The 210,413-nt window shown below is 33.6% G+C and overlaps 16 protein-coding genes, 2 long non-coding RNA genes and 6 pseudogenes across 38 annotated transcripts; 12 read left to right on the top strand and 12 right to left on the bottom strand.

Annotated features, from left to right (window-relative positions):
* The first annotated feature begins 16,339 nt into the window (after positions 1 to 16,339).
* LOC108195883 (uncharacterized) lies at positions 16,340 to 18,485 on the top strand. 4 transcript variants are annotated; one of them, XR_010285962.1, is made up of 5 exons: positions 16,340 to 16,561; positions 16,652 to 16,816; positions 17,371 to 17,600; positions 17,864 to 18,010; positions 18,166 to 18,485. It is a non-coding gene; the product is annotated as an uncharacterized LOC108195883 (long non-coding RNA). The 4 variants fall into 4 exon arrangements; XR_010285964.1 differs by having other exon boundaries at positions 17,353 to 17,600; XR_010285963.1 differs by having other exon boundaries at positions 17,342 to 17,600.
* Positions 18,486 to 19,674: 1,189 nt separating this feature from the next.
* Positions 19,675 to 21,743, top strand: LOC108195882 (cyclin-dependent kinase B2-1). Of its 9 annotated transcripts, none has more exons than XR_001801652.2 (5): positions 19,675 to 19,859; positions 19,980 to 20,121; positions 20,770 to 20,817; positions 21,145 to 21,300; positions 21,430 to 21,743. XR_001801652.2 is itself a non-coding variant. In XM_017362889.2 (4 exons), exons 1-4 carry the CDS (start codon positions 19,744 to 19,746, stop codon positions 21,241 to 21,243), a joined length of 405 nt encoding a protein of 134 aa, XP_017218378.1. In that variant the 5' UTR covers positions 19,675 to 19,743; the 3' UTR covers positions 21,244 to 21,743. The 9 variants fall into 9 exon arrangements, 3 of the variants coding, with proteins under 3 accessions (XP_017218378.1, XP_017218376.1, XP_017218377.1); XR_010285960.1 differs by having other exon boundaries at positions 21,145 to 21,327; XR_010285959.1 differs by lacking the exon at positions 21,145 to 21,300 and adding an exon at positions 20,258 to 20,306 and having other exon boundaries at positions 20,420 to 20,817.
* Positions 21,744 to 25,836: 4,093 nt separating this feature from the next.
* On the bottom strand, positions 25,837 to 34,047 carry LOC135147971 (ETHYLENE INSENSITIVE 3-like 1 protein; annotated as a pseudogene).
* Positions 34,048 to 40,405: 6,358 nt separating this feature from the next.
* Positions 40,406 to 41,618, bottom strand: LOC108194912 (protein ETHYLENE INSENSITIVE 3-like; annotated as a pseudogene).
* Positions 41,619 to 49,638: 8,020 nt separating this feature from the next.
* On the bottom strand, positions 49,639 to 50,846 carry LOC108194911 (protein ETHYLENE INSENSITIVE 3-like; annotated as a pseudogene).
* An 8,088-nt stretch (positions 50,847 to 58,934) lies between these two features.
* LOC108194910 (ETHYLENE INSENSITIVE 3-like 1 protein) lies at positions 58,935 to 60,102 on the bottom strand (annotated as a pseudogene).
* An 8,072-nt stretch (positions 60,103 to 68,174) lies between these two features.
* On the bottom strand, positions 68,175 to 69,220 carry LOC108203900 (ETHYLENE INSENSITIVE 3-like 1 protein; annotated as a pseudogene).
* Positions 69,221 to 77,226: 8,006 nt separating this feature from the next.
* LOC108194908 (protein ETHYLENE INSENSITIVE 3-like) lies at positions 77,227 to 78,403 on the bottom strand (annotated as a pseudogene).
* A 990-nt stretch (positions 78,404 to 79,393) lies between these two features.
* Positions 79,394 to 85,433, bottom strand: LOC108193691 (uncharacterized). 2 transcript variants are annotated; one of them, XM_017360465.2, is made up of 9 exons: positions 84,879 to 85,433; positions 83,866 to 83,979; positions 83,591 to 83,773; positions 83,392 to 83,490; positions 83,143 to 83,244; positions 82,401 to 82,535; positions 81,914 to 82,051; positions 80,688 to 80,924; positions 79,394 to 80,006 (listed from the first exon to the last, which is right to left on the bottom strand). In XM_017360465.2, the coding sequence occupies exons 1-9, from the start codon at positions 85,287 to 85,289 to the stop codon at positions 79,608 to 79,610; spliced, it is 1,818 nt and encodes a 605-aa protein (XP_017215954.2). In that variant the 5' UTR covers positions 85,290 to 85,433; the 3' UTR covers positions 79,394 to 79,607. The 2 variants fall into 2 exon arrangements, with proteins under 2 accessions (XP_017215954.2, XP_017215955.2); XM_017360466.2 differs by having other exon boundaries at positions 80,688 to 80,921.
* Positions 85,434 to 97,528: 12,095 nt separating this feature from the next.
* On the top strand, positions 97,529 to 100,796 carry LOC135147644 (uncharacterized). Its single transcript, XM_064080811.1, has one exon. It carries the CDS (start codon positions 97,549 to 97,551, stop codon positions 100,486 to 100,488), a length of 2,940 nt encoding a protein of 979 aa, XP_063936881.1. The 5' UTR covers positions 97,529 to 97,548; the 3' UTR covers positions 100,489 to 100,796.
* A 2,538-nt stretch (positions 100,797 to 103,334) lies between these two features.
* On the top strand, positions 103,335 to 109,181 carry LOC108193389 (uncharacterized). The gene is made up of 6 exons (XM_017360011.2): positions 103,335 to 103,555; positions 106,196 to 106,268; positions 106,352 to 106,445; positions 106,687 to 106,803; positions 106,966 to 107,023; positions 108,346 to 109,181. The coding sequence occupies exons 1-6, from the start codon at positions 103,523 to 103,525 to the stop codon at positions 108,820 to 108,822; spliced, it is 852 nt and encodes a 283-aa protein (XP_017215500.1). The 5' UTR covers positions 103,335 to 103,522; the 3' UTR covers positions 108,823 to 109,181.
* Positions 109,182 to 109,642: 461 nt separating this feature from the next.
* On the bottom strand, positions 109,643 to 116,282 carry LOC108196370 (nuclear pore complex protein NUP98A). 5 transcript variants are annotated; one of them, XM_064082299.1, is made up of 11 exons: positions 116,138 to 116,282; positions 114,783 to 115,846; positions 113,491 to 113,637; positions 113,174 to 113,395; positions 112,915 to 113,091; positions 112,326 to 112,843; positions 111,680 to 111,742; positions 111,496 to 111,570; positions 111,189 to 111,363; positions 110,894 to 110,956; positions 109,643 to 110,383 (listed from the first exon to the last, which is right to left on the bottom strand). In XM_064082299.1, exons 2-11 carry the CDS (start codon positions 115,840 to 115,842, stop codon positions 109,836 to 109,838), a joined length of 3,048 nt encoding a protein of 1,015 aa, XP_063938369.1. In that variant the 5' UTR covers positions 115,843 to 115,846; positions 116,138 to 116,282; the 3' UTR covers positions 109,643 to 109,835. The 5 variants fall into 5 exon arrangements, with proteins under 5 accessions (XP_063938369.1, XP_017219116.1, XP_063938370.1 ...); XM_017363627.2 differs by having other exon boundaries at positions 111,698 to 111,742; XM_064082300.1 differs by having other exon boundaries at positions 112,353 to 112,843.
* A 2,539-nt stretch (positions 116,283 to 118,821) lies between these two features.
* LOC108194347 (protein NRT1/ PTR FAMILY 4.5) lies at positions 118,822 to 121,815 on the top strand. Its single transcript, XM_017361300.2, has 6 exons — positions 118,822 to 118,963; positions 119,060 to 119,138; positions 119,560 to 119,777; positions 119,884 to 120,339; positions 120,424 to 120,542; positions 120,683 to 121,815. The coding sequence occupies exons 1-6, from the start codon at positions 118,961 to 118,963 to the stop codon at positions 121,722 to 121,724; spliced, it is 1,917 nt and encodes a 638-aa protein (XP_017216789.2). The 5' UTR covers positions 118,822 to 118,960; the 3' UTR covers positions 121,725 to 121,815.
* A 360-nt stretch (positions 121,816 to 122,175) lies between these two features.
* LOC108194117 (hydrophobic protein RCI2B) lies at positions 122,176 to 122,819 on the bottom strand. The gene is made up of 2 exons (XM_017361016.2): positions 122,657 to 122,819; positions 122,176 to 122,544 (listed from the first exon to the last, which is right to left on the bottom strand). The coding sequence occupies exons 1-2, from the start codon at positions 122,735 to 122,737 to the stop codon at positions 122,461 to 122,463; spliced, it is 165 nt and encodes a 54-aa protein (XP_017216505.1). The 5' UTR covers positions 122,738 to 122,819; the 3' UTR covers positions 122,176 to 122,460.
* A 4,316-nt stretch (positions 122,820 to 127,135) lies between these two features.
* On the bottom strand, positions 127,136 to 128,085 carry LOC108194087 (hydrophobic protein RCI2A). The gene is made up of 2 exons (XM_017360990.2): positions 127,908 to 128,085; positions 127,136 to 127,466 (listed from the first exon to the last, which is right to left on the bottom strand). The coding sequence occupies exons 1-2, from the start codon at positions 127,986 to 127,988 to the stop codon at positions 127,383 to 127,385; spliced, it is 165 nt and encodes a 54-aa protein (XP_017216479.1). The 5' UTR covers positions 127,989 to 128,085; the 3' UTR covers positions 127,136 to 127,382.
* A 6,733-nt stretch (positions 128,086 to 134,818) lies between these two features.
* On the bottom strand, positions 134,819 to 138,704 carry LOC108196152 (uncharacterized). The gene is made up of 3 exons (XM_017363293.2): positions 138,244 to 138,704; positions 136,142 to 137,651; positions 134,819 to 136,056 (listed from the first exon to the last, which is right to left on the bottom strand). The coding sequence occupies exons 1-3, from the start codon at positions 138,527 to 138,529 to the stop codon at positions 135,882 to 135,884; spliced, it is 1,971 nt and encodes a 656-aa protein (XP_017218782.1). The 5' UTR covers positions 138,530 to 138,704; the 3' UTR covers positions 134,819 to 135,881.
* A 9,956-nt stretch (positions 138,705 to 148,660) lies between these two features.
* On the top strand, positions 148,661 to 152,382 carry LOC108193564 (nuclear envelope-associated protein 2). 4 transcript variants are annotated; one of them, XM_017360273.2, is made up of 7 exons: positions 148,661 to 148,789; positions 149,040 to 149,076; positions 149,346 to 149,542; positions 149,632 to 149,739; positions 150,955 to 151,416; positions 151,524 to 151,625; positions 151,920 to 152,382. In XM_017360273.2, the coding sequence occupies exons 3-7, from the start codon at positions 149,381 to 149,383 to the stop codon at positions 152,085 to 152,087; spliced, it is 1,002 nt and encodes a 333-aa protein (XP_017215762.1). In that variant the 5' UTR covers positions 148,661 to 148,789; positions 149,040 to 149,076; positions 149,346 to 149,380; the 3' UTR covers positions 152,088 to 152,382. The 4 variants fall into 4 exon arrangements, with proteins under 4 accessions (XP_017215762.1, XP_063938027.1, XP_063938025.1 ...); XM_064081957.1 differs by lacking the exon at positions 149,040 to 149,076 and having other exon boundaries at positions 148,722 to 148,789; XM_064081955.1 differs by lacking the exon at positions 148,661 to 148,789 and having other exon boundaries at positions 148,796 to 149,076.
* A 2,719-nt stretch (positions 152,383 to 155,101) lies between these two features.
* On the top strand, positions 155,102 to 159,338 carry LOC108193656 (uncharacterized protein At4g18257). The gene is made up of 3 exons (XM_017360407.2): positions 155,102 to 155,739; positions 156,344 to 156,649; positions 158,672 to 159,338. The coding sequence occupies exons 1-3, from the start codon at positions 155,426 to 155,428 to the stop codon at positions 158,832 to 158,834; spliced, it is 783 nt and encodes a 260-aa protein (XP_017215896.1). The 5' UTR covers positions 155,102 to 155,425; the 3' UTR covers positions 158,835 to 159,338.
* Positions 159,339 to 162,208: 2,870 nt separating this feature from the next.
* Positions 162,209 to 167,604, top strand: LOC108196926 (probable receptor-like protein kinase At5g18500). The gene is made up of 8 exons (XM_017364419.2): positions 162,209 to 162,644; positions 163,353 to 164,034; positions 164,137 to 164,241; positions 164,470 to 164,592; positions 164,672 to 164,842; positions 165,287 to 165,416; positions 166,211 to 166,423; positions 167,071 to 167,604. Exons 2-8 carry the CDS (start codon positions 163,373 to 163,375, stop codon positions 167,188 to 167,190), a joined length of 1,524 nt encoding a protein of 507 aa, XP_017219908.1. The 5' UTR covers positions 162,209 to 162,644; positions 163,353 to 163,372; the 3' UTR covers positions 167,191 to 167,604.
* Positions 167,605 to 171,067: 3,463 nt separating this feature from the next.
* Positions 171,068 to 174,183, top strand: LOC108194072 (general transcription and DNA repair factor IIH subunit TFB5). Its single transcript, XM_017360974.2, has 3 exons — positions 171,068 to 171,225; positions 172,954 to 173,019; positions 173,829 to 174,183. The coding sequence occupies exons 2-3, from the start codon at positions 172,985 to 172,987 to the stop codon at positions 174,004 to 174,006; spliced, it is 213 nt and encodes a 70-aa protein (XP_017216463.1). The 5' UTR covers positions 171,068 to 171,225; positions 172,954 to 172,984; the 3' UTR covers positions 174,007 to 174,183.
* Positions 174,184 to 176,745: 2,562 nt separating this feature from the next.
* LOC108196842 (S-adenosylmethionine synthase 2) lies at positions 176,746 to 178,906 on the top strand. 2 transcript variants are annotated; one of them, XM_017364300.2, is made up of 2 exons: positions 176,746 to 176,905; positions 177,439 to 178,906. In XM_017364300.2, the coding sequence occupies exon 2, from the start codon at positions 177,448 to 177,450 to the stop codon at positions 178,627 to 178,629; it is 1,182 nt and encodes a 393-aa protein (XP_017219789.1). In that variant the 5' UTR covers positions 176,746 to 176,905; positions 177,439 to 177,447; the 3' UTR covers positions 178,630 to 178,906. The 2 variants fall into 2 exon arrangements, with proteins under 2 accessions (XP_017219789.1, XP_063937438.1); XM_064081368.1 differs by having other exon boundaries at positions 176,769 to 176,905; positions 177,446 to 178,906.
* Positions 178,907 to 179,651: 745 nt separating this feature from the next.
* LOC108194073 (transcription elongation factor TFIIS) lies at positions 179,652 to 182,359 on the top strand. Its single transcript, XM_017360975.2, has 2 exons — positions 179,652 to 179,953; positions 181,146 to 182,359. The coding sequence occupies exons 1-2, from the start codon at positions 179,789 to 179,791 to the stop codon at positions 182,112 to 182,114; spliced, it is 1,134 nt and encodes a 377-aa protein (XP_017216464.1). The 5' UTR covers positions 179,652 to 179,788; the 3' UTR covers positions 182,115 to 182,359.
* A 5,341-nt stretch (positions 182,360 to 187,700) lies between these two features.
* LOC108195149 (uncharacterized) lies at positions 187,701 to 190,881 on the top strand. The gene is made up of 3 exons (XR_001801450.2): positions 187,701 to 187,858; positions 190,368 to 190,427; positions 190,590 to 190,881. It is a non-coding gene; the product is annotated as an uncharacterized LOC108195149 (long non-coding RNA).
* Positions 190,882 to 204,112: 13,231 nt separating this feature from the next.
* LOC135147970 (uncharacterized) lies at positions 204,113 to 206,933 on the bottom strand. The gene is made up of 7 exons (XM_064082057.1): positions 206,823 to 206,933; positions 205,920 to 206,257; positions 205,669 to 205,801; positions 205,260 to 205,571; positions 205,017 to 205,139; positions 204,355 to 204,858; positions 204,113 to 204,271 (listed from the first exon to the last, which is right to left on the bottom strand). Exons 1-7 carry the CDS (start codon positions 206,931 to 206,933, stop codon positions 204,113 to 204,115), a joined length of 1,680 nt encoding a protein of 559 aa, XP_063938127.1.
* Positions 206,934 to 210,413: the final 3,480 nt, after the last annotated feature.

Raw genomic sequence — 210,413 nt, 5'->3', positions numbered from 1 at the left:
ATGAGAAGGATTGTAAAGGGGGGGGGGTTTGAATACAATACTTTTTACAAATTTTTAAAAGATTCAAGAACAATACACTAAGACACACTCAACAGAAACACCAAGTATTAAAATACGGGTGGATTGAATGATCCACCCGTGAGATTTTATATAGAAGAATCTGTGGATTGTTTTACAATTCGCACAGCTGCTGGTTCATCACTCAACAAGTTCTAACTCTCAGATTTTTCTCTCAAGTAATTTGAACAAGTTCAACTGATGCTACTAACTTGGTTATATACTCCAAGTTTTACAAAGCTTTTAGCTAGATTACAAAATGCACTCTAATCTAAAAACAATGCTGCACAACTTTGTCTTATGCATGCTTTCTGAGATGTCTTCATCTTTGACCATCATCCTTGATTTGATCCAGATTGCACTGCATGAGATAAGTATGTTTCTGCTTCTTCTTTATTTTCCTAATTAGGCTTCCATGTCTATTTTAGTGTAATTCGATCCATGTGATTTGTCAGACTTAAGCTCTAGTCACTTTCAACTGCTCTTTGCTTCATCAGTTGAAGTTCTGGTTGCTTTCAACTGCTCTTGACTTTATCAGTTGAATGCCCGGCTCATCAGTTGAATGAATTACAAACTCCATCAGTTGAATGCTGTTCCAGTCTCATCAGTTGAATTCCTCAGCATCATCCGTTGAACACTTTGTCTTCAGTTGAATGCTTGATTTTCATCAGTTGAAACATCATCCAGTCTTTATCAGTTGAACAGTTACATCTCATCAGTTGAATATCCTTCACTTAGATAAAATTACATGGCATTGGATATTTACAATTAGCCATCCTATTCTACCCATCCGTTGATAATTCCCAAAGACAAGAAATGTAACAATTACAACTGAAATTTGATAAAGATTCTAAGTAAGACATGTTACAAAATGTTTATGTTATCATCAAAATTATTGATTCCTAACAATCTCCCCCAATTTATGACTGGAGAAGATGCAAACATAAATTCTACACTTGATGATACAAAACATTAATAAAATAAAATGCAGAATTTAAATACAAGAGTTAGAAAAGATTACAGATGATTATGCTCCTTTAGACTGAGCAGTTACTTGTTCCTAGAAGATCTTCTTCTTCTGGACTTAAGTTTTTCTTCAAGAATATTAATCTGCTTCTGAAAGATCCTGTAGAACCATTCTTCATCACTATCTTGTCTGTTGAGCTTGGATTGAAGAGTCTTCAGAGTATTCAAGCTAGCAACCTTGAGTTGATCTTTAGGTCTGAAAAATCTCCTACACCTTGATTGTCCCTAAATTCCATGACTGGAGTAGGTTCATGATGAATTTTCTTTCCAGTGTAGGGAATTTTCAGCCTTCTTTGTAGACTAGCATCTGAGTTCCATTCCTTCTGATCTCAAGGATTCTCTTTAGTACCATTTGCTTTGCAGGTGGTGTAAATTCCTCCAGTCCTCTTCATAGATCCATATACTTTTGTTAGAGAACTGAATCCCTCAGAACTCAGAACTCTGTGAAGAGGCCAGATGACATCACCCTTGTTTTTGTAAGAGAATACCAATCTTTCAGGTAACTTTGAAGTGCTTCTATTCCTCTTACTTCTTGAAGATCATCCAGCTCCAGCTCCAACTCAGAAATTTCTTCAATGTTAGCAATGATCAGATAGTCATCAGGATTTTTCAGGTTCTTTTGGAGGTTTAGGAGGATTAGCCATCCTCTTAGCCACAGACTTGACTTTCTTCTTTGGCTTAGAGGATTCTTGAACAAGAAAAGCTGGAATTGGGATATCTTCCAAGTCAATTGGTTCCTCCTTTGGCATTATTGGCTCATCATGGAAGTTGACATCTGGATGTACTACTGTGGTATCCTTGATTGGAGAAGAAGGCTTTGAGATAGGCTTTTCTGGCACTTCTTCTCTTCTCTTGGCTGCCTCAGGCATCTTAGTTTTAGATTTGACTCTCTTTTTCTTTGGAGGAGATTCAAGAGGCATCCTTTCTCATTTAAAAGCTCAGCTGCCAACTCCTCTTCCAGCTCAATAGCATACCTTTCATCCACCTCTATTTGGTTCAAAGAGAGTTGGGATTCAAACTCCTCTTTTTCACATTCTCTGGCCACCTCTTCAGCTTTTGCAAATGAGTAATGAGGATGGCCAGTTCCAATAAACAGCTTCTGGCCTTCTCTGTAGATGATGGTAAAATGAGCCTTTAAGGCCACATCTGCACAATCTTTATAACTTTGATTTCTTGGCCCAAAAGTTTGTATTCGTTTTGTCAGGCCTGACTAGTGGAAAGTAGATTGAGCTTGAGTCTTTTCCAGGCCTGGAGTAACCACAATTGTTTGGAAACAGAATTGGCTTGAAACTCATTCAGAAATGATGGCTCACCCTTTTCTGTCTTGAAGGGAATAACAATCTCCGGTGTAATTACCCTGAGAATTGTGGTTGTGGTTGGAAAAGAGATTTGAGCTGTGGTGGCTGTAGAAGATGTAGATGATTTCTTGCCCAGTGAGCCACTCTCTTTGCAATGGAGTCCAATTCTTTCAACCTTGCAATCTTCTGCTTTTCCCTTTCAGTGTGGAAAGGAGGAGGAATTTGACTAATCAATTCTGCAGGAGTTGGTATATTCTTTCTCCCCCTTTTTGTTAGCAGCAAGTGTAGGGGATGGACTGGGAAGTGAAACACCAGAGTCAAGAAGAAGATGTTGAAGCAGTCCAGTCTGAATTCTTTGATGCTGCAACATCTCATCCATTCTAGAGTTTAAGGTGTAGACATTTCCTTCCAGAGCTTCCACTTGCTTCTCCAATTGTAGTTGTTTTTGCTCAGATGCAGAAAGAGCTGATTTGACCTGGGCTGGAAGCTTTCATCAATTTGCTTGGTCAGATCAGTCTTAACAGAGGCAATAAGAGAATTGAGATGCTCTATCTCATGCTGAAAATGAAGAGATTGAAACTTGTGAAGCTTGAGGTTTTCTAGAGCTTGACTGGCAATGGTGGCAGAGATGGCTGGAGAGGAGGATGAGCTTCCAGGTTGTGATTGAAGAATGGTGGAGGCTTGCCTTTCCAGCTCCATGCTAACAACAATTGCATTGGCAGACTGCATGGAGAGCCATGAAGGTAGAGAAGTTGTAGGTTGTTCAACAAGGGATTCCTCAAGAGCATCATTGAGGTCTTCATCACTATCATCATAATGAAAATCATCTCCAGCATTGACAGGCAGAGCTGTTAATGCCTCCTTTGCTCTAAGCATTGAAGATGTAGTGTGAATCAGATTGAGGTGCCTCTCAGCTGCTTGATTGTCCAATCTGGCAAAGTCTTGAATGGAGGACATCCCATGAGTAAAAGTCTCAGGGTCTAGTGAAACACCATCCAATATGGATCTGTATTCAGCTTGAAACTCTTGTTCACTAAACCCTTCATTGACACCTGCATTTCTCTCAATTTCTCTCTGTTCTTGCATCAAGGGCTCCCCTTGGCTCACCACACCACTCACCTCTCCCTCACTTACCCTTACTAAAGGGTCTCTCTTATCCTCTCCTTTTTCCTGGCTAGAAGAAAATGCCAGACTCTCCACACCCTCTCCTTTTGCCAGCTCACTAGGCTGCCTCTCCACTCCATAGCTCACTCCACTCAATCCTAAAAGTGTTTGTGCTACCATGTGATCAACTGCTGTAGAAAGAGGTAAATTAATTGAAGTAGCAGCAGTTGTCAACTGATGAGAGACATCAGTTGAAACATGAGTAGAAGAGGCATTCAACTGATGAGCGCTGTTAAGCAGATCAGTTGAAGGACAAACACTTGTCAACTGATGAGGGAGATCAGTTGAAGAAAATGAAGAAATAGGTTTAGAAGCTGTGATAGTTGAGTCTGTGGTGATTGATTTTAAAGGAAAATCCACAGAACACACTGTCACAGAAGAAGGAAATGGAAGAGAAAGATCCAACAAATCATCAAAATGATGATGATCAATCTCAGATGGGGGCTTCTCCATGAAATCCAAAGATGGAGAATTTACAAGTGTGGTGTGAATTAATTCCACATCCACAGAAGAGGTTGGGGATTGTGTTTGAGGAGTAGAAATGGTAAGATCACAAATATGGGTGATTTGTTGAGATGAAGAAGGGGGCTGTGACTCCACATTTATTGGAGTCACATCAATCTGACTTTGAGAAGTTAAAGGCATAAAATCCAGAATGGATGCCTGTGTGTGTGCAGAGTGCTTCAGTTTTTCACTTCTCAGCTTCTTTCTCCCATAAGCTTTTATTGGTGAAGAAGTGGTGTCCCTCCCCCTTTTTGACTGTGTCCCTGGTTGAGGACTATTTTCAATAGCAACATCCTTTTGGGAGGATGCTGCTAGGGATGAGTTTAATTCCATATTAACATCTACAGTCTTTTGGGAGACTGCAGAGTGGCCAGGATGGTCAACACACATCTCTCCATCCTTATTCTTAGGGCTTCTTTTATGTTCACCCTTTCCCTCCCCCTCACAACCTCCAATCACACTCCCCTCAGGTTTGTGTTTCTTGGATTTTACAACAGATGTCTTCTGGGAGGCATCTGAGGTTGGTTTAGAAGACTTGTTTTTAGAAGGTTTTGCCACTTGTGTGGACTGTTGATGGGCCTCTTCAACAGCCCTAATGGCAGAAAGCAAAGAAGGTGAGGGTTGAGAAAGAGTAGTAGGAAAGCCATGTACCTCTTTGTGCTTTCCAGCCTCCATTGTTGGCAGGTACACCACCTCCAAGGAGGGATATAAATTCATCCTAAAGAGGTCTTTAAAGACTCTCTTTTCCTGCACAAAACTGGGAAGCTTGGCTTCCTTGTTAGTAATAACTAGCTTATCATTGAGATGATTAGCTAGCATCATAAGAAATCTGACATAATAAATATTCCTAGGTCTATCAGTTTTATCACCTAGTTTCTCCCCAATTTCTTGGATCATCAAACCACCAAAGTTGAAATATTCATTAGTCAGGTACATGTAAAGCATTTGTAAAATCTGAGAAGTAAGAGCATTAAAATTACTAATTTTACCAGAAAATGCCTTAATAAAAGCATCACATAAATAACTCCATTCTCTCCTAAGACCCCTCCTTTCTATTTTACCTAAGGCATCAGTTGGTAAAACATAATTCATAGCATAAAGTAAATTAACCAACTGAACATCACTAGGCAAAGATAAAACAGTATCTTCAGGAATCTTAAAGCATGCTTTCATAATATCAGCATTAACAGAATGAGTTTCATTTTTAATAGAGAAAGTTAGAGTTTCATTCTCACTATTAAATTCTGCAGAGGTCCACATCTCCTCCACTATTTCATGGTAAATGATGGGAGCTTCAGTCATAGCATAAGAGAGCTGGCTTGACTTGATGAACTCCATCATCCTGTGATACTCCTTCTCCTCCACAGCCTTGGTATCCACAAATGACGCGAAGTTGTTCTTCTCATAAATAAACCCACTTGGTGCAGTATACTTCTTCATTGGTGCCATTGTAGTTACAGAGAAAGCTTGAGGAAAAATTAGAGTTTGCTTTTGCACAGAGAGAGAAGAGAACTTGAAGAATTCGAAAGAGTGAGATGAAAGGAAGTGAAAATAAATTAAAACACTTAAATACTTTCTCAGAAAATTGCTGTGATTGGCTGAGAAATTACCGTTGAGAAGAAATTACTCTTATTGAACTCTACAAAAATTACACACACAATCGTGTGTATAAAGTAGGTGAGAGACAAAAGAAATTTCAACGGCTCAGATCTGATAATACTTTCAACGGATGAAATAAGCGCCTCTTTAAACTTCCTATTCAACTGATGAAGATCAGTTGAAGGCGTCTTCAACTGGTGTCATCAGTTGAATGAAAAACAACGCAAGAGGATATTGTTTCAAGCATCAGTTGAAACAATTTCACTAGTTCATCAGTTGAAATATTATAAACTTCATCCAGAATTAATTCAATTTTGATAAATCAAAATTAATCAAATTCTGGCTGCCAAATTACATAAAAATTCACTCTAAATTAGGAGAAATTTAACATACCTAATTTACTTACCAACCTTGTGAATGTGGATTCATCAAGAGGCTTTGTGAAAATATCTGCAATCTGTTCTTCACTTGGAACAAAATGCATTTCAACAGTACCAGCCATCACATGTTCTCTTATGAAGTGGTATTTGATGTCAATGTGCTTGGTTCTTGAGTGTTGTACTGGATTTTCAGTTATAGCAATAGCACTGGTGTTGTCACAAAATATTGGGATTTTTGAGAGATTTAATCCATAATCAAGTAATTGATTTCTCATCCACAATAATTGTGCACAACAGCTTCCAGCTGCAATGTACTCAGCCTCAGCTGTAGAGGTTGATACAGAATTTTGCTTTTTGCTAAACCAAGAAATCAATCTGTCACCAAGAAATTGACAGGTGCCTGTTGTACTTTTTCTATCAATTTTGCATCCTGCAAAATCAGCATCTGAATATCCAATTAGATCAAATCCAGAGTCTTTAGGGTACCAAATACCAAGATTTGGTGTTCCCTTAAGATATCTGAATATTCTTTTTATAGCAATAAGATGTGATTCTTTAGGATCAGATTGAAATCTAGCACAGAGACATGTAGAAAACATAATATCTGGTCTACTAGTTGTCAAATATAAAAGAGAACCAACCATGCCTCTATAATTAGAGATGTCCACAGATTTCTCATTAGGACTTAATTCTAATTTAGTGGCTGTTGGCATGGGAGTCTTAGCTTCTTTGCAATCCAATAAATCAAACTTTTTAAGTAGATCATAAATGTACTTAGTTTGATTTATGAATATACCTTCCTTTACTTGTTTAACTTGTAAACCAAGAAAGTAGGTGAGCTCTCCCATCATGCTCATCTCATACTGACTTTTCATTAGATTAGCAAACTTCTTGCAAAGTTTCTCATCTGTAGAACCAAAGATTATATCATCTACATAAATTTGAACCAGAATAAAGGCACCATTTACATTTCTGTAAAATAGTGTTTTATCCACAGTTCCTCTGGAAAAATGATTATCTAACAAGAATTGAGACAGAGTGTCATACCATGCCCTTGGTGCTTGCTTTAGTCCATAGAGTGCTTTTAATAAAAAGTAAACATACTCTGGAAATTCTGGATCTTCAAAACCAGGAGGCTGACTGACATATACCTCCTCTTCCAGTTCACCATTTAGAAAAGCACTCTTGACATCCATTTGATAAACTTTAAAGTTTGCATGAGCAGCATAGGCCAGGAAGATTCTTATTGCTTCTAGTCTTGCAACTGGTGCAAAGGTCTCATCAAAATCAATTCCTTCAGATTGAGAATATCCTTTAGCAACAAGCCTTGCCTTGTTTCTGGTGACAACTCCATTCTCATCCACCTTGTTTCTGAATACCCACCTTGTTCCTACAATTGTTCTGTTTTTAGGTTTGGGTACCAGCTTCCATACATTGTTTCTCTCAAATTGATTTAATTCTTCTTGCATAGCAAGAACCCAATCAGCATCTTTGAGAGCATCTTCTATGACTTTAGGTTCATCCTGTGAAAGGAATGCACTATACAAACACTCATCTTGAGTTGCTCTTCTTGTTTGTACAGATGCATTTGCATCTCCAATAATTAGCTCAAAAGGATGATCCCTTGTCCACTTTCTTTGTGGTGGAAGTGATTGTCTTGATGATGTGGCTTCATTATTGAAGTTCAGGTTTCCATGTTGGAAAGCTCCCCCTAAATTTGACATCTCATTATTTCTAGACTGATTGAAACTTTGAGACATTCTTTCAACTGATGATCCTTGAGGTGTTTCAACTGATCCCTCAAATGTAGTTTCAACTGATGCTTCAGTTGAATTTCCAATTGCAGTTGTTTCTTGCACCAGAGAGTCATCAGTTGGGATATTAATTCCAGGATTAATTCCAACATTTTGAATAATGTCATCATCATCATCACTGTCATACAGATCACCTTCACCTTCATTTTCAAATATGAGATTATCATGAAATCCTTCATCTGAGAATCCTTGAATCTTCTTATCATCAAAAACCACATGGATTGATTCCATAACAATGTTGGTTCTCAGATTATATACTCTAAATGATTTTCCATCAGAGTATCCAACAAAAATAGCTTCATCTGCCTTGGCCTCAAATTTTCCAAGATTTTCACCTTGATTTCTTAGAACATAACACTTACATCCAAACACATGAAGAAAGCTAATTGTTGGCTTCTTTCCTTTGAAGAGTTGAAAGGGAGTTAGATTATGAGGTTTGGTAATTAGTGAAATGTTTTGAGTGAAGCAAGCAGTGTTCACAGCTTCAGCCCAAAAATAGGTTGGAAGTTGAGCTTCATTAATCATGGTTCTTGCAGCCTCAATAAGAGTTCTATTCTTCCTTTCAACAACACCATTTTGTTGTGGAGTTCTTGGTGCAGAGAACTCATGAATAATTCCCTCTTCTTCACAAAATTCTTTCATCACAGAGTTCTTGAATTCTGTCCCATTGTCACTTCTTATCCTTCCAATTTTGACATCTGGATTGTTGTTTAATGCCTTGATGTGATTGATGATGATTTTCCCAGCTTCATCCTTAGAATGCAGGAAGAAAGTCCAAGTGAATTTTGAAAAATCATCAACAATCACTAGGCAATATTTCTTCTTTGAAATAGACATGATGTTGACTGGTCCAAACAAATCCATATGCAAGAGCTGAAGGGGCTGCACAATTGATGAAAGAGTCTTGCTTTTGAAAGAGCTTCTCTTTTGCTTTCCTAGCTGACAGGCTCCACAAAGTCCATCTTTTGAGAATTCCAGCTTTGGTAGACCTCTTACCAAGTCCTTCTTTACTAACTCATTCAAGGTTTTGAAATTTAGATGAGACAATCTCTTATGCCATAGCCAACTGTCATCTGAGCTTGCTTTGCTGAGAAGGCAAGTGATAGATTCATACTTGACAGAATTGAAGTCAGCTACATACACATTTCCTTTTCTTTGTCCAATCAGAACCACATTGTTGTCATCTCCTTTGGTGACAACACAGGCTGCAGGAGTGAAATTGACTTTGTAACCTTTGTCACAGAGCTGACTGATGCTAAGCAAGTTGTGCTTAAGACCAGACACCAATGCAACTTCATCAATGATGACATTCTCTTTTGCAATCAAGCCATATCCCATAGTATATCCTTTGCTGTCATCTCCAAAGGTAATGCTAGGGCCAGCTTTCTCCACAAACTTTGTGAGCAGGGAGGAATCACCAGTCATGTGCCTGGAGCATCCACTATCCAAGTACCACAAATTCTTCTTGTGGTTTCCCTGCACACATTTCACAAACAGATCAAGTTGATTTTGGTACCCAAATTGCTTTGGGTCCAGATTTGTTAGTCTTAGCAGCCTTTTCCACTTTCTCAACCTTTTCCTTGGATTGAATAGGTTCAATCTTTGGTTTTGGTTGAGAAACTGGAATATCAACTCTGTTTTCAAACACAGGCCTTTGAGACATGCATAAATTGTTCATTCCATGCAAGTTTGAATGAAATTGAGGCATGTTAAAGGCATTGAAATAAGGATTGAACATATATGGCATGTTAGGCTGAGAATAAGGATTGTGAGGCAATAAACCAGGCATCATATTCATAGCAGATAAATTCATGTGAGGAACATATGTCATAGGAATAGGCAAAGACAAATTAGGAGCAATCACAGTTTTACAATTGGCAGATAAATGATTTACACTACCACACTTGCTGCAGGTTTTCCTAAGAGCACCAGCATTGGGAGTGTAATTGGTGTGCTTGTTAACTCCTATTTTGCCATTTCTATTTCCTTTCTTCTTTTTAGTCTCCTCAGATTTATGCTCACTAGTATCCAACTTCTTCTTGTTCTTGTTACTGGAATTAAGAGTGTTATTAATACTATCACTTGTCTCAGAAGAACTATTCTCACCTTTAACAAAATTCTTTTTAACAGGACCATATTTCTTGTTAAGCTTCTTGAGAACACTCTTGTCAACTGATGAGTTTTTGTTCAACTGATGACTCTCATCAGTTGAGACTTTGCCTTTCAACTGATGATCATCATCAGTATTCTCATCACCTGAACTGTTCTCAGATATCTCAAGCACTTTCTTACTCCTCTTCCACTCATTCTCTACAAAGGTCTCTCTACCTTGCATGTTGATGATATTGGTGGAAACATCCCTACCAGATTTCCATTTGGCAATAATCTCTTGTTCCTTATCAAGCTGCTTTCTTATGATCTCTTCTCTTTTCAGGACAACCAAGAGATCATCCTTGGCTGTCTGACACTCAATTTTCAGCTTCTCAAACTCAATAAATTGAGTTTCTAAGGCACTGTTTCTATCACTTAGAAAGGTGTTAGCTTCCTTAATTCTACTATTTTCCTTAGTAAGAGATTTTAAAGAAACATGCAAATGATATAATTCTGTAGACATTTCATTAATAGTAGCATTGCATTCATCTTTAGTTAACTCAACTAGGTTTGTAGTGAATACCTGACTACTGCTTCCAGTGTTTTCTTCTTGATCTGTGGAGTTGGCCATTAGAGCTAGATTGACAAACTCCTCCTCTTCATCAGAATCATCTCCAGCTGCCCAATCATCCTTTGTGATGAATGCTCTTTCCTTTTGTTTGAGAAGTTCATAATATTTCTTTTTGTAGTCAATGTTTTCACTTGACTTTTTCTAAACTTTAGGCTTTCTGCACTCATTTGTAAAGTGACCTGCATTCCCACAGTTGAAGCACTTGAATTTTGATCTGTCTACCATGCTTCTATCAGACTTGGGATTGCCTTTAAAAGATTTTGCAGAATTAAAATTCTTCTTGAATTTTAGTTTGGAGAATCTTCTTGACAGGAAGGCTAGATATTCATCAATTCCATCACTTTCTTCACCAGAATCAGCTACTTCTTTCTCCTTTCTTCTTCCTTTGCTTGACTCTGAGCTCTCCTCTTTGACCAACTTCTCAGTTTCTTCAACTTGAGACTTTCCCTTGTCCTTGACAGTATCCTCCAGAGATGCAACTAGAGCCACAGATGAATGCCCTTTCTTTTGGCTTTTCTCAATTTCTTCATCTTGCTCCATTTCAAGCTCATAAGTTTTTAAGGTTCCATACAGTCTCTCTAGAGTATAGTCTTTAAACTCTTGTGTATTTCTGAGAGAGACTGTCATGGGCTTCCATTCTTTAGGAAGAGCTCTTAAGAATTTCAAGTTTGAATCTTTAACTTGATATACTCTTCCAAAGAGCTTTAGACCATTTAACAGTTTTTGAAATCTGTTAAATGTATCACTCAAACTTTCACCAGCCTTGAAATGGAATGACTCATATTGTTGAATTAGAAGCTGCATTTTGTTCTCTCTTACTTGCTCATTCCCTTCACAGATGGTCCTGATGGTGTCCCAAACTTCTTTGGCACTTGTGCAGCTAATAACACTATCAATCATTTCTTGATCCAAACCATTGAACAGAAGGTTCATGGTTTTCTTGTCCTTGTGCACTTCTTCAGTATCTTCTTGAGAATATTCATGGATAGGTTTTGGAATCATCTTACCTACCATGTCTTCACCATCAGCTCCCATACTTGTGCAGACCTTCATGGGGACATGAGGTCCTTTTTCAATGCAGTTCACATAGCTTTCATCAATGGACAACAGATGCAGATGCATTCTCACTTTCCAGTGAAAATAGTTGTCTTTGTCAAGAACAGGAATCTTCACTCCAGCATCCTTCTTTCCCATCTTTCTCTAGCAGTGTTGATCTTTTTCCCTGTTTGTTGGGAACCTCGCTCTGATACCAATTGTTATTTTACACCAACTATGAGAAGGATTGTAGAAGGGGGGGGGGTTGAATACAATCTTTTACAAATTTAAAAGATTCAAGAACAATACACTAAGAACACAATAAACAGAAAAACACCAAGTATTAAAAATACGGGTGGATTGAATGATCCACCCGTGAGATTTTATATAGAAGAATCTGTGGATTGTTTTACAATTCGCACAGCTGCTGGTTCATCACTCAAACAAGTTCTAACTCTCAGATTTTTCTCTCAAGTAATTTGAACAAGTTCAACTGATGCTACTAACTTGGTTATATACTCCAAGTTTTACAAAGCTTTTAGCTAGATTACAAAATGCACTCTAATCTAAAAACAATGCTGCACAACTTTGTCTTATGCATGCTTTCTGAGATGTCTTCATCTTTGACCATCATCTTGATTTGATCCAGATTGCACTGCATGAGATAAGTATGTTTCTGCTTCTTCTTTATTTTCCTAATTAGGCTTCCATGTCTATTTTAGTGTAATTCGATCCATGTGATTTGTCAGACTTAAGCTCTAGTCACTTTCAACTGCTCTTTGCTTCATCAGTTGAAAGTTCTGGTTTCTTTCAACTGCTCTTGACTTTATCAGTTGAATGCCCGGCTCATCAGTTGAATGAATTACAAACTCCATCAGTTGAATGTTGTTCCAGTCTTATCAGTTGAATTTCTCAGCATCATCAGTTGAACACTTTGTCTTCAGTTGAATGTCTGATTTTCATCAGTTGAAACATCATCCAGTCTTTATCAGTTGAACAGTTACATCTCATCAGTTGAATATCCCTCACTTAGATAAAATTACATGGCATTGGATATTTACAATTAGCCATCCTATTCTACCCATCCGTTGATAATTCCCAAAGACAAGAAATGTAACAATTACAACTGAAATTTGATAAAGATTCTAAGTAAGACATGTTACAAAATGTTTATATATGTTATCATCAAAAATTATTGATTCCTAACAATATTTAATTTTATTAAAAATTAGATGACAACCTTACAAAAAAAAATTGGATGACAATGTATAAATATTTTAAATTATATAAATAAGAATTATATTAATGCATGAGTTCTTCACCAAAATGTAACATATCTTATGGAATAACTTATATTTTCAAATTTTTTCTTACTGATTTCACAGATATTCTTTAAGATGTTACTTACGAATACGATAAAAATTGCACCTTTATATTTTATTTAATTTTAGATGATAAATTTGAAAACAAATAAATGAATTCATTAAGTGTCCTGCTAATTTAAAATTTTCAAATATTAATTCAATATCTTCTTTCGTAGAGATTCTTTATGGTGTTACGTAGCCATATAATAAAAATATATAGTTGTGTTTTTTTAAAATTTACTAATAAAAATTTATTACTTGATTAACATGGAGATTCATTAAGGTGTTCTAAAAAATACTAAGATTGTAATGAGAGATCTAGAACCTTTTTTTGCTCGTAATATGCATAATATATAAATTGTTCTAATATAAAATTTAATATAATTTTTTTGAGTAAATATTGTGAATTTTCAATTTTATACAATTTTCATATTTGTTTATATTTTCACTTATTTTATCATGTTAAATATTTGAATGTTGTAGTATAAGATTATATATTTTATTATTTGAGAATAAAAATTCTATTAAGCTGTTGTTTCTTTATTTGTTAAACTATAACATTGATAATCCTGAAAGAATGGTAATGAACTCACTTGTAGCAAGCAAATTGCATGACACAAACATAAATAAGGAAACTAGTAAAGGAAATTCAAATTTTAAAATCTTTAAATACAATGGATACATCATGGATTGTAAACGTATGAATAAATAAGGAAACTAGTAAAGAAAATTTAAATTTTAAAATCATTAAATACAATGGATACATCATGGATTGTAAACGTATGAATTAATGTACACCTTCAATGTGAATATGGTAAAACTTTAATACAATCTCTTAATATGGTAAAACTTTAATACAATTCTCTTAATAATATCAGAATCTCTATAAGAACACTAGTCAGAAACAAACAAGCCTATCACACACACAAAAAAAATCCTAGAATAGTTTAGCAGGATATTCGAACTTTCCAGATACAGTCCTCCTTCTTTGGATTTCCGTTTCTTGATCTTTACTATATGGTCGTCCTGACTTAGAGCATACAAAATATTTGATTGTAGTGTTCCCATCTTTATCACTTCTCTCAGTTGATCGGCGAATATCAAATCCAAACAATCTCCCATAATCTTTGTAGTAGAGAAAACCTTCATCAATGAAATTGAATCATTGATTTAATAATGGTTTCGACCCGGGAGGACATTCCGGAATCCAATCCTTGCATAGATCTTGTAAATCAATATCATAACCATCAGAAATACAAGAACCTTCAAATGAGTTGTTGCTGTAAAAACCTATAAAAGATATGGCCATGAATGAAAAATATGTAATGAACTAGGGTTCTATATCATATACTATATGAAACACGAATAGAAGAAAAAATCAAACCAAACCAGATTGGTGTAAAAATTCTTCAGTCGAATCAGAGTTCTCCATGAAACCTTGTTATGTATAATATTGTTTATAGCAACAGAATATAATTTTTCAAATGATACTCACGATATTTTAATTAGATCGGCGTCAATCAAATAGTATATAATTAGTTTAGAATCTTGTTAAAAACGACAGGTTTTTTGATGGGATATTGATCGGATACAATGCTATGCTACATGTACGTATTCTCAAGAAAAATACAATATTTTGTACTCAATACTACGCCTGTACCGATTTTTTATTGAATATCCATAAATAGTTTGATTAATTATGATCACTGGATTTAAATCAATCCAATGGCTACTAGCTAGTCTCTCTCGTCTCTAGCTAAGCAACCGTCTCTTTTAAACCTCCCCATATATATATATATATATATATATATATATATATATATATACATGCATATACATATAAATAAAACAAGTCGCTTGAGTCTGTCAAAGCTTCAGGTTGCTTTGCTCCAACAAAATATAAAGGATGGCGATGCAACAAATACAGAATCTGAATAAGAATATTATTATTCCAATCCCTATTTTTTCTATACAATCTTTATATTTTAGTACTTTTCTTAAATTGTGATATTCTAATTATTTTTCTTTAGTAAAATATTCCTCTAATTTGGGATACTAAAAATTTTGTAATCTCGAAAAATAATGATAAACACAAATTTATGTATATTTTCACAATTAAGATTATAATTATATATAATTTTTTTACAGTATTTTGAACAAAAATATATTATTTAACAAATTTCAAAAAGATATGTGTATAGTTCGTACTAAAAAATAAGTTAAAACATGATATTATTTTAAGTTGAAATTAAGCTAATGATTAAGTAAGATAAATTATACTTTATACTAGTCCTCGGGTCTTTTTTGTAAAACAATCACAATTTTATCAAAAAAATTATGTTGAAACACAAAATTCAAAATATATGCATACAAAATCTCATCTGTACGCACTACACCAAATATGGCCTATTGCAACGCCAGCATGCATTTATGTTGCATAAAATGTTACAATAGACCAAAAATTTACGAGTCTATAGTAATATTTTGAAAAGTGTTACATAAAATAGGAAAGCGTTGCAAACAAAAGTGCCAAAAATTTTTTTTAGATCAAATGTAATACTTTAAAAAGTGTTACAATACATCGCAACAAATTTGGCTGAAATTTAGGCGGTGCTTCGATGTTTGTTAGGCGGGATTGTGAAAATTTTGGCACCAATTTATAATTACACCAAAATTTTATAACCCGCATATTTTATTTCACTCTCTCAAACTTTCTCTGTAACGACTCAAATGTTTATGCAATTATTTATTAATGTGTTATTAATTTTGAAGAGAGTAGGAATAAAATAATATATTTTATTTTAATTTGTTGGATTTCGAAAACAATTTTGTGAGTTGCTGCAATTATGTGATTATTTGATTTAATTGTGATATATGTTAAATTGACAATTTTAATTATGTATTCCTGTCTGGGCGGTTAATTTAGAATTTCAATTATTTTATTATTTTTGGTAATCAAAATTTTCTTTTGATTTCAAAATCAAGAATTTTGTTTTATTTGATCCCAAAAGTTTTATCTGGTCTAAATTACCGAAATATTAAAATTTTAATATTTTATCTTTCTGTCAGATTCAAAAATATTTGAAAGCGTGCAAATGATTATTCTAATTATTTGCAATTAAAATTGATTTTGAGCATTATTTCTGAAAATAGAGAAATGATTTTTAAAATATTAGTTTTTACAAATATTATCAATTTGGGATTTCCAGAAATTTTAGAGATTAGAGATTTTTATTTCCTAAATTCAAAAATATTTTTAGGCCCCAAATTCATATTTATCGTTAATTATAGCTTTTATTTCTAACTTGGGTGTGTAGTCTTTTGTATAGTATAAATAATTTATAAAATCATTTTATTTTTACAAACATCAGTTTTATAAAACAACCACAGCCAGCGGCGGGGAGATAATTGGGGGTTTAGGGTTCGTGTGTGTTTTTCAAATCAACCGATCAAGCCGCTATTTCAGGTGAGATATAGTACTTATATATGTATGTATGTGTATCGTATTGTGTGGTGATTTTGTTTAAATCGATGGTGGTTGGGGCTTGGGTTGCTGATTGGTGGCCATGGTGGCGTGGCCACCGGAGACTGGTCGCAGGTGAGAATCGACTATGTGTTTGTATTAGATTATATAAGTAGGTACTTCTTGTTGTGCTTTCGGTGTTAACTTCTTGAGATTGGAAGCTAGGGTTGTACAGATGCTGGGATGTTGTACAGTTGAGCAATTGAAGTATTTCTGCAAGCACACCAAGAATCATCGCACTGGAGCCAAAGATCGGGTTCTGTATCTCACTTATCTCGCGATTTGCAAGCAGCTCGATCCCAAAGGCCCCTTTCATCGTTAAGGAATCAAGTATGTGGGGAGATCTTGAATTGATTCATGTATTCTGGCTTTTATATGTTATGTTATGGTTTTATTAAGTGTGTTATCAGCTTCTAGATTATTAAGTCTTGAGTAGTAATGAATGTACTATCGCAATGGCAGTCTTATCAAGTTGTTTTGTCTGAAAATCTGAACGCTTTAAATTCTATTTGTGAATGTGCATGCCAGATTTGTGTTTTAGTTATTATCGATTGAATGCCTGGTTTGTTGATACACATTATTATGGTGGTGTTTATATATTGGTTGTTTGTTAATGTGTTCAATTTTAAAACTGGGATTTGTATCTTCGAGAAGGCAATTCCCCTCTAAAGGACTCGGCCTTTCTAAACACCGCAAACTACTTAGGCTTGAAAAGCCAGCTTCATTTATATATCCATGATTGTTTTCTTGAAAAGCCAGCTTCATTTATTTAGTTGCTCCCTCTAAAGGATTGCTTGAAAAGCCAGGCCACCGCAGACTGGTCGCAGGTGAGAATCGACTATGTGTTTGTATTAGATTATAAGTAGGCACATGGGTATTTGCAGGGGTGGGTTCTGGTGGTCCAAATCGGGGGAAGGCGGTGGTGGTTGGTTGTTGTTGGACTTGGGTGTTTGTAAACGAGGGTGCTGCGGTGCTGCTGAGTTGAAGCAGCATAGATAAATGACGACAAGCTGCAATTGTAGGCGGGAGAGATTGATTTTAAACCCCTGTGACAGAGGTATTAACCGCAGGAGTTGGTGGTTCAATCGAGCAGTGGAAGAGGAAACAAACAGAGGTAATTATTTAGTTGGTTGCATTCTATATGGTCGAGTCATGGAGGTCATCCTGTTCCCGGTTTTATATTTGTTCTCTCTTTCAGCCACTCTGTTTATTTATTAAAGTTCTTGCTTTCAACATAAAGATAAACTTGTTTTGTAGTTGAATGATTTGTGAAACTGCTTCTGTGGTACCATTTATCATAAGTACAAGAATCATATAGAAAATAGAATTTATTTGGGTCGTATACCCGAAAATAACTTGGTTGATGGACGTTTGTAGGTTGATGATGAAGTGAATGCATTAGCACAACTGATGACTTGGAAAATGGCAGTAGCTAACATACCTTATGGTGGAGCTAAAGGAGGCATAGGATGCAATCCAGGGGAGTTGAGTATTTCTGAGCTAGAACGACTTACTATTTGCAAGGTTATGCTTATTGCTTTTTTTCATAATTTATTGTTGTTTCTGTCGAAAGACTTGTCTGTGCAATCTTTTTGTCCCGTTCTTATTATCTATTATGATTGTCCCGTTCTTATTATCTATTATGATTGTCTCGTTCTTATTATCTATTATGTCTGCAGGAACTATCAATGGAACTGTGGGTGTCAACAAGATGGCTATAGTTGATTCACTTGCAAACCAAGATGTGGAGATCTCTCTTTTGGACCTCAACCCCAAAACAAGATATAATTTGCATGAAAAACTTGTTGAGCCACTATCTCCTGCAGAACCACCAAAAGCTGAAGAACGTGCACAAGTCATTATAGATAATGTATATGAAATTATTATAACTAGGATTTGCACAAATGACAGGATTTTTTTTTATTTTTCATTCTTTGTTTTCTTATGTAATTTTAGTAAATTGTTATAAAGGAAATCTTATATGTGATTTTTCGTCTGATATGATTTGTTAATGGTATATTTAAATTTCCAACAGGATATTGCAATATGGACTAATAAAAATGGATCATACATTGCCACTAAATGTTGCAGGTATGGAGAGAAACTAAACATAAAAATAATGTTACAATAGGCTATGAAAACATTGCAACTTTGTAACATATATACCTTAAATAGTGTTACAAATAAGTGTTGCGATAGATTATTGTAACACAATAATTGTGTTACTATAACAGTAATAAGTGTTACAATAAAATTGCTATTGTAATACATTCTATATGTTGCAAAACGTACCAAAAACGTTACTATAGGGATCTATTGCAACGGCAGTAAACGCAACGCTGGTTTTTGGCAAATATGTTACAATAAAGTATATTGTAACACTTTTGGTGCCTAATATTACGTTTTCTTAGCATTGCAATAGGCCATATTTGGTGTAGTGACGAGATTCGATTTGTTTGTGAAAAATATAAACATTTTAGTCAAATAATATTTTATTAAAATTATATATTGTTTTCATGCACCTCCGTAGTCTCACTACGCCATAGATGCACCTACACAACATCAAAAACATGTGTTGCATTGAAAAACTTTGTAGTAGGTCAAATATTTATGCTTACGGTAACATTGTGTTTCTAATGTTGCTGTATACATAGATAGGATGTTCTGTCATGTTTAAAAAATGTTGCACATTGCAACACCGATGAAGTATTGCCATTAAAATTATTTTATTAATTATAATAATAATAAAATAAATAGTTATATATTTTAAAATGCATTAATTTTGAGAAAAGTATAACTTAAAATATTAAAGGTAACACATTGGTCACCAGAGTCATGTCATTTTAAAAAATTATAATATTTTTAATAATTTGAATTAAGCCAAAATTTTAAGAAAGTAACTAATTAAATTGAAAAATTATTTTACAAAATGAATCAAACTTAAAAAATATTCGATTTTATTTTTTTAAATTTAAAAGTTTATTATTAGAGCAAAACTCTAAAAATTATGACATTTTTATAAATTTAATATGTTTATATTAACTTTATAGTTAATTTTTTTAATAGAAAATTTAATATTATAAAATAACAATAAATGAGCCACTTTGTGAAAATATTTGCAGCCGCGCGCGGGGATTTTACCGCTCTGTGTTTGAACAAAAATTAACCAAGGCCCAATAAACAAACATTTAACATAGTCATGTACATACACCCAAGCTTAAAACACACGCACTCTCTCCTACATAATAGTTTCTGCAATGGATGCTTTCGAAAAGCTCGAAAAGGTCGGGGAAGGAGCCTACGACAAAGTGTACATAGCGAGAGAGAAAAGCTGTTGGGTATGCTCTGTCGCGATGCCCATATCGTCGATCAAGTAAATTTTTTTAACCAATCTATTGGCTAGTGTTTTAATTCAATTAGGGTTTTAATTGGGTTTTGTTGATTTCATTTTGGGTTTTTGTTGTTGTTGTACATGTTGTTTATGATTTAATAGGCTGATAGATGTGAAACAAGGGATTAGTAAGACGAGGGATATGGTTTTGTACTTGGTGTTTGAGTACATGGACACTGATTTGAAGAAGTTCATTCGGTCTTTTCGTCAAACAAGAGAGAACATTCATTTGCCCACTGTTAAGGTATCTTCAATTCGATTGGTTTTTTTACATGGGTTTTATTTGAAATGTTTCTCTGATTGGTTTTTCGGGGGTTTTGAATTTTTTTGTTTTTTGATTGAAATGTTTTCTGATTGTTTTTTTTTAATTATTGATGTAGACCTTGATGTATAAACTTTGTAAAGGGGTTGCCTTCTGTCACGGTCATGGTGTGTTGGACAAGTGTAACTAATCGTTGTTATTGCCATTCCTTTGATGTGTTATTCTGTATTGTTTAATTTTTGGGATTTTATGCTTATGATTATTTATGTATGTAATTTAGAGACTTCAAGCCTCATAATCTTTCGATGGACCCGAAGAATAGCATGTGATCATCCTATTATTGAGGCATCGATACTCCTACACCTGCTTCTGCCTGTGAAGCCTCAAAAGAAAAAGTTACTCAGATTGTCAAGCAATTACCCTACTCCTACACTTGCTTCTGCCTTTGATGGCCTTTTACATATGAATTAATAACTATATATTATTAAAATTATGTTACTGTCTTATTATATAAACGAGGCTATGCTTATTATATATACAAGACTGAAATTTTCAGAACATATAATTCGATATGCTTATACCTCAGATATGATTCAATAAAAGTTAATGTATGTCTTATAATATATACAGGGCTATGATGACATTCCCAAGAAGATACAAGATGCTGATGTTAAGAAGGTAACATCTAATTTTCCCAGTTTCTCTCTCAGCACAGTCTGAGAACTCAAGCAGATTCTAACTGGTTTAATATTCATCTTCATCTCATCATGAAGTCATTGCTTGCAGTTAAGTATTACATTCCCTCTTTTGGTAACAAGTCTGCCTTGATGAGATTACCATTGGACATTTATACATTTCTTGTTGTTTCTTGTCAGATGTGTTATTTAGATTGGCATTTTCTTATCACTGGTATCACGTGGCCCAAGCTTTAAATCATCTGGCCTCAATCTTGTAGTCTTACCTTGATAGTTTTTGACCCCGTCTCACATTTATAATCTATGCTAGGTTTCCTTTCTCATAAAAGTAATTAATGTTCCCATGCACGGTTTACCAAGAGCTGTTGATATCCAGTCCTGTTGCAAAGGATCCAGCAATGAAGGTTAATTGGAACTTAGATGGAGTGTTCTTTGTCAAGACTCGTAAGCGAAAGGCAGATTGAAAGTAAAAGACCGATGGAAAAGTTAACAAGTTCATAATCATGAGTATTCTATAATTTAGTTGATCACATGCCAAGCTTATACAACTTCATGCATATCTATTTTTTGATGTGGTTGTGCCTTTATTTTGTAGGACAAAATTGAAAAGTCATGGGTAGTAATTTATGAGGACCAACTGAAGATGTTCATGGCCTGCTATTACAAGGATGATCACATGTTATTAGAGGTCGATGTGAAGTAGGAGTATCGCTTTAGAACTAGCTAAGGGTTGCTTGCTAATGTTGGATGATAGTTAAACTGTTCTTCTAGAAGCAGGTGTAGTTAAGTTAAGGGTGTAGGGTAATGCTGGTGTAAATTGCTTGGCTTGGTACTGAATGGTTTGTATTTGAATGTTGTGCAAACAAATTTGTATTTAACATTATGGGCAATCCAATTTACAAGCATTTACTGTCAGTTTCTTAGAAAAGTGTTTAGTAGATATAAGAATGGCGCAGTATCTACGCTTAAAAGTCTTGCAAAAACTAATGGGGCCCACATGTGGGGCCCACCAATGAGGCCCACATGTGGGGCCCATATTTCAGAGAATTCCAGACTTTATTGCAACACTACTGAATGTTGTTATAGGTGAAACGAAGTGATGCCTTGAGTAAATATTGCAACCACAATCATAGTGTTGCAAAAGTGTTGCTACATGTCACTACGGCCGCGGTGCTGAAGGCAACACCAAAAAAGTGTTGTTGTTTCCCTTTTCAGGGTTACGGCAACATTTTTTTAGCTTTTTCCAACATTTTTTTGGCGTTGCGTAAGTACATCTATGGTGTAGTGTCTCTCCCACCCTGTGCCCTTTTGTTCTCCTTCACTAGATCAACAATAGACCTCTAAATTGCCAAGATTGCAAATATGTATCATAATTTTGTAATGACATAATGGATTGTGAAAAAAATAATGAAAGTCACGCGTATTGGCACCAGTAAAATCGACCCTCTTCAAAGCTACCACTCTTTGCGGTCGCTTTTAATTAAAAGCAATAATCACATACGGTCGCTGTTAGATAAAAGCTACCAAATTTTGACGGTCGCTTTTAGCCCATTTTCTTGTAGTGCTAAAACGTATTCTCCATAAAACCCCACGCATAATCATTATATATTATATAGAAAAAGTTTATAAATAAAAAAGTCCCGCGGAACGGGTACAATCCTAATATATATAAATACACACACACATATCTCTCATCAAGATCAACTACCTTACTCACCCCAATGGATGAAAATTTGAGCCAATAGATGACCTTTTAGAGATCAAGAGAGGATTGCCCAAAAGCGAATTTCAGAAAAGTCTGTACAGAAAATTATTTCAGTTACTTTACAGCATACTTTGTATAATAAATTATCACCGTTGTTTTAGTATGAAAACCATACCAAAGTGTTTAAACAATATCACTCAGTGTACTAGCAGAAACAGTTTCAGAACATTGCATTTCTATACCGCTATGTTTGACAAACCCTTGCCCACCCTAACCATGTCTCACCTTATTTAAAAAAAGCCCAGTTAAGTCAAGTAGAAAAATAATGATCATATGTTCTTTTACCTAAAGAGTGGGTTGTCATACTTGCTAATTAATCATTTAATACAGAAGTAGTACAATGAATTATTCCATATCAATGCCATCTTGATTAAAATCAGCTATAATCATTTGAAAAACCAACAAAATAATTTCGAAACAGACCCATTTCGCAAAGAACCAAATCATGAACAACACAAACAAAAAAACCTTGCATACATATACTCCATGTAATCATAACAACATAAATATTCCCTGAAACACAAAGTTTGGCATCTTTCCATAAAGTCTAATATCAAAGAAACATGCATGCACACACACCATAAATCAGTGAAAAAGGACCAACCTTCAGGCTAAAAACACATAATGAGCAGTATATATCCGCAGATACATTACAAATAAAAGAAATGAAAGCATTAAACACAAGATATATGCATAATACATATAAATAAAACCAAAGGGTATGAAGCAACTCACCAGCTTCTCGGAGATCAAAGAAATTGTGTAGTTTGACACTGTCAAAACAAAGAAGACTACTAGATATATAAAGCAAAGCTTCAGGTGGCTTTGCACCAGCCCTTCAACAAAATTTAAAGATATTTTTACAGGCTTAAGCCGATTAAAATTTGAGCCAATAGATGACCTTTTAGAGTAAAGAGGGGATTTAATAGCCGGAAAGGGAATTTTAGAATAGTCTGTACAGAAAATTATTTCAGACACTTTACAACAAAAAACTTTTTATAAGATGTGACTTATTTAGGTGCCAGTTTAGTCTAGGGATGTTCACGAACCCAACCAGTCAGACCAAACACATTCACATAATAGTATACCCGATTAGGATGATAAACAAAATAGAATTACTTTATCATACTTTGTATAAATAATTACCCCTGTTGTTTTAGTATGAAAACCATACCAAAGTGTGCAAACAATTTCATTCAGTGTACTGCAGAAAGAGTTTCAGAACATTGCATTGCTATACCGCTATATATATTTGATATTTCACAAACGTTTGACGACACTAACACTATCTCACCTTAAATACAAAAGCCTGATGATTAGGTCAAGTAGAAACAAAAATTCAAAATGTACGTGTACAAAAATCTCATCTGTGCGAGATTCAATTTGTCTCTAAAAACATTTAGACATACTATATATCTTAATTGGCAAGTAGCAGCCATTCGGGGGTTGACATTTTCATTAAACTGCTCACGCAACTCGGCCTTCTAATTCTGCATTTCATCTCCATGTTCCTTGAGATCACTTAGTTTTTTTCCATACGAAGTTTGTAGGTTTTCATGCACCTCCCTGGAATCTCCCGCCCTTTGCCCTTTTGTCCCCCTTCAGTAGATCAACAATGGCCCTATGAATTGATAAGATTGAAAATATGTATCATAATTTTGTAATGACATAATTGATTGTGAAAAAAATATTGAAAGTCACCCATATTGTTCATTAATGCCAATTGCATGGGAAATCAGTTCCGAATGTCTGTCACCCATGCTTTTGAAGTACTCTATAAAATCTTCGTTTGTTGCCTGAATTTCATAAACCAAATTTGCCGAATTCATCAGTAATGCATGAGTTTCCTCAACCATGTTCTCCTTAATTCTGTTGCAACTCTTCCTTTTTGTAGTTCACGACTCCATTGTTCTGAAACTATATAATAGATATATATCTAGTAGATTGTTCATATTTGATGTTCTTAATATATAGATGAATGAGCCATTAGTGTTTTAGCATACAAAGAGTTGACATACACGATTCATATGGTACTCTATTAGTAATCACCATTTCTTAAAAATAATTATAATTGATATGTGAAATATATTAATTACATTATTCTATCAATTAAATATGTTCAATCATAGGCCTAAATTCTTACATATAATAAAACAAATTAGCTGTGATGTTTCGAAAAATGAAAGGCGGAAATAGAGAGTACTAAAACAAAGGCCCAACAAAATATCCAACCATAAAATTCTAACACAGCAGCGGAAATTTTAGACTCAAATTAGGGTTTAGCACATATGCGAAAAGCATAACAGAATGGAGGCAACACCAATCGACAGGCAGAAGATGATGCGAGCGTAAGATACAAACTCATCATTTCATTTTTAGACCTGTCGTCATGTAAATAAATCTCCAGTCAATTGATTTTTTAGTTCCTACGAGGAGAACAAGGAAAAGTCACTAAAAATTTCAAACAACAAAAATTCAACTTCAGAAGTGGGAATAAAGAGAAATAGGAAGACAAAAAATAAGAAGAGCAAGCTTGAAAAGAAGATGCAAATGTTATCCAACAATATCAAGAATCTGAGTTCAACCCTTGAAAAACTGACCAAAGTCTTGCACTTAAGTCAAGTAGAGATCTTTAAGTGATAATTCTGTTCTAAAACTTTGTACTATTAATTTCAATGTCTAGTATGTTGGATATTAACTTTTAAGTCATTTTTCAAACAACTTTTTTTTTGTGTGGTATTTTATTGATTAAGATAATCTTTTGATAGTCTATCATGAGTACCCACATTTTTGTTATGACATCAATGTGTCATATTATGTCTATATTTTCACTTTGATGGGTATGGTTGTTTTATTATTATTTTTTACGGTATTATCTATAATTGTGTTACATAATTGTGTTACATAAGTGTTGGCTCTCCTCTCAGTAAAAGAAATTAAGCAAGATCAGCAAATCTATTTTTGTAAGTAAACAAAATTTAATTTTACTACAAAATTTAGGACTACACACAGACATATCTCTCATCAAGATCAACTATCTTACTCACACCCATGGATGGAAGTTAAGGGGTGTAAGTGAAATTATTGAGAACTTTTTAAAAAAAAATAAACGTACGTGCTTATATTAAACTGAATCCATCAACAATACATCATGAATAAAATCCGGAGCATTACTCGTAGATGCGTGACATAGAATGAGTAGCCTTTGCAAGTCTATGAGCCACGTCATTCGCAGACCTAGCTATGAACAAATTCAACTAGCACTTCCTCGTAGTGCTTAAACATCTCAACATAACTTGACACAATCGAATGAAAATAAATATGCCCCTGAATATCCTTACATGTATCTGCAAGCGTTTTGGCATGGGTCTCGAAAACACATCTCATGTACCCAAGATCTTTCACCGAGGAGAGAGCTTCCTTCAATGCTATGGCTTCCGCCTCTCGTGGCTGGTAGGCTACTGCAAACCTCTGACTTCTTGCTCTTATAAATCTTCCATGCTCGTCTCCTATAAAACTGCCTAACCAGTGTACCCAGTTTCTTTAAAGACAGCAGCATCCACATTAATCTTCACCCACCGGGCTTATAGAACTTAATTCTGACAAGAGGATATTAATTAAGACGTTTAAGTAGACCTCTACATGGTTTTAGAAAAGTTTGTGCAGAAATTATTTCAGTTACTTTACAAATACAAACCTTTTATAAAATCTGACTTGATAAGGTGCCAGTTCAGTCTAGGCATGTTGAAGATCCCAACCCGTCAGACCAAACACATACACATAAAAGTATACCCCATTAGGATGATAAACAAAATAGAATTACTTAGCATACTTTGTATAAATTATCACCGTAATTTTAGTATGAAAACCATACCAAAGTGTGCAAACAATATCACTCAGTGTACTGCAGAAACAGTTTCAAAACATTGCATTTCTATACCACTATATTTGACAAACCCTTGTCGACACTAACAATGTCTCACCTTATTTACAAAATCCCGGTTAAGTCAAGTAGAAAAATAATGATCATATGTTTTACCTAACAGTTAGGTCAAGTAGAAAAATAATAATCATATGTTTTACCTAAGGAGTGGGTTGTCATACTTGCTAATCATTTAATACTTATTCCATATCAGTGCCATTTTGATTAAAATCAACAATAATCATTTGAAAAACCAATAAAATAATTTGCAAACACACCCATTTTGCAAAGAACCAAATCAAGAACAAAACAAACAGCAGAACCTCTAATACATGTACTCCATGTAATCCTAACAACATAAATATTCCCTAAAACACAAGTTTCACACAAAACTACACACATAAAGAAGGCATATTTCCACAAAGTCTAATATTAAACAAACATACACACATAAACAACATGAAAAAGGACCCACCTTCACGCTAAAAACAATTAAACAAATGAGCAACTATTATCCACGGATACATTACAAACAGCAAGACATGACAGCATTAAACACATGATATATGCATATACATATAAATAAACAGAAGGGCGTGAAGAATTAAAAGCTCACCAGCTTGGAAATGAAAGAAAACGAGTCGTTGGAGCCTGTAAAACAACCAAGACTACAACTCAAAGGTTCAGGTTGCTTTGCTCCAATAAAATATAAAGGATGGCCATGTGGCAAATACAAAAAGTGAATGAGAATATTACATTCCAATGCTTTTTTTTTTCTATATAATCTTTATATTTTACTACTTTTACTTAAATTGTGATATTCTAATTATTTTCTTTAATCAATTTATTTATTTTAGAATAATTAATAATTTTTGTAATCTTTTCAATAGTGGTAGATGCAAATTTATGTAAATTTTCAATTTTAAATTATAATTGTATATAATTTTTATCGTATTATGAATAAAATTATAATATTTAACAAATTTGAAAACGACATGTTTATAGTTTGTCTTAAAAAATAAGCTATAAATATGATATTATGATAGAAATTAAGTTAAAAATTAAATAAGACAAATTATATCACATATTAGTTCTATGTCTTTTCTACCAAGCAATTACTATTTTATCGAAAATATTATATGAAACACAAAATTCAAATTGCACGTGTACAAAAATCTCATCTGTGTGAGATTCGATTTGCCTCTAAAATATTTAGTCATACTATCTTAATAGGCAAGTAGCACTCATTTAGGGGTTGACATTTTTCTTGAATTCAGTCAACTGCACACCTAACTCGACCTCATGATTCTGCATTTCATCTCCCTGTTCTTTGAGATCGCTTTATTTTATTTTCCATGCTTCGAAACTCGTCTCGAATTCCCTCGTGATCTGTTCGCATGCTTGCTTGTATTCATCACAATGACCTTCCAGTGATGTGTAAGTGTCGCCCAAGAATTTGCGAACATCACTAGCATATGAAGGTGGGAGGTTTTCATGTACCTCCGAGGTTTCTCCCACTCTTGCCCTTTTGTTCCCCTTTAGTAGATCAAGAATGGACCTGTGAATTGACAAGATTGTAAATATGTATCATAATTTGGTAATGACATAATGGATTATGAAAAAAATACTAAAACTTACCCGTATTGTTCATTGATGCCCATTGCCTGGGAAATCAATTCCGAATGTCTGTCACCCATGCTTTTCAAGTACTCTACAAAATCTTCGTTTGCTGCTTGAATTTCATCAACCAACTTTGCAGAATTCATCACTAATGCATGGCTTTTAACAATTACAAACTATTGACATACACCATTCATATGGTACTCCGTTGGTAATCACCATTTTTCATAAATTATAATTGATTTTTAAAAAATATTAACTGCATTATTCTATCAATTAAATATGTGCATAAGCCTAAATTCTTTGGTACAATAAAATAAAAATATAGCAGTGGCGTTTCAAAAAATGAAAGTTTAGATTCAAATTAGGGTTTAGCACATTCCACAAAAGTAAAACAGAAAGAAGGCAAGACCAATCGACAGGGAGAAGATGATGCCAGCATAAGATACAAACTCATTGTTTCATTCTTAGTCCTATCATCATATAAATAAATCTCCTGTTAATTGTTTTTTTTATTCCAGCTAGGGTAAAAAGGAAAAGTAACTAAAAACTTGCTAATTATTTAACACACAAGTAGTACAATGAATTATTCCATATCAATGCCATTTTGATAATTAGCAATAATCAATTGAAAAATCAATAAATGATTTTGAAACACTCATTTGGCGAAGAACCAAATCATGAACAAAACAAACAAAAGAACCTTTAATACATGTGCTCCATGAATCTTAACAACACATCTCTAAAACCGAAAGTTTCACATAAAACCATACACATAAAGACGGCATCTTTCCACAAAGTCTAATATTAAACAACACGCATAAACAACATGAAAAAAGTGACCTACTTTCATCTAAAAACACACAAATGAGGAACATATGCGTGGATACATTAAGAAACGACAGCGTTGATTGTTGAACACATATATTTATGCATATACACATAAATATAACAAAGGGGAGTGAAGAATTAAATGCTCACCAGCTTCTGGGAAATGAAAGAAAAGAGTTGCTTGAGCCTGACAAAAATACAAGACTATGAGTCAAAGCTTCAGGTTGCTTTGCTCCAACAAAATATAAAGGAGGGTGGTGTGACACATATAGAAACCGATAAGAATATTATATTCCCATATCCTTTTTTTCTATATAATCTTTATATTTTAGAACTTTTTCTTAAATCCTGATAGTCTAATTATTTTCTTTAATCATAAATTCCTTTTTTTGGAATAATAAGAATTTTGTAATCTTGTCAACGAGGTAAACACAAATTTATGTTAATTTTCAACTAAGATTACAATCATAATTTTTATCGTATTATGAACAAAAATATATTATTTAAAAAATTCAAAAAGATATGTTTATAACTCATCCTAAAAATAAGTTACTAGAATTATATTATGTTATATTGAAATTAAGGTAAATATTAAATAAGATAATTATATCTCATACCGGTTCTCTCGTCTTTTTTGTAAAGCAATTATGATTTTATCAAAAAAATTATATGAAACACAAAATTTAAAATGCACGTGTACAAAAATATCATGTATACGAGATTCGAGTTTTCTCTAAAAAAAATTTAGACATTTTAGTCAAAATATATCTTATCAAAATCATATATTGTTTATTTTTAACATGAACAAAATGATATTATTTATCAAATTTTGGTGAATGAAAAATATGTTTATAGTCCGTACATCTCTTAAACTTCTTTTATTCAAGTATGGTGGAATATTGCATTATTATGATAATAAACTTAATATTATGGCATGTTGATATTAAGTTAAAGTTCAAATAAAATAAAATATAAAATTAACTTTTTAATACTAGCTTTCTCGTCTTCTATATCAACAAGTCAGATATAATTTTACACAGAAATTTATATGAAAAACAAAATTCGAAATGAACACTGGAAAAAAATCTGGTCATGGTTTGTTACAAACAGGGCCTTTTAGTTAAAGTATGGATTTAATTTTGATTTTGATTAGACAAATCTAAATTTTTAATAAATAGTTGTTATTATTTTAATATTTTAATTGGACAAGATATAATTTTTATTTGATCTAAATCAGGTCAAATTTAATATTTTATTAAACCCATTTATATATTATAAAAATTAAATGACTCCATCTTGTCCATGGCAGCCAAGTATCACTCTCCTTGGGTGTCATCTTATCCTGCAAGCATTTGGATTGCCGCACAAACCTATGAATCTTGAAAATATTAGGAGACATGTGCTTGATCACAGCAGTTAAAACCCCAGCCTTCCAAGCTTTCTTCAGATCATGAGGCTTCTTATATGGAGGGATTCTCTAGTCTTTAGGGATGCATAATTGAGGCCGTCATTCCTCATTCCCTATAGGCCACCATGGTGGGGCAATGCCCTTCTCAAACGAGAAACGCCTCTGTGGTGGATCACAGTGATGAGTCAGAGCAGACAAAAGTGAGCCAAGATCACTGTCATGAAGCTCTAGCAAAGCTGAGTGAGGGGAGTTGAGTTGTCATCTCTTTTGCTCTGAATGGAATTGTCGACTTGATATTTTGCGATGGCGGCAGGTCCATTCCTGTCAAACCTAACTTTATCCTTCCACCATTCACGAAGATTGTCAGAGGCTCCCATGACGGCTTTACATTCTCAGGGAAGATACCATACACAAAATCCTGAGCGTTAAATACTTTCATCATTTTCAGCATGCATGTTATTTAGGAAACCCTCATGTGCCCGAGATATTTGCTTTCTCCGTGCTTGCTCCTGGGACAGGCGCTGCTTAGCACTATCAAACACCTCATTGTCATTCTGCGCTTTAACCAGTTGCAGGAGCATTTCCATCTCTCCACATCCTATTCTGTAGTTCATTGGCATCTATTACTTGATCGCCTAGAATGACCATCTCCGGTTTCTTCATGTTCCGATTCTAGTACCACCTCTCCTTCCCTCATAGGGGCTCCAAGGAATCCAAGGTTACCATTCATCTCTTCATAATCACCCATAACGGTGGAGCAAAGAAATTATCACTCAGTATTTTGATGTGATTATACCAGTGCCTCCAAATTGAGATATTCTTGTATAGTTAGCCTTTTAGCTTTATGTCAAATGTTCCCCCGCCAATTTAGTTATTTTATGCAAACCGGAACAAGTTATTCGAGTCGGGCTTTAATATTTTTTACACCCTTTTATTTTTTACTTTTAATAAATTAGATTATAAACATATATAATCCATATTATGTTACATTAATATAATAAATATTATATCTTTAGTAATTTATAGATTTTCAACCCTAATTTGCCTCTCCAGCATATCTTCACAATTATTTTTCCCATTATGCAAACCGGAACAAGTTATTCGAGTCGGGCTTTAATATTTTTTACACCCTTTTATTTTTTACTTTTAATAAATTAGATTATAAACATATATAATCCATATTATGTTACATTAATATAATAAATATTATATCTTTAGTAATTTATAGATTTTCAACCCTAATTTGCCTCTCCAGCATATCTTCACAATTATTTTTCCCATTATATAGCGTGTGCGTGAAAAATTATATATATCATCTATACAAATTAAATCTTAAAATTTCATTTTTATTTTTTAATGTCACCGGTACGAAGTTAGAGTTTGGGACTCGAGAACAAAGCTACATTCATTTTGTGTCATTTACTATCGTGTTATATCTCGAGAATGATATACATTCATACCTGTTTTAACTTTTTGTATTTTTTTTGTTTGTGTATAATCATGTAATTTTCGTGTAGTATTCTCGTGCACTGTTAATAAAAAGATAAATATATAAATAAACATATAAAAACATATAAAATTTAACATTTTTAGATATATATTTACATATATATTATAATATCATATTTTTAAATATATTTTTATAAATTATATTAAATATATGTATATTTACATATGATTTCGTAAAAATATGTATGCTTATATAAATAAATGTATATGTATCTAATATATAGTTAATATTTACATATTATTTCATGTACTTACAAGTCATGTCCATAACGGTAACATATATCCAGCACTTAATTTAATCATTTCGTGTGTTCGTGTACTCGAAAAGTAAACCCGTGTCCATATATTTTATGTCACTTTCATGTGGTGTACAAGTTGATGACTCTACTTGAAGACAAGACCGAGCCCCTAAGAGTCCGTCGCAGAATATATATACAGAAAAAAGAAAAGTCTAGGCAAGATAGAACAAAAAAACCCATAAAAGAACATTAACAATACCATAGTGTTATGGCATATGTCAAATGTACTACTCCCTCCATTCCAAAATAATAGTCGCTTTGACTTTGTGCACGTATTTTGAGGTGCAAAAAAAACATATCTCCATATGTTATTTTTGAAATTTTCTTTTTCTGAATAAAAGTTTAACATCTCTATTTTTATTCAGAAAAAAAAAAATTCAAAAATAACGTGTAGAAGTATGTTTTTTTTACACCTCAAAATACGTGCACAAAGTCAAAGCGACTATTATTTTGGAATGGAGGGAATAATAATAAACCCCTCGTATGATATATCTTCACATATTCCTTAGCTTGTTTTATCATCACCACTGACTGATTTCGGTCAGGTATACCGGCTTTGTACATACATTTCCAAAATTTCATTTTATCAACATAAAAAAACTTCAAAGATTTCATAAAACAGAAGCAAATGGTGAAAATGAGAAACCGATACCAGCAGTACAGAGATGCAAACTACCCGATTCTATTCTGTTCTTATATGATACTCGGTCAAACAACATGCCTTCTGCATGCTCTTGTAGATCATAATCCTCTAGGCTGAAGCAATCAGATTTTGCAATCTTTGAGTTGGTCTCATCTTTGTCGAGGTCTACAGAACTTTTTATGTAACTTTTGATCTCTTGTCGAAGACCAGTGGTTAATGTTGGTTCTCGAGCTAACGAAAACTGAGTTTTTCTGCCAGAATCTGCATTCTTATCTCCTCTATCTATTGCAGATACTAAAGGACTGACATTAGCAGGCAAAACAGAATCCATGGGGCTATGCAACAACTGACTATCACCAACTATTTCCTGTTAAGCACAAGGACATCATTAGAGAAAAATGATTTACATAGTTTTGTACCGTTTGCTTCTTTCATGGGAAAAATAGAGAGAACGTAAAGAGAAATGCTGGATGATGAAAGTAAATGGTCAAGGAGTTAAAATATATAAAAAAACCATATTCATTTATTAGTGAATACTGAGCAAGCAAAAAAACTAACAATATTAGAATTTCAACAAGCCATTAGTATATATTTGAGACTCTTGCAAGGATAATAACAAATCTACTACTGAGAAAATGGAAAGATTTTTGAAATATGAAACAAAAATAATAATTATGATTTTCAAAATGTGCTTCTATTTTATGCATGACATGACATGGCAGCATGCTCACAATAAACAAGAGATAATGTTCTTGGAATCATGTTAAAATTTACAAATAAGCATAATGGAACACAACACTGATCATGCAGCATGAATGAAGTTAAGGTAAAAGAACCAAAGATGTCACTCTGCCTTCCTCCTGTCATGATCCCAGAAACCTCATTCATCACTAAAAAAAAGGACACTTCTTGGCAACTTATTCTAACACATTAGGCAACATTATATCATTAAATTACCATTTGTTTAGTGGAGAGTTTCACTCACAGAAGCACATCTAGTTAACCTACTCCTCTGTCTATCATCATCATATTAGTTGGACCTAATCATTATTGATTACTGAGAATTTTAAATGCTCAATGGATATGGTTATATTAGGTCTTTGCCATTCTGGGCTTTAAGCCGTTGCAGGAGCATTTCATTTCTGCACGTCTTCTTCTGTAGTTCATTGACATCTATTACTTCATCACTACTAGAATCACGATCCGGCTTCTTCATGTTCAGATTCTAGTGCCACTTACCCGTCCTACCCTCATAGGGGCTCGAAGTAATCCAAGATTACTATTCATCTCTTGGGAATCACCCATAGCGGTGGAGCAAAGAAAGTATCACTCATTATTTTGATGTGATTTTAATTTTAATTTTGAATACGGCAAACTCACATCAAAATATTGAGCTAGTACATTTTCTGCCTAGTGCAATGGCTAAAAACACATAACGAGCGGCATATATCCATGTATACATTACAGATAAAAGAAATGAAAGAATTAAACACAAGATATATGCATAATACATATAAATAGAACCGAAGGGTATGAAGCAACTCATCAGCTTCTCGGAGATCAAAGAAATTGAGTAGTTTGACCCCGTCAAAACAAAGAAGACTACTAGATAAAGCTTCAGGTGGCTTTGCACCAGCCCTTCAACAAAATTTAAAGATAGTTTTACAGGCTTAAGCCGATTAAAATTTGAGCCAATAGATGACCTTTTAGAGCTAAAGAGAGGATTTAATAGCCGGAAAGGGAATTTTAGAACAGTCTGTACAGAAAATTAGTTCAGTCACTTTACGACAACAAACCTTTTATAAATGTGACTTAATTAGGTGCCAGTTTAGTCTAGGGATGTTCACGAACCCAACCAGTCAGACCAAACACATTCACATGACAGTATATACCATACCAAAGTGTGCAATAATTTCATTCAGTGTACAGCATAACGAGTTTCAGAACATTGCATCTCTATACCGCTCTATTTGAAATCTGACAAACGTTTGTCGACACTAACAATATCTCACCTTATATACAAAAGCCCAATCAGGTAAGTAGAAACACAAAATTCAAAATGTACGTGTACAAAAATCTCATCTGTCATCTGTGCGATATTCAATTTGTCTCTAAAAAAATTTAGACATTCCGGGGTTGATATATTCCTTAAATTCATTAAACTGCTCACGCAACTCGGCATTCTGATTCTGCATTTTATCTCCATGTTCCTTGATATCACTTATATTTTTCCATGCTTCAAAACTGGTCTCAAATTCCCTTATGATCTGTTCGCATGCTTGGTTGTATTTCTTTGAATGACATTCCAGTGATGTGTAAGTGTCGTCCAAGAATTTGCGAACATCTGTAGCGTACGAAGTTGGTAGGTTTTCATGCAGCTTTGTGGTCTCTCCCGCCCTTTGCCCTTTTGTTCCCCTTCAGTAGATCAACAATGGTCCTATGAATTGCCAAGATTGAAAATATGTATGGTAATTTTGTAATGACATAATGGATTGTGAAAAAAATACTAAAAGTCACCCGTATTATTCATTCATGCCGGTTGCATGGGAGATCAGTTCCGAATGTCTGTCACATGCTTTTGAAGTACGTACTCTATGAAATCTTCGTTTGTTGCTTGAATTTCATTAACAACTTTGCAGAATTCATCACTAATGCATGAGTTTCCTCAACCATGTTCTCCTTAATTCTGTTGCATCTTTTCCTTTTTGTAGTTCGTGACCCCATTGTTCTGAAACTATATATAGATAAATATCTAAGTTAGTGGCTTGTTCATGTTTGATGTTCTCAATATATAGATGAAAGAGCAGTTAGTGTTTTACCATACAAAGAGTTGACATAAACGATTTATATGATACTCTAAACTCTATATATTAGTAATCACCATTTTCAAAAAATAATTATAATTGATTTGTAAAATATTAATCACATTATTCTATCAATTAAATATGTTCAATCACAGGCCTAAATTCTTACATATAATAAAATAAAACAGCAGTGTGGTTTCAAAAAATGAAAGGCTCAAATAGAGTACTAAAAAAAAGGCCGGACAAAATAACCAACCATAAAACTCTAACACAAGCAGCCGAAAATTAAGACTCAAATTAAAGTTTCAAAAAATGAGAACAGTTATGCACTTTTCAGAAAGTGCGGAACAACTATTTTGTAGTTGTTTTATTTTTTTGATTGTTCTGCAGTAGAACAGTGTTCCCAGTATTATTCACACACTAAAAGAAAAAATTTATAAATAAAAAAGTCCGGCGGAGCACATGTCTCTCATCAAGATCAACTACCTTTACTCACACAGATGGATGAAAATTTGAGCCAACCTACAGATGACCTTTTAGAGATAAAGAGAGGATTGCCCAAAAGGAAATTTGAGAAAAGTCTGTCCAGAAAATTATTTCAGTTACTTTACAGATACAAACATTTTATAAAATCTCATTTATGATAAGGTGCCAGTTTGGTCTAGGCATGTTCAACACCCCAACAGGCCAGACCAAACACATACACCATAAAAGTATACCCCATTAGGATGATAATCAAAATAGTACTTAGCATACTTTGTATAAATTATCACCGTTGTTTTAGTATGAAAACCATACCAAAGTGTGCAAACAATACTCAGTATACTGCAGAAAGAGTTTCAGAACATTGCATTTCTATACGGCTATATTTGACAAACCCTTGTCTGACACTAACAATGTCTCGCCTTATTTATAAAAGCCCGGTTAGGTCAAGTAGAAAAATAATGATCATATGTTTTACCTAACAGTTAGGTCAAGTAGAAAAATAATGATCATATGTTTTACCTAAGGAGTGGGTTGTCAAACTTGTTAATCATTTAATACAGAAGTAGTACAATGAATTATTCCATGTCAGTGCCATTTTGAATAAAATCAGCAATAATCATTTGAAAAACCAATAAAATAATTTGCAAACACACCCATTTTGCAAAGAACCAAATCAAGAACAAAACAAACAACAGAACCTCTAATACATGTACTCCATGTAATCCTAACAACATAAATATTCCCTGAAAAACAAAGTTTCACACAAAACTACACACATAAAGAAGGCATATTTCCACAAAGTTTAATATTAAACAAACACACACACATAAACAACATGAAAAAGGACCCACCTTCAGGCTAAATTAAAACAAAAAAATGAGCAACCTATACCCACGGATACATTACAAACAGCAAGACATGACAGCATTGAACGCATGATATATGCATATACATATAAATAAACAGAAGGGCGTGAAGAATTAAAAGGTCACCAGCTTGGAAATGAAAGAAAACGAGTCGTTGGAGCCTGTAAAACAACCAAGACTACAACTCAAAGGTTCAGGTTGCTTTGTGCCAATAAAATATAAAGGATGGCCATGTGGCAAACACATTCTAATGCTTCTTTTTCCTATATAATCTTTATATTTTACTACTTTTACTTAAATTGTGATATTCTAATTATTTTTTTTAATCAATTTTTTTTATTTTAGAATAATTAATAATTTTTGTAATCTTTTCAATAGTACGTGGTAGATGCAAATTTATGTAAATTTTCAATTTTAAATTATAATTGTATATAATTTTTATCGTATTATGAATAAAATTATAATATTTAACAAATTTCAAAACGACATGTTTATAGTTTGTCCTAAAAAATAAGCTATAAATATGATATTAAGATAGAAATTAAGTTAAAAATTAAATAAGATAAATTATATCTCATATTAGTTCTCTGTCTTTTCTGCCAAGCAATTACGATTTTATCGAAAAGATTATATGAAACACAAAATTTAAATTGCACGTGTACAAAAATCATCTTTGTGAGATTCGATTTGTCTCTAAAATATTTAGTCATACTATCTTAATGGGCAAGTAGCACTCATTCAGGGGTTGACATTTTTCTCTTGAATTCAGTCAACTGCACACCTAACTCGACCTCATGATTCTGCATTTCATCTCCCTGTTCTTTGAGATCACTTAATTTTATTTTCCATGCTTCGAAACTCGTCTCGAATTCCCTCGTGATCTGTTAGCATGCTTTCTTGTATTCCTTACAATGACCTTCGAGTGATGTGTGAGTGTCACCCAAGAATTTGCGAACATCACTAGCATAGGAAGGTGTGAGGTTTTCATGTGTACCTCCGAGGTCTCTCCCACTCTTGCCCTTTTGTTCCCCTTTAGTAGACCAAGAATGGACCTGTGAATTGACAAGATTGTAAATATGTATCATAATTTTGTAATGACATAATGGATTATGGAAAAAATACTAAAACCTACCCGTATTGTTCATTGATGCCCATTGCCTGGGAAATCAGTTCCGAATGTCTGTCACCCATGCTTTTGAAGTACTCTACAAAATCTTCGTTTGCTGCTTCAATTTCATCAACCAACTTTGCAGAATTCATCACTAATGCATGACTTTCCTCAATTACGTTCTCCTTAATTTTGTTGCATCTCTTCCTTTTTATAGTTCTCGACTCCATTGTTCTGAAATAGAGAAATATCTAACTTAGTGGCTTGTTCATGTTTGATGAAGAGCATTTGATGTTTTAACAATTACAAACTATTGACATACACTATTCTATTCATATGGTACTCCGTTGGTAATCACCCTTTTTCATAATAATTATAATTGATTTCTAAAAAATATTAACTACATTATTCTATCAATTAAATATGTGCATAGGCCTAAATTCTTAGGTACAATAAAATAAAAATATAGCAGTGGCGTTTTAAAAAATGAAAGACCCAAATAGAGTACTAAAACAAAAGGACAACAAAATAACCAACCATAAAATATAACACACAGCAACAGAAAATTTAGATTCAAATTAGGGTTTAGCACATTCCACAAAAGAAAAACAGAATGAAGGCAACACCAATTGACAGGGAGAAGATGATGCCAGCATAAGATACAAACTCATCATTTCATTCTTAGTCCTATCATTATATAAATAAATCTCCTGTTAATTGATTTTTTATTCCTGCTAGGGTAAAAAGGGAAAGTAACTAAAAACTTGCTAATTATTTAACACAGAAGTAGTACAATGAATTATTCCATATCAATGCCATTTTGATAATCGGCAATAATCAATTGAAAAACCAATAAATGATTTTGAAACACTCATTTGGGGAAGAACCAAATCATGAACAAAACAAACAAAAGAACCTCTAATACATGTGCTCCATGAATCCTAACAACACAAATATTCTCTAAAATCGAAAGTTTCACATAAAACCACACACATAAAGACGGCATCTTTCCACAAAGTCTAATATTAAACAAACATACACGCATAAACAACATGAAAAAAGTGACCTACTTTCACCTAAAAACACACAAATGAGGAACATATGCGTGGATACATTAAGAAACGAAAGCGATGATTGTTGAACACATTATATATGCATATACACATAAATAAAACAAAGGGGCGTGAAGAATTAAAAGCTCACCAGCTTCTGGGAAATGAAAGAAAACAGTCGCTTGAGCCTGACAAAAATACAAGACTGAGTCAAAGCTTTAGGTTGCCTTGCTCCAACAAAATATAAAGGAGGGTGGTGTGACACATATAGAAACTGAATAAGAATATTATATCCCCATATCCTTTTTTTCTATATAATCTTTATATTTTAGAACTTTTTCTTAAATCCTGATAGTCAAATTATTTTCTTTAATCATATATTCTTTTTTTTTTGGAATAATAAGAATTTTGTAATCTCGTCAATGAGGTAAAGACAAATTTATGTTAATTTTCAATTAAGATTAAAATTATAATTTTTATCGTATTATGAACAAAAATATATTTAAAAAATTCAAAAAGATATGTTTATAACTCATCCTAAAAATAAGTTAATAGAGTTATATTATGTTATATTGAAATTAAGGTAAATATTAAATAAGATAATTATATCTCATACCGGTTCTCTTGTCTTTTTGTAAAGCAATTATGATTTTATCAAAAAAATTATATGAAACACAAAATTTAAAATGCACGTGTGTAAAAATATCATGTATACGAGATTCGAGTTTTCTCTAAAAAAAATTTAGACATTTTAGTCAAAATATATTTTATCAAAATCATATATCGTTTATTTTTAACATGAACAAAATGATATTATTTATCAAATTTGGTGAATGAAAAATATGTTTATAGTCCACACATCTCTTAAACTTCACTTATTCAAGTATGGTGGAATATTGCATTATTATGATAATAAGCTTAATATTATGGCATGTTGATATTAAGTTAAAGTTCAACTAAAATAAAATATAAAATTATCTTTTTTATACTAGCTTTCTCGTCTTCTATATCAACAGTCAGCTATAATTTTACACAGAAATTTATATGAAAAACAAAATTCGAAATGAACACTGTTCAGGGGAAAAAAATCTGGTCATGGTTTGTTACAAACACGGCCTTTTAGTTAAAGTATGGATTTAATTTTGATTTTGATTATATAAATCTAAATTTTTGATAAATAGTTGTTATTATTTTAATATTTTAATTGGACAAGACATAATATTTATCTGATCTAAATCAGGTCAAATTTAATATTTTATTAAACCCATTTATATATTATAAAAATGTAATGACTCCATCTTGTCCACGGCCATAATGCATTAGATGGTTGTTTTCTTTTCGGCAAAAATTCCATGACTCCATCAACAAGCTCTCCCTTAACTAAAGCAGGTGGTGGCACTATCAGCCTCTTTTCGAGTACATCATTTTATAAGTTAAAGAGGTTAGCATCATGAGCCTGGCACTCTTCAACATCAATCTTCTCGATATCTTCCACTTCATCGACATCATATTCACTAGTCTCACATATAATATACGACTTATGGTAAGCAATCACAGGTTTTGTGTGGCTCAAAATAAGGGTAAAGTTTTTGTGATAAAGAATTCTCTTGATTAATAATTGGCAGCCAAATGGCACTCTCTTTGGGTGTCATCTTATCCTGCAAGCATTTGGATTGCCGCACAAACCTATGAATCTTGAAAATGTTAGGAGACATGTGCTTGATCACAGAAATTAAAACCCCAGCCTTCCAAGCTTTCTTCAGATCATGAGGCTTCTTATATGGAGGGATTCTCTAGTCTTTAGGGATGCATAATTGTGGCCGTCATTCCTCATTCCCTATAGGCCACCATGGTGGGGCAATGCCCTTCTCCAACGAGAAACGCCTCTGTGGTGGATCACAGTGATGAGTCAGAGCAGACAAAAGTGAGCCAAGATTCCTATCATGAAGCTCTAGCAAAGCTGAGTGAGGGGAGTTGAGTTGTCATCTCTTTTGCTCTGAATGGAATTGTCGACTTGATATTTTGCGATGGCGGCAGGTTCATTCCTATCAAACCTAACTTTATCCTTCCACCATTCACGAAGATTGTCAGAGGCTCCGATGACGGCTTTCTATTCACAGGGAAGATACCATACACAAAACCCTGAGCGTTAAATTCTTTCATCATTTTCAGCATGCATGTTATTTAGGGAACCCTCATGTGCCGGAGATATTTGCTTTCTCCGTGCTTGCTCCTCGGACTGGCGCTGCTTAGCACTATCAAACACCTCATTGTCATTCTGCGCTTTAACCAGTTGCAGGAGCATTTCGATCTCTCCACATCCTATTCTGTAGTTCATTGACATCTATTTCTTGATCGCTAGAATCACCATCTCCGGTTTCTTCATGTTCCGATTCTAGTACCACCTCTCCTTCCCTCATAGGGGCTCGAAGGAATCCAAGGTTACCATTCATCTCTTCATAATCACCCATAACGGTGGAGCAAAGAATGTATCACTCAGTATTTTGATGTGATTATACCAGTGCCTCCAAATTGAGATATTCTTGTATAGTTAGCCTTTTAGCTTTATGTCAAATGTTCCGCCCGCCAATTTAGTTATTTTATGCAAACCGGAACAAGTTATTCGAGTCGGGCTTTAATATTTTTTACACCCTTTTATTTTTTACTTTTAATAAATTAGATTAAAAACATATATAATCCATATTATGTTACATTAATATAATAAATATTTTATCTTTAGTAATTTATAGATTTTCAACCCTAATCATATCTTCACAATTATTTTTCCCATTATATAGCGTGTGCGTGAAAAATTATACATATCATCTATACAAATTAAATCTAAAAACTTCATTTTTATTTTTTAATGTCACCGGTACGAAGTTAGAGTTTGTGACTCGAGAACAAAGCTACATTCATATTGTGTCATTTACTATCGTGTTATATCTCGAGAATGATATACATTCATACCTGTTTTAATTATTTGTATTTTTTTTTGTTTGTGTACTATCATGTAATTTTCGTGTACTATTCTCGTGCACTGTTAATTATAAAAAGATAAATATATAAATAAATAAATAAACATATAAAATTTAACATTTTTAGATATATATTTACATATATATTATAATATCATATTTTTGAATATATTTTTATAAATTATATTAAATATATGTATATTTACATATGATTTCGTAAAAATATGTATGCTTATATAAATAAATGTATATGTATCTAATATTCTAATATATAGTTAATATTTACATTTTATTTCATGTACTTACAAGTCATGTCCATAACGGTAACATATATCCAGCACTTAATTTAATCATTTCGTGTGTTCGTGTACTCGAAAAGTAAACCCGTATCCATATATTTTATGTCACTTTCATGTGGTGTACCAAGTTGATGACTCTACTTGAAGACAAGACCGAGTCCTTAAGAATCCGTAGCAGAATATATATACAGAAAAAAGAAAGGTCTAGGCAAGATAGAACAAAAAAAACCCATAAAAGAACATTAACAATACCATAGTGTTATGGCATATGTCAAATGTACTAATAATAAACCCCTCGTATGATATCTCTTCACATATTCCTTAGCTTGTTTTATCATCACCACTGACTGATTTCGGTCGGGTATACCCGCTTTGTACATACATTTCTAAAATTTCATTTTATCAACATAAAAAAACTTCAAAGAAATTTCATAAAACAGAAGCAAATGGTGAAAATGAGAAACCTATACCAGCAGTACAGAGATGCAAACTACCCAATTCTATTCTGTTCTTATATGATACTCGGTCAAACAACAAGCCTTCTGCATGCTCTTGAAGATCATAATCCTCTATGCTCAAGCAATCAGATTTTGCAATCTTTGAGTTGGTCTCATCTGTGTCGAGGTCTACAGAACTTTTTATGTAACTTTTGATCTCTTGTCGAAGACCAGTGGTTAATGTTGGTTCTCGAGCTAACGAAAACTGAGTTTTTTTGCCAGAATCTGCATTCTTATCTCCTCCATCTATTGCAGATACTAAAGGACTGACATTAGTAGGCAAAACAGAATCCATGGGACTATGCAACAACTGACTATCACCAACTATTTCCTGTTAAGCACAAGGACATCATTAGAGAAAAATGATATACATAGTTTTGTACCGTTTGCTTCTTTCATGGGAAAAATAGAGAGAACGTAAAGAGAAATGCTGGATGATGAATGTAAATGGTCAAGGAGTTAAAATATATAAAAAAACCATATTCATTTATTAGTGAATACTGAACAAGCAAAAAAACTAACAATATTAGAATTTCAACAAGCCATTAGTATATATTTGAGACTCTTGCAAGGATAATAACAAATCTACTACTGAGAAAATGGAAAGATTTTTGAAATATGAAACAAAAATAATAATTATGATTTGCAAAATGTGCTTCTATTTTATGCATGACATGACATGGCAGCATGCTCACAATAAACAAGAGATAATGTTCTTGGAACCATGTTAAAATTTACAAATAAGCATAAAGGAACACAGCACTGATCATGCAGCATGAATGAAGTAAAGGTAAAAGAACCAAAGTTGTCACTCTGCCTTCCTCCTGTCATGATCCCAGAAACCTCATTCATCACTAAAAAAAAGGACACTTCCTGGCAACTTATTCTAACACATTAGGCAACATTATATCATTAATATACCATTTGTTTAGTGGAGAGTTTCACTCACAGAAGCAATAGCCGGAAAGGGAATTTTAGAACAGTCTGTACAGAATATTAATTCAGTCACTTTACGACAACAAACCTTTTATAAATGTGACTTAATTAGGTGACAGTTTAGTCTAGGGATGTTCACGAACCCAACCAGTCAGACCAAACACATTCACATGACAGTATATATCATACCAAAGTGTGCAACAATTTCATTAAGTGTACAGCATAAAGAGTTCCAGAACATTGCATCTCTATACTGCTCTATTTGAAATTTCACAAACGTTTGTCGACACTAACAATATCTCACCTTATATACAAAAGCCCAATCAGGTAAGTAGAAACACAAAATTCAAAATGTACGTGTACAAAAATCTCATCTGTCATCTGTGCGAGATTCAATTTGTCTCTAAAAAAATTTAGACATACTATCTTAATTGGCAAGTAGCAGCCATTCAGGGGTTGACATTTTCCTCAAATTCATTAAAATGCTCTCGCAACTCGGCCTTATGATTCGGCATTTTATCTCCATGTTCCTTGATATCACTTATTCTTTTCCATGCTTCGAAACTGGTCTCAAATTCCCTTATGATTTGTTCGCATGCTTGGTTGTATTTCTTTGAATGACATTCCAGTGATGTGTAAGTGTCGTCCAAGAATTTGCGAACATCTGTAGCATACGAATTTGGTAGGTTTTCATGCAGCTTTGTGGTCTCTCCCGCCCTTTTCCCTTTTGTTCCCCTTCAGTAGATCAACAATGGCCCTATGAATTGCCAAGATTGAAAATATGTATGGTAATTTTGTAATGACATAATGGATTGTGAAAAAAATACTAAAAGTCACCCGTATTGTTCATTCATGCCCGTTGCATGGGAGATCAGTTCTGAATGTCTGTCACATGCTTTTGAAGTACGTACTCTATGAAATCTTCGTTTGTTGCTTGAATTTCATTACCAACTTTGCTTTGCAGAATTCATCACTAATGCATGAGTTTCCTCAACCATGTTCTCCTTAATTCTGTTGCATCTTTTCCTTTTTGTAGCTCACGACCCCATTGTTCTGAAACTATATATAGATAAATATCTAAGTTAGTGGCTTGTTCATGTTTGATGTTCTCAATATATAGATGAAAGAGCAGTTAGTGTTTTACCATACAAAGAGTTGACATACACGATTTATATGATACTCTAAACTTTATATATTAGTAATCACCATTTTTAAAAAATAATTATAATTAATTTGTAAAATATATTAATTACATTATTCTATCAATTAAATATGTTCAATCACAGGCCTAAATTCTTACATATAATAAAATAAAACAGCAGTGTGGTTTCAAAAAATGAAAGGCTGAAATAGAGTACTAAAAAAAAGGCCCAACAAAATAACCAACCATAAAACTCTAACACAAGCAGCCGAAAATTAAGACTCAAATTAGGGTTTCAAAAAATGAGAACAGTTATGCACTTTTCAGAAAGTGCGGAACAACTATTTTGTAGTTGTTTTATTTTTTTGATTGTTCTGGAGTAGAACAGTGTTCCCAGTATTAATCACACGCTAAAAGAAAAAAATTTATAAATAAAAAAGTCCGGCGGAGCACATGTCTCTCATCAAGATCAACTACCTTTACTCACACAGATGGATGAAAATTTGAGCCAACAGATGACCTTTTAGAGATAAAGAGAGGATTGCCCAAAAGGGAATTTCAGAAAAGTCTGTCCAGAAAATTATTTCAGTTACTTTACAGATACAAACATTTTATAAAATCTGATGATAAGGTGCGAGTTTGGTCTAGGCATGTTCAACACCCCAACAGGCCAGACCAAACACATACACCATAAAAGTATACCCCATTAGGATGATAATCAAAATAGTACTTAGCATACTTTGTATAAATTATCACGGTTGTTTTAGTATGAAAACCATACCAAAGTGTGCAAACAATATCACTCAGTATACTGCAGAAAGAGTTTCAGAACATTGCATTTCTATATGGCTATATTTGACAAACCCTTGTCTGACACTAACAATGTCTCGCCTTATTTATAAAAGCCCGGTTAGGTCAAGTACAAAAATAATGATCATATGTTTTACCTAACAGTTAGGTCAAGTAGAAAAATAATGATCATATGTTTTACCTAAGGAGTGGGTTGTCATACTTGTTAATCATTTAATACAGAAGTAGTACAATGAATTATTCCATGTCAGTGCCATTTTGATTAAAATCAGCAATAATCATTTGAAAAACCAATAAAATAATTTGCAAACACACCCATTTTGCAAAGAACCAAATCAAGAACAAAACAAACAACAGAACCTCTAATACATGTACTCCATGTAATCCTAACAACATAAATATTCCCTGAAACACAAAGTTTCACACAAAACTACACACATAAAGAAGGCATATTTCCACAAAGTCTAATATTAAACAAACACACACACATAAACAACATGAAAAAGGACTCACCTTCAGGCTAAAAACAAAAAAATGAGCAACCTATATCCACCGATACATTACAAACAGCAAGACATGACAACATTGAACACATGATATATGCATATATAAACAGAAGGGCGTGAAGAATTAAAAGCTCACCAGCTTGGAAATGAAAGAAAACGAGTAGTTGGAGCCTGTAAAACAACCAAGACTACAACTCAAAGGTTCAGGTTGCTTTGCTCCAATAAAATATAAAGGATGGCCATGTGGCAAATACATTCCAATGCTTTTTTTTCCTATATAATCTTTATATTTTACTACTTTTACTTAAATTGTGGTATTCTAATTATTTTCTATAATCAATTTTTTTATTTTAGAATAATTAATAATTTTTGTAATCTTTTCAATAGTACGTGGTAGATGCAAATTTATGTAAATTTTCAATTTTAAATTATAATTGTATATAATTTTTATCGTATTATGAATAAAATTATAATATTTAACAAATTTCAAAACGACATGTATATAGTTTGTCCTAAAAAATAAGCTATAAATATGATATTAAGATAGAAATTAAGTTAAAAATTAAATAAGATAAATTATATCTCATATTAGTTCTCTGTCTTTTCTGCCAAGCAATTACGATTTTATCGAAAAGATTATATGAAACACAAAATTTAAATTGCACGTGTACAAAAATCTCATCTCTGTGAGATTCGATTTGTCTCTAAAATATTTAGTCATACTATCTTAATGGGCAAGTAGCACTCATTCAGGGGTTGACATTTTTCTTGAATTCAGTCAACTGCACACCTAACTCGACCTCATGATTCTGCATTTCATCTCCCTGTTCTTTGAGATCACTTAATTTTATTTTCCATGCTTCGAAACTCGTCTCGAATTCCCTCGTGATCTGTTCGCATGCTTTCTTGTATTGCTTACAATGACCTTCGAGTGATGTGTGAGTGTCACCCAAGAATTTGCGAACATCACTAGCATAGGAAGGTGGGAGGTTTTCATGTACCTCCGAGGTCTCTCCCACTCTTGCCCTTTTGTTCCCCTTTAGTAGACCAAGAATGGACCTGTGAATTGACAAGATTGTAAATATGTATCATAATTTTGTAATGACATAATGGATTATGGAAAAAATACTAAAACCTTCCCGTATTGTTCATTGATGCCCATTGCCTGGGAAATCAGTTCCGAATGTCTGTCACCCATGCTTTTGAAGTACTCTACAAAATCTTCGTTTGCTGCTTGAATTTCATCAACCAACTTTGCAGAATTCATCACTACTGCATGACTTTCCTCAATTACGTTCTCCTTAATTTTGTTGCATCTCTTCCTTTTTATAGTTCTCGACTCCATTGTTCTGAAATAGAGAAATATCTAACTTAGTGGCTTGTTCATGTTTGATGAAGAGCATTTGATGTTTTAACAATTACAAACTATTGACATACACTATTATATTCATATGGTACTCCGTTGGTAATCACCATTTTTTCATAATAATTATAATTGATTTCTAAAAAATATTAACTACATTATTCTATCAATTAAATATGTGCATAGGCCTAAATTCTTAGGTACAATAAAATAAAAATATAGCAGTGGCGTTTTAAAAAATGAAAGGCCCAAATAGAGTACTAAAACAAAAGGACAACAAAATAACCAACCATAAAATATAACACACAGCAACAGAAAATTTAGATTCAAATTAGGGTTTAGCACATTCCACAAAAAAAAAAATGAAGGAAGATGATGCCAGCATAAGATACAAACTCATCATTACATTCTTAGTCCTATCATTATATAAATAAATCTCCTGTTAATTGATTTTTTATTCCTGCTAGGGTAAAAAGGGAAAGTAACTAAAAACTTGCTAATTATTTAACACAGAAGTAGTACAATGAATTATTCCATATCAATGCCATTTTGATAATCGGCAATAATCAATTGAAAAACCAATAAATGATTTTGAAACACTCATTTGGGGAAGAACCAAATCATGAACAAAACAAACAAAAGAACCTCTAATACATGTGCTCCATGAATCCTAACAACACAAATATTCTCTAAAATCGAAAGTTTCACATAAAACCACACACATAAAGACGGCATCTTTCCACAAAGTCTAATATTAAACAAACATACACGCATAAACAACATGAAAAAAGTGACCTACTTTCACCTAAAAACACACAAATGAGGAACATATGCGTGGATACATTAAGAAACGAAAGCGATGATTGTTGAACACATTATATATGCATATACACATAAATAAAACAAAGGGGCGTGAAGAATTAAAAGCTCACCAGTTGAGCCTGACAAAAATACAAGACTATGATTCAAAACTTCAGGTTGCCTTGCTCCAACAAAATATAAAGGAGGGTGGTGTGACACATATAGAAAATGAATAAGAATATTATATCCCCATATCCTTTTTTTCTATATAATATTTATATTTAATCATATATTCCTTTTTTTTGGAATAATAAGAATTTTGTAATCTAGGTGAACACAAATTTATGTTAATTTTCAATTAAGATTACAATTATAATTTTTATCGTATTATGAACAAAAATATATTTAAAAAATTCAAAAAGATATGTTTATAACTCATCCTAAAAATAAGTTAATAGAGTTATATTATGTTATATTGAAATTAAGGTAAATATTTAATAAGATAATTATATATCATACCGGTTCTCTCGTCTTTTTTGTAAAGCAATTATGATTTTATCAAAAAAATTATATGAAACACAAAATTTAAAATGCACGTGTATAAAAATATCATGTATACGAGATTCGAGTTTTCTCTAAAAAAAATTTAGACATTTTAGTCAAAATATATTTTATCAAAATCATATATTGTTTATTTTTAACATGAACAAAATGATATTATTTATCAAATTTGGTGAATGAAAAAATATGTTTATAGTCCATACATCTGTTATACTTCACTTATTCAAGTATGGTGGAATATTGCATTATTATGATAATAAGCTTAATATTATGGCATGTTGATATTAAGTTAAATTTCAACTAAAATAAAATATAAAATTATCTTTTTTATACTAGCTTTCTCGTCTTCTATATCAACAAGTCAGCTATAATTTTACACAGAAATTTATATGAAAAACAAAATTCGAAATGTGGGAAAAAAAATCTGGTCATGGTTTGTTACAAACACGGCCTTTTAGTTAAAGTATGGATTTAATTTTGATTTTGATTAGATAAATCTAAATTTTTGATAAATAGTTGTTATTATTTTAATATTTTAATTGGACAAGACATAATTTTTATCTGATCTAAATGAGGTCAAATTTAATATTTTATTAAACTCATTTATATATTATAAAAATGAAATGACTCCATCTTGTCCATGGCCATAACACATTAGATGGTTGTTTTCTTTTAGGCAAAAATTCCATGACTCCATCAACAAGCTCTCCCTTAACTAGAGCAGGTGGTGGTACTATCAACCTCTTTTTGAGTACATCATTTTATAAGTTAAAGAGGTTAGCATCATGAGCCTGGCACTCTTCAACATCAATCTTCTCGATATCTTCCACTTCATCGACATCATAATCACTAGTCTCACATATAAGATACGACTTATGGTAAGCAATCACAGGTTTTGTGTGGCTCAAAATCAAGGTAAAGTTTTTGTGATAAAGAATTCTCTTGATTAATAATTGGCAGCCAAGTGGCACTCTCTTTGGGTGTCATCTTATCCTGCAAGCATTTGGATTGCCGCACAAACCTATATCTTGAAAATGTTAGGAGACATGTGCTTGATCACTGCAGTTAAAACCCCAGCCTTCCAAGCTTTCTTCAGATCATGAGGTTTCTTATATGGAGGGATTCTCTAGTCTTTAGGGATGCATAATTGAGGCCGTCATTCCTCATTCCCTATAGACCACCATGGTGGGGCAATGCCCTTCTCCAACGAGAAACGCCTCTGTGGTGGATCACAGTGATCATGAGTCAGAGCAGACAAAAGTGAGCCAAGATTACTATCATGAAGCTCTAGCAAAGCTGAGTGAGGGGAGTTGAGTTGTCATCTCTTTTGCTCTGAATGGAATTGTCGACTTGATATTTTGCGATGGTGGCAGGTCCATTCCTGTCAAACCTAACTTTATCCTTCCGCCATTCATGAAGATTGTCAGAGGCTCCGATGACGGCTTTCCATTCTCAGGGAAGATACCATACACAAAACCCTGAGCGTTAAATACTTTCATCATTTTCAGCATGCATGTTATTTAGGGAACCCTCATGTGCCCGAGATATGTGCTTTCTCCGTGCTAGCTCCTGGGACAGGCGCTGTTTAGCACTATCAAACACCTCATTGTCATTCTGCGCTTTAACCAGTTGCAGGAGCATTTCGATCTCTCCACATCCTATTCTGTAGTTCATTGACATCTATTACTTGATCGCTAGAATCACCATCTCCGGTTTCTTCATGTTCCGATTCTAGTACCACCGCTCCTTCCCTCATAGGGGCTCGAAGGAATCCAAGGTTACCATTCATCTCTTCATAATCACCCATACCGGTGGAGCAAATAAAGTATCACTAGGTATTTTAATGTGATTATACCACTGCCTCCAAATTGAGATATTCTTGTATAGTTAGCCTTTTAGCTTTATGTCAAATGTTCCGCCCCCCAATTTAGTTATTTTATGCAAATCGGAACAAGTTATTCGAGTAGGGCTTTAATATTTTTTACACCCTTATATTTTTTACTTTTAATAAATTAGATTATAAACATATATAATCCATATTATGTTACATTAATATAATAAATATTATATCTTTAGTAATTTATAGATTTTTAACCCTAATTTGCCTCTCCAGCATATCTTCACAATTATTTTTCCCATTATATAGCGTGTGCGTGAAAAATTATACATATCATCTATACAAATTAAATCTAAAAATTTCATTTTTATTTTTTAATGTCACCGGTACGAAGTTAGAGTTTGTGACTCGAGAACAAAGATACATTCATATTGTGTCATTTACTATCGTGTTATATCTCGAGAATGATATACATTCATACCTGTTTTAATTATTTGTATTTTTTTTGTTTGTGTACTATCATGTAATTTTTGTGTAGTATTCTCGTGCACTGTTAATAAAAAGATAAATAAATAAATAAATAAATAAACATATAAAATTTAATATTTTTAGATATATATTTACATATATATTATAATATCTTATTTTTGAATATATTTTTATAAATTATATTAAATATATGTATATTTACATATGATTTCGTAAAAATATGTATGCTTATATAAATAAAGGTATATGTATCTAATATATAGTTAATATTTACATTTTATTTCATGTACTTACAAGTCATGTCCATAACGGTAACATATATCCAGCACTTAATTTAATCATTCCGTGTGTTCGTGTACTCAAAAAGTAAACCCGTGTCCATGTATTTTATGTCACTTTCATGTGGTGTACCAAGTTGATGACTCTACTTGAACACAAGACCGAGCCCCTAAGAATCCGTAGCAGAATATATATACAGAAAAAAGAAAAGTCTAGGCAAGATAGAACAAAAAAAACCCATAAAATAACATTAACAATACCATACTGTTATGGCATATGTCAAATGTACTAATAATAAACCCCTCGTATGATATCTCTTCACATATTCCTTAGCTTGTTTTATCATCACTACTACTGACTGATTTCGGTCAGGTATACCGGCTTTGTACATACATTTCTAAAATTTCATTTTATCAACATAAAAAAACTTCAAAGAAATTTCATAAAGCAGAAGCAAATGGTGAAAATGAGAAACCGATACCAGCAGTACAGAGATGCAAACTACCCGATTCTATTCTGTTCTTATATGATACTCGGTCAAACAACAAGCCTTCTGCATGCTCTTGTAGATCATAATCCTCTATGCTGAAGCAATCAGATTTTGCAATCTTTGAGTTGGTCTCATCTTTGTCGAGGTCTACAGAACTTTTTATGTAACTTTTGATCTCTTGTCGAAGACCAGTGGTTAATGTTGGTTCTCGAGCTAACGAAAACTGAGTTTTTCTGCCAGAATCTGCATTCTTATCTCCTCCATCTATTGCAGATACTAAAGGACTGACATTAGCAGGCAAAACAGAATCCATGGGACTATGCAACAACTGACTATCACCAACTATTTCCTGTTAAGTACAAGGACATCATTAGAGAAAAATGATATACATAGTTTTGTACCGTTTGCTTCTTTCATGGGAAAAATAGAGAGAACGTAAATAGAAATGCTGGATGATGAATGTAAATGGTCAAGTAGTTAAAATATATAAAAAAACCATATTCATTTATTAGTGAATACTGAACAAGCAAAAAAATAACAATATTAGAATTTCAACAAGCCATTAGTATATATTTGAGACTCTTGCAAGGAAAATAACAAATCTACTACTGAGAAAATGGAAAGATTTTTGACATATGAAACAAAAATAATAATTATGATTTGCAAAATGTGCTTCTATTTTATGCATTACATGACATGGCTGCATGCTCACAATAAACAAGAGATAATGTTCTTGGAACCATGTTAAAATTTACAAATAAGCATAAAGGAACACAGCACTGATCATGCAGCATGAATGAAGTAAAGGTAAAAGAACCAAAGATGTCACTCTGCCTTCCTCCTGTCATGATCCCAGAAACCTCATTCATCACTAAAAAAAAAGGACACTTCCTGGCAACTTATTCTAACACATTAGGCAACATTATATCATTAATATACCATTTGTTTAGTGGAGAGTTTCACTCACAGAAGCAATAGCCGGAAAGGGAATTTTAGAACAGTCTGTACAGAAAATTATTTCAGTCACTTTACGACAACAAACCTTTTATAAATGTGACTTAATTAGGTGCCAGTTTAGTCTAGGGATGTTCAGGAACCCAACCAGTCAGACCAGACACATTCACATGACAGTATATACCATACCAAAGTGTGCAACAATTTCATTCAGTGTACAGCATAAAGAGTTTCAGAACATTGCATCTCTATACCGCTCTATTTGAAATTTCACAAACGTTTGTCGACACTAACAATATCTCACCTTATATACAAAAGCCCAATTAGGTAAGTAGAAACACAAAATTCAAAATGTACGTGTACAAAAATCTCATCTGTCATCTGTGCGAGATTCAATTTGTCTCTAAAAAAATTTAGACATACTATCTTAATTGGCAAGTAGCAGCCATTCAGGGGTTGACATTTTCTTTAAATTCATTAAACTGCTCACGCAACTCGGCCTTCTGATTCTGCATTTTATCTCCATGTTCCTTGATATCACTTATTTTTTTCCATGCTTCGAAACTGGTCTCAAATTCTCTTATGATCTGTTCGCATGCTTGGTTGTATTTCTTTGAATGACATTCCAGTGATGTGTAAGTGTCGTCCAAGAATTTGCGAACATCTGTAGCATACGAAGTTGGTAGGTTTTCATGCAGCTTTGTGGTCTCTCCCGCCCTTTGCCCTTTTGTTCCCCTTCAGTAGATCAACAATGGCCCTATCAATTGCCAAAATTGAAAATATGTATCGTAATTTTGTAATGACATAATGGATTGTGAAAAAAATACTAAAAGTCACTCGTATTGTTCATTCATGCCCGTTGCATGGGAGATCAGTTCCGAATGTCTGTCACATGCTTTTGAAGTACGTACTCTATGAAATCTTCGTTTGTTGCTTGAATTTCATTACCAACTTTGCAGAATTCATCACTAATGCATGAGTTTCCTCAACCATGTTCTCCTTAATTCTGTTGCATCTTTTCCGTTTTGTAGATCGCGACCTCATTGTTCTGAAACTATATATAGATAAATATCTAAGTTAGTGGCTTGTTCATGTTTGATGTTCTCAATATATAGATGAAAGAGCAGTTAGTGTTTTACCATACAAAGAGTTGACATACACGATTTATATGATACTCTAAACTGTATATATTAGTAATCACCATGTTTAAAAAATAATTATAATTAATTTGTAAAATATATTAATTACATTATTCTATCAATTAAATATGTTCAATCACAGGCCTAAATTCTTACATATAATAAAATAAATTCTTACATATAATAAAATAAAACAGCAGTGTGGTTTCAAAAAATGAAAGGCTGAAATAGAGTAATAAATAAATGCCCAACAAAATAACCAACCATAAAACTCTAACACAAGCAGCCGAAAATTGACTCAAATTAGGGTTTCAAAAAATGAGAACAGTTATGCACTTTTGAGAAAGTGCGGAACAACTATTTTGCAGTTGTTTTATTTTTTTTGATTGTTTTGCAGTAGAACAGTGTTCCCAGTATTAATCACACACTAAAAGAAAAAATTTAGAAATAAAAAAGTCCGGCGGAACACATGTCTCTCATCAAGATCAACTACCTTTACTCACACAGATGGATGAAAATTTGAGCCAACAGATGACCTTTTAGAGATAAAGAGAGGATTGCCCAAAAGAGAATTTCAGAAAAGTCTGTCCAGAAAATTATCTCAGTTACTTTACAGATACAAACATTTTATAAAATCTGATTTATGATAAGGTGCCAGTTTGGTCTAGGCATGTTCAACACCCCAACACGCCAGACCAAACACATACACCATAAAAGTATACCCCATTGGGATGATAATCAAAATAGTAATTAGCATACTTTGTATAAATTTTCACCGTTGTTTTAGTATGAAAACCATACCAAAGTGTGCAACCAATATCACTCAGTATACTGCAAAAAGAGTTTCAGAACATTGCATTTCTATACGGCTATATTTGACAAACCCTTGTCGACACTAACAATCTCTCGCCTTATTTATAAAAGCCCGGTTAGGTCAAGTAGAAAAATAATGATCATATGTTTTACCTAACAGTTAGGTCAAGTAGAAAAATAATGATCATATGTTTGACCTAAGGAGTGGGTTGTCATACTTGCTAATCATTTAATACAGAAGTAGTACAATGAATTATTCCATATCAGTGCCATTTTGATTAAAATCAACAATAATCATTTGAAAAACCAATAAAATAATTTGCAAACACACCCATTTTGCAAAGAACCAAACCAAGAACAAAACAAACAACAGAACCTCTAATACATGTACTCCATGTAATCCTAACAACATATATATTCCCTGAAACACAAAGTTTAACACAAAACTACACACATAATTAAGAAGGCATATTTCCACAAAGTCTAATATTAAACAAACACACACACATAAAACAACATGAAAAAGGACCCACCTTCAGGCTAAAAACAAAACATGAGCAACCTATATCCACGGATACATTACAAACAGCAAGACATGACAGCATTGAACACATGATATATGCATATACATATAAATAAACAGAAGGGCGTGAAGAATTAAAAGCTCACCAGCTTGGAAATGAAAGAAAACAGGTCGTTGGAGCCTGTAAAACAACCAAGACTACAACTCAAAGGTTCAGGTTGCTTTGCTCCAATAAAATATAAAGGATGGCCATGTGGCAAATACATTCCAATGCTTTTTTTTTCCTATATAATCTTTATATTTTACTACTTTTACTTAAATTGTGATATTCTAATTATTTTTTTTAATCATTTTTTTATTTTAGAATAATTAATATTTTTTATAATCTTTTCAATATTACGTGGTAGATGCCAATTTATGTAAATTTTCAATTTTAAATTATAATTGTATATAATTTTTATCGTATTATGAATAAAATTATAATATTTAACAAATTTCAAAACGACATGTTTATAGTTTGTCCTAAAAAATAAGCTATAAATATGATATTAAGATAGAAATTAAGTTAAAAATTAAATAAGATAAATTATATCTCATATTAGTTCTCTGTCTTTTCTGCCAAGCAATTACCATTTTATGGAAAAGATTATATGAAACACAAAATTCAAATTGCACGTGTACAAAAATCTCATCTCTGTGAGATTCGATTTGTCTCTAAAATATTTAGTCATACTATCTTAATGGGCAAGTAGCACTCATTCAGGGGTTGACATTTTTCTTGAATTCAGTCAACTGCACACCTAACTCGACCTCATGATTCTGCATTTCATCTCCCTGTTCTTTGAGATCACTTAATTTTATTTTCCACGCTTCGAAACTCGTCTCGAATTCCCTCGTGATCTGTTCACATGCTTTCTTGTATTCCTTACAATGACCTTCGAGTGATGTGTAAGTGTCGCCCAAGAATTTGCGAACATCACTAGCATATGAAGGTGGGAGGTTTTCATGTACCTCCGAGGTCTCTCCCACTCTTGCCCTTTTGTTCCCCTTTAGTAGATCAAGAATGGACCTGTGAATTGACAAGATTGTAAATATGTATCATAATTTTGTAATGACATAATGGATTATGAAAAATATACTAAAACCTACCCGTATTGTTCATTGATGCCCATTGCCTGGGAAATCAGTTCCGAATGTCTGTCACCCATGCTTTTGAAGTACTCTACAAAATCTTCGTTTGCTGCTTGAATTTCATCAACCAACTTTGCAGAATTCATCACTAATGCATGACTTTCCTCAATCACGTTCTCCTTGATTTTGTTGCATCTCTTCCTTTTTACAGTTCTCGACTCCATTGTTCTGAAATAGAGAAATATCTAAGTTAGTGGCTTGTTCATGTTTGATGAAGAGCATTTGACGTTTTAACAATTACAAACTATTGACATACACTATTCATATGGTACTCCGTTGGTGATCACCATTTTTCATAATAATTATAATTGATTTCTAAAAAATATTAACTACATTATTCTATCAATTAAATATGTGCATAGGCCTAATAAAAATATAGCAGTGGCGTTTTAAAAAATGAAAGGCCCAAATAGAGTACTAAAACAAAAGGACAACAAAATTAGCACATTCCACAAAAGAAAAACAGAATGAAGGCAACACCAATCGACAGGGAGAAGATGATGCCAGCATAAGATACAAACTCATCATTTCATTCTTAGTCCTATCATCATATAAATAAATCTCCTGTTAATTGATTTTTTATTCCTGCTAGGGTAAAAAGGAAAAGTAACTAAAAACTTGCTAATTATTTAACACAGAATTAGTACAATGAATTATTCCATATCAATGCCATTTTGATAATCGGCAATAATCAATTGAAAAATCAATAAATGATTTTGAAACACTCATGTGGGGAAGAACCAAATCATGAACAAAACAAACAAAAGAACCTCTAAATGTGCTACATGAATCCTAACAACACAAATATTCTCTAAAACCGAAAGTTTCACATAAAACCACACACATAAAGACGGCATCTTTCCACAAAATCTAATATTAAACAAACATACACGCATAAACAACATGAAAAAAGTGACCTACTTTCATCTAAAAACACACAAATGAGGAACATATGCGTGGATACATTAAGAAACGAAAGCCTTATATATGCATATACACATAAATAAAACAAAGGGGCTTGAAGAATTAAAAGCTCACCAGCTTCTGGGAAATGAAAGAAAAGAGTCGCTTGAGCCTGACAAAAATACAAGACTATGAGTCAAAGCTTGAGGTTGCCTTGCTCCAACAAAATATAAAGGAGGGTGGTGTGACACATATAGAAACTGAATAAGAATATTATATCCCCATATCCTTTTTTTTCTATATAATCTTTATATTTTGGAACTTTTTCTTAAATGATGGTCTAATTATTTTCTTTAATCATATATTCCTTTTTTTGGAATAATAAGAATTTTGTAATCTCGTCAACGAGGTAAACACAAATTTATGTTAATTTTCAATTAAGATTACAATTATAATTTTTATCGTATTATGAACAAAAATATATTTAAAAAATTCAAAAAGATATGTTTATAACTCATCCTATAAATAAGTTAATAGAGTTATATTATGTTATACTGAAATTAAGGTAAATATTAAATAACATTATTATATCTCATACCGGTTCTCTCGTCTTTTTTTAAAGCAATTATGATTTTATCAAAAAAATTATATGAAACACAAAATTTGAAATGCACGTGTATAAAAATATCATGTATACGAGTTTCGAGTTTTCTCTAAAAAAAAATTTGGACATTTTAGTCAAAATATATTTTATCAAAATCATATATTGTTTATTTTTAACATGAACAAAATGATATTATTTATCAAATTTGGTGAATGAAAAATATGTTTATAGTCCATACATCTCTTAAACTTCACTTATTCAAGTATGGTGGAATATTGCATTATTATGATAATAAGTTTAATATTATGGCATGTTGATATTAAGTTAAAGTTCAACTAAAATAAAATATAAAATTATCTTTTTTATACTAGCTTTCTCGTCTTCTATATCAACAAGTCAGCTATAATTTTACACAGAAATTTATATGAAAAACAAAATTCGAAATGTGGGAAAAAAAATCTGGTCATGGTTTGTTACAAACACGGCCTTTTAGTTGAAGTATGGATTTAATTTTGATTTTGATTAGATAAATCTAAATTTTTGATAAATAGTTGTTATTATTTTAATATTTTAATTGGACAAGACATAATTTATATGTGATCTAAATCAGGTCAAATTTGATATTTTATTAAACCCATTTATATATTATAAAAATGTAATGACTCCATCTTGTTCATGGCCATAACACATTAGATGGTTGTTTTCTTTTCCGCAAAAATTCCATGACTCCATCAACAAGCTCTTCCTTAACTAGAGCAGGTGGTGGCACTATCAGCCTCTTTTCGACTACATCATTTTATAAGTTAAAGAGGTTAGCATCATGAGCCTGGCACTCTTCAACATCAATCTTCTCGATATCTTCCACTTCATCGACATCATAATCACTAGTCTCACATATAAGATACGACTTATGGTAAGCAATCACAGGTTTTGTGTGGCTCAAAATCAGGGTAAAGTTTTTGTGATAAAGAATTCTCTTGATTAATAATTGGCAGCCAAGTGGCACTCTCTTTGGGTGTCATCTTATCCTGCAAGCATTTGGATTGCCGCACAAACCTATGAATCTTGAAAATGTTAGGAGACATGTGCTTGATCACAGTAGTTAAAACCCCAGCCTTCCAAGCTTTCTTCAGATCATGAGGCTTCTTATATGGAGGGATTCTCTAGTCTTTAGGGATGCATAATTGAGGCCGTCATTCCTCATTCCCTATAGGCCACCATGGTGGGGCAATGCCCTTCTCCAACGAGAAATGCCTCTGTGGTGGATCACAGTGATGAGTCAGAGCAGACAAAAGTGAGCCAAGAGTACTATCATGAAGCTCTAGCAAAGCTGAGTGAGGGGAGTTTAGTTGTCATCTCTTTTGCTCTGAATGGAATTGTCGACTTGATATTTTGCGATGGCGGCAGGTCCATTCCTGTCAAACCTAACTTTATCCTTCCACCATTCACGAAGATTGTCCGAGGCTCTGATGACGGCTTTCCATTCTCAGGGAAGATACCATACACAAAACCCTGAGCGTTAAATACTTTCATCATTTTCAGCATGCATGTTATTTAGGAAACCCTCATGTGCTCGAGATATTTGCTTTCTCCGTGCTTGCTCCTGGGACTGGCGCTGCTTAGCACTGTCAAACACCTCATTGTCATTCTGCGCTTTAACCAGTTGCAGGAGCATTTCGATCTCTCCACATCCTATTCTGTAGTTCATTGACATCTATTACTTGATCGCTAGAATCACCATCTCCGGTTTCTTCATGTTCCGATTCTAGTACCACCTCTCCTTCCCTCATAGGGGCTCGAAGGAATCCAAGGTTACCATTCATCTCTTCGTAATCACCCATAACGGTGGAGCAAATAAAGTATCACTCACTATTTTGATGTGATTATACCACTGCCTCCAAATTGAGATATTCTTGTATAGTTAGCCTTTTAGCTTTATGTCAAATGTTCGGCCCGCCAATTTAGTTATTTTATGCAAACCGGAACAAGTTATTCGAGTCGGGCTTTAATATTTTTTACACCCTTTTATTTTTTACTTTTAATAAATTATATTATAAACATATATGATCCATATTATGTTACATTAATATAATAAATATTATATCTTTAGTAATTTATAGATTTTCCACCCTAATTTGCCTCTCCAGCATATCTTCACAATTATTTTTCCCATTATATAGCGTGTGCGTGAAAAATTATACATAACAAATTAAATCTAAAAATTTCATTTTTATTTTTTAATGTCACCAGTAAGAAGTTAGAGTTTGTGACTTGAGAACAAAGCTACATTCATATTGTATCATTTACTATCGTGTTATATCTCGAGAATGATATACTTTCATACCTCTTTTAATTTTTTGTATTTTTTTTGTTTGTGTACTATCATGTAATTTTCGTGTAGTATTCTCATGCACTGTTAATAAAAAGATAAATATATAAATAAATAAATAAACATATAAAATTTAACATTTTTAGATATATATTTACATATATATTATAATATCATATTTTTGAATATATTTTTATAAATTATATTAAATATATGTATATTTACATATGATTTCGTAAAAATATGTATGCTTATATAAATAAATGTATATGTATCTAATATATAGTTAATATTTACATTATATTTCATGTACTTACAAGTCATGTCCATAATGGTAACATATATCCAGCACTTAATTTAATCATTTCGTGTGAATCCGTCGCAGAATATATATACAGAAAAAAGAAAAGTCTAGGCATGATAGAACAAAAAAAACCCATAAAAGAACATTAACAATACCATAGTGTTATGGCATATGTGAAATGTACTAATAATAAACCCCTAGTATGATATCTCTTCACATATTCCTTAGCTTGTTTTATCATCACCACTGACTGATTTCGGTCAGGTATACCGGCTTTGTACATACATTTCTAAAATTTCATTTTATCAACATAAAAAAACTTCAAAGAAATTTCATAAAACAGAAGCAAATGGTGAAAATGAGAAACCGATACCAGCAGTACAGTGATGCAAACTACCCGATTCTATTCTGTTCTTATATGAATACTCGGTCAAACAACAAGCCTTCTGCATGCTCTTGTAGATCATAATCCTCTATGCTGAAGCAATCAGATTTTGCAATCTTTGAGTTGGTCTCATCTTTGTCGAGGTCTACAGAACTTTTTATGTAACTTTTGATCTCTTGTCGAAGACCAGTGGTTAATGTTGGTTCTCGAGCTAACGAAAACTGAGTTTTTCTGCCAGAATCTGCATTCTTATCTCCTCCATCTATTGCAGATACTAAAGGACTGACATTAGCAGGCAAAACAGAATCCATGGGACTATGCAACAACTGACTATCACCAACTATTTCCTGTTAAGCACAAGGACATCATTAGAGAAAAATGATATACATAGTTTTGTACCGTTTGCTTCTTTCATGGGAAAAATAGAGAGAACGTAAAGAGAAATGCTGGATGATGAATGTAAATGGTCAAGTAGTTAAAATATATAAGAAAACCATATTCATTTATTAGTGAATACTGAACAAGCCAAAAAACTAACAATATTAGAATTTCAACAAGCCATTAGTATATATTTGAGACTCTTGCAAGGATAATAACAAATCTACTACTGAGAAAATGGAAAGATTTTTGAAATATGAAACAAAAATAATAATTATGATTTGCAAAATGTGCTTCTATTTTATGCATGACATGACATGGCAGCATGCTCACAATAAACAAGAGATAATGTTCTTGGAACCATGTTAAAATTTACAAATAAGCATAAAGGAACACAGCACTGATCATGCAGCATGAATGAAGTAAAGGTAAAAGAACCAAAGTTGTCACTCTGCCTTCCTCCTGTCATGATCCCAGAAACCTCATTCATCACTAAAAAAAAGGACACTTCCTGGCAACTTATTCTAACACATTAGGCAACATTATATCATTAATATACCATTTGTTTAGTGGAGAGTTTCACTCACAGAAGCAATAGCCGGAAAGGGAATTTTAGAACAGTCTGTACAGAATATTAATTCAGTCACTTTACGACAACAAACCTTTTATAAATGTGACTTAATTAGGTGCCAGTTTAGTCTAGGGATGTTCACGAACCCAACCAGTCAGACCAAACACATTCACATGACAGTATATATCATACCAAAGTGTGCAACAATTTCATTAAGTGTACAGCATAAAGAGTTCCAGAACATTGCATCTCTATACTGCTCTATTTGAAATTTCACAAACGTTTGTCGAAACTAACAATATCTCACCTTATATACAAAAGCCCAATCAGGTAAGTAGAAACACAAAATTCAAAATGTACGTGTACAAAAATCTCATCTGTCATCTGTGCGAGATTCAATTTGTCTCTAAAAAAATTTAGACATACTATCTTAATTGGCAAGTAGCAGCCATTCAAGGGTTGACATTTTCCTCAAATTCATTAAAATGCTCTCGCAACTCGGCCTTATGATTCGGCATTTTATCTCCATGTTCCTTGATATCACTTATTCTTTTCCATGCTTCGAAACTGGTCTCAAATTCCCTTATGATTTGTTCGCATGCTTGGTTGTATTTCTTTGAATGACATTCCAGTGATGTGTAAGTGTCGTCCAAGAATTTGCGAACATCTGTAGCATACGAATTTGGTAGGTTTCATGCAGCTTTGTGGTCTCTCCCGCCCTTTTCCCTTTTGTTCCCCTTCAGTAGATCAACAATGGCCCTATGAATTGCCAAGATTGAAAATATGTATGGTAATTTTGTAATGACATAATGGATTGTGAAAAAAATACTAAAAGTCACCCGTATTGTTCATTCATGCCCGTTGCATGGGAGATCAGTTCTGAATGTCTGTCACATGCTTTTGAAGTACGTACTCTATGAAATCTTCGTTTGTTGCTTGAATTTCATTACCAACTTTGCTTTGCAGAATTCATCACTAATGCATGAGTTTCCTCAACCATGTTCTCCTTAATTCTGTTGCATCTTTTCCTTTTTGTAGCTCACGACCCCATTGTTCTGAAACTATATATAGATAAATATCTAAGTTAGTGGCTTGTTCATGTTTGATGTTCTCAATATATAGATGAAAGAGCAGTTAGTGTTTTACCATACAAAGAGTTGACATACACGATTTATATGATACTCTAAACTTTATATATTAGTAATCACCATTTTTAAAAAATAATTATAATTAATTTGTAAAATATATTAATTACATTATTCTATCAATTAAATATGTTCAATCACAGGCCTAAATTCTTACATATAATAAAATAAAACAGCAGTGTGGTTTCAAAAAATGAAAGGCTGAAATAGAGTACTAAAAAAAAGGCCCAACAAAATAACCAACCATAAAACTCTAACACAAGCAGCCGAAAATTAAGACTCAAATTAGGGTTTCAAAAAATGAGAACAGTTATGCACTTTTCAGAAAGTGCGGAACAACTATTTTGTAGTTGTTTTATTTTTTTGATTGTTCTGGAGTAGAACAGTGTTCCCAGTATTAATCACACGCTAAAAGAAAAAAATTTATAAATAAAAAAGTCCGGCGGAGCACATGTCTCTCATCAAGATCAACTACCTTTACTCACACAGATGGATGAAAATTTGAGCCAACAGATGACCTTTTAGAGATAAAGAGAGGATTGCCCAAAAGGGAATTTCAGAAAAGTCTGTCCAGAAAATTATTTCAGTTACTTTACAGATACAAACATTTTATAAAATCTGATGATAAGGTGCGAGTTTGGTCTAGGCATGTTCAACACCCCAACAGGCCAGACCAAACACATACACCATAAAAGTATACCCCATTAGGATGATAATCAAAATAGTACTTAGCATACTTTGTATAAATTATCACGGTTGTTTTAGTATGAAAACCATACCAAAGTGTGCAAACAATATCACTCAGTATACTGCAGAAAGAGTTTCAGAACATTGCATTTCTATATGGCTATATTTGACAAACCCTTGTCTGACACTAACAATGTCTCGCCTTATTTATAAAAGCCCGGTTAGGTCAAGTACAAAAATAATGATCATATGTTTTACCTAACAGTTAGGTCAAGTAGAAAAATAATGATCATATGTTTTACCTAAGGAGTGGGTTGTCATACTTGTTAATCATTTAATACAGAAGTAGTACAATGAATTATTCCATGTCAGTGCCATTTTGATTAAAATCAGCAATAATCATTTGAAAAACCAATAAAATAATTTGCAAACACACCCATTTTGCAAAGAACCAAATCAAGAACAAAACAAACAACAGAACCTCTAATACATGTACTCCATGTAATCCTAACAACATAAATATTCCCTGAAACACAAAGTTTCACACAAAACTACACACATAAAGAAGGCATATTTCCACAAAGTCTAATATTAAACAAACACACACACATAAACAACATGAAAAAGGACTCACCTTCAGGCTAAAAACAAAAAAATGAGCAACCTATATCCACCGATACATTACAAACAGCAAGACATGACAGCATTGAACACATGATATATGCATATATAAACAGAAGGGCGTGAAGAATTAAAAGCTCACCAGCTTGGAAATGAAAGAAAACGAGTAGTTGGAGCCTGTAAAACAACCAAGACTACAACTCAAAGGTTCAGGTTGCTTTGCTCCAATAAAATATAAAGGATGGCCATGTGGCAAATACATTCCAATGCTTTTTTTTCCTATATAATCTTTATATTTTACTACTTTTACTTAAATTGTGGTATTCTAATTATTTTCTATAATCAATTTTTTTATTTTAGAATAATTAATAATTTTTGTAATCTTTTCAATAGTACGTGGTAGATGCAAATTTATGTAAATTTTCAATTTTAAATTATAATTGTATATAATTTTTATCGTATTATGAATAAAATTATAATATTTAACAAATTTCAAAACGACATGTATATAGTTTGTCCTAAAAAATAAGCTATAAATATGATATTAAGATAGAAATTAAGTTAAAAATTAAATAAGATAAATTATATCTCATATTAGTTCTCTGTCTTTTCTGCCAAGCAATTACGATTTTATCGAAAAGATTATATGAAACACAAAATTTAAATTGCACGTGTACAAAAATCTCATCTCTGTGAGATTCGATTTGTCTCTAAAATATTTAGTCATACTATCTTAATGGGCAAGTAGCACTCATTCAGGGGTTGACATTTTTCTTGAATTCAGTCAACTGCACACCTAACTCGACCTCATGATTCTGCATTTCATCTCCCTGTTCTTTGAGATCACTTAATTTTATTTTCCATGCTTCGAAACTCGTCTCGAATTCCCTCGTGATCTGTTCGCATGCTTTCTTGTATTGCTTACAATGACCTTCGAGTGATGTGTGAGTGTCACCCAAGAATTTGCGAACATCACTAGCATAGGAAGGTGGGAGGTTTTCATGTACCTCCGAGGTCTCTCCCACTCTTGCCCTTTTGTTCCCCTTTAGTAGACCAAGAATGGACCTGTGAATTGACAAGATTGTAAATATGTATCATAATTTTGTAATGACATAATGGATTATGGAAAAAATACTAAAACCTTCCCGTATTGTTCATTGATGCCCATTGCCTGGGAAATCAGTTCCGAATGTCTGTCACCCATGCTTTTGAAGTACTCTACAAAATCTTCGTTTGCTGCTTGAATTTCATCAACCAACTTTGCAGAATTCATCACTAATGCATGACTTTCCTCAATTACGTTCTCCTTAATTTTGTTGCATCTCTTCCTTTTTATAGTTCTCGACTCCATTGTTCTGAAATAGAGAAATATCTAACTTAGTGGCTTGTTCATGTTTGATGAAGAGCATTTGATGTTTTAACAATTACAAACTATTGACATACACTATTCTATTCATATGGTACTCCGTTGGTAATCACCATTTTTTCATAATAATTATAATTGATTTCTAAAAAATATTAACTACATTATTCTATCAATTAAATATGTGCATAGGCCTAAATTCTTAGGTACAATAAAATAAAAATATAGCAGTGGCGTTTTAAAAAATGAAAGGCCCAAATAGAGTACTAAAACAAAAGGACAACAAAATAACCAACCATAAAATATAACACACAGCAACAGAAAATTTAGATTCAAATTAGGGTTTAGCACATTCCACAAAAAAAAAAAATGAAGGAAGATGATGCCAGCATAAGATACAAACTCATCATTACATTCTTAGTCCTATCATTATATAAATAAATCTCCTGTTAATTGATTTTTTATTCCTGCTAGGGTAAAAAGGGAAAGTAACTAAAAACTTGCTAATTATTTAACACAGAAGTAGTACAATGAATTATTCCATATCAATGCCATTTTGATAATCGGCAATAATCAATTGAAAAACCAATAAATGATTTTGAAACACTCATTTGGGGAAGAACCAAATCATGAACAAAACAAACAAAAGAACCTCTAATACATGTGCTCCATGAATCCTAACAACACAAATATTCTCTAAAATCGAAAGTTTCACATAAAACCACACACATAAAGACGGCATCTTTCCACAAAGTCTAATATTAAACAAACATACACGCATAAACAACATGAAAAAAGTGACCTACTTTCACCTAAAAACACACAAATGAGGAACATATGCGTGGATACATTAAGAAACGAAAGCGATGATTGTTGAACACATTATATATGCATATACACATAAATAAAACAAAGGGGCGTGAAGAATTAAAAGCTCACCAGTTGAGCCTGACAAAAATACAAGACTATGATTCAAAACTTCAGGTTGCCTTGCTCCAACAAAATATAAAGGAGGGTGGTGTGACACATATAGAAAATGAATAAGAATATTATATCCCCATATCCTTTTTTTCTATATAATATTTATATTTAATCATATATTCCTTTTTTTTGGAATAATAAGAATTTTGTAATCTAGGTGAACACAAATTTATGTTAATTTTCAATTAAGATTACAATTATAATTTTAATCGTATTATGAACAAAAATATATTTAAAAAATTCAAAAAGATATGTTTATAACTCATCCTAAAAATAAGTTAATAGAGTTATATTATGTTATATTGAAATTAAGGTAAATATTTAATAAGATAATTATATATCATACCGGTTCTCTCGTCTTTTTTGTAAAGCAATTATGATTTTATCAAAAAAATTATATGAAACACAAAATTTAAAATGCACGTGTATAAAAATATCATGTATACGAGATTCGAGTTTTCTCTAAAAAAAATTTAGACATTTTAGTCAAAATATATTTTATCAAAATCATATATTGTTTATTTTTAACATGAACAAAATGATATTATTTATCAAATTTGGTGAATGAAAAAATATGTTTATAGTCCATACATCTGTTATACTTCACTTATTCAAGTATGGTGGAATATTGCATTATTATGATAATAAGCTTAATATTATGGCATGTTGATATTAAGTTAAATTTCAACTAAAATAAAATATAAAATTATCTTTTTTATACTAGCTTTCTCGTCTTCTATATCAACAAGTCAGCTATAATTTTACACAGAAATTTATATGAAAAACAAAATTCGAAATGTGGGAAAAAAAATCTGGTCATGGTTTGTTACAAACACGGCCTTTTAGTTAAAGTATGGATTTAATTTTGATTTTGATTAGATAAATCTAAATTTTTGATAAATAGTTGTTATTATTTTAATATTTTAATTGGACAAGACATAATTTTTATCTGATCTAAATGAGGTCAAATTTAATATTTTATTAAACTCATTTATATATTATAAAAATGAAATGACTCCATCTTGTCCATGGCCATAACACATTAGATGGTTGTTTTCTTTTAGGCAAAAATTCCATGACTCCATCAACAAGCTCTCCCTTAACTAGAGCAGGTGGTGGTACTATCAACCTCTTTTTGAGTACATCATTTTATAAGTTAAAGAGGTTAGCATCATGAGCCTGGCACTCTTCAACATCAATCTTCTCGATATCTTCCACTTCATCGACATCATAATCACTAGTCTCACATATAAGATACGACTTATGGTAAGCAATCACAGGTTTTGTGTGGCTCAAAATCAAGGTAAAGTTTTTGTGATAAAGAATTCTCTTGATTAATAATTGGCAGCCAAGTGGCACTCTCTTTGGGTGTCATCTTATCCTGCAAGCATTTGGATTGCCGCACAAACCTATATCTTGAAAATGTTAGGAGACATGTGCTTGATCACTGCAGTTAAAACCCCAGCCTTCCAAGCTTTCTTCAGATCATGAGGTTTCTTATATGGAGGGATTCTCTAGTCTTTAGGGATGCATAATTGAGGCCGTCATTCCTCATTCCCTATAGACCACCATGGTGGGGCAATGCCCTTCTCCAACGAGAAACGCCTCTGTGGTGGATCACAGTGATCATGAGTCAGAGCAGACAAAAGTGAGCCAAGATTACTATCATGAAGCTCTAGCAAAGCTGAGTGAGGGGAGTTGAGTTGTCATCTCTTTTGCTCTGAATGGAATTGTCGACTTGATATTTTGCGATGGTGGCAGGTCCATTCCTGTCAAACCTAACTTTATCCTTCCGCCATTCATGAAGATTGTCAGAGGCTCCGATGACGGCTTTCCATTCTCAGGGAAGATACCATACACAAAACCCTGAGCGTTAAATACTTTCATCATTTTCAGCATGCATGTTATTTAGGGAACCCTCATGTGCCCGAGATATGTGCTTTCTCCGTGCTTGCTCCTGGGACTGGCGCTGCTTAGCACTGTCAAACACCTCATTGTCATTCTGCGCTTTAACCAGTTGCAGGAGCATTTCGATCTCTCCACATCCTATTCTGTAGTTCATTGACATCTATTACTTGATCGCTAGAATCACCATCTCCGGTTTCTTCATGTTCCGATTCTAGTACCACCTCTCCTTCCCTCATAGGGGCTCGAAGGAATCCAAGGTTACCATTCATCTCTTCGTAAACACCCATAACGGTGGAGCAAATAAAGTATCACTCACTATTTTGATGTGATTATACCACTGCCTCCAAATTGAGATATTCTTGTATAGTTAGCCTTTTAGCTTTATGTCAAATGTTCGGCCCGCCAATTTAGTTATTTTATGCAAACCGGAACAAGTTATTCGAGTCGGGCTTTAATATTTTTTACACCCTTTTATTTTTTACTTTTAATAAATTATATTATAAACATATATGATCCATATTATGTTACATTAATATAATAAATATTATATCTTTAGTAATTTATAGATTTTCCACCCTAATTTGCCTCTCCAGCATATCTTCACAATTATTTTTCCCATTATATAGCGTGTGCGTGAAAAATTATACATAACAAATTAAATCTAAAAATTTCATTTTTATTTTTTAATGTCACCAGTAAGAAGTTAGAGTTTGTGACTTGAGAACAAAGCTACATTCATATTGTATCATTTACTATCGTGTTATATCTCGAGAATGATATACTTTCATACCTCTTTTAATTTTTTGTATTTTTTTTGTTTGTGTACTATCATGTAATTTTCGTGTAGTATTCTCATGCACTGTTAATAAAAAGATAAATATATAAATAAATAAATAAACATATAAAATTTAACATTTTTAGATATATATTTACATATATATTATAATATCATATTTTTGAATATATTTTTATAAATTATATTAAATATATGTATATTTACATATGATTTCGTAAAAATATGTATGCTTATATAAATAAATGTATATGTATCTAATATATAGTTAATATTTACATTATATTTCATGTACTTACAAGTCATGTCCATAATGGTAACATATATCCAGCACTTAATTTAATCATTTCGTGTGAATCCGTCGCAGAATATATATACAGAAAAAAGAAAAGTCTAGGCATGATAGAACAAAAAAAACCCATAAAAGAACATTAACAATACCATAGTGTTATGGCATATGTGAAATGTACTAATAATAAACCCCTAGTATGATATCTCTTCACATATTCCTTAGCTTGTTTTATCATCACCACTGACTGATTTCGGTCAGGTATACCGGCTTTGTACATACATTTCTAAAATTTCATTTTATCAACATAAAAAAACTTCAAAGAAATTTCATAAAACAGAAGCAAATGGTGAAAATGAGAAACCGATACCAGCAGTACAGTGATGCAAACTACCCGATTCTATTCTGTTCTTATATGAATACTCGGTCAAACAACAAGCCTTCTGCATGCTCTTGTAGATCATAATCCTCTATGCTGAAGCAATCAGATTTTGCAATCTTTGAGTTGGTCTCATCTTTGTCGAGGTCTACAGAACTTTTTATGTAACTTTTGATCTCTTGTCGAAGACCAGTGGTTAATGTTGGTTCTCGAGCTAACGAAAACTGAGTTTTTCTGCCAGAATCTGCATTCTTATCTCCTCCATCTATTGCAGATACTAAAGGACTGACATTAGCAGGCAAAACAGAATCCATGGGACTATGCAACAACTGACTATCACCAACTATTTCCTGTTAAGCACAAGGACATCATTAGAGAAAAATGATATACATAGTTTTGTACCGTTTGCTTCTTTCATGGGAAAAATAGAGAGAACGTAAAGAGAAATGCTGGATGATGAATGTAAATGGTCAAGTAGTTAAAATATATAAGAAAACCATATTCATTTATTAGTGAATACTGAACAAGCCAAAAAACTAACAATATTAGAATTTCAACAAGCCATTAGTATATATTTGAGACTCTTGCAAGGATAATAACAAATCTACTACTGAGAAAATGGAAAGATTTTTGAAATATGAAACAAAAATAATAATTATGATTTGCAAAATGTGCTTCTATTTTATGCATGACATGACATGGCAGCATGCTCACAATAAACAAGAGATAATGTTCTTGGAACCATGTTAAAATTTACAAATAAGCATAAAGGAACACACCACTGATCATGCAGCATGAATGAAGTAAAGGTAAAAGAACCAAAGATGTCACTCTGCCTTCCTCCTGTCATGATCCCAGAAACCTCATTCATCACTAAAAAAAAAGGACACTTCCTGGCAACTTATTCTAACACATTAGGCAACATTATATCATTAATATACCATTTGTTTAGTGGAGAGTTTCACTCACAGAAGCAATAGCCGGAAAGGGAATTTTAGAACAGTCTGTACAGAAAATTATTTCAGTCACTTTACGACAACAAACCTTTTATAAATGTGACTTAATTAGGTGCCAGTTTAGTCTAGGGATGTTCAGGAACCCAACCAGACAGACCAGACACATTCACATGACAGTATATACCATACCAAAGTGTGCAACAATTTCATTCAGTGTACAGCATAAAGAGTTTCAGAACATTGCATCTCTATACCGCTCTATTTGAAATTTCACAAACGTTTGTCGACACTAACAATATCTCACCTTATATACAAAAGCCCAATTAGGTAAGTAGAAACACAAAATTCAAAATGTACGTGTACAAAAATCTCATCTGTCATCTGTGCGAGATTCAATTTGTCTCTAAAAAAATTTAGACATGCAGCCATTCAGGGGTTGACATTTTCCTTAAATTCATTAAACTGCTCATGCAACTCGGCCTTCTGATTCTGCATTTTATCTCCATGTTCCTTGATATCACTTATTTTTTTCCATGCTTCGAAACTGGTCTCAAATTCTCTTATGATCTGTTCGCATGCTTGGTTGTATTTCTTTGAATGACATTCCAGTGATGTGTAAGTGTCGTCCAAGAATTTGCGAACATCTGTAGCATACGAAGTTGGTAGGTTTTCATGCAGCTTTGTGGTCTCTCCTGCCCTTTGCCCTTTTGTTCCCCTTCAGTAGATCAACAATGGCCCTATCAATTGCCAAAATTGAAAATATGTATCGTAATTTTGTAATGACATAATGGATTGTGAAAAAAATACTAAAAGTCACCCGTATTGTTCATTCATGCCCGTTGCATGGGAGATCAATTCCGAATGTCTGTCACATGCTTTTGAAGTACGTACTTTATGAAATCTTCGTTTGTTGCTTGAATTTCATTACCAACTTTGCAGAATTCATCACTAATGCATGAGTTTCCTCAACCATGTTCTCCTAAATTCTGTTGCATCTTTTCCTTTTTGTAGTTGGCGACCCCATTGTTCTGAAACTATATATGGATAAATATCTAAGTTAGTGGCTTGTTCATGTTTGATGTTCTCAATATATAGATGAAAGAGCAGTTAGTGTTTTACCATACACTCTAAACTCTATATATTAGTAATCACCATTTTTAAAAAATAATTATAATTAATTTGTAAAATATATTAATTACATTATTCTATCAATTAAATATGTTCAATCACAGGCCTAAATTCTTACATATAATAAAATAAATTCTTACATATAATAAAATAAAACAGCAGTGTGGTTTCAAAAAATGAAAGGCTGAAATAGAGTACTAAATAAATGCCCAACAAAATAACCAACCATAAACTCTAACACAAGCATCCGAAAATTAAGACTCAAATTAGGGTTTCAAAAAATGAGAACAGTTATGCACTTTTCAGAAAGTGCGGAACAACTATTTTGTAGTTGTTTTATTTTTTTTTATTGTTCTGCAGTAGAACAGTGTTTCCAGTATTAATCACACACTAAAAGAAAAAATTTATAAATAAAAAAGTCTCGCGGAACACATGTCTCTCATCAAGATCAACTACCTTTACTCACACAGATGGATGAAAATTTGAGCCAACAGATGACCTTTTAGAGATAAAGAGAGGATTGCCCAAAAGGGAATTTCAGAAAAGTCTGTCCAGAAAATTATCTCAGTTACTTTACAGATACAAACATTTTATAAAATCTGATTTATGATATGATTTATGATAAGGTGCCAGTTTGGTCTAGACATGTTCAACACCCCAACACGCCAGACCAAACACATACACCATAAAAGTATACCCCATTGGGATGATAATCAAAATAGTAATTAGCATACTTTGTATAAATTATCACCGTTGTTTTAGTATGAAAACCATACCAAAGTGTGCAAACAATATCACTCAGTATACTGCAGAAAGAGTTTCAGAACATTGCATTTCTATACGGCTATATTTGACAAACCCTGTCGACACTAACAATCTCTCGCCTTATTTATAAAAGCCCGGTGAGGTCAAGTAGAAAAATAATGATCATATGTTTTACCTAACAGTTAGGTCAAGTAGAAAAATAATGATCATATGTTTTACCTAAGGAGTGGGTTGTCATACTTGCTAATCATTTAATACAGAAGTAGTACAATGAATTATTCCATATCAGTGCCATTTTGATTAAAATCAGCAATAATCATTTGAAAAACCAATAAAATAATTTGCAAACACACCCATTTTGCAAAGAACCAAATCAAGAACAAAACACACAACAGAACCTCTAATACATGTACTCCATGTAATCCTAACAACATATATATTCCCTGAAACACAAAGTTTCGCACAAAACTACACACATAAAGAAGGCATATTTCCACAAAGTCTAATATTAAACAAACACACACACATAAACAACATGAAAAGGACCCACCTTCAGGCTAAAAACAAAAAAATGAGCAACCTATATCCACGGATACATTACAAACAGCAAGACATGACAGCATTGAACACATGATATATGCATATACATATAAATAAACAGAAGGGCGTGAAGAATTAAAAGCTCACCAGCTTGGAAATGAAAGAAAACAGGTCGTTGGAGCCTGTAAAACAACCAAGACTACAACTCAAAGGTTCAGGTTGCTTTGCTCCAATAAAATATAAAGGATGGCCATGTGGCAAATACATTCCAATGCTTTTTTTTCCTATATAATATTTATATTTTACTACTTTTACTTAAATTGTGATATTCTGATTATTTTCTTTAATCATTTTTTTTATTTCAAAATAATTAATATTTTTTATAATCTTTTCAATAGTACGTGGTAGATGCAAATTTATGTAAATTTTCAATTTTAAATTATAATTGTATATAATTTTTATCATATTATGAATAAAATTATAATATTTAACAAATTTCAAAACGACATGTTTATAGTTTGTCCTAAAAAATAAGCTCTAAATATGATATTAAGATAGAAATTAAGTTAAAAATTAAATAAGATAAATTATATCTCATATTAGTTCTCTGTCTTTTCTGCCAAGCAATTACCATTTTATCGAAAAGATTATATGAAACACAAAATTCAAATTGCACGTGTACAAAAATCTCATCTCTGTGAGATTCGATTTGTCTCTAAAATATTTAGTCATACTATCTTAATGGGCAAGTAGCACTTATTCAGGGGTTGACATTTTTCTTGAATTCAGTCAACTGCACACCTAACTCGACCTCATGATTCTGCATTTCATCTCCCTGTTCTTTGAGATCACTTAATTTTATTTTCCATGCTTCGAAACTCGTCTCGAATTCCCTCGTGATCTGTTCGCATGCTTTCTTGTATTCCTTACAATGACCTTCGAGTGATGTGTAAGTGTCGCCCAAGAATTTGCGAACATCACTCGCATATGAAGGTGGGAGGTTTTCATGTACCTCCGAGGTCTCTCCCACTCTTGCCCTTTTGTTCCCCTTTAGTAGATCAAGAACCTGTGAATTGACAAGATTGTAAATATGTATCATAATTTTGTAATGACATAATGGATTATGAAAAAAATACTAAAACCTACCCGTATTGTTCATTGATGCCCATTGCCTGGGAAATCAGTTCCGAATGTCTGTCACCCATGCTTTTGAAGTACTCTACAAAATCTTCGTTTGCTGCTTGAATTTCATCAACCAACTTTGCAGAATTCATCACTAATGCATGACTTTCCTCAATCACGTTCTCCTTGATTTTGTTGCATCTCTTCCTTTTTACAGTTCTCGACTCCATTGTTCTGATTTAGAGAAATATCTAAGTTAGTGGCTTGTTCATGTTTGATGAAGAGCATTTGACGTTTTAACAATTACAAACTATTGACATACACTATTCATATGGTACTCCGTTGGTAATCACCATTTTTCATAATAATTATAATTGATTTCTAAAAAAATATTAACTACATTATTCTATCAATTAAATATGTGCATAGGCCTAATAAAAATATAGCAGTGGCGTTTTAAAAAATGAAAGGCCCAAATAGAGTACTAAAACAAAAGGACAACAAAATAACCAACCATAAAATATAACACACATCAACAGAAAATTTAGATTCAAATTAGGGTTTAGCACATTCCACAAAAGAAAAACATAATGAAGGCAACACCAATCGACAGGGAGAAGATGATGCCAGCATAAGATACAAACTCATCATTTCATTCTTAGTCCTATCATCATATAAATAAATCTCCTGTTAATTGATTTTTTATTCCTGCTAGGGTAAAAAGGAAAAGTAACTAAAAACTTGCTAATTATTTAACATAGAAGTAGTACAATGAATTATTCCATATCAATGCCATTTTGATAATCGGCAATAATCAATTGAAAAATCAATAAATGATTTTGAAACACTCATGTGGGGAAGAACCAAATCATGAACAAAACAAACAAAAGAACCTCTAACACATGTGCTACATGAATCCTAACACAAATATTCTCTAAAACCGAAAGTTTCACATAAAACCACACACATAAAGACGGCATCTTTCCACAAAGTCTAATATTAAACAAACATACACGCATAAACAACATGAAAAAAGTGACCTACTTTCATCTAAAAACACACAAATGAGGAACATATGCGTGGATACGTGGATACATTAAGAAACGAAAGCGATGATTGTTGAACACATTATATATGCATATACACATAAATAAAACAAAGGGGCTTGAAGAATTAAAAGCTCACCAGCTTCTGGGAAATGAAAGAAAAGAGTCGCTTGAGCCTGACAAAAATACAAGACTATGAGTCAAAGCTTGAGGTTGCCTTGCTCCAACAAAATATAAAGGAGGGTGGTGTGACACATATAGAAACTTATCCCCATATCCTTTTTTTCTATATAATCTTTATATTTTAGAACTTTTTCTTAAATGATAGTCTAATTATTTTCTTTAATCATATATTCCTTTTTTTGGAATAATAAGAATTTTGTAATCTCGTCAACGAGGTAAACACAAATTTATGTTAATTTTCAATTAAGATTACAATTATAATTTTTATCGTATTATGAACAAAAATATATTTAAAAATTTCAAAAAGATATGTTTATAACTCATCCTATAAATAAGTTAATAGAGTTATATTATGTTATATTGAAATTAAGGTAAATATTAAATAAGATGATTATATCTCATACCGGTTCTCTCGTCTTTTTTTGAAGCAATTATGATTTTATCAAAAAAATTATATGAAACACAAAATTTAAAATGCACGTGTATAAAAGTATCATGTATACGAGTTTCGAGTTTTCTCTAAAAAAAATTTGGACATTTTAGTCAAAATATATTTTATCAAAATCATATATTGTTTATTTTTAACATGAACAAAATGATATTATTTATCAAATTTGGTGAATGAAAAATATGTTTATAGTCCATACATCTCTTAAACTTCACTTATTCAAGTATGGTGGAATATTGCATTATTATGATAATAAGTTTAATATTATGGCATGTTGATATTAAGTTAAAGTTCAACTAAAATAAAATATAAAATTATCTTTTTTATACTAGCTTTCTCGTCTTCTATATCAACAAGTCAGCTATAATTTTACACAGAAATTTATATGAAAAATAAAATTCGAAATGAAAACTGTTCAGGAAAAAAAATCTGGTCATGGTTTGTTACAAACACGGCCTTTTAGTTAAAGTATGGATTTAATTTTGATTTTGATTAGATAAATCTAATTTTTTGATAAATAGTTGTTATTATTTTAATATTTTAATTGGACAAGACATAATTTTTATGTGATCTAAATCAGGTCAAATTTAATATTTTATTAAACCCATTTATATATTATAAAAATGTAATGACTCCAATCTTGTTCATGGCCATAACGCATTAGATGGTTGTTTTCTTTTCGGCAAAAATTCCATGACTCCATCAACAAGCTCTCCCTTAACTAGAGCAGGTGGTGGCACTATCAGCCTCTTTTTGACTACATCATTTTATAAGTTAAAGAGGTTAGCATCATGAGCCTGGCACTCTTCAACATCAATTTTCTCGATATCTTCCACTTCATCGACATCATAATCACTAGTCTCACATATAAGATACGATTTATGGTAAGCAATCACAGGTTTTGTGTGGCTCAAAATCAGGGTAAAGTTTTTGTGATAAAGAATTCTCTTGATTAATAATTGGCAGCCAAGTGGCACTCTCTTTGGGTGTCATCTTATCCTGCAAGCATTTGGATTGCCGCACAAACCTATGAATCTTGAAAATGTTAGGAGACATGTGCTTGATCACAGCAGTTAAAACCCCAGCCTTCCAAGATTTCTTCAGATCATGAGGCTTCTTATATGGAGGGATTCTCTAGTCTTTAGGGATGCATAATTGAGGCCGTCATTCCTCATTCCCTATAGGCCACCATGGTGGGGCAATGCCCTTCTCCAACGAGAAACGCCTCTGTGGTGGATCACAGTGATGAGTCAGAGCAGACAAAAGTGAGCCAAGATTACTATCATGAAGCTCTAGCAAAGCTGAGTGAGGGGAGTTGAGTTGTCATCTCTTTTGCTCTGAATGGAATTGTCGACTTGATATTTTGCGATGGCGGCAGGTCCATTCCTGTCAAACCTAACTTTATCCTTCCACCATTCACGAAGATTGTCCGAGGCTCTGATGACGGCTTTCCATTCTCAGGGAAGATACCATACACAAAACCCTGAGCGTTATATACTTTCATCATTTTCAGCATGCATGTTATTTAGGAAACCCTCATGTGCTCGAGATATTTGCTTTCTCCGTGCTTGCTCCTGGGACTAGCGCTGCTTAGCACTATCAAACACCTCATTGTCATTCTGCGCTTTAACCAGTTGCAGGAGCATTTCGATCTCTCCACATCCTATTATGTAGTTCATAGACATCTATTACTTGATCGCTAGAATCACCATCTACGGTTTCTTCATGTTCCGATTCTAGTACCACCTCTCCTTCTCTCATAGGGGCTCGAAGGAATCCAAGGTTATCATTCATCTCTTCGTAATCACCCACAACGGTGGAGCAAATAAAGTATCACTCAGTATTTTGATGTGATTATACCACTACCTCCAAATTGAGATATTCTTGTATAGTTAGCCTTTTAGCTTTATGTCAAATGTTCCGCCCGCCAATTTAGTTATTTTATGCAAACCGGAACAAGTTATTCGAGTCGGGCTTTAATATTTTTTACACCCTTTTATTTTTTACTTTTAATAAATTAGATTATAAACATATATAATCCATATTATGTTACATTAATATAATAAATATTATATCTTTAGTAATTTATAGATTTTCCACCCTAATTTGCCTCTCCAGCATATCTTCACAATTATTTTTCCCATTATATATTGTGTGCGTGAAAAATTATACATATCGTCTATACAAATTAAATCTAAAAATTTCATTTTTATTTTTTAATGTCACCCGTAAGAAGTTAGAGTTTGTGACTTGAGAACAAAGCTACATTCATATTGTATCATTTACTATCGTGTTATATCTCGAGAATGATATACATTCATACCTGTTTTAATTTTTTGTATTTTTTTTGTTTGTGTACTATCATGTAATTTTCGTGTAGTATTCTCATGCACTGTTAATAAAAAGATAAATATATAAATAAATAAATAAACATATAAAATTTTACATTTTTAGATATATATTTACATATATATTATAATATCATATTTTTGAATATATTTTTATAAATTATATTAAATATATGTATATTTACATATGATTTCGTAAAAATATGTATGCTTATATAAATAAATGTATTTGTATCTAATATATAGTTATTATTTACATTTTATTTCATGTACTTACAAGTCATGTCCATAATGGTAACGTATATCCAGCACTTAATTTAATCATTTTGTGTGTTCGTGTACTCGAAAAGTAAACCCGTGTCCATATATTTTATGTCATGTGGTGTACCAAGCTGATGACTCTACTTGCCCTAAGAATCCGTCGCAGAATATATATACAGAAAAAAGAAAAGTCTAAGCAAGATAGAACAAAAAAAACCCATAAAAGAACATTAACAATATATAGTGTTATGGCATATGTCAAATGTACTAATAATAAACCCCTCGTATGATATCTCTTCACATATTCCTTAGCTTGTTTTATCATCACCACTGACTGATTTCGGTCAGGTATACCGGCTTTGTACATACATTTCCAAAATTTCATTTTATCAACATAAATAAACTTCAAAGAAATTTCATAAAACAGAAGCAAATGGTGAAAATGAGAAACCGATACCAGCAGTACAGAGATGCAAACTACCCGATTCTATTCTGTTCTTATATGATACTCGGTCAAACAACAAGCCTTCTGCATGCTCTTGTAGATCATAATCCTCTATGCTGAAGCAATCAGATTTTGCAATCTTTGAGTTGGTCTCATCTTTGTCGAGGTCTACAGAACTTTTTATGTAACTTTTGATCTCTTGTTGAAGACCAGTGGTTAATGTTGGTTCTCGAGCTAACGAAAACTGAGTTTTTCTGCCAGAATCTGCATTCTTATCTCCTCCATCTATTGCAGATACTAAAGGACTGACATTAGCAGGCAAAACAGAATCCATGGGACTATGCAACAACTGACTATCACCAACTATTTCCTGTTAAGCACAAGGATATCATTAGAGAAAAATGATATACATTTATTAGTGAATACTGAACAAGCAAAAAAACTAACAATATTAGAATTTCAACAAGCCATTAGTATATATTTGAGACTCTTGCAAGGATAATAACAAATCTACTACTGAGAAAATGGAAAGATTTTTGAAATATGAAACAAAAATAATAATTATGATTTGCAAAATGTGCTTCTATTTTATGCATGACATGACATGGCAGCATGCTCACAATAAACAAGAGATAATGTTCTTGGAACCATGTTAAAATTTACAAATAAGCATAAAGGAACACAACACTGATCATGCAGCATGAATGAAGTAAAGGTAAAAGAACCAAAGATGTCACTCTGCCTTCCTCCTGTCATGATCCCAGAAACCTCATTCATCACTAAAAAAAATGACACTTCCTGGCAACTTATTCTAACACATTAGGCAACATTATATCATTAATATACCATTTGTTTACTGGAGAGTTTCACTCACAGAAGCACATCTAGTTAACCTACTCCTATGTCTATCATCATCATATTAGTTGGAACTGATCATTATTGATTACTGAGAATTTTAAATGCTCAATGGATATGGTTATTAGGTTATACAATTATTTGTGTAGATTATACAGTAAATGATAATAACATACAGGTCTAATAGGAACTGAACCTTTTTATGATTGAGACAATTGATTGGGCCATTAGTTGCCGAAATGTACGGAGTTACTTCAGGTAACGATGAACTGGAACCCACCAGCCTTGCATCTCGAAAGGAGTTCACTGGTGCATCTTCCGCTGCTGAGAAATCAGAACTATCAAATGTTGATATGGATACACATTCATCAAAATATGACATGGCTTCTTCTGTCAAACGTTTTGACATCCTTTTCCGTTCACTGCTACTCTGCTGATCAGATACAGATATAGTCACGTCAATCTTTAAGCAAATAAGAAATTGTATTATGTAAGTGGCAACTTATTCATAGTTTAGATATTAAATCAGTAGAAAGACACATATATCATCACACTTTCGACGCAGCCAAATAGGTGAAGTACCAAAGTTGGGGGACGTCCCGGGGACAGGGACGCCCACAAAAATCCAGGGACTGCTGAATAAAGATGGGGACTTTTCGGGTGCTAAAATGACAAAAATATGCATCCCCAGTTAAATAAAAAGTGAGAAACCCTATATCTAATTGCGGAAACTTGATGAGCCTGAAATGGAGAATGAGTTGCTTTCTGATGATGTTGATATTGAGGATGATAATGTCTTTTATGATTTTTGTTTAATGCTTAATAATTTGGATGTTGAATATTACCTCTATCTTATATACAAGAAAATTATATTCATATATTAATGCCGTACCCGTACCCCCATAATTTTAAAATTACCGTTTCATGTCCCCGTCTCCGTATATGTTCCCGTACTATATAATGTATAGAGCCTTAGATAATACTCACCAAGTACCAAGTACCACATACCATATAATGTATATATCCTTAGATAATACACACATCGCATCTCTGGTGCCATTTAGGGACTTATCGGAGGTGCAACCCGAAATAAAATTAAAAAGACCTCTAATCTTTTAAAAATAAAGTAACTTCACGTTAAATTAGAATTAGGTATTAGCAACAAGTTGCTTTTATGCCTCAACATTTTACACTATATGTGAATTGCTAAGTATTGCTTTACATGCTCAGCCAAAAGAAATCCCATACATTTGGACTGTTTACACATTTAGAGAAGAATATATTGCGGAATAACAGACTAACAGAGCTCAAAGACCTACTGTCAGTAATATCACCACACACACACACACACACACACATATATATATACAATGGCAGAGATTTAATATATTAACAATCTTGGCGAACAGATATTTTGCTTACTCTTCTTCCTGTGTAAGATCTTTGAAGACTAGATACTTTCGGTTCTGGAAGTGTCTCCTTCAGTATTCTACTTAATTCTTGACCACGATGTTCCTCAACTGCAAGATCTGATCGAAGTTTTCTAGCCCGTTCTTGAGACTGCATTGATTAAGACATTATTAGTTTAAATCTAAGATTAAATCAAGAAAACCGTCCTTAAACATGTAAGATCAGCCTATACATGAACATGGTTATTAGTCCATGAAGGAAAAAGGGATGCTTTTCTACAAAAAGTACATCAATAGCACATCTACAAACATCAATAACTATAATAAGCAGGCCCCTAACTAATGCTTAAAAATAAATCTAATTAAGTAATTCACTGGTGTCATACATAATAAAACTGAAAAGGAAGTTTGAAGAGAGGGAAAAGGAAGTTTGAAGAGAGGGAAAAGATGTCATTTTCTTCATCATACTCTACTTAAAAGCCTAGTGGTTACATAGTTACCTCCTCAAGTTTTGTGGCATATTCCCTTCTGATGTCCAAGACCAATTCTACAGCACCAGGTTTGACTGAGTCAGGAGCAATACTTGTAACATCTGCAGTTGCAATTCCAGTAGCATTGCTTCTTCTTCTTAACGACTGCAGGAATTATACAGCAAAAAGATTATTAAAATAAGATTCCAAAAGTCAGATATGTAGTATTAGTAAGACATGCAATTGATAAATATGTTACTCCCTCCATCCATCTTTATTGTCCCCTTATCAAAATCTACCTTTTATTCAATCAAATTTAATTCATTGATAACTTCCAATACTATAATTTTAATCCTAAAATTACCTTTTGATAAATCACTACCTAAATTTAAAACAATTTTAATTGTAGGTGTATAACAAGAAAAGGGTTTATCAATTTACCATAATTATTAGATTTGGACATTATTTTTGGGAGAAAGAAAATTGAAAATGGGATCAACAAAAACGGAACGGAGGGAGTAATTTATTACAAAGTAGACTTGCAAGCAAGAGCTATATATATACTGATTAGGAGTTACTTTCAAGAAGAGAACTAGGCTCTAAGCCACGCATAACATAACTGCCTACATATTTGATTAATAAAATGATGAGTAATAATATAAAAACTGTAAACATAATACATAAGATAAGGCTCACTTAAGGACTCTCCATGAGACTAAATTAGTTGTGATAAAATAACAAAATAAATTCGAAGAAGGAAAAGCCAGCTTACATTTTCGAGGTCATCTTGGATACTAGAGATGGCACGTTGAACTTCAGATCGAACAGTTTCATAAATATCACTTGTAGGAGTGGCACTTCCCATGTGACTGCCCTGGAGTAGCCAAAGTAAAACATGTAAATTGCAATGTAATCAATTTTAAAAAACTTTAGTCAATAATTTGACATCACTGAAGCAAATCATTGCTCAAGTGTCAATACCACATCGGTGTTTCAAAATCTAATCGAACAAGCAACTCACTTTCATCTGTTCACAAACAGCTTTGATAGTTTTCTCTTCTGCTTCCGACATGGAACCTGTCGAGAATGCATCGTCCCAACTTGGATTTCGCAAACTTGTCTGGAAAAGAAATTATGTTTTAAACATTCAATGCATCACTAGATAAAATAAAGATAGATAACAAAAATCTGACAGTCAGCTAATCTTGTATAGAGCTCACCACAGAATCATCTGAAGTTGTGGTAACTGAATGGCGACCGGAAACTGATTGCAAGCTTGTCCTTTGTGGTGCACTGCCTTGATTCCTGATATTCTTTTGTCTGTCACTAAATGCAATGTTCGAGTTCGAATTCCTTGTCTTTTGATAGTTCGATAGTCTAGGTGACACCCTTTCCACTTCATACTACAAAGATTAGCAAGTGCAGTTTAAAATAATGTCAGATTTGAAAAAATCCCAACACAATCAATAAATTTAAGTAAGTTCCAAGTCCAGACCTCAAAGGCCCCTCTTCTTACTGAAGTAGATCTTCTCACGTTACTTAATACTGATCTTGAATTATTCATGCTTCCGTAATTAGTTGATGTAGCAGATTCTTGCTCCACTTCACTCTATAGGCAAATAAACATCTAACTTTATGAGTGTCGGTGCCAAAACTGAAAGCACTAATAAAACAACATCCATTTACAAAAGAATATAGGAAGATCTCTTAGTAACAAATTTGCTGTTGTAAAGCGATTCAAAAAACCAAGTTTAGTTCTCAACAACAGCACTTCCTAAAATTACAATATCACTACTTTTCTTCACATGTATAATTGTCATATCTTGAGAGTGAAGTGCGTCAATTACGTGCCCTTCTAATAAACAAATTTAAATTAATTTTATTCTTTTAAAAAAACCTAGATGTACATGTTTTAGAGTGTAGACTAGTAGTCTGTCACAGAAGCTGGAGAACTAAAACGACTTAAGTAATGTACTTATGTGTAAAGCCTAGAAGATATAGCAAGTCTTTATGCATCTATAACTAGTCAAAGTAGTTTCTAGTAACTAGCTATTGAAAGTGTAGATACTAAGTTGTGATTGTTCATTAATCACTCCCTATATAGATTCCTTCCAAACTCTCTGACATGCTCAGGAATCAAGTAGTGTATTTCCAATTGCAATTAAAATAGTATTAATCGTAGTAGATTGTTGTAACAGTTATCACTTAAAAGATCTAAATCATACCCCTAAACAAATATTCAACTTTGTACTCGTATTTGTTACTTCACATCCTAAAAACTGTTACTAAACGCACTTAACTTATGAAGATCCAGCCACCCGAATCAATTTCAAATTCCATATCACGGATTAATCCCCATTTAAGTTATACATGTATCATGACAAACATTACAAACCAGGTACAAATCACTAGTCACACTAAGCAGTTTGCAGATATATAGTTTACAGGCCATAATAGATTGCACTTGAATAAATTTCACATCAATACACAAGAAATTGAATTCCTCACCTCAGAAGCTCCCCCATAAACAGAAGGCCCTCTAGACAAACTCCTACCAACACCATTCTTTCTCCGATTATCGACATTTCGACTAATCGAACGACCCCTCTCGCCAACATTCGATTTCAAACCAGACCCATCATCACTTTTCAACCCAGATTTCAACCCAGATTCAATTTCACATTCCAAGGTCTCAACTTTAACATCATCAACATCATTAGTACTGTACAGAGCAGGTGGTGAATCTTTGGTGGATAAAAAAAGTGGATTGTCTCTTGTAATCAAGAAATCAGAATCAATGTCAGATTCACTTCTTCTTGAAACAGCACTCACACTTAAGGATCTTTGTGTTCTTCTCTTTGGTGGGGCCTTGTCAGAATTTGATCTCCTTGAACTGGATTTGAAGGCTGCTGTGGCCATGTCTTGTTTTTTAAGGTTGTTTAAACATGGGTTTTGGGTGAAACGGGAAAAAGTTTCTTGGGATTAACGAGTGAAAAAGTAAAGAATTGTGTTGAAGGAGACAGAATGGTGAATTGTGTTGCTAAAGACAAATGTCAAATTTGCTGGGGGCCAAGGATGGGTTCATTATCCCGCTATACCCGATTCAAGTGTTTCGGTCGATAATAAGATTTATATAAAATTTATAAGTTAAACCCAATAAATTTTCTGTGAGTGTCGAAAAATAATTGAAATAACTAGCATAAAAGTCCGTGCTATGCACGAGGTAAATGCCATTAATATCTATTTTTCCATTTTGTAATCCCAAAATATCAATTATCAGAAAAAGTGCCCAAAATGACTCAAAGAATACGAATTCTGCAAATGCGTAGCCACGCACACGCATTTATGTAATGCGTAATCATTGTTTCGTTGTATTGTGCATCGTAACATACGTTGTCGCTGCTTGGGGGTTTAGGGTTTGATTAACATGGAGACAAAGAAAAGTAAAATGCAGGAAACAGAGAAAAAGAAGAGACAAGGAAATATTCTGATTTTTCATAACCATAACTTTCTGCAGCAGCCAATACATATGGATAGTACCAGCTAATAACCTCCCTACACGTGGCAGTATCTCCACCATTGACTAATAACAACCATTACTGACTTGGCTAATAGCTAAACGACGTAGCATAAGAAGACTATCAAACATATACTTAAATAGTTCCCGCCACAACGTGACAACTACCCCTCCTCTTGAGACAATCCTTGTCCTCAAGGATTAAACGACGGAAACTTCTTACTCAGCTCATCCCAATACTCTCATGTAGCTTCTTCAGGTGTTTCAGTTGCCCACTGGACAAGAACCATGGTTGCTGGCAGATTACCTCGTTTCACCAACATTCGCTGAAGCACTCGTTCTGGAATTTTTACTGCAGACTCAACTTCCATCTCTGGCAGTGCAGTTTGCACGGGCTTGCCAGTGCCTATCCTCTTCTTAAGCTGAGACACATGAAATGTAAGATGAATCTTCGAACCTGGAGGCAGTTCCAGTCGATAGGCTACTTTCCCAATTTTCTGTAGGACCTTGAAAGGGCCATAATACTTGGCTGACAGCTTATGGTTGCTCCTCTTATGAACAGTTGATTGCTAGTACGGCTGTAGTTTCAGAAACACTTCATCACCCGCCTCAAAGGAACGATCTGTTCTCTTTCTATTTGCATACCAGACCATACGTTCTTGAGCTTTCACCAAATTACTCTTTAGCAGCTTCTGAATTTCTATACGATCCCGAATAAACTCATCAACTACAGGGACCTTCACTGCTGGCATCTGGTAGTTGATAGAAGGTGGGTTCCGCCCATATAAAGCCTTGTAGGGGCTCATTCCAATAGCCGAGTGGAAAGTGGTATTGTACCACCATTCCGCCATGGGCAGCCAATTCGACCATTGCTTGGGTTTTTGACCACATAAACAGCGCAAATACATTTCGATACACTGATTGACCCTCTCAGTTTGGCCATCCGTTTGAGGGTGATATGCTGTGTTGAGTTTCAGTTTAGTACCCATGCTTTTGAAGAGTTCCTTCCAGAAGGTGCTAATGAAGATGGGATCCCGGTCTGAGATGATAGCAGTTGGTACGCCATGTAATTTAACGACATTATCCAGCATGAGTTGAGCTACAACGTTGGCAGAGTAAGGATGGGAAAGAGCCATGAGATGACAGTAGTTGGAAAGCTTGTCCACCACAACAAGAATTACATTCTTTCCCCCTGATTTAGGCAAGCCTTCCACAAAATCTAGCGAAATGGTTTCCCAAACTTCATTTGGAATGGGTAACGGTTGCAACAACCCCGGTGAAGGCACATGTTCGGACTTATTCCGCTGGCAGATATCACATTCACTAACCCACTTGCTTACATCCTTCTTTAGTTCTGGCCATACAAACCTAGCATCAATACGCTTGACGGTGGCCTGCACTCCCGAGTGGCCTCCTTCCAGGCCATTGTGAAGAGTCTCAATAATCTTGTTTCGCAAATTAGTGCTACTACCAACATAGTAACGGCCCTCCTTAACTAACAGACCCTCCCTGTTAGTGTAATCAGCTGGTAAAGCACCCAAAATAGCTTCTTGGGCGAACAAGTCCTCTGCCCAGTTATCATCGACATAACTTGCTTTAAGATCCTCCTTCCAACTAGCAACTGTGACTACTATGCTAGCACAAAAACTCTGATTTTCTGTTGCCCGTGATAAGGCGTCAGCCACAACATTGTCCTTACCCTTCTTATATATAATTTCATAGTCGTAACCCAACATCTTCGAAAGCCACTTCTGCTGGAGAATAGTAGTGAGTGTCTGATCTAGAAAGTGTTTCAATGCCTGGTGATCCGTCTTAATAATAAATTTCTGACCGAGTACATAAGTCCTCCATTTCTCGACTGCCATGAGAATTGCCAGCAACTCTTTTTCATAAGTCGATAAGCCCAAGTGTTTAGGTGCAAGAGCCTTGCTAAGAAAGGAGATGGGTTGTCCTGCTTGCATAAGGACGGCACCAATTCCCGTGTGGCTCGCATCTGTCTCAATGATGAATTTTTGCTCAAAATCCGGCATCCTGAGTACCGGAGTAGTAGACATAGCATTTTTAAGCTGCTGGAAAGCTATCTCAGCCGAGTCAGACCATTGGAAACCCCCCTTTTTGAGAAACTGAGTGAGAGGTTTAGAAATCTCCCCATAACCTCTAACAAAGCGGCGATAGTAGCAAGTAAGCCCCAAAAACCCACGGAGCGCCTTAACATTTCCCGGTCTAGGCCACTGGAGCATAGCTTCAATCTTCTGCTGATCCACGACCACTCCGTCCTGGCTAACAACATGCCCCAAATACTCAATCTGCTTTACAGCAAACTCACATTTCTTGTGCCTAATAAACAGTTGGTTCTTCCTCAGCACTTCGAAGACCATTTGTAGATGGGTTTGGTGCTCATGAATATTTTTACTATACACAAGTATGTCATCAAAGAACACCAACACAAACTTGCGTAAGTAAGGAGCAAATACCTCGTTCATGAGAGCTTGGAAGGTTGCCGGGGCATTGGTGAGGCCAAAAGGCATCACCATAAACCCGTAATGGCCCTCATGTGTTTTAAAAGCGGTCTTATGAATGTCCTTTGGATGCACCCGGATTTGATGATATCCGCTCCTTAAATCCAACTTAGAGTAGATTGAACTCCCCTTTAACTCTGCTAACAGCTCCTCGATAATAGGAATGGGATATTTGTTCTTGATTGTGAGGGCGTTTAAGGCCCTATAATCGACACACAGTCGCCAACTGTGGTCTTTCTTCTTTACCAGTAACACTGGTGAAGCAAATGGGGACGTACTGTGGCGAATAATGCCTCCAGCCAGCATTTCCCTAACAATCTTTTCAATCTCATTTTTTTGAATGTAAGGACAACGGTACGGGTTAGAAGATACCGGGTTGCTGCCCTCCTTAAGGGGAATGAGATGGTCATGGGAGTGAGGAGGGGGGAGAGCTTGTGGTTCAGCAAACAGATCTGCAAAATTTTCCACTATGGCCGCAATTTCAGCAGGTAACTCTGGGTTTGGACCCTCTCTAGGTTCAGTAGCAACCACCTGGCAGAGAAAATAAGCATCCTCCTTATCAACCCCATTCTTTGTCCAGCTAATAAGCACCTTAGTGTCATTTGCAGGCTGCTGGTTTATCAACTGGATGCGCTCTCCTTTCCACTTAATCGAGATGCTGCCATCCTCGAAGTCAAACACAACCGGACTAACAATCTTCATCCAATTGATTCACAAAATTAAGTCATAACCACCCACTGGAATAACATGGAAATTAGCAGTAAAGATTTTGCCAGCCATTAACCATTTCACACCTTGCACCAGCTGATTGCAATGTAACTTATCTCCACTAGCAACCGTTACTGTGAATCCTTCACAAGGCGTCACTGGTAACCTTAACTGCTTCACCAACTGTTGGGAAATAAACGAATGAGTAGAGCCCGTGTCCACCAACAATGTTACAGTGCGACTTTTAATAGTCCCCTTGATTTGGAGCGTGTGTAAACCTTGGGTACCGGATATGGCATGTAAAGAGACATCAGCACTCTTGTTGCTTCCTTCATCAACCGTACCCCAAGGGTTGCATTCGTCATTCACATCCCAAGAAATCTGAATTCCATCAGAATCTTCAGCCGGAGAAGAATCTTCCTCCGTTGTGATCATAAACACCTGCTTGTTTTTGCACACATGCCCAGCTGAGAACTTCTCAACACAATTAAAACAGAGGCCCTTGCTTCTCCTATCCGCCATTTCACCATATGACAACTTTTTAACCCCAGTTGGCAGTGGTTTAGAGGGCAGCTCCTTAAGTGGGGGGGTTGGGGTTGTGCTAGTGGGTTTACTCTGCCCGGACAAAGGGGTGTATCTTGAATGCCCCTTGTGGCGTTTGTCCATTATCTCAATCAAACTTTCCTGCCGTCGGGCCATTTCCCTCGCATCACGCAACGATACAGGTTTGTTAAGGTAAAGAGCCGAAGAGATTTCTTCCTTCAATCCACTCAAAAAGCTATCGACATAATAAGATTCATGGTGTTTACCATCCACCGTGGCTACATATTTTCTCAACTCGTCAAACTGGGCAATGTACTCCTCCACTCTTCCTTTCTGGGTAAGCTTATTAAACTGGCCAATAATGTTCTCATACCCGCCTTTTGCAAAACGATGATACAATAACTCAACAAATTGGTCCCAAATCAGCCCCGAGTACTCATGTTGTATAGTTTGGAACCAAATGTCGGCATCTCCTTCTAAATACAGAGCAGCATAAATAACCTTGGTGCTGGCCTCCATATGGGGGTTTAACTAGAAGAATTTCTCGCATTTGTTCACCCAGCCTCGAGGGTCTTTACCTTCAAATTTCGGAAAATCCATCTTGGGCAGCCGTAATGGACCAAACACAGGGTGGGGTTTGTTGAAGGACGGTTCAAATGAGTGGCTCCAGATTGGGATGGATGGTCCAAACTGAAGCGGTGTAGTATAGTGTGGTGGAGTGGGTGAAAAATAGGAGTGGTTGGGCAGCCTACTTGTAGGAGGGGGTTGTAAGTGCGGCGGAAGGTGTGTGATCGGTGGGGTAAATGGTGGTTTCGGGGGCAGCTCATAGTGGTGGTTGAACCCCATAGGGTGATCCCAGTTGCCCTGAGGGTAAGTATGTACTGGTTCGGAAAAGGGTTTGGAGATGGTTTGAGATATAGGGTTGGAAAGTGGTACAGATTCTCTTGACCCAAAACAGAGGTTTCTGGCAGCTTCCACATTGAACAATGGCATACGCTGGTGTACACTACCCTCCCCATCGGTGTGTGTAGTGTTTTGAGCAAAAGTAGAGTTAGGGTTTTGTGGACCCTTACCTTGAATCGCTGAACCAGCCCCCTCACTGTTCTGTGGCTGGTCCCGTTGCAGCCACTTCATCATCTCCGACACGGTGGAGTTGAGAAGGCCAGTGGCTGTGGAGAGTTGAGAAACCTGAGCTCCCAAGGATTCAAACTCCGTACGAGCCTGAGAGTGATGGTCTCCCATGGTTTTGGTGAGCTGTTCCAACGTCGCCTGAGTTTGATCCATTTTGGCTTCGAGCGCCGAAATGGCTTTGTCATGCTTCTGTAACTGAGATTTGTCACTCTTATCCGCCATGCCCAGGAGTGGCTCTGATACCAAATTGTCACTGCTTGGGGGTTTAGGGTTTGATTAACATGGAGACAAAGAAAAGTAAAATGCAGGAAACAGAGAAAAAGAAGAGACAAGGAAATATTCTGATTTTTCATAACCATAACTTTCTGCAGCAGCCAATACATATAGATAGTACCAGCTAATAACCTCCCTACACGTGGCAGTATCTCCACCATTGACTAATAACAACCACTACTAACTTGGCTAATAGCTAAACGACGTAGCATAAGAAGACTATCAAACATATACTCAAATAGTTCCCGCCACAACGTGACATACGTATTCGGAGAATGCGAAACCCCCTACATACGCATCCTCGGGATGCGAGCCCCCCACACTTCCAATTCTCCACTCATCCATAGACGGTAAGATTACCCAAAGATTGGTGGCCTCTAAACAGCGTGAGTCGTGGGTAAGAGTTGAGTTGGGTCTGTGTGTGTATAAAATATTTCAAAATATCAACAATACATGAGTGTTTTAAATTGAGAAAGAGCAGTGTAAGGAAGAAGTAACGATGGAGTTCACAGATATTATATGAATATGCATATAAATAATCCCACTGCTAAAGCAAAAGGGTTTATTCATGTGTCTTCTCTTGGTTTGGGGTTACGCACCAGTGTACCAGACACTAACAATATACGCATTGGCATTGTGTGTATAGTAGTGGGTAAATAGGCTTCTGAATTCATGAAATGATAATTTGGATATTGAAATTATTAAAATATGATATTACGGGCTTTTTCTCCTATGCACGGGCCCATAATTTATAAGATTTATTTTAAAGTTATATATTTCAATTTTAATTTAACTTTTTGCATAATATATTTGATTTTATAATTTTATAAATATAAATTTATTTTAAAAATCAACTAATAATGTTAATAATACATGATTCAAGTTGTTATATGGACATATTATTATTCAACTTGAACTAACACAACATAATTTATATATGAAACGTTTATACTAATATTAATTTGTCCAGTCGATTGTTCAATCAAAATTCGATAGCTAAAATTAATTTTAGGTCAAATTAATTTGATATAATCATATGATAGACGATCTCTTTTTTTTTGACAGAATATGATAGATGATCTCTTTTTTTGACAGAATATGATAGACGATCTTTAAAAGCAAGTCCAACAATGTCCTAGGAAGTGCCCTATATATATAACAAAAATTAATGTCCTAGTGATTTAGGACATCATTTTAACATAACAACTCCAACCATATGCCTTATTATTGTGCCTTATTATTTAAATAATAGTATATTTGAATTATTGTTGGAGGGAAGTGAAAAAGAAAGAGATAAGAGGTGTGTTGGAATGTAAGTAAGCTAATATTTTATTGATAAAAATGGTTTAGGGCATGCATGATTGTGCTTAAAAATAAGGCATTTGTTAGATGTCCTAGTGTTTTGAGGCACCACTGGGACATTGTTGGAGCACCATTTTACCTCAAATGCCTTAAATTTTGATTTAATACTTGATTTTAGGGCACTCTTGGACTTGCTCTAATTGAACTTTAGCTAGAGAACACGCATATATATATATATATATAATACAAACCAATGCGATTGAGTAGAATGGTAAGGGTTTCGGGATCGGGGATGAACCCCGAGATGGGCCTAGACGGGGTCTAAGTGGTGCCTAGTAGGGTCGGGGCGGGACTTAGTAGGACAATGGTGGGGCCAAGTTTTGGCTCTTAACACTGTTTGGAGCTGTCCCGGACCTGTGCGGAGCATTGACAAAAAAATATTACATGATTCTTTAAAAAATATTTACAATGATTATTTATCTATTACATCTGGTGTTTCGAAATTATTCTCATAGTTGATTTTTACATTATTTGCATGACATGTAACTTAATTTTTGGTTTAACTCCGGTCACTTAAATAAAACTTGGGCCATATTTTGAACGACGTGGATCCGACCTTAAAAAGTATACAAAAATATCATTATTTTAGATAAAATAAAATAAAGATCAACATAACTAAATTAATTTACACTTAAATAAACGTTTTGATACATCTCGTTCTGATCCTAGTATTTTTGAAGTCTAAGTACCTATTCTTGACAGGCTTATTAAGCTAAATAATTTTAATGTGCAATTCAAATTTACTAAATTATTTAATGATTAACAGTATATAGATGAGGTTCCTCACTCTCCTTTTTTTTTTTATTCTCTTTTTGGTCACACACATACGAGTGGGCATTTATTTTGGTTAACCGAATACCGAAGAAAATAATTTAATTTTTATTCATTTATGATTTTTGTATATTTCAATATTATTAGTATTAGTAATTTGGATTGTATATTAATCTTATTGTTAGTAATTTAGTTCGAAACTACTAATTTTTTATTTTAATCTTTTTCCTAACTTGCTAGTAATATTCTCTACAAAAATTTGATTTTTTTGTTTCGTTAATCGGTTTTGATTGAAATATTAAATTCAGTTCAATAAAACCAATTATTTTGTTTATGAGTGACATCAAATTATGTGCACAAAATTTATTATATTTATGCAAATGAATAAATTACAATAATACTTTTATTAATTAGAGCAATCAATATAAGTATTTATTGTGTACATAGTTCATTAATTAGTGAAAATATAATAATTACATTAATTATTGGTATTTTTGTAGTTACATTATAACTAAGGGTACAATTAAGATTTCACGGGCATTTTTTTGATATATTTTGTCTTTGGTTCTCATTTTATATATAAGAGTAGAAGTAGATTCATGAATCTATTTCTACAGATCCTTGTTATTATTGAAAATTTAACAACTTGTTCTAATAAATATTTTTTTGCCAGATGTTTTGATTAAATTTTGAGTGAATATAAACGAATAAAATATTTAGACACAAATATGGGATAAACACTTATTACTGTTATACTATCATATCACACATCAAAATATATTTATTTGAATTTTATTCTAAATAATTATATTTGATTAAAATTATTTTACTACTCATCTATTAAATAATATAAAATGTGTAACAGTATTGTATATATACGAAAAACAACTGGAATGACTCTTTGTCTAATTTCAAGTGATTTTATTAAAATCGCTGGTCATTGAAATGCTTGAGTAATTATAAATGCATCTAACAAATACGTTTTTCTTCATTTCGAAGTGATATTTTATCTTTTTAATAATGATTTGAGAAGAACTTCTAAATTCTTTGTAATTGAGATTGAAATTTATGATAATAAAACATTTTCATAAAAATCATCGATATGTGATTAGTTATAATATTGAATAGTTGTATGATAAGTAATTCTAGTTTTATATGTGATGTTATGAGTAATGTTAGGAGGTATCGAAATAGCTCCTAGAAAACACATAATGTATTAATTAGTAATAATAGCAAGTCCAACAGTGTCCTAAAATGGTGTCCTCAACTAGAATTTAAGACATGTGAGGCAAAACTATAATCCAACAGTGTCATATTGGTGCATTTTTAAAGCACTACTAGACTTATCATAAACTATTTTCATTCATAAAATATTCACTTCCCTCCTTTTTTACTCCTTTTCACACTTGTCTTGCATGTGATTATATTCAAATATATTAATATTTTAGTAATGGGGTGTCAAGATAAGGCACATTATTGGAGTAGATGTACAAAAGTGATGTCCTAAACTACTAAGACACTATATTTTATAATATTTATAAGGCAGTCACTAGCACACTCTTGAACTTGCTCTGATATTGATGTGCATGTAGGGGGATTATTACATATATTACATATATTATAAAGAAATAACTAATAACAACTTGAAACGTCATTTTTTGGGATATTGTTTCTCGGGACCTCTAACATTATTCTTTAATCATTAGACATAAATATCTTCAACCATGTCTGGAAATAACTAGTAAGGATGAAATTATCAAGTATTCCGATGCTTGATAGGATTGGATCAAATAGCGATAGAGGTATCTTGATTTCATGATAGAAGTATGATGAACATATGTGTCATCAAATTGGTGTCTACAACCATTAACGGTGATAACTTATTTAAAAACGCATGATCGACACATCTAATTAAGATCAAATATTTTAGTAAGGACAAGATGAATACTCTAAGAGATCGTTTGGTTGAAAAGGGGGAATGGGGTTGGAATCAGGAATCAAGCTAAAGTGGTATGAGGTTGAGTTATCATTTCAGATATCTTGTGCTTAGTGAGTGGATGAATGAATATGGTTGAAATGAAATTAATCTAAATTTGTTAAAATGGTCCTTTTATTTTATCTAAAAATTTTACCTATAATTGTATCACATTATAATCTATCCCTTTTATCACAAAGTAGGCGTCGTTTTTCACTTATTGACATGTATTTTGAAATATTAAAAAGATGTGTTCATAATATTTTCTATTTCTTATATGAATAAATATATAATATGTGAACATTTTTCAAAATTTTAAAATAAAGAATATATATATAACACATTTTTATATGTTAAAATATTTGTAAGGAGTTAAAATAATACTTATTTATTAAGAAAAATTTTAAACTACAAAATCGAAATAAAATTTCTTATACAATTGGAAAAACTCATGTACTTGTTCTTCTTTTTTTAATCACAAATTACTTTTTCATATTTTCATATAAAAAAAATATATGTCTGTTCATTTATCATATTTGTGTATAACTGAAATCGAATATGTATATTTCTCTATTTTGCCATGATCACTATTATAATATATAAATAGGGCATTGCTCAAAACAGAACACCCTTAAAAGAAGACTAAAGAAGAACACTTTGGAATCGAACATAGAATCTCATCTAAAAGTTGAATTAAATTCTAACTTTAAGCTAATTAACCATTTATTATGAATGATAATAGTATCTAGCATGTTTAACAACAATTATGGATTAAAAAATAACATTATTCTATGTGATATTAATCATGTAAAGAATATATACATGATTCTATTATAGATTCTGTTTTGGATTCTGTTCTGAATTCTATAATATTTCTTATTAATAATTTGGATAGATTTAGATGTTAGATTTCATATATTAAGTTTAGTTAGTGCTTAACTATGTAATTATAATCATAACAAATCATTTTTTATGAAAGAAAAAGTGTTATGATAGTGTATTGATAGTGTTCTGTGTTATTCTTTTTTTAAAGTGTTCTGTGTGGAGTGCAACCCTATATAAATATATAAATTATAAAATAATGAAATCGCAAATGATGGAAAAGAAGAGTGAAAGAAACTTGACAATTTACAAGGAGGAAAGAGGAAAATAGTTGTAATAATGTGTGTATCATTGGAGAAAAGGCCCCGAGGGTCACAATTTCACTGCATAATGCCCTGAATGTCACTGTCCAGAAAAATGGCCCTCACTGTCACTCATTAACGCAACTCAAATTCACGTTTATTATTTTTCACCAACACGTCACACGCAGTGACGTTTTCAACTTTCACCAGAACCAAAACGTAACCACAAGTTACGTTAACAAATATTGTTTAATATAAAAACGCTTAACATTAATTATATTTTAGGGTTCACATTTTGGTTTTTAGAGTGATTTATTTATACTTGAAATTAAATTGATCGACGGTTAGAGTTTAGGATTGAGGGTGTAGGGGGCCCTACTCTCTCGAGCCTAAACCCTAATTAAGCGATGCTGAAGGGCCGAAGGCCCTGAAGCCGAGACGCCGGCGGAATAAATAAATTTACAATCGTTAACATTTAGAGTTTAGGTTTGGGTTTTAGAATAATTAATTCGTACTATATATTAAATTGGCCGACGGTTAGGGTTTATGAGGCCCTACACTCTCGAGCCTAAACCCTAATTAAGCGAGGCTGAAGGGCCGAAGGCCCTGAAGCCGAGACGCCGGCGGAATAAATAAATTTACCATCGTTAACATTTAGGGTTTAGCTTTGGGTTTTAGAATGATTAATTCGTACTGTATATTAAATTGGCTGACGGTTAGGGTTCAGGATTGAAGGTTCATATTTGGGTTTTTACTTTAAAAAAAAAAAGGGTTCATATTTGGGTTTTAGAATATTTTATTTATCTCGAAATAAAATTAATTTTAAAAAAATAATATTCAAAACCCAAGTTTAAGTTGCGTTTCAGAAGTAAAATGTGGATTAAAGCTGTGTTTTTAAGAAAAACGCCACTTAAATTTATGTTGAGAGATTTTTGAGATTTTTTAAAAAAAATTGAAAAAGACCTAAACGTGAGATTAAGTCACGTTTAGAAGTTGAACGTGACTTCGATTCACGTTTGCAATTCAAAAAAAGCCCAGCCCACTAGATTGAATGTCAATTTGTTTTAAAAAAAATTGAAGACGCTTACCGAAGCGGCGTTTTGTACAAACGGGATATTAAGTAGCGTTTTGGTGTGACATTGAGGGCCATCTTAATCCAAAGTGACTATTTGGGCCATATTATTAATTAATGTGACTGTCAGGGCCTACCCGTATCATTGCGAGTATATATTGACTCTGACTCCCAGGCTACTGAATGGAATTGTCCCTGTTGAGAGTAAAGCAATTGGAAAAACCCCCCAAATCAAACCCTAGAATTGAAGAAATCACCATGGCAAGCCCCTCTCAAATTCAAGAGCTCGACCCAGATCCTCCTTCAATTCAACAGCAAAACTCCCCCCAAATCGAAAACCCCATTTCTAATCTTGAAGAAATCACTCATCAAAACGATCACCCATCTCCCAAAACCCTAGAAATGTCAAGAATTCAAGATCCAGAAAGGTCCCACCCGGTTCTTGAGGAGTCCCATGTAATTCTTGATCTAGAAGAGCAAGAGGAAGAATTTTCAGGTAATGTTATCAGCACTAATACTAAGATTCGTAGTCGTAGCAAAGTTTATAAACGTAAAAAGCGTGGTGGATCGATGAGACAACTAACAATTGATAAGAAAGTTGATAACTTGCTTAAATGTGTGAACTTTGTGCCTTTTATGCCTGCTAAAAGACTTGATTTCGATAAGTACGAGCATCTGTTGAAAGAACTTGGTTTGTGGGATTTTGTTCGACTCGAGTTTGATGATGTGGTTAGAGCTGATTGGATTAGCCAGTTGATTGTGTCTTTTGACAGTGCTAAGAGATGCTGTTTTGTGAATGGGGTTAGGATTTATATGTCTAGGTCTAGTTTTGTTAAGGCTTTGAACTTGCCAAAGCCGAGCATTAAGAAGGAGAAGGTGGTTGGGAGTGTGGCGGAGGCGGCCATAGATTTGGATGCTGAAGGGGAAAGGGTGTCGGAGGACTGTGTTAAGTTTTTGGAGGATCTTGTGTGGAATTGGGTGGTTTTACATGGGGATGATTGGGTGATGCCGAATGAGATTAGGGGTTGGATGGGGTTGATTAGAGATGGGCATCCGGAGAGAGTCGATTGGGGTGGTATGTTTTGGGTTATGGTTGAGAATGAGTTGAAACAAAGGGGGGATCAATTACGTGAGTGTTACTATACCTCACATTTGCAGTACTTCATCAAGTCTCATTGTAAGGTGTTGCCTGATGAAGACAGCAAAAAGTTTGGGGCTGATGAGGGAAGTAAAGAAGAAGGGAAATTATTGAGTGAAGAGGACAGCAGAGAGGCGGAAGTGGAGCAAGTAAAGTCTCAGCCTATGGATTTGTTTGAGGAAGTGGGATTAAAGGTTGTGGCTGATGAGGGAGCTAATAAAGAAGTAAAATTATCGAGTGAAGAGGACTACAAAGAGGTGGAGGTTGGAGAAATAAAGAAAGACGAGGACTTGATGGAAGAGCCACATAAGGTGGCTAAGGAGGGAATTAATGAAGAGGTAAAACTGTCGACTGAAGAGGACAATAAAGAGTTGGAGGTTGAGGAAATAAAGAAAGATGAGCACTTGTTGGAAGAGCCCCATAAGGTGGATCAGAAGGTAGCAGAAGAAGGGGACTTGTCGAGTGAAAGGATGCATGGTGTGGAGTTGGTGGAAAAGGAAAAGGAAGGGCCTAATGAGGCAGAGGTCGAAAAAGTGAAAGAAGACACTGATGGGAGTCTATTCGACTCAATTAAGGAAGTAGACAATGTTGTTTTAGGACCCAATATAGAATTAGCTTTGGGGCAGCAAGATGTAGTTGAGAGAGAAAAGATCAACGGTTTTAACATGATGGACGTTGAAGAATGCAAGGAGAAAAGGCATGATGATCTGTATTTGGGTGCAAGTGACCACGGGAGAAAGCCTTTCTTGCGGCCTTGTATTTTAGGAGAAGGCAGGGGTTCGGATGGCAACGGGGAAGGGAAACAGGAAGTTGAGCAGCTACAGATGAAAGGAGAGCAGATGGAAGAAGGGCAGCAACTCATACAAGAAGGGAAGCATATGGAAGATGTGGAGCACATACAGAGGGGGGAGCAGATGGAAGAGATGGAAGAATTGCAAGGGTGGGAGCACATGGAAGCAGAAGAGACTGATGATGTGGATGAGGTGGAAGTAGATGAGCTTGAAGTGGATGATACGGAGGAGCAGGTTGAGGTAGAAGATGAGGATGAAGAACTAGAGGATGGGATGGAGCATGATATTCCTCAAAATTATGGTTCACCAGGAGGGGCTGGTTTACCAGGTGATCTACTCCAAGCATTTGAAACTACCCAGCTGGCTTCAAATTTGCAGGGACAACAAATTCATGAAAACTCTTCAATGGAGCTTTTTGCTCCAAATGCTGAAACACATTTGATGATGGGTGGTCCGTCCATGTATGGTAATGGTCAGAAGAGACCCATTGACTATGAACAGAATACATCACATCCTAATGAAAGTAAGAGGATCAGGACTGAAGGTGGATGGGATCCGAAAAACTCAGAGTTTGGTTTCTGCATGGGCCAAGCTGAACAATTTATGGAGAAGGCCAAGATCATGTATGCGGAGAAGGAACAGGCTTATCATGAATTAAATATGCATCAGCAGTACTTACTCCGTGAGGTGCAGCAAAGGGACGATTACATCGAAAGTCTGGAAAGGAACAGTAATGAGTCACTACAGAAAAAGGATGCAGAGATATACCGGCTTGAACGTGAGCTCGGTCTACTTACAGAGCTTGTCAATGGTTACAGGGAGGCATTGAAAGAAAACAGAAGAGCTTTCCTGGAATACAGACAGCGCTGTCAACTTCCTGAAGAACCTATTTACAAGGACGCTGGTCCAGGAGGTCTTGTATTGAGCGTCACAGAGATAGAGAAGCAGCGCCAACAGCAAGAGAATGAAGATAGGTTGACGCGATTAATGATTGAACAGAAGTTTACTGAAGCATTTGAGGGCTATTGTAACCAGTTTGAGGTACTTCTTTACAAGGTTCAGTTAATTGACTTGGAAAGATTGACACCTATCGAGAATGAGGTGAAACTTCTTAAAGAATTGAGCACAACAAAACGCAGAGCTTCAAAGAAGGATGATTTGGTGCCTACTGAAATAGTATCACCTTCTGCCTAGAAAGTTGGAAAATGACGGTGCTGTGTACTGGATTCTCACTGGACGCATATTTAGGAGGAGATGAATGAACAGAACTTGCAGCATTTTCCATGTTCTGGAATCTCTTCTTGCAACACATTAGTACTAGTTTGTTTGTAATGTGCAGGGCTCCTAATTCCGCTGCTTATATACTATGGTTTCGAGCATCATAGATCTTTTGTTGATAACCCCAACTGCTGTGGGGTATCTTGGGAGATGGATTTTAAATATTTAAACTGAATGTTTTTTTCTTTGAACTGCAATTAAACTGAATGTTTGTTAGCTGCTGACACCTGCATTCAACTTGCTCTATACTATATATATTTCTGCAGCAGACTGGTCATTTTGCAACTCTTATAAGAGTTCTGTTTGATGCATGCTTATGTTTGAGTAAATATTATTTATTAAAACTGAATTCGAATATGATATATATCTAAAGTCCTAAATTATTGATAAGGTGGTCTGGTTATGAGGTGAGTAGTATAAAACTTCTAAATTTTCTGAGGGGTGAGAGGTTAAACAACAGTTCAAATGAAATGCGTGCAATCATGGACTGAAATTCAGATTATAAGAATGTTTATAATATTTTATATGTGCTTATCTTTAAAATCAAAGTATGATTATTTTTTTTATAAATAAACCTAATGTCTTAAATTTAAATCACTGACCAATGAAATTTGAACTATTTTTTCAATATTAATTTGTTACATATATATATTATTCAATATATTTTAAATACATGATTGCTAAATGCAAATCAAAATTGCTGGATGCAATTCGGAGAGATTACACTATTGTCCTTCTTGTTTTTCTGTGCACCTCCATGTAAACACGCGTGTTGTCTAATTCTGTGTGAAATCATTTAATACATAATGCTAGTTTTATGTGTAGTCATTTAACAACCTACACCTACATTACGTTATTTTTATCATGCAGTACATTATATCAATTTTTATCTTAAAATAAATTAACATTTTATTTAACTTTTAAAAAAATATCTTTTGAGTGCTTTATTTGTAAAAAAAAGTCATTTACTTTATAAATAAAACACAAATATATATATATATATATATATATATATATATATATATATACTCCCTCCGTTCTTAAATATCTGCCTTTTGACTTTTTGGCACGCATCTTAAAGTGCTTTGACCATATAGTTAAAAATATTATTTTTGAAATTTTCTTTTTCTGAATAAAAATATTATATCAACACTTTTATTCAAAAAAAGAAATACTTGAAAATAACATCTCTAGCTATGTGGTCAAAGCACCTTAAAATGTGTGCAGAAAAGTCAAAAGGCAGATATTCAAGAACGGATGGAGTATATTAATGTAAATAAAACACATTTTATTTTGTTTTATGAAAAATTATTAAATATTATTCAACTTTCGTTTCATTAAATGCTATTATATTAATATTATAATTTCATTGTCAGAAATAAATTAATAATATATTTTACCATATATTTAATTTAGACATAATATATACAGTAATTGTTTTAGATAATATATCACGTTTCATACGAGTCATGGACATCAGGCGGCCTAAATTTTGATCCGAATTTAGACCGAACCATCTTTTCATTCCAATAGTTTGGCCTAAATTTTGGTACAAATTTATATATCAATATTTTATTCTTTTAACTATCTTTATAATATTATTTAATCTTTTAACAATAATATAATATATCATATTAATATTAAACTCAATAAATTCATTAAATAAGAGAAACATTACATTTAAACAAGAAAAAAAAATCACTTAATTAAATAAAATAAAAATTATCTCAGAGGATTAAAAAATAATCTATTTAATTAAGTTGAAAATTTAGTTTTTATTATGTTTTCGAAATTTTAGTTATTATGTTTTCGTGTAAAATTTATTTGCAATTAAGTTTTATCGAATGTAATTTTTATCTTATATTTAATGTATTGTTGATTTGAATTATTTTAAAAGTGTTTAATTTTATTATATTTCATAATTAATATATATATATAATTATTTAAGTAAAATACATTAAATATAATTTATAACTATTTAGCGTTATATTAAAATATAATCATTCAATTAATTAAATATACAAAACATAAAAAATTATTATTATATTACTAAAAAAGTTTAGTCATGTGAATAATGTCAGCCTAAATTTAGGCCAGTACTATTCACCGATCTAAATTTATACCAAGATTTAGATCAAATTTAATTCGAAATCGGTCAAATTTGGACTTTTAAGCCGCTGTCGGATTTACCGATAATCAGTCAGTGTACTGATGATGATTTAACGTGTATTTTGAGTCGAGAGTCCGCCGGTCAGGTGTGCATCTTGAGCATAGAGTACAGTGAAATTCATTAAGGCTTTCTACCGTCAATTTAGAGTTTAGTGAAATACTGTATTTATTAGGGTGTCATCCATTTAATGCCTGAAAGGATATGAACGTAAATTACTTGTGTGCACAAAGTAAAACCGATTTGCATTTAGCAACATCCTTTAAATATTTATAACTAGAGACATTCAAAATTTTATATTATTATGTATAGATTTTAAATGTAAATTAATCTTAATAATAATATAATTTATTCATACAATACTGCTTTCAAATATAACAACTGAATTTAAACTAATACACCTGGTAAATTAAATTTTAATCAAACCAAACTTATAAAGCATCAAAAACTTTTTAGCCATTTAAAAAGAAATTATTATTTTTTTCTTTAAAAACAAAAACTCTGATGGGGACGTTATACTGCTAGTCACCAATTTTTAGTTATTCCAATATAATAATAATATATTTATTTATTATTATTTAAAATATTAGCGTGAAAAGTCGTCGGATAACTAACCACCAAGACGGTGCTAACAAAAACTCCACCACTGCTTCGGATCTCATTTACACAATATTATTATTTTTTACACGCACGTATGAATTCATACAGTGATGATGAAGCTTTTATTTAGTTAATAATTTATTATTTTATTTTTTGTATATATTTTTCTAAGAATTTTACAGTATGAGGAAGAAGCTCGACACTCGATTTCCTGCGGTATGTTCTTAATTTTTTATATTTTTTTCATGTTCATTAGATGCTTGTTATTCAATTGTGGAATTTTAGGTTAACTTATATTATGCTTGATAATTAGGTTACCAATCAGTTGTTCGTGTAATTAGGGTTTTTTTTTTTTGTGCTTTGTGTGATGTTATATGCAGTTTCTGGTTTCGATGATGGTTGTGGATGATTTCTAGGGTTAGATTGATATGAGTTTTTGATTTTGTTTGGGTGAATAGGGTGTTTATGCGTTGTTGTATGTTTGTGTTGGTAATTGGTGGTTGGGAGTTGTATGTTTGATTTTGATGAGTAGTCGAGGTGGGTGTAGATTGGCTTGATTTTATCGGGAATGGGTGGTTGGTCGGTTTCAGGGGAATTAGGTTATAATTGAATTGGGGGTAATTGGATGGAATTAATCGGGGGTTATAGAGTAAAATTCAATTGGAGAGATTTCGATAAATTTGGGGGAATCAGACACGATCAGACAGAATCAAACAAAACGGGAAACAAATCAGACTTTAATCTAACCAGGAATTTGAGCATCTGTCGACCGTAGCAGAGGCAGATATATATACAGGTGTGTGTTTGTGTATGTGTGTGAAGCCAGAGTGAGAGAGAGTGAAGGGAGGACTGACCATAGCGTAGATAAAGGTGCCGATCCATCCACTGATATTTACCGATCTGTCTAGGCAGGAGGAACTCATCACGGCAGTGCAGCGGTGGCGAATTGATAGAGGTTTCTTTTTCTCTTCTTTAGAAATGAAGACAAGCAAAAGAAAGTTATCAAAGAGACCCTGAAATCAAAATCTTAAATAACAATGCTGCGTAAAACGTGTTTAGTAATATCTTGTTATACATAGAATATTGAAGTTATAATAATATTGATTTTACATAATATACGATGCTAGATTCAATTATTAAATAAACAATAAGTATTCTCGTATTAGTCGCCTGGGAGGATTAGTTCGTAACCCCACCCCACCCCACTCCAAATGTTCAGAAAAATATAAATATAAATATATATATATATATATATATATATATATATATATATATATATATATATTGTTTTACAATCAATACAATAAAAATTTTAGGTGATAATTAAACAGTTAATAGAATTAAAGGTTAATACTTTTTATTATTAATTGTTTTGTAATTTTAATTTATAATAAACTAAATTTATTATGATATAAGAAATATATGGCCTCCAATTAATGATCTGATGAAATTCAACAGCCTATAGAAAGGACTGGACTCCAACCTCCTAGACCCACCGAACAATTTTTAGAACACCGCTTGTGAGGAAGTTATTCTGGGTGTTTCCAGAGTACTTCAGTCAGCCGTCTTGTTTGTGTTCAGTACCTTCTGCCAGGAATTTCAGTAATCTAATTAGTTTGTACATGTACATGGCATGAACCATTACAACATTGTTTCCTTATTTACATAGTGGCCATGACTAGAAGAAAAAGACGCGTGCAAATAAATTAAGGAACATTAGAAGCTTGAGCGTGAGATCAAATGAGAAATGGATGATAGGTAGACTGCTACATCTAGATAGGATTGCTCAAGTCCAGTGTTACAGGATTCGTGAGCAGTGCCATGGAACTGCAACGGGATTCCTTGTCCTGATTTATTGTGTTACACTATTATTTTCATGAAATTTGGAGACACGGGTTATATAGAGAGAAAATGAGGACACTAAATTAGCCATAAATAGAGAAAAAAGGAGAGTGACAGCTTGATATTGGAGACGACTCTAAGATTGAAAATGCAGATGGAAGAAAAAGAAAAACCAATTATACAGGTCCCATATTCGATCTTTGGAGAGATAGCGTTCCACCTAACTGTACTACTTCTACGTACCAAAATGACTCGTGTTCCATGTAATACTGGTTTTGTCTATAGATTGGCTATAGCCTAATAACAGAAGTAGAATACCTGGCAAACTACAAGCGAAAAAATCAGATTAAAATGTGCAGGGGGTTGTACTGCAAAAAAGGATCCCAATTAGTGATTTATTCAATTTCTTTACTAATGCTGCCAACTTTATGTGCTATGTATTGGATTACTTATAAGTAATTAAGGAGGTATTTACTGTGTAGTTTAGAATTAAGAATATTGTCTTGACATCCAAATATGTGATGATGAAATAGATGAGGCTGGTTTTTCTACGGTATCATCATTACCCCTGGGAGGTTCTCATGCTGTTAATATAGATAGGAAAACTTTCTAGAATAGATGGTTAGTACCTAGTTCAGATTTGTGGAGGAATCAGAACGTAAGTGGAATAAATTAGCTGTTTCAAAAGTATTCATGGTTCCCCTTCTACTACTCATTGGCATGATAAAGGTCAACTGCTTGAACCTTTATAATTTATGGCTAGTCTTCTCTCTTGGAGTCAGAACTCAGTGTATGTACTATAGATAGGTACTTTCACTATCGATCTCTAATGCGTTTATTTGAATAAGCAGAATAATGAATAATCAAAGAATCATGTGAATCATTTTTGAGTGGTGAAAAGCATTAGATGATAATTGATGTTTTGGTGGTGAGGTTGAAACTAACTAGTGTGTGCTATTTTTATGGATAAGCTCGTATATGTTGTAATTATCACTTCACAACACTCTTTTGCAGGCCCGTATCAAAAAAATTATGCAAGCTGATGAAGATGTAGGGAAAATAGCCATGGCAGTGCCTGTATTAGTTTGTGAGTAGCTGTTAGCTGGTTCCTGTCTCTCTGAATTTATGTTCCACTTTTGTTTTTAATAGACTGACTGAATATCTTTGCAGCTAAAGCTTTGGAACTATTTTTGCAAGACCTTTGTGATCGTACATATGACATAACACTTCAAAGAGGAGCAAAAACTGTTAGTTCATTGCACTTGTAAGTAAAGATTGTTGTATCAATTAATTTCTCTGGTGCTAATAATCCAGAAACTCTTCTATATCATAGAAAATAAAGAAGCTAAAAAGAACTATATCATGAAGATGTAAATCACCATGTAACTTTATATTTATGTGGACTGTGGAGTCGTTGACATGCTTGTGCTGCAGTGGTCTTCTCTAATTTATCCTTTTTTGTCGATTGACGTCTTACTGATGTAATGCTCATGAATATGTTGCAGAAAACATTGTGTACAAAGATACAATGTATTTGATTTTCTGAAGGAGGTCGTCAGTAAGGTTCCTGATTACACACACACTGAGGCTGGTGGCGATGATGTTAATATGACCAAGAGAAGGTAGAACGATTTCTATTATGTTTCTTCCATGATTTCCTGTATACTACTAACTGCTGCTATTTTTGTCATTTGTCATCTTCGTATATCTTAAGAGTTTTTGATAAGATCTCATTTCTGTGCTGGTGTTCATGTATAAATGCAAATTTAATTGTGTTCTTGCAGGAAAATTACCTCCGAAGAAGCCAATGATAGTGATGAAGAATCAAAGAGGAACCGGGTGGTACGTTGCATCATTATTTGTACCTTTTAGTGGGATACGTTAATTCACTGTTAAAAATGTAACATATCTTTCAGGGCCTCTCAAAATTAATACAATGTTAACCCATTAGTATACACAAAGACCTCTAATTCACCCACACGGGCATTTTAAAGTCACCAATCTAAAGCTGATATGTGTATGGCTTTTAGTTTTGCACCTGTTGTTTTGCGGGGATTTCTGTTAAATAAGTAGAAGCAAGAGCTGTACAGGTTTGATAATATTGCATGATCAACTTCTCAGTTTTTCTTCTCTTAAATGCTATTTTACTTGAATAATTTATTTAATGTAGAACTTAAATGGTTCTTCTTAGGTAAAATATACCTGACAGGGTGGGATCATATCAATCAGGGATAATTATATGCATGGTAAAAGAATTAAAAATAATAATAATTGAGGCTGGGTAGGCTGATCTATACATCTGAGGTAGGACAAGATATAAGATGGAAAACAATAAAAAAAAGAAGTTTAGGTTGATTAACCACAGAAAACCTACTATCGATAGGGTGAATAAACCGCAAAAAAACGCTGCCATTACATTACTAACATAACCTGGAATACTCCTAATAGTCTAGTTAGCTGATATAAGTAAACTACATAATGAATTGCAATATACTTTATTCCAAATAATATTATAAATTAAATACATTTTCTGATCCCTTGTACAGTTGCTTCCCTCAGCGACTGATCTGAATAAGATTGTGTAGAGCCTGCTCGGCTTAAGCTTAAAGTACCCACTATAGCCACAGACAACTTGATGTCGCGTTTGGTTGGGTGTAATGATATCAGGATGGAATGGAATGAAGTATGTACTCTTTTGTGGATTTATAATTATTTATTTTCCTCCATTCTATACCATTCCTAATATTCTTTACTAGAGCTCAAACCCCCAGTAAGGAGTGCTCCATTCTCCTTCATACTCATTTTCCTCACGAACTTTATAACTAAAAGATTTGCACCCTCTCATTTTTGTTCACTCTTCCCTCTCACATCATTTCTTTTTCCTTGAATTTTATTCACAGTTTTGCGTCCCATTCCTTCCATTTCATTCTCTCCATCCAAACGGATTTTGTCTTATGTTTTCAGTTGTTAGGACTTAGGTTATACCATTCCAAGTGACAGTTATTCTAGTGATGGTTTGATAATTTGTACTTTCCAAATTCTATGGTATAGCAATCTGTCTTTGCTACTTTTGTTCATTCAGTGATTTTCCTGGTTGATAATATCATGTCAAATCGGCATCAATTATTATATTAATAGAGCATTACATGTTTTTACTGCGTCAGCATGAACCAAGCCAAGTGAGCAGCAGCGGTAGCAAGGGAAGAGGCAGGGGAAGAGGAAGAGGCCGAGGTAGGGGCCGGGGTGTTCGATCGGCAGATAAAGAGGCTGCCCAAACTGACTTTGACTATGACTCTTGCAACAATAACCGAATATTGGTGCCTGTAGCAGCAACAGAGGTTGCAGATGATGCTTCAGAGTTGAAGGAGGTTCCCAAAGATAGTATCAACATCAGTAATAATTCTAATCAAGCTTCACGGAACTTTGACTTGAATGCTGATTTAGATGATAATGCTATAGATAAAACTCCCACTGAGGCTCCAAGCCTGCCATCAGCGACGCCAACAGCACCTAGAAGTGAAGATGAGTATCCTGGATGGCCTCTTTCTGAAATGGATAGGATACCCATTGATCCTGTTGATCTTGCAAAGCTCAATTCAAGGATGGATGATGATGATGAAGATTATGACGAAGAAGGTTAAATGAAAGAAGCTTATGATAAAGAAGGGTAGTTGAAAGAAGTAAAGCTTGTCCAGTTGCAATTAATTGTTACAGCGGTGACAGGTATAGGCAGATATTGGCAGAAGTACCTGTTCTTTAGGATTAACATTTCCTCTTGTTTTCAATTAAATATGTTCATATATTTCTTCTACTTGTATCTCATCAGATGATCATTCTCTAAAAGCTGTTTGCTAACGGGAGTTTTAGAGGTAGGATGTCCTCAGGGAAGGCACTTGGTTAAGTTAGTTAAATTAGTGACAGTATGAATGTGTTGACATGGTTGCGCATGTCTCCGTACATGGCACTATTACGATTTGGAAATCCCTACTATATTCGTACACTTTTGGCCTATTATAGCACTAGCACACCAGCTGACGTCAATCAATTCACCTTTGTATGTAACAAACATCAACCCGCTTCCGAGTCTTGACTTGTTCATAACGTTTTGGCCTTCAACTTATGTCAAATGAAGTTATTTATATGGGTCGTGTTGAGAATCAGAGGTTTTGGAAGTTATGTTTGAGAAAGAATTAGAGGTTTGAGCCATATCACTAATTTTGCAGCATGGCCGGGACGGGGAGTGATATGTAATGTAAAATTTTATAAACAAAGATGTCATATTTTTGAATTAAAAAAAAAAGGATAAATATTTCAAATTTGATTAGATAATAGTATTTTTGAATGAAAAAAAAAAACAGAGATCAATATTTCATTTAAGATTCAAGATATTCAAATACTATAAATTTGAAAAATTTTAAATTTCAAATACTTTACAAATAAGATACATTTTCTTCAACACAATTTCAAGAAAAAATAAACTTCATAGGGTACATATTATTCATAAAAGCAATATGAGTTTAACATCACATGTTCCTAGACACGAACTTGTTCCTAGACAAATCTTAAAGAAAATGGAAATTAATAGAGTACATATTGGTCATAAAAACAAAATTAGTTTCTTCCTGATATAAATATCTATTGTGAAAGCATAAAGCTAAAAATGTTTAACTCTAAATTTCCACTCTCCTTGCACAGGATCATATGACACAAACTCAGCACCTTGTTCTGCTGCTTTCTTCATCAGCTTTTCTCTGTACTTGTCAACCTTCGGTCCATTAATGTGTTGGTTTCCAGCTTTATCGAAACACTTAATGTTGCAAAGGGTAATCTCTGCTGGCTTGTTTAAACCTTGCCCAACTGGCAGTTTCTTGTTCTCATCCATAGAAAGAATTACCTCGTGATTTCTAAACACAATGTGTGAGTTGACATCAAGCTGCCGCACGTCTGTCTCTCCGAAGAACTTGATGCGCCCATAACGCTGATGGCCAACAACAAAGTCCTTAACATGGCTGCAGAACCCCGGCTCAAAGCTTTCTTTTATTGCCAATTCCTCGACTCGGGGTTCAATGAAGTAGTCACTGTGTTTCAGCTTTGGCATCAGCCCATAAACATTGGAAGAAACTAAGTTTTCAGAGGGATGATCACTATTAACAGAATTGGTTCCACGGCTGTGTTCAGCAGCAAAAGCTTCACCAGGGTTCCCTACAACAGTTAATGAACAACATTAACAGTTTGTTGACGAAGTGATAATAGAAGGGAAATTAACAATGCTATAAACCCTATATTCATTACTAAACTCCGGATATGTTTAGTTTTCTACTAGGACTATAATATGAATACTAAGAAACAGTATCTTTGACTAAACCGACTACAGAAAAAGACATCTGACAAATCTTCCATATTAAACGGATTCAAGGAACACACATGACACTTTTTACCAGCAGATATTTGCCCAAATAGTTTGTGCAATAACATTTATCACTAAGCCCAAGTTTAGTTGATACTGCATATACAAACACACACACACAAACAGTTCCTCACGATGTTCATATCAATAAAATATAAGATAACCTGGAACACAATTTAAATAATGACTAATGTGTAAGAATTTGAAGCCCCTTTCTTTGTAAGTAAGTGATCCTCAAATATCTGTGAGGGACAGATTCATTATAGTGATATAGAAGGGATTTCTATGTTGTATGTACAGCTTACCAGCTTTGTCCTCATAAATGAAACCATCCTCGAGAGATTTAGACAACTCAATAGAGACTTTACCTGAAAAAAATTTATATAGAAGTAACAACATTAACATATAACAAAAGATTGCTTAAAGGTTTGATGCTAGCTTATTATCAGTGTCCATAAGTACTCAGTTCTATCTGATATGGCAGTATAGACACATTTGCCTGACACATTTACCTACTTTATTGTTCTAAATTAAGCTTTCTGAAAGTAGTACATAATAGAAAAATACAAAAAGCACGACATTGATTTACAAAACACTAACCATTCTCATGCACATAAATAGATGTATGCTTGAGGCGAGATATATTCTCGAAGCCAATTTTGATAAACCACTCTTCAGATGGACCAGATATCGAGATTCCCGAATCGTCCTTCAGCAGGAGTGGAACCTTCGTCCTCGCTGTGGGGGTTTCTTGAGTATCAGCAGAAAATACCACCTGAATGCGCATTAAGTGACAAATTCACAAACTGAAGGTTCATATTTTTTTATCCATCAAGGAGAAAGGACGAGAAAGAATACAGGATCTTAATCAATGAATACTGATCTCCACTAGTGTCATGAATCTTACCTCTGTACCATTACCTTCACGAATACCTTTTGGTGGCAGCAACAGCTTCTGTTCTTCATTTGCCGACTTATTGACCTGTTTTAAAGATAAAGAGAACATTACATGAACAATAATAGCTTTATCAACAATTAATATATTGTCATGTGAAGGAAGACACTTGAAGATACTATGTGTTGACACACACTTGATCTGACAACGGTACCTTGACTTCACTACATGTTGCAGAGGCATTTGCCAAGTTATTGGCCTGTATTGAAAATTAAGAGAACATTACATGAACAATAATAGCTTTATCAACAATTAGTAAATTGCCATGTGAAGGAAGACACTTGAAGATATCACACTTGATCTGACAACGGTACCTTGACTTCACTACATGTTGCAGAGGCATGGTTGAAACAAATTATGCCTCGACATCTTATTAGTTAGTTCATAATGTTTATACCCGCAATTCTTTACTTCATATATTGACATTGTCATAACTTATTCCTAAAGAAAACCCTGGTCCTCATTTAAGTGTGTTATTGTAGTGAATTTGCCAATGAATACATGTTTTACCTTTTACCCTAGTAAAAAATTTGATATAATAAAGTATTCTATAAAATTTCAAATCCAATCTATACATCCTTACTCTTTAATTGTGACTAAGAAAGTAGCATTTACCAATACTTAGTAGTACCAAATGAAAACTAAGTGTTTCGAAGTGCACAGAACTTACAGGTATACTACAAATCCCTTGTCTTACTGATGTACTAAGAAAGTAAGTAGCATTTACCAACACTCTATAGTAACAAATGAAAAAAAAGTGTTTAGATGTACAAAAAACTTACAGGGACACTGTAAATCCCATATCTTACTGATGTAGTCTTCGGACCTTCAACTGCAAGTGGTGTCTCAGCCCTAGATCTAGATGGTGATGGATCATCAAGAGTTGATATACTTGGAGCGAAATTGCAAGGAACATATGCAGTGACTGGTGTCGTAACAGATGTGCTGCATATAGAGGTAGATGGTGCAGAGGAAGTATAGTTAAAATAACTGGGTCCAGATGTAGAAGCTTTGCTAGCAGATGTACTGATAAGTGAGGGATTTGGATGTGAAAACGGGATGGTCGCACCAAATATAGAGGGAGGCTGAGTTATTAAAGTATAAGCCCCCTCATGTGAACCATTTAAAAAGGGGTTACAAGAAACAGGTGTGCTACAGGTTGGGAAGGTAAAGCATGTAGGTCTGGAAGCAAATATATTGGGTGGCACAGAAGGCATAGCATTCTGAAATGAGCTACCAGTTCCAGAAACATGACTCCTGAAATAATTTAATTGTGCTAAATCATGGTCAACTCTACCACCTGCAAAAAAAAGGGGTATGTTAACTGTTCCAAAGAAAAATGATAAATACATTACAAAGTTAAGCACACACCTGCATTATTGAACTGATAGTCTTCCCACCTCAATTCTTCAAAGCTTTTGTTTGGGTATTCAGGCATAACAGATATTGGAATAGCTGTACTAAAATCAGGTAACTGGGTTTTTGAGCAACGCATTACATTGCTGGCTGGTGGTCCAGATCTTGCGCTGTGAAATAGGGGTATGTCACCTGAAATGTTTACAGGTTTTTTTACTAACACTCCTCGTCAATAAGAAAAGAAATGAACTTGACATGTAAAACACAGGCATACCATTATCTCCTAACTGTTTGTCCTCCCATCTCAGCTCTTCATGACATTTATCTCTAAAAACAGGCATGGCAGATATGGACATAAATCTTGTAGACTGTTGTGAAACATGATCCATCTCAACAGTTTCAGTGTAAGGTGCCACTCTACTTCCTCCACAATTAACCTTAGGAGTTAACGGTCGAGAACTTGAATCCCGAAATAACGGAGTTTCAACTTGGCAGCCTGCGAAGAAGAAATCAGTAACTATATTTATTATACAAACAAACAAAAAACAATACAGTGAACACGAGATTAATATAATAAAGATGGATACTCACCCGGATATGGACTCTGAATTTCATCAGAACATGTACTAGTTTCATTCAAGTTGCTGATGGTACCAAATTGCGTAGTTGTTTGGCCAGAAGTAAATCCTGGGGAGCTGGATGCATTAATGGTAGGAGTCGGAAAATGTGTGGTAGATCCTGCAGAATGGGGAAAACATAATGATACTTGGTCTTTAACTACTATATTTCTTCTTGTTTGTATCGGTATGGTTTAAATTAATTGTATACTAATTTCTTTCCTGTTGTAATACATTCAGTGTTTATACTTGTAATACTAATTAACTGATTATACTTATACTTGTATACAACACATATTAACTAATTTTAGTACTATTTACATACTTACTACATTTGCTATAGTATAATGATTGCTAACTGCTAAAGCATAGTTGTGCTGATTTGTGATACATTCTTGAGGTCCCAAATCATAACAGTGAAGAAGATCATTGTGTGAATCTTGATGAAGAAGAATGGCCTAACTTTGTGATACATTCTTGAGGTCCCGAATCATAACAGTGAAGAAGATCATTGTGTGAATCTTGATGAAGAAGAATGGACTAACTATGTATTTTTTTGTTACATTGACTTTAACTTATTGTGGACTTAATCTATATGATGGTGAATTTTGTTGCTTTATCATATATGACAATTATGTTTTTGCTTATGGATGTCTTCTTATCTATAAATTTATAATATTTTGCATTATATACCATTTATGTATGTATATTTATTTGCCTATGATGAATCTGCACGTGACGCATTGCGCCTTGCGCTTATGCCCCACAACGCGTTTGTGTTTCGATGCGCATATCATGCTTAATAACACTGGGAATATCCAAGTCCAACACAAAAAAAAAAATTGAACATCTACAAAACTGCAGCTTTGTTTTACCAGAAAAATAAAAAAAATCATAAAATTTTTATAATATTTTGCATTATATACCATGTATGTATGTATATTTATTTGCCTTTGAGGAATCTGCACGGGACGCATTGCACGCGCTTATGCCCCACCCCCACAAGGCATTTGTGTTTTGATGCGCATATGGTGTTTAATAACATCGGGAATATCCAGGTCCAACACAAAACATTTTGAACATTTACAAAATTGCAGATTTGTTTTACCAGGAAAACAAAAAAAATCATGTAAATCACACTTCAAATACCATATTGACACTAAACTAATCAGAAAAATTATACCCCAAATATAAAAACCACATAAAAATAAAGAGAAACTATTAGCTTTACAGGGAATCACAGACAAATGTCTGTAGTAAGTATACCTGAATACAAGCCGCATATAGGAGATGATAGAGCTGCTTGTGTTAATGTAGAAAATAATGGAGCTCCGCACGCAGGCACTGAAAATGAACCATTAGTTGGGGACGACACAGAGGTTGTACCATCAGTTGGGGCAGGCGGAAAATGACTTATACCCACCCCAAAAGTAGTCGCTGGAGTTCCACCATTGGTGGTAACTGGCCCACGAGGATAACTACATTGCCATGCAGGCACTGAAGTTGCTGTGTTACTAGGGTTGAACCAAAAAGAATTAGTACTTCGTCCAAATGCAGGCACTGTGGTTCCCCAATCGGCACTAACACACCCAAAAGGAGTATTACTTTGCCCAAATGTCGGGATAGAAGTTCCACCATTAGCAGGAGCGAACCCAAAAGTAGCACTATTTTGCCCAAAGAGAGGTATGGAAGTTCCGTCATTAGCAATGGGAGACCCAAATGTAGCATTACTTTGTCCATGTGTAGGCATGAGAGATCCTCTATTAGCAAGGGGACACCCAAAACCAGAACTAGTTTGCCCATATGTAGGCATAGAAGTTCCACCATTGGCAAGGGCAGACCCAAAAGTAGCATCATTTTGTCCATGTGTAGGCATTAGAGTTCCTCTATTAGCGAGGGAAGACCCAAAAGCAGAACAAGTTTGCCCAAATGTAGGCATAGAAGTTCCTCCATTAGGAAGGGCATACGCAAAAGGAGGAGAACTATTATGCCCAAATGTAGGCATGGAAGTTGACACAGGCGCAAAAGTTGAACCATTACTCGGGGTGAACCCAAAAGGATAACTATTAAGGCCAAAAGGATAACTATTAAGGCCAAATAGAGGTGCATACCCATTGATACCGCTAAACAGAGATGGATCACTATACCCATAAGGATAACGCTGAATACTACTTTGCCCGTATGGAGGCACCGCAATTCCCCCCGAAAATCCACCACCATAACAACTACCACTCTGTCCAAACGCAGGCCTCAATTGAAAAGCACTGCCAGCCGAAACATTACGCTTCGTCCCATTATCACCCAACACAGAGTTATACGTACTCATTCCGCTGCTCAACAAACAAACACACACACAACAATCATCAACACGTCTACCACGGAATTAATCATAAGAAACCAAAACCAAATTAATCGAATTCTCGATATTCAAACAACAACAAATATTCTGATCACTCTAAACTAAATTTAATTTAAACAAAGAATCACAAAATCAATCATCACGAGTTCACGACATGCAATAACAAAATTAAAACAGTGTATAACATGAGAAAGTGCAGTGGAATTAACCGTACAGTGAAAGGGGAAAGCGATCATGCATAAGAGAATGAGAGAATACTTACGAGCAGAGTTAGTGGAGAGATGAGCAGAGAATAATGAGGGTTTAATTTGGGAGCGAGGGTTTGTGAGGAGATATATATAGTGACTCAACTACTAGCTTTATTATTAAGCGCATTCGCTATGTACCTTACGCGACACGCCTAATGTGTGTTTTTAATTAATCAAGTATTTTCTGAAATTTTTTATTTTATTTCAAGGGGTTATGTTTAGATGTTTCGAAGTTAGAAGCTTGATGAAAGTATAATTTCATGTATCAGATTTTTTGTCGAAATATGCTTCCTTTTTTGATATATAATAAAATTCTTATCTTTATGTTGTCGATATTTATCTCAAATTCCGAAAGATTATCCATAAAGAATAAGATATATTGTGGGACTTATATACTTATTCGGGCTTATAATTGGATCACGAGCTCACTTAAGTCTCTTTTTGTGATCTATATGTGTTTGGTCGACCGGACCCTTGTTGAGTTGGTGCTGAATTCCCCTGAATTGAATTAGTATCCAGGCCTTAAAATAAGCTTTGAATTAATTAAATATATTATTTAATATATTAATATTAAATATATTAGAAGCCTATAATTCAAGACCTATTTTAAGGCCTATTATATATTAATACATTATAATAATACATATTATTTAGTTAGAATAAATTTTAAATAATTAATAAAGATCTATGGGTTAATATATTCTATTGGAAGTGTTCGTTCTTAATTATTAAGTCATCAAAATTAAAAAAACTAACCCGGATTACTAAGTACTTAAAATTCGGTCGAAGAAATATAATTATATGAAAATATTTAAATACGTAACAATTATAATATAAGACTCTTTAAAATATTCTATAAATTAAGCAGAACCGTAAATCAAATATCCCATCAAAAATTTAATTAAAAATCGAGCCGTACACAGTGACCAAATGTAGAAGCCTGTGCTGCTGATGAGCTGATAATTGAGGGAAGTGGAAGTGATCATGGCCTGGTTGGATCATCTCCAGCACCTGCAAAATTGAAATGCATAACAATTAAGACAAGAGAACTCAATGCAAAACAGCATTGTATTGCACCAATATAAATAATAATAAGTACATTGCAAAATGAAGCATACACTTGGCCCTCACCATGCATTTGCAGATTCAAACACATTTCACTAATTGAACTTCTGGTAACAAAAGGGAACTAAAGATGGTCAATAGCAGAAAAATGAAATATATATAGTCGCAATCAGCACAAAATTTTAAGGCCTCGGAAGATGAATGAAGAAGAGATAGAAATGTGAATACTTGCGAGTAGAAGAAGACATTGTAGAAAGTCGAAAGCGGAACGAATATTGCAGGGTCTGGAGAATCAATTGCAATATGGGTCTTGAGAGTATGGGAATTTCGGTATCACAAAGAGAAGTTGTTTGATTACTTAGAGCAAGTCCAACACTATGCTAAGAGGTTCCCTAAAAATATTATAAAATAATATGTCTTAGTGATTTAGCACAAGATTACATGAGCTCCAATAGTACTCCCTATATCCATTCCCTATTATTATAATAATATTAAATAGTGGAGGAGAGAGGGAAAAAGAGAGAGAAATGATGTGGAGGAGAGAGGGAAATGAATATTTTAATGATAAAAATAGTTTAGAAGTGGCTAGCATATTCTAAAAATAGGGAAGGGGAGGCTTGTGCTAGTGATTTAGCACATCACTAGCATAGTGTTGGTTTGCAATTTTATCCCATATTCCCTATTTTTGGATTTAAGACTTGATTTAGCACACCTACTGGACTTGCTCTTATATTTAAAAAATCTATTTTTGTCCCCATGATACAATTATCTGTCCCACGAAAAATAAATCTTTCATTTCTGCTTCAAGGAATATGAAAGAGCTTGAAAACAAATGTGTCCCGACAGATTTCGTGGAATCTTCTATTCAGAACAAATACAAATGATGCATAAATAACAAATCTCACTGTCTGAATTTCCACTTATGTTATTACTACTTGCAACGTTATATATGTGTTTAACTAGTTTAATAATCTCTCAAACGGCTTGATAAATGACTAGTATAAGAATTCTCAGTTTCAATTTGTCTGCAGAGAAACATACATATAAACTTCTACAAGAAAGATGCATGTAAGTTATCCGTATATTTATAAGGATACAGGTCTCTTACAAACGTATATTAGTAACATATGATGAACGGAAAAAAGATGCTACAATATCATTAAGTAGAAAATTAGCTCGTCTTAAGGTTTTTCACGTCAAACAGTTTTTTTCCGCTCGACATATGCTAGTATCATTCATATGTTCTACAAGATTATTGAGCTGAAATTTACCCCGTCTTAAGATTTTTCACCTCAAGCATTTTCTTTCCGCTGGACGTATGTTAGTATTATTGGTGTACTGCTGTCATAACTGTCATTTCTTAAATGGCCACAAACTATAGCTGGTGCAGTCTGCACAATATGTAGTGTAGTATAAAACCATTCACAACACAATTAAAATTAGATCGTCAACTAAGATGGAAATATTTTGTCATATGCCCACGCCTTACAATGTTGTTTTAGTTTGTTTGTTTCTTCTGTTTTTATCTTGTTAATTTTTGTAACAACAACCTTTTTATTCTTTTTTATTCTGTGTTTTGGTCACCAAATCTAAGCACTAGAATTCTACAAGAATGTCGATGAGTTTGATGGCTAGTGCGATTTGCACAACGTTTTTATTAGCCTATTTATTCGTCAGTAGATTCTATGTTATCCAACACTAAGCAGGACTGACATTTTTCTACTAGCAGCCTTAATTCTCTCCCTATATACCAAGCTTTGTGATTTCCGGACATGGTTAGTGCTTAATTAAGCTGCTAATTATCTGATTATGTCATCTACTTATGCGTAATTGTGTGTGAACTGATTCTTTGTTCACATTATGCCTTTCAGGGGGCAGAAGATGGTGGCAAGGACCACCTGTTTCTCAACCCGAAAAAGGGGGGATTTCGAGCTGCCTCCTTTGTTTTCGGTAAGCACACTATCGACGCTTGCATGTCACAAAGGCTTGTTTAGAAATGTTGTCCTAGCTTTACTGCTTATATTTGTTTTAGTGTTCTGTTTGATTGGGAAAAGTTAGAAATTTTGCGTTACACTATGATCCTGGTAAACTCTCCTTCTAGCACATTAAGTTTAAAAGAACCGGTAACTTGACAAAGTGTTACGTTTATGTTTTAATCATTGGTTCTTCCCAGACACCTTATGATTATGGTTCTTCCCATGTTATTGATATCTTCATAGCAAATTAAGCACAATAGTTTCAGAAATGCAAGTACCATACATACTGTTAACTTCTATTCTAAAAGTTAATTAAGATGTTAGAAACATAAATAATTGCTGTATAAGTTGCCCTGTTTGAATGATGATGATCTATATGCTCCTCTGGTTTTCAGGGTTAACGTCATTGGACACTACGGCGTTTATAGTATGTATAGTAACAATGTTCCTATACTTCATGAGAGTGATGTACTTTGACCTCGCGGGTGCTGCAAACACCATGACAAACTTCATGGGTTCCTCGTTCTTGCTCTCTCTTGTTGGTGGCTTTATCTCAGACACCTATATCAACAGATTCTATACTTGTCTCATCTTTGGCTGCGTCGAAGTTCTGGTACCAACTATATTTCACGGCTTTCATATATTCACATAAGTACTCAGGAACCAATTGTTGGTATCCTAAAAGTAGTTATAAAGACTAAATTCTATATACTGTGTAGGCTTTTGCATTGATGACAGTTCAAGCGAATCTTAAATCCTTGCATCCCAGCAATTGCAGAACGACAAATTGTGTGGAGTTAGGCAATTGCAAAAGATCAAGTTGCCTAGAAGGCAGCATTGCGTTCATGTTCTATGTCTCGCTTTGTTTACTAGCACTGGGCAGTGGCGGTGTCAGGGGTTCCCTTCCTTCTCTTGGAGCCGACCAATTTGATAGTAATGATCCAAAGGAAGCCAAGCTTCTCGGAAGATACTTTAATTGGCTTTTGCTCAGCACAACAAGTGGTTCTATAATTGGTGTTACTGTGATCGTGAAAATTAGCTTGACATATGGATGGTGGTGGGGCTTTTTCTTGTCTACATTACTTTGTTTTATTGGTTTTAGTGTTCTTTCCCTTGGGGCTTCATTCTATCGTCTGCAAATTCCTGGAGATAGTCCCATAATACAAGTTCTGCGGGTATGAACAATCTTTTCTTTCCCCAACTGATTTCCCAAATATTCCAACTTTGTTGGAATTTAATTGTTCCGTTGTGCTTGCCAGGTTTTGGTAGCAGCATTTAGGAACCGGAAATTGTCACTTTCTGAGAATGCTGATGAACTATACGAGTCCAAGGAAGAAGCAACACTTGCGCCAAAACTTTCACACACCAATCAATTCAGGTTATGCTTCTACTCAAAAGCAATTTCTATTTCTTATTTAGCAGCAATTCTTCAAGTCAGACCAGATGCTAATGAACTCCCAATGTTAACTACTGGAGTAGTAAAGAAATCTAATAAGTTAGACTTTTCTGTGTTTTCAGTTGGTTGGACAAAGCTGCAATATACCGCGCAGAAGGCACAACACCATGGACACTCTGTACAGTGACTCAAGTCGAGGAAGTAAAGATTCTAACAAGAATGATGCCCATTTTATTCAGCACAATAATAATGAACACATGTCTGGCTCAACTCCAGACCTTCTCACTTGCACAAGGTAACATAATGGACCTACGCTTAGGCTCATACAAGTTCCCAGCAGCTTCAATTCCCGTCATCCCTCTGCTTTTCATAAGCATTCTCCTCCCCTTTTACGAATTCATCTTTGTTCCATTTGCCCGAAAAATCTCTGGCCATCCCTCAGGAATCACCCAACTCCAACGCGTTGGAGTTGGCCTTGTTCTTTCCGCGGTCTCAATGGCTGTTGCAGGTTTGGTTGAAGTTAAACGACGAAACCAGTCCCTCCTAGATCCTAAAAATCCCATCAGCCTTTTCTGGCTCTCTTTCCAGTATGGCATTTTTGGTATTGCAGACATGTTCACATTTGTTGGATTGCTTGAATTTTTCTATAGGGAGGCTCCGGTTGGGATGAGATCACTGTCAACTTCATTTACATATATCTCGTTGTCTTTCGGATACTATCTGAGCAGTGTTTTTGTAGATATCATAAATTCAGTTACTGAGAAAATAACTCCAAGCAAACTCGGGTGGCTGCATGGCCTAGACTTGAACAAGAACAATCTGAATCTGTTTTACTGGTTTTTAGCCATTCTTAGTTGCATAAATTTTCTCAACTATCTGTATTGGGCTACATGGTACAAGTACAAAGTTGAAGAAACTGATGCAAAAGCAGCCATTGATGTGGATAGTTCCAAAGGCCAAGATGATGTAGGCAAACTCAAAGTTGAAGCTCAAGAAGAATTTGCAAAGACTAAAAATGAGAGCCAAGATCCCAGGACTACAAGTGAAGCCGAGAAGGATGGATCCAGTCACACAAATGGAGGCCAAGAAGATGCATCAAAGCTTAAAAATGAAGAACGCGATGGTTTAGAAACCACAAAGGAAGCAACTAGCGTTGGCTTGTAAGAATTGTAGAGATTGGTCCATAATATCTGATTATACTGTTGTTAAACCCTGTTTATCATGTTGTTGCATAATGAATTTTGATTATTAGTAAGTGGCCTCAAGAGGATTTGTGTAACGTTCCAAAATATAAGTTGTCGTCTAGCTTAACTTAAAAATAACTTGTTCTAAAAATAATTTTGAATAATTTTAATATTTACAATTTATTATATATAAAAATTATGACAATCAGAAATCAGATTTAATTGTTGAAACACATAACAAAAATTAATCGGCAATCTTAGATCGAACCCAAAATCTGGAGACGACGAACGGATAGGTCTACAGAATAAATCAGAAATTTAATCAGCTCGGTAAGTTCAGAGATTAATTAATGATTAATCCGCCGCAGATTAATTTTAAAATAACTTGTTAAAGCCGAATAACTATTAAAATAACTTGTTAAAGCCGAACAATCGCACAAGAGAATCTATAAAGTTTATTTAACAAAATAATTAAGACACTTTGAGAAAGACGATCTGATCCGAACAACACAACAACGGTAATCAGCAACCCCACGGGAAAAGAAAGGATTCCAATTACAGAAAACACAATCAACTAAAACACAAATACATGGAGCCCTCGACAACACCACAATACCTACTAGTAATTAACTACTAAACAAACAAACAAACAAATATCTTCAACATCATGATAAAAGAATTCGGCAACACCAAGTGAGTGCAACAAGAGCCGAATTCTACTTGGTGAGGACATAGAGAGCATACAAGATCCCTGGGAGGTACCCCAAGAACGTCAGCAACAAACAGATCCAGAACTCAACCTGCACATCACAACATTTTTCAGTACATATCTCGGTTTATAAGTCGGAAACAGTTTTTAGTTACGAAGCCAAATATATCGTGTTTTTTTTTAATAAAATGTAAAACACTGACCTGACATTCGAATCTGAGGAAAACACCGAGTGGGGGGAGGATGATAGCCAAGATGATTTCAACAAATGTAGCGGTTCCCATTTTTTTTTTTGCCTTGGAACAAAGAAAATTAGAGAGTAGAAAATGAAATGAAACAGAGGAAATGCAGTTATGGTGTTATGTCAAGTGGGTGGGGAATTTATAAGCAAGATGGACACGGCAGAGCATATAATGAATACACGTGTCGAGTGGTGGTTTGGTGCACACAACATAGTCGACCAAACAGGCTTTCCAGTGTGTACTCTCGAACGTTAAAGAGATAAGGAGAGTAAATGTAACGTATGCTTGTGCGTGCAAGTGGGCCCACTACGTAGGATGAGTTAAAATTCACGGAGTATCTAACCTTGAATTTTATCCGTCAAAAAAAAATAAATAAATTAAAAAAAAAAAATCTAACCTTGAATTTTGCTGTACTCGCGCCGGGACATTTTTTTTTTCCGAAATTACTCGCGCTGAGACATGCACCCTCCCATAAATTGATTATTAAATTTTTACTAAAAAACTTGAAATACATTGTAAAACTGTATTTTAGAACATACTCCCTGCATCCCAAAGTAGATGACCCCGTTGACTTTGAGCACATAATTTAAGGTTCATTGACCACATAGCTACATGACTTATTTTTAAAATTTTATTTTTGCAAATAAAAATTAAAATATGAAATTTTAATTTATAAAAGAAAAAATAAAAAAATAAATTTCGGAAGTAGACGGTCAATGCACCTAAAGTTACGTGCCCAAAGTCAACTAGCTCATCTAATTTGGGATAGAGGTAGTATTTAATTGTGTGTTGTGCCTCTGGATAGTATACAGTGGGAACGGGGACGCGACATGGACTTTAATCCTCCCGCAAAGTGTCGTTGTGTAATTAAAAAATCTCAAAAATAAATTACAAAACTATATCTTATAAGAATATTGAAAGAGCAGTATAGAATTAAATGAGATAGATAGAGTAATGATGAAAAAAGCTATGAAAATGAGTGGGAAAGGCAGAATATATAAAATTATGTTTGCAAAACTTTTTGAACTTCCGCTGGTAGTCCAACTGTCTGTCATACTCCCACCGTCCCTCCCATTTCTTTGCACTTTCTTTTTTGGGATGTCCCATCCAATTCTTTACATTTCAAAACTTACCAAAAATAGTTAATGGGTCCCACCACTTCTCCACTTTTCTTTCATTTTCACACTACTTTTACTCCACTATCTTCTTTTTATACATTAAAAATCAATGGGTCCCACCACTTCACCCACTTTTCTTCCTCTTTTTAACTACTTTATACATATTTCTTAACCTCCGTGCCCAACCCATTTGATAAGAAATGGGAGGGACGGAGGGAGTATTAAATTTAGGTTAATTTAAACGATAGCAGATATAATTGGATAAAACATCTTCTGTTTCTAAATAATTGACACCTGAATTTTTATAGATATAAGAATTAGTTAAAACACACTTTTATACAAAAAAGAATAGATTTTAAAATAATAATTCTACTTATAAGAACAAAGAACTTTAAAAAATATATAAAACAATTAAATTTAAATTATTTAAAACTTGGAGTAATTAATTTGCGACAGGGACTGTATTTTATATATGTTGGCCGACTACGCAGATGACAAACATGCACCTTTGAAACAAGGGAGATGGTGGTTACAAACAGCTCACTGTCATTAAATCTGAACACGTGGCATATCCTAAATTTGCGTGTGATATCCTTCTACTACAAGTATTGTCCACGAGCTGTAGCTACTTAAACGAGTTCCATCAGGTCGGAGGACAACACAGCTGTTGTTAAAAATTATTATATTATTAAAAAAAATATTGATAAAAAAATTATCATAAAATTTGTTAAAACTTCCTGCAATAATTGGAAAAAAAAATGGAAGAATTTGCATTTTATAGAACTAGTTTTTGAATAAATCATCATTCAAATTATTTTTAATTTTATTAAACAATTTTTATCTATATTTCAAAAAAAACAATAATTATCATTTGCAACAACAATAATAAACGATATGTATGTTTCGAGTCCTCGACTCCTCGTGAGCATTATCACGCCAGCATGTTACAGTTGGTTACAAAGTTCTTTGGTTTGTCGGTGTGACCTGTTTATGTGATCTTATTTTTTTAAATAAATTGTTTATTTTTTAATAAATCATATATATATATTATTTATTTCTGTAAAAAAATATTAAACTTCTACTAAAATGTCATACGAATATGAAATTTTTCAAAAAAAATGCCTCTTTTCATTAAATATGGAGGAACAGACGCACACTGGTTCAATCAAACACAGCAATGAAACATATGCAGGGAAACAAAAAAGTAAAGTTATAATCTATGCAAAATAAAGATATTCAATTCAATACACACAAAGAAAAAAATACTATGGGAAAACAATATTAAAAAAAAAAAAAAGGCTTTTTGGGTAATGTATTATTGCTCTCTCCGCTGTAAAGGTAACACATAAAGCTTGATCCGAGGATCATATTCTCTGATATACTATTTTTCAAAGCATTCTATTTTCCATTACATGTGAATTGATACTAATAACCTGCTGTCAATTAATTCTCCATCCCCGTGTCATGTATTAATATACAGGGACATCTTTACAAGATGTCACTCAAATATGGACTCAGCAAGCGTAAAGATGGAGTGGATTCGGGCAGTGACGGTGGGAGAACATGATTTAGCGGACACCGCGGATATAATTAGCATTATCCTATGAGTAGACTAAAAAACCGGACAAATTAATAGATTGAGGTTAACAATTTGATAATGTTCATCTAATCTAATCATCTTGATCGCAGGGTTTGTATTTAAATAACATAACAAGACAGAAGCAGATGCATGGTCACCGTCCTGCCACTGTTCTCGCAGATTTTGCATTTAAGTTTTTGCCATACCTGAGTAAAGTATTTAATTGGTTGCTGCCAAGAAACCCGAAAATCTAGTTGTCTCGTTTTTCAACGGCGATGATCGGGAACGAGTTTAGGAAGTTATTTAAATTAATTCAAGTTCTTTTTCTTTTTTTGAAGATAATTTAAGTTTGTTATAATCTCTCTTTGTTCATATTAAAAAGCAGCGAAGAATATTAATTTCAGCCGCGATTAACTTCCAACATTAATTTATTCGAGAGAAGAACTTCCAAATTTAATAAACTCTGCAGAAACCCAAATTTAAAGAGGTAGAGCAAACACCGTTACATTGCATGATCTGGACTCTGGAGTAATAAACAGAGTAGTTGGTTGTAACTATCATCTTTGTTTTGCTGGGAGGAGGTGAGAGTTTGGTTCACTTCTACTAATTTATTTATTTTGCTAATTCCTTTTATAAAATTATGTTTACTCACCAGTTCGATTTCACTCGTAAATTTAGTTAAAACGCAAATAATATTAGTAGATTTACAAATGATTCGATTTCACATGTAAATGATTTCCAATAAATAATGTATTATTCAAAAGTATTCTGAAAAAGTTGTAATGAAACATTTATGATCAGTTTTTTAAATTCTAATCAATTTTGAGAGTACTTTTCCCGACTCTAAACATACAAGATACTTAAGATGTTAATAATATGTGGTGATGAGAATTGAACTTCATCCAAACCGTAAAAAGTACAGTAAAGATTGAAAAACATGATTGTTAATATAGTTGATGACACACTAATACTAAATTTAGTTTAACCCGTAAAAATATGTATGATAAAATTTTGGTTTAACTCATTAACTGTGAGAATATGTAATCAAACATATTGAAAAATGTTTATTAGCAAAGTTGACAACACTCACCATAGCAAAAACGATAGAATTAGAAATTTGCTAATACTAATATTTATATATTACTTGTGATTATCAAATGTTTCAGCTCTCAGATTTCTCATGTTATTTCTATACTCCCTCCGTCCCAATCAATTCTATACAGTTTCCTTTTTGGGATGTCCCATCATTTCTATACATTCCCAAAATAGCAACTTTTTATAATATAAAACATTACTCTACCCACTATATTCTCCCACTATCTCCATTCTATAATAATAAAAACACTATTACACCCACTACTTTTCCCCACTACCTCAAATCTATTATTAAAAAATATGTGGGTCCCACCACTTTACCCACTTTCCATCTAACTTTACTCATTTCTTACACTTTTTCTTGGTCTCCGTGTCCAATCCCAATGCATATAATTCATTGGGACGGAGGGAGTATACTATTTCAAAATATCAAAAAGCTCTTGTAAACCAATTCTACAAAAAGTATCAAGGTGCTCCAAAACACAAATTAGCTCTAATAAAAGGAAAGAATGAGGTGCTACCACTCGGATCAAAGGAATTATTTGAAATTTAAAGGAATAATAAGCTTTAACAAACCATGGCCACTTTATTAAACAACAAAATCGCAAAAGAATCTACAAAGTTTATTCACCACAATAATTCAACCACTTGGCAAAAGAGGATCCGATCTTAACAACACATTATGAGCAAAACCCCACCAGAAAAAAGAATCCCATTACAGCAAACACAAACTAAACCACAATTACAGGGAGCCCTTGACAAAACCACATATTACAGTTGCTTATATACTGAAAATTAACAAAGAAAGAAATATCTTCAACATCCTTTATGACAAAAGTATCAGGCAACGCCAAGTGATTGCAGGAAGAGGTGGATGGATAAAAATGAACGAAATTTACTTGGTGAGGACATATAGGGCATATAGAATTCCGGGAATGTACCCTAGGAATGTCAGCAATAAACAGATCCAGAATTCCACCTGCAAATCACAACATTAAATGATTAAAATTATGTCCACCATATATGTATTTAAAAAGTCTCTCCGATGTGTGCCTATCCTAATAGAGTGTACCCATTTTTTATATCCTAATAGAGTGTATCCATTTTTTATTTGGATAGATGATTTTGTTGGAGAAGATTTTAAAGAGATCGGAATCAATAAAATCCATCATTTAATTAAAAATTAATTGTCAGTATATGCACAAAATTTTATTTTATTTTTTTCAAGAACTAGGCCAACAGAGGATAAATCGTAACCACTTAAGCTATACAATCGCGCTTGAAACACACTTGTTAAATATGAACCAAGAGCTAAACCTTAAGAATTTATTGAAAAAGAGGCACACTTGTAGTAGGAAAAAGCAAGTATTGCATGTATAGAAAGTGGGAAAATATTGAACAGAAAGAGGAGCCAACAGACCTGACAGCCAAATCTGAGGAAAACACCGAGTGGGGGAAGGAGGATAGCCAAGATAATTTCGACCACTGTGGCTGCTCCCATCTTTCTTAACTTAAAGATTGGTTTTTGTTAGCTTCAGAAAAGAACGAAATGAAACAGAAGAATTGCTGTGATAGTGTTGTGTCAAAGCGCTGGAATTTATAAGCAACTTGGACATGGCAGAGCATATCAATACACGTGGGGCCACTGCTCGTTCCGTGCATACGTTTATTGTTTTTTCAAGTCGACCAAAAAGTAATTCAAGATAGTCTACTTGATTTTTAGACTAAATTTGTTTTTTTTAAAATAAGAACTTAATTTTAGAGGAAATTAATATATTATATTCGAAATTAAAATATTATTAGATTAAATTATTATAAATATTAGGTAATATAATAATAATAAGCTTGTAATTTTGCTACTTATGTATAGAATTTTGATGAATATAATCATTTTCATAAGATCGACAAGATTAAATGGAAATATGATTCTATAACAAACAAGTAGACATATTTATCATTAATTATATATATTATTTTTTTGTTTTAACTGGTGTGTGTTCATAAGCACATGTTTTTTTTTCCGCTAAATTTGATGTATTTAAATTATTTTGATTGGGAAAGCTTTTATATATGTAGGAGGTCCATTATTATTAAAACATAATAATCAATTAAAATAATTTAAATACAAACAATCTAGACACATAGAAGAATTGTATTGTTTTTTTAGCTAAGCACCGTAGCACTCTTACGTCTTGCTCCCGAGTTATAATTAGAGAGGAAAGCAAGTGAAAGGAGAGTAAAGTTATATGGCTTTCATTCCTGTTCGTGCTCCCGAGTTTTTTAAAGAGAGGAAAGCAAGTGAAAGTTGATGCAAATATAGCATATTTTTACTCCAAAAGTGGGATGAAAGTGAAAACACATTTGCTTTCATTTGCTTTTTCTCCAAAAAAAACTCAAGAGCAAGGCCTTAGAAAATCGGTTATGAAATGGATACTCTCTCTGTTTCAAATTAGATGTCCACTTTCAAAAAATCACACAGCTTAAGAAAAGTGGTTGTTCACAAATTAATTGTATTAAATGAGTATAATATATGATGTGAGATTGATCTAAGAAATATAAATAAAAAATATGTGAAGTAGAATTGACTTTGAAAATATGATTTTGTATTAAAAGTTGAAGTGGATAAATAATTTGAAACAAAAAATTTCCTGAAAGTGAACGTATAAAATTGGAACGGAGGGAGTACCGTTTACCGACCAAACAAAAGCGTAAATGACAGATATGTCCCTTTAAATCAACATGGCTGATCGCTATATACAGCTCATTGTCATTAAATTCGAACACGTGGCATGTCCTAGATATTCGTGCAAGCATTGTCCACACATCTTCCCACGTGCTACTTCAACAGTTCAACTTGACCATCCTTCATGAGTCACGTATTTTTGGTATTTTTGTAAAGATAATGTCTGCTCCCTCCGTTCCCTTTTACTTGTCCTTTTTGAAAAAATAATGCATTAGTTGGATATCTTGTTTTCACACATATCCCTAATAAATGTAATAAATTAGATAAAATTGTGTGTATATATATATATATATGTTAGTCAAATATTAGAAGTTGTTACATTTTGAAAAAACATACAAAAAGTTGCTTTGAAAAGAGAAGTAGACAAGTAATTTGGGACAAATTCTTTTTTCAAAGTAGACATGTAAAAGGGGACGGAGGGAGTATTATCCAAAATAAAGTTGGGATCATGATATTTTTTTATTACAAAAGATTTTAATTTTTATATAAAATATTATTATGAAAGAATTTCTATAGTAATTAATTAACGAAATATATTGTACTTGTTCTATTGAGCATTTAATTTAAGGCAATAAAACCTTGGGCTTCGATGTTATGAGGTAATGCGATGTGGTGGAAAGATATGGTGCAAAGCTTGATCCAGGCCAGGATGAGATTCGATTATACGTTCTTACGCTAATTTTGTTTCCCGCCGCATGTGAAATGATGCTAGTCACTTGCTTCACCTCTATTCTTGCGTACCGGTGCCAGCCGTGATAGCGTTCCGATTTAATTTGAGATAAGAACCAGTTCATTAAATATTAATCTTTGCAAGTTTCAAAAGAAACGGATGACAGCAAATCAATCAAGTCATATCAGTGCGGTTCAGAAGAACTGATTTAACGGATTTATCGATTTATAATCGGGTTAATTATCAAACTCATCACTGAAGTGGACAAATGGTCAGGGGCGGATGTACCCTGTGTTCAGTGGGTGGGGAGGACCCCACTGAAGCTGCAGTGTGAACACGGGAGATAAATTTTTTTACAAGCTGTGCACCCACTCGAATTAAACCAGGAACCCACATTATCTATGTCTACTTCAAGCCCGGCCCATTAATTAGTTTAAAATATAGAATAGCCCATACTCGAAAGTAGCCCACTAAATCATAATTAACTTATTTAACCTCCCATGAGCAAGCTACTGGTATTAGATATTGTATTCTAAAAATTCTACCAAAACTAAACTACGTAAACAATTAATACTAGACTAAACCTAACAGCTTTTCGTTCCCGCCCATATCATGGGTTGCTGGCTCCCTGGTTAAAACTTGCTGGCATTTGATTTCTGTTGTGATCTCCACTTCCATCCCTATTCTCCGGTCTCTCCTCTTTATCACTGCTTTCAATATCCAATTAGCGGCGCCTAGTTAGTCATTTTGTACAATTTTCTATTATTTATTTTGTTAGCGGATTGTGTGATCATGAATTTGGTATTGTGCATTTGATTAGTTAATTTTGTATGATTTTCAGTTTTTTATTTGTCTTTAATTTGCTAAAAGTATAGGTCAGTGGTTGTGATTTGGTGTATCGATTATTAAAGCTTGCATTGGTTTTGCCGGTTGCAACTGCAACAGTGGAGAGGTGCTTTTCTACCATGAAACTTGTGAAGTCAGATTTGCGCAACCGAATTGGTGATGGCTTCTTAAGTGATTGTCTTATTTCAGCTATAGAAAAGGAGGCACTTGCAAATGTTACTAATGAAGATGTAATAAATCGTTTTCAAAAGATGAAAACTCGTAAGGAGCAAATTTAGAATGTAAAACTTTATTGCTTTGTATTACTCCCTCCGTCCCTTTTTACATGTCCACTTTGAAAAAAAAATTTGTCCCAAATTACTTGTCCACTTCTCTTTTCAAAGCAACTTTTTGTATGTTTTTTCAAAAAGTAACAACTTCCAATGTTTGACTAGCATATATATATACACAACTCTATCTAATTCATTACATTTATTAGGGATATGTATGAAAACAAGATATCCAACTAACATTTTCTTAAGATGCGTTATTTTTTCAAAAGGGACAAGTAAAAGGGGACGGAGGGAGTAGTAGCTAGTGAACTTTGTTAAATATTATTGTATTTCTTTTATATAAGGAACCCACTGAAAAAAATTTCTGGATCCGCCACTGCAAATGGTATCAACTTGATCTCCACGGGGTCTCAAGTTGCTCACTAAACTCGCTTAATGGTATCAAACTCGTCACTGCCGTTAAAAAAAAGTAACGGGGGTTAGACTGAGTGACAGATTGGCGGTTGACGTGTCACATTAATAAAAAAGACTGAAGAAAAACAAATGAAAGAAAATAATAAAAAGTAGAAAATAGAAATGCCACATAATTTGAAGTTTATATGGAAATAAAGTATGCAAACTTTTTATTAATTTAATTTTAGGATATAATTATCAAAATAAACGTATCGAACTAAATTTTAATATATAATTAACTAAACAATTAAGATTAACTTTTATGTTTTTTATTAGATTATAATTATTTTTGAATAATATTGAAATGTTTTCTCTTTTAATAAATTTTATTTATGTGAATATTATTGTTGGCAAAAAATTATTTTCAAATTTTTTTATATCACCAATTTTTTTAAAATTTTAAGAAAAATTTAGAGATAGAACATAAAGAAATTCATTTCGATTTTTAACACTTCTATTTCTTTTGGAGTTTCTTGTACCAAACAAAAACATGAAAATAAATATATGTAAATTTAACATATGAAGCAACACACATTGTCCAAATCTTCAAAAACAACACATAATGTTTAAAAATATTTTTTTGCCAACAATAATATTCATATAAATAGAATTTATTAAAAGAGAAAATATTTTAATATTATTCAAAAAAAATTATAATCTAATAAAAAACATAAAAGTAAATCTTAATTGTTTAGTTAATTATATATTAAAATTTAGTTACATACATTTATTTAGATAATTATATCCTAAAATCAATTTAATAAAAAGTTTGCATATTTTATTTCCATATAAACTTCAAATTATGTGACATTTCTATTTTCTACTTTTTTTTTAATTTTCTTTCATTTGTTTTCTTCGGTTTTTTTTATTAATGTGCCACGTCAACCGTCAATCTGTCACTCCGTCTAACCTCCGTCACTTTTTTTAACGGCAGTGATGAGTTTGATACCATTAAGCGAGTTTAGTGATCAACTTGAGACCCCGTGAAGATCAGTGATGAAATTGATACCATTTGTCCACTTTAGTGATGAGTTTGATAATTAACCCAATTATAATCATTGATGACTTAGGGATCCTACTTAAAAAAAATACTCTTTGTTTAAAGTAAAGAAATGAATTATAAGTGAAACGTTGGTGTAAATTTATAAGTTATCAAAACACAATACCCGTGTCTTATAAATTATAAAAAAACTACAAATAAAAAAAAAGCTAGATTTTTTAATTTTTTGTTTGACTTATCAAGCACCATTTGCTTAAGTACTTTTATCAGCTACCCAAACGATCGGAAAAAAGTGAACCCACTTCTCTTATAATAAGTCATAATAAGTCGGGGTTGCCAAACACTTACTCAATATATGAGGTTAAAATAAAAGTGATAAAAAAAATATATTATATACTTATATATAATAAGCGTAAGGGAGATAATTTGGTCGTATGGTCCTATGGTCCAAAAATTTATCATCCGTTGGATCGTATATTGAACAAATAAGCACCGTTAGATTAGAACAAAATTAATTTCTAATTCTATAAGGAAACTGACATCTACTAGCATGTTTATAATTTCTTTTCTGAATCCAAAACAAATTCTGTCTTTCATGTGTTTTTGATTTTTTTTAATCCAAAATAAATATTTTCTACAAATTTTAATTGTAGAATCGTATAAATCGCACTGTCACAAAATTATTTTTATCCATCGGATCGTATATTGAACGAATAAACACCGTTAGATTAGAACAAAATTAACTTCCGTTCCATAAGACAACTGATATCTACTTGCATGTTTATAATTTCTTTCTAAATCCAAAACAAATTCTGTATTTCACGTGTTTATGATTTTTTTTAATCGAAAATAAATATTTTCTACCAATTTTATTTGTAAAATCATATAAATCGCGCCGTCACAAAATTATTTTTATCTAATATATTTTAAAATTAATAAGCCCGATTTATGTGAGGAACGAATACAAAAACTTTTCTATAATCCAAAACAATTGCATGTTTATGATTCATCTTCTTAATTCAAAACAAATTATGTTTATTAATCTCGAACCATAAAAATTTTTAGAAAAATATTTTTATCACATTATAATAATTCTAATATAAAATACATTTATAAATATAATCTAATAGGAGTTGGCGTCACATATTTTACTTAAAACAATTTAAAATTTGATAGAAAGAATTTAATAGTTTGGCATGATACATACAATTTACAGTACCTTATTATTTATAAATTAAATTTTTTCGCACCATTTAAAATATATTAAAAAGTTTATAAATAATTAAAAAGCTCCCGTGCAAGGCACGGGCTATAAGCTAGTATATGTAAAGATAGGAGCAAGTGTGACAATGTCCTAAATTAATATCCTAATTTCAAATTTAAGGTATTTGAATGAAATGTGTGCTCTAACAAAATCTTAGTAGTGCCTTGAATCACTAGTTAATATTATAGAAAATATTAAAAGTTTCTTCTACTATACGTAACCGAGTTTTTTAGTATTAAAGATTTATTTGTTTATATCATACCGGTTAACGTACACGCCAGAGGTTTACACGCAGATACACAATAATTCTATTAGCTATTTTCTTACTTTCATATTTAAATCTGATAAAAGAGGTCCTAGTATGGTACATTGGTACCTATATTATCATTCGTGTTATATCTATTTATTAATTGGGTACATTATTTCATTATATAAAATCGCGTACAATTATTTACAGCCAATAATTTGAACTCATCCTGAATATGTTATCATTTGTAGATACAATTTGACAGCATTCATAAAATCTAGTGATAGGGCAATGTAACAGAAAAATTACTAGTTTTAGGTTTATACATGAATTTATGCAAAAATAATAAAGATTTGGTTTTTGTAGGAGAAGTTTTTAAGACCAGATAAAAGGAGTGTTTGACCAGACTTTTGGTTAACAATAAAAAAATTTCTAAATATTTTTCACACAGACTTTTGATGAACAATGAAAAAAATTTCTAAATATTTTTCACACAGACTTTTGATGAACATATGTCAAAATATGTTTCACACACACATATACTATTTATTGAATGTAAATATATATACTTAACCCCCAAATTATGATCTAACTTTCCAGTATTTGATACAAAATCATCACATTCTAAGAAACGTACTTCTTCGGTGAGAATTTTTCATTCAAGAACAGTTGCCAGTAAAAATCATGACTGCAACTAAACTTCTCCCTCAAAAACATCACTAAACCTCTCTACTTCAAGGTGGAGGGGAGTACAAGGCAACCTCCCCTTGAAGTACACATACTTGCTCAGGATTTCAGGTGCAAGATCTGATTAGAGATCATTTATGCGAAATAAATTGAGGATAAACAGAATTCTTTTACATATATTATAATCTAATCCAATTTTTACAATTAAAGTCTAGATTAGGATGAACATGCCTCATCCATGACCATACTGGAGTACAGACGGTTTAGATCTGATTAGGATAAGCACGTCTTGTACATGAACATACAGAAACAAGATAACGATGATTTCTACAAACAATTTAAACAACGGAGCCGAACATCATCAGTGTTCACATACAGTAACAGAATCCCACGTACCTTGAATATTATAAAGCCAGCATGCACCATCTTTCTTGGTAGAGTAATTGGATTTGATGTTAATGGAATTCGACCTGAAACCCACTAGTTTCAGAAGCTAAAACGATTTTACATAACTCTGAATCAGTGGCTTCTCTTTTCGATCTTCTAGAAATATAATTGACTTGCATTTCCAGCCTGTTAGGCAGATTCAGGTCTCACGTTCTAGGTACCACTTCTACATATAGTTTTCCTGACAGCTCTGTAAACTATCGGTAAGAACAAACTTTCCTTCACATAATGCGTGAACACACATCTATCCAGTTACAGTTTCGTAAAGTAGCTGCAGAACTTAACAGCCTCCATTGAAGTCCCCGTATATTGATGATCAATCAAGAGTATGACGTAACACAAGACAAATTCCATAACTAACCCACCATGCGAACACCTCAAAAGTTGAGATTGTTTGGCTGAAGAGTGAAACTTTATGAAATTTTGACGACCACTGCTAACACATACCATCCGTGTAGAGGAGGAAGCATGCAGCGCTACCAGAGAGCATCCCAAACAGTTGAACATTCTTCAGCCTTGAAAGAGATTTTCGTAAAATAGTCTATGTGGTTGACCAAACAGCAATTTCCAAGCCCTAAGCAAAGAACTAAAAAAAACATGAAAAAAATATAAAGATGAACCAGCCCTCTGTGATTTAAACTTAATTCATTATCAGAATAAACCTTCCAAATATTGTACCCAGTCCCTATTTTCCACCATCCTGTTTTCTGTCTCACTCACCAGTGCTCCGCATTTCCAATTATAACTAGTTCATTTTGGTAGCAGTTAACACCCTGAATCAGGGTTGGTCTCTGCCAGAGTGATATTAATTGGCTGCCAGCCAGACTGATGATGTATAATCCACTTCCTTATATTGATTGCCATGTATAAAATTTGAAGTATTTCACCTAAAGAATGGTCCTTTAGGCACAAATTCTTAATAATAGTCGCTGCTTCGTACCTATAATCAAATAAACTGTCAGATCAAACTAAAGAAAAAGTAAGCTAATTCACTTGCCAGTGACAATATTAAAATGAGCACTAACCTGCAGTTGGAAGCTATTATTACAGATCGCCCAGATGATGATTTAAGAAAATTTTGCAATTCGTCCCATGTTGCTTTTGGATATTGCTTAGGATTAGCACCTATAGGGTTCACACATTTCCACAGTTTCTCATTCTTACCAACATATAACTGTGATGCACCTAAATTTTGCTTTACTACAAGTTGTTGCTCTACGGCGCTCTCTAGTGCTTTTTTAACATCAGTACTGCGGTGCTTAAGATCTCCATAACGTATGCAGTCCGTTATATTTGCTTCAGTTGGCATCATCTTTTCACTTTTTAGGGTGTTGAGGGTGAGTAAAATCATCCCAATAAGACCTTGTATATATTCAGAAGGTCTTGGGCATCCTGGAGTTCCCCAAACACCACTACTAGAAACGTTACCAGCAGTACCTATTGCTGAAGAAGGCGGAAGTGAAAATTCTGGAGCACCATTGGGGTGGCTGCTTTTCTGTGTATCATGGAGAAATGGAGACGAGTTGTTGGTCATATGTCCCTTAACTGGACTGTTTGTGTTTACTTGATTAGGAGATTCTAACATGGAATTTGGTTTCAATTGTCCTCCTTTCCATGACTGAGAAACAGACGAATTGTAGTCCCTGCTTGGATATTCTGAAAGGTTTAGCTTTCCGATATCAGGTAAATTTAACAGTGGAGCAGATTTAGAGCTTGGTCCATCCCATCTGGGAGGCATCAAATGAGGAGGCCTGCCGTGTTGATTGGGAGGAAACAGATTGCCTGGCGGAAAGGCAGATGCAGGTGGCATTGAGAAGTTACTCGGTCTTACTGGCAGTGAGTAATGATCTTGGTAGGATTTCTGGAAGTTTGAAGAATGGGTCCAAGAAGAATCAGTATCGCCAGGAAAACAATTAGGGGTAGCTAAACCAACAGATTCTTTGCTATTATACACACCAGATAACTCTTGAGAGTCCTGCTTAGGGTGTGGATATTCAGGTTGATAGGAGTTTGCGCTATTCTGATCATCTTGAAATCCTACAGGCGAGCCTGATGTTCTTGGTATTATAGGTTGACTCGAAGTTTTCCGTAATTGTTTTCCTTTATATTTAGCATCGGTTGTTCCCCTCCCCATGCTCGAGAACCTCTGATTTACAGAATGGGCACTTTCATAAAATGTGTCCACTGGTTGGCTTGGCAGGAAAGATTCGGTAACTGGAATTCTTAACTGATCATTATTGACCTTCTGACCATATCCATTATGCAACAACGGCAATGATTCAACATTTGTTACGGGTGGTCCTCCAGCTAAAAGACTTGTCCACAGCCATACACTCCTTGCAGCTGCAAGGAGTGGTGCAGATGCTCTCTGAGGTTGTGCTAGAAGAATATTATACCTACGCATGCGCAGTTGGTGGAGAGCATTGGAGAAGTCTCGATCACCAGAGATCAATAAATAATTAGCAGGAGCAGAATTATCCACAGCCCAAAATAACATATCTACCAGAATTTTCTTGTCGCTGGCATCTTTAACACCTATATAGAAAATGTTCGATTTCTTAATTAGCCAATTCAAACGGAACATAAACAAGTAAATTACAAGCCGCCAACTACACACGTAAAAAAAGTTCCGCCAAGAGAACAACTCTAAGCCTCTAAACAGAAACATCATAAACCAGTTCCCTTTTAAAGTTTTCCTTTTGATCCAATCGAACCTATCCAAAACAAATTACAAGAAGTAGGAGGCAAACACTACAAGAACAACACAAACACACATATAAGAAACTGTGAATTTAAATCGACAGACACATCCATCAGCAGAAAGCAGTATTAGTCAACCGAGCAGTCGAGCACATAACACATTGGAATTAAGTACTAAAACAGTAAAAAACACGAAAATTAACACAATTTTAGCCCTGAGACTTAGTCAACTACATACACAAACACAGATCCAGTCATCGCATAGAAGCAAAAACACTAAATTCCCAAACTACACAAATCCAATCATCTATACATACACATATAAGATCCAATTATCACAGATCAAACTCCTCACTGATCATCGCAACAATTAATAAACAGAAAACAACATATACAATATTTACATACATATACACATGTTTTATACCTGCAGGAACGTGATTTAAAGCGATGCCGGTGCTATTAAGAGCCTGTTGAACATACGCCGGAATCCGATTAGTATCGCCGTAAGCAGAGATAGAAACGGCGCCGCCGTAGTTCATTTTGACTAGCGCCGATGCGATGTTCTGAGCGATCGAGTGTGGATCGCAGCCTTTTGGAACCTGACAGTTCTCTATGTCCCACCACACCGATATTTTCGCGGTCGAGTACTGCGGTTCCGGTATGGAAGCGAGTGGGGGAATCGTGCCGTTGTTTCCGCCGGAACCGCCCATGATTTGCCGGAATGTTAGTTAGAGTCGCCGGAGAGGCAAGCGAAGGGGAGTGTTTTGTTTATTTTTATTTTTGGTTTTATTTGGTTTTTAGATTATTAGTTTGTGGATGGTTACGAAGTATGCGAAACGGGATAGATATAGGTCGTGTGTCTATGCGACTATGCATACTGAGGACCACCGGGGTGTGGATTATTATGCAGTATATATATCGTATGTATTTTGGGACGGAGAAATTGACTAAATTTTAGGATGATAATTTTGTGCATTAGACTATTAGGTCCGGTTTGTGGAGTTATGTATAAAAAAAATTTCATATGGCGGACGTTATTTTTAGACGTCTTTAAAATTTTAGGGTCTATCTCTGGGAAAAAGTAAGAGATTGGCGTTTACGTTGGTGTAGACATGCGTAAATGTAATTCAACCCGGTTACGAGAGCAGTACACATATCAATTTTGGAAAAGAAAAAGAGGGGTCGACCCCGTGGTCTGATCAATTAAATTTGAATTTCAGAGTTCAAAATCGCGGGGATATGACATTAGATAAAAATGATTGACGGCGGCGTATTAGAGTAGTTGAGACTCGGTCTCGTGGTTTAGAGAGATTTTGAGTTTTATGGTGTTATACTTTTACGAAAAAATTTGCACCAATCTCTCTTCACCCACTCCTTCAACCTTGCAATTCGCGAAAGTGATGGTTCTTAATTTCTCCACTCGTTTCTTCCACCGGACTTCGACATCGACAATGAAGAATGTTTAGGTAAGTCTCGTGTGAAGAAAGCCATGAGCTGAGGTATTGTAATCATATTGTATCACATACTATTTTTTATTTATCGTATATTAAATTAAAAGTCTTCACATAAACAACCTCTATATTTTAAGAGTAGGGGCAGGACTGCGTACATTTTACCCTTCTCCGATTATGTCCTAAGCGAGAATATTGAGTACGTATATTATGATATAATATGAGAACTGACACAACTCTGATTCATTTTAAATATATATGTCCAAAAAATTATCTAACATGACTAGTTCTGACGCGAAAAAATGAGTTCGAGACTAACCCAACATGACATAATATGTAAAACATTTTAAAAATTCTTATAATATAATTGATTGAAAATTTCAAAGCATACATTATACAAGTCATTGTTAAAATGATTACAAAAGTGAAATATAAGTCTCCAATTACATAGCAATTCACTTGAAATAACATGCTGTGAGCTTTTCAATTATATAGAACTATTAAGTAAAATCTTAGTTGTCATATCAAAAATAAAAATTATAACTAATGGCTTCAAAAATTCACGTTCCAACCATCCCCACATGTTATCTATAATTATAGCCAACCTCTTGTTGATGGTTATATTTTTCGATCCGCTACAAGTCTGTAAGAAAATCTGTAGGAAGATTACACATCACTTATTATCATACTAAAGTGATATATTCTATTTATAACAATCCAAAATATTAATAATTTACTATTTTTAAATTATAGCCAACCAATATAGCCAATACCATCTAAGCAAAATGTCTTACAGATTCACCAAATTTTAAATAATGTCTTACATGTCCAATTTAGTCCACCATTATAGTCAATTACACCCCGTTGGAGATGCTCTAATTCTGTTTTCCATTCTCTCTCGCAATATTTTTGAAGAACTATTGTTAGCTTTCATAATACTTAAAATTAGGCAAAAATCAGGGGGGAACAAATCAGCAAAACAGTTAACCGAATCTGTAAAATCATTTAAATTATGGGGTTGTCTATCCTATGCCCTGAGGGCCCAGGTTAAGCTGTAATAAATGTCCTCTTTTTCTGCAACTACTCTCCCTCTCTCCTGCTTTTCCAATAATTCATTAATTAATGTTTTGTTGATTATTGTGTTTTCTTCTTTAACAACACACTTTACTATTTTTACATATTATATTAAAAAAAATATTATTTATAAATTATATACAAGTTAAAAATTTATTAAATACAAAACAACTTTTAATTAATTTTGTCCCACAAATAATAACAAGCCCCCCGCATATACACTAATTTTTTAATTAAAATCATCCAATTTGATATTTAATAAAAAAATTAGTTAGAAGGTGATTTTAATTAGAAAATTAGTGTATATGCAAGGGGGGTCTTGTTATTAACTAAATTTTTTTATTAAATATCAAATTGGATGATTTTAATTAAAAAATTAGTGTGTATGCAGGGGGGCTCGTTATTATTTGTGAGACGAAATTAATTAAAAGTTGTTTAGTATTTAATAAAATTTTAACTTGTATATAATTTATAAATAATATTTTTTTAAAATATAATATGTAAAAATAGTAAAGTGTGTGGTTAAAGAAGAAAACACAATCATCAAGAAAACATTAATGAATGAATTATTGGAAAAGCAGGAGAGAGGGAAAATAGTTGTAGAAAAAGAGGACATTTAACCTGTGCCTGAGGGTAGGGGTGAACACGGGTCGGGTTGGCCGGGTTAGTGGCAAAACTTCAACCCAACCCAATATAATCGGTTTATAAAAATTCGAACCCGTTAACCCTCAAAAATATTTTCAACCCAACCCTGTTATTCATACGTCGGGTAGGGTCGGGTTGGGTCGGGTTAATCGGGTTTAATCACAGCGGCACATAATGTTCAAACATAAGCCAATTATGATTGCAGATGGCGTGTGTGCTGCAACTCTCAGACTTGCTAGTTACAACTTACAAGCCTACAAAAGCAAAAATACCAGTAACTCCTAGCATTCTTGTTAAGAACAATACGTTACTACTTACTTTGTAGTATGAATAAATATATTCTACGAGTGTAGCGCTTGAGGAAACCCAAGTTCAGCTGTAATATCTGTTTAAAGCATATAGTTTTCTAGCAGTGATCCTAATCTATGTTACCATGACTATGTTCAGTTGTTCACTATTAAGTCATGTCAATGTTACTTCATTGCAATACAAATGGAGATTCCCTGTTAATACAAAACGAGTGTGCATGGAATCTAATTTACTTGGCTTTCTAATATCTTACAGTTCCTGCTGCCATAAATATTTATTAACTATTTTCTCTAACTTATAAGTCAAGAAAAAATAAAGCTCAACCCAACTAAAATATAAACGATTATGCAAACAATCTGAACAATAAAACACAAGCAACAAAATATAAACTAAGCAGACATAGTCACACTGTTATAAATTTATTATCTTTAAACGGGTTGGGTCGGGTTGGGTCGGGGTTAATTATTTAAAAAACCTAACCCAACCCAATTTATTCGGGTTATAAAAAATCGAACCCAATTATTTTTCGATTTGGAACGGTTCGGTTTGATCGGCCGAAATAAGGGGCGGGTTGGGTCGGTTTTGCGGGTTAAACGGTTATTTGTTCACCCCTACCCGAGGGCACAGGATAGACAACCCGTTAAATTATTAACGGAGCAGGATCAAGATATACGATTTGATAACGGGCTTGGGTAATGGAGTAATGAACGCAGATATTCACGCACAGCTGCACACGCCTAATCTATCGGACAAATCAAAGATTTTCAGTGTACATCTTGAAGCAACTCCAGCAGCTTCCCAATTTCATGTTCTAAGTCGAATTATAAAGAATGTGACATAAATTAGTGCTCCAGCAGTATCTTAGAGGTGCCTTAAATCACTAGGATCCTCCTTTCATGCCTTATTAATAAGGCACCGCTAACCATGACTTATTTGATTTCTTTAATAAAAAAATCATTTCTCTCTCTTATTGTAATTTATATTCTCTCTCTTCCTTCCATCTTTTATCAATCTGTTTCCAAATTTATTATTATAATAATAATAAAGAATGAATTATAAGAATCATTGTTGGAGTTGAAATACAAAATCTTGTCCTAAATCACTGGGATTCAATATTTTATAATATTTATAAAGAAGACACTAAGACACTGCGCTGGAGATGCTCTTACAAACTATGTCCCATGTCCTGATGTCAAGATATATTAGACCGGGGTGTGGCGGTCTATCCTAGCTTTTTGTGTGTGATAATAAGAACATGTATATGCCCAGGCGGTAATTCGAGTCGGGCGGCTCGCGAGCTCGTTCCGTTCGAACTCGTTTAAGTGATTTGGCTCGACTTGTTAAATAAGCCAAGTTCGGGCAAAAATTTCGGCTCGTTTAATTAAATGAACTGGCTCAGCTCGGCTCGTAAAATTAAAGAAGCCGAGCTCGGTTTGAGGTTTGGGTTCGATTAAGTGTTAAATTATACGAGCTGGCTAGCTCGACTCGTTAAATCCGGCTCGTTTAGCTCTACTCGACTCGTGAAATTAACCGAGTCAAGTTCGGGCAAAGATTTGGGCTCGATTAGTTAACCGAACCGGTTCAGCTCGACTCAATTGAACTTGACTCGAATTAGGCTCGGTTCGAAACTCGCCCCGCTCGACTCGAATTACGGCCCTATTTATTCAATTATTCTGCCCCTGTTATGAAGCAAAGATAACAGGAGCATTCCATTGTGCTTGTGCTGACTAGTAAACGAGGAGCAGTATCACTTACGCTAGAACGCAGGTTTCCCTCTTCGATTAAGTTAGGGTGCTGTGGAAATTAAAAACCCAAGACCAGTTATTCCACAGGTTTCATTTTCTGATACTGACACTACGCGCTAAAGACCCATCTTCAATTCACAAACTTCATAATGTGCCTCGTCTTTACATTGACCTGGTCAGTCAACGACTAGTCCACTCTTGGTTTCATTTTGCTGTTCATTCTTTAATATTTTTTATTTTTAACTGACTTTTTTTTTAATCCTGTTTCGTGACTTTAGCGATTAAGTTTGAATTCTTACTTTTAACGGCACGGGTTGATATTAAATACTCCCTCCGTCTCTATTTATCTGTCCACCTTAGAAGTAAAAATTTGTCCATATTTATCTGTCCATTTATACTTTCAAAACTACTACCTCCATCTCAAATTAGATGGCCCCGTTGACTTTGGGCACGTAACTTTAGGTGCATTGACCGTCTACTTCCGAAATTTATTTTTTTATTTTTTCTTTTATAAATGAAAATTTCATATTTTAATTTTTATTCACAAAAATAAAATTTTTAAAATAAGTCACGTATCTATGCGGTCAATGAACCTTAAATTGTGTGCCCAAAGTCAACGGGGTCATCTAATTTGGGATGGAGGGAGTAATTTAATGATAGTTTTTCAAATATATCTCCATAATTTCAATTTTCAAGGCTTGACTTATTTAAAACTTGGTTGAATTCATGTTTTCAAGACATAAAGTAGGGGTATTCTACCATTTTCAAGATATTAATTAGAGGTATTTAATGAAAAAATTTATACAATCAATTATTCCTTGGTATGTGTTTTTTTTTTCCAAAATGGACAGATAAAAAGGGACGGAGAGAGTAAGTAATTATAATAAATAATGTCGACATTACTTCAAAAAAATATTACTCCGTAATAAATAATGTCGACTTGTTAGAGACGCCGGGAAGTAGTTTACAATTAAGAGTTAGGTAAAGTGTCAAACTAGTTATGTCAGCAGCCTCCACCAAAAACACTCAGGACTGTTTAATTTCTTCGGTCAGCTTGGCTAAAGTTAAGCCCTTTAATTTTTGAGTAAAATTTGTGTGTACGTGTATTTTGTTCGTGAATATTTTAATATATTAAACTTAATAATAATCAGTTAAGATATTTGAATTCAAAATTTATTTCATAATGTGTAATTTTGTATATCCCAATTAATTTTGTTAGATTTTTAAAATCATAATAGGTTCTTTTAGAGTAAAATAATTTTTTATGACAATAATATTAATTTTATTACTTAATTTATAATAACTTCTAAATTATTATAAATATAAAATTAATTTCACATGTATATGTATATATTAATTTGAAATATTAACTCTTAAATTTAAATTATTAAATAATCAGACAATATGAATTTTGTACAATTTAACACATTCGAAAAGATACTGTTCTTGTACAACTGAAGAACCCAAAGATACTATTCCTGTACAACCGAAGAACCGAAAGATAAAGCACAGTTGGACAGGCGAAGTGGTTGAGAGTTTATTCTCTGTAGTTTTGTAAGACTGTAAATCACATTCGTAAAAAAAAAAAAAAACCCAGAGAGAAAGAGCGTACAAAACTTTTAAGTCTTATAGCATCTTTCGTATTACTTTTTTTTTTGACAAATAAATGATTTCATTAACTGAAATCACTCATCGGAACCCAGCCGGAACAAATCTCCGATCTGTCAACTGCAATCTGATTGTGAAACAAAAAACGAGCTAAACAGATAGCCGTTTTGTTTTAAGATCGCTTAACACATAGAATAATTAAACTTTTTGATTTAAAAAGTAATACAATGACATATCGAGCAATCCAACCTACATCACCTATGAAACTGGTAGCATTATGATTGACCTTCACGCAAGCATCATCTGTAGCTCAACGTTCGGAACTATCAGTTATATCAACTGATACTAAAGCAACAAGGACTCCCAACATATGAACAGTTTTTTATTGTGAAAGGTGAGCTTTTGCGATATCCACCGTCATCCCAGAATCGATGCGAGTTTCACAGATCACCCAAAATATCGTATAATCTTTTTTTAGAAAAACCTCCGACAACGATACGAAAACAAACACAAAACTCAAAATATGACATACTAACATCCCAAAAATGTGGGCACGGCCTTGATAACAAGGTACTCAGCAAGATCACACAGATCTTGGTTTGAGAAACTGCAATATAAAATAGAGGAAGGGAGAGAGAAAATGGCTTAATCGATGAAGGGATGAAGATTTAAAAGATGGAAAAGTAGTGGTTAGAACCGTAAGTATGGGAGTCGACTCTCAAAACAGGGAGGCAGAGAGATCTTCCATCACACCTAAATAGTCTATAATAATAGTATTATAAAATAATTATCACAAAATTTAATTTCAAACAGTTTATAATAATAATTTAAAATTGATATATTATAAATCTAAATTATATTAGACCAATTTTTAGAACATATATACCATTTTAAATATTGAATTTTAAGCATGATTTGACGTGTCATTTCAAATTATCAATTTTATGTTTATTATTATTTGAAGGTTTTGAATTTCAAATAAAATTCAAATCCAACTTTTCTTTATGTATTCAAATATGTCATTTGATCGAGTTCAGAATTTCAAATAAAATTTAAATTTCAAACACATCAGTAGTTATATTAATACAATTCAAGTATTCAACATATATAACCTATCATATAAATTATAACTTTAAACATCATCATGTAAATAAATTTTGGGATAATGGATGATCATTCATCAGTATGTTTTTATTAATTAAATATTCATTTCCAGTATGTTCACCCGTTTTTAGATTGTTCACGGTAATAATAATAAATAGATATCGAAATTGTCATTTAGACTTTAGTTATAATATTCTGATTTATTTTTCATATCTAACGAAATGATCGAAGTTTATTGAATGGGCTTTCTGGCCCCAACCAACTATCATCTAAAATTGTACGAACATTCGAGGAAAGAAGGCCTAAAGCTTGGATAATAATTGCCCATTCTTTCTTTTCATAGTCCATTCATTTTCGTTAAAGCTATATACAAGGACACACATTTTTGTCCTGGATTACAGTCACAGGCCCGTATGAGTGAAGTGGATCTCACCCAATAAAAAGCCCATAAAAGAAAATAATGTCAAGGAGAGACAAATCAGCTAGTGTAGATCCAAAGCATAATTCTTTTATATTTAGTTTTCTTGGATAGTCTTTTTGTTTACTTCAAAAGCTAAAATCTTATGGATTTAAACAATTAATTATTATCTAAAACACTATTCAAACATTAAATATTCAAAAAAAAGAGCATCTTAATTTTCATTTCGCATTATTATAACATATTCGACTACTGTTCAGATCATGCTAGATAGAATGACACAATCATCAACAGGATAATGCAGTAATAATGATTTAATATTTATAAATTTTCATTCTAAGCAATAGTCGCTTTATAATTTTACTAATATACTAATATTATAAAATATGAGGACTATAAACTTCACGGTGAACAATATTTTTGTTAGTGTGGCTTAATGTTCAGAAGTTTATTGTTGGTCTAGAAAATCAATCGCATTATTGTAATTGTGATACAAAAATAAGTATAATTATAGAGAGATGATCATTTTAGAATACCATGCAAATACAAGCGACCAGAGGGGTAAATGAGTCAAATAGTTCGTGAGCCACTCGAGCTCGGCTCGTAAAATATATGAATCCAACTCGAAAATAATCGAGCCGACCTCGAGCTCGAGCTATTCGAATAGTTTATCGAGCCGAGTTCGAGTTTCATATTACTCGGTTCGCGAGCCTAATCGAGCCTGTATTATTATAATTATTTATATATCAATATATGAAGTATTTAATTTTTATATCTTCTTTATGTATTGAATCGAATCGATCTCGAGCTGAACCGACCATACTTCGAGTTTTTGTTAATATTTGGTGAAATCATTCGAGTTTTCGAATCGAACTCGAGCCTATCGACCTTTAACGAGCCGAGCTTTGAGCTTAAAATTAAAGGCTCGATTGAACTCGAGCTCGAATCCCGAACTATTGATCAAGCTCGAGCCGAGCCTGATAGTGTTCAGCTCGGCTCGTTTGCACCTCGCAAAGCTACTAAGCGAGCGAGCAGTTTTTTTAATCGCATAACAACTTACAACAATATATTTTCAAAGACGAGCACAAAAAAAAATATACATCACAAAAATTGTATAAAAATTTAAAATCATCAAAAAATAATATTCCACTACTTTTAATTCAGTAAAATTAAGTATATGACATCGTATCAACAGAATATTAAAATATGGACATTGGTTATGACTTGTTTATTAAATTGTTCATATAAACAATTTTCGACTGTTGAGCTGTAACCGATTTCATCGATTACAATTTTATTGACGGTATATTTTTTTGGACTTGGTTTTTGAAATTTCGGTTCAATAGCATACGATAGGATGAAGTGACGTCGTGAATTAAAGTTATTTAAAGAAACGAAAAATTAACGAGAGTGATCTTAAAATAGAAAAAAAGATGAAAGAGGCAAAGTACCAAATCTACCCATACAGCGAAGCATGAACAATCGTCATTCAAAATCAAACGATTGTACTTGAATCCACGTGGACAACAAAAGTTACTGTCGGTAGATTGGGACTGAAATATTTTGTAATTGCCGCGCTTGCTCTTCCTAGTTCCCTAGTATTTGTAGTCAATCAAGCGGTCGCTTTGGAAACTGTGCGGTCATAACCGAACCTCTCTACTCTCCTATGTCAGACAATTTCAAATTACATATGCCACCCGAACCACTCCGTCCGAACGTGAACTTCTCGTAGTACGTAATACCGGTGTCATTTCAATTTTTCTCCGTGTTAAATATTACGAGCACCTATGGAGTTTTAAAATTTAAAAAGGTAAAAAAAATATTTTAATTTTTGTTTAAATCTTTTCATCGACCAGTTCTCGAGTTTTAAAAAATAAAAAATATGTAAAATATTTTTGTTTAATTTTCTCACTAAATTATATTTACCTTAATTAATATTTGTTTTTATTTAAAATCTGAAAACGCAAATTCAGGATTAAAAAAATCGTGTTATTTTAATAATATCTTTTGAATATTCGAGAAGCCTGTCATTTAACTCCTCCGTTTATAGATTTTATATTCAGTTTTTTTATCCGTTTGTCTAAAGATCTAGAAACTAGTTTTCTCCAGAACTTCTATTTATTTTCCAAATCTTTTGCGAACTAGTACAAATTTAATTCTCAATTCTGATTCATAGGTCACTTTTCTAAGCCAGTCCAAAGAGTTCAAAACGGTGAACAAGGCACCATTATTACTCCCTCCGTCCCCTTTTACATGTCCACTTTGAAAAAAAAATTGTCCCAAATTACTTGTCCACTTCTCTTTTCAAAGCAACTTTTTGTACGTTTTTTCAAAAATTAATAACTTCCAATGTTTGACTAGCATATATATACACAACTCTATCTAATTCATTACATTTATTAGGGATATGTATGAAAACAAGATATCCAACTAATTATTTTTTCAAAAGGGACAAGTAAAAGGGGACGGAGGAGTATTTAGGAACGCCGAACTAAAAAACAGAACTGTCATAGCAAAACACGAACCAAAATATATACACGAACCAAAATATATACACGTGAACCGTGGTTGTAGCTCAACTGAAGTAGATCCTGAACTTGCTAATTAGGCATCTTTGTAAGTATCATCATCTCTTCTAGTATAAAAATTGTGCATATGTAAATTCTTTGCAGCTATATCTCACGCCATATGATATGCTAGTATGTGTGCATATCTGTATGCTTGCATTTATGTTGAATCATCTTTGAGACGTGTTACTTGTGCCTGCATTTACTGCTAGAGATGGAGTGGTTTGGATTATTTAAACCTTCTTTGACTTTTCTATTTTACTTATAAGCCAAACTTCTCTAAATTTTTAAATTCTCAGATGCATCTGTCTTTTGGATTCAAGTAAAGACAAATTTGTAAGTACTCACTGCTCATGTGTTTGGATTCTTTTTAAGTTCTTGCTTTTTTTATTAATTCATACTTCTCATTTACTTGCACTCTTCATTTCCAAGTTACTTAGTTGAATTCTTGAATTTTTAAGTGTTAATGGGAATTTTTTATTATATATAGATGATATCAGATTGATTCTACTATTATTCCCACATGCAAATTGCAATAGGGAGATCTCTTTGAGTTGAAGAAGAGAGGAGACTTATTTTGGGGCACATGTGTGTATTTGTTGTAGGGGGATTGCAAAATTTGAATTGATTGATAGGTGCAATGAGTCATAGCAGAGAGATTGATCCTTTGTTGAAGGATCTGAGTGAAAGAAAGCAGAGTTTTCGACACAATGTGGTGATGTTGGCTGCGGAGCTTAAGGAGGTTCGGGGCCGCCTTGCCTCCCAGGAACAATCGTTTGTTCGAGAGAATATCACAAGACAGGTAGTGATTTGGTTTTTGATTGTTGTGATTAATTTGTGGACTTGTTAGTGATGCCTGACTTGGGTTGTGAATTTTTTGAATTTTTGCAGGAAGCGGAGATGAGGGTTAAAGATATGGAGGAAGAGATTTCTAGATTGCATAAGAATTTAGATGAGAGAAATGGGCAGTATCAAGAAGCAGCCTTTACGGCTGAGAAGGTATAATTTGCGGATTTGTTAACGATATAGTTTCTCCAGCTATTTTTGATTTCTGTGTTTATCTTCGTTACGTCTTTTAAAAAGAGATGTCTGGTTCTTGAATATTTGTTTCTTAGATCTGATGCGGGATGTTTGGCGAACTTGTTTGCCACTTATAAGTCAAAAATTGTTGCAGAAATTACATTTTAGTTACTTTTTACGACTTTGCCAAATAGCCCTTTCAGATTATAGAATTTAAGTGTTTTGCTCTTCAATCTGACTGTTTTGTGGCTTTACCCTTATTTTAGTGCTTGATTTGCTAAGTGCACACATGATTCTCATCTTTTTAGGCTGCTTTTTGGCTTTTCTGTTTATCTTATGGCTGAGATGGAAAGTATAAAGTAGTGATGATGATACAATATTGTTTCATAATGCTGTGGACCTTGATGATTCAAAAAATTTGTCTTTCTCAATCCAAAAATAATTTTGATTAGGAGAAAGAGGGTCTACACCATACTGGTATTCTGGGTTGAACTTATCTTAATATATACCAAGATGTTGATAGTTTCACATTCAATTGGCTTATCTTTTTTGCCCTTTGCAGCTCAATTAAAGTTAAAATTTGATAGATACCTAAATACATGTAGTACTCATGCTATATGTTTTTAACATATCTATCGTAAATTGTTGGCCATGAAATTGATGCAGAATATGCCTTGACCCCATTTGTGTTTAATGGAAATGCAAAAGTTCCGAAAAGAGGGACTTGCTGTGTTTTTGGAGCAAGGACTAGTTCAGTCTCAAGTCTATTTGACTTTACCAGTAGGTGGCGAGTTTTCTGAAATTTAATTCTTGTTTTTGTTACCACGGTTTAAATAAATCATGGAATTGCTACCTAGCTTGTAAATCAATAACACAGACAAGGCAATGATTCCATTTCAGCCAGGTTATTTAACCGAGTCCAAACTAGACCATAACCTGGGGTTCTGATTATTTGCGCAGTATAACTTAACTTATAAGTGCTACTTTCACAATTGCTTGCTTAAACTGACTATTATATCAGACGGTCCCTGTGAGACATCGATGCAATCCACTTAATCGCAAAAGAATCAGTAAATCAGTTGCCTGTATACTTGACTGTAATTATGGACAACTATCAATGATTATAACATATAGTCAAACTTCAAATTTCTATACGGATATTTCAGGTTTTAATAGTTCTATTATGTGTTGTAGTACCTCAAAGACGTGGATGATCTTAACTTAAAGCTCTCAGCTACTCAAGCAACAGCAGATGCTAATGCTGCTCTGGCACAGTCTGCCCAAATGCAGTGCTTGGCACTATTGAAGGAGATAGATGAGAAAAATAATGCCTTGAAAGAGCATGAGGCTCATGTTAATAAGCTAGGAGAACAATTGGATCTTTTGCAGAAAGATCTTCAAGCAAGAGAAATTTCTCAAAAACAACTGATAGATGAAGTCCTGAGAATGGAGCATGACATTATGCAAGCAATGGCGAACGCTGGAGGAAGTAGTGATAGTGAGCTGAGGAGGATTCTGGATGAGGTTTCACCAAAGAATTTTAACAACATTAACAAGCTTTTGAATGCTAAGGATGAAGAAATCATGAAGCTGAGAACTGAGATAAGAGTCATGTCTGCCCACTGGAAGCTCAAGACAAAGGATTTAGAATCACAGGTACTTTTAATCGTGTTCAATATACTTTTTCATTATATGTTTACTGACATAGTACACATTGCTTTACCCTGCGCCTCTTCTGTCATAATTGACCTTTGAATATACAGTTAGAAAAGCATCGGAGAGCAGATCAAGAGTTAAAGAAGAGGGTCTTAAAGTTGGAATTCTGTCTCCAGGAAGCTCGTGCACAAACCCGCAAGCTTCAAAGGGTAAGCCAATCTACTGCGGGTTCAAGGTCGTAAATTTTTAATATTAATACTTATTAGTTGCTACTTTTTACATTTGATCAAATTTTCATGTCACAGACAAGAGTATAATGAGCTTTGTCCGTATAACATATTATTCTCTTTTGTTTTGTTGTTGCTCTCTATCTAGCCTTGACCCAAAATAGATTCTTCGAGATGGACAATACTAACAATAGACATGTAGCTTTATGAACATAATATAAATTTATTTCGTTAGAAAAACATCTTAAATGTCTTGTATTATATCTTAATATGCAGACAGGAGAGCGAAGAGACAAGGCTCTAAAAGAATTGAGAGATCAGTTGGCAACAAAGGAACAACCTGGAGTTTCAAGTGACGGTAAACAAAATATATGGGAAAGCTCTGGTTTCAAGATTGTGATCTCCATGTCGATGCTGATCCTGGTTGTGTTCTCAAAGCGGTAAAACAAACTATTGTTCTATGTACAATTATTGTATAAACGTTGGACGGCTTAGGTTTAGAACTTTAGATGTCAAGGTGAGGCAATTTGCTAAGCTATAGGTGTTTAACTATGTTGTAGAATGTTAAATGTAGATGGTCTCTCTCCATCTCTTCCGTTTATTTACCATCTCATGTCGAGAATAGTGTAGCCTGGACAAATTTTTACATAAACGTTTTAAAGTTTCTGCCAATGTATTAACTGCTTGCAGGATGGTCATTATGCATAGATTAGAAATAAATTGTGAGATTGTGAATCAATTGGGTTAATGGTTGTTCAGGATCTGCATCACGGGGTGTTGGCAGTAGATATGTTCTGTGTATATATTGATCCTTCATGATTTATATGTCGTGTACTGTCATTAAGTCCTAAAAGTACTATCCCCTGCCTTCTTATCAGCAAATAAAGATATATACATAATTTTAGAACCAGAGAGCTGTGATCACTTAAAGCAGTGGCTTGTGATTCTTGATTCTTAAAACTAATCAGATCATGGCTTCCCTAAAATTAGTTGAAAGGGAAGAAATAATAACCTTGACAGAGATGAAAGAATGGCTCTTGAAAGCATAAAACATGGTTTTGAGAGTAATTAGATAGTAACAGCCCTAACTTTGTTAATTTATTGAGCAAGACTCTAGTTCTACAAACATAATCAAGTGCCGACTGCAGTGCTGTTTTCTGAGCTGCACTCTAAACCAGACCAGCTTTGCGCTAGAAGTTTAGGAGCATTACCTTTTGCAGGAGGTGTCCCTGGAGTTGTGACTTGCAGGGTGACAAGACCAGCTGTATTTGTGGCCGGGCATCGCTACTAGGTTGGTGCTAGGAAGCAGTGAATTTACTGAACTTGTGTTAGGTTGCGGAATTGCAGTAGATAGTGGCATTGATGAATACCTCCTTCCCTCTGATACAAGCCATTCTAACTGAATTTAGTTTTTGACAATGGAAATATCATGATAAAAAAACAATGTTCCAAAATCAATCCTTTTAAAGAGCATTGATTTTACAACCAGATCTCCCGTAGTTGATGCTTCTACAACAACAAATGATCTACTACATGTGAAATGTGTTAACTGTGGTCCTACACCATTGTTATTATGACCAACCATCATGATTTCACCAACGTTTTCACAAGATCAATCCATTTAGCGATAGAAATAAAGGATACTTGGACAGTAGAAAAATGAATCGACTATATTTTCATCTAACGTATGTTGCCTGGTTCTCCTGTCCTTCCTGACATGAAACATATTTATATAAAGGGAAAATAGATTTTTTCGCCGCCGAAGTTATTGTTTGTTTAGAAATTTGTCACCGAACTATAATGTTTTTCTTTTTTGTCACTAATGTTAGGTTCAGATTTTTTTTTGGTCACTAACCTTAGGTTCGGATTTAATTATTAACATTCTCGATAAAAAAAACATTATGTTATTTTCTTAGTATTATTAAAATATAGTGATACTCTGCAATATATTATGAAGATCTGATATATGTCTATACCCTTAGATAGTTGGAGGACGAGAGTTTTTGACATTTATTTTAAGACTCCCAAAAGATTTAATTTCATAAATTATTTTAATTTTTTTTTTCTAAATAAAAGTTATGATTGTCTATATTATATATTGTTTCATAAAAATCAAGGTTAGATGTCATCTACAATTATTTATACTATTGTACAAAAATAAGGACGAATACTATAAAAAAAAGTAGACAATATAAAATTATTCCCGATTTTACCGCTGATTTATGTTATTATTACACCCTCCGTCTTCCTTATTTTTTTATAATTCTTTTCCACTGCCTGACACGTATTTTAAGGTTCCTACTTCTTATAAAACATAATTCCATAATTTAATTTTGAGATTTTCGTTTTTGTGTATAAAATTTCTAATGTTAAATTTTTGTTCAAAAAAAATTAAAATAATTTATGAAACTAAATCTTTATGTGTCAAATTTCAAATTTTCATACTCCAAGGTAAACTACCTCGGGCACAAATGGAGTAATATATATTAAGATATAAACAAACATCGGATCACCATAATAGACTACCATTATATTTCAATAGTGCTAAAAAGAATAATATAATGTTAATAATCAAATCCGAACATAATTTTAGTGACAAAAAGAAATCCGAACCTAACATTAGTGACAAAAAAGGAAAAATTTACAGTTCGGTGGCGAATTTCTAAACAAACAATAAGTTGGGTGGTGAAAAAAATCTATTTTCTCTTATGTAAAATATTTTCCAAAATTTATTGAAGATATATTTATTGCTTTTTGAGCATGTCTGTAGTTAAAATTATTTGGGTGTCATTTATTCAACGGTTTTTCTACTGTGAGGCAATGGGCACACAACCGAATTTTACATGTTTGAAAGATTTTTATTGACTCTCGTGTCTTAATAATGGTGGACCCCTGCATATACAACCACCACTCCAATCAAAATCTCCCAAGCATATAAAATTCTGTACTTAACATCTGCACATGGGCACACTAGACAAACCCTTTATTCAATTATTTAACATATAGTTGGCACTTTTAATTGATATAAAATTTTCACAACATCAACCCTTTATCCTCTTGCCAAAAATATTGTGTGACTTATAATTATTGAATCAAGAACTCTTTAGATACTCAGGATCATTATAGATAATGGGGCCGTTTGGGTTAACTTAAAAAAAATGATTTCTTGCTTATAATAAAGAAATGGAGCAGAAGTGAGAAGTAAATAAGTTAATAAAGTGTTTGGAAAAGAAGCAGAATATGTGAGAGACAAACTAGCATTCTCAGCTTCTTAAAAGTGCTTCTACTTCATTACACAAACGGGTAAAAAAAGCAACCCCAGCTTCTTATAAACAAACACCCCCTATATCTACTTCTACTTATTATATCTATCTATAAATGAAGAACCAGAGTAAAATATGTCAAGAAATTGGGTGTAAAATTACCTATAAGCCCCTAGAAGCCTTTAAATTTGCCAGCAGTCTGTTTTACTCACAGCCAGCAGAGGATAACCTAAACATCTTTTCACCAGGTAATTAAAATTGAAAAACTGCTCATAGCCCGTAAAATAGGCAGCCGGAGTAGAGCCCATAAGCAGTCGAAATTCCAAAGTGAGGAAGGGGAATCGAAGAGTTTAGCCTTCGACGATGATATAATTTTCTGTTTTTGTTATTACAGAACCGACCCGATAGCCTTAGATCCACACAACCCATTTATAAACGCCCCCAATTCGAAAATCAAACAAACTTTGAACCACAAATCATACACATACACACGCAATACAGTATAATTACAGTATAATTATGGCTGAAAAAGATGAACAAGAGGCGGGTTCCAAGAAGAGGGTATCATCAACCTACGAATCCCTAGGATGGCTCACAGAATCGACCGTTATGCCCAAGAAACTCAAGCCCATCGAGGGTGTCGGAGCCTCCTCGATTTTCGAGCTCAAGGCCCAGCTTTACAGGTCCCAGGAAGAATCCAAGCGTCTTGGCAAAGATTCAGCCCAGCCCAGTTCGTCTTTTGAGCACCTTGATGTTCATAAGGCCAAGAAAAAGATTCTTGCTCACGACCCTTTTGCTAATAAGAATCATGGTGTTGAATCCAGGGCTCACAAGTAAGAAATCATTTTTTTTTTATATATATTTTTTTTATGTTCGGTTATGAAATGATTAGGGTTTTTTGGGTTTTTAGGGTAAAGGGTATTTTTTGGTTTCATTGTTGAATGATCAGGTTGTAAATTTTATTGCTTTTGTTCAATCATGAAACAATTAGGAATTTTATGAATTTTTAGGGAAACTGGTTTTTTCAGTTTGTTTGTTGGATGATCAAGTGGTAAATTGTATTGTTTTTTTGTGTTCGTATATATATGTGGATGTATGTTTGATTATGGAATAATTAGGATTTTATGAATTTATAGGCGACATTTTTTTTTTAAATTTAGGATTAGCTACATTACTATGCCAATTTAAAATATGTGAGTTTTCTCCAATTTCATAGATTGATTGGGCCGTGGGAGGGGCTGTGCAAGATGGTAGAGATGTGTAGAAGCTTTATAAGGAATTTAGAGCATCTAGAAAAATGTAGTGTTGGGTGTGTACATTTTTACTTTGTTTGACAAATTTATTATGATTCTTAGACAATGCCTAATGTCACCCATGGAACTGAAAATTACGTTTGGCTTTTTATGTTGAACTTAACTGGTTTCCATTCAATTGCAGGGACAAGCTTGAGCTGAAAGCACTCAATGAGGGAGCAGTTAGTTATGCTGCACTAGAGAAGAAAGCTGAGTTGTATGATAAGCTTGCAAGGGGAGAGCTTTCAGACGAGGAAGATAAAGAGAAATACTGTGTTGATTTCTCTAGTAAGATTGTGCAGGAGGAACCACAGCATCCTCAAGACCATGATACTTCTGGCACAGGGCAAACAGAGTATGGAGGTTCTTCAATGCGACCTAACATTATGCCTATGGGGCTGGGAAGAGCAGGTGCCACCTTCGACAATGAGGAGCACAAGCGTTTTGTGAAGTAAGCCTTTAACTTCTGTCTCTTTTATGATTTCGATCTTTATTTTGCTTAATTTTGCTAGGTTCTTCTAATCCCAGTTCTTAGTAGTATAATGGTAGTTTACATGTCACTAACATTATAGCAGCCCATCACTAGGGTGGGGTTCGACGTCTATAGCAGGCGGTTTGCCATTAATTTTCTGGTCAAGTAATATTGATAAAAATTTCCACGGATGGGTCTTTGGGAAAACATTTCGTGAATATATCAAAGCTGTCTCTAAAGACTATAATATATGAGTAGTTTATTTGAGTACCTAGGCATGATTTGATAACAATGTTGGTCTTGAAGATATCATGTCCCTTAAAAACCGAGACTAGCTTTAGGAACCAATGGAGTGTTATTTGGGAACTGCATGATATGCGGTAAATAATACATAATATGTAGTGTGTCCTTAGTCCTTACCAGAAATAGTCTATAATGTCATTAAATTATCTTAAATAATCTGCAAGCAATGAAGAAGTTTTTTCACTGTCATCCCTTATTATCTAGAAATAGTTGGTTCCAAAATTTTGTTGTGGCAATAAATGCATCTTGCAGCCTGCTTTAGCTCCATAAGAGTGTGAGGATGTAGTTTTGCTTCCTATATGTCATCTTCAGAATCTTGGGAAGGTCAATCTAACTAAACCTCTACTTCAAATTATCCTAGTAGTTGTCAACACAGACCCGTGATGTGGTCGTACCTCTGTGTGCGTTCAATTATGTCTGCATAATATTCATGTTTTTCTTTGGAGCATTTAAGAGCAATGCAATTATTTAGCATTTTATAGGTAGATTTTTCTCTTGTACCGAAATCATGCTAGAATAATTAAGTTTGAAACTCTTTAGGAACAAAGAAAGTAACATATAAGGAACACCATGATATAGTACTAAACCAGAAATTACCAAGTCTACTCTAAATAAGCTGCAAGCAAGGAAGCATTGTGTATTACAGTCACCCCTGTGGTCATGTATGGTCGGGTCGTATAAAATCCGTGGACGACTTTTCTTTCAAGGCGCTGGTTGACTTATTATTTTCAGCGACTTTCTGAGTAGTTGTCGACTCAATAACCATGCTTACGGGATCGAGCATATGCTTTCATTATCTCTTTTCCCCTGGTCTGTTGGTTGGTCAACCAATCTAGCCTGTAATTCAAATAATCAAAGTAGGTTTAAATGTCAATGCAGACTAATTAGCCATTTATGCTGGTAGTATGTTTGTGTACATGTGCGAAGCAAAATGTGTGACATGTTTGTCATCTCATGCAGTTTAAGCCTTCAAGGAGGCTCAACTTAAAGTCCTTTGAGTTCTTTGGGACATCTGAGAGCAAGGCCATTATTAAGTTTTTAACTTATGCCTAGGCATTTTCTGGTAGATTGTTTTTTCTTGTACGGAATCATGCTACTATTGTTGAATAAAGAACATTGAGAGTTTGTCAGGAAGTCCAGTTTTCTGAGATGAGTTCTTTTGATTTTCTGAGTTATAAATGCGTTTACGATATAAATAAGCTGGGAATGTAAGATGAGCAAAAAGTTTAGCCAGGATAAGAGATATAAATGAGATAAAAAACAGATGAGAGAGAGTTTGGAGAAGAAGATAGTTTCTAGAAAGAGAAATTATGTATATGGAGGGTACAATCATTACCGCTATATATAAAGACCTTGGGTAACTTGCTAACTATAAAGACTTAATTTCCCCTCTACTAAGGTCCTATCTTATTTCTACCCTTCCATCTGGCTTATTAAGACATCTCTAATAGCGCTGCCAAGATCTATTTGGCTTAGCACTACTTCCATCCTGACAGTTACCCATAATTTTTTACTATAATCGCATCTTCAAATATTTTTTAGCAGGTGCGTACTTCCTCACTCCCGAAGTTTTAACCACTGTCGGGTAGCTCAGTGCAGATATTACTAGGCAACATTGCATTTTCAGTTAAAATACTTGTTTACGAGTTTGATTCATGTGCTACAAATGTTTAAATATGTCTTCGTTTTACAATGCAGAGAGGTTCATGAAGAAGTTAATCAAGCAAGGGAAAAAGTATCCGAGGCCAAATTGCGTAGGCAAGAGCAAATGGCACTGCACAGAGAGAAACTCAAACAGGCTTATCTTAGAAAACGGCTGGAAAAAATTAAAGCATCCAAAACAGAGCAAAATTCTATTTAGTGTATTGTTATTTGTTAGCTCTTGTACTGTATAGAAAAGCATATGAACAGCTTGATTCATTAAGATTGTTCAAGTTGGTGTTAGGTTTTTGTAATCTCCATTCTAAAAGATAGATCTAAAGATGGCTGAATGAGATCTGCAAATTGCAATTGAGAGATCTCTTTGAGTTGAAGAAGAGAGAAGACTTATTTTGGGGCACATATGTGTATTTGTTTTAGGAGGTTTACAAATTTTGAATTGATTGATAGGTGCAATGAGTCATAGCAGAGAGATTGATCCTTTGTTGAAGGATCAGAGTGAAAGAAAGCAGAGTTTTCGACACAATGTGGTGATGTTGGCTGCGAGCTTAAGGAGGTTGGGGGCCGCCTTTCCTCTCAAGAACAGTCATTTGTTCGAGAGAATATCACAAGACAGGTACAATATGGGTTAAAAAGGCTGTGGCATGTTTGTACTTTTATGTCCCCGAGGGGTTTATATATAAATTCACACCCAATTTCTTGGCAACTTTTACCGCTAGTTCTGCTTTAATATATAGCCCCGCTAGATTGCACTCTAGTTTAGAAATGTCTGGCCATGTGTTCTTGAACAAAAATTAAGATGTCAGATAAGATATACAGTTATTTTACCTCCACAAGAGTCATAAATTTTAGTTAAAGTTTCTTAGCACTTGCATCAGGCTCTCTACTTTGTGCTAGTTCTGCATCAACATCAACCCTTTATCCTCTTGCCAAAAATATTGTGGTATAATTATTATATCAAGAACTCTTTAGAGCATCTTTAATGGGCTATTCAAACAAGCTCTGTTAACTCTAAATTTTAGGAGGATATGAAAAATTAGAGCTCCAATGGCTCCTAGTAGCTCTTTAACACCCTGCTCCCGAGTTTTAAAAAAGGAGGAAAGCAAGTGAAGAGGAAGTAAAGTTATCCAACTTTCACTCCTATCGTGCTCCTGAGTTTTTTAAAGTGAGTGAAAGTGAGTGAAAATATAACATAGTTTCACTCCAAAACTTTCACTCCAAAAGTGGGATGAAAGTGAAAGCATACTTGCTTTCACTTACATTCATTTGCTTTCTCCCCTAAAAAAACTAGGGAGCCAAGCCTAAAAGTTTAAGAGTTTCTCTCTCTTCTTTCTTCTAAAGAGCATATAGGTGCTTTTAACTTATTTTAATTTAATAAAATAATCACTTCATTCTATTTTTACTCACTTCCCCTAAATTCTCTCTCCAACTTTTTCTCAAATAATAATAAAATATGAGTTAAGAGCAAATATTAAAAGTATGGTTAGAGTTGTCACGATATTTAATGTATTAATTTACCAGAAATCACTTATTATATTATTTTTGTATAAAGGACTTAAGAACACCATTGGAGATGCTCTTAGATACTAAGAATCATTATAATTAATCAATATAATCAATTATTAAACACATTATCATTTCTTTCCAAAATATACTTTACAAATAGTTAAAATGATACTTGAATGTATGGTTTCTTTTTTATGTCCAAGTTTCACTAACAATTAAATTTGTCACGTTCACTGCACAGCCTTGGTATCTTCTGCAAAGTCAAAAAATAATTATTACAAAAAATAATGGTCAATAAAAATATAACCAAATGCAGGCCAATAATACAATGAATTGTCAATTTTCATTTCCTTTTATATAATCTAAGTCATGATGAAAATTTATATATTTGCTTTTCTCACAAATTTCGCAAAAACAGCAGGATTAGAGCATCTCCAATGGTGCTCTTAAATCCCTCTTTAAAATATAATATAATATTTGGCTCCTAGTAAGTTAAGACATTAAAAAAGATTTCATCTCCAATGCTCCTCTTTATACTTGCTTCTTATTCATATTTTATTCATAAAAATGAGAGAGAAAAGTAAAAAAGAGAGAAATGTTGGTGGTAAAGTTGGAGGGAAAGTAATATTATATTCATGAAAAAATTGTTAAGAGCTCTTACATGCTCTTTAAAAAAGAGGAGAGATGATGGGTTCTTAAATTTTTAAAGAGCTTCAAGGAGCCCATTGGAGCTCTATTTCTTGACTTGCTCTTTAAATTTGAAGTTAAGAGCTCATTTAGAGAGCCCCTTGGAGATGCTGTTATACATACAAAACATGTACTTCCTCCGTCCCGCCAGGAAGTTCATGTAAACTGTTTGCACGTATTTTGAGACTTTCGTGAAGTATAGTTTTATAACGTATTTTTAATTTTTTTTTTTTAAATAAAAGTTTAAATTTCAAATTTTTTCCAGGAATTCTTTTATAAAAAAATATAATGTAAATTTATTTTATAAAAAACTTAAAATGCATATCAAAAATTAACGTAAAGGACCTGGCAGATGAAGCAGCATGTATGTACTCTGTCTATCTTTCTCAGAGCCACAGGTAGTCTCTTTCGGCCTACTGTGGGGGTACGTGGAAGATTTCTACAGGCTCACTGCTGTGTCCTCTCTGTCAATTATAAGGTGCAAAAGTTGCACAACTTTATGGTGGGGACTCCCTTTTCTTCTTCTCTCATTAATTAATCTTTGATTAATAGGCTAAACACCCCATTTTTTCTATTTCCTCAACCTACACTAATATTTTTTCTTTTTCCTTAACATATTCTTTGTTCTTTGACCGACGTTGTGCTAGTGGGACTTTATTTATAAATTTTTTTGACCTACATTATGCTAGTAAGATTTTATTCTGATAAATCCAATTATTTTTGGATTAAGTTCTAGAGCTCACTTTTTTACTGAAAAAATCGGATATTATATATGTTTTGTAATAAAAATAATTTTTTTATGTGGAAACATGTTCTACTTGTATTATATATATATATATATATATATTGAATTATATTTAAATATGTTCTGCCATGACCTCCTTGTATTTAAAAATATTTAAATTCTCAATTAATAGGATAAATAAATGATAAAAAATGATAAATATTTAAGAAATTATATTTATTTTTCTCTTGTTAAATATGTATATACTAAAATTTGAGATAAAATGTTAAATGTACATCTCCGTGAGATAATATTTGATAAGTGATTGTTGTTAATAATTTATACACAATATTTTACCAAATTTTTTTTATCAAGAAACGAGAATATATTTTGAATAAAAAGATATCACATAAAATTCTATCACCCGTATCTTTCCGCTATAAAAATACATGAATAAATTAGTGTAAGAATTAGTGAACTCGACCCCATTTGCTACACTGCTACATGAATGAATATATATAAAAATTAATTACCAAATTTTAATATATTATTTGACTGGGTAGATCTTGATGCAAGATTAGTGTATAATCTCCACCTTTTTCTAGAATTAATACAAGTGTAAGTTGAAGCCATAAGTATGTTTAGTTTGACTTACTGTCCTTTATATTTTCGTGGTTAATAGAACTACTACCAGTTCATCAAGTTAACAGTTAACTGCTACAGTGTACATAATTATCAGACAGCAATAGTATATGATAAGATCATCAGTCATGTTCATAAGAGAGTGCTTTAAACATACACAAAAATTATACTGTAATAAAAAATAGAGAAGGGGACTGCAAGCATTTCTCTCTCACCTAACCAGGGGCTACCACTGATAACTCCACATTTTCTAATTCCCCCAGTTTAATTTGTGTCAAAATCTATACTTACAGATTTTGTATGTACAGCATTCTTCTGGGTATCTGTTATTTGCTTCAGGGTTTTCAAGAAAGTGGTGGGTGCTGAGTGTGGTGTTTGAAAGCTCTATCTGAGCTTAGATTTGGACTCACATTTGCCTGTAAAGAGAATACCCAGATGGAAAACATGCTAAAGGTATAATCTTTATACTAAAATGGCTTAGAATTTTACTGATTCTGGTGATTTTGATTGTGGAATTTGTTTGCTTAGCTTTCTTGATTCTTTTGTTAAAGATCTAAAGTGGGTTTTGCTTTGCTCTTTATTTTGGTGAGATCTGGGCTCTGAAAATGTCATTTTTGTTCTTTTTTGAAAAGGCAATGAAGTGAGTGTGATTGTTAGTTTTTTTACTTTGTTGGTACTAAGGTGGTATGTTTTCTTGATTTGTTTGATAGTTTGACTCATTCACAAATGAAATTAGAGTGAAGAGTTCTGTTCATGTGCTCAAGGATGGTAAATTGCTTATTCGTGTATTATTAAGCTCATACTTTTTCTAGTCATTTGATTTGGTTGTTTTCATTGAATCCAATGAGGGGTTGATATTCGTGTTCTTAACAATGGTACCTTGATTAAACATCTTGTCTGAACAGCTATGAGCTATATGTTGTCTGTGCAGCTATGTTAATGGGACTAAAAATGTATGTTCAATGAATATATGTCATGTTACATTTTTATTAAATATCTTTTGTTTTGTAGTTTATACTTGCTCCAACCATTACATGAAGTCTTGTTGGCTTGAAAAAGAAGGGGAAATGCTAAAACCTCTGCATGTGAAATTGAACTTAATTGTTAATGCTTGCTATCCATGCATATAATGTTGTTTCATGCTTCCCGGAAATTTTGCAGTTTTGAATAGTCTGTAGAAGATGGCTACCGGTCTGAACAAGGGGCTATCTAAGGAATCCATCCTTGGCCTCGAGGTCTGGGAAATTATAGGCATTGTTGTGGGAATATTTATTGTGGTAATTCTTTTGGCATTAGCATACTATCTTACTTCACGAAAGAAGCTGAAAAGAACAAGAGAAAGTATTCCTGTTAGCCAGATTCCAACTATTTCGAAGGAAATTCAAGAAGTGAAGGTAGAGCAAGTTGCCGCAAATGATTTTGTTCCACGTGAAGGAATTCTTCTCACAATTCATGATAAAACTAATAATAAAGAAGCCGATAAAGTATTAGTTCATCTAGGATTGGGAAAAGCAAAGAATGGAGATAATAATAGCAGTCACGGTTCTTTTAATCATCTGGAGAAAGATGGCAGATCCCAATCTGGAGAAGAAGGGAGTTCTGGTACATTTGCTGCGTATACACGAACTTCTTCCCATCCAATAACTGCCCCTTCTCCTTTAAGTGGGCTACCCGAATTTTCCCACTTGGGTTGGGGTCATTGGTTTACCTTAAGAGACCTTGAAGTTGCAACAAACCGATTTTCGAAGGAGAATGTGCTTGGTGAAGGTGGTTATGGAGTTGTGTATAAGGGACATTTAATTAATGGAAGTCCGGTGGCAATAAAAAAGCTTTTTAATAATCTGTAAGTTTCTAATGAGGCTTCCGTAGCTTGAGAACTTAGTAATCTTTTGTCTTTCTCCATTGTATCTACCAGGGTGAATTTATCTGTCTTTCTATTTTCTAGGGGTCAGGCAGAGAAGGAATTCAGTGTGGAGGTTGAAGCTATAGGCCATGTGCGCCATAAGAATTTGGTTAGATTGTTGGGATACTGCATCGAAGGAACTCATCGGTATACTTTCATTTAATCATGTTATACACTAAGTTTGAGTCTGTGTTTCTGTTGAATGGATTGTTTATTTAAATCCAAATTTCTGTTTTGAATAGTCCATGATTAGCTTCTGATGGTTAAATATGGCTTTAGTTGTGCTGTTGAACTTCTGATCTGTAGCAAATACTCTGCTGGTATGTCTATTAGAATTAACAAAGTAGTTGATAACCTCTGATCTCTTCGAATCAGGATGTTAGTATATGAGTATGTCAATAACGGCAATCTAGAACAATGGCTTCATGGATCTATGCGTCAACATGGATATCTTACTTGGGAGGCTCGGACAAAGGTTCTTCTTGGAACAGCTAAAGCGTAAGTAGAGTTATTAAAATTCAACTATTTATCTTTCTCCGCAGTTATAAATCTCATTATGTGTTAAATCAAATTGCAGTCTCGCGTACTTGCACGAAGCAATTGAGCCAAAAGTGGTTCACCGAGACATTAAGTCTAGCAACATACTGATTGAAGATGACTTCAGTTCCAAGGTTTCTGATTTTGGTTTGGCAAAGTTACTTGGTGCCGGAGAAAGTCATATTACAACTCGCGTCATGGGAACATTTGGGTTTGTAATTTGTACATTTTTATTGTTAATTACAAGTCTTGAATTTCTTATCACTCTCCTAAGTCTCCTTTCCATGAAATGTGTCTCTTTAAACTTTTTCTTTGTATTATGTTGCTAATAATTATGTTCAAATGCTGATGAATATTTTATTGATTTTTAATTATCACTGTGTTGGACTTAATTCTGATATTAATGTAGTGTCTAATACTATATGACTATAACCTTAATCAGATTTTTTTGAATTCAATTAACCATTTTAATATCAGGATATTTTAGAAAATGGATGAATTTTGTTGTATCGTTTTCAATTTTTATATTTTGGTTAAAAAGTGGGTCTGTCACTTGTTACCTAAAGGGTTGGAAAGTGGAATTGTTGTTTAAATGATACAATTCTATATAAGCATAAGCGTGATTCATCTTCTTTTCCTCAATCAATCTATGCAGGTATGTGGCTCCTGAGTACGCAAATACAGGCCTTCTAAATGAAAAGAGTGATGTTTATAGCTTTGGGGTTGTTCTTCTAGAAGCTATCACTGGCAGAGAACCTGTTGATTATGGGCGTCCTGCTCAAGAGGTATTAAGCAATCTTTTTTCCCTTTATTATATTTAAAGAATGATGCTATAATCTTCAGTTCTTAATAGAGGCTATAGGTCTGGATTTCCACTAAAAAATCCTAAAGATATTACGTAGAGTCTCTGGATTTATCATGGTTTTCATTGCAGTGAACTTTTTCTTTGATTCGCCATCTCATATACTTTGTTGGTGGAATTGGATAGATAGTGATTACGATGTCATCCTTTTTAAAGATTTCTAGGTGTAACAAGGGTAATTTATTACCAGTCTCATAAATATATTACAAGGCAATGTACTGCTCCATCTTTTTTTTTTTTTTTTGCTAAATAATGTACTGCTCCATCTTATGCAGACTATATAGTTCAATCATCCCAATAGTTCTTAAATTGTTCATCTTCATCGATGCTTTCTGCACCGAGTTTTGATTGGAGAATCCTGTGTTCTTATCATTGCATGAAACTTTACGTTTAGTTAGTACTTTATATGAATAAAGCCTCCAAGTCAGATAAAAGTATCTTCTCAAAGTTCTGAGAAGTAGGGTGTTCTTTTTTTTTTCCCAATGCAAGAAGGATTTTCTTTTAATCACATTATGACTCCTAATATTGTTAATAATTACAATAAGAATTCTTGGTTGAGAATCATGATCACATAATCACAAGTTGTGACGCTCGTATCTATCTATATAAGGCCATTAATATTCTCGGTTTATGTATTGAAGTAAATTATTACAATTATTATTGATGCTTTAACATCAAGAATTTCAGAGTCTTGATGAAGGTAAATTGTGTTCACAGGTTAATCTAGTTGATTGGCTGAAAATGATGGTTGGGAGCAGGCGTTCAGAAGAGGTGGTGGATCCAAACATTGAAACAAGGCCATCGACAAGAGCCTTAAAGCGAGCCCTCTTAACTGCTTTGCGATGCGTTGATCCAGATTCTGATAAGAGACCTAAGATGAGCCAAGTTGTTCGTATGCTTGAATCAGAGGAGTACCCCATACCAAGAGAGGTTAGTTGTGATCTCATTATAGTATTTTGAATTGTAGCACAAAAGGACTAGGCTTAGCTTTTGACGGTGCATTCATCATTGAATATACATGCTTCTAATATCGTAGTTCAGTTTTTAAGTCTATACAATTGAAATTATCATGTGTTAGGCTTAAAGATAAATTACATACTAATGAGTAATGAAATCCATTAACATATACCAGAATTGTTAATATCTTATATTGTACTGATTCATTACTGTAATCTTATTAGTGATTACACACTTGTATGTTTAGTTAGTTTGACGACATAGGGATGACTGTTGGATGAGAACCATTAGCAACATTAATATTGGGATATAGGTTAGCTATTTGGATGGGGGAGAGGCGAAAGTATGGCTAGGTCGTAGACTTGTAGTGTTTAATATACTACCACGTAATATTGTATTTTACATAAGAATGAACACAGAACACATAGAATATGTGGCACTAACAACTATACAATGATTTTCATTCTCATTTGAGTTAACCTTCGCATGGTCGTTCTGATATTTAAGTTCTTTCTTCTTGGCCTTACATTAAAAAGGCAAGCTGAATTTTCATAACCAGAAGTGTACTATGGATATTCAGTTAACTTTTTGGACTCAACTCCCAGTTATTAATGTTTCAGGATCGCAGACACCATCGAAGATCTGTGGCTAGCAGTGTGGACACTGAATCTCAGAAGGACAACTACGACACAGATAAAAGCGACAACCCAGATTCCAGGTCGGAGAGCAAAAGGAACTAAAGAACATTTATTCATCATGCTCGGACTAATCAATGGTAACTGGCTAATGTTTATCAAATTCAGGAGGCGTAGTTGATATTTTTGCAAAAAATAGACCAATTTGATGGAGCGTTCAGGAACCAGTTTGGAAAATGTTAGTTCAACTCCTCTTTTTTTTTTTTTTTTTTTTTTTTTTGTCTCTCTCTCTCTCTCTCTCTCTCTCTCTCTCTCTCTCTCTCTCTCTCTCTCTCTCTCTCTCTCTCTCTCTCTCTTAAATTAGATTTTGAGATGGTTGTTTTATCTGTATTCCCGGTGAGTATTTTTTTTTCTTTCCATTAGTAAGATTGGGGTGTGTGTACAGAGGGGTTCTATGTACAGGTATGGACAGATGATTTTTTTGTTATTAAACATTCGTTAGATAATGGTTTTTTTTATGACACCCTTGCTAAGCTAAGTGATGGACGAACATATTAGCACACTGTTTAACAAAATACAAAGAAATTTTGTTTAGAAGTTGAATATCGAAGAAGACAACGGCAGTGAGAGTCCAAATTCCATCTTTGGCCAACTTTTTTGTTTGATCCAGCTCAACGACTCCTTTACAGCTATGGTGTCTGGAAGTTCTGGTGATACAAGGCCCTGGAACCTTCTTGTTTTTGCCTCGACTAACTGCCCTGATGATAAATCTTTTATGATCGCAGATGCTCTAACATAACTTACTCTTTCCGTCCTAGAATACATGTCTTTTTTAAAAAAATTTATGCATATTAAAAAAGCAATAATAAATGCATGAATGTAAACTTTTATTCAAACCCTCATGTTATACAACTTTAAAGAAGGATAATTTTGAAATAATGTCAATATATTTGCATTGGAAAACAAAAATTTCTTACTTGTATTGCGGGACGGAGCGAGTAATATTATTCAAACTTGTACTATGGCATATATTAATACTCAACGATATCTGAAAAATCATAATATAAAAAGTAAATTCATACACCACATGATATTTATTGTTTTAGATGAAGAATCTCGTAAAATAATTTGAAGTCAGAAAATATGAATAAATCAATATATATACTTATATAATGGAGAAGCGAGGGGCTTATAGGTGACGCCTCTCACATCGCTCCGTTTTATTTTTTCTAATTTTCTGAAATTTTTGGATGAAAAATATTAAAAATATGATTATTTATGTAATATAGTACCTTGAAAGTTTTAATCTGATTTTGTTTCAGAATATTTAATTATAGGAAGGAGTAGCACACTTTCGGAATTTTTGGATGAAAAATATCAAAAATTAGAACTACTTTTTTTAGTTTCGAATATATTAGAAACAAGTTTCAAAATCTGATTTTGTTTCAGATTATTTATGGAATATAGTAGCTTGAAAGTTTTAATCTGATTTTGTATATATATATATATATATATATATATATATATATATATATATATATATATATTATATATATATAGGGATAGGATCAAATAAAAACTTTTTTAAGTTACAAACTTACAAACTTTTTTTTATTCTCCCATCGTGTTAATCCTTAGTTATATAAAGTATCTATATTGAAAATTCTTCAAAAAAAAATCACAATTTTTAAAAATAACGCATAAATAAATCGCGTTTTCAACATATTTATAACTGGGGTTCAACATCGGGTGTTGAACACTAATTATCATTGTGTTGAATATATCTAAAAAGATGTTTAAATTATACCTCTGGGGTTTGGATAGGGTCTAGAAACATAAATATTAGTGATATAACATGTTTTCCTTAGTTCTTACATTTAAAAATTGGTTTACGTACTTCTCCACCACTATTTTAATCGATGTTCAATAAAATATGTTAAAAAAATGTTGAACTCAAGTTATATATGTGTTGAACAAAAAAAGTTTGTAAGTTTGTACCAGAACCCTCCCCTATATATATATATATATATATATATATATATATATATATATATATATATATATATATATATATATAATAATGGGAAAGAGTGGCACACAAGTCTCTCTACACTTATAAATACCGCTATAGGTTGTAGGGTTTTGGATCATCTAAGCACAACCTCCTCTCTCTCAATACCACAACCCTACCTCTCTGGTGATAGTTCTCTTGCTCGATTTCTAACTTGGTGGTGCCGTTCTTCTGCAACGATAAGTGAAGGAAACAATACAGGATTACAAAAAATAAAAGTTGTTGTAAGTAAAGGTAGTTATAGACCACTATGTGGGAGTCGACAAATCCAAACACGGGAGAAGAATATAGTCTTGACATGATATTGATGGATGATATCAATAAATTAACTATTAGTAATGTATGTATGTTGGTTATTTTTTTATAATATTTGTTTTGTTCATCGGACATGTTTGTCGTTGTTAATTTTTATATGATTTACGTTGTATACAGAAAAATAATATTCATGCATTATAGACCGCTATACAGGAAAATACTTATATAAAGGACGCTATACAGGAAAATACTTATATAAAGGAGAAGCGAGGGGCGTGTAGGTGGCGCCTCTCACATCGCTCCGTTCTATTCTTCTAATTTTCTGGAATTTTTGGATGAAAAATATCAAAAATTGCTCCGTTCAAGCAATTTATAAGTGAAGGATGTTAGTATTAAAAAATAAGGTTGTTACAAGTAAGGGTAGTTATAGACCGCTATCTCACGGATTTTAAGTTAGATGTTTTTGTGCACAATCAATCCAAAAAAATTGGAGGAAGGTGACAATGTAAGAACATGATTACTTTTTTTAAAAAAACACAAATAAAATTAAAATTCATCGTTCTTTAAATTGTTAATTATGTTTAGAAATTTATTTTCATTTTTTCATCATGAATTATAGTCCAATTTTAGAATTTTATATATTAGTATTGGTATTACATCAAGATTTTTATAATATAAAATTTATTTTTATCCTACAAATATTAATTTTGAATCATTAATATACTTTTTATAGACAGCCACAAAATTATTACATACTACAAATATTAATATTGAATCATTAATATAATTTTTATAGGCCGCCTCAACGCGCGGTTTCTTAACTAGTTTTAATTAACATTTGAATACCCTTAGATTTTAATAGAATTTAAATAGTATTAGTTAAATACTTTCAGATTTCAAAACATAATTTAAAATTCTAATTGAATATTAAAAATATAGATTTCATTTATTTATATAAAAGAATTATAAAAAATATGATAAAAATCCATACTTTATAAAAAATAATGAAAATTATGATCAAAATTATAAACAAGATTGCACGATTCGGTTTTTTCGGGATGTAATATTATGATTAAAATATGCAATTGAGGTTACATGCAATTTTATTATTTGATTAATTTTTGAAAAATCCCTAAAAACTTAATAATAATAAAAATATTATTACATATGTTTTTGAATACTCCCTCCGTCCCATATTAAGTGACCTCGTTTGACTTTCACGGAGATTAAGAAAAAAGTAGTGAAAGTGAGTAAGTTTAGTTGAAAAGTGGGTAAAGTGGTGGGATCCATCAATATTTTAATAGATAGTGGAGGAAAGTAGTGGGTGTAATAGTGTTTGTTTAATAAAGAAGAGTATAAAATAGAGAGGTAGTGGGTGTAATAGTAAAACGGTTTTTCTATGGTGTGCCCAAGGGCACACACTAAGCACTAAAACTTATAAATTTAGGAGATTTTGATTGGCTTACACTCTTTAATAATGATGGCCCCCTTGCATTTACAACAACCACACCAATCAAATCCCTCCAATTTTATAAATGTTAGTGCTTAGCATGTGCCCTTGGGCACACACTAGACAAACCCATAGTAAAAAGTAGTGTCCAAAAATAGTAAGTATGATAGGTTCATTCTTTTTGGGACGTCCCAAAAAGGAAATGAGGTCACATGAAATGGGACGGAGGTATATGATAGTTTTAAAGTGTTCAGTACTTAAATTATTATTTTAAAAGTTAATAAATTGGTGGCATACGGTAATAGTGCTCTTTTTGATTTCTGAAATCCATTACTGCAATTCCTGCTCGATTTCTGAAGCTTAGGTAAACTTTCAAGATCGACTCATATTTTACGGGCTGATTTATCTATATATTCATTTGTTTTAATTAATTGTGCGCATTATGATTGTAATTTTAGGGGTTCTATAGAGTTGATTTCAACCCAGATTGATTTGATTGTCAAGTGTTTGATGAAAGTCTCCTGAGTATTACTAGAATTCAGGCAGATTGTATTTCATGCTTATATGTGTTTATTGTTATTCATTGTTTTGCCAAATATTTTAACACATGACAGTTGTTTCCTTCTCGAAACAAGGTTGATTTCGTTTGATCATGTTGTTATATTTGTACAATTCCTTGTAGCTTCTTTCGGGTTTTGTAAGACTAATTTGAAGTGGATAAATAGTAATCTATAGTGTTTGATGGTTGTGCTTAGCCGAAAGCTCGACTAGTGTATTCAAGTAAAATTATACTACTACGTAACTATTGCAACTTTTTAAAGTTTGCAATCATTTTGTTTCTAATTTCCATTTGTATTCCTTTTTTTCCTAATGTTTGGTTGTCTTTGATTGTCCATATGTCATTGTTATAGTGATTGGTGCTGTGTTTTCCTTTGTTATTTTTGTATCGGAGTTTTCATTCGTCTTGTACTTGCGTTACATTCTATAGATGAGATGGTCAAAGTTTTCCCATAGTATCCTATGTTCCGTTGCATCTTGTTAATGTTCAAAGGAGCTATTTATAGCATTGTAGCCCAGTGGATCCCCCTCTTCTCTTAATAACAAAACCTTGAGGGTGGGAGTGTTAGGAATTCTAAATATATGAATTTGACCATTACCCAGAACAAATAGTTCAAAGAAGAGTAGGATATTACTTCTGGATCTTCCCATAGCTAGACCGTGGAAAGGAATAATTGAAAGTGATATATGGTGTTATGGAATTAAGATAATAGTTAGTTTGGTCATAAGTGTTTATATTTGTTGGAGAAATAGGAAGAGACGATTTAGTGTTTTCCCCTTAATTTCTCTATACTCGCCTAAAAATTTTCATGTAAATTTCATTATGGGTTAGTTAATCAACATGGTCACTATCTGTGTTTTTGATATTTCCAGTTCACTGCACAGGTTAATGACACCTCACTCCTGACTTGACATACTGCATGTTGCAAATGTGCATTTCGTTAAAAATAGTGATGTGGATTAACAACAATAAAACTATATATGTATGTATGTATGTTTGTCTGTGTAAATATATTTCTTCCTTCCATAAAAAATTAAATTCTCACCTTTTTTATTTTTTAAGTCACTGCTTCATGAGTGCCATGTCAAGTTATGTCTCGACACTCAAGCTGTAATGAAAATTTCGTTCAGTTTTTAACGGAATGTACATTTATCATATGCAGTGATTCCAGTAAAACATGATTAGCGTGTGTGGTGAATTTTAGATTTTTGGCTGCAAGTATTGTCGCACTTTTATAATTGACCTAATTTAATTTAGGGAACTTACATCTACTAGAAAAGTTCTCGGTCATTACATATGTCTGGTTGTAATTTACATACATCTGATCCTCGGGTTTGCATCTTTAAGGGGCCAACTCTCTTAATTACCTTGTTGTGAGGGAATGAGCATTATGTAGTGTCTTGACTGTTATCTTTTCACTTAAGAACTAAAATCAATTTCTTTTCCGTCTTGTTGACTAGAGAATTGCACTAAATGGTTCTCTCCCTTTATTGTATATATTTTTCTTATATAACGTGATGTGTTGTTTCACAGATTAAAGTTTGTAAAGGTGCCTTCCGATACCATGGTAAACATAATCAAAGGTTTATACATTTCATGGTAATGTTTCTGGAAGACCTAAAGTTTTTAAGTACTCATGGTTATTGTTTGTCTTGTATTATCTACGTTGCTCTTATGTGGGTGAAGCAACTTCCTGCTAAATCTATCAAAAAATTGGTAAAATGCTTAATTTGATAATGATGTAGATTCGTTTGACTAATCTGCCAAAAAAGAGTAGAATCTTTGACTGACATAAGAAAATCTTGATTACTGACCCTTGTTTATGATGCCAATGTGGTTTATGGCTTTGAACACCTTGAGGAGTGCTGCTATATGCCCTTATAAATAATTTGGTGGTGAACTTCTTCAATATAGATATGTATAACTATATGCCATTTATGATGTACTCCAACTTAGTATATACATGTCTTCTTAGCCCTGTAATCATTAACCGGTTTTTGTATACTAATTTTGTTTTCAATTTCATCCATTCGCGCAAACAATCACAATATCTGCGTTATTGTCTTATTGATGTTGCTATATGTGCAACCCCTTTTTGCATGTAATTGAAGCCAAATTATATCCTAGAAAACACGTGTCAGAAAATATCTCTCGCTACGTTCTTTCAGCTATTCTGCCATTCTCATCGGAAAAGATAACCAATTGTAGGTTTAATTAGTAGATGAAAATAATCACAAATTGACGGATTAATCTCAGTGTGCAGCTGAGTTTATAGTATTACCTAGACTCAAGGGTGAAAATAATATGTACAAGTGATAATTTGTATTGGACTCTCATGTGGTAATTGTTTTAAGTTTCCTTTACCCTTGGTTTGATCCCTACTAACCTCGTACATTGTTGGGTTGCAGTGACATTCCAATGGCACAATTCATTATTAACATGAATGCAGCATTACCCCATTCGCAGAAGTTTATATTACATGTTTTGGATGACACCCATCTATTTGTGCGATCTGACATGGCTGGAAGCATACGCGATAAAATCTCAGAGTTCAGAGAACAGAATACCTATGAGAAGCCTGCATAAATTTGCTTTTGTGGATTTAAGGTAGAAAATTCCAAGGTTATGTCTTTCGGCTTTAATCAAGTTTGTATTCTGCTCTTGTGAAATTTTGTGTACTTGTATCTGTGAAGGACTAGTTTCAAACTCAAATCTTGAATTATTAAACTTTCTTTATAATGTATAAATCAATATATTCATATATGTGTGCTTGTAACTACTGACAACTAAAAGGTGAAGCAATCTATGTAAGATGTAATATATCAAATTTTATACAAGTATAAATGCCGGACATTGGAAAAAGGTTGTAAGAACCAGAAGTTTGCAGAATTTCCGAGTACTCGTTCAACTCGGTTTAGTTGGTCTTTGATTCTCTAGTACATGGATGATGATAGGCTAATCAATCTATGTTGTTTGATACTGTATTATTGAACGTTGAGATATAAGTGCATGATATATTTGAGATATCCTTTCGTGAGAAATAAGTCAGAGATACAATGTATTTAGTGATACAGATGACAATTTATTGGACACGTTAATACAGTTGCGTAGGCATGTTTTTGTTTAACAATGTTGTTAGGCCTTTAAATTCATTCACCACATATATAGTATGAGCCATATTCTTGTTAGTTGTACTGATCATAAAATTGATAGAAGTGGCATCATATTTAAAAAGACCTGATAGTAAAAGTATCTATATTAGTATGGTTGAATAGATGTTTTTCTGCTATTGTATATGATATAAATTTCAGTTGGAACTTGTCAAAAATGGTAATTCGTTGGGGCTCAGGATTGTTTCAAAACAGCAACCACTAGTGCTATAAATTGTTTTGTAAGATGCATGATCCTTTCATCATTCGGGAAGAGTGAGAACACAGAAGTTGTTAGAATGGAGAAGTTCAGTAAGGTAATAATAATGTTGATTGTCTTTGATATGTGCTTCAAGTCAGACATGGTTGAAGCAAGAGGCAACAGTATTAGCAAGATAAAAGATGTTAACCAGGGTCAAAACTTTTTTGGTTTGCCTCCAAGCTTTTCAGGCTTTCGTACCTGGAATTTTTCGGGTCAACAAAAACTAGATCACCCAGACAATATTCCAGGAGGAACTTTCAATATACCAGGCATTTTTGGATTTCCACCGTTCAACCCAGGGGGTGGTGGTTCTTCTATATTCCCATTTTTACCATACTTTTCGTATGATCCTCCTGGCTACTGTATTCGCCTTATTGGATGCATTCCTATACCCAGATTTCTTTTACCACCTCCCCTGGACCAGTCCTCACCCGGCTCATCTCCGCCAGATCAGGGTCCGCTATCCCCTACGTCTCAGCCCTTACTGACCAACCAATCTCCCATTCAGCCTCCACCAGCTCAAACTCCTCCATTTCCGTCGCCAAAGGCTCAGACTGCTGCAGTTCAGCACTCGTCAGTTGGTCCTGTAGGTGAAGTTCCAACAGTCCCGAAACCTCCTAAACAGAGCACATCAGCCCCGAGACCTCCTAAACAGAGCACATCAGCCCTGAGACCTCCTAAACAGAGCACATCAGCCGAGGTTAGTCCTGTAGGTGAAGTTCCAACAGTCCCGAAACCTCCTAACCAGAGCACATCAGCCGAGGCTGAAGCGCTCACCCCACCATCACCTAATCCTTAACTGGTCTAGCTGAAGCAAGCTATCTAGCTATGTAGTTGTGGAGAATGTATGCTATCTATAGAAGGCATATCAACATATACTTATAAATTATATACTTTACTACCTAAATATGTCTTTTGTCGAAGCATTGCTTTCTTTACCTGCAGATATCTGTTGCTACAGAATGAAAAATCGACAAATACGCTTAAGTGCCTACATATATTGTCTATATTTGCCAGAAATTTATCCAGTTCTTGTGGTTTGGGTGCTGCTAGTTCCAGAAAGCCATGAGAACTTTTATTTTTGTCATTTTTTTCTTTTTGCCAAACAAAACTAAAAAAGGTATTTCTTTGCTGAATGGTATAATATAACTTCCTAGCATATGGTAAACCGTACCCTTACAGAATACCCGGTAAATGAATAATAAACGTACTTGAATTCGATAAGATGAACGACAAATAAACGTACTTGAATTTGATATGATAAATGAGCGAACAAAATTCTTAATTAACATCATGCGAACATATTTTTTTGTAATTACTGAGAAAATTGTGATGAAAAATAAATGGACAGACATAAATAAGAGTATGGAATCCGTTGCGTTAGGTTTATAAGTTGGCCAATTTCATCTTTCAAGAGAAACAACACAAGTGAAATGTGGGCAATCTTGATGTAGTTGGTCAGATAGTGACAGCCAGCCACCAACCCACAAGAAATGAATTAATTCAACAAAAGCAGCTCAGAAAAAGGATTATTAAATATACCCCATGTAATTCAATTATTTGGCGACTCTAATTCTATGTGTCGTAATCAAATACCAACCGCAACAGATAATCCCAGCCACCCACCTGCCAAATCCAACGGCAAAGAATATTACAACCTCAAATCTCAACAACCCTCATTATTTGACTAGGAATGTAAATTTCGTAATTACTTTAGTGATATATTTTGTAAAAAACAAAAAAAAATAATTGAAAATTAAAACACTAAAATTTTTATATGTAAAATATTTTATATGGACATTCTGATTGTATTTTCGTCTTCCACGTATATAATTTTTTTTAGGATTTTTTTTAATATCATATAGAAAGCTTGAATAAACAATAATTTGATGAGAAGTGATTTTTTATAGCTAAAGTGAAGAAGGCAGAACTGAAGTCACCAAACCAGATGAGGCTTCTATAAATATAGACCCAAACTCTCTAGTCAGGAGTCACCAAAGCTTGAACAAGAGCTACTATCTTCCTTTTGCATCTGCATTTTCTCTCCTGTATTCTTAGCAGGTCTTCAGTTCAGGTGATTATTGTCATGCCCTTTTATTATTTTATTGTTGATTATATGTATCTGCTGCATAGTTATGATGCTGTTATTGTTTATGAAAGTGTTTTATTGTGAGTTGTGAGATGGTATTTAGCTGCAGAATTTGTATGTTGAACTGAAACTATGTTAAGATTTTAGAAACTGATGAGTTCTTGATAGTAGAACTTTTTGAGGTGTATAAAGTTTGTTTCTTAAGGTGCTCAACTTTAATATGTTGATCAGAAACAGAGAAGCTACATCTTAAATAGATATGATTGCTAGTTCAGATAGGATAGGCTTACGAGGATCATATTATATATGTTTTTACAAAACATGCTTAGGTTATAAAAATCTCATTGCTAAAAGATGTGTAAGAACTCATTTTGTTCTGCAAATTGTTTAGGTGTTGATTTAGAAATCCTATCAAGCTGTTTTGTATCAAATTTCTGTTTCCTTGATTTATTAACTTAAGCTAGCTGTGTTAATATCACATGTATTGACTATATTATATTCTGATATTTTTAATGCAGCTTTTAGCAATGGACACCTTCTTGTATACTTCTGAATCTGTAAATGAGGGACACCCAGACAAGCTATGTGATCAGATTTCCGACGCAGTCCTTGATGCCTGCCTTGAACAGGACCCTGACAGCAAAGTTGCATGTGAGACATGCTCAAAGACCAACATGGTTATGGTATTTGGTGAGATTACAACCAAAGCCAATGTAGACTACGAAAAAATTGTGCGCAAGACCTGCCGTGATATTGGATTTGTTTCTGACGATGTTGGCCTCGATGCTGACAACTGCAAGGTCCTTGTCCAGATTGAGCAACAGAGCCCTGATATTGCTCAAGGTGTCCACGGTCATCTCACCAAGCGTCCTGAGGATATTGGTGCAGGGGACCAAGGACATATGTTTGGTTATGCCACCGATGAGACTCCAGAGTTGATGCCCCTAAGTCATGTTCTTGCAACTAAGCTTGGGGCTAAGCTTACCGAGGTTCGCAAGAATGGTACCTGCCCTTGGTTGAGACCTGATGGAAAAACCCAAGTCACTGTTGAGTATTACAATGATAAAGGGGCCATGGTCCCTATCCGTGTCCACACCGTTCTCATTTCCACTCAGCACGATGAAACTGTAACTAATGATGAGATTGCAGCTGACCTCAAGGAGCATGTTATCAAACCTATCATTCCTGCAAAGTACCTTGATGAGAAGACCATCTTCCATCTCAATCCATCTGGCCGTTTTGTCATCGGAGGTCCTCATGGTGATGCAGGTCTTACTGGTCGTAAGATCATCATCGATACTTATGGTGGTTGGGGAGCCCATGGTGGTGGTGCCTTCTCTGGTAAGGACCCAACCAAGGTTGATAGGAGTGGTGCCTACATCGTCAGACAGGCTGCCAAGAGCATTGTTGCTAATGGTCTGGCTCGTAGGTGCATTGTTCAAGTCTCTTATGCCATCGGTGTGCCTGATCCATTGTCCGTCTTTGTTGATTCATATGGCACAGGAAATATTCCAGATAAGGAGATTTTGAAGATTGTCAAGGAAACTTTTGATTTTAGACCTGGAATGATTGCAATCAACTTGGATCTCAAGAGGGGCGGCAACAACAGGTTCCTGAAGACGGCTGCATATGGGCATTTCGGAAGAGATGATGCAGATTTCACCTGGGAGGTAGTCAAGCCCCTCAAGTGGGAGAAGCCACAGCTCTAGATGTCTTATACATAACCAACTTGTCTTCTCAGGCAACCCTTTGACACAAAAAATACACATATAGTTTGCATCTCGTATTATTTTTATGCGCACGCACACACATTAATGATTTGCCTGGTGTTTGTACCATACCTGCATATTGGAAGTGATGGCATTCTTTATAGAAAGATGAAATGAGCTATTTGTACTAGAGTGAGGGAGGGGGAATGTTTTCTGTTGAAGTTGTATCTTGATCATTATTAAGAAACTTAATAAAGAATTGCGAATTTCTCTTGGATGCATTTGGATTTTCGATTCTAGTGAACACAGTAGGTAAAAGTCTAAATTTGTTGAGCTGCTAAGCTTATCACCAGTTGTATTTGAGTTGCTGAACTTGAGCTCCATCGGAACTTAACTGCCAAACACTGCACTTGTAAATTGTTAAACATAATCTAAAGTTACATTCAAGAGTTTCCTTTTCTAATTTTAGAGAGGTTAGAGATTTTAAATTGAAATTTCATATAAGAATTATTTGCCATCACTAAAAATTGGTTTGATGTAATGTCACCGAATTGGTAATTGATCCATATCAAAGTATATTTACTAAAAAAGAGTTTAATAATTTTGATAGTATCTTAGTTTAATGGGAATTTTTTTTTTTTGATAGTATCTAAAAATTTGAGAACTATATTATCTTAAATAATCCAATAGACTAATATATATTTTTGAAATTTAATATATTCATAATCATGAAAAAACGGATAAAGATTTTAAATATTAAATTTTTATTCTTTTTTATCGAGCAATTTTCCTGAACACTTGTAAAGAAGAAATCGATAAAATACTGATAATTAAATAATTTTTTTAAAAATATACTAAGATAACACACTAAAATATAAAAGGTATCACATTAACGAAATTTGTTTTAAGTATATGTTTTAATTTATCTTTATATTTTAATATAACAGTATTTTTATAACTTAATTATTATTATTATTATTATTATTTATTACCGTATGTTTTTTGTGCTGGCATAGGAAAGTAAACGAGGGATAAAACAGGAAAATGTGGGTGCAAATACTGAGGCTCAATTGGGGGCAGCTAGAATTATCAAAACCCCGCTTAAAACAATTTCACTACCATCTCAAATCTCCTTCTACTAGCCAATTCTCGGCGAGATATGGAGAAAGAATTGATCCAACTATTTCAAACGGTGGAGAAAGCCGCGGCGGCAGCTGAAAACGACGCCGTTGGAGGTTCCTCGGCGGAGGAAGATCGCTGTATCGATGTTCTCAATCAGCTCGAGAAATGCCCCGTTAATTACGACGTCTTAGTCTCCACTCAGGTATCATAGGCTGCATTCATCATCTCTATTTGTAATTCTTTGTTCTTAATGCTTTAATTTAAGTTCTTAACTGTGAATCATCGTCGTCTGTGTATTATGTTACGTCTATATTAATCTAGGGTTTATGTTTTTTTTGATAGGCTGAATACAATAGTGCCACAAATTTTTGTTTTTTTAATTTTTGAATTTACACAAAAATATGAGGATAAATATCAAGTAGGTCACTCGTTTCGTCCAAATGTATCAATTGAGTCAATGATTTCCAAATTGACTCAAATGAGACACTCATTTGAAAAATTTGTATAAAAAATATCCCTATATCGTTAGTCGAAATTTTGAAAGTATTATATATTGAGTTTCGCACATTTTTTATGAAGGATATTACATCCAAATGAAAGATTCCGAGTTCTACTATTTTCGCTAATATTTTTAGATTTTTAAAATTTTATCAACTATATATTTTTAATTTTTTGATTGTTTTATTTGATTTAAATAAAAATAAATAGGAGATAAATTTTTAAATATCTAAAAATATTATCTAAAATACTAGAACTCAGAATCTTTCATTTAGATGTAATACCATTCATAAAAAATGTGCGAAACTCGATATATAATACTTTCAAAATTTCGACTAACAATAGAGTGATATTTTTGATATAATTTTTTTCTAATGAGTGTCTTATTTGAGTCGATTTGGGAATCAGTGACTCAATTGATACATTTGGACGAAACGAGTGACCTATTTGATATTTATCCTCAAAAATATGTAAATGTCTAAGCAGGGCTTCGTCATTTCTAGGAATAATAGTTTATAGGTAATTATGGAGGCAGCGGTCTGGGCGTGAATGTACTTTGGACATCTCTTTTGGGCTGCTGGATTTATGTTCTTAATTAATTTCGTGGCATGATTGAAACTTTAAAGTAACGTGACACTTTCTATGCGAAATTATACCAACTGTTTTGTAATGACTATAAGCTTAGAAATGATTGTTGCGGAAGATGTTTTGTTCAATGCTTCTGCCAGCAGCAATTAAGGTCCAGCGCCACTAGCATTATCAATGATACAACGTAGACATGGTGTGGAGTAATGATGAGTTGATGATGGTCAATTGCTAATTCTTTTGGTCATTTTGGGATAATAAGTATAGAAACCTCGTGCTTGCCTTATATCCTGTTTTTATTTTTCTTCCAGGTAGGAAAACGCCTGCGGCATCTAACGAAACATCCTAGAAAGAAGATTCAGGCTTTGGCTTCTCAATTGATTGAGACATGGAAGAACATTGTAGTTGAGGAAACACTTAAAAAGAATAGAATGGGAAGCATGGACAGTAAAGTTTCCTTGAATTCTCAACCTGTTTCTGCCGGAACTTCGGGGGGCATAAGGGTTGCGAATGTTGAAACTTTGAAGATTGAGAAAAATGACTCTAATGTTGCATCAAGGACTGAGAACTTTGTCGAATATGAGAGTAACTCAGATGAGGATAGAATAGAAATATTTGATGATGTCAGGATTCAAGAGATTGCCTCTGGGAAACGTGAAACTGTTGTAACAGTGGCTAGCAAGGGAAAACAAAACGTCGATGCGATGAAATCTACACAATTAATGTCATCCGCCCCTAAGCTGTCTACCCTCATACGTTGTAATGATCCCGTACGGGACAAAATTCGTGAACTTCTTTTACAAGCTTTGAACAAAGTTTCAGGTGAGATCGAGGAACGTCAAAGAGGTGAGTTAGATGCATGTGACCCAATTAGGGTTGCTGTGTGTTTGGAGTCTGCAATGTTTGAGAAGTGGGGCCGGTCTACTGGTGCACAGAAAGTGAAATATAGATCCATACTATTTAATATTGGGGATTCAAGCAACCCAGATTTCCGTAGAAAAGTTCTCTTAGGACATGTTCAGCCAGAAAAGGTCCTTGAAATGAAACCAGAAGAAATGGCAAGTCATGATAGGCAACGTCAAAATAAACAGATTAAAGACAAGGCTTTATTTGAGTGTGAGCGTGGCAAACAAGCAGAGGCAACTACCAATAGTTTCAAGTGTGGCCGATGTGGAAAAAGGAAATGCACTTACTACCAGTTGCAGACTCGTAGCGCAGATGAGCCTATGACTACATTTGTAACATGTGTAAACTGCAATAAACGTTGGAAGTTCTGTTAGTGTCTTCAGCGGCTGCCAAAATTTCTACCAAATAGGTGTCAGCTTAGTTGTTATGACAAATACATATTTGTTAATTAGTATCCTTTCTTTATTTCTGAACTTTAGAAGAGCTCTATATGCCATCTAGGTGGGAGAAATGATCCCAATTTTACTTTGTATTCTATCAGTTCTGACTTCCGCTTCTGCAGTTTTTGGAATGATTTTCATGTCATTGAGCAATGTATTGGTTAATTTTGTTGATGTTAGATATAGAATATATTTGTTATTGATTAGCGTAGAATTGCCTACAATCTCTCTATGTGCATGATTGTTAGGTAATTAGTTTCCTGTAAAGTAGGAGATGATAGAGCTAATGTATGTTGTATATAAAGTTACTCTGATGAATGAGAAAGGGGACGGACAAATTCTTTCATGATGAATGGTTAGGAGGGTAACTCCTAACCATTTCTTCTAATCAATCCAGCTTAAGGCTTCCTTCACAGCTATGGCCTCGGCAAGAACTGGGCTAATGCACTCCGACTTCGTTAAGACTTTTGTTTCTATCAATCTTCCATCTGAATCTCTAGCGACCATTCCTAAACCAACTTCAGACCTATCTTCAAAAATAGTTGCATCAACGGACACCTTAAATGTGTTTGGTTGGGGCTTTACCCAGGAAGCTAGTAACTCCATCTCTATTACCCTGTGGTTCAAGAAGAATGCTAGAAGACCTGCTCAGGGCGATTGTAAATTGTGTAAGACTGTGTTTCGCTGCTGCTACTATCTTGTTAACATATGAGAATTTCTGATTCCAAACTAGATCCTTGCGAGCCCTCCAGATGGCCCAACACAGGGTCTGCTTCTGCATAGTGAAATTCATTAAATTAGATATGAAGCATATAGATCATATTGAATTTTTTAAAATTCTAAAAAAAAAGATATTTTATTAGGATTTTTATGAAAATATTCCGAAATTATACACTATCAGATTAGTATCTTAATAATTAATAAAAATTTATGTCAATATTCATCATTTTACATTATTAAAAATTCTTGCAAGTTAAGATTTTACGATACGAGAACTTTTATATGATTTTAAATCTAAGTGTTAAATTCATATTGATTTGCTACTCAAATTTATTATCATTTAGAGTTTACATATTTTGAATTAAAAAAATTACTTCTCATGATCTAAGCATATATAGAGGTGATTAGGACTAATGTTTCTATAGACCCACCTACTTTTTTTTTATTGTTAATTTACCGATATTAATAAAATATAAGAAATCAAATAATTTCATTATATTTTTTGGTTGACTATGTTGACTATATTTTGTTTACATATTCCTTAAAATTATATGAAAAAATTAACCAGATCAAAACTTACCAATATCAAATATCCGTCCAAAGTAAAAGATTTGAAATGATTATAAATTAGTCCAATATTAGGGTGAATCAAATCTTGCCGAAATTGTTAGGAAATAAAACTCATAAAAAATTGAAAAATCCACCAAAAATTCAAAATTCAAAAATGACTGCTACACTGAAAATTAAAATTGGCGTCCAATCAAAACCTACTCATGCCCTAGGAATAGGACCGTAATTAAAATTTATAAATGGCCTGGGTCACATTCTTACTTCTATTTTCACATTATTTTTTCTTTATATCTTTATCTTGTTTTCATAGGGTTCAGTTTTTGGTTTCCCGTTTGATAAGGTGAAAGAAAAATATTGCTTCAAAGAACAAAGAACAGTTATTGAAGATTGCTATACTGAAAGAAAAAATGTGTTAGTTGGAATAAATGAAAAACAAGAGATGGCTATATGAAGTCTAAATATGTCCCTATCTTGCCTTTCACATGCATAAGTTATTCTCTGGACCATTAGGCATCAATTCTTACAAATTATAGAATATTTTGAGATACCTGTTGTCTAATATGCTTTAAATTAATGGGATATTTTATTTGTTAGTTTGATGAGAAACTAAGTAGAATCTCACAATTTATTCAAGGTGATTCCTTGGTCCTGAAAATCAAGGAAAAATACAATCTGCTACATGAGCTTGGAAACGTAATAAGCTTCGCACACTAAATATATAAATAGTATAGTAATGATTTAACAAGAAAATAAACTCAACATCACATTTTTTCTTAGTAGATAAAGCTACGGCTTATTCTTTATAAGAAATTCACGCTACAGCATGCAAAGAGCTTCCTTCAGCTCTTCTTATCACTTTTGTGTTTTACAAACTTGTATATCTTACTATGTAGCAGTACCATAATAAGCCTGTCTAACACCTGCACACCTATTCACTTATGTATGTTTACAATTAATAAACCTGCTTCATATTTCTACAGCCCACCATAATTTTAGGATATATATTGAATACACATTTATGCAGCTGCTCTCCTTATCTTTATTTTTCAACCTTCCATTTATTCAAGCCGTGTGTAGCCTACCTTGTTTTAAGGAATCCAAGCTGGTTCATGCATGCACGTAGTCTTGATTTTGAGTTTACACAAAGCAAGCTGTTATAGTTAATAACATGGACTAAATAAAAATCCTTCAGAGTTGTCCACCGGCTTCGACTTCACTGCTGCGTCTTTTATTTTTCTGCCTTTCATGCTACTACATCTGTTTTCAAGATTTGCTGATATTATTTACCTTCCAGAGAGTTTGACATCTAACAGAAGTGAGTTCAGTTTCTGCAGAAACTGGGGATGGATTTCACAGAGCACTACAGATCATGGATCAGTAATCCAAGAATTTAATTAGTGTGAGTTTTGAATTGAGGGGGTCCAGTATCATGTTCCCGGTCTAACTGATACCTGTTTTTATAAGCAGAAAAACCAGGCTTTAGTGAAGGAGTTGAGAGTCCCACCTTCAGGGGCGAAAGACCTTTATTTCGTGACAGAGTATTCTCAGCCGATATGGGACAGTTCAAGTACTCTTGCTTATGGAAACGATGGTTAGTTAGTGGAGAAGTCCTGATTACAATCTTGTTTGATACCTTTTTACCTTGGCTGTTGCACTCAAGGCTGGGACAATTAATATTCTGGAAAGTGGGCACCAAAAGGTCAATCTCAATTTCTTAACGAACTTTATACTAGAATTCTAGTATAATGTGAAATGAAAAATGTAAGAAAATAATATTTAGTTAAAAGTTCAGTAACTTGTAGTAGTACACCTTCAATCATAAAACATACCAGTTTTTATGATATTTAGTGAAAAGTTTTTATGATGGTTAGTTAGGATGTATTTTTTCCTATGACGGCATCAGTCTCCATTTGAAACATTTTGCACACTGAACCGTAAAAGGGAATAATTACATAACAAACTAGAAGCTGATAATGTAGCTGAGATTAAGGACACATACCAGTCGTTATAATGTATCAAGAACAACCCCAGGCAAAAATTCCAAATAATGTCTGCACATGCATAGAAATTAATCAATTCAATATACCATAGGATAAATCAACCAAAAGTTAAAAGATGTGATTTATATTGAATACTTTCAAACTCAAAATAAAACTTCAAAATCAAATCAAAATTACATTTTTAGGTATATCTGAATATATAACAAAAAAGTCGGAAAAAAAATTTACTCTCACTAGAAAATCTTTTAAAAGCATCAAAATTTTATATAATATTATAGAGATGTATATACATATCACCTTTCCAGTCTAGTGATTCTTTATTGTGATCTTCGAACTCGGCGTCTGAGCTTTTATTAGCGTTGGCTGTGCAGCAACCTAACACCATGTTTATAAAGCTGTGGCTATACATGAATGTATGTATGGATGATATACAGCAGCGACCACGGGGTTTTAATCATGACCATGTGGCACTGGCATCTTCATTTGTATTTCATTTCTTAGCAAGATTCATTAAATTTGGTAAACATGTTTTACTGTATTTCTTAAAAACATATACTTTTCTTTTCTGAGATAGATTTATTGAACTTGCTCAGGGGTTTCAAGTAAAGTCTTATGACATCTTTAATTGTCTTTTCTGTTTTCTAAGCTAGATTCATTGAATTTGGTAGACAAATTTTTCTATTAGATTTTTCAAATATATACTTTTCTTTTCTTGGCTAGACTACTCATCGTATTTGGTGTGCAGATTGTATTGAATTTTTTTAGGATATTAGAAATCAAAGATATTCGGTTAAAATTTTTAATAATATTTTGATATCAAGTGACATTTAACAAAAATTTTAAAATTAACTAAGATTTATGTGGATACTCATCGATTTGGATTTGAAACATTACTAGTTGTTAAAAAGAGTATGCAATCTCAATACACTAAAAATATTGCACTACTCACTACTACAAATTTAAGCTTGGGAAACGCTATTTGCATAACGTTTTTCTTATATGCTATGCAAGGATGTTACTTGTATAGCGTTTTTTCAAGAAGCGTAATGGAAGTTATTAAAAAATAGAATAGAAAATAAATGAAAATTAAATAAAATTACCTGCATATCGCTTGTTTCTGGAGCGCTATCTAAATTAGGCCTGTAAACGGATCGGATTTGGATCGGATCTAACTCAATCCATATCCTAATCCATTTAATTTTATTGGATTCGGATCGGATCGGATCAGGAGTCGGATATTTTACAGGTTAATCCATATCCGGTCCATTCGAATCGTGGATAATCGGATCGGAGATCCGATCCACTAAAAATTATGAAATATATTTTTTTCACCGTGTACAATGTTTTAACCTTCCATACAGGAAAAAAGTAATATTTTCTAACTATATAAATTCATGAATTTTAACGTAACAAGCACAAAGAACTAATAAAGCAGTAAAGTAAAGTCTGCAGTTTCATATTATTACTAATAATGCAATTGAAAAATTTTGTTGATTGTTCTTATAAAACCTTCAACATATAATGTATCAAGTAAATAGAAAAATAATATATAAGTTGTTTAATACTTTTGGAGGGAAACAAATTATGGTCTGCTCCTCTATTAATAAGGATTGAAATCAATAAATATGTCCTAAATAGTGATTGAGTAGGTGAAAGCGGAAGAGTTTAGCTCTCCTATGTTAATACTCACTCTACACAAAAAAAGAGTGATTATTAGATTAATCGGATAATAAGAGTGAGAGTCAGGTCGTACGGCTGATCGGTTATAAGAAAATATGACTTAGGGTTTTGTCTTGTATTTTTAAAAATTCTTTTATTTTCTATGTAATATATTAATATAATATATTATAATAGAATATAATATAAAATATATTATAAATATAATTAAGTATGGATCGGATCAGATCGTTAACAGATCGGATTTGACCATATCCATATCCATTCCTTATCGGACCAGATTATTATCGGATCGGATTATTAGCAGACGGATTTTTTTAATAAGAATCCATATCCATTTATTTAACCACGGATCGGGTCAGATCGGATCGGATATTCGATCCATTTACAGGCCTATTATCTAAAGACCATGTTGCATAACGTTTCTTCGAACGTTAATCAAGAAACCATTTTTTAAATAATTAATTTATATTTTATTTATTTATTTAAGGAGTAGTAAAGCGTTGTTATAAGCGCTATATTAGTAAACGTATTATTAGAACCTTTTACTTATAATTATTTAATTAAGTAAAACTGTCGGTTATTTTTATTTTACACACAAACATGTATGTCCAGAGGAGAGGGACAGTGCAGAGCGATCCACACCTAGTTCATCCCAGGGTACAAATCGGAAGCTATTGGAGGCTGTCGTCAGAAGCTTCAGTTCAATTAGTATGTATCTTTGTATCTCTTAATTCTTTGTATCTCTTAGTTTGGGATTTTATAATTTAGGTTGTCAATTGAATTCTCCTAACTTTCTAGGTTTGATTTGGGTTCTATCTTAATTGGATTTGTTTCACATATGAAGCTCATTCTATACTTGTTTTGATTTAGGTTTTGGCCTTGTCGGTTTAGATTCTATGTACTGCACTATGCTATTTATATGTTACTCCCTCCGTCCCATTTAATTGTATACGTTTCTTTTCAACTGCTCGACACGCATTTCAATGCTCTTATAAAATATAGTTCCGTAATTTATTTTTGAGATTTTCTTTTTCTGAATAAAAATATAACATCCAAACTTTAATTCAAAAAAAGAAAATTTCAAAAATAAATTACACAACTACACTTTACAGGAGCATTAAAGTCCGTGCCGCGTCCCCGTCCCCAATGTATACTACTCAGGGGGACGGAGGGAGTATATACAAATAAGTAAACAATCTTATAGGCTATAGCAGCATGAACTAGTACATGTCTCTTTCTAGTCCTGTATGTTCTTTCATTGTCAAGCACCATGTGGTTTGTTAGAATCAGAAGTAAATCCTCCAATAGCTGATTTCATCGAAACTAGAGTTCTGTAGAGCAGAAATGTGCTCTACTTCAGCATCATAATAGTCTGGAGGAAACATTAGAATAGTTTGGGGGATTGGACCATCGTGAAGTAACAGAGCTTTATTTATCACACTAACTAATTTATGCGCTTTCACTTTCTTAGGTCATAATACTGAGTTAATTTAGTCCCTTATCAACCAAGAAACTGAGAATTACAGATCAGATTTGGAACCATTGTCTGGCAGAGGCTCCAGTCTACTGACAAGATCATAGTTACAAGGAAACGGGTACGCCCCCACGTATCCCGAACCAGTTCGTTCGACCCGGAACACGGGTCGTTTCCGACCCAGGTCGCCATAATTCGCGTCCGGTTCGTCAATTCCGGCGAACCATACAAACTCCGACGACCAAGTTTATTTTAAGAAGAAAAACATCAGATTTAATGTACGCACCATTGTTCTTGCTGGGAATAAACAGATCTATGATTTAGATGATTCTGACTTTTCGTTTGCTGTGATTGTATGCACAAAAGAAGAAGAAAATGAGTGAAGATGAAAAGTAATGGTGGGTGTGTGTATATCTGTACTGTAAGTATATGCAACACAATCGGCCGCCAATAAAAGGATTACTAGGGTATATGTGTTGGGCTTTTTATCTCCAAGCCCAATACATTTTAAAATGAATTAACAGTGACTGTTGCAACTTGCAAATACATATTGTTTGATGATAGCCCTTTTCGGCCCAATCACTTCATAAATCATAAAAGATATTTCAAAACAATTTTATTTAATATAATTTTAAAAATATATTAATTAATGTATAAATTATTGATTAAACTGTATATTTACTGTAAAATATTTAAATATATTAATTTTTTTTAAATAAGTCATCGTACCCGTACGTTCCTTCGTACCCAAACGTTCCGTCGTACCGGATTCACTGAAACTAATGTTTCGCGTATCCGATTTCGTCCCCGGTATCGAATCGAACCTCGACCCATGTAACTATGGACAAGATCCTGTTGCTCACTGCAAATCGATGTGTCATAGTCCAACAACGTCTCTAGTTCCTTTAACACAAGACACTAATTCACACAACATCTCGAATTGGCAAAAAAACCTTGGACAGTTTCCTCTATGTCCCAAGGCATCTCACTGATTCTAATCTTTCTCAATACGTCTTGGCTCTCACTGATAATGGCATGATGCCATTCTCTTCAACAACACATCTAAGTTGTGCCATTTTTTAATAACAAACTGTGTTTGCAGTTGGTTGGTTAAGGCTACAAGCTGAGTCCAGATAACAAAGCCCACAGGATTGATTATCCTTTGTTATTTATTATAGTACAACTCCCTCAGTGTATACTGCCTCTACAAAATAGAAACAGAGCTTTGCTGTTATGAATTGATTAACAATGGATGAAAAATCACCCATATAGAGTCGCAAAGGACAGATTGTTCTCTCAAAAAATGCAACTCAGCTTAAATTTCATTAATGCATAAGTTTCTTTCTCATTTCAACTACTCACAGGATTACAGGACAGCAAATTAATTTCCACAATATTAAATTAATCACATCCTGGACGCGCATATATTAATCTGATAGATTCATAAGCTCTAGGATATAATTTAGGATTTTAAAAACTGCTGCTTCTTCAAATATAGGATATAATTTAGGATTTTAAAAACTGCTGAACAAAATGTAATTTTTTAGCATGTTCTGTTTTCTTGTAGTATATCCTTGATGTGCACCCAACATAATCTATTGGTATAATATTAAAATTTATTATAAGTAGGATTTAGTTGTTATATATGGATAGCCTTTTATTATTGTTAAACTGTAAATAAAGAAGACTTAGTTTTATAAATGATTGGAAGCTGATAAACTTTCTGATTTTGTTGGTTTTCAGGGCTAACATGCATGGGTAAAGTATATTAATTACTTCACGGCATATGCTTCAAAAACTAAGGTATCTTTATTAGAACTCTTTTATATGTCTCCTTTTCCTACTGCATATTAATCATGGGTGAATATAAAGCACTAGTATACTACCACCACTGTACTTTTTATCTATTATAGATATAATGGTAAATATTTTGAATTTTGTAGCTGTTTGTCATCTCTACACCAGGTTTGTTATTAGAAGGGGGAGGTCGAGCCCATCCTTGGGTAGGCATAGGGCATGGTGGAGTAGCCCATTGAGACCACCCATAATTTGCATACGGACCCCAACCCCAAAATGGCATCTGTTGTTGTTGTCCTGGCGGGCTAGCCTTGTTGCCCGTGCCATTACCTCCCTTGGCTAGACTACTCATCGTATTTGGTGTGCAGATTGTATTGAATTTTTTTAGGATATTAAAAATCAAAGATATTCGGTTAAGATTTTTAATAATATTTTGATATCAAATGACATTTAACGAAAATTTTAAAATTAACTAAAATTTATGTGGATACTCATCGATTTGGATTTGAAACATTACTAGTTGTTAAAAAGAGTATGCAATCTCAATACACTAAAATTGCACTACTTAAACAAACCCTTTAACAAAACTACAAATATTTGTACATGTTCCGATCTATATACATTAGTCATTGTCTCGACAAAGAAGTTATATCTAGCCTTCCCCTCCAGCACCCACTCCCTGAGAGCATTGACTGTCCAAGGGTTTCCAAGCCCTTGACAGTTCGAGCTTTAAAATTTTCAGCTAATACCAAGACCTTCTACTTGATTTACAGTAGGTCACAGTAAGCCTTGAAGGTGGTATCACAGTTACGCTTTAGTCGTGTTTCACAATTCAATATAATGATTATAATAAATGGAAGCCATGCACCTCAAATCATGGAAGTCGTCATATCTTTGCTTTTCTTGGAATCCAATTACCCGCCTCAGTAAAACTATCTTATAAAAAAGAACAAGATTTCAAGTAGAAAAGATTGATTGTTTAATACTAAATGTGGACATGAATGGCAATAAAATGCACTAAAATTTATGTATTATTCATGAAGAGAAGTATTCAACCACTGGCGTTTTACAGTAACTGATATTTAAAAAATAAAAAATAGCTAACAACAACAACCGGGAATAGTGAAATTTTTAATAACTTCTGCCCAACAAAATTCAAAATGTTTTAAAGAATGGCCTCTAGCGACTACTTTCATCGTCTCTCACAATAACCCTTCTGCTACCATCCTTGAAGTGTTTTCACTCTACTCCCCTGCTCCACACCGTCTCACTTGATTTACTTTCTTTACACATGGTAAGCACCAGTGTCACAAAAACAATAGCACAATCAACTTAACATATAACTTTTTGACTGTTTAGCTTCTAAGTAGGTAAATAATCAGTCAATTATTTTTTATCTTTATTTGGCTACCTCTATTATCATACAATAATCTTGTCAAATGGGGTGTTTCTCTATTTTTCTGTGCCATACCCACAAGATCATGATTTTTAATAAATACAAATGATCTCAATTAAACGAGAAGAATTTAGAATAAATAAAAGTGGGTTAATGATTCCAACTAAGTTTTCATTTTCAAGTCAAAAAGTAAAAATCTAGATGGACTTTGTAACCATACATATCTGAAAGAGAATATACAAGTAAAAAAAATATTTGAAAAAAAAACTTGCAAAGTGAATATCACCACCTAAAAAGATAAATAATTAGACATTTTTCTTATTCAACAACAAATACTGCAATTAGAATTGAACTTATCCACCTACATTTTCAGTGATATATATTTCCAAAGTAACAACAGCTGTACCCTCGTCAACAAACCAACTACAATTGTAAAATGCACCATTCTCCTTAAATTTTTTTCTTGATAAAACCATGAGATTCTTTTAGTTCCCAAATCTGAAAAATTAGCTTGGATTTTCAACACGAGGCCTGATAGAACTGTTGTACTAACACACTTGACTATTAACAGATGGTATAAAGCATAAACTAGTTTTAAACCTTCGCTCGTCCTTCTCCCTTTGTCTTGCTAGAAGTCCATATATATGAGTAACCACCATTGTACAATTGTCCACTTGGTTGCTGCCACTCCTTCCCACTCCTCGTATGGATGTTAATTCAAAGAAGTACCTTTGAACTTCAAATATGGACCAAAGTCTCTTGCCTAATGGTACAGACATTCAAAACCCATAATTCTTAGAAGCGGCTCCCACCTAAAAGGGGCTTGAGCAATGATAGGCCTTTCAATTGCCCATAACCTGCTGCCATCCAGCCGAATATCAGGTTCAACATCACCTGACAGCTTAGGACGCAACTCGCGAGCTGCTACAGTCTACACCATTCCCCTGCTTGTAGCCATTAAGTATATCCTGCAACCTAAACTCAGTTACAAAAATTAATGAGTAACCATCCACGCATCATATATAAAATGTAACTGAAATCAGACACAACCTCTCCTTTAACACAATAAGTCAATTTGGTGCCAACTTGGAGTCCACGCACAAGCAAAGTAACCGGTGCCAATCATTGTTCCCGACTCAACAAGAAATAAACCAGTAAGGCTAAACATAACTCTAATAACAAACATTTTTAAAAATCTAATATAGATGAAATTTGCAATGCAATAAAGGTAAAAGAAAAGGTAACACTCAAATACTCAATATTCACACCTTTTTTTAGCGCACTCTACAGTGTTTCTTTGTTGTTTCCACACTCAACTAAGGAAATAAGGCCTTGGCCTGCATAGGGAAAAATATCAATTCCCGCAAATAATAACTCTTCACCTGGCAAGGAGTTTCAAACCTCTCATATTAACACATATTTTTTGAGCCTCTCGTACTCTTCTTATATGGCCTCAAATCTGTGTAAATGTAGGGAATAGCTCCTACATTTCGTAAATGTACACTACATTATATAATTTGTGAATTATATAAATGTAGGAGCTATTCCATAAAATAAGATGCAAGTTAGAGAAATGAACATTACTCATCATCAAAAATGAAATAATTTGAATAGTTCATTCTGAAGTTAAATGCCGAAAAGGATCCAATCCGACAATTAGAAAAAGAAACGAAAAAAAATATTCCGAAGTATTACGATCTCTTAGCACCCGTGCATATGATATTCTCCTGTAATGTACAACATGGTCCACGACACTCCTACGTTTGGCACGCGCCACCCTCCTCTCTCGTCTCTACTTGTGACTATGGACCACTGGTGCTGCTAATGATAGTGACTCCGATTTGTGGGCGTCACGGTCTTTTTGATGGTGGTGGGCTTCATGGCGGGGTTGTTCTTTTTTATGGTCGTGGTCAGACTCTCTGGTCTGCAAGGTGGCCTTCGTGGCCTGGATCTTGGGATTGTTTCCTTGGCAGCTCTGCTTCTCGAGAGTTCTGTACCTAACAATGTGTATAAGCCAACAAATTTTTAAGAACATAACCGTATCAACCCTTAACACAAATTCCATAATCAATTAATATATAATAATTTCATTATATAAAAGTAAAATAATATTACCTTGAAATATATATATTGTGTCTATTTTTGGAGCATTTTTTTCATTATTTGCTTCAAGTACTTCACTAATAGATGTTAGCTGAACATGAAAGAATAACTGATATTTAAAAAAGCAAAAATAGCTCAACAACAACAATAAGGAATAGTGAAATTTTTAATAACTTCTGCGCCCAACCAAATTCAAAATGTTTTAAAGAATGGCCTCTAACGACTACTTTCATTTCATCGTCTCTCACAATAACTCTTCTGCTACCATCCTTGGAGTGTTCCTACTTTACTACACTGCTCCACACACTCTCACTTTGATTTACTTTCTTTACACATGTAAGCTCCAGTGTCACAAAACAAATAGCACAACTAACTTAACATATAACTTTTTGACTGTTTAGCTTCTAAATAAGTAAATAATCAGTCAATTATTTTTTTTATTTGGCTACCTCTATTGTCATGCAATAATCTTGTCAAATGGTGTGTTTCTTTATTTTTGTGTGTCATATGGACAAGAATATCATGATCTTTAATAAATACAAATGAACTCGAGAAGAATTTAGAAAAAACAAAAGTGGGTAAATGATTTTTATCATTAATAAAAAGACGACTAATTCCGTTGTCTTGTTATGCTTTAGTTTATATAACAATGTTTTTTTTATAACTTATAAGTTTTATTACATGAAATCTTCTAACTAAGTTTTCCTTTTCAAGTTAAAAAATAAAAATCTAGATGGACTTTGTAACCATGCACCCGAAAGAGAATATACCTGTAAAAAAATATTTGGAAAAAACCTTGCAAACTGAATATCACCGGCTAAAAAAAATAAATAATTAGACATTTTTTTTATTCAACAACAAATACTTTAATTAGAATTGAACTTATCCACCTACATTTTGAGTAATATGTTTTTCCAAAGTAACAACAGCTTCTTTACCCTGGTCAACAAACCAATTACAATTGTAGAATGCACCATTCTCCCTAATTTATCTTCTTGATAAAACCATGAGATTCTTTAAGTTCCCAAATCTGAAAATTTAGCTTAGTTTTTCAACGCGAGGCCTGATAGAACTGTTGTACTAACACACTTGACTACTAACAAATGGTATAAAGCATAAACTAGTTTTAAACCTTGCCTAGGTCCTTCTCCCTTGGTCTTGCTAGAAGTTCATACACGTGTAACCACCATTCCCTTGGTCTTGCTCGAAGTCCATATATATGAGTAACCACCATTGTACAATTGTCTAATTGGTTTCTGCGACTCCTTCCCATTCCTCGCATGGATGTTCAAAGAAGTACCTTTGAACTTCAAATGTGGACCAAAGTCCCTTGCCTAATGGTATGACATCCAAAACAATTTGGTGCCATCTTGGAGTCCACGCACAAGCAAAGTAACCGGTGCCAATCATTGTTCCTGACTCAACAAGAAATAAACCAGTAAGGCTACAATAGAAACATAACTCTAATATAGATGAAATTTGCAATGTAATAAAGGTAAAAGAAAAGGTAAAACTCAAGTACTCAATATCACACCTTTTTTTTAGCGCACTCTACAGTGTTTCTTTGTTGTTTCCACACTCAACTAGGGAAATAAGGCCTTGGCCTGCATAGTATATTAATTCCCGCAAATAATAACTCTTCATGTGGCAAGGAGTTTCAAACTCTCATATTGACACATATTTTTTGAGCCTCTCGTGCTCTTCTGATATCGCCTCATATCTGTGTAAATGTAGGGAATAGCTCCTACATTATGTAAATGTACACTACATTATATAATCTGCGAATTATATAAATGTAGGAGCTATTTCCTAAAATAAGATGCAAGTTAGAGAAATGGACATTACTCATCATCAAAAATGAAATAATTTGAATAGTTCATTCTGAAATTAAATACCAAAAAGGATCCAATCCGACAATTAGAAAAAGAAACGAAAAAAATATTCTGAAGTATTATAATCTCTTAGTACCTGTGCATATGATATTCTCCCGTACAACATGGTCCACAACACTCCTACGTTTGGTCTACTTATTAAAAATCTAATATAGATGAAATTTGCAATGTAATAAAGGTAAAAGAAAAGGTAACACTCAAATACTCAATATCACATCATTTTTTAGCGCACTCTACGGTGTTTCTTTGTTGTTTCCACACTCAACTAGAAAGAAGGCCTTGGCCTGCGCATAGTGAAAGATATCAATTCTAGCAAGTAATAACTCTTCACGTGGCAAGGAGTTTCAAACTTCAGAATAAAAACTCTTCTCTTGTGACTATGGCTGCCATGACTGCCCTTTTCTCTTCGTTTTTATCGTCTGCTAAAATGCCTTTCCTCCTCTACCGCGACATACCTTGATGGCCGCGTCTTGAAGTGGCGATCATCTTCTTCATCTTCACTTGACTCATCATCCTCAGCATTGTACTGGTAGCATTTTTCTACATGATCACCACTGGTGCTGCTAATGATATTCTTTGGTGCCGCCTTTGCTGCCCGGTTTTTATGATGATCTTCTTCGTGTTCATCTGAGAGAGCTGCAGAAGAGGAGGTCACGGTTTTTAGCTTCTTGCGTGCTACCTCATGCTCAGGGCAACTCTTCTCGTCTTTGACACTGGTACAGCTGAGTTTTAGTAGTGGTTCAGCTTGACGCATCGGGGTGTGGTGGATAATGACTCCGATTTGTGGGCGTCACGGTCTTCTTGATGGTGGGGGGTTGTTCTTTTTGATGGTCGTGGTCAGACTCTGGTCTGCAAGGTGGTCTTCGTGGCCCTGGATCTTGGGATTGTTTCCTTGGCAGCTCTGCTTCTCGAGAGTGTTTTCTCAGTAAACTGGGGTCATAAGAGTGTCTAGGCGGAGATTTTAATCTTTCAGATTGGTTCCTAGAGTTTATTGACTACTTATCATATTAGCTAGTTGTACTTGGGTTTGACACTAACAACCATCAAATAATACCTGAATATGATGGTATCTAGCTTCAAGCTTTTCGCCTTACTCATACATAAAATTTTCCTCTTGCTTTTTAATACTCACTAACCCCATCAAATGTAAGCAAGTAAAAAAATATATTGAAAAAATTCTCTTTATATGATTTTTCAAGTTCTTTACCTAACAATGTATATCAATTAACATGGAATAATTTCATTATATAAAAGTAAGATAACATTACCTTAAAATAATCCTTTTTGGAGCATTTTCTTCATTATTTGTTTCAAGTATTTCATTTATAGATGTTACCTGAACACAAAAGAATATGATAGGTGAGTTATGCTAAAAATATCCATCATAAATTTATTTGAAGATATTAGATATACTTGATGTGGGAATTTTAGAGAGAAAATTCAATGTGTGCCACAATAAATTGTGAGCTGATCATTGAAGAAAAGTTTCCTAGATTTTATGTATGTAGAAAATGACAATAAGTAGATTCAAGATTTTACCATTACAAAAATTTTGATTTCCTCTTTCTTTTCGAAATCCTCGTCTTCCGTCCAGCTTGCTAGCCACCCTACGAACACAAATAGAAAAGATCGGTCACAAGCCACAAATAAAAAAATAAAGCTGAGCAAGAGTACATGAAATGTGACCTAGTTACAATCAAAGGGTATTTGTCCTTAAAATACATGGCATCTACTATAATTGGGACTAATAAGAAGATTTATGAAATCAAAATCGACTATCCATTTATGAAGGTGCACAACTACTAAATTATTCACTTTCAAAATAATACTGCACAAAAAATTTCATATTTACAAGAATGAGGGGTATATATGACTACAAAAACCAATCATATCATGCAAGCAACTATATTAATATGTAATTGGTAGCAATATTAAGTTTTATCATTGATTAGAAATACATTAAATTGATTTTTTAGAAAAAAGATTACTAAGACTAAGTTATACTTACAAAAACAACACAACACCTAATATTTCATATGTTGCTCCGGTATGTATTCATTTATATCCTCGTAACTTTCATTTGATGGAATGAGCCTCCATTTGATGCACCCTAAACAACCCACATGCCAAAAATCTGAAATAATGTCCACAAACAGAAAATTATCAATTCAATACTCATCGTAAAATAAATTATAATAAAAAATCAAAAACTATCATTTATGTTGAATTGTTTTCAAACAAAAAATGGAACTTAACGATCATATTACAGTTACATTTTCCATGTAGTTACAAACATAAATATACTGAAAAAATGTGATACCGACTTTGCTAAAAAAATTAATTAAAAATTTGGATAAGAAAATCCTAAACATAATAGCGATTTAGCTAGGCCTTCTAGGAACAAAAAAAAAAGATTAACCCAAAAAAAAATTTAAAAGCAACAACAAAATTTTAAAAATTTTATAGAGATGTATATAGAATATAGATCTATAGATATCACCTTTCCGGTCTTCCGGTTCTTTATCATCAGACTCTTCTAACTCCTTGTCTAGAGACTCATCAACAATGGCTGCGCCGCAACCTGTGATAAAAGCCATATGTGTAACCCTAGAAACTAGACAATTTATACAGCAGGAAGATGGATTTATATATATTTTGATTTTTATTTAGGCCCATTTGTTTATGGGTAAACGAGTCCACTGGAGTGAATAAGTTGGAAGAGAGATTTTCATATAATTTTATTTTTATTGTTTTAGGGCCCATTTGTTGAATAGTGAACAAGCTCTCAGAAGTGAATAAAAAGTGTTTGGTAACTTCTTTTTGTCCACACTACTATTATTGAATTGAATAGTAATAGAATTACAAGTAGTAACGATCTTTTTATACTCATTTTTACTTATGTGAATATCCTCATTATGAGAATTATCTATATTTAAAACTAACTAAATAATTTTTTATTAATAATATCTATATCATTTTTCATAAATTACACATGGTTATTAAAATGATTATTAATTTTACATCAAAATAACATGAGATTACTATTTATAAATGAACTAATATAACTAAAAATTATGCGCCGATATTCTAAATGACATATGAACTAATCAAATAATGTGTCATGTTAAAATAAGTAATGATATTTTTTTCCAATATATTGAACTAATAATAATTAATCTTGAAAAACAATAAACTGTGTCATTTAAAAAAATTATTTTAACAAACAAAATCATCTGTTGGACATTTAAATTTATCACTAGATCAAAATTTTACTCATTGACCAAAACAAATGATCTCTTAGTTAGATTCGTTGAATTAGATATGAAGAAATAATTCATATTGATTTTTTTAATTCTAACAATAAAAGATATTTTGTTAGAATTTTTGTGAAATATTCTGAAATTACACAATATTAAATTAGTATCTTAATAATTAATTAAAATTTATGTCAATATTCATCATTTTACATTATTAAAGATTCATGCAAGTTTTAAGATTTTATGATAGGAGGACTTTTATATGATTTAAATATAGATGTTAAAACGATATTGATTTGCTAATCAAATTTATTATTCATTTTGGAATTACATATTTTGGATTAAAAAAAATTACTTCCGATGATCAATATATAGAGATGATTAGGACTAATGTTTTCAAAGACCCACCTACCTTTTTTATTGTTAATATATATATATATATATATATATATATATATATATATATTATTAATCCACATATCATGTAGGCATTTCTAACCGATATTAATAAAATATAAGAAATAAAAAAATTTTCATTATATTTTTTGGTTGATTTTGTTGATTAATTTTTTTACAAATTCCTAAAAATTTATGAAAAAATTAAATATGTGGCCGGATCAAAACCTACCAATATCAAAAATCCGCCCAAAGTAAAAGATTTGAAATGATTATAAATGAATTTAAAATTAGGGTGAATCAAAACTTGTCAAAATTGATAGGAAATAAAACTCACAAAAAATTGAAAAATCTACCAAAAATCAAAATTCAAAAAGCCAAGGCAAAAATTAAAAATGGCATCCAATCAAAATCTACTCTTGCCCTAGGAAGTAGAACGGTAATTAAAATTCATAGATGGATCACATTCTTACTTCTATTTTCACATTAATTTTTTCTCTATCTCTTTATCTTCTTTTCATATGGTTTAATTTTTGGTTGCCAGTTTTAATAAGGTGAAAGAAAACTATTGCGGCTTATGATTCTGTGTATTCTAATATAGCCACATAAGTAATTACTGGTATGGAGGATTCAAAGAACAGAGAACGGTCGTTTAAGATTGCTATATTGGAAGAAAAAATGTGTTAGAGCCTGCCCCTTTAAGCCCCCGCTTTTCCAACTTTAAGATGAAAAATGTCTTGTTGTGTAATAAGTCAAAAGCCGGCTTAAAGTAGAAATAATCCCGAAGTTGACTTAAAGCCAGAAGTTAGTTTGGGGTACTCTTTCCAGTGACTTAATTTTTTTGAACTTTTTTTTAATATAAATTACCCATAAGTCATAAGTTACTCCTAAAACACTTTTATTTTTAGGTATTTTTATTATTATAATTTTAATAACCCATAAGCCGTTAATAAGTCAAAATTACCAAACAGACATTTTAAACTTCTAGCTTATCAAATAAGTCACGTTAAGTCATAAATGACGTTAAGCCATAAGTCATAAACTCAGCCAAACGGCCACTTAGTTATAATAAATGAAAACAGGAGATGACTATGGGAAGTCTAAATATGTCCCTATCTTGCCTTTCACATGCATAAGTGATATTCTCTCGACCATTAGGCAGTAATTCAAAAAATTATAGAATATTTTGAGATACCTGTTGTTTGATATGCTATAAATTGTTGTAAATAAAACTATCGATATACTTGATATATATATATATATATATATATATATATATATATATATATATATATGCAACAATACACAAAGAATGAGAATCCCAACATAAATCAATGGGATATTTTATTTCTTATATATCTTAATGAGAAACTAAGTGGAATCTCACAATTTATTCAAGGTGATTCCCGGGGTCCTGAAAATCAAAAAAAAATACAATCTTGCTACATATATGGACGCTAGAAGTGACCAAGCCAAGAATTTAATTAATGTGAGTTGTGGATTAAGGGGGTCTAGTATCATGTTCCCGGTCTAATGATTCCTGTTTTTATAAGCAGAAAAACCAGGCTTTAGTGAAGTAGTTGAGAGTCCCACCTTCAGGGTCGAAAGACCTTTATTTGGTGACATAAATAAAGGTCTTTCGCTTGGTTAATTTCAACCTGAAACCAAAGAGTATTATCGGATACAACGTGACCCTTTATCCTAATTTTTTGGTTGATTTAGAGCGGAATGAAATAATACATGTATGTATAGGAAGTGGGCTACCTTGTTTATATCCACCATCCTCAAAACCAAAATAAATATATAATGATTCTCTTTCAAGTGAGAAATCCGAACATGCAATATTCATTTTTTATGTGTTTAAAAACATATAATTTAATTTCGAAAATATATTTATGTGGGAGTAATATATACTACCTCCGTCCCCATGGTTGTTTACGATCACTGTTTGCACGCATTTTGAGGCTCATATAAAGTATAGTTTTATAATTTTTTTCTAATTTCGTTTTGAATAAAAGTTTAAACATCAAACTTTTATTCAGAAAAACTTTTAAAAAAAAATTATGTAACTATACTTTAAACGAGTGTGGAAAAACGTGCCCAAAAGTAAGTAAAGAAATGAGAGGGTCATATGAAGTTTAACATTTATATTTTTTGAAATTTCTTTTTTCAAATAAAAGTTTAACATTTTTATTTTTATTCAAAATAAAAATTTTAAAAATAATATATAAAAGTATGTTTTTTTTCAATCTCAAATTACATGTAAAAAGTCAAAGCGACTCTTATCATGAGACAGAGCGAGTATTGATTAAGAAATAAAAGTGTTTCAGTTCATATACGGCTAGTGAACATGTCAAATAAGTTTTTAATACTAAGCCTCTCAAAAACTTTGCTCCGTCCGTTCCTCTCATTTCTTTACGTTACTTTTTGGCACGTTTTTTCACACTCATTTAAAGTATAGTTTCACAATATATTTTTTTAATTTTTTTTCTTTGAATAAAAGTTTGATGTCTAAACTTTTTGTCTAAACTTTTATTCAAAAAAAGATTTTTTTTAAAAAAAGTTATAAAACTATACTTTATAGGACCCTCGAAAATGCGTGCAAACAGTGAACGTAAACAACCATGGGACGAAGGGAGTATAACATAAAGAGTAAATAACACCTAGTCCCTTATTTTATGTAAAGTAAATTTGGAAAGATATATTTTTTTAAATTTAAATTTTGACATAGCCCATTTCATGAATTTCTTATTGTGATGAATTATTATATCTATTTTTAAGTTTGTTTTACACATACCAATTACTTCAAATATTGGGGCAATTAATTATATGTAAATAAAAGAATAACCTTACAGGTCAAATACTATATCGGTTTCTAATTGTCTTTTCGGGTCGTTTGATTTGAGGAGTGGTATGGAGTTGGAACGAAGAATCGGTTAAACTAGTATGAGTTTGAGTATCATATCTATATCATATGTTTTGGTTGAGTGCTGGAATCAGTATATACAATATTATATATTTTGCATCATTGATTTAATTTTGTATAAAATATTAATATTTAATACTTAAATAGAGACAAAAAAATAAAAAATGAATGCATCTCATACCTACATCTCATAACCACCTCCCCACTTGGTATCAAAAACCCATACGTTGAGGGTTTAAGATATGAGTTTGGTATTTTGTTTTTTTTAACCAAACAGTAGGTATGAGTTTGGAATGGGCGATCCCCATAATTGAGAGATACCCACGAACCAAACGACCCCTAGCTGTGAATTGTACCGAAATACTGAAAGTATCAGAGAACTTCTTTTATATATGAAAATTTTTCATCTAATCAAAGGACAAGTATTTTGACTTAATACAACTATTTTTTAATATTGTCACACTCAGACACCTAAGCAGTTGTTACCATGATGATCATCTACAAGGTGACAAGCGTTGTGGGATAACAAGAACTGATGCTGATTAAGAGTTTGAGGATGATAACAACAGAAACTGATGCTGATCAAGAGTTTTAGGATGACTGAGGGGAGAGCTCCTAGATGAAATCAAAAGCAAGAAGCAGATAACAGTCTTGTTGATGAGGAAGTAAAAGCTTGGTGATAATTAAAAGCACGAGGCTTCTCATGGCGATTATCATAACATGTCGCAGCTAAAATGCACTATATAAAATTCATGTACCATTCATGAAGACAAGTATATCTAATCACTAGCATTTCTATTTTAATTGTATATCTTTTCACTACGGGAAAACAGGACATAACCGACCGCCAGCATCGGTCGGTTATGAACAATATCGGTCGGTTATAAGCCTAAAACCGACCGATATGGCTGGTCGGTTAAACCCTGGTCGGTTACGCGAATTGGTCGGCTTTAACCCTTAAAACCGACCAAGTAAGTGGTCGGTTATGTGCTGTTTTGTTCCCAGAAAAGTGGCCCCACTTGATGCCACCTGTCACCACGTGGCAACAGGTGTCACACCACGTCAGAAGCGACTGGTAAAACCGACCGATTTCAGTGGTTGGTTATGTGCCTTTTATCTGAATTGACTCTGACACAAAACCGACCGCAGTCAACCTTCTGCCACGATCGGTTATGTGCGGTCGGTTATGAGTCGGTCGGGTTTGTGGCAGAAGGCCACCCTGATTCACATAACCGACCGTCTCATAACCGACCGACTCTTGATGAATACGGTCGGTTTTCTGGGTTTTATGTGATGAGCACGGTCGGTTATAGTTGAATGCGGTCGGTTTTCTGGCATCAATATGGTAAAAAGTGGTCGGTTTTGGGACCATTCGGTCGGTTTTACTGTGTGAATTTTTAAAAAAATTGCAGCAGAATCTGCAGTTTCCAATCAATTCCCTGTACCAAAACCATACCAACCAAACAATCAAACCAAGCATCCTAAACAACCAAACATCACAAAATACCAACAACAAAATTAAACGAAACAATTCTAATTAAACCAAATCCAAACATTCTAATTACAAATCCAAATCCAAATCCAAACAATTCAAAATCCAAACATACTAATTACAAATTCAAATCCAAACATTCAAACAATTCAAAACCCAAACATTCACAATCCAAATCCAACCACTGTCTTAATATATACCGTCCGTTAAAATTAAAATATAAATTACACTAATCGGTCAATGAAACATCGGATGATTCACCACCGCCGTCGCCACCATCTTCGCCACCGCCTTCGCCACCGGCTTCGCCTTCACCCTCATCATCCGTGTTTTCATCCGTCTCCTCGTCCACATCCGTGTAATCTTTCTCTCCCTCTTGCGCAGTTGCCTACAAAAACATGTCAAACAATTAGAAATCCATTCATTTTTACATATCAACCAAAAACAAAAAACAAAGCATAAGTATATTACCATTTGAGCACGAGCATCCATTTTTTGGAGGACATCCTCGAGCAATGTCCCTACAATGTGCACAATCTCGCCGCCGAGAAGGCTATTCCATTCAGCCCTCCGAGCCGGGTCAGCGGCTGGATCGGATGCCTCGAGGGCTGTGCGTGCAAAGGTTGTTATCTCCTCATCCGATAGGCGACGAGCAAATTGGAGAGGATTGGCACGGGTTTCATTGAGCACATTGCGGACAATCGGGAGGAAGATGGAATCGGGAACCACCGGATTTTGTGTTGGAGCGGATGAGGATGAGCCGGCGCCGCCACGGGTGGAATCCCTATAGTGAGTGGCTAGTGTTGGGATCAAATCACTAGCTCGAGCTTTAGGGAACCCCACAACGTAATTCTTTTTTGGCCTCTCGCCTTGGGGAACCTCCATTGCTTCCATCCACCAATCCCAAGGCTCATCCCGCTCCCCCGCTTGAGTAACCTCCACCGGCATACGATCAAGAATGGAGGCATATCGTTCCTACACATTTTTCACAATTAATTAGCATTCATGGTTATGATATAAACAATTAATTAAAGTGCTAAAATAAGAAGATATAAGCATTAATTAAACATATAAACATATTGACGTATTCATGGTTATCACAATTAATTAAAATGCTAAAATTAGAAGATTACCGCAATGCGCATAGCGGCGGAGGTAGTATATATTCGGCTCTCGGGAGTGGAGCCGATCCTAGTGTGGCATTCATCCCACACCTCAAGCTTCGTCGGACTTTTAGACAATTTCTTTTTCATGTTCTTGAATTATACCACAAAATAACTTATATTAGCATTTGCATTATTATATTATATATTATATAATTATAAGGTAAAAATAAAATGTGTGTGTGTGTGTTTGCATATTAAAAATAGTATTACCTCGCGCACACGGTTGAAGGAGCGAGCACCCGCGCTATGCAACCTTTCCACGCGTTGCCGATTAGCAGCTCCAACTTCCGACCTATGCAAATGGCCTTCATCCATGTCCCAATACTTGAGAAGATCTTTCCAAAAAATGATATTCCAATATTCCGGTTTCAAAGCCAACTTCGAAACCCCTTCCTCCCTTGACTTCCTCTCGATCCTCCTCTTCAATTCATTCATGGTCCTTTTGATTGTGACCTTTATGTGATCTTCAATGATAGCTTTGGCTTTTGAACGGCTTTGACCTTTCAATTGCCTATAATATTTCTACATAATATCAACAAGTACAAGGATTAAAATTGAATAATCACACCAATTACCAACAAAATCAAAAACATATTATATTAAAAAAATATCTACTTACTAGAAACTCCTCAACCCTTAGACCGAGCCACTTTGGGTAAGCCGCGTCTATGTCACTAAACGTGTATTTACCCAAAGGCCATCTTGCCCGAATAATCGCAAGCAAAGTCTTTTTTGCCTCATTATCTTCAATACTATATAAGAACATTATAAATATAAACTCGTGAACAAATTATTAATAACTAACGCACACTGTATATATTAATCATTACAAATCACTACAAAACACTACATATAAAAAAATATACTTACTGTCCATCGGAGATATTGATCCGTCGAGGTCTTGTTGGTATCTTAGCTCCAAAAATGCCGCATGAATGTGACCGCGGCATCCTCACTCTTCTCACCGGTTCCTCCTCCGCCTCCCTTGGGTTTTGGTCCGATTCGGTATCCGAATCCGTTGGCTCGTCACGCAACACCGTCTTTTCTTTCCCCTTGCCTTTTCCCTTAGCGCGCCTTTTGTTTGTACTACTACCGACACTCTTTCCCTTGCCTTTGTCGGTGTCCTTGTCCGTTGCTTTCCTTTTTCTTGCCATGATATATATCGTCATTGAAATCATGACGATAATCATCACCCAACCAAAGAGCCCCTACAATACAATTCATTAAAATTAAAATCAAGTTAAATCCAAAACTCAAAAACATACACACTTAAACACTTATCCCCTTAACACAAACACACTTAAACACTTATTCTCTTAACACAAACACAAACACATACACGCTTACTTTATTCATATTTAAAGTAATATACAAACTATACATATACAAAATATACATACTAATTTGTATAATTATACAATTAGTATGTGTTTTGCTCAACCAAACATATACAAACACATACAAACATACAAATGATGGGCCTAAGAAAACAAAAACTATACAAATTGAAAATTTAAGAAAAATTTCACCCCACTTATAACCGACGGACAAATTGCATGCAAAATTTTTCATACACGTATATACTAATTAACACAAACTTATACTCTTACAAACATACACAAATACATACCCATAGATGAAATTCCCAGAAATTAACACAAATACAAACAAATATATGCAGATACACATACACACCAACATATACACATACAAACTAAACTAAACTAAATTGAAAAAATGAAATAGAGCCCAAACTAAACGAATCGAGCATACCGAATCATCCGAACCCAAACCGAAAAGCGAAGGGGCTTTCTTCTTCCGAGGAAACCGAACCCTCCTCTGTGAACCGAGTACAAATTCGCATAGAGAATCGAGCGCAACCATAATCACGAGCAAGTTGAGAAAAAGGGAGTTGAGAGCGAGAGAGATGAAAGATTGAATTGCCATTTGAGAGAAGGAGTTTACAGCAAGAGAGATTAGACAGCGAGAGAGATTTGAGAGCGAGAGAGATTTGAGTTCAGAGAGGGGAGTTCAGAGAGGCGAGAGAGATGAGAGTTGAGAGAAAGATAAAAGGAAAAGAAATAAAACGGCTGTTTTTTTATATATACAGAGCTTAAAACCGACCGACGGAGCGGTCGGTTATGACGTTGGGTCCGGTGAAACGACATCGTTTCACTAAGGCGCGTGTTTTAATTTTTCGTGAAAAATTAGGCGCAAAAAAAGATCGGTCGGTTTTATAGTACGTCGGTCGGGTTTAAGGAACCCTAAATTGAAAAAATGGCCAAATTATATTATTTAATTAAATAAAAACCATACCTTTTAATATTTTAATATTAAAAATAGTTAGATAATATTATATTAATAGCTAGTATTATTTAATAATATTTTAATTTTAAATCAAAAGTAATATTACTATATTAGCAACTAATATATTTATTATATTCATAAACTCTATAATTATTCATATTTAAGGTAATATAATATTTTAATTGGTATATTTATCGTATATACTGCGATTAAGAAATATATATAAGGATTAATCGTATTTCAAAAATCGAATCAATGTCCGACATTGCAGTGGAGTAATCGGGGATTACTCAATTAAATCGGCGATTATTAATTAGAACACTGCTTATGACATATATCAGTTATAAGAATGTACATGCAATGATCGGAATAATCTTAAATTTTTGGCACGTGAAGTTAGGAAAAAAAGTTAAAATAATATATATTAAAAATGAGCCAATAATATATAGACACAAGATAGTGACTAGTACTGAGTCAGTCTACGATCTGCTTTGAATACCGTCAAAGGGGACGAGATGAACGACGTTTACTTATCACCGTGAGCAAAGGAGGAAACAAGAGTTAGGTTTCACACCTTCCTCTCCGGACACTTCACTTGTAACCATCGGTGTATGTAAGATTGAAGAGATAGCTATGACTGTATATATATTTATATTACGAATATATTTTATATAAATATTACATGTAAAATATTATGTAAAATAATATATATATATACATATTTATATAATATATATATTTGTTTATATATTATAATTTATATGTCTATATAATAAATAATATGTAGACTTTGACTGACTTTTAGTTAAAACCGACCGAAGTCAAAGGGGCCAGCGGTCGGTTTTCTGGGCAGACGGTCGGTTTTAATTGAATCCGGTCGGTTTTCTGGAAAAAATTGGTCGGTTTTACTTGAACACGGTCGGTTTTCTGGTAAAGTTATATTATTATAATTTATATATATATATATATATATATATAACAAATAATATACAGAGGCTTTGACTGACTTTTGAGTAAAACCGACCGATGTCAAATCCTGCAACGGTCGGTTATATGTGGTCGGTTTTGACACGGTCGGTTTTGTGGCAGTACGCTATCCTGGATTTTATAACCGACCGGCTTATAACCGACCGCGCCTATATGAATGCGGTCGGTTTTCTGGAAAATGGGGGTCGGTTTTATATGAATGCAGTCGGTTTTCTGGTAGTTTAATGGTCAAAACCGGTCGGTTATGTTGTTTGACGGTCGGTTTTCTGGGCAAAAATTGAAAAAAAAAACAGATTCTTTTGTAGTTTCAATTGCCAAATCCTGTACCAACATCAAATACCAATACATAACCAAATTACTAAGCAGCCTAAACAACATTGTATATGATTACACCATTGTATATTATTTACACATCATTGAAAGTCATCAAAACCGTCATCATCTTCATCATCATCTTCATTATCATCATCATTATCTTCATCATCATCTTCATTATCATCTTCCTCTTCTTCATTGTGTTCAACATCATCATCATCATCTTGATTTTCATCATCTCGCAATTCGTCTTCATCATCATCATCATCATCTTGATTTTCATGCCGAATAAATGGTATTTGTCCATATTGTGCAAAATCAACAAATAGTGAAAATGAGCTAGCGGCATTAGATCTATCTTCTTGAAAAGCGTCCTCTATATCATTTTGCACAATAATTGATTCATCAATCGGACGACTTTTAGATTTGACCACCGTATATATTTGGAACTTCTTGCACTATCATTTGGAACTTCTTCTACATTCCTAGTTCCCGTATCCACGTTGTTATAAAATTCGGAATTTTCACCGGCAAAATCATGTAGCATCGCATTCAAATCTACCGGTTGTTCTACCCTCGTAGGTTCCCGAACACAATAACGATTATGCGATGTTCGACTACGTTTTCTTCCTCTTTCTTCACCATGTGATGTCCAAACGGTATAACCCTCAAGCATCCCCTTAGCAAGTAAATGGAATCTAACATCGTCGATACTTAACCAATTCAAATTCCTACAACGTTGACAAGGACACTTCATTGTACCATCTTCTCCCATTCCATTTTCACTTGAAAATTTTAAAAAAGTTTCTACACCATTCCTATATTCCGGAGTTAACGAAATTTTATCACTTTGCACTTGATTACTAATCCAACTTCGATCCAAGTTTGTCATCTACACACACATTTAACACACACATACATTTAATAACACATACATTCAATACACACATACATTCAATACACACATACATTTAACAAATAATTTCACATGAATTTCATACATTTAATGCAATACAAGCATTCAATGTAATTACATACACACACATTTAATATAACAAACACTATACACACCCACCACACACACATTTAATGCAAATAAATGAAAATCACTTACTTGAAATGTTTGCAAGCAATAATTCTTCCCCACTTTAGCTCCTTTCTTCTCCTTTGATTTTTATTTCAAGTGAATGTGAGCTCATTACTAGCTAAAAAGTGATATAAAAGCTGCAAGTTAAAACCGACCGACCAATCGGTCGGTTTTAGTACCAAACAAAAAAACGACGTCGTTTTGAGGGGCTGACGCACAGATATTTTTATTTAAATTGATTTTTAATTATTTTTCCGCGGAAAACAAAACCGACCACAGAGAACGGTCGGTTATAACAGTGCCATGTCATGAATTTCTTATTGTGATGAATTATTATATCTATTTTTAAGTTTGTTTTACACATACCAATTACTTCAAATATTGGGGCAATTAATTATATGTAAATAAAAGAATAACCTTACAGGTCAAATACTGTATCGGTTTCTAATTGTCTTTTCGGGTCGTTTGATTTGAGGAGTGGTACGGAGTTGGAACGAAGAATCGGTTAAACTAGTATGAGTTTGAGTATCATATCTATATCATATGTTTTGGTTGAGTGCTGGAATCAGTATATACAATATTATATATTTTGCATCATTGATTTAATTTTGTATAAAATATTAATATTTCATACTTAAATAGAGACAAAAAAATAAAAAATGAATGCA

Source organism: Daucus carota, chromosome 7 (genome assembly GCF_001625215.2).
Source record: "Daucus carota subsp. sativus chromosome 7, DH1 v3.0, whole genome shotgun sequence".
NCBI lineage: Eukaryota > Viridiplantae > Streptophyta > Magnoliopsida > Apiales > Apiaceae > Daucus > Daucus carota.
The sequence above is the reverse complement of the archived record's forward strand: the minus strand, read 5'-3'. Positions and strand labels throughout refer to the sequence as shown.

Excerpts from the sequence above, each read along its gene's own strand:
- LOC108194087 (XM_017360990.2), bottom strand. The coding sequence starts at position 127,988 with ATGGGAGCAGCCACAGTGGTCGAAATTATCTTGGCTATCCTCCTTCCC. Across the intron at positions 127,467-127,907 it reads TCCTCAGATTTGGCTGTCAG|GTGGAATTCTGGATCTGTTT; the intron begins GTCTGTTGGCTC and ends TGTGATTTGCAG.
- LOC108194073 (XM_017360975.2), top strand. The coding sequence starts at position 179,789 with ATGGAGAAAGAATTGATCCAACTATTTCAAACGGTGGAGAAAGCCGCG. Across the intron at positions 179,954-181,145 it reads ACGTCTTAGTCTCCACTCAG|GTAGGAAAACGCCTGCGGCA; the intron begins GTATCATAGGCT and ends TTTTTCTTCCAG.
- LOC108196926 (XM_017364419.2), top strand. The coding sequence starts at position 163,373 with ATGGCTACCGGTCTGAACAAGGGGCTATCTAAGGAATCCATCCTTGGC. Across the intron at positions 164,035-164,136 it reads AAAAAGCTTTTTAATAATCT|GGGTCAGGCAGAGAAGGAAT; the intron begins GTAAGTTTCTAA and ends TCTATTTTCTAG. Across the intron at positions 165,417-166,210 it reads ATGGGCGTCCTGCTCAAGAG|GTTAATCTAGTTGATTGGCT; the intron begins GTATTAAGCAAT and ends TTGTGTTCACAG.
- LOC108196370 (XM_064082299.1), bottom strand. The coding sequence starts at position 115,842 with ATGAGTACGTATAACTCTGTGTTGGGTGATAATGGGACGAAGCGTAAT. Across the intron at positions 110,957-111,188 it reads TATTTATGTGCATGAGAATG|GTAAAGTCTCTATTGAGTTG; the intron begins GTTAGTGTTTTG and ends AATTTTTTTCAG. Across the intron at positions 110,384-110,893 it reads CATTTATGAGGACAAAGCTG|GGAACCCTGGTGAAGCTTTT; the intron begins GTAAGCTGTACA and ends TAACTGTTGTAG.
- LOC108195882 (XM_017362887.2), top strand. The coding sequence starts at position 19,744 with ATGGATGCTTTCGAAAAGCTCGAAAAGGTCGGGGAAGGAGCCTACGAC. Across the intron at positions 19,860-19,979 it reads ATGCCCATATCGTCGATCAA|GCTGATAGATGTGAAACAAG; the intron begins GTAAATTTTTTT and ends ATGATTTAATAG. Across the intron at positions 20,307-20,419 it reads TGCCTTCTGTCACGGTCATG|AGACTTCAAGCCTCATAATC; the intron begins GTGTGTTGGACA and ends TATGTAATTTAG.
- LOC135147644 (XM_064080811.1), top strand. The coding sequence starts at position 97,549 with ATGGAATTGTCCCTGTTGAGAGTAAAGCAATTGGAAAAACCCCCCAAA.
- LOC108196842 (XM_017364300.2), top strand. The coding sequence starts at position 177,448 with ATGGACACCTTCTTGTATACTTCTGAATCTGTAAATGAGGGACACCCA.
- LOC108194117 (XM_017361016.2), bottom strand. The coding sequence starts at position 122,737 with ATGGGAACCGCTACATTTGTTGAAATCATCTTGGCTATCATCCTCCCC. Across the intron at positions 122,545-122,656 it reads TCCTCAGATTCGAATGTCAG|GTTGAGTTCTGGATCTGTTT; the intron begins GTCAGTGTTTTA and ends TGTGATGTGCAG.
- LOC108196152 (XM_017363293.2), bottom strand. The coding sequence starts at position 138,529 with ATGGGCGGTTCCGGCGGAAACAACGGCACGATTCCCCCACTCGCTTCC. Across the intron at positions 137,652-138,243 it reads TTTAAATCACGTTCCTGCAG|GTGTTAAAGATGCCAGCGAC; the intron begins GTATAAAACATG and ends TTTTCTATATAG. Across the intron at positions 136,057-136,141 it reads ATAATAGCTTCCAACTGCAG|GTACGAAGCAGCGACTATTA; the intron begins GTTAGTGCTCAT and ends ATTTGATTATAG.
- LOC108193656 (XM_017360407.2), top strand. The coding sequence starts at position 155,426 with ATGGCTGAAAAAGATGAACAAGAGGCGGGTTCCAAGAAGAGGGTATCA. Across the intron at positions 155,740-156,343 it reads GTTGAATCCAGGGCTCACAA|GGACAAGCTTGAGCTGAAAG; the intron begins GTAAGAAATCAT and ends ATTCAATTGCAG. Across the intron at positions 156,650-158,671 it reads GAGCACAAGCGTTTTGTGAA|AGAGGTTCATGAAGAAGTTA; the intron begins GTAAGCCTTTAA and ends TTTACAATGCAG.
- LOC108194347 (XM_017361300.2), top strand. Across the intron at positions 119,139-119,559 it reads AGCTGCCTCCTTTGTTTTCG|GGTTAACGTCATTGGACACT; the intron begins GTAAGCACACTA and ends TCTGGTTTTCAG. Across the intron at positions 120,543-120,682 it reads TCACACACCAATCAATTCAG|TTGGTTGGACAAAGCTGCAA; the intron begins GTTATGCTTCTA and ends CTGTGTTTTCAG.
- LOC135147970 (XM_064082057.1), bottom strand. The coding sequence starts at position 206,933 with ATGGTTGCGCTCGATTCTCTATGCGAATTTGTACTCGGTTCACAGAGG. Across the intron at positions 205,572-205,668 it reads TAAGGGTTGAGGAGTTTCTA|AAATATTATAGGCAATTGAA; the intron begins GTAAGTAGATAT and ends GATATTATGTAG. Across the intron at positions 205,140-205,259 it reads CCTTCAACCGTGTGCGCGAG|AACATGAAAAAGAAATTGTC; the intron begins GTAATACTATTT and ends GTATAATTCAAG.
- LOC108193691 (XM_017360465.2), bottom strand. The coding sequence starts at position 85,289 with ATGGCCACAGCAGCCTTCAAATCCAGTTCAAGGAGATCAAATTCTGAC. Across the intron at positions 82,052-82,400 it reads ATGCCACAAAACTTGAGGAG|TCTCAAGAACGGGCTAGAAA; the intron begins GTAACTATGTAA and ends TAATCAATGCAG. Across the intron at positions 80,925-81,913 it reads GATCTTACACAGGAAGAAGA|CAGAGTAGCAGTGAACGGAA; the intron begins GTAAGCAAAATA and ends GTATCTGATCAG.
- LOC108193564 (XM_017360273.2), top strand. The coding sequence starts at position 149,381 with ATGAGTCATAGCAGAGAGATTGATCCTTTGTTGAAGGATCTGAGTGAA. Across the intron at positions 149,543-149,631 it reads GAGAGAATATCACAAGACAG|GAAGCGGAGATGAGGGTTAA; the intron begins GTAGTGATTTGG and ends GAATTTTTGCAG. Across the intron at positions 151,626-151,919 it reads AAACCCGCAAGCTTCAAAGG|ACAGGAGAGCGAAGAGACAA; the intron begins GTAAGCCAATCT and ends CTTAATATGCAG.
- LOC108194072 (XM_017360974.2), top strand. The coding sequence starts at position 172,985 with ATGGTAAACATAATCAAAGGTTTATACATTTCATG. Across the intron at positions 173,020-173,828 it reads AAAGGTTTATACATTTCATG|TGACATTCCAATGGCACAAT; the intron begins GTAATGTTTCTG and ends GTTGGGTTGCAG.
- LOC108193389 (XM_017360011.2), top strand. The coding sequence starts at position 103,523 with ATGAGGAAGAAGCTCGACACTCGATTTCCTGCG. Across the intron at positions 106,446-106,686 it reads ACTGTTAGTTCATTGCACTT|AAAACATTGTGTACAAAGAT; the intron begins GTAAGTAAAGAT and ends AATATGTTGCAG. Across the intron at positions 106,804-106,965 it reads GTTAATATGACCAAGAGAAG|GAAAATTACCTCCGAAGAAG; the intron begins GTAGAACGATTT and ends GTGTTCTTGCAG.